Raw genomic sequence first — 288,358 nt, forward strand, 5'->3', positions numbered from 1 at the left:
AAGAACATAATCTTAAATTGTCTTTTTAAGTAATCGTGCCGCGATTTTACCAGTCCGGCCTACTTGGGAGTAGATTTTTCTTCATGTGGCCCCCCATCTAAAATTAGTTCGACACCCCTGGTTTAGACCATAAGTATTGTATTTAATACACACAAGCTGTTTGATTGCAAGGTGCATTTTAGTTGTAGTTTTCATTGCTAAATTTGGAGATGCTGAAATCGCCATGTAGAATTGCTAATGCTACTCAGTAGCATGTCTATGGCAAATAAGGCTGCAACTATTTTTTTTTATTTTTTATCGTCAACGAGTCATCAATTATTTTAACAATTAGTCAACTGATCAGATTATGAAGCGTACACATATCCAGTGGCTCTAATTTGGTCATTTGCTTTTATATTCACACTGTAAAAAATGACTGTAAAACTACAGAAAGCAATTGTTAAATAGCAACTGTAAAACACAGTAAAATCAAAAATAGTTTACCATGTTAGTAAATGCAGTGGATTCCTGCAAACTAAGAAACAGTACATAACTATGGTTATAATATGTAGAAAACACATGACTTTACTGTGAAAATAATGAACAATTGTGCAATGTATTTGCAAATACTGTAATCTCACAAGCATGCACATATTTTAAAATATACGGTATTATTCTGTCTAATTAAATATTTTCTAGATTGTACATTTAAACTTAGAGCATACCTTAATTGTTTTAGGGGTTTGTGTTAAAGCATTAGCCTAGTTCACTTTTGACTAACAACATGTTTTCTTGTATTTTTGTGGCAAGTCGTTTCAGACATCGAGGGGTTATGTCTATGTGCTTCATTGCAAACTACATGGAAATGAACCACGCTATGTGTTTATAGGTGTGTTGGAAATGTCTGAAAGCAGCAATTTAACAGATATGGAGCATTTAAGGCTAATTTTTAATAGCTCACTTGAAGGAACATGTTGCGGAAAGCCATGTTGAGTTGTCCAGTGAAAGGTTGCACAAATTATTTCAAGTTACAATCCTCATGTACCACTCACCTGTCTTGGAAACCCAGGCATTTTGCAGATGCCAGTATTGGTGACAAGGTGGCGCAGTGGTACCTTATAGTGAGAAGGTCCTGGGTCGATACCCAGTCTAGGGGTCTTTCTGTATGGAGTATGCATGTTCTACCCGGGTACTCCGGCTCCCTCTCACCTCCAAAGACATGCACCTGAGGATAGGCTAAATGGCAACACAAAAATTGGTCCTAATGTGGTATTATGGTAAATTCCTGGCAACCACAGCTGTTAGTATTTTACTGTTAATTTTTTTTTTTTTTTTTTTGGAAACAGGTTAATACAGCATACAGATGTGGTTAGAATACCCAAAAGTTGTGCTAAAGTAAGAGTACTTTGAAATACAATGACTTAAGTAAAAGTAAAAAGTAGTCATCAAAATATTTACTAAAGTAAGTGTAAGTAAGTATTGTGAGGAAAAAAATACTCAAGTATTGAGTAACTTGTGAGTAACTTTTGCTTTATTTAGTAGCTCTTTTTTGGACTACAATTGTAGTTGATGTGAGTGTGTGTGTGTAAAACATATAATTAATAAACAATTTACTGCAGCATGTTTTCTCTTGTGATAAGTGGACTTCTTGTAGGTTAAAATTTGAAAATGTCTGTACTGACACAGACGACAGCACATTATATAAATGTTATTTTCACTAGTTTGAAAGTAATCATTGAAGATTTGTGTTGCCTTGTCTGACGTCATGTCACTTTTTACAGTTAGTACATTTCTATTCACTAAATTAGTCCGATTCGTCAAATAATTCAGTTTCTTCTATTTTCATACCTACATTTGGAGTTGTAGTTGCCATTCTCTTATCTCTAATGTGACTGTTGGCCATATGCAGTGTGCCTCTCGTACACTAGGGGGCGATTGTGGTCATTTCAGGTTGTTTTGCTATGTGGGAATGTAAATACAGTAGAAGAAGAGAATGCTACATGCTAATAAGCTAGCAGATAACTACACATTTCCACTGCTATTCAGTGTTGTTGGCAATATTTTAATATGTTTAAATGATCACTCGGGGTTATTAGGATCAATAGAGAAATACAAAAGATCAATATTTTAGTCAACTGTTTTAGGAGGTTTCTGCTTACCAGTTGTCTCAAACAGCCGGATGTGCTGGTGTCGTGTCACATAATTAAATTGTCTTCGTTTGAGAACATTTTGACACTTGTTAAACAAGTAGGTTTCTATTTGATCATACCACCGACCAGTGTTAATTTTGACAGCATGTTTAAGTTTTAGTCATAGTTTTTGACGAAAAGGTATTTTAGTTTTAGTCATATAATTTTAGTCATGTAAATGAATTTAGTTTTAGTCGACTAAATTCCTCACCAGTTTTTTTCCACTAAAATTACAATACATTTTGTCAACTAAAATATAAAGTATAAGAGACAACACATCTTTGAAGTTGCCTTGAAAGCACTTTCATTAATTATTTATTATTGCAGAGCATCTCAGAAACTAAATTCACAACAAGACCTGCATTCGATGAATAATTCAATAAGTACATTTCACCCTAACCTTACTGTGTGTTATTATTTTAGCTGAAATTAAGCATTTTTTCATATGTTGAATAATATGTGACTAAAATGGTCTCATGAAGAAAAAAACAAGTTTTATTCTAGATTGGCGGGAAAACTCACCTATGGGTACTGCAAAAGTAGAGGTAGAGTAAGCAGTCTTGCTCCTTCTCTACTGTCTTTAATAGTAACAGCATACTTGCCAACCCTCCCGGATTTTCCGGGAGACTCCCGAAATTCAGCGCCTCTCCCGAAAACCTCCTGGGACAAATTTTCTCCCGAAAACCTCCCGAAATTCAGGCGGAGCTGGAGGCCACGATTCCTCCAGCTCCATGCGGACCTGAGTCCGCTTTCCCACGATATAAACAGTGTGCCTGCCCAATCACATTATAACTGTAGAATGATCGAGGGAGAGTTCTTGGTTTCTTATGTGGGTTTATTGTTAGGCAGTTTCATTAACGTCCTCCCAGCGCGGTAACAACACACAACAACAGCAGTCATGTTTTTGTCTACCGTAAAGCAGTTCGTCTGCCGTAAACAGCAATGTTGTGACACTCTTAAACAGGACAATACTGCCATCTATAACATCAATAACCTATACGGCTTTTAGAGAGTGCAGTGCACAACTGGGAGACGAAGCAGAAGAACGAGGAAAATACAGCCATGGCGATGCCGACGACGAGTAAGATGAAGAAATACGCTTTGTTGCACCTTTCCTGCCTGAGTCCGGCGATTAGTTGCAAATCTTGCTATATTGATTGCTTGCACACAGCCAATCCAACACAAAACAAACTAGTCGCCGCCCGCACTCACGCTACCGCTCCATCTCTTCTCTCGCCCACACACCCACTGACATCACTCACCTCACATGCTCACCTTTTAAAGGGATACACACACACATACGCTACTCTCATAACAGCTTGTAAGTTCCAAGCCGCAGCTGCGATTGGACCTGGATAGCCTCCGGGAAGAAGTAGTGGACTACCAAGTGCTTGACACTGAAGATTTTCATCAGGAAGCAAAGATTGACCGGTTTTGGGCCATGCTAGGGAGAGATGGAAGATTCCAGACTCTAATGCATTTGATGAAAGCACTATTGTGCGTGACACACATCAATGCATCATCAGAGAGGGTGTTCAGCATGGTTAGAAAAATAGTGACAGAGAATAGAACAAGGATGGACAATTCAACCCTTAACTCAACAATGAGTAGATGAGTGTTATGTGTGTGTATATGTGTAAATAAATGAACACTGAAGTTCAAGTATTTCTTTTATTTATATATACATATATATATATATATATAATAAAATATATATATATATATATATATATATATATATAGCTAGAATTCTGTCAGGCTTGGTAAAAGGATAGGACTCAGATACAGAGTAGGGAATTTAGACAGGCTTTTATTTTGACAGCTTCCTTTCACCTCCAAAGTCAAGGATAACAATATTTATTTTAACCAAACACTAATCGGCAAAAAGGTTCCAAAAAAATAGGAACAACCAAAAATCACTCCGAACGGAGGAAAACACAAAAGCAAAGACGAACTATAATTGGCGCCGTATATGCTATAAAATGTATAAACAGAAAACGCTCCAACAGGAGGAAGAAACCAATAGCTATGAAAATTTATACACTAACTAATCTAATAAAATATTAACAAAAATTGTCACTCAAAAATTTGAGGAAAGAATAAAAAATAACTGAAACTCACCACTTCGGCTGAATAAACTAAATAACAAAAAATCACTCTGCTGAGGAGGAAGAAAGGAAAAACTCAAAATAGCAACGAAGGGATTCAAGATCAAGGAACTTAATAACAAGACGAGGCAAGGCAAGACAAGGCATGGACAGGAACATGGATGCTAGAGAGCACGAATAAACGAAACAATCTGGCACAGAACAAAGGAAGGAGTGGGCTTATAAGACACATGAGGGTAATAGGGAACAGGTGGAAACAATCAGGGAATCGGGATGACGTCAGACTGATGACACAAAAGGAAGGGCAAGTGACCTGAAACGAGAGGAGAGTTACTTTTCAAACTAAAACATGCACATCACAAGACAGAAAAAACCAAGACAAGACATCCCTCACCGCGGTGTGACAAATTCACTGAAAGTCAAGTATTTCTTATATATATATATATATATATATATATATGAAATACATGACTATATATATATATATATATATATATATATATATATATATATATATATATATATATATATATATATATATATATATATATATATATGAAATACTTGACTTGGTGAATTCTAGCTGTAAATATACTCCTCCCCTCTTAACCACGCCCCTAACCACGCCCCCGCCCCAACCACGCCCACCCCAACCCCTCCCCCCACCCCCCGAAATCGGAAGTCTCAAGGTTGGCAAGTATGAGTAACAGTAATTCAGTACAGTATGAGTCATTTGGAAATATTAGTTTAGGCCGACTCACTGTTGCTTATATGATTAGCCTGCAGATGGTTCTTCAAGTTTATCAAAGTGCAGTAATCAATGTCAGTTTTTAGATCATCCATCCATCCATTTTCTACCGCTCGTCCCTTTCGGGGTCGCGGGGGGTGCTTAGACTTAAACTTAGAAAATCTTTATTGTCAACGAGGGGCAATTTGGTTTGCAGCAGTAGTCATTAAAGACAAGGTACAACAGCAAAAACAAGGTACAAATACATAAAATACATACAACATACAAACCATCATGAAGGCATTGAACTAAAAACAGTTGAAATACAATAAAAACTAATCATCACACGTCGCTTCCCACTACAGTGACTACATAGCAGCTAAGCTTGTTTAAGAAGCTAATTTATAAAGTCAACAGCTGAGGGAACAGATGTGTAAGTTACCCATGTCTTTGGCACTAATACACCCCTATACCATCACAGATGCTAGCTTTTCAACTTTGTGCCTATAACAGTCCGGATCGTTCTTTTCCTCTTTGGTCCGGAGGACATGACTTCCACAGTTTCCAAAACAATTTGAAATGTGGACTCGTCAGACCAAAGAACACTTTTCCACTTTGCATCAGTCCATCTTAGATTAGCTTGGGCCCAGCGAAGCCGGCGGCGTTTCTGGGTGTTGTTGATAAATGGCTTTCGCCTTGCATAGTAGAGTTTTAACTTGCACTTACAGATGTAGCGACAAACTGTAGTTACTGACAGTGGGTTTCTGAAGTGTTCCTGAGCCCAGGTGGTGATATCCTTTACACACCGATGACGCTTTTTGATGCAGTACCGCCTGAGGTATCGAAGGTCACAGACTTGCCGCTTATGTGCAGTGATTTCTCCAGATTCTCTGAACCTTTTGATGATATTACGGACCGTAGATGGTGAAATCCCTGAATTCCTTTCAACAGCTCGTTGAGAAATGTTGTTCCTAAACTGTTTGACAATTTGCGCAGGCATATGTTGGCAAAGTGGTGACCCTCGCTCCATCCTTGTTTGTGAATGACTGAGCATTTCATGGAAGCTGCTTTTATACCCAATCATGGCACTCACCTGTTCCCAATTAGCCTGTTCACCTGTGGGATGTTCCAAATAAGTGTTTGATGAGCATTCCTCAACTTTCTCAGTCTTTTTTGCCGCTTGTGCCAGCTTTTTTTGAAACATGTTGTAGGCATCAAATTCCAAATGAGCTAATATTTGTAAAAAATAACAAAAGTTTCTCAGTTTGAACTTTAAGTATCTTGTCTTTGCAGTCTATTCAATTAAATATAGGTTGAAAAGGATTAGCAAATCATTGTATTTTGTTTTTATTTTAAGATTTACACAATGTGCCAACTTCACTGGTTTTGGGTTGTGTAATAGATCCAATTAATTCTGAACATTTTAACTATGTAATAGATTGTATATTTATTTTATAACATCGGTGCCGTGGTGCCTAGTTTGTGTGTAATGTTGTTTGTAATTATGTGCACAATTCCATTTAAGTTATAAAGAAAAGGTCATTGACATGAATTAAAAATAATGGAAACTAGATGTTGGTATACAAACCCCGTTTCCATATGAGTTGGGAAATTGTGTTAAATGCAAATATAAACGAAATACAATGATTTGCAAATAATTTTCAACCCATATTCAATTGAATTTGCTACAAAGACAACATGTTTGATGTTCAAACTGATAAACATTTTTTTTTTGCAAATAATCATTAACTTTAGAATTTGATACCAGCAACACGTGACAAAGAAGTTGGGAAAGGTGGCAATAAATACTGATAAAGTTGAGGAATGCTCATCAAACACTTATTTGGAACATCCCACAGGTGAACAGGCAAATTGGGAACAGGTGGGTGCCATGATTGGGTATAAAAGTAGATTCCATGAAATGCTCAGTCATTCACAAACAAGGATGGGGCGAGGGTCACCACTTTGTCAACAAATGCGTGAGCAAATTGTTGAACAGTTGAAGAAAAACCTTTCTCAACCAGCTATTGCAAGGAATTTAAGGATTTCACCATCTACGGTCCGTAATATCATCAAAGGGTTCAGAGAATCTGGAGAAATCACTGCACGTAAGCAGCTAAGCCCGTGACCTTCGATCCCTCAGGCTGTACTGCATCAACAAGCGACATCAGTGTGTAAAGGATATCACCAAATGGGCTCAGGAACATTTCAGAAACCCACTGTCAGTAACTACAGTTGGTCGCTACATATGTAAGTGCAAGTTAAAACTCTCCTATACAAGGCAGAAACCGTTTATCAACAACACCCAGAAACGCCGTCGGCTTCGCTGGGCCTGAGCTCATCTAAGATGGACTGATACAAAGTGGAAAAGTGTTCTGTGGTCTGACGAGTCCACATTTCAAATTGTTTTTGGAAACTGTGGACGTCGTGTCCTCCGGACCAAAGAGGAAAAGAACCATCCGGATTGTTATAGGCGCAAAGTTGAAAAGCCAGCATCTGTGATGGTATGGGGGTGTATTAGTGCCCAAAACATGGGTAACTTACACATCTGTGAAGGCGCTATTAATGCTGAAAGGTACATACAGGTTTTGGAGCAACATATGTTGCCATCCAAGCAACGTTACCATGGACGCCCCTGCTTATTTCAGCAAGACAATGCCAAGCCACGTGTTACATCAACGTGGCTTCATAGTAAAAGAGTGCGGGTACTAGACTGTCTCCCATTGAAAATGTGTGGCTCATTATGAAGCCTAAAATACCACAACGGAGACCCCCGGACTGTTGAACAACTTAAGCTGTACATCAAGCAAGAATGGGAAAGAATTCCACCTGAAAAGCTTCAAAAGTTGGTCTCCTCAGTTCCCAAACGTTTACTGAGTGTTGTTAAAAGGAAAGGCCATGTAACACAGTGGTGAACATTCCCTTTCCCAACTACTTTGGCACATGTTGCAGCCATGAAGTTCTAAGTTAATTATTATTAGCAAAAAAAAAAAAAAAAGTTTATGAGTTTGAACATCAAATATCTTGTCTTTGCAGTGCATTCAATTGAATATGGGTTGAAAAGGATTTGCAAATCATTGTATTCCGTTTATATTTACATCTAGCACAATTTCCCAACTCATTTGGAAACGGGGTTTGTATATGCAGCATCAAAATGGACAAACTATTACAATTATTGCAAACTCCCTGTGGTCAACATCTTCATTACAGTACTGAGGTCTAGCTGGCCAAAATAATTAGATTTTGGGGGTGGTGAAACTCACCAATTCAGGATTTTTTTTTTTACTATTGGGAGGTATGGCCTGGCCTAGGTTTGTGCTCTCCAGGTGCCTCTGTGTGTGTGTGGTTGTAGGTTGCAGTGGTAGTAGAACTGTACTGCATCATATTGAGAGCGACAGTATTTTGACTATGTTCACAACGGATGGCCTCAGTTTCTCTAAAAGCTATAAATATTAAAGTATTTGACGAATTTAAGGCTGAGGACCTTTTAGTGGAGCCACTTACTGAAAATCAATGGGAGACCAATTGGATTGTTTTCGGGGTCATTTTGACTCAGTCAGGTTGACTTGTCTTCATCTTATCTAAAAAAAAAAATGACTCAGGTCACTGCAAAGGATGTCATCTCATGTCAGTAAGATAGTTAAATAAATTGTACCTGAATACATTTAGTATTTTGTATATGACTTGTCAAGGGTTGGAAAATTTGGCAGCTAAAATGTCATATGTCTAACTTTGACATGCAGGCTGCTCTGTTTGGACAATGGTTGATTGCAAAAGGTCCAAAATATATCACTATTTAAATTTGATGATTAGTAATTAGAGATCGACTGATTATTGCCGGAGCGATTATCGGAGCCGATATTTACTACACGTCTCCTCTGACCACTTACTAACAGACTGTTTTTTTTCTTTTAAACTTTAGCTCAACAAATAATGATGAATCAAAATCAATGTTGTTATGAACTATTGACCGATTGAAGGCTCCAATTACTTCACATCAAATATTCCACTTTGAAAAATTTTGGGTGGAAATCTTGTATATTTTGTGTGTTTGCCATAAAAAACAAAGTTGACAAAACAGGCATAAAACAAACAAAAAACATTAAAAAAAATAGTAAAAACTTATAATCAACGGATAGATCTGAAGTTGATCTAGAGATTTGAGCGTTGAAAGTAAAATAATAATTGTATGATTTGGCTCCTTTTGGCTCCTTGAGAATTGTAGTCTGATTTATTTTTTTATTTTTTTTAACTCATTGATGTATATCAATGTTGTGATGAATTATTGACCTACAGTATTTGGGGCTCCAATTACTTCACATTAAATATTCCACTTTAAAAACTTTTTTGGAGGAAAGTATTGCATATTTTGTGCTTTTGCCATATAAAAAACAGGGTTTTATTCTAGCAGCAAACTAAATTATATCGACATATACAACGCTTTATTGTCATCAAACATGATTTAAAAAAAAAAAAAAAAAAAAAGGACTTATTTTGAAAATTTTTATGACTGAAGATGTGAGGTGAGCCCTAAAGGTAAAAAAACCCAAACACTATATATATTGTATTGTTGGCCGTGCGATGAGGTGGCGACTTGTCCAGGGTGTACTCCGCCTTCCGCTCTTGTGCGGCTGGGATAGGCTCCAGCACCCCCGTTACCCAGTAAGGGACAAGTGGTAGAAAATGGATGGATGGATGAATGGTTTTGATAATGAATAAATCAAAATGGCCCCTGGATGATTTGATTTTTCAGAGGAAAAAGTTTGGACACCTCGGCACTAAGCTATCCACCCTGACATCCATCCCATCCATTTTCTACCGCTTGTGCCTTTCGCGGGGAGGAAAATTATTTAACGACAAATTAGACAAGTTCACTATTTCTGTTTCAGTTCTAATCTTAAAAATTAAGATGAAATGTAAGTCTTACCCAGCAGCCACAATACATTGATACAACTTAGACCAGTGGTTCTCAACCTTTTTTCAGTGATGTACATACTTGCCAACCCTCCCGGATTTTCCGGGAGACTCCCGAAATTCAGCGCCTCTCCCGAAAACCTCCCGGGACAAATTATCTCCCGAAAATCTCTCGAAATTCAGGCGGACTCAGGTCCTTGCGGACCTGAGTCCGCTTTCCCACAATATAAACGGTGTGCCTGCCCAATGACGTTATAACTGTAGAATGATCGAGGGCGAGTTCTTGGTTCCTTATGTGGGTTTATTGTTAAGCAGTTTCATTAACGTCCTCCCAGCGCGGTAACAACACACAACAACAGCAGTCACGTTTTCGTCTACCGTAAAGCAGTTCGTCTGCTGTAAACAGCAATGTTGTGACACTCTTAAACAGGACAATACTACCATCTAGTGCATTTGATGAAAGCACTTTTGTGCGTGCCACACAGCAATGCATCATCAGAGAGGGTGTTCAGCATGGTTAGAAAAATAGTGACAGAGAATAGAACAAGGATGGACAATTCAACCCTTAACTCAACAAGTATGTGTGTAAATAAATGAACACTGAAATTCAAGTATTTATTATATATATATATATGTATATATATATATATATATATATTTATATATATATATATATATATATATATATATATATATATATATATATATATACATATATATATATATATATATACAATAAGAAATATATATTTATAACTAGAATTCACTGAAAGTCAAGTATTTGTTTTATATATATATATATATATATATATATATATATATATATATATATATATATATATATATATATATATACATATAAGCATTTTATTCACTGCATTTTGAAGCTCTCAGAAGCCAAGTTATGTTATATTCCTTAATATTTATTTATGCAAGTTTGAAGTATCAATTATCCAAACACAGTTTTGTTTGCATATTTTCCGGATATATATATATATATATATATATATATATATATATATATATATATATATATACATTTATACATATATATATATATACATATATATATATATGAAATACTTGGTGAATGCTAGCTGTAAATATACTCCTCCCCTCTTAGCCACGCCCCAAACCACGCCCCTCCACCACGCCCCCCCACCCCCCGAAATCGGAGGTCTCAAGGTTGGCAAGTATGGTGATGTACCCCCTGTGAACATTTTTTTTAATTCAAGTACCCCCTAATCAGAGCAAAGCATTTTTGGTTGAAAAAAAGAGATAAAGAAGTGAAATACAACACTATGTCATCAGTTTCTGATTTATTAAATTGTATAACAGTGCAAAATATTGCTCATTTGTAGTGGTCTTTCTTGAACTATTAAGAAAAAAAGATATCAAAATAACTAAAAACTTGTTGAAAAATAAACAAGTGATTCAATTATAAATAAAGATTTCTACACATAGAAGTAATCATCAACTTAAAGTGCCCTCTTTGGGGATTGTAAAAGAGATCCATCTGGATTCATGAACTTAATTCTACACATTTCTTCACAAAAAAAGAAATCTTTAACATCAATATTTATGGAACATGTCCACAAAAAATCTAGCTGTCAACACTGAATATTGCATTGTTGCATTTCTTTTCACAGTTCTTTTTGACAGACATTTTAGTGAGGGTCAAACCATCATGGCATGGGGGAAACTCTGGGTTTATGGTAATGAATGGAATAGCCTACTTGATTTGATGTTCAGTTTATGAACTTACATTCATATTTTGTATTTATTCAATAAATATATTTATAAAGGATTTTTGAATTGTTGCTATTTTTAGAATGTTTAAAAAAAATCTCACGTACCCCTTGGCATACCTTCAAGTACCCCCAGGGGTACGCGTACCCCTATTTGAGAACCACTGACTTAGACTATACATACATGTCCTTTATACTTGACTTCTAAACAACATTGAAATATAGTTGTATTTGTAAGTTGATGTTGATGTCTAAACTTGGATCCGCGTTTTGGGTCGGGAAATTACCAAGTTTCAATGGTCAAATCAACGTCACAACCTGACACTGAATAAACGCTGTCAAAAAGCATGTTGTTTCAACGTTGTATTTGTATTGTTGTCACGTTTGGGTCGCAGCTTGCCGCGGGGTTCGTTCTCCCGAAATGCAGACGGACCACTCCGGACATCGCGTGCAGGTTGGAACATTATTTATTTCACAAAATATCAAAGTAGTCCAAAAAAAAAACGGAAAACAAGTCACACTCGAAGCTAATGCTACTATTAGCATGGACTATGGACAAGAAATAAACACATAACTTTGGCATGAAACAAACGACTTAAAGGGGAACATTATTACAATTTCAGAAGGGTTAAAACCATTAAAAATCAGTTCCCAGTGGCTTATTTAATTTTTCGAAGATTTTATCAAAATTTTACCCATCACGCAATATCCCTAAAAAAAGCTTCAAAGTGCCTGATTTTAACCATCGTTATAAACACCCGTCCATTTTCCTGTGACGTCACATAGTGAAGCCAACACAAACAAACATGGCGGAAAGAACAGCAAGCTATAGCGACATTAGCTCGGATTCAGACTCGGATTTCAGCGACTTAAGCGATTCAACAGATTACGCATGTATTGAAACGGATGGTTGTAGTGTGGAGGCAGGTAGCGAAAACTAAATTGAAGAAGAAACTGAAGCTATTGAGCCATATCGGTTTGAACCGTATGCAAGCGAAACCGACGAAAACGACACGACAGCCAGCGACACGGGAGAAAGCGAGGACGAATTCGGCGATCGCCTTCTAACCAACGATTGGTATGTGTTTGTTTGGCATTAAAGGAAACTAACAACTATGAACTAGGTTTACAGCATATGAAATACATTTGGCAACAACATGCACTTTGAGAGTGCAGACAGCCCAATTTTCATCAATTAATGTATTCTGTAGACATACCCTCATCCGCGCTCTTTTCCTGAAAGCTGATTTGTCCAGTTTTGGAGTTGATGTCAGCAGGTCAGGGAAGCTAGGGTCGATAGGGGGTTTAGCTCGCTCGTCTGCGGGAACAAACTGCCGCCATTGCTTGCCGTGCTACCGAGGTCCTTTGTCCCTGAATTGCTCACACACTCCGGCAGATTCAATGGGGGTCTGGCGGCAGATTTCTTTGACTTTATCGTTGGAAATGCATCTGCTTTGAGTGTCGCAGGATATCCACACATTCTTGCCATCTCTGTCGTAGCATAGCTTTCGTCGGTAAAGTGTGCGGAACAAACGTCCAATTCCTTGCCACTTTCGCATCTTTGGGCCACTGGTGCAACTTGAATCCGTCCCTGTTCGTGTTGTTACACCCTCCGACAACACACCGACGAGGCATGACGTCTCCAAGGTACGGAAAACAGTCGAAAAAACGGAAAATAACAGAGCTGATTTGACTCGGTGTTTGAGAAGATGGCGGATTGCTTCCCGATGTGACGCCACGTTGTGACGTCATCGCTCCGAGAGCGAATATTAGAAAGGCGTTTAATTGGCCAAAATTCACCCATTTAGAGTTCGGAAATCGGTTAAAAAATATATGGTCTTTTTTCTGCAACATCAAGGTATATATTGACGCTTACATAGGTCTGGTGATAATGTTCCCCTTTATGTAGCAGGGTTGCATGAAGCAAATAAAGCTCACATGGACACGGCATGAAGCGAACAAGCAGCATAAACTATGGCATTGCATGAAACGATGACGCCAGGCCGACTGACCAGCAATGGCAGGCTTAAATAATGCCTCTGATTAGTTCTCGGGTAGCAGGTGAGCGGCCAAACACTAATCAGAGACAGGTGAACATAATTAGCAACCATGGCAACCAAAACAATTTTAGGGAGGTGCACAAACAGGAACTAAAGGAGTCCAAAACTAACAGAAAACACAAAAACATAATCCGGAACACGGATCATGACAATTGTAAAACATTGGTTGGAAAAAATGACCAAAATTCAAAGGTCAAAACAACGTCAGAACCCAACATTGATTAAAAGTCGTCAAAAAGCATGTTGTTTCAACGTTATTGTTTGAGTTGCTCAACATCAGGACCTAATTGAACAAGTTCTCAACATTGTTTTAATGTCTTGTGAGTATGGCAGACTGGGGAGGTATATGTGTAGTGTAATAGTGTGACACCGCTTTTGATCCAACTTTGTTATAAAACAGTGAAAAAACAAACAAACGGTACACAAGTATTTCATTATTCAGTTTGATCATTTCAGTTCTAACGCATTCAAGTTGGAAAATATCCTGCTGTGATTCTTATCATTATAGTTTTATTAATTATTTTCATGATAAGTGCCCTTCCTGAGGGAACTCTCCTGAAGGAATCAATAAAGTACTATCTATCTTTTTTCTGGCTTGAAACACTGATCGTATCCAGAAAAATGGTGCAAAACTACTTATGACTGTGAAAGGGAGAATAATGACGGTACTGCTGAGCTGAGTCAATATAATTCTGCTCATTGCTCAAAGGCACTTTGACAGTGCCAATAAATAGACGTATGCTCCAGGTGAGGCTTGAACTCACAACCTCGGCATCACTCTGCAGGTTACTGTCTTATAAGTACCGCGCGCTAACCGATTGCGCCACTGGAGCAGATGATAACGTTTGATTTCAAACATTAAAATGATGTACAAAGTTCCAATTATAGATATTTTTTTTCAATATTTCCATGAAATGGAAGATAACTTTGTGTTAATGCAGTTAAAATTTGTTTTCAGGACAACCTGCCCCAGAACCAGGGCCGGCCCGTGGCATAGGCCGTATAGGCAAATGCTAAGGGCGCCGTCCATCAGGGGGCGCCACGCCAGTGCCACAAATGTTGGAGAAAAAAAAAAAAAAAGAAAGAAAGTTGGTACTATTATTTCTAAATACAAAAAATAATCCCACGTTAATTAAAATGCAAAGTAAAGCCTATTTAATAGAAATATTATTTGTTACAACATTACGCCCCCCCCACCCCCAATCTCCCTTACCGTATCATTACTCTTTTTGGACGTCACCACATCAAAAAATCAACACAAGATGTCAAAACGGCCAAAACTGTCAGGTGCCCAAGGAAGAAAAAAGAGAAAAGAAGAGGAGTAGAAACGAGAAAAGACAGAGGTAGCAGGTAGGTAACGTTAGCCTACATGAAATTATTTGTCTGTTACAGAATGTGATAGTAACCTGGCTTGTTAGCATTAAGCTAATGTTACATGATTCGGCAATTGCTAATCAATAAATAGCTAGTTCTGTTTTAACGTCGGGTTAATATTGTGGAGGGGGCTAAATTGTTATGGAAAATAATAATGTAACGTTAGGTAATTACTGTACTCCCACCTTACATTCCTCAGGTATTAGATCTTTTAAGCAGGTGTTTTTTGTTTACATTGTTATTGCCTTCTGGTTAGCTAATGTTTGCCCTGCAGGTAATAATCACTTGTCCACCCCTTTATATATTAGGTATAGTTGTAAGTAAAAAAAAAAAAAAAAGGTCAAAGATAAAGCTATTCGGTTTCTTGTGAGGGGGGGGGGGCGCCACCTAAAATCTTGCCTAGGGCGCCAGATTGGTTAGGGCCGGGCCTGCCCAGAACAGACATAAAATAGACAGGGTATACCAAACAGGAATACTGCTGCACCTCATAAAAAAGGAAGGGAAAAAACCACAAACTCAGCTCTTACTGGACTCGATACAGGTGGCGCGGGCGGACACCCGGCCCAAAATCGGCGCCATCATTCCGCAGGAGGTGAAGCGACGACGCCGTGGGATGTAGAGGGTGGGTTACGTCGCCTACTTTCTGGTCTTGGTGCTCTCCCAGAGTGTTTTCGCAACAACACAGCCAGTCAGTCCAACGAAAGTCAACAAACAATAGGTGTGTGTCCCTGAAAGACGGGAAAGGAATTTGACGCTTCTTTACCGCAGTTCTCTGGGAAGTCTAGTAGCAACCATCTTACCACTCCGTCCATTCCTGGTCCTCAAACTGATCATAACTTCCCCTGGCATAGCAGACAGCTTCTCCAAGATGTTATCCAATTTGCGATTTAGTCCAGAGACCATAAAAGTCTGAATGTCCACAGCATTTTACGATAATACCTGACAGCGCAGTCGCTAGAAGTTTACTGTAAAATCTACAGTTGTTACTTTTATTGTGTATTACTGTAAATGGAAAAACAGTACCACACTTTTTTACAGTAAAAATTCTGGCGACTCAGCTGCCTTTTTTTTTTTTTTTTTTTTCGTAAAATCAAGTTATTTTAAAATTGTTAATGGATAACTTGCTTTGAAATCATAAGTCAAGCAGATATTTAAATATGTATTTTTAATATATAATATAAAATGAATATATAATTAATTATTTGAATGCATTACAACACAATGGTTGTATATTAATGTTTTAAATATACTCAATTGCATGTAGTACATGTATATTTTTTTCTGTCAGATTGGAAAGAATGAATACATTTCGTAAGAAAAAATAAGGTACTTTATTGACGCAAATTATTTCCAAGCTTTCACGGCCCAGAACTGGCACCCGGGCCTCGAGTTTGACACCCGTGCACTACAGTAATTATTCTCAACCTGTGGTACATGGGCTCTATCTAGTGCGGGGGTCTGCAGCCAGCGGCTCTTTAGCTCCGCCCTGGTGGCTCCCTGGAGCTCTTTCAAAAATGTATGAAAATGTAAAAAGACGGGGGAAAATATCTATTTTTGTTTCAATAGTGTTTCTATAGGAGGACAAACATGACACAAACCTTCCTAATTGTTAGAAATCCCACTGTTTATATTAAACATGCTCCACTGATGAGAGTATTTGGCGAGCGCTGTTTTGTCCTACTCATTTTGGCGATCCTTGAACTCACTGTCGTTTGTTTACATGTATAACTTTCTTCAACGATGCCACAGAAAGACGTGTTTATGCCACTCCTTTGTCTCATTTTGACAACCAAACGTTTAATGCTGTGCATAAAAGCACAAAGGTGAGGTCTTGTTGATGTTATTGACGTGTGTGGAGTGCTAATCGGGCATATTTGGTCAGTGCATGACTGCAAGCTAATCGATGCTAACATACTATTTAGGCTAGCGGTATCATTTTGATAGTAGGCTAATATAGCTACTAATATAGACACTTATATCATGTGTTGACTTCGTTGTAGCACTTATAGAAGGTTTTTAATTTTTTGCGGCTCCAGACAGATAATTTTTTGTATTTTTGCTCCAAAGTGGCTCTTTCAACATTTTGGGTTGTCAACCTCTGATCTGGTGGTATGCCAAAGAATCACTTAATTGAATATTCAGACAGTGTTACTGTTCCAACTGCGAGTGCCAAACATATTAAATATACTTGCTAAAAATAAAACCTCTGTCTTGTTTTAATGAATACTTAGGCCTACTACGCTACTCTATTTTAATGTTGCCATACTTGCCAACCTTGAGACCTCCGATTTCGGGAGGGGGCGGGGGCGAGAGGCGTGGTTGGGGGCGGGGCGTGGTTGGGGGCGTGGTTAAGAGGGGAGGAGTATATTTACAGCTACAATTCACCAAGTCAAGTATTTCATATATATATATATATATAAGAAATACTAAGTCAAGTATTTCATATATATATATATATATATATATATATATATATATATATATATATATGTATATGTATATATATATATATATATATATATACATATATGTATATATGTATATATATATATATATATATATATATACATATATACATATATATAAATATATATATATATATATATATATATATATATATATATATATATATATATATATATATATACAAGAAATACTTGACTTTCAGTGAATTCTAGCTATAAATATATATTTATTTTATTATATATATATATATATATATATATATATATATATATATATATATATATATATATATATATAAAATAAATACCTGAATTTCAGTGTTCATTTATTTACACATATACAGACACATAACACTCATCTACTCATTGTTGAGTTAAGGGTTGAATTGCCCATCCTCGTTCTATTCTCTGTCACTATTTTTCTAACCATGCTGAACACCCTCTCTGATGATGCATTACTGTGTGGCACGCACAAAAGTGCTTTCATCAAATGCACTAGATGGCAGTATTGTCCTGTTTAAGAGTGTCACAACATTGCTGTTTACGGCAGACAAACTGCTTTACGATAAGACGAAAACGTGACTGCTGTTGTTGTGTGTTGTTGCCGCGCCGGGAGGACGTTAATGAAATCGCCTAACAATAAACCCACATAAGAAACCAAGAACTCGCCCTCCATCATTCTACAGTTATAACGTGATTGTGTCTAATGCTTAAACCAAAAATAAACAAAAGGTGAGTGCCCCTAAGGAACGGCATTGAAGCTTAGGGAAGGCTATGCAGAACGAAACTAAAACTGAATTGGCTACAAAGTAAACAAAATCAGAATGCTGGAAGACAGCAAAGACTTACTGCGGAGCAAAGACGGCGTCCAGAGTGTACATCCGAACATGACGTGACAGTCGACAATGTCCCCTAAAAGAAAGATAAAAACAACTGAAATATTCTTGATTGCTAAAACAAAGTAGATGCGGGAAATTTCGCTCAAAAGAAGACATGAAACTGCTACAGGAAAATACCGTACCAAAAAATGAGAAAAAGCCACCAAAATAGGAGCGCAAGACATGAACTAAAACACTACACACAGGAAAACAGCAAAAAAGTCAAAATAAGTCAGGGTGTGATGTGACAGGTGGTGATAGTACACCTACTTTGAGACAAGAGCTATATTGATGCATGCTTGGTTATGCTTTAAAGTCATATCCAACACTTGCGGCAACAAATTTTTACTGTCAACTGAGTTTAGTTTTTTAATGATTTCTGCTGGTGGAACGTAAAAAATGTGCCTTGGCTCAAAAAAGGTTGAAAAACACTGCACTAGGAAATACTGCAGTCTAATCTACTGCAGTCATGGATGTACTGTACTGTACTAGAGATAATCAAATCAGTGTCAAAAGCTGTTAGCTCATAATTAACACAAGGAGACTGCTGCAGATTATCACATTGGCGAACATGTACGGTAATTATGCATCATGATGTTATACTGAAATACTATCAAGCGGTAGCAGCTGTTTGCGTTTCTGTAGTCTCTCTCTATTGGTGTCTTTGCAAGAAAGCAGAGGTTTAAAGAAGCATAACGGTTTCCCTTCGACTTGATGAATTAAAAACAAACCACCATCTTGCAAAACTCAAGAGCAAAAATCTGTACAGGAATTCATTGCGCCAAATGACTATTATTATTACATCATCTCGTGTTGCGTGTTGGGCGTCGCATGCCAGGGAAAAAGCCAGGAGGTGACGGGAAGCACGGGAGTGTCTGCACATTAACATCCGAATATGCCGCAGTTGAGCCGAATGAAGAGGCCTCATTAAAATTTAATTGCTGCACAGTGCTGAGTGCCTTGCCATCGACGTCAAGATGCATGTGGCCTTCTTTTTCCCCCTCACAAACCTTCGACCAAAAGAGTTTGTACATCACATTTGTGGGAGAAAACTGGTCATTGTTGAGTCTTTGCTATACCGTATTTTCCGGACCAAAGGGCGCACCGGATTATAAGGCGCACTGCCGATGAGCGGGTCTAGTCAGGGGTATTTTCATTCAAAAGGCACACCGGATTATAAGGCACATTAAAGGCCTACTGAAACCCACTACTACCGACCACGCAGTCTGATAGTTTATATATCAATGATGAAATCTTAACATTGCAACACATGCCAATACGGCCGGGTTAGCTTACTAAAGTGCAATTTTAAATTTTGCGCGAAATATCCTGCTGAAAACGTCTCGGTATGATGACGCCTGCGTGTGACGTCACGGATTGTAGAGGACATTTTGGGACAGCATGGTGGCCAGCTATTAAGTCGTCTGTTTTCATCGCAAAATTCCACAGTATTCTGAACATCGGTGTTGGTGAATCTTTTGCAATTTGTTCAATGAACAATGGAGACAGCAAAGAAGAAAGCTGTAGGTGGGAAGCGGTGTATTGCGGCAGGTGTTGTGCCGGATAACGCACCCCCGCCGTAGAATGCACCCCGTCTGTTGTGCCGGATAACACAGCCGGTGTTTCATTGTTTACATTCCCGAAATATGACAGTCAAGCTTTACCATTGGCCTGTGGAGAACTGGGACAACAGAGACTCTTACCAGGAGGACTTTGAGTTGGATGCGCAGACGCGGTACCGTGAGTACGCATGCAGCTGCGGTTTCCAAACATTTGATCGCTTGCCCGTACATGCGTGCCGCTATGTGCATGTCACGTACGTAACTTTGGGGACTTTGGGGAAATATATGTGCTGTATGAACTTTGGAGAGGTGAACGGTACTTTGGGCTGTGGGATTGAGTGTGTTGTGCAGGTGTTTGAGTTGTATTGGCGGGTTGTATGGACGGGTGGGGGGAGGTGTTTGTTATGCGGGATTAATTTGTGGCATATTAAATATAAGCCTGGTTGTGTTGTGGCTAATATGTCTTGTGTTTATTTACTGTTTTAGTCATTCCCAGCTGAATATCAGGTCCCACCCGCCTCTCACAGCATCTTCCCTAAATGAATCGCTCCCACTGCCCTCTAGTCCTTCACTCTCACTTTCCTCATCCACAAATCTTTCATCCTCGCTCAAATTAATGGGGAAATCGTTGCTTTCTCGGTCCGAATCGCTCTTGCTGCTGGTGGCCATGATTGTAAACAATGTGCAGATGTGAGAAGCTCCACAACCTGTGACGTCACGCTACTCGTCTGCTACTTCCGGTACAGGCAAGGCTTTTTTATCAGCGACCAAAAGTTGCGAACTTTATCGTCGATGTTCTCTACTAAATCCTTTCAGCAAAAATATGGCAATATCGCGAAATGATCAAGTATGACACATAGAATGGACTTACTATACCCGTTTAAATAACAAAATCGCATTTCAGTAGGCCTTTAAAGGGGTCATATTATTATTTTTTCTAAATGTAAAACACTTCCTCGGGGTCTACATAACATGTAATGGTGGTTATTTGAAGAAAATGTTGCATAGATTATGTTTTACAGATCATCTTCAAGCCGCTTTCTGACAGTCGCTTCAGGATGCGCCGTTTTTTGGGCGGTCTTATTTACGTGGCTCACCTTCGGCAGCGTCTTCTCCCCGTCATCTTTGTTGTACCAATAGTTTTTAGCGCTTCCATAGCGAGTCTACTGACAGATAAAAGTTAGAACTGTACGCTACTTTATAATAGTAATCGCAACAGCAGAGGATGAATGCCCAACAACAAGAGGACAGAAAAAAGGAGCTTGTTGACTATGGCGCGGACTACAATGGCGGACGCACGCACATTTTCGGCACTTATGCAGATCCCAAATACACATCAGCAGGTACCAATAGGTGAGAAAAGTTAGTTTTGCATAATATTGTCAAACAAAACGCCAGATAATGCTGTCTAAAAAATGCCATTTTGGGGTCCTTATACAGACACCATAATAATACCTGGTGTAGCGTAATAATACGTTATACCGGTGTAGCGTGCAAGGACGGGAGTGGAAGAAGTGTCAAAAGATGGAGCTAACTGTTTTAATGACATTCAGACTTTACTTAAATCAATAACGGAGCAGAATCTCCTCATCCGTGGCTCACTAGTGCAAAAAACAATGTGGTCCGTGAAAAAACATCCGACCGGAATTCTCTAATAACTGAAGTTCCTTGGGTGAATAATGTAATCTCACTACACCTGTATGTTTTAGCGTATTCATGGTGAATTTACTGACAGATATAATATCTTTACACTACTTTATATTAGGAATGGCAACAGCGCAGGATGAATGTCCCATAACAAGATAGAGAAAAAGAAGCTTGTCGACTACGGAGTCGTCACGGACTACAAGGGCGGACACGCGCAAATTTTTAGGACTTACGCAGATCCCAAATACACATCAACAGGTACCAGAAGGTAAGAAAAGTTGCTTTTGCATAATATTGTGAAACAAAACGCCAGATAATATGTCTTACCTTATGCACACACCATAATGATACTCGTATGTTGAAGCACAGTACAATCCATCAAGCGGTGCGGCTTCATAGGTAGGTAGGTAGGTCGGTCTTTATTGTCATTGCACAAGTACAACGAAACTTTGTTTTCAGCACAAACCCGTTCAAGATTAGACAAACAATGTACAGGGTTACAGAACAGGAACGCTGATGGGTCGCCACAAGGCGCCCCCGTAAAAGATGGGAAAAAGGTCAACGCTGGGGTAGGATGAGTAAACAAAAATACAATCTAGACTGGGCTCCTAAGGGGTCCCAGCCTGTAGAGTGGGAAAAAAAACCTCCATAGTAAAGCACATATAATGCTCCACTAATGGACATTGGAGTGTTACTTTCAAAGGCAAAATTAAAGTATTGCTAGAAACATAATTTTATATGGGATTTTATTGTATTATATGTATAGTACATGTTCCAAAAAGAAAAAAGCCTAAACCACCACCAAAATTAGAGATACCGTATTACAAGTCAAAGTGATGATGCTTAGTGTTACGCTCATGACTTGGTGTAACTAAACATTACCCTATAAGATGAAGGCAATTGCATTTTATTGATATTTGAAATGTATTCAATGTTTATAAATGAATATTTGAATATACTAAATGTAAAAAAAGGGAATAAATATTCAAAATAAGATCATTAAATGACATCTAGTTTGGTTACGCCATCATGAGCGCAACACAAGGTTGTAAAAGTTTCAACTACAATTCTAAATAAGATGTCAAAAGCAAACTGAAATCAAATACACACAGCTTAAAGATTGATCAATACCTATTTCAATTTAGTAATCCATAAATAAATCAAAATATAAAAGAAATATACCTGAACAGAACGCTTATGATGGTTACACCAAAAAGTAACGCTATGAATCGCGTTTTTCCTAGTTTTTGGGGCATTTTCATGCTATTTCCAAGTATCTCCTTTTTATTATCGTTGATTTTAAATGATCAAACTAATGCATATTATATATGCATGCCCTAGTAAACAAAAGAAAAGTCATATTTATTTTGATTGTTACATTTTGAAGTACATTTGTGCAGGTGGGTGCGAATGTACCCATTACCAGAGCTGTACACATACATATTACAACGTACATCTCGAGATATCTAGCAACAGAGGAGAGGGAGTGAGGGGCCATGGTGGTCGGCTGCAGTCTCAGGCGCCGCCCATCCGTCCATCACCCCTATGGGATTTGCGTCAAGGGCGTTGGATTTTGGGGGGGGGGGGGGGGGGGGTTATGTGAGTGTGGCGTATATTTTTTGTGGATGCATGTGTGTAAGCCTGCAGTGTGTCTCTGTTCCGCGGCCTTGATGTTGTGCAGCCGATAGTCAGTCCAAAGTCAATAACAACAGGTGTGTGTCCATGAGAGACAAGAAGGGAGTTTGTTGAGTCTTTGCCCTTTGTCCTTCGGGAGAGTCTCGAAGCCAGGGAAACAATCCAAGTTAGAATGTTTTGTATGCGAGTGAAAATAACATTTGCTTTTCACTCTACATTGTCTATGACGGATCCTCAAAATCCTGCAGGGCAGACAGTCCGATGTGATGCAAATCACAAGTGTCTACAGTTCTCCCCGCATCCTCCAATCATTTGTGGCAGCTTTGGGGTACTTTGAAGACTGCCAGCAACTTCCAATTTGTCGACAAACCAACTTACTTACTCCAATCAGCAGATGTCCTGTTGTAATGATTCCGAATAGGTAGATATCTTCACGTCCTCGGCTGTAAGGGTCGCCAGGCACGCGGCACTCCTTCTCCCAAGAGTCCGTCGTGTGTCCAGCAACAACCGCTGTCACGACAAGCAGGTTCCCCCAAACCCAAGATCTTGTCAATTTTGTTGAGGCCAGTTAAATAGTTCCAATGTTTAGATTTGGGGAGCAGTGCAAAAAGAGGCAACAACAAAGTTAAGACAAGACAAGACAAAGAAGCAAGCAGGAGAGATAAGGGAGAGGAAAGGGGAGCGTCCGCCCTCGATGAGTGCCAGTGAGAAAGCCCACCATAGTTCACCAAAATCGTACTAAAACATTTTGATCGATTTTTGAGCGCCATGCGTAATGTTCTATATTTTCAATGGAACATATACAATTTAGGTGTTTACTTGAGTCACATTGCAGTCTACACGCATCTCTTATGTGTGACTGCCATCATATTACAGCCGACACGTATTTGTAATGTGTGACTGCCATCTACTGGTCACACTTATCATTACACCATGTACCAAATCAATCAATCAATGTTTATTTATATAGCCCTAAATCACAAGTGTCTCAAAGGGCTGAACAAGCCACAACGACATCCTCGGTTCAGATCCCACATCAAATAAAATAGCTTCGAAGTCGGTAAGCACAACCAAAACTATTCCTTACATTAGGCGCACCGGGTTATAAGGCGTACTGTCGAGTTTTGAGAAAATGAAAAGATTTTAGGTGCGCCTTATAGTCCGAAAAATACTGTACTTAAAAGCTATAACTAAAAAGTAGCTTTTCAAAGCAGGTCAAGAAAACCGACGGCCTCAGAAGCAGGAGTGAAGTTACTGTAGGGCAACACATACACAACAGAGAGTGGAAACAAAATAAGAGTGCAAAACACTGAAGAAACACCCTCAAAACAAGGAATGACTTGGCCTAACAGGTCATAACAAGACATTTCGGTGTCTGTATTGGTATCGATATACTTCACTAATCGGGGGTTTATTATCAAAGTTCATGCATACTTCTAACTTTTTATATACAAAAACATGTCCACTCCAGTATAATTTTATATTTCTCAGGAAAAATATGTATTGGAAGGAAAATATAATATGGCAAAAACCCGACAGTACTTGTCAAATATATGGTAAACATTTTTTTTTATATACTATAGCCTTCCAATATGTTGGCATAATTGTTGATTAATAGGACAACATGTTTGGTAGGAAGAGTTCCAAATGGTGAATGAATGTACTACTAGTATCTATTCAACAGTCCAACAGTAACTATAGTTAAACACTCAAAATAGAACATTGGTTTTTAATAAAAGAGTGTGTTGGACAGCTTGCAACTCACTATGTCGCTTGTCATGCTCCCTGTTTCATTGCATCATACGCTGTTGGAACACCACTCGTTGCATGAACAAACACACATGCAATAACGCGAATCAACTCAAGGAGGGCGAAGTGAGTGCCGAGTAGAAAATCTACTAATTCACCAGGGCTAGTTTTGTCTGATGCTGGTGAACACACAAGCTATGCGCACATGGACACAATTAAACAAAATAAAAGACATCAACATTGTCTCATTTTACAACTACAACTATTTTGCAACGTTGTTTCAAAGTCAGTTCTAAAGGATATGTATGTATAATCAACGTTGTATCAATGTCTTGGGCCTGCTGGGATGTCCTTGAGTGTCATGTGTCGATGTAACAAAAAAGGGGGATCCGGTTTTCATCTTAACGAGCTGTTTTATTCACGACCTTACAGCGATTAAAAGTGCTAACTGCGAGCCTAAGACACATACACAGAATGTGGTAACATGAAGACGGGTGGCAACCCGTACATATCGCAACATAAAAGGCACGGAACAGCTCCATTTCAAAAAGAGAGGTAAAACAAAAGTCGTGAACAGAAAAAAAGCATGATAAATAAATACAGTGACAAGGTCGGACAAATGCACAAAGCTATGTTTGTTTACAGCAGAAGTCACTGCTTTTTCTGCACCTGCAGTGAGCAAACTTGTCCAAAAGATGGCGTCAAAGCACAAGCATTGACACACCTCTACTATTACAGCATATGGTGCGCATGTCAACGTAAAGTATTCCGAATTAAGGTGTGATGCAAGAAAATGCATGTCATAATCAGATCATTTTTTTCAGGGTCCACATACGTACATAGCAACATTCAAATCCGGATTATTATCAGATTAATACAATTTTGCCCATGTACACGTGGCCACAGGTTCAAGCACCAACCTGTAGAGCACACAGAGGAGGACTGAATGATATGTCATCCCTCCACGATCCATCTGATAGTGCCCTATATCAATGATACTAATATGAGGATCGATGCACCCACCTGTAGTTCAAGTGCGCTTGATGAGAAAAACGCTGAATGTGCTCTCTTTATTGTAGCCGTAGATATAACAGCCGACTAACAAGGACACCTGGAGTTTGTCGCCCACCTCCAGTTCCACCACCCGGCTGTTGGTAGCGCTTCTCCATTTACTTTTTTTGCTGATCTCCACTGCGACCATCCTGTTTTGGTTGTTCTTTGCCACCCATGCGTAAATCTTTTTAGAAGTTGTGCCGCAGGTCAAGGTGACGAAGTAGAGACCCTTGATGGGGACAGTGAAAACGCCTGCAGGAGGACAATCATACAAATGTTAGAGGAACCGGTGCTGATTCAAAGGTCAGCATAGTCAGAATAGTCTATAGCACTACTCTTACAGTACAGCATATGTCATGAAATACCACGCGAGTTGGCCGTGAGGTGACATCATACCTGTTTTGGCGTCATAGCCGCCACCCATGTTAATCTGCACATTCTTATAGACCAATGCTCTATTCTCATTCCTGGCCTTAAAGGTACATCCAATATCTCCCAACCATGCTGAGAACACCACCGCAGCGTTGGCTGCAGGATGACACATGTGCGGTCAAGGTCATGGGTCAAGTTTATTCCTAATACATTTACTTACTTTCGTCTGTGGCGTTCTTGTTCAGCGTGTCGACAATTGGTCCGAGTCTCTGCGGGACGAGATGTTCATGGTCAATTGCATCCATTTCTTTCATGTATGTATCAAATAAGGTGTAAAAATGTGTTTTTACCTCAATTTCCTTCGCAGCTTCTGCAATCTGATGGTCCATCTTGTCCAGACGTTGTTTCACAGTCTTCATCAGAGGCCTGAATTTCTAGGAGAAAATGATCAGGATCAGCTTTATTATCCAAGTGTAAAAATGTGTTTTTCTTTACCTCAATTTCGTTCAAGTTCTCAGTAGCCTGTCTATTCTGTAGGAGGAAAGGTTGTGTGTCAACTTGGTCCAGTATTCAGCATTCATGCATGCAAATGAAGTGTAAAAGTTTAGTTTTACATAAAATGAAGGGAAGTATTTCTCCATCCAAGACGGAAAGATGCCAGCTTGGGATGCTGGGATGAAGATGACGCCAATCATGACGGCCGAGGGGAGAGAGGTCATAATGGCAATGATTCCAAAGATGAAGGCCAAGCGGATGTAGGCCATGACGAGCAACGTCTTGCTCTGCATGGTTCAACTTATTTTGTGAACTATCCTGAAAACAAAAGAAACAGTCACTACGTTTCCATGCATTCATGTATTTTCACACCTACGTGTGAAGTCCAAGTATCCATGCACACACTCTAATGCGGTTATTGGTCATACGCCGTGTGTCTCCCGTACATCGGGTGGCGCTATTTCATTTCAGCACGGATACATGTTTTTCTTTTCCGGTTGACCTATGACGTCACACGAGACCTCCGCGGATCCTTATGAATTGTTGTACATGATGTCAATGACAATATTGACACAAATTACAAATATTACATCTCGAATGGCTATGCTGATGTTAAATAGCAGAGAGTATCAAGAAGTATCTTGGACTGCGCTACGAACATGACATTACTACCAAGAATGTGCTGGGGCAGACCCTGGAACAAAGGAAAGAAACACTTGTGGGAGAGTTTTTTTTCGAAGGAATTTTCGGACGGACAATTCATGCAAACCAAACTTTTTAATGTCTCTGAGTTTATTCAAAAGGCTGTGTGGATTCATGAAAGGAGTTTTAAATCCAAAGGAAAAGACTGTTTGTGCCCGGACTGATACTGTTGCTAATGTTCCGTACTATCTTGCCGATTCTGTGGAATACAGAGCTATTGCTAATCAGTTGGGAGTCCACAAATGCAGTATGAAGAGGTTTGAATACGCTTTATTATTTGCCTTTAATATATCTGCTTCATTTTCTTTACTTTCATTCCTATTTCGTTCGCGAGTCCGAATTAAGCGGACACTGAGACTGGCGCATTCACAATATGAAGTGTCCTGGTTGGCGGCACAAACCCTCTCGAGAGATCGCATAATGCAGGTGTGTTTGTCCAACTTTTCCAAAACGAAACACAGTCAGATTAAAGGGGAACATTATCACCAGACCTATGTAAGCGTCAATATATACCTTGATGTTGCAGAAAAAAGACCATCTATTTTTTTAACCGATTTCCGAACTCTAAATGGGTGAATTTTGGCGAATTAAACGCCTTTCTAATATTCGCGTCACATCGGGAAGCAATCCGCCATTTTCTCAAACATTGAGTCAAATCAGCTCTGTTATTTTCCGATTTTGTCGTTTTTCCGTACCTTGGAGACATCATGCCTCATCGGTGTGTTGTCGGAGGGTGTAACAACACGAACAGGGACGAATTCAAGTTGCACCAGTGGCCCAAAGATGCGAAAGTGGCAAGAAATTGGACGTTTGTTCCGCACACTTTACTGACGAAAGCTATGCTACGACAGAGATGGCAAGAATGTGTGGATATCCTGCGACACTCAAAGCAGATGCATTTCCAACGATAAAGTCAAAGAAATCTGCCGCCAGACCCCCATTGAATCTGCCGGAGTGTGTGAGCAATTCAGGGACAAAGGACCTCGGTAGCACGGCAAGCAATGGCGGCAGTTTGTTCCCGCAGACGAGCGAGCTAAACCCCCTGGATGTCTTGGTTCACACCGTCCCTTATGCCACCGAAGATGATCAAGAGAAGAATATCGACCCTAGCTTCCCTGGCCTGCTGACATCAACTCCAAAACTGGACAAATCAGCTTTCAGGAAAAGAGCGCGGATGAGGGTATGTCTACAGAATATATTAATTGATGAAAATTGGGCTGTCTGCACTCTCAAAGTGCATGTTGTTGCCAAATGTATTTCATATGCTGTAAACCTAGTTCATAGTTGTTAGTTTCCTTTAATGCCAAACAAACCCATACCAATCGTTGGTTAGAAGGCGATCGCCGAATTCGTCCTCGCTTTCTCCCGTGTCGCTGGCTGTCGTGTCGTTTTCGTCGGTTTCGCTTGCATCCGGTTCAAACCGATATGGCTCAATAGCTTCAGTTTCTTCTTCAATTTCGTTTTCGCTACCTGCCTCCACACTACAACCATCCGTTTCAATACATTCGTAATCTGTTGAATCGCTTAAGCCGCTGAAATCCGAGTCTGAATCCGAGCTAATGTCGCTATAGCTTGCTGTTCTTTTCGCCATGTTTGTTTGTGTTGGCTTCACTATGTGACGTCACAGGAAAATGGACGGGTGTATATAACGATGGTTAAAATCAGGCCCTTTGAAGCTTTTTTTAGGGATATTGCGTGATGGGTAAAATTTTGAAAAAAACTTCGAAAAATATAATAAGCCACTGGGAACTGATTTTTAATGGTTTTAACCATTCTGAAATTGTGATAATGTTCCCCTTTAAGGTGTTTCCATGGCTTGTAGGAGGCTTGTTTAGAGCTAAACTATTTGAGAAATCGGACTAATATATTGCATGGACAAATACTGAATGAGCCATAGAGTCCATTTTAATAGTAAGACATACAATTCTTTCCTCGTGCTTGTTAGATTCCTCATGCTATGATGTGGTTCCACCACCACTATGGAGGATTTCCTTGCTTTTATGACATATGCTATGTCTTATTTGTGTTTCCACAATTTCATTGGCTTTTTTATATGTCAGTCATCGTCAGAATTTTTAGGAACCTCCCTTTGGGTGGGAAGACGAAGAGTCCACCCAGATCTTTTTATTTTGAGGCTAGAAATGAAGTTTAACAATTTATTCCACAGATAAAGGAATACCAGCCAACCGAACTGTCTAAAGGTCGGAGCATTCGGTAAAATGGTTGTCCGTCTCTTGTGCCTATGCCTCCTTTCTTGCCTCGCCTTGTTGGAATAGCACACATCTTCTCCACTGTCTCCCTCACCTGGTACTTCATGACACATTAAACTGGAGATAATAATATATGTGTGTGAGAGTGCATAGATAACAGGGTGAGCTCATCTTTTGTATCTCTTCGAGCAGAACCAAGGCCAAAGCTATAGTGATTTCTAAAGTGTTCTTATTCTGCCAAAAGGAAGGGTAATATTCCTCCAGTCGAATTCAAAATCATTGACCTGAGCTATGTAGGTTAACAGAAAGGTTGGTTCTTTTTGCAGAATCACATTACAATCAAATGTTAATTATAGATATACTTTTTATTAAAAGATATAACGTCCAGATGTCAAATGGGACAGAATTAAGTAAATCAATAATTGATTTTAATCTAAAATAAACTCATTGTGTAAACCTAATGTTAAATCTAAATCTAAATGTTAAATCTATATTTTTAAACATTTGTTTATTGAGTTTAGAGAAAGGCAAAATTGTTGTCAATGTATAAATCTTAAATGCTGTTGATCCCCAGATTTGATTTAAAGGCACAATCGACAAGAAAGGGACGGAAATCATGGTTAGCAGTGATGGGTGCAATACTAGAAATAGTCTGTAAGCCAAAATAGCGCTTAAACTGAACTCACATTCTGAGTTAGGTTTTTACAATTGGATTTCTCGTAAAAGCGGAACTAGAAGAGTCGATGGGAGAGTGAACCAGAGCCCTAAGAGATACTGGTTTAGTTGAGTTACCCTCCATAACCAGTCATAACGGAGAGGGATCAAATGCTTCATATTGCAGCCAATATTTAAGAGTTTTAATGTTGGTGTCCCAGTAGTAAAATCTAAAGTTTGGTAGTGGTAATGCTCCCGACGATTTGGGTCTCTGCAAATAATGTTAATGTAACCTGTGAGTTTTTTTATTCCAAATAAAGTCTAAAATCTGACTATCGTGAGTTTTTTAATTCCAAATAAAGTCTAAAATCTGACTATCTAATTTACGGTAAAAGGACTGAGGGAGAAAAAGTCATATAAAACGCGGAAGTACATTCATTTTAACAGTTGACAAGAGCCACTGTAGATAAATTAAGTAAGGACCACCAATCAAAATCTGCCCGGATTCTGGAAAACAGTGGAACAAAGTTGGATTTTTAAAGCTCTTAAAATGTAACTATGACCTGGACACCCAAGTATGTGAAACTTTGTGAGGAAATCTTTTAAGGGAAATCTATGCAGAGGATATTTCTTAGCAGCACAATTTATAGGAAACATTTCACTTTTCCCAAAGTTCACTTGTAACCAGACACATGTCCAAAAGCTTGGACAGTACTTAAAGTAGCCTGGACCGAGACGGAGATGTCGAAGAAATATAGGAGGATGTCCTCTGCATAGAGAGACTTTCACCTAAATAAATAAAGTTGCCTTTCTTTGCCTTCACCTGCACATTGTGTCCACATATGCCCGTAATAAGAGGGTTGGTACAAATAGCTATTGCATACTTGCCAACCTTGAGACCTCCGATTTCAGGGGGTGGAGGGCGTGGTCGGGGTGGGGCGGGGGCGTGGTTGGGGCGTGGCTAAGAGGGGATGAGTATATTTACAGCTATAATTCACATATATATATATACATATATATATATATATATTTGAAATACTTGACTTTTAGTGAATTCTAGCTATATATATATTTATTTTATTATATATATATATATATATATATATATATATATATATATATATATATATATATATATATATATATATATATATATATATATATATAAAATAAATACTTGAATTTCAATGTTCATTTATTTACACATATACACACACATAACACTTATCTACTCATTGTTGAGTTAAGGGTTGAATTGTCCATCCTTGTTCTATTCTCTGTCACTATTTTTCTAACCATGCTGAACACCCTTTCGCAGGTACCCAAAAAGGTTTCGAGTACCACCAAAAAAACTGAATCTCTGAAGACAGTATAAAAATCTGTGTTAAAGGTGTACAAATACTGTTTGTATAATAAGCATGTTATTGTTTACAAATGAGGGTTAAGAGTTCAGTACTAAAAAAAAAAAAAAGAATGTGGCTTAAGTATGGTTTTTTAATTGAGCTGCTGCATTTTTTGGTTGGGTTGTTTATTTATTTTGAGTAACTTCTACAATTCTAAAAGGGGAGGAATGTAATAGAGTGATGTATGTTTGTCTGTTGCCATCTCCTGGTGAAGGTTGGCTATAGCGTACTGGGGTTACTTTTTGGTTGGCCAACGATTTACGTGGTGTTGCGCACCTGACGTCAAGTGTGTGAGTCTGTTCTGAAGTCTACAGTAAAGAGACGTACTTAATCACCTCGCCTGGTTATTGCCTCCAACTCAATAAATTACAACAACATTGCTGTTTACGGCAGACGAACTGCTTTACGGTAGAATAAAACATGACTGCTGTCGTTTTGTGTTGTTGCCGCGCTGCGAGGACGTTAATGAAACTGCCTAACAATAAACCCACATAAGAAACCATGAACTCGCCCTCGATCATTCTACAGTTATAACGTGTTTGGGCAGGAACGCTGTTTGTATTGTGGGAAAGCGGACGTGAATACAGGCTGTTGACACGTCAATCAGGTCCGCATGGAGCTGGAGGGGGCGTGGCTTCCAGCTCTGCCTGAATTTCGGGAGATTTTCGGGAGAAAATATGTCCCGGGAGGTTTTCGGGAGAGGCGCTGAATTTCGGGAGTCTCCCGGAAAATCCGGGAGGGTTGGCAAGTATGAGCTATTGACAGAGGCTCGATGGCAAGAGCAAAAAGCAATGGGCTCAGGGGGAAGCGCTGCCGCTTATGTCAAACATTTTTGAAAAAATCGAGATAGCTATCTGGTACCGGGTATTTCCCCGTTTTATAGTGATAACGCATTTAATTCTGCAGCAGTAATTAGTATCTCTAACTCTACCGCAGCAGACTGATCAACTGAGGGGATGCCAAAATTGTCAAAAAAAATATCAAGTTCAGGAGTAACACATTGAGCAGATGAGTAGAGGGACGCATGTTCTTGAATACATTATTGATCTCAAGAACATCCATAACTATACCTAAATCAGATTGAATCTGCGGAATATAATGGGATGCTGATATCTGGCAGAGTTGATGAGCTAATAGTTTATCAGCTTTATCGCCATGTTCATAGAACTGAGATCTCGAACAGAGTATTTGTTCAGTAGCACGGACGCAAGGACATCAAATTCTGCCTGTGGAGAGAGAGCCTTTGCTTAGTGTCTGGGTTTTGAGAGGTAGAGTGCAAGTTATCAAACAGGGATATGCGTTGTGTCAAATTCGTCAATTTATTCTTTCTGAGTTTTTTTCTCATAACTTGTATAGCATATTATCTCCCCCCTAATATATGCCTTCAGCGCCTCCCAGAGTACAGAGGCCGACATCCCGGGAGTCTTCCTCAAGAGCACAAAAAAATCTATTTTGCCGCAAAACAAAATCCCAAAAGTCCTCATTTTAAAGTAAGTGTATATTTAGATTCCATGGCGCACTTGTGGTTGTCAGGTTTTTAAAGAAAAAATCCATCAAAATTGGAGCATGATCAGAGATAGCAATTGCATCATATTTGCATTTAGATATAAAAGAGTAAATTGTTATCAACTAGAAATTAATCAATGCGGGTGAAAGTGTGATGAACGTTAGAGAAGAAAGAATATTGCCTTCTAGATGGGTTAAAGGAACGCCAGATCTCTGAAATAGAGAATTTTTCCATAAAAGACGGAATTACCTTAGAGGACCTTGATGGTAAGGAATGTTTTGGGTGATGAGCGATCAAGCCAACAGTTAAAGTCTCCTCCTAGTATTAAATAGCACATTGACAGTAAAGTCTCCTCCTAGTACTAAATAGTACAGTGACAAGTCGGAGATTCAGAAAAAGACGTTTTAAAAAGGAGCATAAACATTTACGAGAGCTACTGGGGTGTTGGAAATCTGGCCCGTGACAATAACAAACCTCCCATTAAGATCGGAAATACTATTGAGTGTACAAAAAGAACAGATTTATGTAGCAAAATAGAAACTCCCCTTGATTTGACTGAAAATGAAGACTGGTAAGTCTGTCCAATGCATACTCTCCTCAAGTATTCAGAAAGTTTAAGATGAGTCTCCTGCAAGAAAAATGCCTGGACGGAGATGGCGGAGATAATGTAAATTCTACTCGTTTTATAGGATTATATGTGGGCTTTGTACCGAGGATGTCGTTGTGGCTTGTGCAGCCCTTTGAGACACTTGTGATTTAGGGCTATATAAATAAACATTGATTGATTGATTATTAAGACCTTTGCAATTAAAACTGGTAAACCTAAAGCCACACCCGCCGGACGTCGCTGTTAGATTAGGTTGGGTCATAGCAAAAAGATGTAAACAACCCGTTCAACTGCAGCCCCCCATCAAAACCCATTCCTTCAATTGAATGTGCGTTCATATAAGACCGATATACAACCGGCAAATTAGTCAATAAGATAATATCAAAAAATACTTAGTAGTCATTTTGACAGAACACAGGAACTATACCAGCTGAATAAATGTGAACATAATTGATGAAAAGGGCATGATATCTTACGCTTCTGGTATCCGTAGTTTTCTAGCTCCTGCTAGTATGTTAGCATGCCACCTAGATCGGATCTGGGTCAAGTCCCATTTTATTGTTTTTGTCGACAAAGTCTGCCGCCTCTGTTGGACCATCGGATCTCTGAGTTTGGCTGTTGGATGAAGTGATCCGCAACGTTGCCGGAAAGAGAAGTCTAAACTTCACGTTGGGACATAAATGCAGCCTCTTCTTCACCGCAGTAAAGGCAGCTCTCCTCTGCACCACAGCCGGGGTGAAGTCAGGGGAAATTCAAATCCTCTTTGTAGACCCTGGTTCCAGACTTTAAATATAATCACTTGTACAATGAACGGCCGAGGGGGTTTGCCATTTGAGGGTCCGGTGAGCGCGGTCAGACATGGGCTTGTCTCCATGTTTCAGGACCTCCTGCAAAAATTGAGCGAGGAAGTCAGTCGGACGGGGGGCCCTCACAGCAGTCAGGGAGGCCCACCACTAGGATATTATTCCACCTCGAGTGGCTCTCGAGATCATTGCAATTTTTGGAGAGGCAATCCACGGTGGCAGTTAGGTTGTTGGCGGTCAACTTAGAATTAGCAGTAAGCTCCAGGCAAGCGATGGCCCAGCTATGGGACGAGAGAATGCTCTTGAATGGTTCCATGGCAGCCGCTAGCTCCCCTCTGACTACAGATTTAAGATTGTCGAGAATGTCTACTCGCATTTCATCCATATTCCGACTTATGCTCCTAAAAAGGACCGAGTCGACGACCGATACCTCCATGACATCCGGATCAGGAGACGCACGAGACTTGGAGCGGCATGGCTTGGCTTGTCGGACTTTCTTCTGCCAGACATCGAAGAATCCACAGGTGCAATGACCATACTTGCCAACCTTGAGACCTCCGATTTCGGGAGGTGGGGGTTTGGGGGCGTGGTCGGGGCGGGGGGCGTGGTTGGGGGTGTGGTTAAGAAGGGAGGAGTATATTTACAGCTAGAATTCACCAACTCGAGTATTTCATATATATATATGTATATGTATGAAATACTTGACTTTCAGTGAATTCTAGCTATATATATATATATATATTTATTTATTTTATTAGATATATAAATAAAAGAAATACTTGAATTTCAGTGTTCATTTATTTACACATATATACACACACATAACACTCATGGTGGCCTCCAGCTCCGGCTGAATTCCGGGAGGTTTTCGGGAGTCTCCCGGAAAATCCGGGAGGGTTGGCAAGTATGGCAATGACTAAAAAGAAGCGGCTAACGGCAGGCCATTACGCAACGTGCGTAGTGACGTCAGATTCCAAAATGGCAGAGCCCGGGCGAAACAAACGCTCTAAAGTTAACTATATTTTACAAGAAAAGATTGGAACATCGCTACTTGTAATATTTAAAAATGAGCACAGAATGCTGAAACATTTGAACAGAGCATGCAATAATTATAAATGAAAACCTAGCACATCGTCTGAATACAACTGGTACTAACTAACAACACCTTCTATCATGTTAACACTATTATTTGTTCAATTGAAATTCAAAATAAATACCTTCTTATTTAGATGAGCATGACGGCGGGCAGCCCCAGTTCACGTCTGCCGCTAGACAAATGTCACCGAGCAGTGATTAAGTTTGTGGTCAAAAGTTTGCATTATCGGTAGGTCAATGTTTAATTGTAGTCAGAATGAAACCACAATCGCCCCGAAGTGTGCGAGAGGCACACTGCATAGGCCCATCAGACACATTAGAGATAAAAGCGTGGAAACTACAACTCCACATGGACATTGAAGAAACAAATATTCAACAAATCAGATTAATTTCGTACATAGAAACGTACTGACGGTAAAAAAGCGACACGACATCAGACGAGGCAGCACAAATCTTCAATGATTACTTTCAAACTAGTAAAAATAACATTTATATCATGTGCTGTCATCTGTGTCAGTAGAAATGTTCACATTCCAGCCTACAGAAATTCCAATTATCATTAGAGAAAAAATGCTGCAATAAATATAGATTGAGTTTGTCGAACATGCATGCATACAACATGATACATCACAATTTCCAGTTTCTCTTTTCAACATGTTCGAAAAGGAGTAAGAAGAAGCAGAGTTTATTTAATCCTACCCCTTTTCTTTTACATAACAGTTGCTAAAACTTTTGTTCACTTCCTGTTCTCAATTTATTCACAATATACTCCACAAGTAATCAGACAAAAAATAAATAAATAAATAATACTCGGTGAAGCAAGTCACATTTCATATGGTGAGATGAGTAAGATTATTTTGCAAAAATAAACGGATGGATATGGATATATGATTTTAATGTTTTACACACGCACGCTCACATCAACTACAATTCTAGTCCAAGAACTATTAAAAAAAAGTTACTAAATAAATCAGAAGTTACTCACAAGTTACTCAATACTTGAGTAATTTTTCATAAAATACATACTTACACTTACTCAGTTATTTTGATGACTACATTTTACTTATAATTGAGTCATATTGTTCTAAAGCAGGCCTGGGCAATTATTTTGACTCGAGGGGCTAAATTTAGAGAAAAAAATGTGCCTGGGGCCGGTATATCTATTTTTAGGAACACTAATACAAAACCTCACAATAATGTCTGATTGAATGCTAAAACCGTTATGACAGACTGCCTTAATTGGAATGGAATTGTTTTAATTTTTTACTGAATGAGACACCCAGAATGTACATGAAAATAAAGAATGTGGGATTTACAATATTAACTATGAAGGATAAAACATTGAATATTGACAACATGTCACACCCCCCTTGATCGACATATTTTACCATCAAGCAAAACACAACAAAAATGCAACAAACAGCAAAATATGAATGCAAAGAGAAAAAAAAAACTGTAATCCGATCTATCTGATATATCACTAAGCTTTAGAACTTTGTTGTAAAAATCTCCTTCCGCGTCTGTCCCTGACACCCGCATTTCTGGCTGGCCACTCTGGAAACACTCTGTGGAAACGCTCCCCACCCACACTGCTTGGTGCCTCGTCTGAGCTGATGTGACTTAGATTACCATAGTAACTAATTAGATTACCATAGTAACTAGTATATCATGCAAAAGCGCAGATTCCAATCATTGAAATACTTTGTATAGTTCAAGACTTCCAGTAATTTGAAAACATCACTGCACATCATAATGGCGGCTACAGTTTCCATCTTAAAGATCTAAAAAAATTATTTGGGAATATCCGGCGGGCCAGACTGAAAAGCTTAACGGGTCTGTTCTAAAGTAACGGTACTCTTACTTGAGTACAATTTTTGGATACTCTACCCACCTCTGCTCCAATCCAAATATTACTCACAACAAACATTGTTCAATGCTTGGCTGAATACATATTAGTGTTCATAAGCTGTGTCCCAATTCGCCCGCTGCATCCTTCGCAGTGCACAGTTGTGGTGTGCTGACGTCATTGTGGTGCGTGAAGGCTGTCACAATTAAAAAAAAGCTCCAAGTGTCCTTCGGATCCGGCCGATGAATGGGCCCGTTTTTCCTATTAGCAGCAAGTGTGCATGTTTTGTATCCTTCGCGTCCTTTCATATCCCAAGATCCTTTGCTCTTAAAAACACTTTCAACATGGCAGCTCTATGCTGAGCGGGAAAATAAGACTTTAAAATGTAAGTATACCTTTAGCTATTAATTTAAAGGCCTACTGAAACCCACGACTACCGACCACGCAGTCTGATAATTTATATATCAATGATGAAATCTTAACATTGCAACACATGCCAATACAGCCGGGTTAGCTTACTAAAGTGCAATTTTAAATTTTGCGCGAAATATTCTGCTGAAAACGTCTCGGTATGATGACGTCTGCGTGTGACGTCACGGATTGTAGAGGACATTTTGGGACAGCATGGTGGCCAGCTATTAAGTCGTCTGTTTTCATCGCAAAATTCCACAGTATTCTGGACATCTGTGTTGGTGAATCTTTTGCAATTTCTTCAATGAACAATGGAGACAGCAAAGAAGAAAGCTGTAGGTGGGAAGCGATGTATTGCGGCAGGTGTTGTGCCGGATAACGCACCCCCCCCCCGTAGAATGCACCCCCTGACTGGTGTGCCGGATAACACAGCCGGTGTTTCATTATTTACATTCCCGAAAGATGACAGTCAAGCTTTACCATTGGCCTGTGGAGAACTGGGACAACAGAGACTCTTACCAGGAGGACTTTGAGTTGGATACGCAGACACGGTACCGTGAGTACGCATGCAGCTGCGGCTTCCAAACATTTGATCGCTTGCCCGTACGTGCGTGCCGCTATGTGCATGTCACGTACGTAACGTTGGGGACTTTGGGGAAATATATGTGCTGTATGAACTTTGGGGAGGTGAACGATACTTTGGGCTGTGGGATTGAGTGTGTTGTGCAGGTGTTTGAGTTGTATTGGCGGGTTACATGGACGGGAGGGGGAGGTGTTTGTTATGCGGGATTAATTTGTGGCATATTAAATATAAGCCTGGTTGTGTTGTGGCTAATAGAGTATATATATGTCTTGTGTTTATTTACTGTTTTAGTCATTCCCAGCTGAATATCAGGTCCCACCCGCCTCTCACAGCATCTTCCCTATCTGAATCGCTCCCACTGCCCTCTAGTCCTTCACTCTCACTTTCCTCATCCACAAATCTTTCATCCTCGCTCAAATTAATGGGGAAATCGTCGCTTTCTCGGTCCGAATCGCTCTCGCTGCTGGTGGCCATGATTGTAAACAATGTGCGGATGTGAGGAGCTCCACAACCTGTGACGTCACGCGCATATCGTCTGCTACTTCCGGTACAGGCAAGGCTTTTTTATCAGCGACCAAAAGTTGCTAACTTTATCGTCGATGTTATCTACTAAATCCTTTCAGCAAAAATATGGCAATATCGCAAAATGATCAAGTATGACACATAGAATGGACCTGCTATCCCCGTTTAAATAAGAAAATCGCATTTCAGTAGGCCTTTAAAACACCTAAAACCAGACATGTGAAGCTGGGGTGACTGTAGTGATTTAAAACAAAAAATCAACTGCTATATTTTAGCACCATGGGATCTAAATCTAAGTGTAATAATGGACTTAGACTTGAACTTTAACATCCACATTAAGTCAATAACATCAGCAGCTTTTTATCACCTGAAAAACAACATAACCAAAATCAGAGGAATAATGTCTAAATCAGGCTCAGAATGACTGATCCATGCTTTTGTCTCCAGCAGGTTAGACTACTGTAATGGCCTTCTCACTGGGGGCTCTGCAAAACAAGTTGTGAAGCAGCTGCAGTATACTCAGAATGCTGCTGCTCGAGTCCTGACTAAAACTAGGAAATACGACCATATTAGTCCAGTGCTTGGGTCACAGCACTGGCTTCCTTCTGCTCAGAGAATAGACGCTGCCACAGAAAGACACGTTTTATGCCACTCCTTCTTTGCCTCATTTTGACAACCAAACGTTTTATGCTGTGCGTGAGTACACAAATGTGAGCTTTGTTGATGTTATTGACTTGTGTGGAGTGCTAATCAGGCATATTTGGTCAGTGCATGACTGCAAGCTAATCGATGCTAACATGCTATTTAGGTTAGCACCATTATGCCTTGTTTGTGGGTACATTTGAGGTAATTTCCTTTAGTTATGTCCTCTGTATTTAATTTATATTTGCATGTCTCATGACACATTATCTGTATGTAATATCGGCTGCATTTCTGATAGTTGTTTGTGTGCCATGTTGTTCCAGACCACAGCAAACGTTACCCAGGTTGCAAAGATTGCAATAAATCCATTAAAAGAAGACGGACAGCCTGCCGTTTCCTTTCACATAGACATACACATATACTTTTGGTTATTCTAAGCCAGCCGCTATCTCACCCTCTGAGAAGCCTCCCGTTTTGCTAATGTTTTCCAATGTTGTAAAATATGTAGAATAAATATTAGTTAGCTAATTTTCCTCGACTGGTGTACTCACGTCATGTGATTTTTTTTTTTTTTTACATAGGTAGCATCATCTACAAAGATACAAATAATTGCTATTGCGACATCTAGTGGACACATTTAGAACAGCAGTTTCTTTCATTCAAAAGTTTCGGCTCATTTTTATACTTAGCAAACTCATCCCGCGGGCCGGATAAAACCTGTTCGCGGGCCTAATCCGGCCCGCAGGCCGTACGTTTGACACCCCTGCCCTTAAACAATTAAATGTAAATTTAAATGTACAATCTGCAAAATCTTTGATTTAGACATAATAATAATACCGTGACTTACGGGTATTTGTTTGCTTGTGACATTACAGTATTTGTAATTATTTTCACAGTTAAGTGTTGTGTTTTCTACGTATTATAACCATAGTCATTTAGGTTATTAGTTTGCAGGAATCCACTGCATTTACTACTGTGATAAACTATTTTGGATTTTGCAGTGTTTTTCTGTTACTATTTTCCATTTGCTTTTTCCACAGTGTAATTCATAGTTTAAAAATATAATATTTAATAAATCTGCCGACAGCAACACTCATACATCTGAAAAAAAGTTTTGCTTCCTATCTTAATACTTTTGTTAAGTCTATCCTTTCTCATCTTCTCGTCATCTGGGTCCTTGGAGGGTTGCGGTCGTCGAATTGGGACACAGCTTGTAACAGTTTTTTTACATCTGAACTTACCTTCGAGCCAACATTAGATGCTGCAGACCAGTTTGTCTCAGCTTCCCTTCTTTTGTCTACTGATTGTACCAACCTTGCTATTGGGCTAAATACAAGCGTCATAAAAGCATCATGGCTTTGAAAGAGGTGTTTTAAAATACATCATTATTTTGTAAGACACTTTGATGAATGATGAAGAATGTTTCATGCTCATAAATCAAAGCACTCCTATTCCCCCCAAAACAGCATTTTGACATAAATTAATGTATATTTAGTTGGTGCTTGGGCCCACAAAATGGCCCAATTGTAACATATATCATGTATTTTTAAAATAAAAAAAACTTTTAGATCACATATATAGAGTATAACATACAATAGAATGTACTCCAAATAACTAGGCCTACTCTACTTTTATGAAGTGATGTAATAATAATGTGCTACTACTGTTGGTAGTACATTACCCCCACCCCCCCAAAAAAGAAAAGAAAAACATCTTTACAATCATTTTTGTATCGTTTATGATACCATACTAGGTATCGATAGTATCGATAGCTGTATCAACTACTAGTAGTGTGCGATATACCACTGATTTTCTTTCTGATCCGATTATTTCCGATGTGTATCCAGAGACTTACTCCCTCACTTTGTAAACAATAACACCCCCCGCCCCCCCCAAAAAAATAAAATAATCTTTAGAATAACTTTAGTATCATTTATGATACCATAGTAGGTATTGATATTATGCATGTATGTATATATGTGTATATGTAAATATGTGTGTGTAAAATAAATATACATGTGTGTGCATATACACACACATATATATACCCATACATATATACACATATGTGTGAATGTATATATGTGTATATATGTATATATATGTGCGATGAGATGGCGACTTGTCCACGGTGTATCCCGCCTTCCGCCCGATTGTAGCTGAGATAGGCTCCAGTGACCCCCCGCGACCCCAAAAGGGACAAGCGGTAGAAAATGGATGGATGTAGATAAATGTATATACAGGTAAAAGCCAGTAAATTAGAATATTTTGAAAAACTTGATTTATTTCAGTAATTGCATTCAAAAGGTGTAACTTGTACATTATATTTATTCATTGCACACAGACTGATGCATTCAAATGTTTATTTCATTTAATTTTGATGATTTGAAGTGGCAACAAATGAAAATCCAAAATTCCGTGTGTCACAAAATTAGAATATTACTTAAGGCTAATACAAAAAAGGGATTTTTAGAAATGTTGGCCAACTGAAAAGTATGAAAATGAAAAATATGAGCATGTACAATACTCAATACTTGGTTGGAGCTCCTTTTGCCTCAATTACTGCGTTAATGCGGCGTGGCATGGAGTCGATGAGTTTCTGGCACTGCTCAGGTGTTATGAGAGCCCAGGTTGCTCTGATAGTGGCCTTCAACTCTTCTGCGTTTTTGGGTCTGGCATTCTGCATCTTCCTTTTCACAATACCCCACAGATTTTCTATGGGGCTAAGGTCAGGGGAGTTGGCGGGCCAATTTAGAACAGAAATACCATGGTCCGTAAACCAGGCACGGTTTACGGACCACCCAACCATGCAAATTTTGCATTTCCTTTGGAAATCGAGGTCCCAGAGTCTGGAGGAAGACAGGAGAGGCACAGGATCCACGTTGCCTGAAGTCTAGTGTAAAGTTTCCACCGTCAGTGATGGTTTGGGGTGCCATGTCATCTGCTGGTGTCGGTCCACTCTGTTTCCTGAGATCCAGGGTCAACGCAGCCGTCTACCAGCAAGTTTTAGAGCACTTCATGCTTCCTGCTGCTGACCTGCTCTATGGAGATGGAGATTTCAAGTTCCAACAGGACTTGGCGCCTGCACACAGCGCAAAATCTACCCGTGCCTGGTTTACGGACCATGGTATTTCTGTTCTAAATTGGCCCGCCAACTCCCCTGACCTTAGCCCCATAGAAAATCTGTGGGGTATTGTGAAAAGGAAGATGCAGAATGCCAGACCCAAAAACGCAGAAGAGTTGAAGGCCACTATCAGAGCAACCTGGGCTCTCATAACACCTGAGCAGTGCCAGAAACTCATCGACTCCATGCCACGCCGCATTAACGCAGTAATTGAGGCAAAAGGAGCTCCAACCAAGTATTGAGTATTGCACATGCTCATATTTTTCATTTTCATACTTTTCAGTTGGCCAACATTTCTAAAAATCCCTTTTTTGTATTAGCCTTAAGTAATATTCTAATTTTGTGACACACGGAATTTTGGATTTCCATTTGTTGCCACTTCAAATCATCAAAATTAAATTAAATAAACATTTGAATGCATCAGTCTGTGTGCAATGAATAAATATAATGTACAAGTTACACCTTTTGAATGCAATTACTGAAATAAATCAAGTTTTTCAAAATATTCTAATTTACTGGCTTTTACCTGTATGTATACACGTGTGTATATATGTTTATTTTACGTGTGTATATATATATATATATATATGTATATATGTGTATATATATGTATATACACATGTATATATGTATGTACATGTGTATATATATTTATATATATTTTTTTTAAATATATTATTATGGGTGTGTACCGTATTTTTCGGACTATAAGTCGCAGTTTTTTTCATAGTTTGGCCGGGCTCCAGTGCGACTTATATATGTTTTTTTCCTTTTTTATTATGCATTTTCGGCAGGTGCGACTTATACTCCGGTGCGACTTATACTCCGAAAAATACGGTATATATTTATACGTGTGTATGTATACTGTATATATACATACATACATTTTTTTTCATTTTGTTTTTCTAACCAGGCACTTTCAGTGACCAATTTATGCTACATATACTTCTTGAAATAAGAATAATATTCAATTACAACCAAGTCAGAATAATTATCTGAAATCAAGGTAAAGAAACATATTTCAGTTTTTCTCCTAGCAGGATGAAGCACATATTTTATAATATTATCATAATAATAATGTACATTTATGTTTGTTGCAGTACGTTTTTTTAATACAAACACATCTAATTAATATTAAATATCTAAAATCAATTATGATTTTAATTGACTACCATGATATTTTAATATAATGATAGTATAGCTATCAAACCATGATCTTAAACCCTTTCCTGACATACATCTTCAAGAATTAATTTTAACATTTAGTGGGTACAAAGGAACACACACATTACCTAATAAAGAGTACAGTTTTACAGTTAACTAAATCAATTATACATGTACTTCCTGGGGACACAAATGGCACCGATTCGCTGGATTGGCCCTTAGGCACCACTTCTAAACCACTAAAATCGGTAATGCCCTTCTCCTTGTTAAAGGCCAGTGCACCAACAACATCATTATGCTGTTGTTATTTCATGCAAATGAGAAGACACATCAAAGTCCACCATCAGGTATAAAAGCAGACCAAGGTGTTGACAGGGGAGATGAGTGTGTGTTTATCGTGCGCCTGTCCTGGATGGGTGCTGCATTACAAGGAACTGTCTCCAACCTGCCACAATCAATTATCGTGAATAATGAATGTCTGCTGACTTATTTTGTCAGAGCTCACATTATTCTTGCACATCTGTTTATAGGTACAGAAAAGGTATTAGTTTGGTAAAAGAAAGGCATACGGTTAAATAAACATGCACTTAGTTAAACATGAACAATGCAGGCCCTCTACACACAAAAAAAATATTGGGTTATTTTCATAACCCAATTTATGAGTTGCGAGTGTTGGGTTAAATTTTTTTATGAAGCGCAATCCCTTTTTTTTTTGTTTATAAGGGTATTATTTTAACTCAATTTCTGGGTTTTCAAAACTACAAACCATTTTTGGGTTGTTTTTCAATGAGTTACACATTTTGGGGTAAAAGGCTTTCTTTATAAAAAAAAGGTACTTTTTTCTTGAAGGGAATTTTATTAAGGATTCATTTCATTAACATTATTTACAATCACACATCTTATGTACATGCAAATATTTGAGCATGCTGTATAGAACTCCTATGACCATCTACGGCAATTATTGTAAAAAAAAAAAAATGTCACCCATATCTTGCTTTTGAGTATATTTTAATGGGATAAGAATCATTTTGATCAGTAGTTGAGAAGGAGTAGGACAAACCAGCATTAAAATGTATGGTTTTTAACCAACTATTGGATCAAGGAGCGCTAAATTGCGCAGCCCAATAGTTGGGTTTGGAATAACCCAACATTGTAGTGAGCATAACTCAGATTTTGTGTTAAATACATTCAACCCAAAAGTTGGGTTAAGAATCAACCAACATTGAGTTAGCATAACTCAACTTTTGGGTTAAATAATTCAACCCAATATTTTGGTTGGGAAAACCCCAACATTAAGTTATCATAACTCAAATTTTTGGTTAAATAATTCAACGCAAACTTTGGGTTGGAAAAAATTAACCCAAAATGTTGAGTTAATGTAACTCAAATAAGGGGTTTGTCCTTTTCTGAACCAGGATTTGGGTAAAAAATAGGGTTATTTTTTTAACCTAACATTTTTTTTTGTGTATCTAACACAATGTACATCAGGGATATTAAAGCATTTCCAGAAAGCTACGAACCGGGGGGCTGGACTTCTCTCTTCACTATTAGTCTTATTTTGTATATTCCATAGAACTCTCTGAAGTAGATATATGATATTGGTCTATTTGTTTTGACGGACTTAAAGGGGAACTGCACTTTTTTTTTTTAATTTTGCCTATCATTATCAATATGAGACACAAGAAAATAAAAGGTTTTGTTTTTTCGCTTTCTGACATGTTAAAATCGGCTCATCCTTGGTGGCTAGAAATGCAGCTAATGGAATGAATCCATTTTACATGTAAATCACGTTAAAAATGTATTTAAAAACCATTAACAATACTTCATTATTATACATAACCTGTATAATAACCAAGCTGTAGCGAAATTCTTATTGTAAGAGCAAACACTGAGGAACTCTTTTTCTAGCGTAGTAACACATCTGCATGCTTTGCTATTTGCCGTAAACGCTAGCTACGGAGAGAGATAAGCTAGCTTCTACGTCAACACGAAACACGTTTGAGTTTGTACAATGCGATAGGACACCAATCTGTATTGACTGAAAATCATGAACAACCATAATACAGTATCTGACAGCTGTGTGTTTGTTCAAGCTGGCCGAGGACAATTTTCCGGTTTATTTGGGTAAGCATTCAATTTATGTCGAAATAGCATGGCTTCAAGTTCCACATTTTGCAGCTTCGAGTCACGCCAACCTCACTCTCTCGGCTTCTGTTTCCTACAAAGTCTCACCCTTCCTTTGTGCTGGCTTCTATGAGCAGCAGTTCATCCTCCTTATGTTCAGCTTCAAAAAGATAAGGTTGTAAATCCTAAATTCTCTTCGTTGTATTTTTCTAGCGTAGTAACACATCCGCATGCTTTGGTATTTGCCGTAAAAGCTAGCTACGGAAAGAGATACGTTAGTTTCGAGGTCAACACGAAACACGTTTGAGTTTGTAATGCACAACACAATGCAATAGGACACCAATCGGTATTGACTGAAAAACATGGACAATCATATTACAGTATCTGTAAAGTATTAGCCCACATTTTATATTTTATTTCTACACAGCTAGCCAGACAGCGTATGCACTGTAGTTGAACGGTGATGTTCTGTGTGTATCATGAGTGTGACTCACTCAATGGACAGTTGTGTGTTTGTTCAAGTTATTTCCGGTTTATTTGGGTAAGCACTCAATTTATGTCAAAATAGCATGGCTTTAAGTTCCACATTTTGCAGCTTCGAGTCACGCCAACCTCACGCTCTCGGCTTCCGTCTCCTACAAAGTCTCACCCTTCCTTCGTGCTGGCTTCTAGAAGCAGCAGTTCATCCTCCTTATATTCAGCTTAAAAAAATAAGGTTTTAATCCTCATTTGTCTCTGTTGTCTGTTACCAAGTCTGCCATAGTTTGAACACACTCGCGTTTGTTTCCGGAAGTAGGAACACACATTTGTTGCCAGAAGTTGGAAGTGCGCTGCTATGGAAACAGAAATCATTGCACTGAAAGAATCAGTCCCAGCAATGATTAAAATGATCAAAATTTGGTAAATATTGAACATATTACATATTGTTATGAACGTGTCTGTTACTACATTACAAACAAACATTGCAGTGTGTATATAAAACATTGATGGAGGGTTTTCAAGTTGTTTTAGAGAGCTTCGAAGGCTACAACGGTGACAGCCGTATCTTCCAAGCGTTTTTATTCACCCTAAAATAAATTAAAAAAAGAAGACATATATGTTCTTGTCTCTCATAATGACTGTGAATGATAGGCAAAATTCTAAAAAAAAAGGTGCAGATCCTCTTTAAAGGAGCACTCTGCTGTGCTGTTTTTAAAAGGACCTTCTGCAAAAGAGCTGATCAAAGATCATGTCTGTGACAGCCCTCCAGTTTAAAAATCTACTGCAAAAATGTGAATCTCACACAAGTTTTTTTAACTGAACTTGCGGACAACCAGTTGAATATCCCAAACGATGAAAAAGAGAAGACCTAGACTAGGGATCGGCATCCCAAAATGTTGAAAGAGCCATATTGGACCAAAAATAAAAAAAATAAATCTGTGCAGAGCCGCAAAAAAATAAAAGCCTTATATAAGTGTTATAATGAAGGCAACACATGACGAAAGTGTCTATATTAGCTATAATAGCCTACTATCAAAGCATGAAGCAAATCCTCGTTGACAGAAATGTTGTATTTTAATTTTTATTCTACACATTTTTGCAACATTGGAAATCCTTAGTACAATGGAGGCTTCTCACAGGATGAGATAACTTTTAGAAATTACTGGCTGCGAATGGCCAAAGGTATAGATGTGTATGTCCAAGTTTAAGGAAACGGCAGACTGTCTTCTTCTAATGGATTTATTACAATCTTTGCAAGCTGGTTAACGTTTGCTGTGGTCTGGAACAACACGGCACACAAACAACTACGAGAAATGCCGCCAATATTACATACAGATAATGTGTCACGAGACATGCAATTATAAATTGAATACACAGAGGACATAAGTAAAGAAAATTAAATTAGCTCAAATATACTTACAAATGAGGCATAATGATGCAATATGTACATACAGCTAGTCTAGACAGTACGTTAGCTTGCAATCATACAGCGACCACATATGCTTGATTAGCACTCCACATAAGTCAATAAAATCAACAAAGCTCACCTTTGAGTATACATGCACCGCATGAAAAGTTTGGTGGACAAAATGAGACAAAGAAGGAATGGCATAAAACACGTCTTTCTGTGGCAGTGTCGGAGAAAGTTGTACTTGTAATCAAACTACGGCGAGTTCAAAAACAGCTGAAATTAGGACAAAACGGCGCTCGCCAAATACTCTCATCAGTAAAGCATGTTTAATGTGGGGAATATGTGGGAATTCTAACAGTTAGGAAGGTTTGTGTCATGTTTGTCCTAAAGAAACCATATTAAAACAAAATTTGTTTGCATTTTTTGAAAAAACTCCAGGGAGCCACTAGGTCGGAACTAAAGAGTTGCTGACCCCCGACCTAGACGAACACTACTAGTATAACTAAAGAAGTTGAACAAATGGCTACTGACTGCATCTGAAGTAAACTAAATACAGCAAAACCTTGGTTACGTAAGTCACATTGCGGGGGAAAAAATTAATTGTAACTGCCAAAAAGGAGAGGACTTAAAGGAGTGCTTTAAGGAACACCTCAGTTATGTAAATCACAAGTTTGGACACCAGTGTTAAAATGTCATTGCAAGAATCTGCCAATGTGTGTACGGCGGTCCAAGATCCTCTACACAAAACGGGGCACTCTTGTGTTTGTAGGTATTTGTTATATATTATCAAACATATTTGTCTCACAACTTTTGAACTGAACTATGTGGTGTCATTCCCGGTCCCGATTTGGCTCTTTGGGCCGCCTGTTGAATAGCCCTGATGTACATAATTGCTTTTCTTTTAACATCAGTTTGGAATTTTTTTTTTGCTGAGGTTGTTCAGGGTGGATGACATTTTCCTAATCATTATGTCAAACTACTTCTCTAAGTGATTAAGCAAGTATAAAAGGTACACAGCTTTAAAGGTTAATCCTATTGCTGAAGTTTATGTCTTGAGATTGGCTGATCTGTCTTATGACTTAATTTTTTCTTATCACTTTCATAAGCTATATTTCTGCTTTAGCTGATTCTACAGCCAAAACAACACAAAACACCATGTTTTGTCTTCTTAATATATATCCCCCTCTTGTGGTACACTAACCATTTTGCACGAGCATAGGACGTTGCAGTTCCATTTTATCTTCATTCTCATAGCATACATAGCTTTGGGAATCAGTACAATCATGCACTATAAACTTGCACAAAGAGCAAACCATTTATTTGGTACATTTTGCTCACACTTGATGACATTTAAAACAGTCCCACCGTAAATAAGTTAAGGTGTTACATTTACATCGAGCATTTATACAACTCCCTCGGTTAAATCCATGACTCTGTTCGTCGAGAAAAAAACTGGTTCGGCTGTCATTACCAATAAAACTGGTTCTTTATGATCGGTGGAGGTACACACTGCTGCCTTCTGTGCAGATGGCGTAGGTTCAATTCTAGGACCCTAACACCCAACAACTGGAGAAAGTCCAGTGCCGATCCCAACCTCGGATGGACGGGAGGGTTGTATCAGAAAGGGAATTGGGCATAAAAACTAAGCCTGACAAATATGAGAATGACTGGCTGTGGCGACTCCTGACGGAAAATTCCGAAAGACAACAAAAACATAAGAGATTGTGGTTGTTTGTCAGCAATGAGAAGGATGCACACAAACAAAATATAATCGAAGGAATTGCTCTCATCAAGGGCATTTTTACAGTTTTCCCAAAGTGAAACTGAAACCTCGAACCCGAACACCAACCCTCGTCATCTGTCATTCATCCGCCATAAACCCTGAGAACCGCAGAGACCCAATAAAGCAATTGAACATGTTTAATTTTTCATGGCGGCCGTGCCGGTGTGAAAGAGGCCGTGTTCAAAGCACCTTTCGCGTTGTGAAGAACATCACATTCGGTATTTGCAACGCAAGAACTGTGATAATACTGTGTTAACACCACCATAATCCATAACCTGCCTGTCTCTGTGCATTCTGGGCATACTTGCCAACCTTGAGACCTCCGATTTCGGGAGGTGGGGGTGGGGGTAGGGGGGGGCGTGGTTGGGGGCGGGGTTAAGAGGGGAGGAGTATATTTACAGCTAGAATTCACCAAGTCAAGTATTTCATATATATATATATATATATATATATATATATATATATATATATATATATATATATATATATATATATATATATATATATACATATATATATATAAGAAATACTTGACTTTCAGTGAATTCTAGCTATATATATATTTATTTTAATATATACATATATATATATACATATATATATATATATATATATATATATATATATATATATATATATATATATATATATATATATATATATATATATATATATATATATAAATAAAATAAATACTTGAATTTCAGTGTTCATTTATTTACACATATACACACACATAACACTCATCTACTCATTCTTGAGTTAAGGGTTGAATTGTCCATCCTTGTTCTATTCTCTGTCACTATTTTTCCAACCATGCTGAACACCCTTTCGCAGGTACCCAGAAAGGTTTCGAGTACCACCAAAAAAACTGAATCTCTGAAGACAGTATAAAAATCTGTGTTAAAGGTGTACAAATACTGTTTGTATAATAAGCATGTTATTTTTTTACAAATGAGGGTTAAGAGTTCAGTACTAAAAAAAAAAGAAAAGAATGTGGCTTAATTACAGTTTTTTAATTGAGCTGCTGCATTTTTTGGTTGGGTTGTTTATTTATTTTGAGTAACTTCTATACATTTCTAAAAGGGGAGGAATGTAATAGTGATCTATGTTTGTCTGTTGCCATCTCCTGGTGAATGTTGGCTATAGCGTACTGGGGTTACTTTTTGGTTGGCCAACGATTTACGTGGTGTTGCGCACCTGACGTCACTCAGGTCCGCATGGAGCTGGAGGGGGCGTGGCTTCCAGCTCCGCCTGAATTTCGGGAGATTTTCGGGAGAAAATTTGTCCCGGGAGGTTTTCGGGAGAGACGCTGAATTTCGGGAGTCTCCCGGAAAATCCGGGAGGGTTGGCAAGTATGATTCTGGGACTCAAACCTGGGTCCACCTGATTAAGAGACGAGCACGCTAGGAACCGAGCTAAAAGCCCAAGCTGTCATATCCAGCGCAAGCTTTTAAGGTGTTGGGGAGTAAGGTTTAACAATTAACACATGACACTGGCCTCCATTATAAATTAGAAATGGGCTTTTTGGCTCCTTCGACATACTTGCCAACCCTCCCGATTTTCCCGGGAGACTCCCGAATTTCAGTGCCCCTTCCGAAAATCTCCCGGGGCAACCATTCTCCCGATTTCCACCCGGACAACAATATTGGGGGCGTGCCTTAAAGGCACTGCCTTTAGCGTCCTCTCTCACCTGAAAAGGAGACTACTATATATGTCTCCGTTATCCATAGGTTTATCTATAACCCATAAAGTAGGCAGACACGGAGCTATTTCTCAGCGGGTGTTTATTCCAGCCAGCACGTTAATACACTGACACACAACATCCGGAATCCCATCATGCATTGCTTCAAAACTATGGCAAGTAGTAATGTCCAAAAACATAACAGAGCCGAAGCAGAAGAACGAAGAAGAGAAATGGCGACGACAAGTAAGAAGAATTACGCTTGCAAGTTCCAAAATGATTGGAAAAAATAATTTCAGGTCATCCAAGACAGCTCGATGGGGAAGGGGTATGCTGCCTGCACATTTTGTAGATCAGACGTTTATGTGTGTGTATATGTGTAAATAAATGAACACTGAAATTCAAATATTTATATATATATATATATATATATAAGAAATACTCACGAATTCTGAGGTCTCAAGGTTGGCAAGTATGTCCCTCGAAGGGAGCTGGCTCTTAAGGACCTGTTCTTTTCGAAGAGCTGTTAAAAAACTGGCCCATTGTTATGGTTTGTTTTATTTAACTGTTTTTTTTTTCTAAATCAAGGAAACAATCATTATTATTAGTTACAAAATAAGATGTGGATCAGAATAATATACATTTACACAAATTTTACTTTACTGGTGGGAATGATTCTAAAATATTGACTACAATATACATTTGTGTTGTGTTTTCATTGTAGCATTCTATAAGGGGGTGCCATATTTCCATGCTTTGTTAGTGACATTACTAGTTAGGATTTTCCATCGCTAAAAAAACGCTGTAGCACAAGAGCATTAAAAAAACAAAACAAAAATAACTTAGAATAAATTGCATTAATATATATAAAAAATGTGCATTTTTGAAATTTGAGTACAAAATTGTGCTACCATACATGGTGTGTGGATGTTTGAACTTCCATATATCAGAACAATTAAACAGAAAAGAGAAAATAAATACAAACAAAAATTGATAAAAAATGTGTTTTTAATTTTAAAAAGTGAATCCAAATGTTGCTAAATTTCTTGAAGCATGACTAATTTTCTAGTAGCATGGACAATTGCTGATATTTGGGGTGACGAATGTAAAAGTACAGTCACACTTGTCTAGCGTATACATTTCTCAGATTTAACTAATTTTAATCACATTTAAATTTAAATGAAATGCTGACTGTAAATATTGTATCTAAATGATGACTCTTAACCTACATCTTAAAGGCCTACTGAAACCCACTACTACCGACCACGCAGTCTGATAGTTTATATATCAATGATGAAATCTTAACATTGCAACACATGCCAATACGGCCGGGTTAGCTTACTAAAGTGCAATTTTAAATTTTGCGCGAAATATCCTGCTGAAAACGTCTTGGTATGATGACATCAGCGCGTGACGTCACGGATTGTAGAGGACATTTTGGGACAGCATGGTGGCCAGCTATTAAGTCGTCTGTTTTCATCGCAAAATTCCACAGTATTCTGGACATCTGTGTTGGTGAATCTTTTGCAATTTGTTCAATGAACAATAGAGACAGCAAAGAAGAAAGCTGTAGGTGGGAAGCGGTGTATTGCGGCCGACTGCAGCAACAACACAAACACAGCCGGTGTTTCATTGTTTACATTCCCGGAAGATGACAGTCAAGCTTTACCATTGGCCTGTGGAGAACTGGGACAACAGAGACTCTTACCAGGAGGACTTTGAGTTGGAAATGCAGACGCGGTACCGTGAGTACGCATGCAGCTGCGGCTTCCAGACCTTTGATCGCTTGCCTGTACGTGCGTGCGCTATGTGCATGTCACATACTTTGGGGTCTTTGGGGAAATATATGTGCTGTATGAACTTTGGGGAGGTGAACGGTACTTTGGGCTGTGGGATTGAGTGTGTTGTGCAGGTGTTTGAGTTGTATTGGCGGGTTATATGGACGGGAGGGGGGAGGTGTTTGTTATGCGGGATTAATTTGTGGCATATTAAATATAAGCCTGGTTGTGTTGTGGCTAATAGAGTATATATATGTCTAGTGTTTATTTACTGCTTTAGTCATTCCCAGCTGAATATCAGGTCCCACCCGCCTCTCACAGCATCTTCCCTATCTGAATCGCTCCCACTGCCCTCTAGTCCTTCACTCTCACTTTCCTCATCCACAAATCTTTCATCCTCGCTCAAATTAATGGGGAAATAGTCGCTTTCTCGGTCCAAATCGCTCTCGCTGCTGGTGGCCATGATTGTAAACAATGTGCTGATGTGAGGAGCTCCACAACCTGTGACGTCACGCTACTCGTCTGCTACTTCCGGTACAGGCAAGGCTTTTTTATCAGTGACCAAAAGTTGCGAACTTTATCGTCGATGTTCTCTACTAAATCCTTTCAGCAAAAATATGGCAATATCGCGAAATGATCAAGTATGACACATAGAATGGACCTGCTATCCCCGTTTAAATAAGAAAATCGCATGTCAGTAGGCCTTTAAATATAAATCTATGTTGATTCTAAACCTAAATCTTAAATCTAAACCTAAATCTTAAATCTAAATGTTAAACATAAATCTAAATGTTAAACATAAACCTATAAGTTAAACCTAAACCTAAATGTTGAACATAAACCTAAATGTTACATCTAAACCTTTATGTTGACTCTAAACCTAAAATGTTAAATCTAAACCTAAATCTTAAATCTAAATGTGAGCGCTGAATCTCTCACGAAGTGTAAAGATGAATATTTATAGGATGTCAATAGTCCACCAATCCGAAGCCTCTCAGCCAGGCTCACATCTCTGCCTCTGAGTGAACGCTTTTACTTCATGCTAGTGTTACATATGAACATTGCATTGCTGTAAACTATGTGGTGGTCACTGTCATAGAAGTTGGCTACAAGATGCAGCCAGATGACATGCTGGATGATGGAAAACACATACAAATAGAAATAAGTGTATTCCAGGAGACTGCATCCCTCGGTGTAATTAGAATCAATTCAATTCATTGTCAAACGCGGAAGTGCAGCATCGACGTGTTTGAGTGTTTAATTGTCTCAACACACCATGCACATTCACATGTTCTGAGCTAACATTTAAAAAAATGATGCAACTTTATTGACATTATTTGTCATTAACCTTATTCCGCAGTAAGAAAGGTGCATACTGGTCTGTACTGAGAAGCAGAGACGTCGGATTTGTGGAATATTGAGGGGCGCCGGAAGTTGGCAGATCCGTCAGCGATCCTTGGGATTGTGCTTAAAATCTCAATTTCCCCTCGGAGATTAATAAAGTACTTCTGAATCTGAATTGACATCCTATAAATATTCATCTTTACACTCGGCGAGAGATTTAGCGCTCACGTTTAGATTCAAGATTTAAGATTTAGGTTTACATTTCCATTTAGCATTCACATTTAGATTTAAGATTTATATTAGGTCTAGATTTAAGATTTAGGTTTACATTTAACATTTATTGTTTACATTTAGGTTTTAGATTTTACATTTAGCACTCACATTTAGGTTTAGATTTAACATGCATGTTTAGATTCAAGATTTAGGTTTAGATTCAACATACAGATTCATAGTTTATATTTAGATATAATATTTAGAATTGAATTAGATGAAAATTAGCTCAACATGAGAGAATTCAGTTAAATTTTTGAAATATATCTGTCACTGAACTTTTACATTTGGCACCCAATACAGACGCTAAATCTGTGTGTGCATTTTTTTCTGTCAAATTGAAAAGAACATCCATCCATTTTCTACCGCTTGTCCCTTTCGGAGCCGCAAGGTGTGCTGGAGCCTATCTCAGCTGCATTTGGGGAGAAGGCGGGGTACACCCTGGACAAGTCTCCACCTCATCGCAGGAACAAATACATTTATTTAGAAAATATTTTATTGACTCATATTACTTCCAGCCTTTGGCGTTCCACATCAGGCCTCCGGCCTTTGAGTTTGACACCTGTGATTTATGATCTAATTGCTTACAAATAAGTGTGTTGACTATTTTTTGTTTGGCTAAAACGTTTGTTCAGTATTTTAAGATTAAAGGCACGAGTCACACAATATTTTAATAATTTTCCAGGTAAAATGGTATAGGCAATACTGGATCTATATTTACTTGGTATCAGACAGATACCAACATTTGCATTATCACACATATAACTTTGTCGAGTGTTGTTTACATGTTCATTATTTTCACTTTAACATGTTTATGTAACTGAATTGTGAATGTTGTTTTATGCTAATGGTAGTTCATAATAATACTTGAATTGTAATACTTTTATTATTTTAATAATTTCCTTTTTTAATGTATGAAGCACTATTCTTGTGTATTTTGTATGATTGTGTCCTGTTTTCTTCTGTTTTATTAGCTTGACTGTATTGTTACTCACGCCACTACTTCAATATACTTCAGTTCGAAATAAATAAATAACTCTCTTGTATTATTTATTTATGCTATAAGACATGTTATTTGAATTACATAACTTTTTTTATTTTACCGTACATAGTATGTTTGCACAAATAATTGGTATTGCTGATACCAGCATGAATTTCATTTCACTCTGTATTGGATCGGAAAGAAAATGAGTGGTATCGAACCTCACTAATGTGCAGTATTTTTTTTCTGTCTAATTGAAATGAACAGATACATTTATTTAGAAAATATTTTATTGACTCATATTACTTTCGGTGGGCAGCACGGTGGAACAGGGCTTAGTACATGTGCCTCGCAATACGAAGGTCTTGAGTTCAATTCCGGGCTCGGGATCTTTCTGTGTGGAGTTTGTATGTTCTCCCCGTGAATGTGTTGGTTTTTATCCGAGTACTCCGGCTTCCTCCCACCTCCAAAAACATGCACCGGGGGATAGGTTGATTGGCAACACTAAAATTGGCCCTAAAGTGTGAATGTGAGTGTGAATGTTGTCTGTCTATCTGTTTTGGCCCTGCGATGAGGTGGCAACTTGTCCAGGGTGTACCCCGCCTTCCGCCCGAATGCAGCTGAGATAGGCTCCAGCACCCCCCGCGACCCTGAAAAGGACAAGCGGTAGAAATGGATGGAGGGAGATTACTTCCGGCCTTTGGCGGTCCACATCAGGCTTCTTCTGGCCTTTAGTTTGACACCTGTGATTTATAATCTAATTGTTTACAAATAAGTGTGTTGACTATTTTTTGTTTGGCTAAAACTTTTGTTCAGTATTTTATTTCAAAATATTTCAATAGTAATTTCCCAGGTATAAAGGTATGGGCAATACTGGATCTATATTTACCGGTACTTGGTATCAGACAGATACCAACATTTGCAGTATCACACATATGCTTTTGTTGAGTGTTGTTTACATGTTCATTATTTTCACTTTAACATATTCATTTAACTGAATTGTGAATTACTTTTTTTATGCAAATGGTAGATCATAATAATACGTGTTTTAATCCTTTTATTTTAATAATTTCCTTTTTTATTGTTTGATGCACTATTTTCGTGTGATTTTGTCCTGTTTTATTAGCTTGACTGTATTGTTACTCACACCACTACTTCAATATAGAAATAATAAATAAATAACTCTGTCTTGTAGTATTTATGCTATAAGACATGTTATTTGAATTGCATAACTTTTTTTTACCATACATAGTATGTTTGCACAAAGAATTGGTATCGCTGATACCAGCATGAATTTCCCTCGGTATCAGATCGGAAAGAAAATTAACTAAAATGCAATGTTTTTTTCTGTCAAATTGAAAAGAACAAATACATTTGTTTAGAAAATATTTTATTGACTCGTATTACTTACAGCCTTTGGCGGTCCACATCAGGCCCCCGGCCTTGAGTTTGACGCCTTTGATTTACAATCACCTTTTTTTTTTTTTACAAATAAGTGTGTTGACTATTTTTCATGTAACTGAATTGTGAATTATTTTTTGGCTAATGGTATAATAATACATGTATTTTAATGCTTTTGTTATTTTAATAATGTCCTTTTATATGGTTTGAAGCACTATTATTGTGTATTTTGTATGATTTTGTCCTGTTTTCTTAGCTTGACTGTATTGTTACTCACGCCACTACTTCAATAAATGTGTCTTGTATTATTTATGCTATAAGACATGTTATTTGAATTACACAACTTTTTTAATTTGACCATACATAGTATGTTTGCACAAAGAATTGATATGAATTACCATGAATTGTAAACAAGTTGAAAAACTTATTCGGGTGTTACCATTTAGTGGTCAATTGTACGGAATATGTACTGTACTGTGCAATCTACTAATAAAAGTCTCAATCAATCAATCAATCAAGTATCGCTGATACCAGCATGAATTTCCCTTTGTATTGGATCGGAAAGAAAATTTGTGGTATCAAATGTCACTAATATGCAGTATTTTTTTCTGTCTAATTCAGTGGTTCTTAACCTTGTTGGAGGCACCGAACCCCACCAGTTTCATATGCGCATTCACTGAACCCTTCTTTATTGAAATATAAAATGTTTTGTTTTTTTCAAATTCAAGACAAAGTTATGTTTTTGGCAACACTTTAGTATGGGGAACATGTTCTGAGTAACAAAGACTTAATTTAGAGTTGTTTGGACACTAGGGGAACATATTACAAGAAACAAAGACTTCATTTAAAGTTATTTGGACACTAAAGGAACATATTCTAAGTAACAAAGACTTTAATTTAGAGTTATGTGGACACTAGGGGAACATATTCTAAGTAACAAAGACTTAATTTAGAGTTATTTGGACACTATGGGAACATATTCTAAGTAACAAAGACTTAATTTAGAGTTATTTGGACACTAGGGGAACATATTCTAAGTAACAAAGACTTAATTTAGAGTTATTTGGATACTATGGGAACATATTCTAAGTAACAAAGACTTAATTTAGAGTTATTTGGACACTAGGGGAACATATTCTAAGTAACAAAGACTTAATTTAGAGTTATTTGGATACTATGGGAACATATTCTAAGTAACAAAGACTTAATTTAGAGTTATTTGGACACTAGGGGAACATATTCTAAGTAACAAAGACTTAATTTAGAGTCATTTGGTTAGGGCCAGGGTTAGAGGGTTAGGGCCAGGGTTAGAGGGTTAGGGTTATAATAAGGCCATGCCGAATAAGGCATTAATAAGTACTTAAAAATGACTAGTTAGGAGCCAATATGTTACTAATTTGCATGTTAATAAGCAACTAATTAATGGTGAATATGTTCCCCATACTAAAGTGTTACCATGTTTTCTTTACTGGTGCACAAAATGACCCGTGCATGAACATCACCTTGTTCAAACAACAAAACCAACACAGTGGTGACTGTTACTGTTGCCGTATCCGAAATACGCCGATAGGGAGAAGTTTTTATTTACACGATGAGTCGGGTGTGTTTTGACCTCAGCCGGACCCCTGAGGCCGACTCACCGAACCCCTAGGGTTAATAACAACTGGTCTAATTGAAAGGAACAAATACATTTAGAAAATATTTTATTGATAAATAAATGATAAATGGGTTGTACTTGTATAGCGCTTTTCTACCTTCAAGGTACTCAAAGCGCTTTGACACTACTTCCACATTTACCCATTCACACACACATTCACACACTGATGGAGGGAGCTGCCATGCAAGGCGCTAACCAGCACCCATCAGGAGCAAGGGTGAAGTGTCTTGCTCAGGACACAACGGACATGACGAGGTTGGTACTAGGTGGGGATTGAACCAGGGACCCTCAGGTTGCGCACGGCCACTCTCCCACTGCGCGAAAATATTTTATTGACTCATATTACTTCCAGCTTTTGGCGGTTCACATCTAATTGTTTACAAATAAGTGCGTTGACTGTTTTTTGTTTGGCCAAAACTTTTGCTCAGTATTTTAAGATTAACATATTTTATGAATAATTTCCCAGGTAAGAGGCATCCGCAATACTGGATCGATACTTACTTGGTATCAGACAGACACATTTGCAGTATCAACACATACGTGGCTGGTGAAAACTTTGAAATTGTTCTGTAAATAAATATACGCTCTCGTATAAGCCTGGACTTATCACTTTGCAGACAGCAAGTCACCCTTTTTAAAAGAAGCATTCCATTGTCACTTGGGCTATCGTTTCAGTGTCAACAAACACCCCACCCAGTTTTATAGCGGCCACGTCATTGGCTCGTACGCGCGTCGCTCAGCGCCCGCAAGAGTCGACGCCTCTCATTGGTCGGCAGTGACGACAATCCAAACCCCGCGCTCCCGCCCACTTTCGCGGATCAAGTTTGAATGAAGCGCAGCAGCCTCGCTCTGGAGGTGCCAGGGAGCTTTTTTAGCGCTAATTATTCCAAGTGTGTGTCAAAGGGGCGCCCTGATCCAGGATGGAGATGAAGAAGAGAATCCTTCTAGAACTGCGGAACCGCACACCGAAAGACGTAAGTTAACATCCGAGTCTCACCCGAATGAGGGAGGGGGGGGGACAACGTTCTTGTGTTACCTTGGTCGTAGTGGAGGTCCAAAGTTTGTCAAGTGTGAGGGTGATGCCGACGTCTGCTTACATCGACGCGAACACGTTGACAAGTGACAGGTGCGCCGGTCATAAGGGACTATTTAAAAGTGTGGAGCACCGCCGTACAAACAAGGCGAGCAGCATGAGAAGCCATATTAGTAACTTTTTGTGTCTTTTCTGCGAGAGTCCATATTGCGTATTAACTTAAAGTGCCCTCTGGCTAGCACCACCCGACACCTCCATAGTCCTGTTTTGGGGCTACTTGTGACGGTAAACATCGTGTAACTTAGCACTCGCACCGTCGAAACAGCGACATTATCAGTACACATTATCGTCCTATATCGGTACTAACAGGCGGGTGTCCTCCGTGTACGTTTTGGTATTTTTAAAAAAATACGTAACATCAGCCATTGCAAAACAGCGAAAGGCGGCGCGTGCTGTTTATTTTCAGCCAGGACCCGCCGCCATTTTAATGCCATGCAAAGGCACTTCGAACGCCGCGTTGTTTCGACACAAACGACGACAGATATATATACATATAAAACATATTAAAATAGAAGCATATCGACCCTGTCTTTGTCGATTCGTCGTGAAAGAAGAAAGAAAGATTACTAATCGGCGTTATCTTCCCTTCCTACTCACAAATGACCCATCTTTCTCTCCGATTCTCTCGGGCGAATGTGGCTCTGCGCGTCGCTCACAAGCATGTCTTTTATCGCTGTAATAACCCAGTTGTCTCCCGAGCAAGCAAATAAAGGTGAGATTTATATATATATAAAATGACAAATCTGGCGTCGGAACGAAATGACTGCTGTCCGCGTAGTAATGATATGCAGGTCTATTTTTTTTTTTTTTTTTTTTTTTAAAGTTCCGGTTCTCATAGCTGGTTGGTTGTGATGCTCAAGGGCGCATCACTCATGTGAATATCCATCCGCCTAACTCACAAACAGCAATTTGTAAGGTCACGCGATATACAAATAAAGTAGAATTGCACCATGTAGTATTGGGCAGTGTTTCTCAACCTTTTATTAGGCTTTGTTCAGAAAATTACTTTTTTCATGTTAGATTTACTAATGTCTTTAAATTGATATTTTATTTTTGTACTTTTTTTGCTAAAATCTCTGTCAATCCTGTGCCCTATTGATGATGCAACAATGTTTTTTTATTTTTTTAACCCTTCAAAAAGGGTAAAAAATAAACATGTTTTAATATTTTTGTTTAAAGTTAAAGTACCACTCACTTAACTCATTCTCCTCCTATGCCACATCAATATGGAATGCACTCCCAACAGGTGTAAAAGAAAGTGCATCTCTATCCTCCTTCAACACCGCACTAAAAGAACACCTCCAGGCAACTACAACCCTAGACTAAGACCCTCCCCCCACCACATCCCATCTCCCCGGATTGTAAATAATCAAATGTATATACTTGTTCTTATGCTTTCTGAGCTCACTATGTTCACTGCTCGCTGTACATACCCTACCAAGTCAGACCTACACTGTTTCAATGTCCATTTCTCAGATGATATAATTGTTGATGACTGAAGTGCTGATATCAACCAAACCTAACCCCCACCCCCCGGATTGTAAGTAATGTAAATAATTCAATGTATATACTCTAATAACTTGTGTGATGACTGTATTATGCTGATAGTATATATTTGTACCATGAATTGATTAACGTGGACCACGACTTAAACAAGTTGAAAAACTTATTCGGGTGTTACCATTTAGTGGTCAGTTGTACGGAATATGTACTGTACTGTGCAATCTACTAATAAAAAGTTTCAATCAATCAATCAACAAAAAACTGGTAGTCACACACACACACACACACACACACACACACACACTAAGTGTGGTGAAATTACTCTCTGCATTTGACCCATCCCCTTGTTCCACCCCCTGGAAGGTGAGGGGAGCTGTGAGCAGCAGCGGTGGCCGCGCTCGGGAATCGTTTTGGTGATTTGTTTGTGACTGAAGTTGTTATGAGCAAAAAGTAGAAGAAAAAAAAATGCAACTTGTTTTTACACCTTTCAAAAACCTAAGGACTTTTATGCCTGGCTTTGAGGATGATTACAATCAAATGGCTCCAGACTGTTAAAAAATCTCACTGCACACAAACACAAGAATGTCACTAAAACTATACACTAGGGATGTAACAATATGAACATTTCATATCACAAACGACCACAACAACGCCCGAGAAAATCGAAGAGAAACAGGGGTCCCTCTTTCTCTTCGAATTTCTCGGGCGAATGTGACTCCATTCCAGAGCAAGCAAATAAAGGTGAGATTTATATAATGCAAAATTACAAATATCGTGTCGGAACGAAATGACTGCTGTCCGTTTTTTTTTAAAGTTCCGGTTCTCTTAGCTGGTTGGTTGTTATGCTCAAGGGTGCATCACCCATGTGAATATCCATCTGCCCAACTTACAAACAGCAGTTTGTAAGGTCATGTGACATACAAACAACTAGAATTGCACCCTGTAGAGCAGTGTTTTTCAACCTTTTTTGAGCCAAGGCACATTTTTTTCATTGAAAAAATCCAAAGGCACACCACCAGCAGAAATCATTAAAAAATGAAACTCGATATTGACTATAAACAGTCGTTGGTTATGAATTTAAACCATAACCAACCATGCATCATTATATTTGCTTCAAAAACAAACCACTAATAATATGAGTTGAATAGGTTGTTTAACAGCAAAACGTGTGCACAGTGACTCCCTGTTCAATGCTAAATAAAAGCATTGCAGCATCAACCTGTATTCTACCACACTAAGCAGAAGCGTCCTGTCTTTGCTTCGCTGTTTGTTCACAAAATGTAGGAGTTCGCATTACCACGCCAGGCTTACAGTCAGGAGAACCGGGAGGGAATCGTCGTTAAAACATTTGCGTGTGGCGTTTGCATGTTCGCCTTGTGCTTGCTTGAGCAATAGCGCTCCAAAAAACACTTGACACAATTTTAATTTGTCTCCTCTTTAGGTGAAAAAACTTGTGCTGGATTATTGTCTCTCCAATGAAGGCAAAATCGAAGGTCTAACGGATGAATTTGAGGAGCTGGAATTGCTGAGCACAATCAGGGTTGGATTGACGACAGTGGCCCACTTTCCCAAGCTCAAAAAACTCAAGAAGGTTTGCTTTTCTCCTGGTTACACCAATGCTGTGAGAGGGTGTGCGCATGTTTTGATTGCTTACATTATCCCCAGCTTGAACTCAGCGAAAATATGATCTCCGGAGGGTTGGAAGTGTTGGCAGAGAAATGCCCCAATCTCACACATCTTAACCTCAGTGCCAACAAGATAAAAGACATCAGCTCCATTGAACCATTGGTGAGTTGTGACTTTAACATGGCTGAAACATGCAGCCGAATGGTTGTTATTGTTACTGTTTGCACTCATTCGTTTTTAAACATAATTTGTTATGCATGTTGAGCTGTGAGAGACCAGCTATGCTGCAGGAAAATATCCAGTTTACCTTAATTGGTCCGAAAATTATTTGTTTACAATGGAAAAAAAACATTTTGTTTAGATTTTTTAGTACAGCATAGTGACAATTAAATGCTCTTCCACTAGATAGCAAAAATAATTAACCTGTGTGTAGATTCCTAATGAAGCCTTAGTTTGACACTCTCTACTTTCTCCTGCTCCGCTTGCTGCGGCAACAACAAACAAAACTCCAGACGCTCCTCTTTGTTTTGTATCGTTTACTTGTGAACTCAATCATTCAAAAACGTAAAACAATAACGACGTGGGAACAAATGAATGGCAAAATGAAGCGAGTTTGTTACAGTAAAAAAGAGTTAGAAAAAGTAAGAGTGAGGTCAAAAAACTGTGGCTCAACTCCCCCACACCTGACTGCCATTGCCCATAATGCACTGTGTCCAAAAACCAACCTACCACACAGATCCTTCCGCCATATATACAATCAAACAGTTACCTCATCAAATTATTTAGACAAATGTAATAATTACAAATAAAGTGTACCTTATGATTATTCTAAGCATGCAAATAAAGTAAATAGTCCCATTTTGGCTGAATGAACAAAAAACACCTTCCTTAAAATGTAAATTAACTTAAACAGCATTTAGGCTCCTACACTGTGTATACACCTGTAAAATATTTTGCCTTGGCTCAATACACGTCTATTCAAAAAGCACTGCAACTGTAAATGTGCTTTGTCACCCATAAAACACAGTTGAAGTTGTAATGTGTTTGTGGTTATGGAGTATTTAGTGCAGTGGAACCTCGATATACAAACTTATTTGGTTCTTGAACATTGTTTGCAGACCAAAAAGTTTGTATAGTGAAGCAGAGTTCCCCATAAAAAACAGTGTAAACATAAATAGTTCTTGCCTCGACAACAAAGTCCCTATTTTTGTAAAACTGCACATTTTGAAGATTTTTTTGTGTACAGTATACTGTACATATATATTTTAAATAGAGATGTCCGATAATATCGGCCTGTCGATATTATCGGCCGATAAATGCTTTAAAATGTGATATCGGAAATTATCGGTATCAGTTTCAAAAAGTAAAATTCATTACTTTTTAAAACGCCGTTGTACGGAGCGGTACATATCCGGTAAAACACTGCTATAAACCCAGTCAGCAGCCCCTCCCCTCTCCCCTCTCCCACACACAACACAGGAGTTGACGACTGGAGCATGAGAGGTTTACTGGCGACGCTTGATGACCTCATCAAACGGCCGCGAGCGCAGCATAACAACAACTCGAGTGTGTTGTTGCCGGTGCTGTAGCCGTGGCTAACAAGCAACCTCGCTCGATGACTGACTAACGACACCATGTCTATGGTTTGGGATTATTTTAAAGTGTGTCTGACGGATAAAAAACTGGCAATTTGCAATGACTGCAAAAAGTTGGTTATGCAAGGAGGAACCAAGACGTCTTCCTTTAGTACGAGCAATTTGATCTCCTACCTCTTCAAGAATCATAAGGAGATACACGATGAATACAAGCGGAAGATGGACGAAAAGGAAACACCGAAAAAAAGTAGCGCCACACTGTTGTCGCTTAAAGACTCCGCCGCGAAAAAATACAACAAAAACCACCCCGAGACGAAAGCTCACGTTGTGGTCAGGGACAACGCATGACGGTGGAGTTTGGTGTGGATAGTCTGCCCTGCATGGCGCACACTTTGCAGCTTGCAGTGAACGGAGATGCCCTGTCTCAACGCAGCATTTCAGAAGCTCTGGCTGACTGCTAGGCCACTTCATGCACTCACCACTAGCTTGCAGCACATTTGTGTTACTCATACAAATACGTTAGAGCAGGGCACATTGAGCCCAGTTTATAATTTCCTGTTATACAGTATGCCAGGCAGTCTTGCACTAAATGAGGACTTTGTTATTGTTTATTTTATTACTCTAGTATACTCTGGACTGAAGCTGTGTGCCTTCATTGTTTTTGTAGCTGTTGTTTTGAGGCATGTTTAAAAAAAATGAACAATGCACTTTTTTAGACTTAGACTTAGACTTTGTGAAAGTCAAAGTATAGTATTTCCCATAGTTGTAGTGGGTATCAGTATTATCTCGGGGAGAGCATATCCCAAATTCCAAGCTGCTGTTTTGAGGCATGTTAAAAAAAATAATGCACTTTGTGACTTCAATAATAAATATGGCAGCGCCATGTTGGCACTTTTTTTCCATAATTTGAGTTGAAGTTGTTCTCTTATTTTGGAAAACCTTGTTACATTGTTTAATGCATCGAGCAGGGCATCACAAAAAAATTAGGCATAATAATGTGTTAATTCCACGACCGTATATATTGGTATCGGTTGATATCGGAATCGGTAATTAAGAGTTGGACAATATCGGAATATCGGATATTGGCAAAAAAGCTATTATCGGACATCTCTAATTTTAAACCAACATATTGAGGGGTTAATGGCTCAATAATCTCTTTTTTATCCAAACAACATTACAGCAAGCTTAAATGTCAACACACAAGTCTTGTTTGTGCGCTCAAAAAACAAAAAAAGGAAAACCTTTTTACCTTGTGTCTGCAAATACTTGTGGCATTGTTAAACACTCTGGGAGTTTCGGAGTGTTAAAAGAGCAGTGCCTTTGCATAGTGACCCCTAGCGTTAGCACAAACTAGCAATGTGAGGTGATCCTTCATCAGCTTGTGAGCCGGTAGTGCCTTCTCCTTCGATGTAATAAAGGTCCGCTGTGGCATTTTTTTCGGTCTCATCACAATTAAAGACTTGCTGCGTAACAAATCCACCTTCGCTGATAAAATCCCTGAACTGAAGGGGCCACAAGCCGCGGGCCAACTAGCTAAAAGTGTTAGCTCAAATCAGTTGCCTAGAAACCTGAAGCTATACTGCGAGACTGAGCGTTTGGACACATTTAAAGCGTTTCTGATCACACAAAGTGATCTCTAAGACAGGCACAAGGTACGACAATTGTGGAAAAAAAAAACAAGTCAGAAGTGCCGCTCACCCTCGAAAATCTTAAAAATGGCCATGCCTGTGTGTACAGAGTGTAAACCGTATGTGATGTAGGGGGCCCCACTTTTTCAAAATGTCTGTGCCCACGTGTACAGGAAGTGATGTCATCAAAATGGCAGCCACCGATGGCTTCAAGCGGCATGCAAAATGAATGAATATAGCGTTCATACGCCGAGACATGGTTTGCACACAGGCATATTTGGCGCGATGTAAACGTTCGTAAACCGAAAAGGTCGCAAATACCGGCGTTCGTAAATCGATGTTACACTGTATGATGTTGAGACATTTTGTAGTGGTGCACCTAGCTGACTTGTGTACAATTGACTTTAGATAAATTCGCTGCTCTAATCCAGGGGTAATTCACCTTTCCCCTTAAACTGGCTGGAATAGGCTGGATGATGGCGTCATCCTCTAATTTGCATAATTGGCCATGGCGCATGAGCATGTAATTATTCAAGTGTATATTTTTGGCTCTAAAAATAGTGTGTTAACAGTGGTAACTAATTTCATTTTGTGTGATTAACACATGCACATCACGGAAAAGCCACACCTCTGTAACTGTCACGCTCTGCCATTATTTTTTTACAGCAGGGTTACGCAATATACTGTCGACGATTCACAGTGTAAACTACATGAATTTGGGCCCACGATAGAGCTTTCAATACTATTGTGATAATGCATATTGATGACACATTCTGGCTGTGTCCTGCCAATTTGACAGTGTGAAGCGAACAACCACGTCGTCAATGCAATGTAGCTTTCTCGCTGGCAGCTGATGTCCCTCCACAGTCCAAAGTTGCCTATAAGTCACTAATCCATGGCGGAAAATAAATGTTTCATACAAATATAATTTTCACTGGAGCATGAAGAATATATAAACATGCCAGAGTACACACTGGAAGAGGATATGCTAATCGCAAGCTACAGCTCATGAATGTAAATTGTAATTAAAGGTGTGCGGATCTATACAGATATATCAACTGTAACAATACCAAGTATATTATCAGTATATGGTCAATACTACAGTGATTAGAAATATTTTTTCATTATCACAAAATAGTTTTTGTTAGGGGTGTAACAGTACGTGTATTTGTATTGAACCGTTTCGGTACGGGGGTGTTGGTTCGGTTCGGAGGTGTACCTAACAAGTTTCCACACGGACATATTAAGTAGCGTGACACACGTTGTGTAAACAATGCACACCAAAGCACAACACACGGCATGCTAGGAGCTAACGGGCTACGATAGACTGACCATACGTCCTCTTTTCACCGGACATGTCCTCTTTTGCGGAGCTGTCAGGGCGGAGTTTCTTAAATGCCTCGAATGTCCGGCATTTTGAGTTAGGGTTGCGTGTATTATCAATGTACGTTCAGGGTTAAGAAGGGGTTAAAAACAAAACAAATTGTGCGCGCAGCAGCATTCGTGAGGGAGGGGCAGAGACAGAGAGAGCGAGAGAGTTATGATAAACGCGCATGCGTCGCCAGGCTCTGCTTTTTATCCATAGATTTATCAGATTTAATTTTTTATTATCTATAGCAGAGGTGTCAAAAGTGTGCCCCGGAGGCCATTTGCGGCCCACAGCTAATGTTTTAAAGGCCCACGGCACATTCTAAAAATACTATTAAAATAAACAAAAACATAACAAAAGTTAAATAAAAAAGCTTAAAGGTTAAATGTAATTTGGAAAAAGTTGCAATGTTGACTAATAAAACAAAGCTGTTTTTTTTCTTTCAAACTGTCATTGCTCAAAACATAATATTGAATCATAATCAATGTTATAATGAATTATTGACCTATCCAAGGTTCGGATTACTTCACATAAAATATTCCACTAAGAAAAATATTTTTGGTGGAAGATTTAGCAAATTTGGTAAATAAATAACCCCAAAAATTTATATTTTGTCGTTTTCTTACTGTACCGAAAATTAACCGAACCGTGACCTCTAAACCAAGGTACATACCGAACCGAAATATTTGTGTACCGTTACACCCCTAGTTTTTGTGTTTTTTATTGTTGTTTACAAACTCAGGAAGTAAATTGCTGGACACAGGAGGACTAGAAAGGGATCTAGTATTATTATTTTTTTCTACATTTAAAACACTTCCTTGATGTCGACATAACATGTTATGGTGGTTCTTTGGTCAACATTTTGCAATAATTGTGTCTTACAGACCATCTTCAAGCCATTTTCTGACTGTCTTTTCAGGATGCACCGTTTTGTGGGCGGTCTTATTTACATGCCTCCATTTCGACTGCGTCTTCGCCCGGTCTATCATGTTGTAGTTTACAGCGCTTCCATATGGAGTCTACTGACAGATATACGTTAGAACTATACGCTATGGTAACAGCGGAGGATGCATGTGCATGTACGAGCCAATCTGCCCCTTAACAAGAGGATAGGGAAAAAGAAGGCGCTTATGGCTTAGTGTCAGACTTGCGCAAAGATCTTCCGGTGAATTTCTACCATGTATGGTGATATCCGCAAATTTTAAACGACTCATTTGAAAGGAAGTATGACGGAAGGCAAGATTATTTCATAAATATCCCTGCAATGCCTCCCTGGTTTGATTTCTAAATTTTGGGCCAATCACAAATACACAAAAGCAGGTACCAGTAAATGAGAAAAGTTGGTTTTGCATAAGTTCCCTTTTAATGGAAAAATAAGAGCCAATGGAAGTTTCTCCTTATGTTTAGTTATTTTTGCACCGTTGGCTTTATTTTGCTCAACATATTGTATCTAATATGAGAGAATACTTTAAATAAATTGTAATATTTATTTTGTATTGTTGCACTGCCATCTTGTGTTTTTGTCTGATTTATAATTGTGATCAAAAATGTAATGATTCAATGGTATTGGAAATTTGAAATATCCGTATCAGCATTGATATGAACAATACTGCCCCTGTAACTACTACAAATGTGGGTAGTATCGCCCAAAACTAATATAAAGTTTCCAAAAAACAGATGAATAAGTGCTTGTTACATTTTAACAGAAGTCTAGTTGGAACATGCTCCAACAGAAAGTTACCAGATATTAACAGTAAATTAGAAAGTAGATTAATAATAGTTGTGACAAAATAATAACAGGAAATGATGCAATATGTTACTGCTAGATGTGGCAATATTTGGGCACTTCACAATTCAGGTACTACAAATCAATTAAAAAACGATTATTGATGCTTCTATAATTTATATATATATTAATGCAGTTTTACATTTCTTTTCGTTTCACTAAATAAGCGTTTATCACTTGGAACTTTAAAAAATAAAATAGGAAACAGTTAAATTAATTCTACTATTGGAATGGAAGTGTGTGCAAAACCTGAAGTAGTGCCCTAATATAAAGGAGTTGGTCAGATCACTTGGTGTTTGTGGCTCGCTGCAGTCAGCCAAATTTTAGAACTCATTACTTTGTTTACGATAAATACAAAAATTATTGATTATTGACGTTTACTAATCGATAATCACCCGCCACCCGTCGCATGGTAATGCAGACTGCGCAAAGACATAAGGTCCAACGACAGCCGGTTGATTATTTCCCCCACCTTTAGTTAATGCATACATCACTAGCTAAATTAGGAACCCTTTAACCCATTTTGAAATGCTTCTGTTATTTATATACCAAAAAAGGAGGCGACAATAATGTATATGGTCGTACAAAATAAATTTTTATGCCATTATTACCAATCCCTACTTTCTGTCTTTTATAAATACATCTATGGGAATCAGTGCATGTATACAGTATATAAAGTGATTGGTCATAAGTCTTTCTTCTGACAGAAGGAACTGAGGACCCTGAAAAGCCTCGACTTCTGGAACTGTGAAGTAACAAACCTGAGCGACTACAGAGAAAGTGTTTTCAAGCTGATACCACATCTCATGTATTTGGACGGATACGACAAAAACGACAAAGAGGCACCGGATTCGGACACCGAGTTTTACTCCGAAGGCTGGGAATATGATGACGAAGATGAGGATGGTAAGTTTGACACCTTTCAGGTTAAACTGCAACTTGGATTTTTCATACATTCTTACATTAATTCTGATGATTGCATCCATTATTTTTATGTATACACCACAACGGATGTGGCGATTTTCGTGCCGATTAATGCTTTTTAAAGGGGAACTGCACATTTTGGGGGATTTTGCCTCTCTTCCACAATCATTATGAGAGACAAGAACACATGTCTTTTGGGGGGGGGTTTAAAGATGATAATTAACACTTGGAAAATGCGGCTAATGAAAGTCACTGTTGTAGGCCACCTGCTCAATGGCCTTGTGGTTAGAGCGTCTGCCCTAAGATCAGTAGGTCGTGAGTTCAAACCCCGGCCGAGTCATACCAAAGACTATAAAAATGGGACCCATTACCTCCCTGCTTGACACTTGGCATCAGGGGTTGGAATTGGGGGTTAAATCACCAAAATGATTCCCGAGCGCGGCAACTGCTGCTGCTCACTGCTCCCCTCACCTCCCAGGGGGTGATCACGGGTGATGGGTCAACTGCAGAGGGTAATTTCGCCACACCTAGTGTGTGTGTGACAATCATTGGTACTTTAACTTTTTTAACTTTAGCATTCAAAGCCCTCTAAAACAACTTCAAAACCCTCCATTTATATATTATAGTTTTATATACACACTGCAAGTCTATATATAATGTAGTAACAGACACGTTCATAACAATAGGTATTATGTTCAATATTTACCGTATTTTGATCATTTTAATCATTGCCGGAGCCAATTCCTCTGCACATTTTTTCTGTTTCCATAGTAGCGCATGTACAATTTGTGGCAACCATTGTGTGTTCTTATTTCCAGAAACAAAGACGTGCGTGTCTTCTAATCATGGCTGACTCGGTAACAAACAAATGAGGATTCACAACCTTATATTTTAGAATCTGAATACATGAAAGATGAACTACTGCTTCTAGAAGCGAGCACGATGGAAGAGTGAGACGTTGGAGAGAGTGAAGTGAAAGTGAGGTGAAGCTGCAAAATGTGGAATTTGAAGCCAAGTTATTTCGACATAAATAGTGCTTACCCAAATAAAACTGTAAAAAACGTCCCCGGCCAGCTGGACCAAACGCACAACTATCTATCAAGTGAGTCACACTTGATTTTAAACATGATGCATGCAGCACGTCATGCCTGTATCATGTCTGGTTAGCTGTGTACAAACAAACCATGAAATGTGGGCTAATACTGAACAGATAACTGTAATATAATTGTTCATGTTTTTCAGTCAGTATAGATTGGTGTCCTATCACAGTGTGTTGTGCATTACAAACTCAAACGCGTTTCGTGCTGACGTAGAAGCTAGCTTATCTCTTGCCGTAGTTGGCTTTTACGGTTAATATCGTAGCACGATATTAAGATCCTTAATGTTCGCTCTTACAATAACAATGTTGCCACAGTTTGGTTATTATACAGGTTACGGAATGTAAAAGTATTTTTGACGGGTTTTGAATTCTTCTTAAAAGTGATTCCGAGGTAGAATTGATTGCTCCCATTAGCTGCATTGCTAGCTACAGAGAACGAGCCGATATGTACATGTAGAATGGAAAAAAAAAACGTTTGTCTGCTTGTCTCTCGTAAGGATTGCGAACGATAGGCAAATCCCAGCCCCTCCACAAAAAAAATTGCAGATCACAAACGCAGATTCTCTCCGGCTGACAGGCTGTTTGCAGCTAATTATTATTATTATTGGGGCGGTATAGCTCGGTTGATACAGTGGCCGTGCCAGCAACTTGAGGGTTCCAGGTTAGATCCCAGCTTCTGCCACCCTAGTCACTGCAGTTGTGTCCTTGGGCAAGACACTTTACCCACCTGCTCCCAGTGCCACCCACACTGGTTTAAATGTAACTTAGATATTGGGTTTCACTATGTAAAGCGCTTTGAGTCACTGGAGAAAAAGCGCTATATAAATATAATTCACTTCACTTCACTTATGTATCTTCATACACAGCGTGGAGCCACTCTCTTAAACTAATGATGTTCACCTCCATTACGGAAAATAAATTTCATTTCTTATTTTCTTAAGTATCGTTATCATGTACCGTATTATTTATTATCACTGGACTACTAGGCTAAACATGTTAATCAATCAATCAATCAAAGTTTACTTATACAGCCCTTAATCACAAGTGTCTCAAAGGGCTGCACAAGCCACAACGACATCCTCGGCTCAGAGTCCACATCAGGACAAGAAAAAACTCAACCCAATGGGATACAATGAGAAACCTTGGAGGGGACTGCAGATGTGGGCGACCGGTGCAATGGATGTTCAGTGGATCTAGTTAATAGTGTGAGAGTGCAGTCCTCCGAGTCAAAAAGTTTGGGGACCCCTGATTTAAAGGCTCGAGTATACAAATGAGTTTTAAGATGGGACTTAAATGCTTCTACTGATGTAGCATCTCTAACTGTTACCGGGAGGGCATTCCATAGTACTGGAGCCCGAATAGAAAACGCTCTATAGCCCGCAGACTTTTTTGGGGCTCTGTGAATCACTAATAAGCCGGAGTTCTTAGAACGCAGATTTCTGGCCGGGACAAGATGTGATGGAGCTAGACCGTTTAGTATTTTTTACGTAAGTAGTAAAACCTTAAAGTCGCATCTTTAGTGCACAGGAAACCAGTGCAGGTGAGCCAGTATAGGCGTTGTATGATCAAACTTTTTAAACACGTAGAGAAAGCCAAGAGCTGACATGCTAAAAGCTAAGCTAAGCTCGCTTAAAAGAACAACAATATACAAGTGTAGCTGTAATGACGTTGTAGCAGAAAGTAAGCTGTTTAACAATTAGATTATTAAGAATCTAGAGAGAGGATAATACAACAATTGTCACAGCCAGAAAGAAGTATGGTAAATGTGATTGAGCCATGTTATTTAAATTCTGTCGCACACTCACTTCAGTGAGATGCAAAGTCTTTGAGCATGAACAAAAAAAATGTTGACGAATTCTAGGACATTTTGAGTTAAATGTTATTATTTAATGGACAAAAGGGTTTTACAGAATAAATAGAGGACACATTTACATTTGTTGTGTCTTGTTTTTTTGCTTTCGCTGTTCCAAAAAAATTATCCTATCCGTGACTCAAAACTGTGATAGGATTCAAACTGATTTTTATTTATTTATTTTTTTTATTTATTTATTTTTTTTCATCCGTTGTACTCATATTGTTTACAAATTCTTTCCCTGGACACAGGTGGACTTTGAACCACATGATTTAAATAAGTAGTAGATGGTAGTTTTTTTGTTTAGTTATTGTGTACTAGTAACTTGGTTTTGCTCAAACAATTGTATGTAATAAAAGAGAATAAGGGACTAGTTTAAATATTGTGTCAGTATTGTTAAACTGCCAATAGCACTCACTAGAAATAAAGTGGTAAAAATGTACATTTAATACATGTGATCGGTATTGGTATTTGCCCATTTCACTCATGGATGATCGGAATCGGCAACATAATATCTTCCTTTCCTTGCCCTGATGTGGGATCTGAACCGAGGATGTCGTTGTGGCTTGTGCAGCCCTTTGAGACACTCGTGATTTAGGGCTATATAAATAAACATTGATTGATTTATTGGTGGGAACATATCGAGTGTACACCATTCATGTGAAAACCAATCGTTTCACACAGATTTAGACGAGGAGGACTGTGATGAAGATGGCGCAACGGAAGATGAGGAAGACGACGAAGAAGATGATGACGAGGAGAATGAAGAGGAGGGCCTTAGCGGAGAGGTGAGTCTTGAATCATGTGTTATAGAAAAAGTGTTTGCGTTCCCTCGCCAATTTGCGGTTAATTTACTGCAGCCTCAGTGCATTGTAAATTTTATAGTACAATTGACAACGTTGGGATTTTAGTACCTGTTGAAGTTTCATTTTAAACTTACATCGGGGTGTGTGTACGTCATGTTTGAAATAGTTAAAAGTGTGTGTTGGGGGCTTATTAAGACGTTAAATGTGATCTACAGTATCCGGAAATATACAACAATTTGCAAGACAATATATAAGGGATAATGGATAACTTTCGGGTTTTTGTTTTTTATTATTAAACCAAGAAACGGGGAAAGTAGATGTTTGTGTTACAAATTTTTTTTAATTCTAAACAAAAAATGGATGGTCTCTACTTACACGGACCCTATTAAAAAGGGTGAAGTTACACTCTGCCCATGTTTAAATCAGAGCCTATAGTTGGAAATAATTTTAATATATAATTTATATTGTTACACCACTATCCAAAAATGCTTATGTTTTTCAAGATCATTAAATTATCAGCATCAGAATAGGTATGACCAATACTGTCCCTGTAACTACTTGGTATTGGATTGATACCCAAGTTTGGAGTATCGTCTACAACTAAGTATCCAAACAACAGAAGAATATGTGCATATTATATTTTAACAGAAGTGTAGAAAGAACCATGGTGCAACATAAAGTAACCAGATATTACCTGTGAATAGCAAGTAGAATAATACAACCGGAAATGACGCAATATGTTACTGCATATGTCAGCAGCTAAATTAGGAGCTGTTGTAAACTTTTTTGAAATGCTTCTATCATTTATATACCACACATAATGAATTATTTATAACGTTATGGCAGTAGGCTGCAACATATATCGTGACATATAGATTTTAGACATACCCCGCTTTTTGGGAACCTAGGTATTAAGGGATTGTCACGATGTACTGCGAGGTATATTTCAATCAATGGTACAAATGTCAAAGAACAATTCATGGACATGACTTTGTAATAATCAGGAGGAAGAGAAGAAGGTGGATGTCAATAACCAAGATGACGACGATGAGGACGAGGACGACGACGAAGATGAGGAGGAGGGTGAGTGGAGTTGACTAACTTCAAGGGGAATTGCACTCATTTTGGAATTTTGCCTATCATTCACAATCCTTATGTGAGACAAGCACAGGTATGGCTTTTTTAATGCATTCTAATTCCTCAATAAACACTAGAAAAAGTCAACTAACAATGAAGGTATAGAGATTTGCTCTAATCCGCCTATAAAGCGCTCTAAAAAACCTGTTTTATATACATTCTGTATATATATAGATATATATATATATATTATATATATATATATATATGTATATATATATATATAGTAACAGGCACATTCATAATATAATATTTATGCATTTTAAGCATACAGCAGCATACAAATTTCACAGACTCATCACAATGTATGCTATTTCCTTCAACAACAACAACTACTAATAATTGCAGACTTTATGAGAGCAAATGACGACTGACTATCCAGAACCTAATATTTTTTAGACTGAATTTAGGAGAATGAGCTACAAATTTTAAAAAGCTGAGTGATAAGCAGATCCAGCAATTAGCACTATTGCCAAATGCTAAACAAGGAATACAAACTACGAACATTTAAAAAAATATTCACTTACTGTACAATGTTTGCTCTCACTGGGATTCCGACTGATGGGATCTTTATATCTTCCCGTTTAGATGAAGAATTAATCATAATCCTCACGCAGGTGAAAAACAAATGGCCACAAACGAGCCCTTTCCAGGTCTAAGTTGAATGTTGACCAACTTCTTGGTTTAGCCCACGTGGGCCGGACTGGTAAAATCATGGCACAATAACTTAAAAATAAAGACAACCTCAGATTGTTTTCTTTGTTTTACTCTGGCCAAAAATAGAAGAAGCACATTGTATACAAATGTACATATCACAAATAACAGGTTACCGGTAGTTTAAAATTCTGAGGGAAAAATTGGTGCCGTTTCCAAAACACAACAAAGGACACAATGAACCTAGAATTTGTCTCAGTCTATCTACACAACTATGGTTGAACTTCAAATCACAGCCTATCTGAGATAGAACAAAAATACTAAATAGAGAACAAAAAAATAACAACTCTTCTGTACGTGACGGCCATATACTTTTCGTTTGGAACAGAAAAGTTGTTCCCTGTTTTTTGGTATAATAAAAAAACAAAAAAAACGGAATATGGATCGTTATCAATTATCCCAATATTAATAATGTGTTTGAAAATCGAAAATGGGAATTATAAACAGCGAGTGGAAAACTATTTTGTGTATTCCATGTTCAATGTTTGGAGATATGGTAGATTGCATATGCGCAGTGTCTCTTTTCCGTGTCCTCGTCTGTGAGTGACCCGGAACACCAACAACAACAGAAGAAGAAGAGTGAGGTTTGCCTGCTTGATAGAGAACCAATCAAATGCGCCACTTTCAATGTCTGTGGACATTAAAATAAAAGGGAAACTCTTGACTGTGACAAAATTGTTTTGACGACACGGACACAGCTCTTTGTCGTTGTCGTCTTCTTCTGTTGTTCCGGGTCACTCACAGACGAGGGTCCTGAGAAGAGACACTGCACATATGCAATCCACCCATATGTCGGGAAATAGAGAAAATAGTTTTCGCTTGTTTTTTAAATTCCCATTTTCGATTTTCAAACACATTAAAGCTGTGGTACTTGAATCTTGTGTCACCAGGCAGAATTCAAACTGTAAATCCCGCCGCCCACTCTGCGCACCTGCAAACCTCACTGATAGTCTTTTCCAGTCTCCCCTTCCTCTGGAAGTGCACGTACGTGCACACGGATAGGTTGTTCACAGTCTGAAATTGCATCAAAGGATCCCCATATTCGTATTTTGTTGCAGAAAATAAATTACTATTGGTAGCACACGTTGCCACGCAAAAGGATACACACAAAATATAGGAAAATGGAACATTAGATTACCTGTCTATAGAAGGAAAACATCCACTTGCACGTCCATAGTTAGGCCAAGACTGGCCTGCAATGCCCTCCATCTTGAATACGCCGGACCAATATTTATTTGAATTTTGGCTTTTCTTTGGGTATTTATATGTACAGCGTCTTTCTTTTCTTCCTCTGATTTCATCTTTTTGGTAGTGTTTAAGCAGTATATGCTGTAACAAGAAGCGCAGGTATTGCGATCTTTTCAAGTGGGTGTTCAGCAGCCACAAGTTTGCATCGTGCATGCGCTTTTTGAAGAGACTTTTTCATGGCCTCTGCTCAGCCCTCCCTTTCTTTAAATCCTGCAGTTGGATCTGGAGGGGTTGACAAATGTTTTTGTCTTCCGGGGTTTTATTTACTAAAATACTTAATTATACGGCGCAGACGTACCATTTTGCGTGAATGATTACTGTTATGATATACTGTATGATGCTAATGATTTTTTTTAGTTAAAGAATATAACTTGGATACCGTAGCTTTAATACATTCAGATAACAGATAATGTGTAACAATCTGTTTTCTGTTTTGTTTTTTATTATCAAACTAAACAACTGGGAAAGTTTTTTATTTTTCTAATCTAAACGAAAAACGGATGACCTAGGCGTACATGAGAGTTGAGTTGCATTCTGCATCCACTGTTCCCTTTTTTGCCAAAGCACAATTTGTTCAAAACAGGACGTTTTACTTGTCATTCATGTCGAAGGGGGGGAGCCGCAGCCCCTGTGTATCTCTTGTTTGGCCGCTATAGACTGTACTATAAAAAATAAAAAAATAAAAAAGACAATATAACATACATCCATACACGTGGACGCATGTGAAAAAGTGCAATATATTTATCTGTACAGTAATCTATTTATTTATTTATATATATTTATATATATTTACTAATTATATATATATATATATATATATATATATTTATATATTATTTATATATATTTATTTATTTATATATGCACCGTATTGCTTTTTTATCCTGCACTACCATGAGCTTATGTAACGAAATTTTGTTCTTATCTGTGCTGTAAAGTTCAAAATTGAATGACAATAAAAAGGAAGTCTAAGTCTAACAGAATTGCTGTTGTGACATCCAGTGGACACATTTAGAACAGCAGTTTTTCATAAAAAAATTCCAGCTAATTTTTTAAACTTAGCAAACTCACCCTGGTTTATGTCCATGACCTTCAACTATACAAGTGAGAGGCATGATTTATAATCTAGAATTAACTTTCACCAGCTCAGAGGTGATGCAGCAGCTCACTGGCTTAGTATGCTAATGTATAAGCAAAGTTCCCTCTCTGTGATCATTGCGCTACTAAAAGTAGTTCCTCTGCGCCAGCACTTAGAATAACAATATCGCTAATGCTTGGTTAATATGCAGGTCATGACATGTAAATGGAGTATTGTTGGCGATTTCTGAATGTTCTTTAAAAGGTTTTATGGGCGTAATAGATTACACCCCTGAGCTGCATTGTTAGCCACCTCATACTAGCCGTACATTACAAATTAGAAAGCTTAAAAAAAGAGACACATGTGTTCTTGTCTTACATATAAGGATTGGGAAATGTAGGCAAAATTAAAAAAAAAAAAGTGCACTTCTCCTCTGATAAAAATGAGAAGCTTCTCCTGGCATCTTTTTGATCTTTACTCTTCTACCATAGAGGACGAGCGGGGTCAGAAGAGAAAAAGGGAACTGGATGAAGAAGGAGAAGAAGACGAACCCGATGATGACGATTGAGTCATTTTTGAGGCAAAATTTGTTTGGTTTGAATTTCTATATCCTTGATCTCTTCCCAGTGTCTTTTCCTGCAGCAGGAGAGCGCATTTGATGCTCTTTACGGTCCACTTTTTAACGACTTTGCAGACACGACATTTTTGTAAAAACAAAACAAGGCAAGGGTCAACCTTTTTAAAAGATATTTTGTTTTCTCATTCTTTGTAAGAACCCAGTTTGTGAAGACTTCTAGATTTTAAGCCCCGCACTATAAAAACTCAAAGGAGAGGAAAAAGTGCATGTCAAGTTGTCGCAGCTCTGACTGCTGCAAGTAACAGTCCAGTAATCACATCAAATCCAGGTGAATGTGTATATGTCCACCCCTTGTCTTGTATTTACTTTAAATACAAGTTCTGTGTCATACGCTGTCCAGATGTAATCGTGTGTATGAACATGCTACATGCTGACACCATCTTAAGGGCATGTTTTTCAATTATCGCAGAAAAACTCTACCCTCGTCTAATCCTCAGCTTTGATAGTTCAGATATTACGTGTTTCTTGTAAATAATGACCAAATCTATTTTTTTGTATTCTCTTGACGGCAGCAGACATTGAACATTATAACTCATGTCAAACTATACATTGTAATAAGCTATGGATGATGTATGCTACTATACCTGAAATGGGGTCAGTGTGATATTGCTTGGATTTGGACTTTATATGCATATTTCCATAAAGACTCAGCCTAAGAACTCTCTCTGGCTTTGTCTGTGTTCTTTTCGGTTTGAAAATGTGCCGGGGGAAGGTGTGGACCTTAAGTTATGACTTCAATGAACTGTTAATTATTCAGATTCTCAATATTATACTTAATGGTCAAATTGGCCTATGTCAACCCTCCAAATTATGTTCTTTTCCCATCCCATTTACCTCAATAAAACCATTTTTGATATAATTTTGGAGCTTTGTGATTTGTACAATGTAATCAATCTACAAAACCCAAAACCAGTGAATTTGGCACGTTGTGTAAATCATAAATAAAAACAGAATACAATGATTTGCAAATCCTTTTCAACCTATAGTCAATTGAATAGACTGCAAAGACAAGATACTTACCGTTCGAACTGGAAAACTTTATTTTTTGCAAATATTAACTCATTTGGAATTTGATGCCTGCAACATGTTTCAAAAAAAGTGGCACAAGTGGCAAAAAAGACTGAGAAAGTTGAGGAATGCTCATCAAACACTTATTTGGAACATCCCACGGTTGAACAGGCTAATTGGGAACAGGTGGGTGCCATGATTGGGTATAAAAACAGCTTCCATGAAATGCTCAGTCATTCACAAACAAGGATGGGGCAAGGGCCACCACTTTGTGAACTAATGTGTGAGCAAATTGTCAAACAGTTTAAGAACAACATTTCTCAACGAGCTATTGCAAGGAATTTAGGGATTTCACAATATACCGTCCGTAATATCATCAAAAGGTTGAGAGAATCTGGAGAAATCACTGCACGTAAGCGATGATATTACGGACCTTCGATCCCTCAGGCGGTACTGCATCAACCAGCGACATCAGTGTGTGAAGGATATCACCACATGGCTCAGGAACACTTAAAAAAACACTGTCAATAACTACAGTTTGTCGCTACATCTGTAAGTGCAAGTTAAAACTCTGCTATGCAAAGCGAAAGCCATTTATCAACAACACCCAGAAACGCCGCTGGCTTCGCTGGGCCCTAGCTCATCTAAGATGGACTGATGCAAAGTGGAAAAGTGTTCTGTGGTCTGACAAGTCCACATTTCAAATTGTTTTTGGAAACTGTGGACATTGTGTCCTCTGTACCAAAGAGGAAAAGAACTATCCGGATTGTTATAGGCACAAAGTTCAAAAGCCAGCATCTGTGATGGTATGGGGGTGTATTAGTGCCCAAGGCATGGGTAACTTGAACATCTGTGAAGGCACCATTGATGCTGAAAGGTACATACATGTTTTGGAGCAACATATGTTGCCATCCAAGCAATGTTATCATGGACGCCCCTGCTTATTTTAGCAAGACAATGCCAAGCCACGTGTTACATCAACGTGGCTTCATAGTAAAAGAGTGCGGGTACTAGACTGGCCTGCCTGTAGTCCAGACCTGTCTCCCATTGAAAATGTGTGACGCAATATGAAGCCTAAAATACCACAACAGAGACCCCGGACTGTTGAACAACTTAAGCTGTACATCAAGCAAGAATGGGAAATAATTCCACCTGAAAAGCTTCAAAAATTGGTCTCCCCGGTTCCCAAACATTTACTGAGTGTTGTTAAAAGGAAAGGCCATGTAACACAGTGGTAAAAATGCCTCTGTGCCAACTTTTTTGCAATGTGTTGCTGCCATTAAATTCTAAGTTAATGATTATTTGCACACAAAAAAATTAAGTTTCTCAGTTCAAACATTAAATATCTTGTCTTTGCAGTCAATTCAATTGAATACAAGTTGAAAGGGATTTGCAAATCATTATATTCTGCTTTTATTTACAAATTACACAACGTGCCAACTTAACTGGTTTTGGGTTTTGTATAACACCAAGTCATCTGTTAACTTCTTCATATATATGAAACTAGAATGTAGAGATGTAACAATGGAAAAATTTCCTATCACGATTAAAGTGGCCAAAATTATCATGGTGATTATGGTGGTATTGTTGAATGTGCTCATAGTGTACTTATACACACGCTGAAATCTTTTAACCAAGTTTTATAAAATAATAAAACAGGTACACCGTATACTTTCTTGGCAGAAGAAACAGTAAACATTGTTCTGGCTTCATAAAAGCAATATTATTTTTATTGTGTTCAAATGGTCATCTTCTTCCATTTAAATTTGCTATAGAATTTATTTATTATTATTTTTAAATACATTTAAATTGGGTATTTACTTTGTTTCACTTCCGGTTTTAGTGACGTCAAGTGATTTCGCTTCCGGTTAAATACCCTTCGTCTAATAGTTTCAGCACTTTATGCGAAGACACTGCAGGACAGCCTTTTATGTTTAATGTGAGTATCTTAGTTGTTCAGACAGTAATGTGTTCATTTAAGTTAAAATTGGCGTATGACATTTTTCAATGGGGAAATACGTTATTTGTCTATTGTGTCCATGTTAGCATTTAGGCTAGTTAGCGAGTTGACGCTCGTCATTCCATAATGGACCAGTTCGAAGTTGGCTTCTGCGCATGTCCAATATATCGGGGTCAAAGTTCGTGAGGAATAAGCCAAGCCAAGCAACTCCATGCTTTTGTAGTGAACTTCGTCAGTTCGTGGTTTGTTTTTACTCTTTAGCGTGAATAGTAGTAGATAAATTCCTGAATTATTGCTTATTCCGCGTCGTGTATATTTTTTAATATGCCGAAGACAATTTGTGCAATTGTAGGATGTTCTAATAGTACATATCACCTCGCAAGATGGAACAAACTATGACATTCATGAGTATTATTTTGACTTAGGAAGATGTGTTTGTGATCCACCATTCAAACAGTACCTGTTTCCAAAAGATCCAGACATGAAAATAAAATGGATTAAGGCCATTAATAGGAAATTTTAGAATGCTAATAACAAGTGGGTGGACTCGAAGCCTACAAAAGACTCAGGGATCTGCAGTAAACATTATATATGTGTGGTTTTATCCATCCATCCATTTTCTACCGCTTGTCCCTTTTTGGGGTCGCGGAGGGTGCTGGAGCCTATCTCAGCTGCATTCGGGCGGAAGGCGGGGTACACCCTGGACAAGTCGCCACCTCATCACAGGGCCAACACAGACAATCAAGGTTTTTCGATCGTTTTAATTTAATACGGCCATACTAACTGTCGGGAGTTTTACGCGGTTATTACTATTTATGGTTACATCCCTACTAGAATGGCATATTTTTACATCTCGAAGCATTATTTGCCATTTTACATGCTTCTCCCCCTGACTACACAGTTTTCCAAACACCCTACAGGTGTCCAAACACCCTACAGGTGTCCTAACACCCTACAGGTGTCCTAACACCCTACAGGTGTCCTAACACCCTACAGGTGTCCTAACACCCTACAGGTGTCCTAACACCCTACAGGTTAAAATATGTAGTGTGCAGTAGTTTTCCTAAACCTGTCCGTCTATTACAGACTCAAATCAGGGTTTGTACGGTCATGGAAAAACATGGACAAGTTTTGGAAATTTTAAAATGCAATCCCCAGTAGTTTTGTTTTTTCTCCAAAGTTTTGGAAAAGTCAAAAGTTTCATTATTCCTAACAAAATCAATGTGTATTAACAAACTGTAAATTCTAAAAATACTATTACAAAAAAATGGAATAAAATAAAAAATCTAAGGTGGGGAATGTTAAAATGCACAATATTTATTTTTAAGCGGATTCAGATACGACTTCCTGCTTCCCAAGAATGATAGCAATAACTGATTAACATATTTAGGTTTTTTTAAATGTAGTTTCTGTACACCTTTTTAAATTTTTTTTTTTTTTTAAAGCAGCACAAACGCTTTGATATGCTTTTAAAACAACAGACTTTGGAGACGTTATGAAAAATCTTTGATGAAAAAGTGTACAAACTGATGAATAAATACTGGGAAAAAAAATACACACCGTTGAACAAAATCAACCTTTACTAAAACTCATTTCATTTTCTACACATACAGCTGACAATATTTTCTTTCTAAAACCACAATTCCAAGTTTGAAAATGTCTCTAAATTGCTGTTGTCAGGGCTGTAATTATTATAATTAGTTACTAAAGGGAAAACATATGTACAGTATGCTGTAAAACAGGTGATATCCTTTTGAAACTATCATAGGCAGCGCAAAATTACAGTTACTAGTGAATAACATAACATGGTTTATATTAACAGTGATGTAGTTAACTAAAATATTGATTATTGGGAATATATTATATATACTGTACACACCTTATCTGCAGTTAGGATGTCATTGACAAAATATCAAACCCACATTGTAAAGTGTATTATTAGCAGTAGTTATTTTTTTAAATGAGCAACCTTTTAATGTACGCCCATTTTTTTAATGAAAAAAAATGGACTTTTTAATATTGAATGTGTGAGGTTAGGTTCAACAACAGTGTAAACATTCAGAATCTATCAAGCATCACAATCATTACTTGCCCACCCAAAATGTTTATAGAAAAAAAGAAATAAATAGAAGCAAATGTACACACTGTAACCCCCTTCTTCAAAATGAGCCCTAAAACCAAATATTCCCTTAAGGCTTTGCAGCACGGGCTCCCAGCCTCCTCTTGTTAACTGTTGTGCAGTGGTATATAAATTCAGCATGAATGTGACAGTGCCTCCCGCCCAAATAACATGTGGGCCATTTTGAGATGAGTGTGTAGGTCGTTGCAAACACGCCGCAGTACAGTTTAAGGCCTCGAGGAAGAAAAATAGCAGTCGGTTGTTTTTTTTAACCTCATAATGGGCGATAAATTTGAGAGCTTTAAAAAAAAAAAAAAAAAAAAAAGCTTCTTGAAAATTACTGGCCAATGCTGAGGTAAAAATGTGCAGTAATTCATCACAACACCCAATTCATAGTCGTTAAAATAACAATAACATCTTCCCCCATCGATGCAAAGCTCCATTATGAAATATACAATATTGTAGTAATCAAAATACATGTGTCAGGACAGTAGTATCTATTAAACAAGGAGGAGGTCATCGGAGGTCCGTGCTGGAGGAAAAGCAGGTGGCTTATTTGTCAGAGGTTAAATGTTGTTGGGGCTGACGTTCTTCATGTTGTTAAGTTCCAGCTCGAGCTGGCGTATGCGCACGTCCTTGGTGGTCAACTCTTCCTTCAGCCGTCGCAGCTCGTCTTGTTGCCGGAAGAACATTCGCAGGAGCTGCATCAGGAAAGAGAAAACGTGCATAAACAAATAGTAACATGGAGGGACTGTTGTTTTTAAGACAATTAACGAAGAATACAGTTTCAGCTTTTCATTCGAAAATAAGTGTACCTTATTTTCCGGACCATAGGGCGCACTGGATTATAAAGCACACCGCCGATGAATTGTCTATTTTTGCTCTTTTTTCATATATTAGGCACACAGATTATATTATTTTATTTTTAAATTAAAAACACTTCTTTGTGGTCTCCATAACATGTAATGGTGGTTCTTTGGTCAAAATGTTGCATAGATTATGTTTTACAGATCATCTTCAAGCCACTTTCTGACCGTCGCTTCTGGATGCGCCGTTTCGTGGGCGGTCTTATTTACGTGGCTCACCTTCGGCAGAGTCTTCTCCCCGTCATCTTTGTTGTGGCGGTGTAGCGTGCAAGGATGGGAGTGGAAGAAGTGTCAAAAGATAGCGCTAACTGTTTTAATGACATTCAGACTTTACTTCAATCAATAACGGAGCAGCATCTCCTCATCCGGAAACACAGGAAATGTTTTCCCTCAAAAACAGTCCTCTAATAACTAAAGTTCCGTGGGTGAATAATGTAAACTCACTACACCGGTATGTTTTAGCGCTTTCATGGCGAGTTTACTGACAGATATAAGTAAGAACTTTACACTACTTTATATTACAAATGGCAACATCAGAGGATGAATGTCACATAAGAAGATAGAGAAAAAGAAGAAGCTTATCGACTCGCGGACGTGCTCAATTTTTCAGGACTTTTACAGATCCCAAATACAGAAGGTAAGAAAAGTTTCTGCATGCAGGTGAATGAACGGACAAATCTTTACATTACGTTTGTATGTAAATCTCTTTATAATACATGTGTATGTGAAAGGACAGACAGCTGTTTTACATTACAGGTAAAAGCCAGTAAATTAGAATATTTTGAAAAACTTGATTTGCGTTGACCCTGGATCTCAGGAAACAGAGTGGACCGACACCAGCAGATGACATGGCACCCCAAACCATCACTGATGGTGGAAACTTTACACTAGACTTCAGGCAACGTGGATCCTGTGCCTCTCCTGTCTTCCTCCAGACTCTGGGACCTCGATTTCCAAAGGAAATGCAAAATTTGCATGGTTGGGTGATGGTTTGGGGTGCCATGTCATCTGCTGGTGTCGGTCCACTCTGTTTCCTGAGATCCAGGGTCAACGCAGCCGTCTACCAGCAAGTTTTAGAGCACTTCATGCTTCCTGCTGCTGACCTGCTCTATGGAGATGGAGATTTCAAGTTCCAACAGGACTTGGCGCCTGCACACAGCGCAAAATCTACCCGTGCCTGGTTTACGGACCATGGTATTTCTGTTCTAAATTGGCCCGCCAACTCCCCTGACCTTAGCCCCATAGAAAATCTGTGGGGTATTGTGAAAAGGAAGATGCAGAATGCCAGACCCAAAAACGCAGAAGAGTTGAAGGCCACTATCAGAGCAACCTGGGCTCTCATAACACCTGAGCAGTGCCAGAAACTCATCGACTCCATGCCACGCCGCATTAACGCAGTAATTGAGGCAAAAGGAGCTCCAACCAAGTATTGCGTATTGTACATGCTCATATTTTTCATTTTCATACTTTTCAGTTGGCCAACATTTCTAAAAATCCCTTTTTTGTATTAGCCTTAAGTAATATTCTAATTTTGTGACACACGGAATTTTGGATTTTCATTTGTTGCCACTTCAAATCATCAAAATTAAATGAAATAAACATTTGAATGCATCAGTCTGTGTGCAATGAATATATATAATGTACAAGTTACACCTTTTGAATGCAATTACTGAAATAAATCAAGTTTTTCAAAATATTCTAATTTACTGGCTTTTACCTGTATGTGTGAGCATAAATGGGCAAATCTGTTGCATTCTGTGAGTGAATGGACAAACTGGTGAGGCATGCAACAAGCAAATAAATAGAGCGGTTAAATAATTTTTTAACCCATACTAAAGTGATCTGAACTTTTTCATCATACCCTTGCTTTATATTCCAAAGTGTAAAAAAAAAAAAAATCATATTGTACATACTAACAAAAACAGATTTTTATAGTATAAACATACAGTATACATTTTTATACGAACTAATATGGGAGTGTAAATTGTTGTAATATATACTGATGTTATAAGTACATGTTGCCTTTGAAGCAGTACATACTTAGCTCCAGATCTAAATTGTAATCTCCTACAGTAGTACCTCATTCTCTGTCCTTGGTGGTACGTTCTCCAATAAGTCGATGCCATTCACGACCACACTTTTCTTCTCCTTCACCGGAGCCTTGAACACAAGCTTGTTTGGTCGGTGGTAGCCATCCTTTAGGGACATTAAAACTGGGTCTGTGTGCACAAACAAGCCAAACAGAGAAGCCATCGATCCCAATGTTACAAAACATATGTTGTAATTATCATCCACTAAAAGTATTACAGCATTTGTACACTGGAGCGTATAGCGATCTAACAGCGGGGACGAAATGTGGATTTCAAAAGTTGGGGGGGACACAACCGACTTGTGCACAGGGGGGCACGGTTTGAAGGGATTAGATGCATGTTTTGGAGTGTGGGTGTCCAAAGTGCAGTTCGAGGACCATTTGTCGACATTCCGACAATAAAATTGCCTTTGTGTCAAAATAGTGGGTAATTTTTTTTTTAAATCATGCAAATCATTTAATGTGAAAAATCATGATTAATCACAATTCAAGCGAATAATTTGAGTTTTACGAATAATTTGACAGCACTAGTAAAATGTACGGTTTGAAAAAAAGACGATGCAATGAGAAAAAGCTGACATTTTGATACTAATAATTGATATTATGCATTGTCACCTAAATCAACAAAACCGACACGTTTTGACTTAAAAAATATTGTCTTTATTTTGCACCAAATGGTTTAGCATATCTATAGATTGTTGTTTTTGCATGTTCTTAACTTTTTGGGAATTTTTCCCATTAATCACAATCCATTTGTAAGACAAGAACAAGTATTTTATTTAAATTATTTTATGCATTCTAAGTCAAAATATATGGCAAGCACAAGGTGGCCAACAATTCAGCTAATGGGAATCATCTATTGTGCCAATAAAGCCCTCTAAAAGAACATTCCAAACCGCCAACAAACACTACATTTATACATTGTAACTTGCATATTAACCAAGTATTAGTGATATTGCTATTAAAAGCGCTAACTCCGTAGAACTACTTTTAGCCATGATCACAGAGCGGAAACTAGCTTATTCAGTAATTAACTCTGAGTTGGTAAAAGTTAATTACAGATTTTAAATCATGCCTTTTTCACCGGTATAGTGGAAAGTTGTGGCCAAAAACAGAAGTTGGTGAACTTTGACACTCAACTTAGACCCAAAGATTGCGATAAAGACACGTTGGCGACCAACTCTTATTTATTTATTTATTTTTTTAACATGCGTGAGGATTATGATCATTTTTCATGTAAATGGGAAGATATGAACATCCAATCAGTCGGCATCCCAGTGAGAGCAGACTTTGTACAGTAAGTGATTGTTTTATTATGTTCGTAGTTTGTATTTCTTGTTAAGCACTTAGCAACAATGCTCCTTGCTGAATTTGCTTATTACTCATTTTCTAAAACGTATAGCTCCTCCCTATATTCAGGCTAAAACACCTGTTTTTGGAGCAATGTGAATGAGAAACCATCCATCCATCCATTTTCTACCGCTTATTCCCTTCGGGGTAGCGGGGGGCGCTGGAACCTATCTCAGCTACAATCGGGCGGAAGGCGGGGTACACCCTGGACAAGTCGCCACCTCATCGCAGAGCCAACACAGATAGACAGACAACATTCACACACTAGGGCCAACTAATTGTCATATAATTTATTTTTTGTACAAAATAACAAAATGTAAATATTCAACTTTACTTCGGTTTTTCTAAATTGCATTATGATTTAGTGTAATGTTTACCTGTCAGGGGATCAAACCATATCTGCTGAAACAAAAGACTGATACTTTCGCCATCACCCTACTTAATTACAAATAATCCAGAAGCTATTTGCGTTCTTATTCGCTTAACGCAAGTCTTTGTCAACATGACTACCTTTATGTGGAGCACTAGAGTCTTTTTTTGGATTTTTTAAATTTATCTTACTTGTTAGTGTTTCATATTGTCGTGTGGAGGCCACCTCGCTCTTATCTTGCATTTGACCGTTGAAAAATTAGTCAGCCTCTGCATGCTGTCAATCATTGTCACGCAGCCCCAGAAAGCCAATCATTGAGCTTGTGGGCAGTCTAAACAGACATGCCTTTCCACCCTGCACTAGTGTTTGACTTGTCTCCATTCAATAGCGTAACGTTATTTTGGGACATTAAAAGTGCAGGTAACATATGTCTTCCCTCTCATCCCCCAAATTACATGACAGAGATGTGTCACTTGTAGGACACTTTAGTCTGTCTTAGTTACATATAAAGTATATGTATATTTTTTACCTCTGTTAACACCGCTAAGCCACTCGCTGGCGGAAAGAGCTGGTTCAGTTCCTGATGTCATGGGGTAGAGGTCCTCCTGGTATGAGTCTGACTGCAAAACATAATGACTTTTAATCAGGGATACATGGCTGAAAATACTTCCTAACACAAATGATCTATTTAGATGCTGCAGTTTATTAGAAGCTGATTTCACACAGACCCTTCTTGGCACAATCATTGAAATAGGCTCGATCATGCCCTTCAGGGTGACCAGCTTGTAGAAGCGGTACACCTCGCAAGCGCCCACGTGCAGCCCGTGCTTTGGCATCACACCTGGAGAGGAGAGTTAATATTGTCAGACTTACAGTGGATCACATAAATAATGGAAGAAAAAAAACATTTGAGCAAAAAATAAATAAAAGTTAAGACAAGGTAAAACAAAAGTGATCTGAAAAGTAGAATAAGTAATAAAATAATTAAAAATAAATGTGTAAATTTAAATTTGAAAGAGTTAGTACATCTGAAGTTGGGAATTTATTCGAATGGATGAATGCGAAAACATTTTACCAGCTGTAGCTGTTGTGATTGCTGTGCAGATAAGTTATGTAATCAATTTAAGTTTACAAAAATCCATCTGTCCTTATACTTGGAAAATAGCTAAAATTGGGCCGCTATTCAAAAATAAGAAGGAACCCTTTTCTGGTGAAAAAAAACAAAAAACCCAACAACAACAAAAACACACGAGGCCCATAAGTGTTTTACACATTTTGAGTAAGTAATTGAATATAAACAAAATCATTGTATCATGTATTTCAGTACAACAAATGTTGCATCTAAAACCGGTCACTCCACAACTACATATTTGGCTCAGATAACTGGTTCAAATTATATTTAAAATAAAATGATTGTTGGAACTGTAATTGATCATGGCATTTTACTGGAAAAGTTAACATGTAATGGTTTTTAAAAACATGTTAATGATTGGATTAATAGCTATCTTACCAATAGGAAATTTACTGTCATGTTTAATGGAAGTAATTCTGATGTACACATTCTTTGTTGTGGTGTGCCGCAAAGGAGTTGCCTTAGGGCAATTTTATTTTCTATTTTCTCAAATACTTTGCTTTTTGTTTTAGGGACCCTAATCTTTCTATACGCTGATGATTCTAATATTTACTAAATTATGCCGAACTTAGCATTTAAATGCTGAACTAAAATTGATTCAAAATTGAATGAAAGAAAACAGAATCATTAATAATGCACAGAGCATGTATGCTGTTAGGCTCCAAATATATTTTAAAATAATCGCTTGTGCTAAATTTGACAGGAGTTTAAATCGGAAAAAACATTAACATCAAGTTTTACTAAAATGGACAAAAGTATGGCAGTAATAAAGCATTGTAAACAATGTATACCTAATAGTGTCATGACAACTTTAGTTGAATCATTAGTTTTCAGAAACATTTTGTAAAATATTAAGACATTAAACAAAATTATTTTATTTTGTATTTGGTTTAATTTTAGTTTCTAACTGGATTGTGTGCAAATAATTGTATTTTTATGGCTATTGTGTGAACCTATACTAGCATAACAATTGTATGTACTTAATATGGATTATTTTCAATGAGGTGTTATTTGTCATGTACGGTAGGGAAAGGATTCATTTGGCCCCATTTTTGTATGGATGTCACGTGAGAGGTAGGTGGGGGGTTAATCATTTTGCAATGCAGTCTGCTGAAAATGATGGAAAGTGCCATTCTACATAGCAACTGACGCTGTGGTCAAAATTGGAATTGCCACAAAACACATTTTAAGATATTCAACTGCCGTCTGGTGGCTAAAGTGGATAGTGCACCCCCGATCCCCTGATATCGTCACGTTTTATGGGTCAGTTAAATCGCGACAAATGGGGCCATATGAATCCCCTTTACCTTAATGTTGTACATAAAAACGTTTTTGAAATGTTAAACCCCAGGAAGAATAGGGACTGCTATTGCAGCAGTTAATGGGGATCTTAATAAACAAACAAGCACTAGAAAAGCAATAGACTGTTTTACTTGAGAATGTTTTCAGTTCAAATCCTATTTGCCATGCAAGCAGAACCTGTTTCTATTGTGAAACACTGGCTTTTTAACCTGTGACTACAGACTAAAAAAAAGTGGGCAGTGGCTGTGTTTGAGCCCCTGTCAGAGGTGATGATGTATAGCTGACTTACCTAATCCTTTCTGAGGGGCTTGGGACCGGAACTCCATTAAGTACTGAATGAATGGTTTCTCAGTGGTGACCTCAAAGTAACGGATGTTGCCGTCTCCCTAGTAAAAGTGGCACGACAGGGTAAAATGTCTTGGTGTTTGAATTAAAAGTTGGACTGTAATAGCAAAACTGTGCTGACTGCACATTTTGTCATGTCAAAGACATGCACTACTTGTAAAAGAAAAAGTTGGGGACATTCGGCTTTCAGGTCCGGATGGGCATAATCTGCAGTATATGTTGTGACTTATTTTTGTATTAATGTGACATTGGTAGTATCAATATTTAATCGCATTTGTGGGAAAAGTTATTTGAATGGAAACGGTACAAAAAACGTTTTGTTTATGTGTATTGCTTTGGTTAACCGGAGATACCTTTAATGTGAAGGGCACATGATGTTTTCAGTGTGTGTCTGACGTCTTTACTACTAACAAGAAGTAATTTTTCTACTAAAGATGGGTACCTTTTACGTTTGAAACTATACGTTACCAATTTCCAGTCCCCTTGGGATTCGATATTAAGTATTTCTTACACTTCTGAGTGTCGTTTGCAAGTATCATACAGTAGACTTTGTATGCAGTTGCAATTCCAAGATGTTAGACGGCAGTAGTGTATAGTCTATGGTGCGTTGCCTACTCAGAAAGTAGTCTTTGCCCTTAAGCTGAAAAACGAGTCTTTTGTTGCGCATTAAAAGTATTTAATTAAGTCTTGTACTTAAACACCAGCTGTTGATTGTAACGTGCAACTTGGTTATAGTTTTCATTACCAAATTTAAAGGTGTTGAAATCGCTGTGTTAATGGCAATCAGTAGAATGTCTATGGCAACTCCAATATAAACTAGCATCGAGCAAGCGTATTTCGAAAAGTGGAGCCTTACTTTACTTGTGAGCACTTTCTTCATTTGTTGGCATGGAAAATAGCAACATTACTTCGAGAGAGTCAGAGCCTCAGTGCTGCTTGGGTGCTCGTTTTTCCCGCCAAGTGTTTGCGTCGTCCGAGTCTGCAACCGCATATGATGTCATGTGCAACTAAGGTATCAAAATATGGCACAGTTTGATTTTACTGGAATCGATAGCCGGTAGTACCGATGGAATTCGGTTGGTGCCTATAAAAGTACATAATTGGGTACCCATCCCTAGTTACTACTATGTCATAGCTTTTCAATTAAAAAAGGTGTTGTTTGAGTTCAGCTAAAGACAACCTCCTGTGTCGTTATTGCGAAGCTTTCACTCTGCTACACTATAACCTTTACCCACTTTGACCATCTCTAAACTTGTTCACAACTTGCTCTTCTCTAACAAGGACATTTTTTTTGCAAAGTTCATACGATATGCATTTCTGCGACTCTTTCAGTTTCTCCGCATTGCTGTTGCAACCTACTGATGACACTCTAAGCCAGGGGTCGGGAACCTTTTTGGCTGAGAGTCATGAAAGCCAAATATTTTAAAATGTATTTCCGTGAGAGCCATATATAATTTTTTAACACTGAATACAACTAGATGCGTGCATTTTTAAGTAAGACCAACATTTTTTGAGTATAATAAGTCTCTTATTCTTTTTAATAACATTGTTATTCTGAAGCTAACCAATAATAAATAAAATACTTCTTACTATTAATGCGACTTCTTGAACAAGTGCGGTAGAAAACGGATGGATGGATTAAAATGCATGAAAATGTTTTATATTTTGAACGTTATTTTTAACACTGTGATTACCAGCGGAATTATTAATTACTTATCGTGTTAAGCAATGTCAGCCAAGATTTATCTGAGAGCCAGATGCAGTCATCAAAAGAGCCACATCTGGCTCTAGAGCCATAGGTTCCCTAACCCTGCTCTAAGCTCAATGGCCATTTACCTCTGAGAACATCCTATTTGAAGCCTCACAATGGCAAGATACTGATAATCTGCGTTAGGTCTGGTCCTGGTCTCATGATGTCGTAATGTAAACAGCGTGATAAAGAGGACTGTTTGAATACCATTTCAAGTTGCACTAGGAACTGTATTTATTGAACCATTCAATGATTACGCATATACTGTAGATGATTTTATAGGCACTCAGCAAATTCTTTCAGTACTACTGGGTATCGATTCACCTAAAATCTATATTTTGATACTTTTGTTGCATTTTCAGCCAGCTCAAACCCTTGGCGGGGAAACAAGCACTCAAGCAGTACTCAGAGCGGACCCAGTCGGACAGTTTTCCATGCCAACATCGCAAGTATGCCTGATAAAAAACACTTAAATGTATAGTAAGGCTCCACTTTTCCAAAATGTGCTAGCTTAATGCTAATTTACATTGGTTTTGCCATATACATGCTTCTGATTAGCATGAGTTATTTTACGTGGCAATTTCACAATCTACAAATTGTTCAATTGTAGTTTCAAAATTGAAACTACAACTAAGATCTACATTACAATCAAACAGCTGGTGTGTAACAAGTACAATACTTACAGTGTAAACACTGCTTAGGACACAACAAAAGACTAGTCTCAGCTTAATGGAAAAGACTACTTCCTGACTAGGCAACACACCGTAGCCTATACACTGCCATCTAACGTCTTGGAATTGCAACTGCATGCAAAGTCTACAATATAATACTTGCAAATGAGACTCTTAAATGTAAGAAATCATGATATAACAACTGGACAGCACAGTTATTATCAGTTCACTGTTAAATGGGCTGTTTAAAACATTTCCACAGGTGCCTAGAGGGCGCTAACTTTCCAATGTAGTTTCAGCGTTATAGCCCTCCCACTTACTGTTTCTAAGATGTAATGACGTAACTACGTATGTACGTATCTGCACGCACACTGGCTTTGGGTTTTAATGGCTAATAATAGCAATTGGGATATTTAACGTTAGCTGTCATTAAATGTAATGTATTATATCATAACAACAACACATCTATCCATTCATTCATAACAACATGACTGCAAATTGACCATTGCTTCTCTCGGACTGCTTTTGTATTCTGACAGTAATAAGCACTAATTATTTTTGTTAAGGCCGGAAAACAGTTTTCAAACAATTGTGTTCTTTTAAACTACCAATGGTAACTTAAGATAGCCGATGGTGTTCTTGTTATATTTTTGGATTTGAGAAATGCAACTGTAAGCAAGTTGCAAACAGCCCCTTTAACTGGTAAATAAAAATGAGATTGTATCATTCAACACATAAACACACCAAAGTACCAAAAATTGGTACTATTGAATACCTGTATGGATTCCCAGGTACCGGGAATAGGTTGTATTCCCTTGACGTCATGTCTGGCTCATTAAATATGCGAGGCTTGAGGTGGTGGTAAAACGAGCATCTGTTGACTAGGGCTGCAACAACTAATCGATTAAATCGATTAAAATCGATTATAAAAAATAGTTGGCGATTAATTTAGTCAGATTCGTTGGATCTATGCTATGCGCAGAGGCAATTTTTTTATTTAACTTTTTTTTATTTTTATAAACCTTTATTTATAAACTGCAACATGTACAAACAGCTAAGAAACAATAATCAAAATAAGTATGGTGCCAGTATGCTGTTTTTTTCCAATAAAATACTGGAAAGGATAGAAATGTAGTTTGTCTCTTTTATCCGATTAATCGAAGTAATAATCGACAGATTAATCGATTATCAAATTAATCGTCAGTTGCAGCCCTACTGTTGACGTAATGCTCGAGGCGACATATTTGCCATTCTCGAAGAAAAATGCTCTATGCTTGTGTTGTTTTAGGCTGTTGGAACCGTGCAAATCGCGAAAAGAACAAACGTTTCTTTGGAGTTCCTCGAGAGGTAATCAAGAAGAGCGAAAGATGTCAAGATTTTCGGAAAAGCGATGACAGTAGTGGGTCTTGAATATAGCTCTCCAGACCAAAGGAGCAGAGTCGAACGCGCAAGTTTGTAGTGATCACTTTGTTATAGGGGAACATTATCACAATTTCAGAAGGGTTAAAACCATTAAAAATCAGTTCCCAGTGGCTTATTTTATTTTTCGAAGATTTTTTCAAAATTTTACCCATCACGCAGTATCCCTAAAAAAAGCTTCAAAGTGCCTGATTTTAACCATCGTTATATACACCTGTCCATTTTCCTGTGACGTCACACAGTGATGCCAATACAAACAAACATGGCGGATAGAACAGCAAGCTATAGCGACATTAGCTCGGATTCAGACTCGGATTTTAGCGGCTTAAGCGATTCAACAGATTACGCATGTATTGAAACGGATGGTTGTAGTGTGGAGGCAGGTAGCGAAAACGAAATTGAAGAAGAAACTGAAGCTATTGAGCCATATCGGTTTGAACCGTATGCAAGCGAAACCGACGAAAACGACACGACAGCCAGCGACACGGGAGAAAGCGAGGACGAATTCGGCGATCGCCTTCTAACCAACGATTGGTATGTGTTTGTTTGGCATTAAAGGAAACTAACAACTATGAACTAGGTTTACAGCATATGAAATACATTTGGCAACAACATGCACTTTGAGAGTGCAGACAGCCCATTTCAGGCGCGCTAAGAACATATATTTTTCTCCACGATGTCAGCACTCAGGTTAACCATACCTAAATAGACACAAAATACTGCATTACACAAGACTACCCGAATGTACTCGAATGATTGAAAAAAATAAATGTTTTTAAGCTAAATTATTGGTAAACACAGTTTGTGTATAATAATTTACGTAAAACCGCAAGTACTGAATAAAGTTTTCATCAATTAATATATTCTGTAGACATACCCTCATCCGCTCTCTTTTCCTGAAAGCTGATCTGTCCAGTTTTGGAGTTGATGTCAGCATCTGCTTTGAGTGTCGCAGGATATCCACACATTCTTGCCATCTCTGTCGTAGCATAGCTTTTGTCGGTAAAGTGTGCGGAACAAACGACTGACCATTTCGTCGGCTTTCCCCACAGCCTCGTATTTTGAACAAATTTCGTCCAATTTCTTGCCACTTTCGCATCTTTGGGCCACTGGTGCAACTTGAATCCGTCCCTGTTCGTGTTGTTACACCCTCCGACAACACACCGACGAAAGTGAGAAAATGGCGGATTGCTTCCCGATGTGACGTCACATTGTGACGTCATCGCTCCGAGAGCGAATAATAGAAAGGCGTTTAATTCGCCAAAATTCACCCATTTAGAGTTCGGAAATCGGTTAAAAAAATATATGGTCTTTTTTCTGCAACATCAAGGTATATATTGACGCTTACATAGGTCTGGTGATAATGTTCCCCTTTAAAAGGTTTGTTTAATATAACGTTTAGTAGTTCCAATTTAAGTATTGTGTTGAATTATTTGTATGTTATCTTGTTTCAAAATTCTTAAAACTCGTTTTTGCTAAGAGTGTTTCATAATCCACCAACTCGGCGAGTCTAAATAAAATAAATCAAAATGTGAGAAAAACGTAAAAGAGTTAAGCTTTTACCATAACCATACATGAAGCGTTCAGCACATACACAACGTTGAGATCTCCAGTTATATCTTGATATTAAGACGTGAAAAACGGTGCGTACTTATAACGACGCGTGCAACAACAAGATCAATGCAACAGGGCCGACACCAGGTCTTCAGTGGTGTCTCCGATTACCCTTGAGTGGTTAACATAATTGGAAAAAGAAACAGTGAATCAAAGCTTTCAAGTGCTACTTGAGTTTTTTTACAAGGACGCGTCCTTGCAAGAGCATCAGATAGTCCTCGAGATCAGTCGATAAACCTTTTTTTTTTTTTTTTAAACGTACAGGGATAGATTCCATTGCATAGTTAGATGTTCTTTTACTCGTATCTGCTTTTAGAGGTCAAATCTAGGCCCCTTAGTTAAGCCCCCCGTAGTTTGCACGCTATTTTCTGCACAGTATCCATGTTGGTTTGGTTGACCACCGAAAAGTCACGTGACTGAATACAAGCTATTGGTTCAGATGTAAAAGTTGCCATTCCTACACACATCTGTTGTGAATTTTGCTTTTCAGTACCTTGTTGGAGAGAAGCAAGTTGTGTAAAAAGTAGTAAAACACATTGAACAGCTACGTTCACCTGTACAAATTAAAGTGTAGTTTTGCTCCATCCTGAAGTTTCAGCCAAAAGGTGGATATAGTCCTGAACATATTGTGAGTAGTATATGCATCCTTGCCAACCCTCCCGATTTTCCCGGGAGACTCCCGAATTTCAGTGCACCTCCCGAAAATCTCCCGGGGCAACCATTCTCCCGAATTTCTCCCGATTTCCACCCGGACAACAATATTGGGGGCGTGCCTTAAAGGCATTACCTTTAGCGTCCTCTACAACCTGTCGTCACGTCCGCTTTTCCTCCATACAAACAGCGTGCCGGCCCAGTCACATAATATAAGCATTTTTTACACACACATCAGTGAATGCAAGGCATGCTTAATCAATAGCCATACAGGTCACGCTGAGGGTGGCCGTATAAACAACTGTTACAAATATGCGCCACACTGTGAACCCACACCAAACAAGAATGACAAACACATTTCGGAAGAACATCCGCACCGTAATACAACATAAACACAACACAACAAATACCCAGAACCCCTTGCAGCACTAACTCTTCCGGGACACTACAATATAGACCCCCCCGCTACCACCAAACCCCGCCGCACCCCCCATCTCCAGAATACGGAGGTCTAAAGGTTGGCAAGTATGAGTATATGTGACCAGTGTCAAAATATTAATCAGTACAGTACGGAATTATTTGTGTTTCTATTATCATATTTTTATGTTATGATAGTTATTCAAATGAAAATGCGAGTATAGCTGACCTTGCCTGCCAGGTATAACATGTGTGTGTCAGCATCGTAGAAGGGGAACAACAGCCCTGAAAGACCGTCTATGTCCTCCTCCACTATTGGCATGGACAGATCCTCCTGGAAAAGAGCGAACAAAACCACATTGACGCAACACAAACACACAGCCTTGCTTCGACGTTATGGAAACGTGCCACGCTGAGGAGTTAACAGACCTGATCCCAAAGGGCAATCTGACGTGTGTTCCAACGAGAGACGCCTGTGGTGAGTAGTCGCTTCAGGTTACCCAGGAAAACCACTCGGTTTACGCGGTGGTTCTTGTAGCTGGCTTGCTGGCGGAGCGACACAAAGACAGTGGAGCTTCAGTGGGATGCTCAAACTAAAATAGATTCATGTACTGCAGGGATTTTCAACTCAATTGTTTTGGAGGGGCACATGTCCAGAAAGCCAGGACTTCTCGCTTCACTATTAGTTTGCAAATACATCAAATATGCTATTTTAATCCATTTCTAATGGATAAAGCTTTAGCCTGGACAAGAGGTCATCAGGTGGTCCCCAACGTTCACCGAGTGTTTCGACCCTTAACCACAACACTCTCCGGTCGGTGGGTCAGCAGTGATTGGCCAGATCACTGCCCCTCTCATCCAGGCTTCCAGCTATTGTCCTCTCTTTTATGCCAGAGCCAACAGGAGGCTCTCTCTGCCGCTTAGTCTTATATTGTATATTCCGTAGAACCATACAGTAGACATTTAATGTTGGTCTACTTATTTTTTTTCAGTTACAGGAGCGCTCTGCTATTTTTAAGAACCTTCTGGAAAAAGTCTAGTCAAAAATCATCTCTATAATAGAAGTCTAGTGTTTTTAAGAGTCTGCTGCAAAAATGTGAGTGTCTGACAAGTTTGTTGAACTGAACTTGTGGGGCCACCAGTTGAATAGCACAAATTATGAAAAAAAAAAAAGAGAGGACCTAACATGGAACCTTGAGGAACACCACTAGTATAAGTAAAGAGGTTGAAAAAATGACTACTGACTGCATCTGAAGTAAACAAGCTACAGCAACACCTTAGATCAAAGGTGTCAAACTCATTTTAGATCAGGGGCCACATGGAGAAAAATCTACTCCCAGTGAAAATAAAGACAACTTCAGATTGTTTTCTTTGTTTAAAAATGGAACAAGCAGATTCTGAAAATGTACAAATCATAATGTTTTTGGGAATTTTTTACACTTACATGTTGCGGTTAATAATACTATTTGATTTTTATTTGTCATTATTCATACTTTCTGAATAAATTATAATAATAATAATAATAACTGGGATTTATATAGCGCTTTTCTAAGTACCCAAAGTCGCTTTACATATAGAACCCATCAGTCATTCACACCTGGTGGTGGTAAGCTACTTTCATAGCCACAGCTGCCCTGGGGTAGACTGACGGAAGCGTGGCTGCAATTTGCGCCAACGGCCCCTCCGACCACCACCTATCATTCAATTCACCGGTGTGAATGGCACCGGGGGCAAAGGGTGAAGTGTCCCGCCCAAGGACACAACGGCAGCGATTTTTTTTTTTTGGATGGTAAGAGGCGGGGAGCGAACCTGCAACCCTCAGGTTTCTGGCACAGTTGCTCTACCCACTACGCCATGCCGCCCAAATTACGTGATAATGTTCAACAGTCAACTCCATCCATCCATTTTCTACCGCTTGTCCCATTCGGGGTCGTTGGGGGTGCTGGAGCCTATCTCAGCTGCTTCGGGCGGAAGGCGGGGTACACCCTGGACAAGTCGCCACCTCATCGCAGGCCCAACACAGATAGACAGACAACATTCAACTCATTGGTGTTAATTTTCAATCTATAAAGATAAATAAGTAATATCAAAATCAAATTACAGGATGTTATTTTTGTAGTTTACTCATTTTCCTCAACTGGTGCACTAACATCATGTGTTTTTTTTTTTTTTTACATATGTAGCATCATCTACAAAGATACAAAGAATTGCTATTGCGACATCTAGTGGACACATTTAGAACAGCAGTTTCTGTCATTCAAAAATTTCAGCAAATTTTTATACTTAGCAAACTCATCCCGCGGGCCGGATAAAACCTGCCTGATCCGTCCCGCGGGCCGTACGTTTGACACCCCTGCCTTAGATTCATAAATCATCACATTACTAAAAAATGTCAATGCGAGGATCTGCCAATGTGTGGTCCAAGTTCCTCCAAACCAGGGAAGTCAAACCTACGGCAGGTTTTATCCGGCCTGAGAGATGAGTTTACCAAGTATAAAAATTAGCCTAAATTTGGAATGAAAGAAACTGCTGTCCTAAATGTGTCCACTGGATGTCGCAATAGCAATTTTTTGTATCCCTTGCGGCAAGAGCACGCATGACCTCAGAGGGGGCGGAGCTATGTGCTGTGTTAAGATGGAAGCAACACTTCCATGTTTGGACACTACATACGTAAGCTGCTTATTAGTGATAGTATACAACATGTGGATTGTTACTTTCATACCTTGATTGTCAAAAATGTTGTTTGTAATGTAACTTGTGACATTTCTATCCCCCCCAAAATGCTTTTGATAATCTGTACATTGTGTGTTGTATTTATGACTGGGGACACATTCTCTGGGCACACATAAATATGCTGAAATAATATGTATCCCCTTCTAACTTCATGTGTGATTAATGGGAAGAGTCCACATTCACAAGTTTTGTTGGAGAAGATGCAGCATTTGTACAGAATAAACTACATGATGTTAGTACATCAGTTGAGGAAAATAAGCAAATCACATGAATAATATCCTGTAATTTGATTATAGATATTATTTATTTCATCTTCTGATGGATTAAAAGTAACACCAATGGGAGCATTTAAACCTCTGCCAGACTCAATTCCACCTATTTGACTGATTAACACTATCACATAATTTATTCAGAAAGTATAAATAACAACAAATGGAAGATAGAATACTATTAACCGCAACATGCAAGTTTAAATAAAATACATTATGATTTGTACATTTTCAGAATGTGCTTGGTCTGTTTTTAAACTAAGAAAACACTCTGAAATTGTCTTTATTTTTAGGTTATTATGCCATGATTTTACCAGTCCGGCCTCCTTGGGAATAGATTTTCCTCCATGTGGCCCCTGAGCTAAAATGAGTTTGACACCCCTCCTGTATACAACAAAAGGCTCCAATATCGGTATTGTATTAGAAGTGAAAAAGTTACAGTCATTAATGACTGCTGAAGATACTACTACCGAAGTCCACTATTATACGTTATTAAAGATGGTCAGAGAGATCTGATCCTGGATCAAACGTAAAGTCGAAGAAGTAATTTAGGTCACGGCTTTATGCCGTAATGCAATGGAACTTTTTTTAAATTATGCTTCAAATCGCATACGAGAATCAGAAACGTATTTGTGTCTAACCTGAAGGACTCTCCCAGAACGCGGCTCTATTACTCGCAGGTTCTTGTCCTTACAGCTGGTGGCCAACAGACTGCCATCTGTGTTGAAGGACATGCTGAGGATGACGTCTGTGTGGCAGTCAATCATCTTTACCGGCTCACCGATCTCCAGGTTCCAAATCAGGACCTTAAAAAGAGAAGTTTTGTGAGTGGAGCTGTTAGTTTTTTGTTGTTGAATTCTCGGCATGAGGCAAAAGACAAAATGAGGTGTCCTCAATGTTTGTCCAGGACAGTGGGGTCTACTACAGTATAGCTTAGCATGTATTGACCTGATTGGTTTTAGCAAATCTTTAGTGTGCAAAATGTATCTGTCAGAGTTTGTAGGTGACAAACCCCAAGATGCAGAGATGGCGGCAGGCTTGGTACAAGAAAACATGATTTAATTTAACACTATAGCAAAAAAACAAACAAACAAAAGGGTACAAACAAAAGGCGTGCACAAGGCGGAGAACAAACTAGGCTATGAACTAAAATAGCACAAAGGCTAACTGTCGACAAAAAACAAAAACACTTACTGTGACACGAAGGAACTATGACATGAGCAGAGTGAACAAAAGTAGACAGAGCTACAACGACAAGTATTATGACAGGTAGTAGTGACATCGACAATGACAGGTAGACACTACAATAATCCAGCACTGACTGGAGGGGAAGGCAGGTTTAAATAGCAGCTGGCTGATTGACACCAGGTGTGGCCAGGTGCCAATCAGCCACAGCTGAGGGGAAGCAGCACTCAGGGAGACAATCAGGAAATGAAGACAAAATAAAAGCGCTGACAGAAAACTAAGACAAACGCAGAGGAAAAACTAAAACACAGTCAAACTGTCAGGGACAAGCCTGACAGTATCAGAGTAGCCGCTTGCATTTTTCCCTTTGTCTGCATGTGCCCCAAGTGAAAACATTTTTTTTCCCCCAATTTTATTGGCATGTTGATCTACAAAAACATTGAAAAACATTTTATTCAGTGATTTGCATTTTGAATGGCTAACATTGGAGAGGATTTTGTTAAAGCAACACATCTACGACTGTCCAGGGTCCCGGGTAATCTACAGTCTATCCCAGCCAACTTTAGTCTACACAGATATATATACAAAATGCATTTTAAAATCACTCCAGAATTTTGCAGAGTTTTTTGTGAGTGTTGCAGACTAAGGACTTATTTAGCAGTGTTTAAAAAAGAAGTAGTGATGTTTTGAAGCCTTTTTTCAATTACATTGCATCTGCTTGATATTTGATGAATTTGTTTTCGATTAATTTTGTTTGTAACTTTAATCCCGAAAAATAACATAATTTTAACATATCTAACAAAATATGCCCTTTTACACACACATGTGCATAGTTTGATAAACAACTAATGATGTTTTATTATATTTTTACTAAACACATGCAGTAAGAAAACCTAATTTACAAGTAGGCACTAGATAGCAGTACAATCTCATTCTCTAATCCCGTAGTCAAATTACTGTACTGTTGATAGAGCTTTCCATACTATGGTTATATCGTGATAATGTAGGTTGATGACAAATTCACAGACAGTGAAAAGCGGACAAACATGTCGTCAACACAATGTAGCATTCTTGCTAACGGCTAATGTCCCTCTGCAGTGCAAAGCAATTTCAAAATCAGCGATCCTTACATCCAGGGCGGCAAATAAACAATGTTTTTTACACGTCATCCCAGGAGGATGAAGAATAGCTAAGCATGCTACACTACACATTATAGGAGGATATGCTAACCGCTAAGCTAGAGCTCTTGAATGTAAACAAAGGTGGGCGGATCGATTCAGATATTATCAATATCGATACCAAGTACGGTAGTAAAGTATCAGGTGGGTGCCACAGTGGTTAGATTGATACTTTTTAATATCAAAATATCTTTTGCCATTTTTGTTATCGTTTACAAACTCGGGAGATACGTCAGTGGACACAGGAGGGCAAAAAGCAAAGGATTTAAATCAGAGCAATAGTACAACATAATTCAAATAGTCAATAGATATTGATAGCTACACTGCCATTGTGTGTTTTTGTCTGATTAGAATTGTGATACTAATTTTAATCATTCACTGATTTAGAAAATTTGAATTATCAGTATCAACATTTGTAATACTGCCCCTGTATCTATTTGGTACTGGATTGATATGCAATACCCAAATGTGCAGTATCGCCCAAAACTAATTTAAAGTATCAAACATCAGAAGAATAAGTGCTTATTATATTTTAACAGAAGTGTAGATAGAAACCTGTTACAGCAAAAACTAACCAGAAATAAACAGTAAAATTACAGGTAGAATAATGATAGTTTTGAGGAAATAATACAACTGTAAATGACGTAATATGTTACTGCAGATGTCAGCAGCTAAATTAGGAGCCTTTGTAACCATTTTGAAATGGTTGTATTATCATTTACATACCAAATAACATATTGTGATATGTATTAATATCGCAGTAGGCTGCAATGCAAATCGCAATATAGATTTTAGGCCATATCGCCCATTCCGAATTCACACCTGTGGACAATTCAGAGCCTACAATTACCAAACGTTCATGTTTTTTGACTGTGGGAGGAAGTGAAGCAGATATCTACTGAAGTGTTACCTTATAGTCGTAGCCAGCGCTGAAGAGGATGCCACTGCTCGTGGGGTGCCACTCAATCAGACCCACGCGTCTGCTGTGGCCGTACAGCTCCAGCAACGCCTCGGTCATGTTACGCCTCAGACCGCCATCTGGGATCTCCCATACTCGCACCTGACAAATTCACATGTACACTTATAAACACGCCAATCAGTACACATAGAAATAGAAACTGTATGTGTGTTTCATACGTAGACACTCAACTGATGAAATACCGACAGGAGCAGCGGAGTCTTTGATTTATATATATATATATATATATATATATGTATATGTATATATATATATATATATATATATATATATATATATATATATATATATATATATATACACATATATATGTGTTTATATATGTATGTGTATATATACTATATATATATGTATATATATATGCATATATATGTATATATATATATATATATATATATATATATATATACACATATATATATGTGTTTATATATGTATGTGTATATATACTATATATATATGCATATATATGTATATATACATGTACATATACATGTATATGTGTATGTGCATGTATATATATATATATATATATGTATATATATATATATATATATATATATATAGATATATATACACATACATATACAGGGCTTCACGGTGGAAGAGGGGTTAGTGCATCTGCCTCACAATACGAAGGTCCTGAGTAGTCTTGGGTTCAATCCCGGGCTCGGGATCTTTCTGTGTGGAGCTTGCATGTCCTCCCCGTGACTGCGTGGGTTCCCTCCGGGTACTCCGGCTTCCTCCCACTTCCAAAGACATGCACCTGGGGATAAGTTGATTGGCAACACTAAAAATTGGCCCTAGTGTGTGGATGTGAGTGTGAATGTTGTCTGTCTATCTGTGTTGGCCCTGTGATGAGGTGGCGACTTGTCCAGGGTGTACCCCGCCTTCCGCCCGATTGTAGCTGAGATAGACTCCAGCGCCCCCCGCGACCCTGAAGGGAATAAGCGGTAGAAAATGGATGGATGGATGGATACATATACATATATATGTATACACATACAGTGCCAGCTCGTGTTAATGGCTGTCCAGTGCAAGCACTGTTGGACACAGGTAGCTCCATGACACTGCTGAACCATTCTTTTGTGTCACTTGGCAATCTTGACTATCAGCATTCAATGTATCCATGGTGATCGAAGAAGATATCCCGTGGCTGATGTGACCGTCGTCATTGATGACTAGGCGTTCTTGCTCCGTGTGGGGGTTCTTGACCACATGCCCCATGACATGATCTTGGGCAGAGACTTTCCTATTCTGCATGGTCTTGTTCATCAGGCACGCAAGCAGAAAGCAAAGTCCAGTTCTACTCCAGCAATTCAAGAGGCTTATCCAGTACTCACCGAGTCACCCGTGCCCAGACAGCCAAGCCAGGGCTGGAGCCTCTTCCTGACTTGGACCCTTCTCTATGCCAGGGTGGTCAGAAGGGCCCCCCGAAAAGCAAGTGCCAGCGCCGCCTGGAGAAGATCCAAGGTATTCCACTGTTGGGTGATGTGTCAAGCTTGAAGCCTGATGGAGAGTGGCAGGTAGCTGACGTCTCACTGGCTCGCCTACTGGCTAAGATGAAAGATGCTAACATCCCGTTGCAGCCAAACCAGGGTGAGAAATATATTCTGGAAGATGGAGTCCTGTCTGTAGCAGATCAGCTAGAGAATCGCTTGGTGGTCCCCACCTGCTGTAGGCCCCTTGTACTCCATCCTGCTCATTCCATAAACTGGACTGGTCATCTTGGGCAAGACAAGAATCTCGCTCGAGCCAAAGGTCGCTTCTTTTGGCCTGTAATGGTCAAATATGTTATTGAGTACTGTTAAACCTGGAATTGGAATTACTGGCATTCACACCATCCCCTATCGACCACAAACCGACGGATTGGTAGAACGCTGAAGTCCATGCTGAGGAAGTTTGCAGATGACACCGGCCGAGACTGGGAGAAATGGTTTCCCTTCTTGCTCTTTTCCTATCGAGAGGTACCCCAAGCCTCTACCTGGTTTACGCCTTTTGAGCTTCTTTATGGGTTCCCAGTTCAAGGTCCCTTGGACCTCTTGAATAAATCCTGGGGATCTAAACCACCTGCACCATAAAGGGTTCTTTCTTATGTGCTGCAGATGTGAGACCGGCTAGAGCAATACAGAGCTAAGGCAAGAGAAAATCTTGGAAAGGCCCAGCTAAAACAGAAGACCTGGTATGACCAGAAAGCACGTCAACCTGGCTGTAACCAGCCAGGTCAAAAGGTCATGCTCTTTTGCCTCCAACCTCAAGCCATAAACTGCTGGCCCAATAGCAAGGTCCTTACGTGGTCAGACAAGCTGGTCCAGTCACCTATGAGATCTCACATCCGGATAAAAGAAAGGCATCCCAAGTGTACCACATCCACCTTCTGAAGGAATGGAAGGAGAGGCAATCCTCTGTGGAAGGAAAGGGTGTCCAGGCCTGTCAAGTACCTACTCAAAGCAAGGAGTGGAAAAGGTGATGCTGGCACGTGAAGTGGGAATGGAGGATGCTGTGGAGGAGATTGATCTGTCCATGCTCACTACACCAAAGAAACCTGATGTGAGTCACTTGTCTGCACACTCTGCGCTTGAACTCTTGCGAGTGTGTGAAGAATTAGCAGTTTTGTTCAGTGGTAAGCCAGGAAATACTCCACTAATTGAGGATGTAATTCGCTTAAAGAACCCAACACCTATCCGTCAGCGCTCATACAGAGTGCCTGAGCGGAAGGTGGAGCCCCTCAACCATGAAATCCAAACCATGCTGGATCTAGGAGTAATCAAACTCTCAAACAGTGAGTAGGGTAGCCCCATTGTCCTTGTTACGAAGAAAGACAACACGATACGACTATGTAATGACCTATGCGAAGTGAATGCAGTTTCTAAATTTGAAGCTTATCCTATGCCACGTATTGATGAACTTCTTGAGAAGCTGGGCAAAGCTGTGTTTATTGACCTGTGTAAGGGTTACTGGCAAGTGCCTTTAGAGAAGGAGTCACGCGAGTACACTGCCTTTCGTGGCCCAAAGGGTCTCTATCATTACATGGTTATGCCGTTTGGATTTCACGGAGCCCCTGCAACATTTCAGTGGCTAATGGATCACGCTCTGCAGGGGTGTGGCCAGTTCTCTGCTTCCTATCTCGATGATGTGGTGGTCTTCAGCACTTCCTGGGAAGACCACCTCTCTCACCTGCGTCAAGTCCTGCTCTGGATCCGTTCTGCCGGGCTCACTCTTAACACCCAGAAATATGAGTGGGCCAAAACTGAGGTGCGCTACCCAGGTTACCATCTTGGCAATGGGCAGATACATCCTCAGGTGGACAAGGTGAAGGCTATCCAAGACAGTCCTAGACCCTGGACAAAGAAGCAAGTCAGGTCATTCTTGGGGCTTTATGGGTGGTACAGAAGATTTGTGCCCCACTTCTCTACCGTCACAGCTCTTCTTGTCGAGCTGACAACCAAAGCATCTTCTAATCCAGTCAAATGGACAAAAATATGTGAAACTGCCTTCGCGAAGGTCAAAGCTATTCTATGCTCTTCCCCGGTCTTACAAACAACAACCTTACAACCAGAGATTCCTTGTTCAAGTCGATGCCTCCAGTGTGGGCCCAAGGAAAGGAGGTCAAGGAACAACCGCTTCTCAATCTGAGCTGTAAACTGCATCCCAGAGAAACTAGGTATTCTGCCATCAAAAAGGAATGTCTTGCCATCAAGTGGGCGTTGGACAGCCTACGTAATTGCCTTCTAGGACGGACTTTTGATCTGGAAACGGACCACCAGGCATTGAGCTGGATCAACTCCATGTCTCGTCTCCCTGAACTTGCTGTCGCTAGAGAGGAGGGAGGCGATGTGACAGTTTGACCCCTCCACACTGTCACTGTTTGCCCTTAACTTCCTCTCAAACCATGCACATTTGTTAGGAAGCACAACATGGACAAACAACACAAATTTAATCTCTTTAGCTAGTGAAAAGCATGCACTCAACAAACAAATCACAACCTCTCACTCACCAAAGCTCTGAACTGGTAGCTAAAAGAGTCAGGGTGGGGCTGAGGGCTTTATATAGGTGAGCACACCTGCCCTCACTAATAAGGCCCAATTTGGGCCAAACCATGGTTCTCAAAAGCTGGGTGTTAGAGAAGGACACTGGCCATTTAAAAGTTATGATCTCCAAGCCTGAATCCACTGTAGCAAAAATGACTGATCTCCAAGCTCAAATGTTGTATTTAAATACTTTTAGACTTGTGATGGTTTATTTATGGTGTATTTACAAAAGAACAGCATTTTTAATCCCCCCGTCAAATTGGTCCCAGCTAGTGGGAGGGGCTATGGGGTATTTAAGTGGAAAAATGCCATTGTTCTGACAGTCTGCTGTCTGTCACTGCCAGAGGAGGTTCTCTGTCCTGAGCAGGAACTCAGATCTCCATGCATCACCAAACATCTACTGAGGTGATTATTTTGATGATGAGATTCAGTTGTGTTATAACCGGTTAAATGAGTTTGGTTGCTTTGCTAATTGATTTTGCTAAATCTGTTTTGATGATTAAATTCTTTACTTTGACATATTTGACTATTGACTTTGGATTGTGAATACATTTGTTATAATGGATGATTTATTTTTTTAATTATTTGATTATTGAAGTTATTTGATTCAGTATGAATATGCTTATTTTGATTAATTATTTAGGCCCATATTTGATTTAATGCATGCAACTTTGAATTTGATTTAGAATATATATTTACTATATATACTATACTATACTAATATTACCTCATTTATTAATATTGCATATTTTGATACTTGGTTTCCTGTTGATTATTGTTCTCCTTTGACACTTTGGAGTTTAAATAAATGTTTGTAAACAGTTTACAACTGCATGCTTTGCCATCCTTGGTTTGAAAGTCCGGTTTACAAAGGTTACATTACCTTCACCCGAGGCAGGTATTAGAGACCTTGGATGGTAAAATCCCTAAATTCTTTGCAATAGCTTGTTGAGAAATGTTGTTCGTAAACTGTTCGACAATTTGTTCACAAAGTGGTGACCCTCGCCCCATCCTTGTTTGTGAATGACTGAGCATTTCATGGAAGCTGCTTTTATACTCAATCATGGCACCCACCTGTTCCCAATTAGCCTGTTCACCTGTGGGATGTTCCAAATAAGTCTTTAATGAGCATTCCTCAACTTTCTCAGTCTTTGTTGCCACTTTTGTCAGCTTTTTTGAAACATGTTGCAGGCATCAAATTCCAAATTAGCTAATATTTTCTAAATATAACAACATTTTTCCAGTTCGAATGTTAAGTATCTTGTCTTTGCAGCCTATTCAATTGAATGTAGGTTGAAAAGGATTTGCAAATCATTGTATTCTGTTTTTATTTACGATTTACACAACATGCCAACGTCACTGGTTTTGGGGTTTGTATTTTGAGAATGTGCAACTGGCCAGTAGAATATTTGCTGCGGGCTGCAAATAGCCTCCGGGCCGTACTTTGGACAACCTTGGCATAGATCAAACGTTGTCTAAAGTAAAATACCTAAAACAGATCAGTGGTTTCCGTTAGGACTTATGTTGACTGGACAGGAGTGCGTTTGTAGCAAAATGACAACCTGCTGGGGTATAAAGGTCGATGGTGTCACTTACCGACGTGTCCTCCGAACAGGAAGCTACAATGTTTTCGAAGAAGGGATTCCACTTGATGTCCAGCACGTTGCCTTGGTGGCCACATACTTTTGGGTAGTGAGAGTCCAGACGGCCTGTCTGCAATAGAGACAGATGCACATTTGTTTCTCTTCCGGATTATGTATGCATTGTCCAAAAGTGGGATCAAATTTAAAGTCTTTAAAAAAAAAATTATGTGCATACACATGGACACTTTAACAACTTTAAAACAGATTAACTGCAGGAAAATTAGGTTATTGTTCATATTTAAACCAATATGGAAGAGAAAGAAGAACACCAGAGGAGTGTTGTTGCAATAAACGCTTTTGTCCACATGGGGGTGCTGTCTCACAATAACAAACAGTAGTAAACTATGATGTCATGACTGTTTGATGTCACTTTAGTCCAATGACCTCGTTTTTTTAATGCCTAAGAGATTTGTGTTACGTCACATTCTGTGAATTCGGCCCTATGTGTTCAGGGTTAATGTGTGCGTTGATTAATTTGTCGTCCTCAGTCAACTCGAAAGATGAAGACTTCCTGTGACCCTTATTTCTGACACATGAATGGATTAAAGCACCCGAGAACCAAACAATGATCTGCGCATAAAAAAAGTACTTAATGGAATGTTTCAAAAATTGAAATGAGCAGTAATGTAGGCTTAAATAATATTGGGAAAACATGAGCAAATCTGAGGACATAGAATTCAATATACAGTAAATAGAGTGTACTTCTTACTGTATGTACGGGCATCTAGTTGGAAGGGAAAGTGGGAATGTTTTATTTGGCTTTTGTAAAATTTTAATATTTGACTTAAAAAAACAACAACACAGCATTATAAATGCTGAGATAAAATAAATACAGTTGTGAACAGAAAATAAGTATTGATGGTACCCAAATTGAAATCGTAAATGAGAATACATTTTTGGGAGTAATAATTGATAGTAAACTATCATGGAAACCTCATGTCAGACACATTAAAACAAAAATCTCCAAAAGCCTCTCAATTATAAACAAAGCAAAACTATACCTCAATGAAAATGCACTCGGTACTCTATACTGCACCTTGGTACTCCCATACCTTACATACTGTGTTGAAGTATGGGGGAATACTTACCACAACACAATTCATCCTCTGATCATATTACAGAAAAGAGCAGTGCGGATCATTCACAACGTTGGTTATTTAGAACATACTCATAATCTGTTTATGCAATCAAAGTTGCTCAAATTTGATGACCTTGTTAAATATAATACATTAATAATCTTATATAAAGCATTTAATCAATTATTGCCGCCTAATCTACAACGTTTTTTTATAAGACGAGTGCAGGCTCATAACTTGAGAGGCTTTGGATATTTCTTATTGCCGAGAGCTCAAACCACTCGTAAACGTTTTTGTGTGTCTGTATGCGGAGTAAAACTATGGAACAAACTGGACTTACAACACAAGCAATGCCAAACTATTAATGGATTTAAACTTTTATACAAACATGGGGTCTGGTTCAAATATAGAGATCATCATCAGCCGTTGTCAGTCCACTGCTGGACGAAAGCCTCAGCATGTTTCTGCCATAGTGAACGATCTCTAGCTGCTCCCTGCCACTGCACTGTTCCCCAATATTTGTCTATTTCATCTCGCCATCTCACTCTCTGTCTTCCTCTATTTCTGCTCCCATCCATGGGTCTCCATGATGTCATTAGGGAAGTCCATCTATTATCTGTTCTCCTACTGATATGTCCAGCCCACGTCCACTTACTTAATTTGATAGTTCTCATAATGTCTTGGACTTGCGTTTGTTTTCTCATCCATTCATTTGTTTTTCTGTCTTTATATGTGATTCCGAGCATATTTCTTTCCATGTTGTGTTGTGCTGCTGCTATTTTCTTTTCCATTTTATTTGACAATGCCCAGGTTTCAGCTCCATATGTCATGGTTGGTAACACGCATTGATTAAAGACCTTTCTTTTTAGGCTTAACGATATTTCTCCTCTCATGATGTTGCTCAGTTTTCCATATTGGCACCAGCCCAATCTGATTCTCCTCCCTATCTCCTGTTCTTGACTCTATTCTTTCAGGCTAAATCTCTGCCCCAGATAGATATATTCATTAACTTCATCAATTTCATTTCCATTAACAGTCACAGGTCCATGAGGTACCATGGAATTTGCCATAACTTTTGTTTTCTTCATATTCATTTTCAATCCACAACATTTGCTGGCATTTGCAAGGTCTTTAAGCATATCTTCCACTTCACTGATTTGCTCTCCCAAGACAACAATGTCATCTGCAAACCTCAGATGATTAAATTTGTCTCCGTTGATATCAACTCCTTTAACCTCCCACTCCAGAGAGCAAAATATGCCTTCCAAACAAGCTGTAAACAGTTTAGGCGAAATTGTATCGCCTTGTCGGACACCCTTCATGTGGATTTTCTCGCTTGGTTTGTGCATCGTAACTGTGGTAGTGCAGTTTGTGTAGATGTCCTTGAGTAAGTTTTTGTACTTATGATGAATTCCTTGATCTTGCAGAGCTTCTAGAACCGACTGTGTCTCCACCGAATCAAATGCCTTTTCATAGTCTATGAAGGCCATACAAAGTGGTTTGTTGTATTTTTGGCATTTTTCTTTGATCTGATTCAATGTATGAATATGGTCCATGGTAGAAAAACCACTCCTAAACCCTGCTTGTTCTCTGGGTTGGTGGCTATTAAAAGTATTTTCCATTCGATTTGTCAGGATTCTTGTAAACAACTTGTATATGTTTGAAAGAAGGCTAATAGGTCTGTAGTTCTTGAGGTCCCTCTTGTCCCCTTTCTTGAAAAGGATGATCATGTTAGCTTCTTTCCACTTCTCTGGCACTTTCCCCTGATGTAAGCAAGCTGTGTATAGCTTTGCCAGCTCCTTATCAATGACATCCTCCCCCTCTTTAATTGTGTCAATTAAAATATTATCTGGTCCTGGTGCTTGTTGTCTATTACTATTATTGCTATGTTGTCTATTACCGTTGTTGGTTTATTCATTATTCCTACATTGTTGATACAAATTATTGTTACAGTGTAATAATTACTGTTACCTGTGGTAATGCCACTATGACACAACATCTGTATTATAATCCTTGAACAAAGTAAGAGCGAAACTCATGTGAATAATCACTCAATGGAGAACTGGGGGTGGGATTAAATAAGTTATCTTCTTCCCACTCCCTTTCAGGCAAAACTGGACAATCATGCACTATATTAATTTATATTATTATGTGTTGTCAACTTGTACTTTTTTATGTCATTGCCTGAAATAAATAAATAATTAAATGAAAATTCAATAATAAGATTGTTTGAAACAAATCAACGATGTAAAAAAAAGTGAAATGTTTCGTTCGAGCTGAATAAGCAACCCTAATTTTGGACACTTCACTCAACACGGACGACATTCACAAGGATGTGAAGAATAAGGATGAAGTGATGAGAAAGAAAGTTGCCGCATAGGAGAAAGTTATTTACAAGTCTCACGTTTGCATTCCATTGCACATAACTGTGGTGCATTCAAGGACCCTCAATAAAGTTAGAAACAGTCACTAGGTTTTAAAGTCAGGGGGAGTCCAAGAGATGCACAAGTAATACGATAATATGTTCATAGTAATATTCATGTATTATTAGGATTCGTATTACCCGCTTATGATAATTGTACATGAGTAAGAAAATCTCTACTTTACATTCTGAAGAAAAGGAAAACTTGACGGATTTGTAGTTTTATCAAAGTGAATAATGATTATTTAGATTTATACTTTATAATGTATTTGTTGGGACTTTTTTGTAAAAAAAAACAAAAACAAACATCAATGTCACAATCTGGTCGCGTTGACAAAGGTCGCGTTTCTCAGGACTAGCAGGAGGCAAAGTGCAGGTAAGAATATTTAATTTTACGAGAGGAAAAAATAACGAAAGGCTGTAGCACATAGCATACACTTAAAGGCAAACCAAACAAATCGAGAACGTAACTTGTCGCGTGTAGCAAACATTGATCCAAAGACTAATGCTGGGTCACTGAGGAATATAAAAGGGAGTGGGACTACTAATCGTAAACTGAAGGTGTGTTCATTTCGTGTCCATGGCAACAAAAGTCAACATAGGGAAGAGCGCGGAGGACATAACCGAACACTAAACTGCATAGATACCCAAAACAAGACATGACCCGGGAAATCGAGTCATGACAATCAAACCATTAAAAAAAACACAACATTTTTTAGGGTGGTTTATCGAGATATAATCTTGTCTAGATATGTTAATCCCATTTATAAAAATCCACAACCCAATTAAGGTTTTTACATGTGTTTTAAAAAGATGGGTTCAACCAAATTCATGCAATTGTTTTTTTATTGCATGTAAAATTGTATGTATGGGGCGACGACGTTGGATTAAGGGTGGGAAGAGTGACCCTTCAGATTGGAGGCCCAGAATTTGGTGCTGCGCCCCTGGACATATAAACTGCATTTATCATTTAGTATGAGTTTTTTTTACGCATGGCTCAGTGCTCCACTCTGATTGACGAGGGAGGAGAAAAGCACAGGAGGTGGAAAGAACAAGGAGGAAGAAGCACTGAGACTAACTCAACACAAAGTCCGGCCTGCACAGGCAGGTCATGACACCCAAAGCTTAAAATGTCAATGCAAAGATCTGCCAATGTGTTTACACTGGTCCAGGTTTCTCTATGAAACAGGAGCAATCTAGTGTTTATATGTACGCCTCTGCAAAAGAGGATCAACTTTTACAGAGCAGGATATAATTATTCTGTTGCACATTCTCCCACATGGCCGGCCTTTTACTCCTTAGACACAATACAGCATGCTGAGTCATGGTTATGTATGCTAATTGCTATTCTGTTGGTATAGTTTATCAGACAGACACATGCATGCAGCACCAGCTGCTTTTCTACCGACAGTAATAATAATAATAATAATAGTAATAGATTTTATTTGTAAAAAGCACTTTACATTGAGTAAACAACTTCAAAGTGCTACAGTGTATTAAAAAAATAAAATGAAAAGATAATAAAAACTAAATAAAAATAAAAACTAGATCAGCAAAATTGCTAGAACGAGTTTGCATATATCTATAAAAAGGCTTTTTTTAAAAAGAAGGGTTTTTAAGCCTTTTTTAAAACCATCCACAGTCGGTGGTGCCCTCAAGAGGTCAGGGAGAGCGTTCCACAGACTGGGAGCGGCGGAGCAGAAAGCCCGGTCTCCCATTGTTCGTAGCTTTGTCCTCTGAGGTTGGAGGAGGTTAGCCTGTCCGGAGCGTAGGTGTCGTGTGGAGGATTTGGGGGTGAGCAGTTCTTTGAGGTAGAGGGGGGCATTTCCATAGAGGCACTGGTGGGTTAGTAGGGAGACTTTGTATTCGATCCTGAGTGGAACAGGAAGCCAGTGAAGGGATTTGAGAATTGGTGTGATATGGTCATATTTCCGCACTCTCATCAGGATCCTAGCAGCACTATTCTGTATGTATTGTAGCTTCTGGATGTTCTTGCTGGGGATCCAAAAAGTGCGTTGCAGTAGTTTAGCCTGGAGGAGACAAAGGCGTGGACGAGCCTCTCGGCATCAGAGAGAATGAGTGAGGGGCGGAGTTTAGCAATGTTCCTGAGGTGGTAGAAGGAGGTCTTGCACAGTTGTTTTATTTGAGCCTCAAAGGTAAAGTGAGGGTCCATTCTAACACCCAGATTAGTGATTGAGGATGAGAGGTGAATGTCGTGGCCGGAGAAGGTGATGCTGGTGATGGTGTATGACTTGAGTCTGATGTGGGGTGCCGACTAGAATGGCTTCGGTTTTGGAGCTGTTCAGTTGAAGAAAATGATGTTTCAGCCACGCAATTATCTCCTCCAGGCAGTTGGTAAGTGTGGATGATGGCAGGGCTGCGGAGGGGGTTGGCTTTGCTTTTAGGTAGAGTTGAGTGTCATCGGCATAGCAGTGGAATGATATTCCATGCTGGCTGATGACACGGTAGTTTCATTTTATGCATGTTTTTTTTGTTTTTTTTACATTGTACGGAGCAGACTCGTATTCTGTTTGGAATATTTTTTGTATGCACGTTCCATTTCAGATACATGATAAGACAGTGGGAGAGGCAGCAGCGATGAATCACAAAGACTCTGAGAGTCTGTGTCTGAGGTGTTTGTGAAGCCATGTGTCATGGGCCCGTCTGTGTGCCAGGTGGTACCGGCGGTAGCTCTTCCCCCTGCTAGTATAGCTTTGTCCGGGGGCAGTCATGTAACCGTCGCTGTAATATGTCAGCTGTGACCGAGGATCTAACCTTGGTTTATTGTCAGCATCAGGGAAGGAAAGAGAGCTGGTGTCTAAATGAGACATGTACCTTCAAGCTACTATCCGTATTATTCTATTTCTAAATATTTTTATGAAACTCAAATAGAAAACCTCATCCAAACTTCGAGTTTTATCCTCTCGTATATAGTATGTTGGCTTTTCATCCATCCATCCATCCATCCATTGTCTACCGCTTGTCCTTTCGGAGTTGCGGGTGTCATGTCTGTGTGATCATGTTTTGTTTTAGTCATGTTCGGTTTTGTTTTTGGACTTTTTGTGCACTTTTGTTTGTTTTGTCACCATAGCAACCATTAGTTTTCACCTGTCACGTCACGCACCTGTTTCACGTTTTGAGTCACGCACCTGTTTTCACTAATCATGTCTGTAGTATTTAAGTTCATTGTTTTCAGTTTGTCTTCCTGGCGACATCCGGATTCATACCCCTGTCACACTCTGTTTACCTCTGCGCACTTCATAGTCCATGCCAAGTAAGTTTTTGTTTATTAATGCCACAGTTAGTGTTTTTGTTTCATTGTTCACAGTTTCTGCCTATGTGCAAGTTTTGTTTTCAACAGCCTAGTTTTGTACCTCCGCCATTGTGCACGCTTTTCGTTTGTTCTTTTTTGATATATTAAATAAAATATGTACTCACATTCCCATCTCGCCCGAGCCAACTTTCCGTTGCCTTCAGGAAAAACAAAACCCAAGGACCGAGTCTTGACAGCGGGGGGGTACCTTTTCTTGTATTGTATTCCCAATGTCACATATTTCATGTACGCATGACTGTATACAACGGCATCATCGGGATAGCGAAAGCATGAAACTGTCAAACGTATATACCGTATTTTCAAGGACCATAGAGTGCACCACGATATAAGCCGCACCCACTAAAGAAAAAATGCCGCACCTGACTATAAGCCACAGACATATATGTTGTAAAAGTAGGTATTGAAACAGAACGATTCTGTGAATGTTAATTTTCATACCTTAATTGTTTCAAAACGGCAGTAAAACGGCTAATCAAACAAAACAGAAGTCATCGTCATGGACCCACTAGCTGCGGACGCTAGCTCTCCAATCAGCGAAACAGACTCAATAACTCCACGATGATGTTTTGGGGGAATTTACTGAGGAATTTGTGAAACTGGAACAATACAAAAAAAATGCGGTCGTAAGTTAATAATACTAACACAGACTCACGTAAACGTGTTAGCATATTAGCTAATGTTAACCACGCTAGCACGTATAAACATGCATGAAAACACTCCTACAGACATCACACATGGGACGGTTTAGTAAGTATAAACAGTTTTAATTATACTGTGACTAAAACTGTTGCTTGGAGTGATGAATGAAGAATTCATACAAGTAAAAACGTTATGGCTAGAAGATTTAACTACACAAAAAAAGCACTACCAATAAATGGAAGGACACCGCAGCACCTGCAGTGAGCAATACATCCAAAAGATAGCGCTGTAGCACAAACAATAACACTTTTTTTTAAAAATACAAATATTTTTATTAATGCCGTCAGCAAAGACAAATCCATCATTTATTCACTTCGTTTTACAAGCCGCAGGGTTCAAAGTGTAGGAAAAAAGTAGCGGCTTATAGTCCGGAATTCACGGTAATATTGCTGTTTCGGCATCACATAAAGCCTGGTTTATGCTACACCGGCTCGCTGTTCCCCCTTCCAAACTCCCTTTGCGGAGATTTACGTGCACCTCCGCACTAAAAGAACACCTCCAGGCAACTTCAACCCTTGACTAACACCCTCCCCCCTCCACATCCCACCTCCCCGGATTGTAAATAATCAAATGTATATACTTGTTCTTATGCTTTCTGAACTCACTATGTTCTCTGCTCGCTGTACATATCCTACCAAGTCAGACCTACACTGTTTCAATGTCCATTTCTCTGATGATGCAATTGTTGGTGACTGAAGTGCTGATATCATCCAAACCTAACCCCCCCGTCCGACCCCCCCCCCCCCCCCCTCCACATCCCACCCAAATAATGTAAATAATTCAATGTACATACCGTATTTTCCGCACTATAAGGCGCACCTTCAATGAATGGCCTATTTTAAAACTTTGTTCATATATAAGGCGCACCGCATTATAAGGAATAGACGCTACAGTAGAGGCTGGGGTTACTTTATGCATCCCATAGTTGCGAGACCTGTTGTGGCTCGTTATTGGTCCATATATAAGGCGCACCGGATTATAAGGCGCACTGTCAGCTTTTGAGAAAATTGGAGGTTTTTAGGTGCGCCTTATAGTGCGGAAAATACTGCACTCTGATGATTAACTTGTGTGATGACTGTATTATGCTGATAGTATATATTTGTACCATAAATTGATTTGCGAGGACCCCGACTTAAACAATTTGAAAAACTTATTCGGGTGTTGCCATTTAGTGGTCAATTGTACGGAATATGTACTGTACTGTGCAATCTACTAATAAAAGTTTCAATTAATCAATCAATCAAAACTCCAAAAACATCTAAATAACAAAGCCTGTGAATATACAACTGTGTCAGCATGCATACAGCACAACGCTTTCTCCTCCTATTTCGGTCAACTTGTGCAATAAAAGTTACTGCTGTAACTGTTTTGATAGTCAATTAGTTATCGACTATCTTCCCGATTAGTCGACTAATTCGTTTTAATTCTACCATCTGAGCCAGGCCGTCCCAAGTAACTGTTATTACAGCAAGAAACTGTCTGCTCTGTTGTCCACAAGACATTCTATGTGTATGTTTTATGCTTGAAAAGTCTTAAACATTCATTATGCGATCTATCGTGGTCATTTTTGCTGGTAAGTGAGAAATAAGATTTGAAATGTAATCACTCCTCAACGTCTCTGTCATGTAAATGCTTTCTTTTTGCTTTGTAAACAGGAAGCTGTTCTAATTGACTTACCTGAATAATTGAAGGTAAATAAACAAATAAGTACACGTAAACTGGGAAGTGAGCACGCTGGTTTTATAAACTATATTACGGTACTTAAAAGACTTTGTGCACTAGACAGGATCCGGAAGTAATTGTAAGTTAAGCAGGAGGACGACAATTGTGCCATTTAAATAATAAATAGTTTATTTATTGTTACATAATGCTGTTCTTCATCCGTCGAGAGTTGACGTGCGCGTTTGAGCCCCGCTTAGGGACAAATTCAATTGGCGAGGATAATTCTGATTGTTGAAGTTGCAGGGCTTGGACAACGTTACGAGGCCACACGTACCGTATTTTCCGGACTATAAGGTGCACTTAAAGGGGAACATTATCACAATTTCAGAAGGGTTAAAACCATTAAAAATCATTTCCCAGTGGCTTATTTTATTTTACAAAGTTTTTTTCAAAATTTTACCCATCACGCAATATCCCTAAAAAAAAACCTTCAAAGTGCCTGATTTTAACCATCGTTATATACACCCGTCCATTTTCCTGTGACGTCACATAGTGATGCCAATACAAACAAACATGGTGGATAGAACAGCAAGATACAGCGACATTAGCTCGATTCAGACTCGGATTCCAGCGGCTTAAGCGATTCAACAGATTACGCATGTATTGAAATGGATGGTTGTAGTGTGGAGGCAGGTAGCAAAAACGAAATTGAAGAAGAAACTGAAGCTATTGAGCCATATCGGTTTGAACCGTATGCAAGCGAAACCGACGAAAACGACACGACAGCCAGCAACACGGGAGAAAGCGAGGACGAATTCGGCGATCGCCTTCTAACCAAGGATTGGTGTGTGTTTGTTTGGCATTAAATGAAACTAACAACTATGAACTAGGTTTACAGCATATGAAATACATTTGGCAACAACATGCACTTTGAGAGTGGAGACAGCCCATTTCAGGGCTGTCTGCATTTAAATGTTTTTAAGCTAAATTATTGGTAAACACAGTTTATGTATAATATTTTACATAAAACCGCGAGTAATGAATAAAGTTTTCATCAATTAATATATTCTGTAGACATACCCTCATCCGCTCTCTTTTCCTGAAAGCTGATCTGTCCAGTTTTGGAGTTGATGTCAGCATCTGTTTTGAGTGTCGCAGGATATCCACACATTCTTGCCATCTCTGTCGTAGCATAACTTTCGTCGGTAAAATGTGCGGAACAAACGACTGACCATTTCGTCCGCTTTCCCCACAGCCTCGTATTTTGAACAAATTTCGTCCAATTTTTTGCCACTTTTGCATCTTTGGGCCACTGGTGCAACTTGAATCCGTCCCTGTTCGTGTTGTTACACCCTCCGACAACACACCGACGAAAGTGATAAAATGGCGGATTGCTTCCCGATGTGACGTCACAACGTGACGTCATCGCTCCGAGAGCGAATAAAGAAAGGCGTTTAATTCGCCAAAATTCACCCATTTAGAGTTCGGAAATCGGTTAAAAAAATATATGTTCTTTTTTCTGCAACATCAAGGTATATATTGACGCTTACATAGGTCTGGTGATAATGTTCCCCTTTAAAATCCTTTTTTTTTTCCTCAAAACTCGACAGTGCGCCTTATAAACCCGGTGCGCCTAATTTACGGAATAATTCTGGTTTTGCTTACCGACCTCAAAGCTATTTTATTTGGTACATGGTGAAATGATGAGTGTGACCAGCAGTCAAACATAATATATACGTGTAGACTGCAAAATGATGGCAGTAACACATAAGAGATATGTGTAGACTGCAATATGACTCAAGTAAACAACAGCAACATTTTATATGTTCCATTGAAAATATAGAACATTACACACGGCGCTCAATAATCTATCAAAATGTTTTAGCACGACGTTGGTAAGCTTGATGGATTGTACTGTGCTTCAACATACAAGTATTAATATGGTGCGTGTATAGGGTAAGACATTATCTGACTTCTTTTTTTTCCACAATATTATGCAAAAGCAGCTTTTCTTACCTTCTGGTACCTGCTGATCTGTACTTCGGATCTGCATAAGTCCTGAAAAATTGTGCGTGTCCGCCTTTGTAGTCCATGTCGACACCGTAGTCGATAAGCTTCTTCTTTTTCTCTATGTTCTTGTTAAAGTTAAAGTACCAATGATTGTCACACACACACTAGGTGTGGTGAAATTTGACCCATCCCTTGATCACCCCCTGGGAGGTGAGGGGAGCAGTGGGCAGCAGCGGTGCCGCGCCCGGGAATAATTTTTGGTGATTTAACCCCCAATTCCAACCCTTGATGCTGAGTGCCAAGCAGGGAGGTAATGGGTCCCATTTTTATAGTCTTTGGTATGACTCGGCCGGGGTTTGAACTCACAACCTACCGATCTCAGGGCGGACACTCTAACCACTAGGCCACTGAGTAGGTTATAGGACATTCATCCTCCACTGTTGCCATAAAGTTCTAACTTATATATGTCCGTAAACTCGCCATGAAAGCGCTAAAACATACCGGTGTAGTGAGTTTACATTATTCACGAACTTCAGTTACTAGAGAGTTCCGGCGGACGTTTTTTCACGGGCCACATTTCCTTGTTGTTGTTGCACTAGTGAGCCACGGATGAGGAGATGCTTCTCCGTTATTGATTGAAGTAAAGTCTGAATGTCATTAAAACAGTTAGCTCCATCTTTTGACACTTCTTCCACACCCGTCCTTGCACGCTACACCGCTACAACAAAGATGACGGGGAGAAGACGTTGCCGAAGGTGAGCCACGTAAATAAGACCGCCCACAAAACGGCACAGCCTGAAGCGACTGTCAGAAATTGATCTGTAAAACATAATTTATGCAACATTTTGAACCACCATTACATGTTATGTAGACCACAAGGAAGTGTTTTTATTTTACAAAAAAAATAATTGTAATATGACTCATTTAAGAAAAAAGATCGGAAATAGACCATTCATCGGCAGTACGATTTATAATCCGGTGTGCCCTATGGTCCGGAAAATACGGTAATTCGCGGGGCATTGGTGGCATTTCCGTGAATAGCAAGTTCCTGGAGGGACTGATGATATTAGAGATGCACTGATAAGGCCTGCAGGGACAAAATGCTCCTTTCAAGGATTTTGAGTCAATCTGTGCTGTTGCATCATTTAAAAAAATCTAATTAATAATGATGCTGGATTAATTTGATTATTCATATTAATTTTGACAGCCACTCTGCACGCTATGTAGAAAATAGTGGACAGGCGTGGCGCAGTGGAAGAATGGCCGTGCGCGACCCGAGGGTCCCTGGTTCAATCCCCACCTAGTACCAACCTCGTCATGTCTGTTGTGTCCTGAGCAAGACACTTCACCCTTGCTCCTGATGGGTGCTGGTTAGCGCCTTGCATGGCAGCTCCCGCCATCAGTGCGTGAATGTGTGTGTGAATGGGTAAATGTGGAAGTAGTGTCAAAGCGCTTTGAGTACCTTGAAGGTAGAAAAGCGCTATACAAGTACAACCCATTTATGTCACAAAACAACAGAAATAGCAAACATATTATTCAAGCAAAATTCATATCAAATGTTGTTTTTTTTGGAGCTTAGCATCGCAAAGCCGCCATCATCTGACAGAGGTTGCCGCCCGCGTTGCACAGACACGGGATTAAAGTAAACGCTGAGGTCATCAACTCAATAGCCGCCAGGAAATGCTTTTAAGCACCACTTGAAGCCGGTTGCGTCCTTTGGATGATAATGGATCTCACAGAAGAGAGCGATTCAGTGGTCGATGGTACGAGAAGTTGGAACCAGAAAGTACGGTGAAGAACAAAGCAGAAATAGCATTTGTTGTGATGTCCATGCAAGGTTTGGCCTGGAGGTGCACAACCGGAACCTAATTGCAAGATAGTGTTATCTCTTAATGTTGGGCATATTTTATGTAATAGTGCCCACACTAGGGCCAAGCAATTTTGACAAAAACTACCGTATTTTCCGGACCATAGGGCGCACCGGATTATAAGGCGCACTGCTGATGAATGGTCTATTTTCGATCTTTTTTCATATACAAGCCGCACCGGATTATAGGGCGCATTCAAAGTCATATTATATATATATTTTTTCTAAATGGAAAACACTTCCTTGTGGTTTTCCATAACATGTAATGGTGGTTCTTTGGTCAAAATGTTGCATAAATTATGTTTTAAAGATCATCTTCAAGCCCCTTTCTGACAGTCGCTTCAGGATGCGCCGTTTTGTGGGCGGTCTTATTTACGCGGCTCACCTTCGGCAGCGTCTTTTCTGTTGTAGCGGTGTAGCGTGCAAAGACGGGAGTGGAAGAAAAGATGGCGCTAACTGTTTTATTGTCATTTAGACTATACTTAAATCAATAACGGAGCATTATCTTCTCATCCGGAAACAACAACAATGTGTCCCATGAAAAACCGTCCGCCGGAACTCTCTAATAACTAAAGTTCCTTGGGTGAATAATGTAAACTCACCACACCGGTATGTTTTAGCGCTTTCATGGTGAGTTTACTGACAGATATAAGTAAGAACTTTACACTACTTTATATTAGAAATGGCAACAGCGGAGGATGAATGCCCCATAACAAGAAGATAGAGAAATATAAGAAGCTTATTGACTACGTTGTCGGCACGGACTACAAAGGTGGAAGAGCGCAATTTTTCAGGATTTATGCAGATCCCAAATACAGATCAGCAGGTACCAGAAGGTAAGAAAAGTTGCCTTTGCATAATATTGCGAAACAAAACACCAGATAATATGTCTTACCTTATACACACACTATGTTTAGTGCGCTGACAATCCATCAAGCGATGCGGCTTCATAGCTTACCAAAGTCGTACTAGAAACATTTTGACAGATTTTTGAGCGCCGTGTATAATGTTTTATATTTTCAATGGAATATTTACATTTTTGGTGTTGTGTACTGGCATCACAATTGCAGTCTACACGTATCTCTTATGTGTGACTACCATCTACTGGACACATTTATCATTTCACCATGTACCAAATAAAATTGCTTCGAGGTCGGTATGCAAAACCAGAATTATTCTGTACATTAGGCGCACCGGGTTATAAGGCTTACTGTCGGGTTTTGAGAAAATAGGGTAAGTCACGTTTCATTGCACCTTCTACATCGAATGCATAATTATTCCTCCCTTAAGCTTTTATCTAAATATTTGTATAATTTTGAAACAAGTAACTGAAATATTCATTCTACAGATTATTTACAAGAATGGAATGGGATTGAAAACACATCAGATTGAATAAAAATGTTTTGCAAAGACAGAAAATTTAATTTTTCTTAAAAGGAAAACTTTTTTTTTTTTTTTTAATTTCTTGCAAGGAAAACGTTTACTACTGTAAAACAACTTCTGGTTAAAGGCCATATAAATAAACTTTGATTGATGATACATCCATATGTAATTATTTATAGTAAATACAAATCTTTACATAACTTGTTGGAAATAGTTTTAATATTTTACCACGAGTATTACCTGAGAAACAGGAATGATGATGAAGGAGCCACCCCCGGAACTCTCCGTGACCACCGCCAAGAACTTGGAGTTGACGGCACAGAAGTGGTTGTCATGGACGTTCTTGGTAATGGGGATACCGTCATAGCAGTGCTCCCGGTTGGCCACCTTCCCATAGACATTTCGAAACTTGGAGCTTCGGTAGGTCGGGCGCCATGACATCTGACAATGAAAGTAATAAACATTAAAAACATGCAATGCAATAATGTTGTATTCAAACAATTTATATCGTAATTTTTTAGTTTTTACTCATTCTATATATAGAGTATCTTGAACTGTAATGCACACCAATTCACAAATAGTCAATAAAACTTTCACTAGCAATTTTACAAGCATTGGTACATGGGGCAGTTCTGTCTTGCGCTGTTATTTTGGGGTTTTTCAAACTTCTGTGTTCCCCTTTCCTGCAGCAGCTTTACGTCTGCCTTTGAGCACTTTTCCCCTCACCTGTTTCCTATTTGTAATTAGCACTATTTAAGTTGAGCTTGCGACACCATTGGTTGGTGTTACGATTCTCTGGTGACTGTTGAGGATTCTTTCAATGCTGAGCTCTTTGGACGCTGTCTGCTCCACATTCCTAGTAAGTGTTTTTGCTGTGTTCCAGCATTTTGTTTTGTTTCCCTCTTAGTCTGTCTGTTCAGAGCACTTCCCTGTTGCGCTCGCTATTTTTTTTGTTCGTTTAATCAATAAATACCCCTTTTTTACTGCATGCTTTCACCTACTTTCGTCTGCATTTTAAAATCACTATAAGTTCTGTGGTCTTCTACGACGCATCCCGTGACAGTTTGCTGAGTTAGCACAGGATTAACATGTGGAAATGACAAATGAGGTAGTTGATAGATAGTTTTTATTTATACTTTATTTTGTTTTTTGTTCAATCCTAGATGGGCTGTGACTTAAAGTGTAATTGCTTTGTAGATACACTGAGATTAAGTCTAAATTAATTGTGTTCTCATAGTGTTTTTGAAACTGCACCAACTTTTTCCTCAGAATTTTAAACTTTTGTGTTTTGTCAAGAGCATCATATATGATATGTACATTTTCAGAATGTGCTTGATCTACTTTGGGCCGAAGTGAAACAAAGAAAACAATCTGAAGTTGTCGTAGTTGTATTTTTAAGTTATTATGCCATGATTTTACCCGTCTGGCCACATGGTAATATATTTTCCTCAATGTGGCCCCTGAGCTAAAAGGAGTTCGACACCCCTGATTTAGAGTGTGGGTAACCAGTCTGGTGGGGGGACTTGAGGAAACACAAAAAATTTGTTTTTATGCAGCCTCTGAACCGATTCAAGAGTGTGAAGATGTACCTCATTTTGTGACCGGGGGAATCTATATAATGTTTATGAAGTTTATTTTTGACCGTGCCCTTCAAAAAATAGCCTCAAGAAATATATATTTAAACAGTGTACATTTTAAACAAATCAATTATGGGGACGGCGTAGCGGGGTTGGGAGTGTGGCCGTGCCAGCAACCTGAGGGTTCCTGGTTCGATCCCCACCTTCTACCAACCTAGTCACGTTTGTTGTGTCCTTGAGCAAGACACTTCACCCTTGCTCCTGATGGGTCACATTTTGTGCCTTGCATGGCAGCTCCCGCCATCAGTGTGTGAATGTGTGTGTGAATGGATGAATGTGGAAATAGTGTCAAAGCGCTTTGAGTACCTTGAAGGTAGAAAAGCACTATACAAGTAAAACCTATTTACCATTTATACTTTTGTAGAGGATGGGGCGTGGTTTCATTTGCAATCCGGGAACAAACACACACAGAATAGAACATCTTGCTGACAGACTTAATAAACTAGTGATACAAGTGACTGTGGAGCAAAATTTACACCAAAGCATACCCAATACATATTATTTAGACCAGAGGTTCTCACACTGTTTTCACCAAGTACCACCTCAGAAAACACCAGGCTCACCAAGTAACACCACAATGCCCAACATGAAAATACAGTAGCGTAGTAGGCCTAAGTATTCATTAAAAACATTTCAGAGGTTTTATTTCATATAATCTTTTTAGCCACTATAACATTACACAAAGTTTGATCAGTGACACCGTGTTTAAATATACAGTAAAATATGGAGTTTGAGAATCACTAATCTAGACCACAAGGAAGTTGTTTTGAATCCAGATTGAAATGATCATAGGTTTTTTTATTGATTGATTGAAACTTGTATTAGTAGATTGCACAGTACAGTACATATTCCGTACAATTGACCACTAAATGGTAACACCCGAATACGTTTTTCAAGTTATTTAAGTCGGGGTCCACGTTAATCAATTCATGGTAATTCAGGTCCTTTTTTTTTTAAAGGTGACATGCATGCATATTGTTTCCTTTGCCCCCAGAACATTTAATGCAACTCTTTTTGGAGAATTACGTCTCAGTGGACATGGCTGATTTTTTTGTTGTTGTCACATTTCCATCGAACAAAGCCACCGTTTAAGGCGGGCTACCCCGTCTGTGCATGACTGATGAAAGTCACACATGAAGTGGTGAGAAATGTTATGAACTGTCAAATTTAAAGGAGTGAAACGTTAGTGTTTTGGACACTGGGACAGAGAGACAGTGATGAAAGTGGGTAAGAATTTGTTAATCAACTACTACAACAAGCTATCCATACACTTGGGTAAAACAGAATCCATCCTGTTTGGGTCCCACATCAACCTTAAGAAAGTCAATGACTTCACTATAAAAGTGGGTGACATTGTTGTCACCAGGAAGAATGAGTTCACCTACCTAGGTTCCATTCTAGAGGCTAATCTTTCCTGTGATAAAATGGCAACCAAGGTAATCAAAAAAGTCAACCAACGAGCGAGATTTCTCTACAGAATCTCCTCTCTGGTCAACAAAAGCACCATGAGGATTCTAGCGGGAACTCTCGTTCAACCCTTTTTCGATTACGCATGCACCTCCTGGTACCCTAGCACCTCCAAAACCCTCAAATCTAAACTCCAAACATCCCAGAACAAGCTAGTCAGATTACCTCTAGACCTCCACCCCAGATCCTACCTCACTCCTACCCACTTCTCCAAAGTGGGCTGGCTCAGGGTGGAGGACAGAGTAAAACAACTTGCACTGAGCCTAGTCTATAAAATCCGCCACACCTCCCTGATACCAAAGTACATGTCAAACTACTTCCGCCATTGACCGCCATAACCACAACACCAGGGGGAGCTCTACTAACCACGTTAAACCCAGATTCCGATCTAACAAAGGTCTTAACTCATTCTCTTTCTATCCCACATCAATGTAGAATGCGCTCCAACAGATATAAAAGAAAGGGCATCTCTATCCTCCTTCAAAACCGCAATAAAAGTACACCTCCAGGCAACTTCAACCCTAAACTAACACCCTCCCCGGATTGTTAATAATCAAATGTAAACAATCAAATGTAGATACTTTTCTTATGCCTTCTGATCTATCTCTCTCTCTCTCTCTCTATATCCACTACTTGCTGTACATATCCTACAAAGTCAGACCTACACTGTTTCAATATCCATTTCTCTGTTCTCAATTGTTGATGACTGATGATAACAACCAAACCTCACCCCCCCCCACACCCCAAATTGTAAATAATGTAAATAATTCAATGTGTACACCCTGATGATTATCTTGTGTGATGACTGTATTATGATGATAGTATATATGATAGTATGTATCTGTATCATGAATCAATTTAAGTGGAACCCGACTTAAACAAGTTGAAAAACGTATTCGGGTGTTACCATTTAGTGGTCAATTGTACGGAATATGTACTTCACTGTGCAACCTACTAATAAAAGTCTCAATCAATCAATCAATACTAGCATGTACATGCTAATGAATGGGCACTCCTGTCCAGTATTATTACCTTTTTTAGCTGTTGAGTGGATGACTTCAGGCAACTATTAATTGGCTTTCGTTCTGCGGACCACTCGTGATGCTCAAGCACCTGGTCTTTTATTCCGCATTTATTCATTCATGGCTTCGAACCCATGTGCCTTGTTTCATAAGTAAGCGCCATAACTACTGAGCTATCCATTTTGAGTCAGACGTGCTCAGGCAAGCAAATAATTTCAACGACAATTTTGCCATTCCACAAATATATATATTTTTTTAATGTTTCATTTAAAATCTTAGTTATTGAGATTAAATGCAGGTTTTAAGTTGAGCTACGACAGTCTTAAAGTTAAAAGTTAAAGTCGTCCCTCGCCGCTTCGCGCTTCAAATAATGCGGCTTCACCCCATCAGAAGAGGAAGGGGCCCGCTCCAGACTGTTCCCACAAGGTTGGGAGCATGGAATTGTCCAAAATGTTTTGGTATCCCGGAGCATTCAAAGTTCCTTTCACTGGAACTAAGGGGCCAAGCCCAACTCCTGAAAAACAACCCCACACCATAATTCCTCCTCCACCAAATTTTACACTCGGCACAATGCAGTCCGTAATGTAGCGTTCTCCTGGCAACCTCCAAACCCAGACTAGTCCATCAGATTGCCAGATGGAAAAGCGTGATTCATCATTCCAGAGAAGGTGTCTCCACTGCTCTAGAGTCCAGTGGCGACGTGCTTTACACCACTGCATCCGACGCTTTGCATTGGACTTGGTGATGTATGGCTTAGATGCAGCTGCTCGGCCATGGAAACTCATTCCATGAAGCTCCCTGCGTACTGTATGTGGGCTAATTGGAAGGTCACATGAAGTTTGGAGCTCTGTAGCAACTGACTGTGCAGAAAGTCGGCGACCTCTTTGCACTATGCGGTTCAGCATCCCCTGACCACTCTCTGTCAGTTTACGTGGCCTACCACTTCATGGCTGAGTTGCTGTTGTTCGCAAACACTTCCATTTTCTTATAATAAAGCCAACGATTGACTTTGGATTATTTAGGAGTGAAGATATTTCACGACTGGATTTGTTGCGCAGGTTTTTTTCACAAATGTTTGCAGAAACAGTCTCCATGCCTAAGTGCTTGATTTTATACACCTGTGGCCAGGCCAAGTGATTAGGACACCTGATTCTCATCATTTGATGGGTGGCCAAATACTTTTGGCACGATAGTGTATTTTTGGGGATATTTAGATTTTGATTGGATTAGATTTTTAAAGCATATTCTAAAATTGTTGGTTCCTAGATTAAGCATTAAAGCATAACAAAACGTATTAATTTTACAGCAGTATTGGCCACTTTGGGGGACCAAACCAATCAGAGTGCCGTGTTCAGTATTGTGGCCACTGATTGGCTCAGCCTCAGACAGCATTACTATGTTGGATTAAAAAGGCATAAAGGTGACTAAAAGGGTGTTATTTCATGCCTAGAGTGCTCACATAATTGACAAGATGGCGGCGCCCTGATGGCAGCGGCTTGCAGACGCTCTTGGAAGTGTAGAGCGATTTGGCAAAAATACCCGTCAATTCTGTCTATTTCATGGCTGGCTCACAGCGTGGACACTTCGTGATCAGATACGACCGACAGACGATTCTGGATGTGGATAGATCGGGCCGTTATAGGCTGAAAGATGCGGGTACTTTCGACCTCCTCGCTAGCATGGGGATTCTTCGCCGGCTACATCCAGCGGCCTCGAAAGCAGCGGAGTTAAGTGCCAGCGAGGACCGTCAACGGAAGACACGTAAGCGGTGTGAGCGGAAGCAGAAGCGGGGATGCCGAGCGGGGCTAACAACAAAGCGAAAGGCTAATCCTCAAAGAAGCGCTAGTCCGGTTGAGAAGTTTGTTAAAATAGAACTAGCCAGCGCCAGGCTGGATAATACCTGCACACATAGCAACTATTTTAGAACAATATACAACTCAAAAAATGTTTTTTTTCTGTGTCAGAAGTAGACATGCACTCTACTGAGGTGGCAAGTTATGATGCGTTCGGTTTATCACAACATCAAGCAAACAATCGGAAAATTCCCGTCATATCAATTCCTAGATATGGTCGAAATTATTTAAAGTGCACTACACATAATAAACACAACATTATTAATATTGCTACTACGGATAATTTCAAAAAAAAACTCCTCAAAACAGCCCACTACCTATAATATGGGCTTCTTAAACATAAGATCATTATCTTCCAAAACGCTATTAGTTAATGAGGTCATTAGAGACAATAATCTTGACGTTATTGGTCTCGCCGAGACCTGGCTCAAACCAGACGATTTATTTGCGCTGGGTGAGGCGTCTCCTCTTGGCTATGCGGGAGCGCATATTGCCCGTCCCATTAAAAGGGGTGGGGGAGTTGCACTCATACACAATAAAAACTTTAATCTTACCCCGAACCTAAATAATAAATATAACTCGTTTGAGATGCTTACTATGAGGTTTGTCACACCGCTGCTTCTCCACCTGGCTGTTATCTACCGCCCCCCAGGACCCAATTCGGACTTCATCAGTGAATTTTCAGAGTTCGTTGCTGATTTAGTGACGCACGCCGACAATATAATCATAATGGGGGACTTTAATATCCATATGAATACCCCATCGGACCCTCAGTGCATGGCGCTCCAGACTATAATTGATAGCTGTGGTCTTACACAAATAATAAATGAACCTACGCATCGCAACGGGAATACGATAGATCTAGTGCTGGTCAGGGGTGTCACCACCTCCAAAGTTACGATACTCCCGTATACTAAAGTAATGTCCGATCATCTCTGGATGGTTTCCTGCTGACCCCACTGTGGACTGGACTCTTACTGTTATGCTGGATCCACTATGGACTGGACTCTCACAATATTATGTTAGACCCACTCGACATCCATTGCATTCGGTCTCCCTAGATGGGGGGGGGGTTACCCACATATGCGGTCCTCTCCAAGGTTTCTCATAGTCATTCACATCGACGTCCCACTGGGGTGAGTTTTTCCTTGCCCTTATGTGGGCTATACCGAGGATGTCGTTGTGGCTTGTGCAGCCCTTTGAGACACTTGTGATTTAGGGCTATATAAATAAACATTGATTGATTGATTGATTGATAATGTTGAAAAACATGTTCTGTAAATAATAAATAAATAACAAAATGAAAAAATATCTATATTTTAATCGATTTGATTTTGTTTTATCGATTTAGAATCGTTACAAGTAAGAATTGTGGTTCATTCGAAAATCTTTTTTTTTACACCCCTATAAAAGCCCCTCCAAAACCTGGAAAAAACTGTCTGGAAAAACTCCGGATTTATTTGTAATAAATGTAAATATATTCATGAAAAAGCCAAAAAGCTATATAAATTATTTTGCTAACCGAGTGACACACATATTACTCTGCTCTATTAATATTTAAAATAGAACCTGCGGTTATAGTGTTGTAGAAGCAGGCGCTGGTAAATTAAATAAAACAAACCAAAAAAACCAAAACAACACTATTCCCAAATGATGTCTACTGTGTTTAAAATGTGTCTGGACCCCTGCAGCCTCCTGACCACGATGCTTTCACAATAGCATTGATGACTGTAAGGCAGACTGCTCTGGAGAGCATGAGGCTTGTTTTAACAGTGTTGTTCTATAACTTGCCTCAAGAGTAATGCTTCTTCTCAAACACACAATCTATTCCCTTTCTACCTCCTTTACTCCTAAAGGTTTGTTACTGTCAGGGAATGTAAGCATGGATGCAATTTGGGAAGCAGTTTTTTGTCTTCTGCACCTTTGAACGTCCAAAAATGATGTTTCGATATTGAATAGAGACAAGTCAAACACTAGCATCAAGCGGAAAACGATCGTTTGGGTTTAAGCTTGACCTTTATGACCGCCCACAAGCTAATTGATTGGCTTTCTCTCTTCATGTTCTGCTCTAGCTGTGGACATATTTGATTTATAATTAAAGATTCCTACTTTGCGAAAGGTCATTTATCGCAGTCATGTCCAGGACCAATTAACAGCAATAAACGAGGGACGACTGTATTGTGTATTGTGTAATGCTTTTTATTAAGGCTGTGAATCTTTGGGCACCACACGATTCGATTCAATTCTTAGAGGTAACAATTCGATTCAGAATCAATTTTCGATTAAAAATGATTCTCGATTCAAAATCAATACTTTTTTAAATAACATTAGGTGCCAGTTCTATGTTTAACCACATTTTCTCCATAAAATAAACAGCTCTGAATAATGTTTCAATGTCAAAATGTAAACAAACGCCATTGGTGGATCTACACCTAATATCCACTGTAATGATACCAAGTACAGGAGCGTATCTAGTCGATACTACTATGATTACGTCAATATTTTTTGGCATCACAACATCTTTCGTTTTTTTTTAATTTACATTATCTTTATAAACTCAGGAAATATGTCCCTGGACACATGAGGACTTTGAATATGACCAATGTATGATCCTGTAACTACTTGGTATCGGATTGTTACCTAAATTTGTGGTATCATCCAAAACTAATGTGAAGTATCAAACAACAGAGGAATAAGTGATTATTACATTTTAACAGCAGTGTAGATAGAACACGCATACTTGCCAACTCTCCCGGATTTTCCGTGAGACTCCCGAAATTCAGCGCCTCTCCCGAAAACCTCCCGGGACAAATTTTCTCCTGAAAATCTCCCGAAATTCAGGCGGAGCTGGAGGCCACGCCCCTTCCAGCTCCATACGGACCTGAGTGACGTGTTGACAGCCTGTTCACACGTCCGCTTTCTCACAATATAAACAGCTAATGATCGAGGGCGAGTTCTTGGTTTCTTATGTGGGTTTATTGTTAGGCAGTTTCATTAACGTCCTCCCAGCGCGGTAACAACACACAACAACAGCAGTCAAGTTTTCGTCTACTGTAAAGCAGTTCGTCTGCCGTAAACAGCAATGTTGTGACACTTTTAAACAGGACAATACTGCCATCTACTGTACATGCATATGTGACCCACCCATAATGTGTCACATTTTTGTGTTGATTTATTTATTTTATTTTGTGGTTTGAATTCGTTTTTGGAGCTGTCATTACACATTTATCAGTATTCACATTGGTCAGTAGGGGGCAGTAGGGCGTTTCTTCCCAATTGAATGCTATCACCTGCAGACCGGAAGTGTCTTGTCATTCTGATGAGAGCGACCAGTCTGTGAACAATTGAAACATCCTGTGTGCTTTTTCCTCCTGTATAACAGGTTAGTTTTGGTGAATCAACTCACTGAATAATATCCATGTGATCTTTATAAGTTCAAGTACACATTTTGATGGTGGAGCCTAACTCTAAAGTGTTTGTGAGATGTAGTTTGTATTTGTGAATGAATCCAGTGCACAGCTGCAGTAATCAATACAAAATGGCGACGTGAGTGCGCAATGTTTATATAGGAACTTCTGATCCTATTTCAGACTCCCAATTTAGAGCTCCCGTTTTCTTATTGATTTTATAATGTATATTTGTATAATGTGTGTGTTCTGAAATAGTGACAGAGAATAGAACAAGGATGGACAATTCAACCCTTAACTCAACAATGAGTAGATGAGTGTTATGTGTGTGTATATGTGTAAATAAATGATTACTGAAATTCAAGTATTTCTTTTAATTATTTATATATATATATATATATTTATATACATACAGGTGTATATATATATATATATATATATATATATATATATATATATATATATAGCTAGAATTCACTGAAAGTCAAGTATTTCTTATATATATATATATATATATATCTTAACCACGCCCCCAACCACGCCCCCACCCCTCCCCCCACCTCCCGAAATCGGAGGTCTCAAGGTTGGCAAGTATGGAACACGTTAAGAGAGAAAGTAAGCAGATATTAACAGTAAATGAACAAGTAGATTAATAATTCATTTTCTACCGCTTGTCCTTAATAATGTTGACAAAATAATACATGGAAAATGACACAATATGTTACTGCATATGTCAGCAGCTAAATTAGGAGCCTTTGTTTGCTTAGTTACTACTAAAAGACAAGTTGTCTTGTATGTTCACTATTTTATTTAAGGACAAACTTGCAATAAGAAACATATGTTTAATGTACCGTAAGATTTTTTGTTAAGATAAAGCCAATAATGCAATTTTTTGTGGTCCCCTTTATCTAGAAAAGTAACGAAAAGTACAGAAGAGTACCGGTATCAAAATATTGGACAACACTACCAAACATTTAATAAAGTCAAACATTTAATAAATTATATACAAATAAGACAACAAGAGAAGTATCCAAAACTTCTCTTTTTAAAAGTAAATATGTACAGCAGATATGGGCATCTGCATCAACAATAGGATTTCCCTGAGTGGCTAGACAGGACAGATTAAAACAAAAACAAAGTTTAAATCAATTAGATTTTTTTTTTTTTGATCGATTAAGAATTGTTATAAATAAGTGTGGCGATTCCTTCAAAAATAAATTTTACTTCTTGTGCTTCAACAGCTTCAGAAAACAGTACAAAATGTGTGTACAGTACACATTTGATCATTTGGGTTTGTATTGGTCACCATATAAATTGAAAATATTATGCTGTGATTTTTACCATAATAGTAATAATGTTTTGAATAATTTGTCTGTGGACAAGCCTGGTCTCATACCAGACAGGAAATGGTATCCACCAGTATCACTGTGCACTTACTGCCTGACACTGTTGTTGATTCAACTATTATTGACATAGTACAAACACACTGAACTAATCATTTTACAAAAGGTCATCTCAGCCTAATCTCAAAACTGAACGTAATATTTATTTTTGTTATTCTTTATATTTAAATGTGTAGAAGAGGGTGCATGAAAGACTCATTTGCTTTGAGCTTTTCTTTTCAAGGATGCTCATGTACTAGGTCAGAGGTTCTTAACCTTTTTTGCCTAAGAACCCAATTTTTCCTGGGGCCCGTGCAAATATTAACACTGAATTAGTAATCTAACTCTTGATTTTGATTGTTTTAAATAATTATATCTAACCTATTTACAGTTTACAACCTTGTCAAATGATATGAAACCATGTGTTAATCACAAATAATATATTATTTATTTAACATACAAACCTGGAATTAGGTCAGGCTGATTATATATATATAAAAACAGAAAAAAGAAAAGGTACTTACTTAAATATACTGCATGAGAAGGAACTCACAAATAACTGACGAAAAAATTCATTTAAATACAATTATGTTGTGCTAAAATGTATAAACTTAATTAATAATGATCATGTATCTTAACCAAATTGTCAATATAATTAAAGTGCAAATGAAAACACAGCTTCACCACTTTAATCATCATTTTTGCGCTTAAGAAAATTCTCTGACTTTAGCTCCAGACTTTTGTTTGTTTGAGATTGTCATTACTACCACAAGTGGTTTAAAAAGTGTATTACAACTGAGTACCGCTGCGGCCCATACGGACCACAGCAGAGAATCAGGTTTTTTTGGGGCGGCCCTCTACATCAGTGTTTTTCAACCACTGTCTGGTGTGCCGTGGGAGATTATCTATTTTCACCTATTTGGGTTAAAAATATTTTTTGCAAACCAGTAATTATAGTCTGAAAATTATGTGTTGTTTTTGAGTGGTCGGTGCTGTCGAGAGCTCGACAGAGTAACCGTGTAATACTCTTCCATATCAGTAGGTGGCAGCCGGTAGCTAATTGCTTTGTAGATGCCGAAACAGCGGGAGGCACCGTGCAGGTTAAAAAGTGTCTAATGCTTAAATAAACAAAAGAAAAGGAAATGCTTTGAAGCTTAGGGAAGGCTATGCAGAACAAAACTAAAACTGAACTTGCTACAAAGTAAACAAAAACAGAATGCTGGACGACAGCAAAGACTTACTGTGGAGCAAAGACGACGTCCACAATATACATCCGAACATGACAAGACAATCAACAATGTCCCCACAAAGAAGGATAAAAACAACTGAAATATTCTTGATTGCTAAAACAAAGTAGATGCGGGAAATATCGCTCAAAAGAAGACATGAAACTGCCACAGGAAAATACCAATAAATGAGAAAAAGCCACCAAAATAGGAGCGCAAGACAAGAACTAAAACACCACACACAGGAAAACAGCAAAAAAAACTCCAAATAAGTCATGGCGTGATGTGACAGGTCGTGACAAGAGCTATATTGATGCACGGTTGGTTATGGTTTAAAGTCATATCCAACAATTGCGACAACAACTTTTTACTGTCAACTGAGTTTCGTTTTTAGTTTCCTTTTTGAATCATTTCTGCTGGTGGTGTGCCTCCGGATTTTTTCAACGCAAAAAATGTGCCTTGGCTCAAAAAAGGTTGAAAAACATTGCTCTAGAGCAGGGTTCGGGAACCTTTTTGGCCGAGAGAGCCATGAAGGCCAAATATTTTAAAATGTATTTCCGTGAGAGCCATATAATATTCTTTAACTCTGAGTACAACTAAATGCGTGCATTTTTAAGTAAGACCAACGTTTTTAGAGTACCGTATTTTTCGGACTGTAAGTCGCAGTTTTTTTCATAGTTTATACTCCGGAGCGACTTATGTGTGAAATTATTAACACATTAGCGTAAAATATCAAATAATATTATTTAGCTCATTCACGTAAGAGACTAGACGTATAAGATTTCATGGGATTTAGCGATTAGGAGTGACATATTGTTTGGTAAACGTATAGCATGTTCTATATGTTATAGTTATTTGAATGACTCTTACCATAATATGTTACGTTAACATACCAGGCACGTTCTCAGTTGGTTATTTATGCCTCATATAACGTACACTTATTCAGCCTGTTGTTCACTATTCTTTATTTATTTTAAATTGCCTTTCAAATATCTATTCTTGGTGTTGGCTTTTATCAAATACATTTCCCCAAAAAATGCGACTTATACTCAAGTGCGACTTATATATGATTTTTTCCTTCTTTATTATGCATTTTCGGCCAGCGCGACTTATACTCCGGAGCGACTTATACTCCGAAAAATATGGTATAATAAGTCTCTTTTTCTTTTTAATAACAGTTATTATGAAGGTAACCAATAATAAATAAAATACTTCTTACCATTAACGCGACTTCTGGTGCTGTATGGTTTTGCTGATGGCTTTGTAGTCTGGTTGATACGTGGTTATTTTTAACACTGTGATTACCAGCGGAATTATTCATTACTTATCGTGTTAAGCAATATCAGCTAGGATTTATCTGAGAGCCAGATGCAGTCATCAAAAGAGCCACATCTGGCTCTAGAGCCATAGGTTCCCTACCCCTGCTCTAGAGGGCCCCCTCGGCCCAACAATTGGCCCCTGCCTTATGGTTAAGAAACACTGCATTAGGCCACTAATGCCATCTCATGAGGGTTTGCATAATAAGAATGTGGGAATGCACTCAAAAACTAATTGACTTAAATCAGTTGAAACTAGCTTTTAAAAATCACATGCATGCAGCTTGTAATGTTTCCAAAATGTTATATCTATCTATATGTCTGATTAATATCATCTAAAATGATTAAAACATCTACTGGGGATTACGCCTTCCCTGATTTTAAAAAACGAATGATGCGTTTGTTTCGAACTTTAATCAAGGTTCCTTGAATGCACCACAGTTATGTGCCACGAGACGCAAACGGGAAACCTCAACATAACTTTGTTCGATGCTGCCACAAATAGATGAATCGTATTTTTGACCTTTCTTCTCCTATCGCCTCATCCTGGTTCCCCAAAACGTTGGCGCTGTGGGTGAAAGCCTGAAAGGTGAGCTTTGATGACGTTCCATGCTGGGTTTGCTGCCACCACAAGGAATCGACCATTTGACCACTGATGATGAGGTCATAATTACATAGTGGTGGTTTCCCTCCAGTGACAGCGCTGCTGTGATAATCACCTTTTAAGAAGAAAAAAAAAAGACTCACCAGGATATCCTCACCCCCTCCTTTTCCATACACATCTAAGCAGAAAGCCTGCCTCCATCCTTCCTCTCCTCTCATCCCTTGCTTGTAAACTCACACTTCCCTCCTTCCCCTCCCACTGACAGCTGGAAGACTATGAAAGACAACACCCCCACCCTCCCTCCTTCCACTCACCCATCCTCAGCACTCAGCGTGTTCTCACACCCTCCGTCTTCCTGCTCCTACCCGGTCCTCACCCTCCCTGCTGCTTGCCTTGTTGTGATACCACTGCAGTACCAAGTGTTTACTCACTTCCCATCACTCTGCAGTCCAACCCCTTTTCTTATATACGATGGCATGTGTGGGTTGGTGCTTCAAAATGACACACTCACACGCACTCAATCGGAAGGACGAACCACTAATCTTCCAATTACCAGACGTCCACACACAAATGCCTCCATTAGAATGGTATTAAACGATGCAGTGCCTTCAGCACATCACATTTTTTGCTTTAATCCTAATGAATTCTGCGATTTTGTCAAATTTTTCTCTGGAAAGAGAGATTGATGATTCGTGGTTCTTAGTTCAATGCCCCCATGATGTGAATATGTAAAAGGCTTAACCATGGATCCATCCATCCATTTTCTACCGCTTGTCCCTATTGGGGTCGCTGGAGCCTATCTCAGCTGCATTCGAGCGGTAGGCAAGGTAGTGAATTAGTGAAGTGAATTGTATTTTATATAGCGCTTTTCTCTAGTGACTCAAAGCGCTTTATATTGTGAAACCCAATATCTAAGTTACATTTTTTTTTTAAACCAGTGTGGGTGGCACTGGGCGCAGGTGGGTAAAGTGCATACTTGCCAACCCTCCCGAATTTTCCGGGAGACTCCCGAAATTCAGCGCCTCTCCCAAAAACCTCCCGGGACAAATATTCTCCCGAAAATCTCCCGATTTTCAGCCGGAGCTGGAGGCCACGCCCCCTCCAGCTCCATGCGGACCTGAGTGAGGACAGCCTTTTTTCAGACGGGAGGACAACAGGGTGACAAGAACTAAATCATCCAGACCAGAGATAAATTGTATTATTATGTTTATCTTACCTAAAAATAAATATATTCATTAAAAAAAAAAAAAAAAAACGAAATACATTTTTACTATATTTTTGTAAAAACATCAAAATTAATTGTATTTTTATTTGTATTTTTTCTGACTCCTTATTACATCCAGCCATAGAATTATACATTAAAATGAACATATCTGAAATGATTCATTTTAAATGATCATAATTCATTTAAAATGACCATATTTAATTATTAAAATAATTGCTTGTTTATCAACAACTTTAGCATTTTATTCATTACATTTTGAAGCTCTCAGAAGCCAAGTTATGTTATATTCCTTAAGATTTATTTCTGTAAGTTTGAAGTATCAATTATCTAAACACAGTTTTGTTTGCATATTTTCAGGATATATATATATATATATATATATATATATATATGTATATATATATATATGTATATATATATATATATATATATATATATATATATGTATATATGTATGAAATACTTGACTTGGTGAATTCTAGCTGTCAATATACTCCTCCCCTCTTAACCACGCCCCCAACCACGCCCCACCCCACCCCTGACCACGCCCCCCGCCCCCCACCTCCCGAAATCGGAGGTCTCAAGGTTGGCAAGTATGGTAAAGTGTCTTGCCCAAGGACACAACGGCAGTGACTAGGATGGCAGAAGCGGGGCTCGAACCTGGAACCCTCAAGTTGCTGGCACGGCCACTCTACCAACCGAGCTATACCGCCTTGTCCAGGGGTACACCCTGGGACAAGTCCCGAAATTTCCAGCAAAATCCCATTCAAAAGAATGGACGTATTCATAGTTCTGCAATGCCCTCCATCCATCCATCCATCCATCTTCTTCCGCTTATCCGAGGTCGGGTCGCGGGGGCAGCAGCCTAAGCAGGGAAGCCCAGACTTCCCTCTCCCCAGCCACTTCGTCCAGCTCCTCCCGGGGGATCCCGAGGCGTTCCCAGGCCAGCCGGGAGAGATAGTCTTCCCAACGTGTCCTGGGTCTTCCCCGTGGCCTCCTACCGGTCGGACGTGCCCTAAACACCTCCCTAGGGAGGCGTTCGGGTGGCATCCTTCATGTGGAGGAGCAGCGGCTTTACTTTGAGCTCCCCCCAGATGACAGAGCTTCTCACCCTATCTCTAAGGGAGAGCCCCACCACCCGGCGGAGGAAACTCATTTCGGCCGCTTGTACCCGTGATCTTGTCCTTTCAGTCATGACCCAAAGCTCATGACCATAGGTGAGGATGGGAACGTAGATCGACCGGTAAATCGAGAGCTTTGCCTTCCGGCTCAGCTCCTTCTTCACCACAACGGATCGATACAGCGTTCGCATTACTGAAGATGCCGCACCGATCCGCCTGTCGATCTCACGATCCACTCTTCCCTCACTCGTGAACAAGACTCCGAGGTACTTGAACTCCTCCACTTGGGGCAAGATTTCCTCCCCGACCCGGAGATGGCACTCCACCCTTTTACGGGCAATAACCATGGACTCGGACTTGGAGGTGCTGATTCTCATCCCAGTCGCATGGCAGTCTGCAATGCCCTATATTCTCAAAATGTTGCGCCACTTTTAAACCTGATTCCGACCTTTCAACCATCCCCCCACACTACGTTTCCAATACATCGAACGCTTAACATGTTTTCCATATCGCAAAATTCCTGGAATTTCCCTGAATTTTCTCCCCATTGACAATGAATGGGCATTATACAATCTCATTCGATTTGAATTGTTCCAACATCCACACACTCCGCTCGCCTTGGACATTCAAGCTAGCATGTTTCCCGGTTCAGAATATTCCCCGATTACCCGGAATTACCAGAAATGCCCCCCCCATTGAAAATTAATGGACAATGTACAAAAATCTCCACATTTCTCAACCGATTGGAACTGTTACAACATCCACACACTCCACTCACTCTGGGCATTCAAGCAGTTTAGTTCCACATCCATCCATCCATTTTTTACCGCTTTTCCCTTTTGAGGTCGTGGGGGGTGCTGGAGCCTATCTCAGCCGCATTCGGGTGGAAGGCGGCGTACACCCTGGACAAGTCGCCACCTCATCGCAGGGCCAACACAGATAGACAGACAACATTCACACTCACATTCACACACTAGGGCCAATTTAGTGTTGCCAATCAACCTATCCCCAGGTGCATGTCTTTGGAGGTGGGAGGAAGCCGGAGTACCCGGGCGGTAGAGATGCGCGGTTTGCGGGCACAACCGCGGAGTCCACGGATTATCCGCGGATCGGGCGGATGAAATTAAAAAAAATTAGATTTTATCCGCGGGTCGGGTCGGGTCGGGCCGGGTCGGGCGGTTGAAATAAGAAAAAATTAGATTTTAAATAGATTCAGGCGGGTGGCAGTTAAACCAATTCGGAAATATATATACATAGTTAAATGTTGTTACCCACATACGAAAAACGAGCAGGCACCTGCTGCATATGCCACAACAGAAGAAAAAAAAAAAGAAGAGATGGACACTTTTACGGAGCGGAGAAGGGACGCCTCGCCGGGGTCCGGGACCGAGGCCCCTTCCCCCGAGAGGGCCCCACCGGGAGCCGTAGCTGAGGCGATCCGCGAGAAGGGCCCGACGCACGTCCAGGGTCACCACCGCGCCCACCGCACCGACACCCCGCCTCGTCCGCCTTCGCCGCGGCCGGCGTCACGCGCAGCAGGTAAGCAGCTTACCTGCCCGCCACCCCGTGGCCGGGGGCTCGTAACAGGGGTCACTCCGCGCGCTTTGCCCGCGCAGCTTACCTGCCCGCCACACCTGTTGCCGGGGGCGCGTAACAGGGGTCACTCCGCGCGCAGTGCGCTCACGAAAGGGGTGGGGCTCACCCTGGTTGATATAGACAGCAGGACGGTGGCCATGGAAGTCGGAACCCGCTAAGGAGTGTGTAACAACCCACCTGCCGAATCAACTAGCCCTGAAAATGGATGGCGCTGGAGCGTCGGGCCCATACCCGGCCGTCGCCGGCAGCGAGACGCGCTTGGAGGTGCGCTCAGCGCGGCTCCCATATGATTGCGCACTGGTGTGCGTCTGGGTCGTGACAGCGTGGCACGCGAATGTCTGTGCTGCATTGGATCAGTCTCCTTTCTTTAACAGGCAAAAGCTTTATAACCTCACTAATGCCTTGCATCGTCTATATTAGATATATAACAACGGGCGGGTGCGGGCGGGTGCGGTTCTGATCAAATGTTACATCGGGTGGATGGCGGATGGTTGACGACTTTCTGATGCGGTTGCGGATTAAATAATTGCCTATCCGCGCATCTCTACCGGGCGGGAACCCACGCAGTCAGGGGGAGAACATGCAAACTCCACACAGAAAGATCCCGAGCGCAGGATCGAACCCCAGACCTTCGTATTGTGAGGCAGATGCACTAACCCCACCCTAAGCTTAATTAACCATGAGATGTTCAAAAACGAAGTAATAAAATAAAATACGTTTCAATATTTCTCTTTTGGTTTTTGTGATTTTGCTGTGTTTCTTGTATATTTTCATCATTTTCATGGTCAAAATCGCGGAAATTCCGTGTTTCCTGATAAAAAAAATAACGCGGCGGACGAGAAGTGAGGCAGACACCATGAATTAACAATGAATTGATTAACGTGGACCCCGACTTAAAGGGGAACATTATCACCAGACCTATGTAAGCGTCAATATATATCTTGATGTTGCAGAAAAAAGACCTTTTTTTTTTTTTAACCGATTTCCAAACTCTGAATGGGTGAATTTTGGCAAATTAAACGCCTTTCTATTATTTGCTCTTGGAGCGATGACGTCACAACGTGACGTCACATCGGGATGCAATCCGCCATTTTCTCAAACACATTACAAACACCGAATCAAATCAGCTCTGTTATTTTCCGTTTTTTCGACTGTTTTCCGTACCTTGGAGACATCATGCCTCGTCGGTGTGTTGTCGGAGGGTGTAACAACACGAACAGGGACGGATTCAAGTTGCACCAGTGGCCCAAAGATGCGAAAGTGGCAAGAAATTGGACGTTTGTTCCGCACACTTTACAGACGAAAGCTATGCTACGACAGAGATGGCAAGAATGTGTGGATATCCTGCGACACTCAAAGCAGATGCATTTCCAACTGGACTGGACAGATCAGCTTTCAGGAAAAGAGAGCGGATGAGGGTATGTCTACAGAATATATTAATTGATGAAAACTGGGCTGTCTGCACTCTCAAAGTGCATGTTGTTGCCAAATGTATTTCATATGCTGTAAACCTAGTTCATAGTTGTTAGTTTCCTTTAATGCCAAACAAACACATACCAATCGTTGGTTAGAAGGCGATCGCCGAATTCGTCCTCGCTTTCTCCCGTGTCGCTGGCTGTCGTGTCGTTTTCGTCGGTTTCGCTTGCATACGGTTCAAACCGATATGGCTCAATAGCTTCAGTTTCTTCTTCAATTTCGTTGTCGCTACCTGCCTCCACACTACAACCATCCGTTTCAATACAAGCGTAATCTGTTGAATCGCTTAAGCCGCTGAAATCCGAGTCTGAATCCGAGCTAATGTCGCTATATCTTGCTGTTCTATGCGCCATATTTGTTTGTATTGGCATCACTGTGTGATGTCACAGGAAAATGGACGGGTGTATATAACGATGGTTAAAATCAGGCACTTTGAAGCTTTTTTTCAGGGATATTGCGTGATGGGTAAAATTTTGAAAAAAACTTCGAAAAATAAAATAAGCCACTGGGAACTGATTTTTAATGGTTTTAACCCTTCTGAAATTTTGATAATGTTCCCCTTTAAACAAGTTGAAAAACTTATTCGGGTGTTACCATTTGGGGCGGTATAACTCGGTTGGTAGAGTGGACGTGCCAGCAACTTAAGGGTTCCGGGTTCAATCCCCGCTTCCGCCATCCTAATCACTGCCGTTGTGTCCTTGGGCAAGACACTTTACCCACCTGCTTCCAGTGCCACCCACACTGGTTTAAATGTAACTTAGATATTGGGTTTCACAATGTAAAGCGCTTTGAGTCACTAGAGAAAAGTGCTATATAAATATAATTCACTTCACTTCACTTCACTACCATTTAGTGGTCAATTGTACCGAATATGTACTGTCCTGTGCAATCTACTAATAAAAGTTTCAATCAATCAAAAAAAAACACAAGTGGTGCCTCCAAAATGTATTGAGCGTGTGCGTGCGAGGGGAAAAGGCAGGCCATGAGGCAGCAAGTACCTCCGCCTCAAGGTAGGGGGCGATACATCAAAAGTTCATGAACTGCCAACACTTGTTAACCCTTGAGAAGTAGAAGAAGAAAACAACAGACAACAACTGCTAGGCTTCCCGCACACTGTGACCCTTTTTTTTTTGCCTTAAAAATGGAGGATTTGATTTCTAAAATAAGGAATTTTTCAAGACTGGACTTTCAATCAAAGCTAGAAGTCATTAAATACTGGGAGACCAACGCCAGAGCTGCCAGATTTGATTCAAAGGTGTGTGGTCCGAGGACAGAAAATAACGCGTCCATTTCAAAAGGATTGACATACTGGAAAATAATGACTTTGTGGCTGTGCTACAAAAAAAAAAAACGTCTTTATTGCTTTCCCCGAGTTTGGACCCAAATGGGATATACTGATGTGAAAAAGCTGCCAAGAAGCCTCGAAAAACATGAAAGCTCATCTGCCCACATTCAAGGTCAGATTTATTTCAAAACGTTTGGAATATCACGTATTGATCCGGCTCGAAATGAGACTAAATATCAGCATCCACAATGCCAAACGTAAAGGAACATGGTGTGATATCAAAATACCTGATAAACGCCACTTTCTTTGTGAGGAAATAAGCTTGCATTTGGTGGTAACGATGCTCATCCAATCGTGGGAATTATGTGGAACTATTGTACTTTTATGCAGAGAAAGATGAAGGTTTAGCTCAGTGGTCCCCAAACTACGGCCCGCGGGCCGGATCTGGCCCCCCAGCATCCAAAATCCGGCCCACAGGACGTCCCAAGTAAAAAAAAAAAGTGTTTTTAATTTTTTTTAATTTTTTAATTTTTAATTTTTTAATTTTTTTTAAATCATTCCTTTCTAATCCATTTTCTACTGCTTGTTACTCTTGGTGTCTCCTAGCCGCTCAGGCAAATCATATCTAAAAATGAATTTTCCCATCGATAACGTGACAATGTTAAATGTTGATGAACATCAATGTTAATTGATGTTAAATGACAAAACGGATTATAAAGACAATGCCCATCCATCCATTTGCTACCGCTTATTCCAATGCGGCCCCAGAGTCAAAAAGTTTGCGGACCCCTGGTTTAGCTAAACACCTGGAAACATCCACTGTGTTCACTGACACGTCAAACAGAATACAGAATGATTCGATAGAAGCAGGAGGTGATGTGATCGAAAATGACATTAGAGATTCTTCGCTTGCAACTATCTCAATTGAGAAAGAGAGCCTTTTAAAACTCAAAGAAAAAGAGAAAACCGAGGACTTCGACAACAAAGTCATAGAGATTTTCGTCAAGAAGGAAAGGCGAATGGACTTAATTTACAAGTAAAGGTAAGATATACTGTCTAGTGCAGGGGTCCCCAAGCTACGGCCTGCCAGCGTCCAAAATCAGACAAGCGGGAAGTCTCAAGTTTTTATTTTTTTATTTGTCCGACCGCTTCTATGTTAGCTACCTCTCTTTGTTTATAATGTCTATTTTCCACACTTATCCTGTTACATCTCACATTCTATATTGTGTTTTGGAAAAAGGTTGTCATAAACGTTACTTAATTCATAAAAATAAAACAAATACAAAAAAAACACATTTTTATGCATATGTAAATGTATTTAGTGTTAAACATTCATTCACTTTCTTCTTTCCTTCATGGATCTAAACTTTGCCGCTGCTGGTATTTTTTTCTATATTTTTTTTGTAATATTTTCAGAATGTGTTTGTTATATTTTCGGCCTAAATAAGACAAAGAAAACCATCTGAAGTTGTCTTTATTTTTTAGTTTTAATGCCATGATTTTAATAGTCCGGCCCGCGTGTGCACATATTTTCCACCATGCGGCCCCTGAGCTAAAATGAGTTTGACACCCCTGGTCTAATGTGTTTGAAGTGTGTCTGGACCCCTGCAGCCTCCTGACCACGATGGGAAACATGTTTTCACAATAGCATTGATGGCTGTAAGGCAGACTGCTCTGGAGAGCATGAGGCTTGTTTTAACAGTGTTGTTCTATAACTTGCCTCAAGAGTAACGCTTCTTCTCAAACACGCAATATTTCCCTTTCTACCTCCTTTACTCCTAAAGGTTTGTCACTGTCAGGGAATGTAAGCATGGATGCAATTTGGGAAGCAGTTTTTTTTACTTCTGCACTTTTGAACGTCCAAAAATGATGTTTCGATATTGAATAGAGACAAGTCAAACACTAGCAACAAGCGGAAAACGGTCGCGCGGGCTTAAAGGGGAACATTATCACAATTTCAGAATGGTTAAAACCATTAAAAATCAGTTCCCAGTGGCTTATTATATTTTTCGAAGTTTTTTTCAAAATTTTACCCATCACGCAGTATCCATAAAAAAAGCTTCAAAGTGCCTGATTTTAACCATCGTTATAAACACCCGTCCATTTTCCTGTGACGTCACATAGTGAAGCCAACACAAACAAACATGGCGGAAAGAACAGCAAGCTATAGCGACATTAGCTCGGATTCAGACTCGGATTTCAGCGGCTTAAGCGATTCAACAGATTACGCATGTATTGAAACGGATGGTTGTAGTGTGGAGGCAGGTAGCGAAAACGAAATTGAAGAAGAAACTGAAGCTATTGAGCCATATCGGTTTGAACCGTATGCAAGCAAAACCGACGAAAACGACACGACAGCCAGCGACACGGGAGAAAGCGAGGACGAATTCGGCGATCGCCTTCTAACCAACGATTGGTATGTGTTTGTTTGGCATTAAAGGAAACTAACAACTATGAACTAGGTTTACAGCATATGAAATACATTTGGCAACAACATGCACTTTGAGAGTGCAGACAGCCCAATTTTCATCAATTAATATATTCTGTAGACATACCCTCATCCGCGCTCTTTTCCTGAAAGCTGATCTGTCCAGTTTTGGAGTTGATGTCAGCAGGCCAGGGAAGCTAGGGTCGATAGGGGGTTTAGCTCGCTCGTCTGCGGGAACAAACTGCCGCCATTGCTTGCCGTGCTACCGAGGTCCTTTGTGCCTGAATTGCTCACACACTCCGGCAGATTCAATGGGGGTCTGGCGGCAGATTTCTTTGACTTTATCGTTGGAAATGCATCTGCTTTGAGTGTCGCAGGATATCCACACATTCTTGCCATCTCTGTCGTAGCATAGCTTTCGTCGGTAAAGTGTGCGGAACAAACGTCCAATTTCTTGCCACTTTCGCACCTTTGGGCCACTGGTGCAACTTGAATCCGTCCCTGTTCGTGTTGTTACACCCTCCGACAACACACCGACGAGGCATGATGTCTCCAAGGTACGGAAAACAGTCGAAAAAACGGAAAATAACAGAGCTGATTTGACTCGGTGTTTGAGAAAATGGCGGATTGCTTCCCGATGTGACGCCACGTTGTGACGTCATCGCTCCGAGAGAGAATATTAGAAAGGCGTTTAATTCACCAAAATTCACCCATTTAGAGTTCGGAAATCGGTTAAAAAAATATATGGTCTTTTTTCTGCAACATCAAGGTATATATTGACGCTTACATAGGTCTGGTGATAATGTTCCCCTTTAAGCTTGACCTTTATGGCCCACAAGCTCATTGATTGGCTTTCTCTCTTAATGATTGACAGCATGTAGCGGCTGACTAATCAGCGGTCAGATGCGAGATAGGAGCAAGTTGGCCTCCACACGGCAATATGAATTATGAACAAGTAAGACAAATAAAAACAAAAGAAGTCTAGTGCTCCATTCAAAAAGGTAGTTATGTTTTTGAGTAAGACTTGCACAGTCAAAGTCTTTGCTATTCCTTCATTCAAGCGGACATTGTTTGATTCCTAACCAGGACATATTGTCATGATCTGTGGTCCGAATCATGTTTTTGTTATGTTCTGTTAGTTTTGGACTCTTTTAGTTACTGTTTGACACCTGATTTTGTTTTAGTTGCCATGGCTACTTATGATTTTCACCTGCCTCTTGTATTCGGGACGCGCACCTGCTGCTAATCAGAGGACTATTTAAGCCTGCCTTTGCCAGTCAGTCGTCCTGGCGTCATTAGTTGTTTGTCTCATGCCTTGCCAAGTAAGTCTTATTGGTTTCATGCCACAGTTTCGTGTTTGTTCTATGCCATAGTTAATGCTGGCTGTTTCATGCCACAGTTTCGTGTTTGTTCTATGCCATAGTTAGAGCTAGTTGTTTCATGCCACAGTTTCGTGTTTGTTCTATGCCATAGTTAATGCTAGTTGTTTCATGCCACAGTTTCGTGTTTGTTCTATGCCATAGTTAATGCTAGTTGTTTCATGCCACAGTTTCGTGTTTGTTTCATGCCACAGTTTCATGAGGTTGATGTCTGTAGTTTCATGTCTTAAGTTTTTGCCTTTGCTTCCGCGTGCGATAGGCACGCTTGCCTTCGGGTTGTTTTTTGTTTTTTGTACCCTTTTGAGTTTTGGGAAATAAATATGTTCCTACCTGCACGCCTTGTACGGAATAGTCCGTTTGCATCCTGGGAGAACAAACCTCGCAGCAAGCTGCGACCCCCCCCGTCGTGACACATATGTGGTAAGCATTAAATTACCTGTGGGATGTTCCAAATAAGTGTTCCAAATGAGTATTCCTCAACTTTATCAGTATTTATTGCCACCTTTCCCAACTTCTTTGTCACGTGTTGCTGGTATCAAATTCTAAAGTTAATGATTATTTGCAAAAAAAAAAATGTTTATGAGTTTGAACATCAAATATGTTGTCTTTGTAGCATATTCAACTGAATATGGGTTGAAAATGGTTTGCAAATCATTGTATTCCGTTTATATTTACATCTAACACAATTTCCCAACTCATATGGAAACGGGGTTTGTTTATTATTTATAGCCGATAAATACTTTAAAATGTAATATCGGAAATTATTGGTATCGGTTTCAAAAAGTAAAATGTATGACTTTTTAAAACTCTGCTGTGTACACGAACGTAGGGAGAAGTACAGAGTGCCAATCAACCTTAAAAGCACTTCCTTTGCGTACCGGCCCAGTCACATAATATCTACAGCTTTTCAAACACACAAGTGAATGCCTTTCATACTTGGTCTTCAGCCATACAGGTCACACTGAGGGTGGCCGTATAAACAACTTTCACACTGTTACAAATATGCGCCACACTGTGAACCCACACCAAACAAGAATGACAAACACATTTTGGGAGAACATCCGCACTGTAACACAACATACCGTATTTTTCGGACTATAAGTCACAGTTTATACCTGACTTATACTCAGGAGCGACTTATGTGTGAAATTATTAACACATTAGCGTAAAATATCAAACAATATTATTTAACTAATTCACGTAAGAGACTAGACGTATAAGATTTCATGGGATTTAGCGATTAGGAGTGACAGATTGTTTGGTAAACGTATAGCATGTTCTATATGTTATAGTTATTTGAATGACTCTTACCATAATATGTTACGTTAACATACCAGGCACGTTCTCAGTTGGTTATTTATGCCTCATATAACGTACACTTATTCAGCCTGTTGTTCACTATTCTTTATTTATTTTAAATTGCCTTTCAAATGTCTATTCTTGGTATTGGCTTTTATCAAATACATTTCCCCAAAAAATGCGACTTATACTCCAGTGCGACTTATATATGTTTTTTTTCTTCTTTATTATGCATTTTCGACCGGTGCAACATATATTCCGGAGCGACTTATAGTCCAAAAAATACGGTAAACACAACAGAACAAATACCCAGAACCCCTTGTAGTACTAACTCTTCCAGGACGCTACAATATACAGCTACCCCCTAAACCTCAACCCCGCCCCCCTCCCCCAACCCCGCCCACCTCAACCTCCTCCTGTCCCAAATTCCAAGCTGCTGTTTTGAGGCATGTTAAAAAAAAGAATGCACTTTGTGACTTCAATAATAAATATGGAAGTGCCATGTTGGCATTTTTTTCCATAACTTGAGTTGATTTATTTTGTAAAACCTTGTTACATTGTTTAATGCATCCAGCGGGGCATCACAACAAAATTAGGCATAATAATGTGTTAATTCCACGACTGTATATATCGGTATCGGTTGATATCGGAATCGGTAATTAAGAGTTGGACAATATCGGAATATTGGATATCGGCAAAAAAGCCATTATCGGACATCTCTAATGATAGGTGTATGTTTGTAGGTACTGTATACTGTAGGTTTGTATACGCTTAATAGACTCGATTGGCTCATTTAAAAGGCACAAAAAAGTGTCAAGCTATTTCAATACATGGACCCTTTTGGGCTAACATTCATCTTCAAATCCACAGGGCGGCTACAATTCATGACACATAAAGACAGAAAGATCCAGTCAAGCCATCCTGTCATGTTTTTTTCTTTCCTGGTCCCCCTCACTGTGACACGAGACAGTCATTTATTGTGACTTCCCACCGCTGCGAGGAGTAGATCTCACAAAAAGAAAGACATTCTTTCTCTTTCGGCCAAATGTTCTCTCAGTGGGAAATTGGCTTCTGGTTCATTTCCACAGGAAGCGTCGCAACTTGGCTGCAATAGTTCTTATTTTGCCACAGGAACACATTTCTGGGATTTTTGACTGGAAGATTCTGCTATGTAAACCGGTAATGAAAGTTTATAATATGATTTATTTTTATTAATCTATTTTTATTGTCTCATCCTCATTATTACACAGGATGTACTGATGAGGAGGACAGTAGATCTGGCAAATTATACGGACAATTGAATCAAAATCCCAACATATCAAGTTTAATATTAATATACTACAATAATATCACTATATCATGACTATTTGTTCAATTGTTCTGGGGGCCACATTTCCAAAAAGCACAATTATTCCTCTTTTGAAAACCATAATTATCTGTAGTGGACATTTGTTTTCCATCTATTTCTTCTGTCAGAGTTACACATTTCTGAAAAAAAAAACAACCCTGTTATGCAAAATACAGATGTTCACTGCAGTGGACAATGGCCTTTAGGAGGTAAACATCTTAATGCACTGTGTTTTACACTAGTTTTGTCCCGATACCAATATTTTGTTACCGGTACCGGTACCAAAATTATTTTGATACTTGTCGGTACTTTTCTAAATAAAGGGGACCACAAAAAATTAGCATTATTGGCTTTATTTCAACAAAAATTCGTAGGGTATATTAAACATATGTTTCTTATTGCAATTAAGTCCTTAAATAAAATAGTGAACATACTGGACAACCTGTCTTTTATTAGTAAGTAAACAAACAAAGACTCCTATTTAGTCTGCTGACGTATGCAGTAACATATTGTGTCATTTCTCGTTCTATTATTTTGTCAACATTATTAGGGACAAATGGTAGAAAATTGATTATTAATCTACTTGTTCATTTACCGTTTACTTTTCTCTTTGAACATGTTCTATCTACACTTCCGAATCACTTGTTCTTCTGTTGTTTGATACTTTACATTAGTTTTGGGTATGAATCCGATACTAAGTCGTCACAGGATCATACATTGGTCTTTAGAGATGTCCGATAATATCGGCCTGCCGATATTATCGGCCGATAAATGCGTTAAAATGTAATATCGGAAATTATCGGTATCGTTTTTTTTTATTATTATCGGTATCGTTTTTATTTTTTTAAATATTTTAATTTTTATTAAATCAACATAAAAAACACAAGATACACTTACAATCAGTGCACCAACACAAAAAACCTCCCTCCCCTATTCACACTCATTCACACAAAAGGGTTGTTTCTTTCTGTTATCAATATTCTGGTTCCTACATTATATATCAATATATATCAATACAGTCTGCAAGGGATACAGTCCGTAAGCACACATGATTGTGCGTGCTGCTGGTCCACTAATAGTACTAACCTTTAACAGTTAATTTTACTCATTTTCATTCATTACTAGTTTCTATGTAACTGTTTTTATAATGTTTTACTTTCTTTTTTATTCAAGAAAATGTTTAATTTATTTATCTTATTTTTTTTTTTTTTTTTTTTTAAAGTACCTTATCTTCACCATACCTGGTTGTCCAAATTAGGCATAATAATGTGTTAATTCCACGACTACATATATCGGTTGATATCGGTATCGGTTGATATCGGTATCGGTAATTAAAGAGTTGGACAATATCGGAATATCGGATATCGGCAAAAAGCCATTATCGGACATCCCTATTGGTTACATTCAAAGTCCTCATGTGTCCAGGGACATATTTCCCGAGTTTATAAACATAATATAATTTTTTTTTAAATGAAAGAAGATGTTGTGATGCCAAGAAATATCGACATAATCATAGTAGTATCAACTAGATACGTTCCTGTACTTGATATCATTACAGTGGATGTCAGGTGTAGATCCACCAATGGCGTTTGTTTACATTGTGTCCTGCAGGGATGAAACTTGTAAGAAACTTACTTTATTTGTCGCCATGGAGGCGAGGATTAGTGATTTAGAAGTAGCTAAAACGCTAGCCACTAGCTAGTTAGCCAGCCATGTCTTAAAGCACCTCTTCCTGAGGGCGTTTCAGTGTTATAACTAGGGATGTCCTATAATGGCTTTTTGCCGATATCCGATATTCCGATATTGTCCAACTCTTTAATTACCGAAACCGATATCAACCGATACCGATATCAACCGATATAATCAGTCGTGGAATTAACACATTATTAGGCCTAATTTGGACAACCAGGTATGGTGAAGATAAGGTACTATTTTAAAAAAATCAATAAAATAAGATAAATAAATTAAAAACATTTTCTTGAATAAAAAAGAAAGTAAAACAATAAAAAAACAGTTACGTAGAAACTAGGAATTAATGAAAATTAGCAAAATTAACTGTTAAAGGTTAGTACTATTAGTGGATCAGCAGCACGCACAATCATGTGTGCTTACGGACTGTATCCCTTGCAGACTGTATTGATATATATTGATATATAATGTAGGAACCAGAATATTAATAACAGAAAGAAACAACCCTTTTGTGCGAATGAGTGTGAATGAGTGTAAATGGGGGAGGGAGTTTTTTTGGGTTGGTGCACTAATTGTAAGTGTATCTTGTGTTTTTTTATGTTGATTTGATAAAAAAACAACAACAAAAAAACGATACCAATAATAAAAAAAACGATACCGATAATTTCCGATATTACATTTTAACGCATTTATCGGGCCTGCCGATATTATCGGACATCTCTAGTTATAACTTCACCTTTATCTCAAATTCTTAAGCCAAAATGCGTCCGTTCTCCCTTTTCTGTCTCCACACTGTGTCTGCTTGTAAGTACTCCGTGATTGTGCTCTGCGGAACACGCTCGTCTGCTCGTAAACCAGCAATGACTCGACGTGGGCGTGGGGTGGGGCACCAGTACGTTTCAGAGGTGGTATAGTACCGAAAATGATTCATTAGTATCGTGGTACTATACTAATACCCGTATACCGTACAACCCTAGTTTACACTGGTCCAAGTTACTCACTACAACAGTGTTAGGTCATGACAGTAGTATGTCTTTTCTTCCTTGTTCCTCACAGGTGCGCTTAGAATCTTTTTTTTTTTCATCCATCAGGTCCAACACAATCATGCATTTGTTGCTGTATTACACTGCAACTGCTGGGTCAATCATTCAGGAGAAGGATCTAAATTAATAATCGCCCGTCTCCCTCAGGAGTTAGGGCCAATGTTTTTTAGAGCATAATAATGTGATTTTACATTCCAAACGGGGGGGGTTGCAGACTTAAGGTGAGGCAACCCTACTGAGGAAACACAAAGTACCAGAAGAAGACATGTGGCAATAAGAGAGAAAAAAGTCACTGCAAAAACAGCCATACTCCAAACAAGATCAAACTCTTTTAAAAGGAGACACCTTTTCTTATTTCAAGCAAAGAAAAACAAATGCAGATAAGAGCAAGCAAAATTTGCTTGGCTAGAATTCTTCGAATTATCACAATTTTACTTGTGACTTTAATATAATGAGTCTTAAAATAAAAACTCAGGTCTAAGTTTAAGCACGCTTTTCTTATCACATAGCTGAATTCAAATACAGTGTCGATATTACAAGGTAAGATGGGCCAAACGAATAATATAAATTCATAAATTGAGAGGGATTTATTTTTTATGAGGCAATATTGGCTTGTTAGCATGGGTTATTAGCACGCCACACAAGTCAGTAACATCAACAAAGCTCACCTTTGTGCATTCGCGCACAGCATAAAACGTTTGGTGGACAAAACGAGACAAAGAAGGAGTGGCATGAAACACGTCTTTCTGTTGCAGCGACGGAGAAAGTCGTACATGTAAACGAACTACGGTGAGTTCGAGGACCGCCAAAATTAGTAGGACCCAACGGCGCTGGCCAAATACTGTCATCAGTGAAGCATAAACAAACACATATTTAACAGTGGGCTTTTCTAACAATTAGGAAGGTTTGTGTTATGTTTGTCCTCCTACAGAACCATTTTTAAAACAACTAATATATTTTTCCCCCATCTTTTTCCATTTTTGAAAAAGCTCCAAGGAGCCACAGGTTGCTAGATATGCTTTCTTAATGTAAGATATTTTTTCTCAAATAAAATTGCTAGATAAGATATTTTAGTCTTTTTAGGAAAAACATTTTTAGTTTTGCTTAAAATGTGACTTTTTTTCATTCTTGTTTTTTCTGCAGTGTAGTGACGAGGGTAGAAGGAGGAAACCATAAAAGAGTTAGACAAGCAACAGACGGTAAGGAATAATGAAATATTTAATGAAACAAACAGACAGGAAGGAGGAAGAGCAGAGGAGGCTTTTCCCAGCGATATAAATCCCTCTGACTAAACACCTGCCAACCAAATGGAAAGGCACAATAGTACTGGTGACTTTTAATAAAAACTTTCGGGATAGGCTGCCACCTGTCACAGATTACACTCTCTCACCATCGGAAAATCAAGTTTTGTGTAACCATTGCATTATTATACTGCAGAAATGTATTCTCTTTGTCTGAAAAGAACCAATAGGCAAAGACTTGTTATGGTAGATGGACGACCCGCAACAGGACCATGATTTCTAACATGGCACATAGCTCTAATCTGCTCTGAAATAAAAATCTCCCCCTGGCAGTGCTTCCAACTATTGAAGCCAAATTGCACGAGGCCCAAGGATCAGGAGATGAAGGAGCACTTTGATCAGATTATAAAATCCGTCCGTGAAATAAGACCAGAGATATGGCTCGGGCAAATAGTTAATCACATCATTTCAGAAATTGAGTTCCAAAACAAGTCAATTGCTGATTGCTGATCCGTTTCAATTTCAAGTACAGACGTGTGTTGAAATTGTTTTTTCTAGGAAATGCCGCTTTATCATTGGAATGCTTTCAAGATGCAAATCACATTATAATGTTGTGCCAAAACATCATCATCTTCTATTTTAGCAACCGATACAAGAACGCTCTGTACTTGTCTTGGCCTCATCAATCCGAAATACTCTCTGTAACCCAACTTTTGGCACTCACAATATGAGTGATGGAGTGAAAACATACCAGACAGGGAACATGGACCAGACCATCTGGATGGCCTGTAACTACACCGTTACAAGATCTGAATATTGGCTTATTGCTACAAGACCTTGCATTATTTGTTGTGGTTTATTTGTTTTACAGATTATTGAATACATGTCCATGGTTGCTTGTTAGGAGCAGTGTAATTTATGTAAACAATGGTACCTCAACTTAAGAGTGTAAAAGTTAAAGTCCCAACGATTGTCACACACACACTGGGTGTAGTGAAATTCATCGTCTGCATTTGATCCATCCCCATGTTCACCCCCTGAGAGGTGAGGGGAGCAGTGGGCAGCAGCGGTGGCCGCACCCTGGAATCTTTTTTTCCTGACCTAACGTGTGTATATATATATATATATATATATATATATATATATATATATATATATATATATATATATACATGTACATATACATGTATATATATATGTATATATATATATATATATATATATATATATATATATATATATATATATATATACATGTACATATACATGTATATATATATGTATATATATATATATATATATATATATATATATATATATATATATATATATATATATATATATATATATATATATACTCTCTCTCTCTCTCTCTCTCTCTCTCTCTCTCTCTCTCTCTCTCTCTCTCTCTCTCTCTCTCTCTATATATATATATATATATATATATATATATATATATATATATATATACACACACACAGACACACTTTAGGTCAGGAAAAAACACAGAGGCTATTTCAGCCGTACAAGCCAGTTTTGCAGGTTATTTATATATATATATATATATATATATATATATATATATATATATATATATATATATATATATATATATATATATATATATATATACATGTACATATACATGTATGTATATATATATATATATATATATATATATATATATACATGTACATATACATGTATGTATATATATATATATATACATGTACATATACATGTATGTATATATATATATATATATATCCATATATATATATATATATATATATATATATATATATATATATATATGCATATAACCTGCAAAACTGGCTTGTACGGATGAAATAGCCTCTGTGTTTTTTCCTGACCTAACGTGTGTGTGTATATATATATATATATATATATATATATATATATATATATATATATATATATATATATATATATACACACACGTTAGGTCAGGAAAAAACACAGAGGCTATTTCATCCGTACAAGCCAGTTTTGCAGGTTTTATATATATATATATATATATATATATATATATATATATATATATATATATATATATATATATATGTATGTATATATATGTATACATATATATTCATCCATCCATTTTATACCGCTTGACCCGTTTGGGGTCGCGCGGGGGTGCCTATCTCAGCTGCATTCGGGCGGAAGGCGGTGTACACCCTGGACAAGTCGCCATATATATGTATATTATATATATATATATATATATATATATATATATATATATATATATATAATATTATATGTATATATGATATTATAAAATATTATAATAAAATCCTGCGAAACAGGCTTGTAGGGATTAAATAGCCTCTGTGTTTTTTCCTGACCTAATGTATATTCCGCTCTACTCAGGTATTGAGCACTGTATTACGGATAAACCACAGAAACTTCGACTATATATATATATATATATATAAATCCCCTGAAGAGCAGGGATACCTGCAAAACAGGCTTGTGGGGATGAAATAGCCTCCGTGTTGTTTCTTGACCTAACTAATATATTTATATATATATTTACCATATACCAATTTTTTTTCATGGAAATAAACCCGTTTGGGTTTCAAATTTGCCAGGCTACATTTGTTAGGTGAAATGGAGTCAAACATCACTAGTGCTTACGTTGGATTGGGGATATAGAGTCATGTGACTGTGTCCGCTGAAAGAAGTCTCTCTGACAATCCAAACAAATTCCTCTTTGCAAGCACTAATCAATATTTATAATTATAATGAATTGATATAATGATGATACAAATTATTGTAGCGATTACAATGAAACTTAATTTGATGTAGTAAAAATACTCAAGTAAAAGTAAAATGTATGTTGCATTAAAGTACAATTTAATGTTAAGTTACTGTAAACAGAGTCATTGCGTTACTATCCTCCTTTGCGGGGTGGATTTACGATGTCCACTGTACTATTTTGCCATTATACACCGCTAACATTTCTAATAAAACAATCCATATGTGATTGAAGTGTAAACTTTCACATTAAATTAGGACAGTTTCTCAAAATATGGCATCTTCCATTGGGGAATTATAATTTAATGTAATATAATTCAATGCAGAGTACTTGCATACAATGGATGTTTCCTTGCTTTATTCTCTTAATATTACAACTTTACCTCTTAATTGTGTTTAGTCTATGATTGTATTTGTATTTTGTTTTATAATCAAGTAAGGCCCTAATCGTAAATAATGCATAAAAATGTATTTTAAGAAAAACTTGTTAAAATGTGTTTTTTACACCTAGTGGTACACACCTAGAGTGAAGCAATCCTAACTGTGACAGAGCGTGCTGACACAATTTCTATTGTGAAGGTCCAGTGCCAGATGTTCCTTTTTTTTTTTTATACCCAGAACAGATGTTCTGAGGGATGCCGACTTAAGCAGATTGAATAACAACCTCTGCACTGCCTATTTGTCTTAAAGTACCAGTAGAGTGGGGAAAAAAAAGTTGCCTCTATATTGAAGCTGTTATAATATATATCTGATTTCTGAAACCAAAAGACTTCCATAGTTTGCCAGTATATAGATATGATCAAAATAGTATCAATCTCAATGCGATTCCCGAGCCATTTTGAGAGATAATGAGGAAGCCAGTCACTTCATCGTAGTGGTAGGGACCACAGATCCCTTCCCCACCAACAACAATGCTAATCAAGCAGACTTTGTGAGAGCCAACAACGATTACCTTTGGAAAAATTATGATCCAGAACCTTACATTTTTGAGCCCGAACACAAAGCGGATGAGCAATACATTTTAGATGGATTCATTGCGACACTATGGCATTCACAGCATCGGTGTGAAACAAACAAACTAACCAAAATGAAACAAACACTTACTGCGATATTTCCACTCTCGCTGGTATGCCGACCAACGGGACGCTCACATAATTCCGATTAGATGAAGATTCAATCACAATCTTCACGAAGGGCTAAAAAAAGGTTCCTGCAAGAAGCGTCTTTTGGAGTTTATTCTGCCATCTCGGGGACGTCAAAGTCGACCAGCCTGTCGATCCATGGCCACATTTGTCTACTACCAAGTGAGAGATGCATGGATTACAATCGAGAATTTACTTTTAGCAAGTTTGAGACGAACCAGAAGCAGTGTGTGGACAATAGCAGTGCAAGCTAGCATTAGCCCGCTGCTATCAGTGCGCTGCTAAAATAGTCCGTCTGCGTTGGCGCTTATAATAACAATATTACTCACATTTGGTTAATTTTCAGGTCATGACATGCAAATGGCATATTGTTAGCGCTTACTAGATGTTTAAGAGAGGGTATAATGAGCGTAACAGAGGACCTTTTGATCTGTTGACTCAATTGTTAGCTATTTATTTACGATTTCAAATGCATAAAAAAGCCAAGCATATGTTTTTGTCTTACATAAGAATTGTGAATGATAAACAGCACATCTCTTTCAAATTTTTGCCTATTTCAATATGATGGTCCGAGTGTAGAAGTGTTACTACAATAATGTCAATCTCCGAAAATAGCCGAAGGTGTTCGTCGCAGTGGAATATTCAAAATGGCTGACTGAATTTGTGGCATTTTGTGTTGTCTGCTCAGTGGACTTGTGGTTAAGAGTGTCCTCCCTGAGACTGGAAGGTCGTGAGTTCAAACCCCAGCAACCAGATTGTCACGAATCGGCGGCCTCGAATTCTGACCGGAAAGCAGATCTTAGCAGACCCATTGCGGGGTAAAGTTAACTGAATGGAGCATCTCTCCTGTGCTCCTCTACTACGGTCTGCACCGGAGCCGAACAGCAGGACATATGTAACAACTTCATTATTAGGTGTCACTCTTTATAACTCCTTGTGCAGATCTGAATGCTTATCATTTAAATGTTTACCTAAGTTTGAAGCAAAGGTGGCAATACAAATCGCAACACTTGTTTAAAGCGTCACCTTTATCATCATGCGCCTCGGCTCTGTAGTCACCGCCGCACAGCGGCACTTAGATGAAAGAACGGTATTGGTACTTTTCAAAGGCAGTATAGTACCGATTTCAATCAATTAGTATTGTGGTACTTTATTAGCACCGGTATACCGTACAACCCTATACTAAATATTTTTCTGCAAGTTCTGTCTGTCTTTCGCTCCTCAAGGATATTTTGCTTTGTCTTTCAAATTATGTGTGAAAATAACATGATTCAGAAGGAAGATGCTAGCAAAACACATAGAATCTGATCTCCTAAGATCCAATTACCACGCGCTAAACAGCATGTGCAAGCAGCTCAAACCTCTTCTTCCTTATTTTATGGTGTGTTGCAACCAACGTTATTAGCAGCTCAAGCTAGCCTGCTGCTGGATATTTGCTAGCAGTCAGAGGAGCAGTGCGAGCAAGGGGATGTGTCACAATGCCAGAAAAGTAGTTCCTTGTTGTTAGCTCTTAAAATAAGAATGTCGCTATAGCTTGGTTATTATGCGGGTATATCGAGCCTTGCTGGCGGTTTTCTGATGTATTTTTAGAGCGCTTTATCACAGTAATGGATGAATCCCAATCATCTGTATTGTTAGCCGCCTCGTACTAGCAGTTTATCACTATTTAGCATGCACATAAAAGTGAAAGACATGGGGTATTGTCTCACAAACGGGCTGTGGGTATAATTCCAAAAAAAGACAGTTCAGACTGGAAGGTCGTGAGTCATACCAAAGACTATACAAATGGAACCCATTACCTCCCTGCTTGGTACTCAGCATCAAAGGTTGGAATTAGGGGTTAAATCACCAAAATGATTCCCGAGCGCGGCCACCACTGCTGCTCACTGCTCCCCTCACCTCCCAATGAGTTGAACAAGGGGATGGGTCAAATGCAGAGGGTAATTTCACCACACCTAGTGTGTTTGTGACTATCAGTGGTACTTTAACTTTAACTTTATCTTTAAACAGTGTTTTCACATACTTTGCGGATTGTAAAGACAATTGGATATGGTTTAATGGATACAATGAAACACACATAAGCATATAAAGTCAACTTGTTTTTCCTCTCTACCGGTACTATAAGACTGTGTTTTACTAATGTGTATTTAATGAAAAATACTACCAAATATCAGAAAGTACAGTGAATAGAAAAATGAAGGGTGCACCAAGCACATGTATTTACATCAGCAGCAATAATTGCCTTCCATTGATAATGAATGAGGTAGTTAATGACGTGCATCTTATCTTCACATACACCGGTAGATATATATCAAATCATATCTTCATTGATCATGTTTGCTGCAGTATAGCATCCATGTTGGGAAAGTGTTTGGCCTTGCACACAGTATGTCAGATATCCATTAAAAGGTCACTCATGCGCATCTTTCCAGTCTGTTGCATTGATCTGTTTATTGCCAGCCTGTCAATTGGACTTCCACAGTACAGTACGCCTGTGTCCCAGTTTAGGAGCCAGTAGCCTCTTTTCCCAATGCCCTATGGACACACGTTTAATTTGGCCTTTTATTCCATAACTGTATCTTTAGTAGTTGCAGTTATTCCCAGCTTGCTTGTGCCATCACATATCAGATATAAATTCTAATTTAAAGGACCCATAGCGTCCAGATGACCGACATTTTACTAACGATTTCTCTTTTTGTATATTTTGCTCCTGAAAATTAATCTGGCAGCCATTTCCCATGATATCAGATCGTTTTTGAGTAATCTGGAAATTACCAATTGTACTTGGAACGCCCTCTTTCTATCGCCAGACTAGATACACTATATTGCCAAAAGTATTTGGTCACCCATCCAAATAATGACAATCAGGTGTCCTAATCACTTGGCCCGGTGTATACAATCAAGCACTTAGGCATGGAGACTGTTTCTACAAACATTTGGGAAAGAATGGGCCGTTCTCAATGATTTCCAGGAGCTGTCATAGGATGCCACCTGTGCAACAAATCTAGTCGTGAAGTTTCCTCGCCCCTAAATATTCCAAAGTCAACTTTATTATAAGAAAAGTGAAGAGTTTGGGAACAACAGCAACTCAGCCACCAAGTGGTAGGCCACGTAAACTGACAGAGAGCGGTCAGCGGATGCTGAAGCACATAGTGCAAAGACTTTCTGCACAGTCAGTTGCTACAGAGCTCCAAACTTCATGTGACCTTCCAATTAGCCCACGTACAGTACGCAGAGAGCTTCATTAAATGGGTTTCCATGTCCGAGCAGCTGCATCTAAGCCATACATCACCAAGTCCAATGCAAAGCGTCAGATGAGGTGGTGTGAAGCACGACGCCACTGGACTCTAGAGCAGTGGAGACACGTTCTCTGGACTGATGAATCACACTTTTCCATCTGGCAATCTGATGGACCAGTCTGCGTTTGGAGGTTGCCAGTAGAACGCTACATTTCGGACTGCATTGTGCCGATTGTGAAATTTGGTGGAAAAAGGATTATGGTGTGGGGTTGTTTTTCCAAGAGTTGGGCTTGTGCCCTTAGTTCGAGTGAAAGGAACTTTGAATGCTCCAGGATACCAAAACATTTTGGACAATTCCATGGGATGGCACTTCATCTTCATATGTGGGTAAAGGCAGGAGGCCAAATACTTTTGGCAATATAGTCTATGTCGCCCCCTCTTGGTGTGACGTCATCTACGGAACTGTTGCCTATTTCCCTGCATAGTTTTATCACTTATTTGTATGTTTTTGTCATCCTGGTTGATCATTACTTCAGACCGGTAAACATTATGAGCAAGATATAAATTATCTTCAGTGTTGTTGTTTTTAAACCTTGCATGCCCGTGTGTCCCCACCCTTGCAGAAAGTGTTTTTTAAATGTGTGAATGGAACTGGAACATTTGAAGGAATCATCCAAGCTGTTCTACAGTTGAACCCCCCTGACAGAAACACATCTACTTTTTAAGATCGTTCTTATCTTAGCTTTCTGGAAGACAGCTGAAACCTCTGAGGTCATAGGGATTCTTTCTGGGTTTGAACCTCTCCTGTAGACACCGAGGCAGCATGTGGTTATGAGCTTTGTACGTCACAATAGCAGTGTTGAGGTCAACAAGATCGTGCAGTTTTAATGTTTTTAATTTAATAAACAGAGCATTGGTATAGTCATGATAATCTGCATAATTTACAATTCTAATCGCTTTCTTTTGAAGTAAGAATATAGAGTTGATGTTACATGTCAACATTACATGTTGACATGTTACGTGTCTACATGTAATGTATCTACATGTTATGTGTCCACATGTTATGTATCTACATGTTATGTGTCTACATGTTACGTATCTACATGTTATGCATCTACATGTTACGTATCTACATGTTATGTATCTCCATGTGCACAACAGGGGAGCTGGTTTACTTCTGAGCGTACACTATGTGTGTTTGCGAGAATGTCAACGTGTTGTCTAAGTGACGTCAGTGAGTGAGCGAATACAGAGAGAGAGGAGCGTGCGCACTGCGCAGTAAAGTGATGGATGGGTCCGGTTGTGTCCTGCAAAACTAGTAATAAAGCAACCAGATTGTCACAAATCGGCGGCCTCGAATTCTGACCGGGAAGCAGATCTTAGCAGACCCATTGCGGGGTAAAGTTAACTGAAAGGAGCATCTCCCCTATGCTCCTCTACTACGGTCTGCACCGGAGCCGAACAGCAGGACAGATGTAACAACTTTTCTGATGTATTTTTAGAGCGCTTCATCAAAGTAATAAATGAATCCCAATTACCTGTATTGTTAGCCACCTCGTACTCACAGTTTTTCACTATTTAGAATGCACATAAAAGTGAAAGACATGGGGTATTGTCTTACAAACGGGCAATGGGTGTAATTCCAAAAAAAAGACGTTGACAAAATGTATCCAATAAATTTACACCATGACTAACCACCTATGAAATTGACTAATATATCTGTGTAGAACATTTTACTGATGGTGCATAAATGATATTAGAAACTGTCAACGCAAAGTGAAAGTAGTACCAGAAGGAAGGGAAAAAAAATGGGTATGTTCTCCTGCTCGGAAGGTTCTATCTATATTTACACTGCTGCCTGAGCCCTTAGGTGTAACAGAGAGCCAAGTTTGACCTGGGTGAACTTGTGTGTGTGGGCGCTAGGATCATTTGCAATTGATGTGCTCTCACTCCTTGCCCCACTCAGCTCTCTCTAATGTTCAGTCAGCTTTCTGGTGCTGGCAACTGCAGCTCAACCCATACTCATTGATTTTGTTGAGTTTAACATTTTAAAATGTTGCAGTCATGTTGAGGAAAACTAACTACCAAAACGTTTACAAAGAGGTGATATGAGGACACAAGGCGGATTTACTTTATGACAACACAACAGAGTAAACAGTATGACGATTGTCAGTTTCATGCATGAATGTGACGTGGGATAAAATTACGTAAGGAGATTCCACAAGATTTATCAGGAAACTACTGTTTCAGGGAGAGAACCACACTGATTGTTTATCAGTGGAGCTGCATAGTTGACATTCTCTATCACTGTAGCTTCACTTTTGTTCAAATAAAGACTCCATACTTTCTTTTAACCAATAAAAAGCTCACAACTGTAATGGGATGTGAAGAAGGGATGGTGTCTCTGAAAGGTAGATAGGTAGGTCTTCATTGTCATTGCACAAGTACGTTTGTACAACGAAACTTTGTTTTCAGCACAAACCCGTTCAAGATTAGACAAACAAACAGTGTACAGGGTTACAGAACAGAAACGCTGATCGGTCGCCACGAAGATGGGAAAAAGGTAAACACTGGGGGAGGATGAGTAAAAAATACAATCTAGAATGGGCTCCTAAGGGGGCCCAGTCTGGAGTGGGAAAAAACCTCTATAGCAAAGCACATATACATATTACAACATACATCTTGAGACTTGCAACAGAGGGGAGGATGTGGGGGGCTACGGTGGGCGGCTGCAGCTCCTCGGGCGCTGACCAGCCGTCCATCACCCCTAGGGGATTCGCGTCAAGGGCGTTGGATGGGGGATGGGGTATGTGTGTGTGGCGTATATTTTTTGTGGATGCATGTGTGTGTGTAAGCCTGCCGCATGTCTCTGTTCCGCGGCCTTGGTGTTGTGCAGCCGCTAGTCTGCACAACATACCCATTTTTGAAAGCTTTTTAGGGTGCCGATACAGTGGAGTGGTACCTCTATTTAGTAATCTGTCCCAAAAGGTCAGTCAAAGACTACATCGTACGAAAGCCAAAACTAATTTTCCCACAAGAAATAATATAATTCCCATTAATCCGTGCCAGACTAGAGATGGGTACCTTCCAAATTTGAAGCGATACGGTAGCACAGTGACGTGCAGTCACTAGAAGGAATGGAAAGAAAAAAATGTAAAAAGAAAAAAATATATATTAAATTGTTAAATGTATCCAGTGATTATACAATGAAGTTATTTTCCATTTAACTTCACCAGTTTTAGATTATTTTTATTCAAAATCGCTGAATTTTCACATTTGCCGTTCAAATACTGAGAAGAGACGGTGCGGTGAACAGCAGCCAGTCGAGGCACGTCACTCAGTGCCTCAACATGGACGGACTCGGCTAACTGCTGGTCTGCTGTGCAGTGAGACCGTATTGCTATATGAACTATATTATACATTTCTATAGTTTAGTTAGCTGAGGTATATAATGTACAGTGTATTTTGTCAACAACTGTATGTGTGTAACGTATTTCTTGTGCTAAGCGATCATAAAACGGCTGCAAAAGACGCACTGGCTGAGACTCGCCTCATGCACCCCCGCCGTAGAATGCACGGCAACCCCTAACGGGAGTGTTATATCAACTAAAGCCCACACTTAAACTTTCCACGTGCAAGATTGAATCTATTTAAAAAAGTTATTTCATAAGAAGCCAAAAAGTGCAAAAACAATAATGTTCGTGTTGGAGGAGTTGTGAATGACTGCAGGGCCACAACATTAGGTACACCTGCAGACTGCAGGTGTAGCTAATTCACAACTCCTCCAACACGAACATTATTGTTTTTGCACTTTTTGGCTTCTTATTAAATAACTTTTGGAACCTATTTTTATGGGCTTTCCTCTTTGTGATGTTAAGTTCCTGTTATGCGCTGTTATACAGTATATGCCTTGAGCTCTTATTTTGAAGGCGCTAAGAGCGGAAGTGATGTCACTTTGCGGAGGTTTTTGAAAGAAGGTAAATAAAGTGGTCCTCGTGTAAACTGGAGCCTCCGTGTTTGTTATTTTGAAGTTTCATACAGTATAGGCGACATTTATAAACCCTCGGTTACACTTTTTTAAATAGATTCAATCTTGCACTTGGAAAGTTGAAGTGAGGGCTTTAGTTGATATAACACTCCCATCAGGGGGTTCATTAATCCAGCACAACAGCGGCGCATTTATAAGTAAAGGTAAGACCATAATAACGTTTTTTTATTAAATGTGCTTTTTTGTGTGCTACAGTTTATCTGTGTAAAGTTAAAGTTAAGTTAAAGTAGCAATGATTGTCACACACACACTAGGTGTGGTGAAATTTGTCCTCTGCATTTGACCCATCCCCTTGTTCACCCCCTGGGAGGTGAGGGGAGCAGTGGGCAGCAGCGGCGCCGCGCCCGGGAATCATTTTTGGTGATTTAACCCCCAATTACAACCCTTGATGCTGAGTGCCAAGCAGGGAAGAATGCTGGTATGAGCTTTTAAACATAACCCGTTAACTGCTGCCAATCAAATGGTGAATAAGATACTCTTTAGGGTTCATATGTTTGTAAATCTGACTGTGATGAAGTCAGTGCCTCACCAGCAATCAACCTCACCGCACGTCACTGCGGTAGCAATTCCCAGTACCTGGGAACCAATACCGGTACTCATCGGTACTAAATTTCAATACTTGTGTGTGTTAAAAATGGTTATTGTTTATTAAAAAAATATTTTTTTTAATTTAACATTTAAAAAAACAGCTGATTATGATAACTGTGCTGTCCAGTTGTTATAACTTGTTTTCTTAAAGTTAAAGTCCCAACGATCGTCACACACACACTAGGTGTGGTGAAATTATCCTCTTACGCCCGAGTTTCTAAGGCTTGATTTAGTTTACTGGCCTAAATCACCCAAGTATTGTTTAATCCCTGGAATTGAATCATGAAGATGCAATAACCAGTAAAACCAATTTAGCTCGTAAGTTAACTTACCACCGTGGATAGAGTACCCAAAAATTTTACTCAAGTAAGAGTACCGTTACTTTAGAATAATATGACTCAAGTAAAAGTAAAAAGTATATCGTCAAAATAATAACTTGAGTAAGAGTAAGGAAGTATGCTAACTCAATGCTTGAGTAACTGCTCAAGGGTTGAGTAACTTGTGACTTAACTTAACCACGGCGTGGCGCAGTGGAAGAGTGGCCGTGCGCGACCCGAGGGTCCCTGGTTCAATCCCCACCTACTACCAACCTCGTCATGTCCGTTGTGTCCTGAGCAAGACACTTCACCCTTGCTCCTGATGGGTGCTGGTAGCGCCTTGCATGGCAGCTCCCTCCATCAGTGTGTGAATGTGTGTGTGAATGGGTAAAATGTGGAAGTAGTGTCAAAAGCGCTTTGAGTACCTTGAAGGTAGAAAAGCGCTATACAAGTACAACCCATTTATTTATCATTTATGATTTATATAGGAGTTATTTTTTAATGGCTCTTGTACCACAATTGAAGTTGGTGTGTGTGTGTGTGTGTGTGTGTGTGTGTGTGTGTGTGTGTGTGTGTGTGTGTGTGTGTGTGTGTGTGTGCTTGTATTTCTACCCTTCTTGAGACATCAACAAGGAAAAGTACCGTCCATATAAGGACCGGTAAACAAGTTAGGACCGAAATCATGGTGCCAATACGGAAAACCATTGCATCTAATAGAGAATGTCTTATTTGCGCACCTTGTGGTTGAATCTATCAAAATTAGGGTGAACCCAAAAAAGAGGGATTTTTCCAAATTGACTGTGTGCCGGTTTTAAAAGTGCTCCCCATCTGGTCAACATATGAAATAACAAGTGTGTGTAAGAATTTGAAGTGCTCCCCCTCTGGTCAACATATATAATAAGTGTGTGTAAGAAATTGAAATGCGCCCCCTTTGGCCAAAATTAATTAAAAAAATGAAATAAACATGTACACATACTGTAATAACTTGAAGTAAATAATGAAGATTACAAACCAATTACGAACAAAAAATAAAAAACATTCTAAAAGCTTACCTTTTTTATACTTGCATAGTATGTATATATTATTAATGTTGTAAATACAAATCTGTATACAAACCTCGTTTCTATTTGAGTTGGGAAATTGTGTTAGATGTAAATATAAACAGAATACAATGATTTGCAAATCATTTTCAACCCATATTCAATTGAATGCACTACAAAGACAAGATATTTGATGTTCAAACTCATAAACTTTATTTATTTTTTTGCAAATAATAATTAACTTAGAATTTTATGGCTGCAACACGTGCCAAAGTAGTTGGGATAGGGCATGTTCACCACTGTGGTACATGGCCTTTCCTTTTAACAACACTCAGTAAACGTTTGGGAACTGAGGAGACACATTTTTTAAGCTTCTCAGGTAGAATTCTTTCCCATTCTTGCTTGATGGACAGCTTAAGTTGTTCAACAGTCCGGGGGTCTCCCTTGTGGTATTTTAGGCTTCATAATGCGCCACACATTTTCAATAGGAGACAGGTCTGGACTACAGGCAGGCCAGTCTAGTACCCGCACTCTTTTACTATGAAGCCACGTTGATGTAACACGTGGCTTGGCATTGTCTTGCTGAAATAAGCAGGGGCGTCCATGGTAACGTTGCTTGGATGGCAACATACTGTATGTTGCTCCAAAACCTGTATGTACCTTTCAGCATTAATGGTGCCTTCACAGATGTGTAAGTTACCCATGTCTTGGGCACTAATACACCCCCATACCATCACAGATGCTGGCTTTTCAACTTTGCGCCTATAAATAAATGATAAATGGGTTGTACTTGTATAGCGCTTTTCTACCTTCAAGGTACTCAAAGCGCTTTGACACTACTTCCACATTTACCCATTCACACACACATTCACACACTGATGGAGGGAGCTGCCATGCAAGGCGCTAACCAGCACCCATCAGGAGCAAGGGTGAAGTGTCTTGCTCAGGACACAACGGACATAACAATCCAAATGGTTCTTTTCCTCTTTGGTCCGGAGGACACGACGTCCACAGTTTCCAAAAACAATTTGAAACGTGGACTCGTCAGACCACAGAACACTTTTCCACTTTGTATCAGTCCATCTTAGATGAGCTCAGGCCCAGCGAAGCCGACGGCGTTTCTGGGTGTTGTTGATAAACGGTTTTCGCCTTGCATAGGAGAGTTTTAACTTGCACTTACAGATGTGGCGACCAACTGTAGTTACTGACAGCGGGTTTCTGAAGTGTTCCTGAGCCCATGTGGTGATATCCTTTACACACTGATGTCGCTTGTTGATGCAGTACAGCCTGAGGGATCGAAGGTCACGGGCTTAGCTGCTTACATGCAGTGATTTCTCCAAATTCTCTGAACCCTTTGATGATATTACGGACCGTAGATGGTGAAATCCCTAAATTCCTTGCAATAGCTGGTTGAGAAAGGTTTTTCTTAAACTGTTCAACAATTTGCTCACGCATTTGTTGACAAAGTGGTGACCCTCGCCCCATCCTTGTTTGTGAATGACTGAGCATTTCATGGAATCTACTTTTATAGCCAATCATGGCACCCACCTGTTCCCAATTAGCCTGCACACCTGTGAGATGTTCCAAATAAGTTGTTTGATGAGCATTCCTCAACTTTATCAGTATTTATTGCCACCTTTCCCAACTTCTTTGTCACGTGTTGCTGGCATCAAATTCTAAAGTTAATGATTATTTGCAACAAAAAAAAATGTTTATCAGTTTGAACATCAAATATGTTGTCTTTGTAGCATATTCAACTGAATATGGGTTGAAAATGATTTGCAAATCATTGTATTCCGTTTATATTTACATCCAACACAATTTCCCAACTCATATGGAAACAGGGTTTGTATATCTAGAAAGGGTGGTCCTAAAGAAGTAGGCATTTTTCAGAGGTCTCAAGAAGGTAGCAAATATAAGAATGTGTGGGCGTGTGTGTGTGTGTGTGTGTGTGTGTGTGTGTGTGTGTGTGTGTGTGTGTGTGTGTGTGTGTGTGTGTGTGCGTAAAACATACAATTAATTTACAATTTACTTCAACATGATTACTCTAGTTGGAAGTGGAATTCCTGTAAGCCGAAATGTGATTTCTAATGACGCACATGACACTCACCACATGATACAAAGGTTCTTTTTTCTTTTTTGGAAGTAATCGTTGAAGATTGTTTTTCTGTCTTGTCAGACGTCATGTCACTTTTTACAGTCAGTACGTCTCCATGTACTAAATTAGTCTGATTTGTCAAATAATTCAGTTACTTCTATTTTTCCCAGCTACATGTGGAGTTCTGATTTCCATGCTCTTCTCTCTAATGCGACCCAGGGTCATACGCAGTGTGCCTCTCGTACAGTAGGGGGCGATTGTGGTCATTTCAGCTTGTTTAGCTATGTTAGAATGTAAATACAGAAGAAGAAAAGAATGCTACATGCTAATAAGGTAGCGTTGGCAACTTTAAAGCTACGGATCTAACAGATAAGTACATGTTTCCACTGCTTTTTGATGTTGTTGGTAATGTTTTAATGCGTTTAAAATATATTTGTGGTTATTAGGATCAGAGACATACAAAATCACTTTTTTAGACAACTGTTGTAGGTTTCTGTTCAGCAGTTCTCTCAAACAGCCGGAATGTGCTGGGGTCATGTCACGTAATTAAAGTGTCTTCTTTGGGAACATTCTGATACTTATTAATAAACAAATAGGTCTCTATTTTATCATATACTTTAAAAGTACTGATCTATTTCAACTACTACTTACATGGGATTGGTGAAACAGAGTCACGTGAGACTACCTGACATAAGAATAAGTATTTGCAAGCCTTCATCGATAATTATAACTAATTGTGATATAAATAAATGCAAAGATCGGAATGAAATTCAATGTATGGGAGTAAAAGTAGCTTTTCTTCTTCTCAAAAATACTCAAGTAAAGGTAAAAATGGTGTTACATTAAAACTACTCTCACAAATACAATTTATCCAAAAAGTTACTTAAAGTGGAACATTATCACCAGACCTATGTAAGCGTCAATATATACCTTGATGTTGCAGAAAAAAGACCACCGTATTTTCCGCACTATAAGGCGCACCGGATTATTAGCCGCACCTTCAATGAATGGCATATTTCATAACTTTGTCCACCAATAAGCCGCCCCGGACTATAAGCCGCGCCTACGCTGCGCTAAAGGGAATGTCAAAAAAACAGTCAGATAGTTCAGACAAACTTTAATAATATATTGAAAACCAGCGTTCTAACAACTCTGTCCCAAAATGTACGCAAATGTGCAATCACAAACATAGTAAAATTCAAAATGGTGTAGAGCAATAGCAACATAATGTTGCTCGAACGTTAATGTCACAACACACAAAATAAACATAGCGCTCACTTTCTGAAGTTATTCTTCATTCGTAAATCCTTCGAATTCTTCGTCTTCGGTGTCCGAATTGAAAAGTTGCGCAAGCGTGGGATCCAAAATGGCCGGTTCCGTCTCGTCGAAGTCATCGGAGTCAGTGTCGCTGTTGTTGTCCAGTAGTTCTGTGAATCCTGCCTTCCGGAAAGCTCGGACCACAGTTGTGACCGAAATATCTGCCCAGGCATTTACGATCCACTGGCAAATGTTGGCGTATGTCGTCCGGCGCTGTCTGCCTGTCTTAGTGAAGGTGTGTTCGCCTTCGGTCATCCATTGTTCCCACGCCGTTCGCAGTCGTGATTTGAATGCCCTGTTGACACCAATATCCAGCGGTTGGAGTTCTTTGGTTAATCCACCCGGAATGACGGCGAGTGTTGTATTTGTGTGCTTCACTTGTTTTTTGACACCATCTGTGATGTGGGCGCGCATAGAGTCGTATATCAACATGTACGGAGCTGTGTGAAAAAAGCCACCCGGCCTCTTCGCGTAAACTTCCCTTAACCACTCGCTCATCTTTTCTTCATCCATCCATCCCTTCGAGTTAGCTTTTATGATGACGCCGGCTGGAAAGGTCTCTTTTGGCAAGGTCTTCCTTTTGAATATCACCATGGGAGGAAGTTTCTGGCCATTAGCATGGCAAGCTAGAACCACAGTGAAGGACGACTTCTCATTCCCTGTGGTGCGAATATTCACCGTACGTGCTCCCGTTATATCAACAGTGCGGTTCACAGGAATATCAAAAGTCAGTGGAACCTCGTCCATGTTGATAATGTGCTCTGGCCGGATCTTTTTTTCAGCTATCTTGTTTTTACAATATGCACGGAAAGTAGCCAGCTTTTCTTTAAAGTCGTTAGGCAGTTGCTGTGAAATAGTGGTCCGTGTGCGGATGGAGAGATTGCGTCTTTTCATGAACCGGAAACACCAAGAAGCACCACCTTTAAAATCATCCAGGTGAAGTTCGCTTGCTAGCGTTGTTGCCTTCATTCGAATAGTGATGGTGCTGACACTTCTGCTTGCTGCTCTCTGCTCAACAACCCACTGTTCGAGTTCGTCCTCCAACAGTTGCCATCTTGCTTTGTTCCCTCGGAAACTCTGTTTTGTCTTCTTTACCTGGCGCAGGTCATCTTCTTGCTTCCTCCACCTACGCACCATTGATTCATTTATGTTATATTCTCTTGCTGCTGCTCTATTTCCGTGTTCTTCGGCATGACTTATTGCCTTAAGTTTAAATTCTGCGTTATAAGCGTGTCGCTTAGTAGGAGCCATTTTGTAGTCTGGTCTTTACAGATGTAAACACACAAAGGAAATGAAACGAAAATCCGCGCGCTTCTTTTTCTTCCGGGGGCGGGTGGTAGCTTACAGTAGAAGAAGAAGCGCTTCCTGTTCTATGGGGGCGGGTGCTTACCTTGGCGGTTGCTTGCGTAGAAGAAGAAGCGCTTCCTGTTCTACCGGGAAAAAAGATGGCGGCTGTTTACCTAAGTTGCGAGATCGAAACTTTATGAAAATGAATCTTAATATTAATCCATATATAAAGCGCACCGGGTTAAAAGCCGCACTGTCAGCTTTTGAGTAAATTTGTGGTTTTTAGGTGCGGCTAATGGTGCGGAAAATACGGCATATATTTTTTTAACCGATTTCCGAACTCTAAATGGGTGAATTTTGGCGAATTAAACGCCTTTCTATTATTCGCTCTCAGAGCGATGACGTCACGTTGTGACGTCACATCGGGAAGCAATCTGCCATTTTCTCAAACACATTACAAACACCGAGTCAAATCAGCTCTGTTATTTTCCGTTTTTTCAACTGTTTTCCGTACCTTGGAGCCATCATGCCTCGTCGGTGTGTTGTCGGAGGGTGTAACAACACTAACAGGGACGGATTCAAGTTGCACCAGTGGCCCAAAGATGCGAAAGTGGAAAGAAATTGGACAAAATTTGTTCAAAATATGAGGGTGTGGGGAAAGCCGACGAAATGGTCAGTCGTTTGTTCCGCACACTTTACCGACGAAAGCTATGCTACGACAGAGATGGCAAGAATGTGTGGATATCTTGCGACACTCAAAGCAGATGCATTTCCAACGATAAAGTCAAAGAAATCTGCGGCCAGACCCCCATTGAATCTGCCGGAGTGTGTGAGCTATTCAGGGACAAAGGACCTCGGTAGCACGGCAAGCAATGACAAAAAAGAGTTAAAATCTTTTTAATCGGTCACTTCAGCTGTAACTGTAGGCTAGTATGTATCTTACTGGACAAAAACAGCACATTTAAAATGCTGAAATCGTGGAAAAAGATATGTTCTTAGCGCGCCTGAAATGGGCTGCCTGCACTCTCAAAGTGTATGTTGTTGCCAAATGTATTTCATATGCTGTAAACCTAGTTCATAGTTGTTAGTTTCCTTTAATGCCAAACAAACACATACCAATCGTTGGTTAGAAGGCGATCGCCAAATTCGTCTTCGCTTTCTCCCGTGTCGCTGGCTGTCCTGTCGTTTTCGTCGTTTTCGCTTGCATATGGTTCAAACCGATATGGCTCAATAGCTTCAGTTTCTTCTTCAATTTCGTTTTCGCTACCTGCCTCCACACTACAACCATCCGTTTCAATACATGCGTAATCTGTTGAATCGCTTAAGCCGCTGAAATCCGAGTCTGAATCCGAGCTAATGTCGCTATACCGTGCTGTTCTATCCGCCATGTTTGTATTGGCATCACTATGTGACGTCACAGGAAAATGGACGGGTGTATATAACGATGGTTAAAATCAGGCACTTTAAAACTTTTTTTAGGGATATTGCGTGATGGGTAAAATTTTGAAAAAAACTTCGAAAAATAAAATAAGCCACTGGGAACTGATTTTTAATGGTTTTAACCCTTCTGAAATTGTGATAATGTTCCCTTTTAAGTAAATGTAACAGAGTAAATGTAGAGCGTTACTACCCACCTCTTACAAGACTACAAATTCCAGGGATTTTCAAGTCCCAGGGAACACTTGTTCGAAATTGAGTGGATTTCTGGAGGTGTCCTAGAGCCATTCAGTCTCTTTCAATGTATGAACTTATCTTAAAAACCAGCCACACTTGCCACTAAGTGTAACTAAATCTTTCAATCTTGTAATGGCCCCAGGAGCCTTGATGGGAAATACATCATAAGCAGAAAGACAAGTGTGGAAATGCACTTGAGCCTTTCTGAACAGTTTGGACTCAAAGACAAACCGAGCAATGAGAGGAGGTTCTCTGACAGGCAATGAGCTCATGAGATCTGAATGTCTTCCCGTGGTGAAAGCTTTTCTGTGGCTTTCTCTCAACTATTTTCCTCTTTTGTCTAACATTTTTGTCAACCCCGTTGCACAATTCGGCCTGTTCATCTCCCTTGCATGTCCATTATCTGCTCTTTTTAGCACAAAAATAATACACCGAAAGGATTACAACTTTGGATTGCTATTCTTAGTCTCCTACACTGGTGTCTTTGTGTCAGTTTGTGGAAGAACCCATAGCATGCAGATAAACAGTCATCAAATCAAACACTGTGGAACCTCGATTTACAGGCCCCTCATTAAATATTTGTTTTAATCTTTTCAAACACAAGACGAATAAAAAATTGCTTTGTTGTACGAACTTCATCTCAGTATACCACTGTTTTATCCACCTTTTCTGTGGCTTAAAGCGCAGCCATTTTGTGACCGGCAGCACATCCATTGTAGGCGGGCTGATCAATCTTTATGCTCATTCAGTTAACAAAGCAGTGCTGTCCTTAGCTACTGTACGACCTTTTGTTTTTACTTGCTCAATATAAGTCAAAAAGAAGCAATGGACAAGCGTGTTTGACACATTCAGGAAGTATCCACAGCTTTGTCAACACTGCCCGCCCCTTCCTTCCCCTGCACGCAAAGATAATTATTCAACAACATAAAGTGGATTCATTCCTAATTCTTGTAGTGACCTGGCTGTTAAAGTTAAGGAGTTTTGTGATTCGAAACTGAGTGCACCACAGGGCTAGTGGCAATGTGCGAGTAGGCTGGCAGGCTTCAAATGAGGACAGTTCCACTCGTTGTTTTAACTTTTATTACAAAGTTGAACCATCACCCCCTTGTTATGTCTGATATACAATACTTTATCGCACTTTCTATTAAGTTCAAAGTGTACTAACTTTTGCGGGGACAGGAGACAAGGGGGCAGGTAAGAATAGGTTTATTCCTCAACAATAGTGCAACCCCGAAGTGCACAGGAAGCATACTATATAAAGTTATGCAGGCGAACTATGCAGCAAGGAAGCATACAGAGCAATGACAGCAAAGTAAACAATGAAAGTTACATAATGATCTTGCTCTGTCTGAAGGGCAGCTTATTGGCAACCCCTACAACATAAGGGAGGGCAAATCAGAGACAGGTGAGGGAGACAGCGCTCAGGGTAGGGAGAGGTAGACCCAAAATAAGAGCTCTGGAAAATAAGCCCAAGTTAAAGTCAGACCTCATAACACAGTCACCGAAATATGGACATTTGTCGAGGCTGGAAGCTATTATTCATGTTTACTTAGTTTTTTTTATGGAGAAATTTGCTTCAATACATAAACTTTTCTATTTACGATCCCTGTTCAAGAACCAATTAAATTTGTAAATTGAGGTTCCACTGTACTATTAGGATTTACAGGGTGACCCCAAAACCAGAGCCCACATATTTTTGAATACATCTGTTGATTTACATTTTTCTTTTCTTTTTCGTCAACTTTGTACATGAAATATAGGAATAATAGTATTCCCAACATGTCTTGGTCAACCATGGACAATGCATTTTGCATAGAGGCCTATTCCTCCAACAAATCATACACTGTAGCGCAAGCCATTTTTCGAAAAACATTTCTCTGTCATGCACCATCATCAAAAAGCTGCATTTTTGACTGGGTTCGCAAGTTCAGAGAGTATGGGAATCTTAATTCTAAAGATCGAGTAATTGGCAATTGTGTGCAACGTGTGCAAGTTTGCCTCCAAGAGGGCATAATTTGGAAAGAACACAACTTTTATGCAAAGCAACGAAGATAACTGAAACATTGGGGATTGATCGTACACAGACTAACGTTTAAGATTTCCAATTTTTCTGAACCTTTGTTCTGTTTCCTTGGGTCCCCTTGAATATTTGTACATGTAGGGGGTCTGTGTTTGGGAAGTATAGATCCTGTCAATACAGAAACTGTTCTGAGAAGCCAGAGAAAATGTGAATTATAAAGATTCTCAAATAATATAAGTCTTAACATTTTTGTTGCATTCTGGTCACGTCGTCCCAGTGGTCGCGTTTCAAGGATGCGGAAAGACAGGATGCGACAAAAGCAGCGTGCAAGTAAGTCCTTTAACTCCAATGACAAGGCAAACATACAAAAACAGCATGTTGCTCAGAGGTGCATGGGAAGTCCGAGGCAAAACTTAGTTAAGCATGATACAGTGAAAAGCATAACGTTTTAGCGTAATGTGGACCTGGGAGAAAGGCAGGGTAACACTCCCATTTAAAGCTCTCTGATTAGCCATCCGGAGCAGGTGAGTCTCCTGATCACTAATCAGAGGCGGGTGGGATAAATCAGCGCCCCAGTAACCAGAACGTAAACAAAAGAAGATGCGCTGAAACAGAAATAGACTTTAAACCTAAACCTATAACCAACACAAAACAAGACATGACCTGGATGACAGGTCATGACAATTGCAGTTTTAACATAAACAAATTCCGAGCCTCTTTCTAACCACATACAATGGATTGACGTCATAGCAGCATTGCTCTCTTTCAATATTAGCTAGTTTGTTGTTTAGTGCTGTAATTGCAAACACAGTCAACACAGCTGGTATCCCACTTTAAATCACACGGCACTCACGTCACAGAGTTGCATATGAAGCGTTTGCTGTAAACAAACATGTTTATGCTTGTGGTTATGACTTCATAACCCTAAAGAAACATATTTTCCCCCCAACATGAGGACATTGTGGGTGCCCAACTCTTCAATTACTGCTCACGGGGACTGCTTGTAATTTGGGGATTGCAGTTAAAATAGATTTTGGGTTGTGCAAATTCCAAGCAGCTGGTGAGATTACTGACTGTAGAATCAAAAAAGGGTTCCTTTCAAAAAAGTAATTAAATAGTTACTCGGCCAAGCATGAAAGTTGAGGAAGGCGATTTTGATCTGTTTGTGCTTCAGTTAGTAGAATTACGGAAAGACTAACATCTAGTAATTAGAAAAACCCATCAAATTTTGGCAAGGTTCTGAATCAAAGTGTGGATTTCGAAATGTATTCTGTTTACCTCAACAAAATGACCGCTCGACTGCCAAAGGTCTTTAAGGCTGTTAACACGCCAGATTGTAGTCACCTGGAAGTGTGTCTTAATGAAATTAAACAATTGATGTCCCACATCTTAACGCTAAGAAAACAGAAATGTTGATTATTGGTCCTGCTAGACACCGGCACGTATTTAATACCACCTTAACATTTGACAACAAAACAATTACACAAAGCGACTCTGCAAAGAATCTGGGTATTATCTTATTACCTTCTACTCTGTCGTTTTAGTCACACATTAAGAGTGCTACTAAAACAACCTTCTTTCATCTCCGTAATATCGCTAAAATTTGTACCGCTTTATCCACCACCGACGCTGAGATCATTATTCATGCGTTCATTACGTCTTGTCTCGATTACTGTAACATATTATTTTCGGGTCTCCCTATGTCTAGCATTAAAAGATTACAGTTGATACAAAATGCGGCTGCTAGACTTTTGACAAGAACAAGAAAGTTTGATCATATTAGGCCTATACTGGCTCACCTGCACTGGCTTCCTGGGCACTTAAGATGCGACTTTCAGGTTTTACTACTTACGTATAAAATACTATACGGTCTAGCTCCATCCTATCTTGCCGATTGTATTGAACCATATGTCCCGGCAAGAAATCTGCGTTCAAAGAACTCTGGCTTATTAGGGATTCCCAGAACCCAAAAAGGGTCTGTGGAGTTAAGAGCGTTTTCTATTCGGGCTCCAGTACTCTGGAATGCCCTACCGGTAACAGTTAGAGATGCATACCTCAGTAGAAGCATTTAAGTCCCATCTTAGAACTCATTTGTATACGCTAGGTTTTAAATAGACCCCTTTTTAGACCAGTTGATCTGCTGTCTCTCTTTTCTGCTCTGCCCTCGTCTCCTGCGTGGAGAGGTTATCAGGTGATCACCGATCAGCCTCCACGGATTTGGGAAATTTGAGAATTTGGGAAATTTGGGACCCAGGGTGGACCACTCCTCTGTGCATCAGTTGGTGACGTCTCTGCGCTGCTGACTTGTCTCCATTGAAAATGATCCCCTATTGGCCCCACTATGGACTGGACTCATTGGGGGGTCCCCAAATCTGCGCTCCTTTCTAAGGTTTCTCTTTGTTCCCATTGGGTAGAATTTTTTCTCGCCCTTATGAGGGATCTGAGCCGAGGATGTCGTTGTGGCTTGTGTAGCCCGTTCAGACACTTGTGATTTAGGGCTATATACAGTACAGGCCAAAAGTTTGGACACACCTTCTCATTTCAATGCGTTTTCTTTATTTCCATGACTATTTACATTGTAGATTGTCACTGAAGGCATGAAAACTATGTTAACTGAGTTATGTACTTCACAAAAAAAGGTGAAATAACTGAAAACATGTTTTATATTCTAGTTTCTTCAAAATAGCCACCCTTTTGCTCTGATTACATTTTCTCACACTCTTGGCATTCTCTCGATGAGCTTCAAGAGGTAGTCACCTGAAATGGTTTTCACTTCACAGGTGTCATAGTTTTGATGCCTTCAGTGACAAGCTACAATGTAAATAGTCATGAAAATAAAGAAAACCCATCAAAATGAGACGGTGAGTCCAAACTTTTGGCCTGTACTGTCAGTAAATTTTTGATGGATTGATTGATTAGTATGAAAATTGTATTTACATTAAACCTTTTTTTTTCTCAAAATAATTTACTTGTGGAAACTCCTCCACAAGTAAATGAAGTTATGGGTCATATTGCATGTACCGTATTTTCCGCACTATTAGCCGCACCTAAAAACCACAAATTTACTCAAAAGCTGACAGTGCGGCTTATAACCCGGTGCGCTTTATATATGGATTAATATTAAGATTCATTTTCATAAAGTTTCGGTCTCGCAACTACGGTAAACAGCCGCCATCTTTTTTCCCCGTAGAAGAGGAAGTGCTTCTTCTTCTACGCAAGCAACCGCCAAGGTAAGCACCCGCCCCCATAGAACAGGAAGCGCTTCTTCTTCTACTGTAAGCAACCACCCGCCCGCGTAGAAGAAGAAGAAGCGCGCGGATATTACGTTTCATTTCCTTTGTGTGTTTACATCTGTAAAGACCACAAAATGGCTCCTACTAAGCGACAGGTTTCCGGTTCATGAAAAGAGGCAATCTCTCCATCCGCACACGGACTACTATTTCACAGCAACTGCCTAAAGACTTTCAAGAAAAGCTGGCTACTTTCCGTGCATATTGTAAAAACAAGATAGCTGAAAAAAAGATCCGGCCAGAGAACATTATCAACATGGACGAGGTTCCACTGACTTTTGATATTCCTGTGAACCGCACTGTGGATACAACGGGAGCACGTACGGTGAATATTCGCACCACAGGGAATGAGAAGTCATCCTTCACTGTGGTTCTAGCTTGCCATGCTAATGGCCAGAAACTTCCACCCATGGTGATATTCAAAAGGAAGACCTTGCCAAAAGAGACCTTTCCAGCCGGCGTCATCATAAAAGCTAACTCGAAGGGATGGATGGATGAAGAAAAGATGAGCGAGTGGTTAAGGTAAGTTTACGCGAAGAGGCCGGGTGGCTTTTTTCACGCAGCTCCGTCCATGTTGATATACGACTCCATGCGCGCCCACATCACGCTGGTTTTTAATATATTATTAAAGTTTGACTGACCTATCTGACTGTTTTTTTGACATTCCTTTAGCGCAGTTAGATGCGGCTTATAACACGGGGCGGCTTATAGGTGGACAAAGTTTTGAAATATGCCGTTCATTGAAGGCGCGGCTTATAACCCAGGGCGCCTTATGGTGCGGAAAATACGGTATTTTCTTTTGAGTTACTATGCTGTCAATGGAAACTGTCCAAGGAATCTACAATCAAAAATAGCACAGTCCGTCCTTTCATAATGTTTTACGTCATCCGCGCTGAAGCAGGAAATGGTGCGCTAACAAACAGATGGACGCACATCAAAATCCATTAACTCGTAGTCGTTTCGCTCTTTATTTAGTATCGTTGAGTCATTCTACCCCCAGTCTCCCGTGTCATGACACACTACTTTGTCTGTGTTGTCCCATACACAAGTGGGCCATTTTGGGACATCTCGTGCAAGTCCCAGCTTTGCAATCATTCAAAAGGCCATGCCAAATGGTCTCTGCAACCTTTCACGCCAGTAGCTTGCTATCAATCTATATGTGGCACATTTGAATAGCAGCTCCATGAACGGAAATTGGACAATTTAGCCCCTTTGTGCCTTTTAAAACCCAAATTCCCTGGCAGGAAGTTTGCAGACAGAGGGTTGTCTGACAGTCTTCTGGAAGTACTTTTGCACACAGAGACGTCTTGCTGTGGTCATTATGCCTCCCCTCTTGAAGCAAAACTGAAACTGACTGACAGGAAGATAACACATGACGACAATCCGCACGAAAGAGAGCCTGGCTGATGCCGATGAAAGAATTTGAGAACTCTGTATGGGTTCCTGCTTCCCACTGTACTACAAACTTGTGCAAGTGGAGGCGAGCTGGAGGTTTTTATTTAGCAGCCTTGAGGATGTCCACACACACACACACATGCATACTGTAGTTTTAGGTCAAAAGACAGCACCAATGGTAATGGAAGTCATCCACCCACTTACAGATAATGTTTCCCAACTCACAGTTGTGCCTTTCCACCAAAGTCCACGTACACACACGCCAACAAGGAGTCTGCATATAACAGCAAAGATCTGATGTGCAAGCTGTGAAGCTCATGGCACCACATGCTGCATGCAGCCGTGAGCATCGCTTTCAAAGAAACACATGCTCTTATTTTTGCTTCAGCAGGCAGACCATTTAAAGCTGGAGCAGAAGAAAAACTCCCAGAAATTAAAAAAAATTGGAAAATCAAAGAACTCAAAACACTTTATTGTAAATAAAAATGAAAACAATACTGTACATTTTTAAATGTTAAAACTGTTAACCTAATTCCAATGATACCAATGTTATTTAAAGGGGATCTAGTATGATTCTAATCTTAACATATTTCCTTCTGGTCTAGATCGGGGAACTTGAACGTTTTACAGACCCCCAATCTGAAGGAGCAATAGAGCGAGCACCCTCTACTTATACATCTTGTATAAAGTTGTGTTTTCAATTCAACTAAATATCCTTATTGTGCAATAACAAGATATTTGTAATAATATACTATAAATCAAGGGTAGCCACACTTTTTCAGCAGACAAGCTACTTTTTAAATGTCCAAGTTGAGGGGATCTACCTCATCTTCATGTGTGTACACACACACATATATATATACATATATATATATATATATATATATATATATATATATATATATATATATATATATATATATATATATATTAGGGCTGTGAATCTTTGGGTGTCCCACGATTCGATTGAATATCGATTCTTGGGGTCACGATTCGATTCAAAATCTTTTTTTTTTTTTCAATTCAACACGATTCTCGATTCAAAAACGATTTTTTTCCCGATTCAAAACGATTCTCTATTCATTCAATACATAGGATTTCAGCAGGATCTACCCCAGTCTGCTGACATGCAAGCAGAGTAGTAGATTTTTGTAAAAAGCTTGTATAATTGTAAAGGACAATGTTTTATCAACTGATTGCAATAATGTAAATGTGTTTTAACTATTAAATGAACCAAAAATATGACTTATTTTATCTTTGTGAAAATATTGGACACAGTGTGTTGTCAAGCTTGTGAGATGCGATGCAAGTGTAAGCCACTGTGACACTATTGTTAATTTTTTTATTTTTATAAATGTCTAATGATAATGTCAATGAGGGATCTTTAATCACTGCTATGTTGAAATTGTAACTAATATTGATACTGTTGTTGATAATATTCATTTTTGTTTCACTACTTTTGGTTTGTTCTGTGTCGTGATTGTGTCTCCTCTCAATTGCTCTGTTTATTGCAGTTCTGAGTGTTGCTGGGTCGGGTTTGGTTTTGGAATTGGATTGCATTGTTTTGGTATTGCTGTTTATTGTTTTGTTGGATTGGTTACCGGTAATTAAAAATAAAAAAGATAATCGATTCTGAATCGCTCAACGTGAGAATCGCGATTTGAATTCGAATCGATATATTACCACACCCCTAATATATATCCATCCATCCATCTTCTTCCGCTTATCTGAGGTCGGGTCGCGGGGGCAGCAGCCTAAGTAGGGAAGCCCAGACTTTCCTCTCCCCAACCACTTCGTCCAGCTCTTCCCAGGGGATCCCGAGGCGTTCCCAGGCCAGCCGGGAGACATAGTCTCCCCCCTAATATATATATATATATATATATATATATATATATATATATATATATATATATATATATATATATATATATATATTAGGACATTAGACATTCGGTCTCCCCTAGAGGGGGGGTTACCCACATATGCGGTCCTCTCCAAGGTTTCTCATAGTCATTCACATCGACGTCCCACTGGGGTGAGTTTTTCCTTGCCCTTATGTGGGCTCTGTACCGAGGATGTCGTTGTGGCTTGTGCAGCCCTTTGAGACACTTGTGATTTAGGGCTGTATAAATAAACATTGATTGATATGTATATATATATATATATATATATATATATATATATATATAAATATATATATATATATATGTATATATATATATATATATATATACGTATATATATATATATATATATGTATATATATATATATATATATGTATATGTATATATATATACAGTATATCTATATATATATACATATATATATATAATATATATATATATATATATGTATGTATATATATGTATATGTATGTATATATATATATATATATATATATGTATGTATATATATATATATATATATATATGTATGTATATATGTATGTATATATATATATATATGTATGTATATATGTATGTATATATATATATATATATGTATGTATATATATATGTATATATATATATATATGTATGTATATATATATATATAAATATATATATATATATATATATATATATATATATATATATATATGTATGTATATATATATATATATATATATATATATATATATATATATATATATATATATATATATATATATATATATATATATATATATATATAATGTTTTATACAGTACAGGCCAAAAGTTTGGACACACCTTCTCCTCATTCAATGCGTTTTCTTTATTTTCATGACTATTTACATTGTAGATTGTCACTGAAGGCATCACAACTATGAATGAACACATGTGGAGTTATGTACTTAACAAAAAAAAGTGAACTAACTGAAAACATGTTTTATATTCCAGTTTCTTCAAAATAGCCACCCTTTGCTCTGATTACTGCTTTGCACACTCTTGGCATTCTCTCGATGAGCTTCAAGCACACCTGTTAGGTGAAAACCAAAGGATGGAATAGGCTAAAAATGTAGTAGCAATATAAAATATAACATATATGTAATATTTACATATATATACTGATGTATTATATTAGAATATTATATTATATTTTAAATAATATATACAATATGTATAATATATATAATATAATAATAATAATAATAATAATGATAATATATAATATAATATATATATATATACACTTTGTCCTACCATCGCTTGTGTTTTCTCACACCAAGTTGTTGCAATAGCGCGGAGTTTAGCGCCGAATCCGACTGCCACTTGCAGGTACATGTTGACGAAACAGTCCCGGGTAAAATGTTACAGTCAAATAAACGCAGAAGTAATTATTTTACAGACATCAGAGAAGATAGCAGAAAATAGAATAACTCTGCAGAGCAGAGAGAAGGGGCCTGGCAAAGAGCATGTGCTAGAAATGCCCACATTAGTACATCCATCAATCTGTGATGTCACAAATGGCCCACTGTGGAAAAAACCCCACTGCAAAACACAGCATTCAATTTTAGTTGTCATACACTTCATAGTATTTTTCTTCGGCATGAGTACGTCTGACACTAAAATCCTTAATCTGTTGGCCTGATCAAGCTGTTGAATGATGATTTCCCACACTGTGTGTGGTAGCGATAGCAATGGATAAATCTCAAGGCCCAAAGAAAGTGGACCAAAGTGTCCGTCTTAAAAGGCTAAAGAGCTTAAGTTCCTGCCTGTCTCACAGACGTACTCCACCCCGTATTGCCTAGTTTGAAAGCAAAGGCCAGGGATTTAAACGTGCACTGAACTATTTATTTTTTATAATATGTATTTATTCAATTGATAGGGAAATCATAACACGGGTACTGAGAAAACAGACACTTTTTTTTGTCTCCCTCCCCCCCAAAAAATACACAGAAATAAAAAATACAAAAAAAATAAAAATAAAAGTAAAATAATAACACCCCCTCCCACCCCCTGACTTATTTATATTTACGCTGCGTTTTGCCTCGGAAAAGCAAACTACAATTGCATTAAAAACCCCAAACGACCTGTTTGAATATTCAAGAAGTAGTGAAAACAGAACTTACTGTGTGAGTGCACATCTACAGTTATCCAAATAATGTTTTAGTAGAATTAAAACATTATACTGCAAATTCCATTTTATTTTGTATATTTCCATATTTCTGTGTTTATTTCCAATTTTTTTAGTTCCACTTCCTGTCTGGCTCCACCACTCTGGCCTTTGCGCTGTCTTCCTCACCTGTCCCTGATTGGCAATCTGTGCACACCTGTCCTTTTTTTTTATACTCGTCCATCCTGCAGACAGCGCCGGATCATTGTTTTGCTTGTGCTTCCTGTGAGATTTTGACATTTAAGTCAGGTTTACCTGCGCTACACCTGGTGTTCAAGGCCGGCAGACCGTAACAGGTACTATTTGCGGCTAGCATAATATTTTCACCGGTTCCTTATTCTCTGTTATGAAATAAAATACAAGACAAGATCAAAGGTATCCAAACAAAAATAAAGACTACTACCTACTACTCTGTTTAAATAATGTTTGTCCTCAAAGTCCTCCCGTGTCCAGGGACTAATTCTCTGAACTTAATATTAACAAAATCTGCTTGTTAATTTCCTGTTAATATCTGCTGTAACATGTTTCTATCTACACTTCTTAAATTGTACTAATCACTCATTCCTTAGTGTTGTTTCTAGCTAGCTTAGAAGTTATCTTAGCTATTAGCATGCCTGCTGCTTGCTCTCAGTGTGTTAAAGTTAATGTACCGGTACCACTGATAGTCACACACACACACACACACACTAGGTGTGGTGAAATTAACCTCTGCATTTGACCCATCCCCTTGTTCCACCCCCTGGGAAGTGAGGGGAGCAGTGAGCAGCAGCGGTGGCAGCACTCGGGAATCATTTTGTTGATTTTAACGCCCAATTCCAACCCTTGATGCTGAGTGCCAAGCAGGGAGGTTTGAACTCACGACCTACTGATCTCAGGGCGGACACTCTAACCACAAGGCCACTGAGCAGGCTTAACATATTTAGTCTCATCCTAATACTTGTTAACGATCGCAATGGTTGACTAAATGTAAATAAAATATTAGCCAGAGGGGATCTGCGTTAATCTGCACTGGTTATCAGGGTTGACTTAATTGAAGGGGGTGCCCTGGGACTGAGGGAGCTATGGGGAGCACCCCCCAAACCTCTATACTTTGAACCCTGGGTCTTATAAGACGGTGTGGCTGATGTATGTATTTTTCTTTGCTAAGCCCATAAAAAAGGTTTAAGAAAAAAAAAACAATACATTGAGAAGGTATTTTATTGTTTGTGCTACTACGCCATCTGTTGGACAAGTTCGCTCACTGCAGATGCTGCAGTGTCCTTCCACTTGTGCTTTTTTTTTTTTTTTTTTTCAATCACGGTACTGTTCAGTCTTCTTACCATCCATAGCATTTCTATTCGTATGGATTCTTTAGTCATCACTTCAAGCAATGTTTTTAAGTTTACAGTATAACTAAAACTACTATAATTTACTAAACCCTCCTATGTGTGATGTCTGTAGGAGTCTTTTCATGCAAATTTGTACATGCTATTGTACGGAAATGACGCTAACGCCATTAGCAATGGCTAATATGCTAACACGTTTACGAGCGTCTGTGTTAGTATTAGTAACTTCCAACAGCATTCTTTCTTAATTGTTTTAGTTTCACAAATTCCTCAGTAAACTCACCAACATGTCACCGTGGAGTTATTGAGTATGTATAGCTGATAGGAGTTAGTGGGTTCATGACGATGACAACTGTTTTGTTTGATCGGCTGTTTTACTGCCGTGTTACAGACACTGTTTGGAAACAATTAAGGTATGTAAATAAATATTTATCTTTATGTGTAAACAACTCATTTCGCAATGTAAATATATGCGGTGTATAGTCCGGTGCGGCTAATATATGTAAAAAAAATTCCCTTAGTTAGTGGGAACGGCTAATATACGCTGTTGCACTGTGTAGTTCGGAAAATACGGTGTTTGAAGCCAGTGCTGGCAATCCAAGACACCGCCGTTTTAGCTTAATAGTAGTACGCTGCTCTTTCACACAGGCAATGTGGGTTTGAGCCCCACTCGGAGTACTATAAAAAAAAAAATACGCAGTCGACAGAGAGAGAGCACACAATGGCCAGACAAGGCTGAGCTGCTTGTGGTTGACAGCCATGAACACCAATCATTGCATTCCGCTGTCAAAATTGGGAGCCCCTGATTGGGTGGTAAGCCTGTGCATGAAGGCACCCTTAATGATGATCACATATGTAACAGTAACTAACCTTCCTTTGCTGTTTTCTCGGCAGGGCATACAGTTTTTGATGTGTGGTTTTCTTTTGATCAATTGTTCCTGCGTCCCACAATAACAATAGGCTTACGCCGAAAAAAATTACAGGGTTTATTTTCACTTTTCTTCCTGACAAACGGTAACAAGAATAGCAAAAAAATAATACAGATGACATTAGCACAAACAGTCTTGAGTCAAATTTGCATACGTTTAACACATGGGTGTCAAACTCTGGCCCACGGGCCAAATTTGGCCCGCCGTGTAATTTCACTTGGCCCGTGAGGTGATATCAAATTAACACTAGAGCTGGCCCGCCGATTATATACAGCGGCGGTGCCGCGGTTCACCGCTAATTCTCATACTTGCACGCCCCCAAGACTGTGGAGAGATATAATGACTGATGAACACCTTCGTTCGATAATGAAGGTTGCCTCAGCTCAAAGCCTGAGCCCCGACATTAATGAACTAGTATCTAAGAAAAGATGGCAGGTATCTCACTTGGGCACATCAGATTAGATCAGTGTGTTGCAAACTGAGCAGTTTAAAGTCCTGAATGGTTGGTTTATTCATTATTTTATTTTAAAATGTATTAGCCTGTGGAAAAAGTTAATGTTGATCTTTACCTCAGAAGGCTGCAAATAGAAAAGAGGCATTCAATTTTTATTTAAATTGTATTTGATATGCCATTGATATTTTTTAATTATTATTATTATTTGAAACTCGATTTTGCATGTCACTATAAAGTTATATAAGCCTTGCTTGTTCAATATTTAATGAAAAACTTGTTTGGGTCCCTATCAAAAAGGTTAATTTGTTCAACCTTGGCCCGCGGCTTTGTTCAGTTTTAAATTTTGGCCCACTCTGTATTTGAGTTTGACACCCCTGGTTTAACACGTTTAAACGTGGTCAAAAAACCTGTTGCTCCATGCCCTGTTCGACCTTCCAAAACAAAACATTGTCACCTTTATTACAGTTGCTGACAATTTACGACAGTTACTCGCACTTTACGACACCCAGTCTAAACAGAGCAAACTAATCGAGCACAACTACATGGCTAGGAAGTGAACGATAATATTTTAAACTATATACCAATAATATAGCAAAATACCACATATACAGTCATGTAAGCTATTGTTGTATAATCAAATTTACTGTAAACAAAGCATGATATGTAAACATAAGAAATATGTGTAATTATGTCCGAAATGGCTCTAACAACGTACGTTTTCAAGAAAATCTGCCGATACTGATCAGTGGCAGATCAATCGACGCATCCATACTATTTACCAATTATTATAATGTGTAGCCCTGAAAATATTACCGTTCTCCAACAAAGAACATGCTAATCTAAAATACTTTTGTATAAAGATCACTGTTTCCCAGAGAATTGCAATCTACGGTGTAATTGTAGCAGTGGTGGATGGAGGGAACGTAAAGACGTAATCGTGCATTGACATTTTTCTCAAAAGTGAATTAAAAACACGACACATTTTAAGAACTACAAACACATGTTCTTTTGCAGCTTATTTTTTATTTAAAATTTTTGGTCATTGTCACAAACAAAACGGAGCCACCTGCCAGTGCACCCTCCTCTTATGATCTGGCAGATCCCGTGCGTTAAAATGTGTTTTCCAAAGCGGCAAATTTATTCGGTCCAAATGTATTCTTGGCAGGCCTAAATGAATGCACGGGAAACATGGAAGATCTACTGTACACTACAATTTAGTGAATGTCAACTAGAGATGTGACGTCGGTGAACGAGTCGAGTCTTATCAGTGACTCTTTTAAGTGAATGATTCAAACCAATTTGCAGTTGAGAGCCATTTTTACATGAAATGATCAACTCTGCCTTCATTAAGACACCTAACTTGACTATAGCCACAAGGACAAAACATTGAACATTTTAAAATGTTCACTTCACAGTAGGGTTAGTACAATTTTGCAGTCACATTTATATAAAGTCCAAAGTTTTGTCTTAGTTTTATTTATATTTTGTTACACATTGTATTCATGTATTATTTGCAGGCTTTATTTTTTTTCTGTATTGTTAAAATGCTATTTGTAGGTGAGGGAAAAAACATTTTAAATAGTGATGTCACTGTCAAATCATTGAGGTAAGGTTCCGCCTTTTGGAATGTCTACAATAAAACAAAGGCCAAATAAAATCAATATGATAAATATCTTAAAGTATTTCCCTTTAAAGGGCACTGAATCCACATTATAATGTCAATGGAAGATTTTGGCGACAGAAAAAAAAACCTTGAAAAAACATGTCTGGTGTGCAGAGCAACTGAATTTTGAATTAGATTTAATTTGATTAAATTAATTGAAGAATACTGCTTTGATGAAAGAAAGACTCTGGATTCCAACATGATTCATTCGTACTGACACAAATGGTCATCATTATTATCATAAGTTTGTGGTGGTTTGTCTCCTACTCGATAAAACTCAAAACAATCCAGTGATTCTCCTCCTTTTAATGTGGCATTGTTTGGAAAATTCAAAAGAGCCAGATATTTTTATATCCAGATGTCAAAACATTTTGCTCGTTATGCTTGCTAGAGGGGTTCTGACTTATATACACAGACTCAAATGAACCAAACCAAACCTGAGCAATTGTGTTTTAAATTTAACTGGTCATAATGTACCTTGTTAAAGTACAATATTAAGATGTTCAGACTCCACAGTATAACCGCTCGTTGGCAACTCGCGCGCTGATTGCCAGCTGGTAGCGAGGGGTCACTTATACCTACCGTATTTTCCGTAATATAAACAACTATTTTTTTCCCCAAGCTTTGAACCCTGCGGCTTATACAAAGGTGTGGCTGATCTGTGGATTTTTCCCCGCTAACGGCTAAATTATGGAATGGATTACCGTATTTTCCGGACTATAAGGCGCATTTATAATCCTTTTTATTCCTCCAAATTCGACAGTGCGCCTTATAACCCGGTGCGCCTAATCTACGGAATAATTCTGGTTTTGCTTACCGACCTCGAAGCAATTTTATTTGATGCATGGTGTAATGATAAGTGTGGCCAGTAGATGGCAGTCAGACATAAGATAAACGTGTAGACTGCACTATGATGGCAATATGACTCAAGTAAACAACACCAACATTTTATATGTTCCATTGAAAATATAGAACATTACACATGGCGCTCAAAAATCTATCAAAATGTTTTAGTACGTCTTTGGTAAGCTATGAAACTGCACCGCTTGATGTGCTTCAACATACGAGTATTATTATGGTGTATGTATAACGTAAGACATATTATCTGGCGTTTTGTTTCGCAATATTATGCAAAAGCGACTTTTTTTACCTTCTGGTACTTGCTGATCTGTATTTGGGATCTGCATAATCCATTTTCTACCGCTTATCCCTTTTGGGGTCGCGGGGGGCGCTGGAGCCTATCCCAGCTACAATCGGGCGGAAGGCGGGGTACACCCTGGACAAGTCGCTACCTCATCGCAGGGCCAACACAGATAGACAGACAACATTCACACTCACATTCACACACTAGGGCCAATTTAGTGTTGCCAATCAACCTATCCCCAGGTGCATGTCTTTGGAGATTATATATATATATATATATATATATATATATATATATATATATATATATATATATATATATATATATATATATATATATATATATATATATATATATGAAATACTTGACTTAGTATTTCGTGAAGTATTTCATATATATATATATATATATATATATATATATATATATATATATATATATATATATATATATAAAATAAAATAAATATATATTTATAGCTGGAATTCACTAAAAGTCAAACAATTTCTTATATATATATATATATATATATGTATGTGTATATATATATATATATATATATATATATATGAAATACTTGACTTAGTATTTCGTCAAGTATTTCTTATATATATATATATATATATATATATATATATATATATATATATATATATATATATATATATATATATATATATATATAAAACAGTATATGAAATACTTGGTGAAATCTAGCTGTAAATATACTCTTCCCCTCTTAACCACACCCCCAACCACGCCCCCCACCTCCCGAAATCGGAGGTCTCAAGATGGCAAGTATGGAGAAGTGTTGTATCTGAAATAGCTGCAATCGCCCTTATGCTTCTCTTAAGGTATTCATGTGTGATTTCCAAAAGCGCCTGTACATCAATCAATCAATCAATGTTTATTTATATAGCCCTAAATCACAAGTGTCTCAAAGGGCTGCACAAGCCACAACGACATCCTCGGTACAAAGCCCACATAAGGGCAAGGAAAAACTCACCCCAGTGGGACGTCGATGTGAATGACTATGAGAAACCTTGGAGAGGACCGCATATGTGGGTAACCCCCCCCCCCCTCTAGGGGACATGACCTCTGTACATGTACAAGAAGGAGAAACACGGGCATGTCTGGATGACTCGCCTCCATCTTTCTAGTGGTTGCTGCCGAGTTACTGAACGGGTTGTTATGAAGCTGGCTGTGGCACGTTCTTTCTGACGTCACTTCCTGTGTGGGGCGCGGTCTTTCTGGCGTCACTTCCTCTCCGAACTCACTTTGTAAATGATCAATGATTCCACACAAAGCTAAGTGCCGGAGATTCAAGGAATACACGGCGCACTTACCCGTGTAAAAATTTGTCCGAGGAGGGCAACCTTAAACGCTGGTTTAGTGTGGCTGAAACGATGCTTAGGCTAAATGATTATTCGTTTAAGGAGTTATCCGGCTTAATGTAGACATAGCCTTAACCACCCCCAAATAAAGAAAAGGAAACCAGGCAACATGTCCATACTTGCCAACCTTGAGACCTCCGATTTCGGGAGGTGGGGGGTGGGGGGCGTGGTCGGGGGCGTGGTTGGGGGCGTGGTTTAGAGTATTTCATTCATATATGTATGTATATATATATATGCATGAAATACTTGACTTTCAGTGAATTCTAGCTATATATATATTTATTTATTTTATTATATATATAAATAAAATAAATACTTGAATTTCAGTGTTCATTTATTTACACATATACACACACATAACACTCATCTACTCATTGTTGTACTTGAAAATACAATGCAATACAATTCCGGGGCAATGGCACCTATCAAATACACAGTAATGAAAACACAGTTGTTCTACTAACTGTACTGTGTGTTATGAGAGTAGAGTATGTGTGTGTGTGGCCCTTTAATAGGTGACAGCATGTGAGGTGAGTGACGTCAGTGAGTGTGTGGGCGAGAGAAGAGAGGGAGCGTAGCGTGAGTGCGGGGAGGGACTAGTTGGTTTTGTGTTGGATTGGCTGTGTGCAAGCAATCAATAAAGCAAGATTTGCAACTAATCGCTGGACTCATCATTCACCCTAAAGTCGTCCGCTGTGGAGACCCACTGCCGGGGTAAGGTGAAAAGGTGTTGCCCCGAGCATACATCGGCCCTGGAGAAGTGTCTCCCCTGCGCTCTTAGACTATGGTCTTGTTCTTCTGCGTCGTCTCCTTGTGTGCGCACACTGGACTCAGGTCCGCATGGAGCTGGAGGGGATGTGGCCTCCAGCTCCGGCTGAATTCCGGGAGATTTTCGGGAGAAAATTTCTTCCGGGAGGTTTTCGGGAGAGGTGCTGAATTTCGGGAGTCTCCCGGAAAATCCGGGAGGGTTGGCAAGTATGCATGTCAGTAATTGTGAAACTGTTGCTCTTGAAGCTATAAGCCCCTTCTGCGAGATCCTGCACATGCACGTTACGACGACTGAATCGAGTACCCGACTCACTTTACTAGTGACTCGCAAGATATAGCGGCGGTACAGCTCGGTTGGTAGAGTGGCCGTGCCAGCAACTTGAGGATTCCAGGTTCGATTCCCGCTTCCGCCATCCTAGTCACTGCCGTTGTGTTCTTGGGCAAGACCCTTGTGACAGTCTCTCACTGTCGTCCGGGTTCCATGGACCACCAAAGAGGGACTTGACTGGAGCAGGTTTGTGACTTGGCTTTATTTTTCAACAAATACTCAGTCTCGTCGGGTCGCTTTTCAGCTCCTCTTCCTGCTCGCTCTTCGGTACGCTTTTCAGCCTGCCTCGTTGTCGCCTTCGTCTGCCTCTCGCTCTCTTCCGCGCTACATTCACTGCTGGCTCTCCAACTCCCTCTGCCTCGTCGTTCACGGCTGCCGCCCTTTTATACACTGAGAGGAGATTATATACTTGTGCCCAGGTGGGCGATCCACGCACCTGACATTTATCTCGGCGTCGATCCCGGTGCGCCCCGCCTCGCCGCTGGCCCGCCGGCCACGCCTCCTCGCCGCCATCTCGGGGTCGGCCCCGGCGTGCCCTGTCTCGCTGTCGGTCTGCCGGCCACGCCTCCCCACAACACTTTACCCACCTCCTCCCAGTGCCACCCACACTGGACTTAAATATTGGGTTTCACTATGTAAAAGCACTTTGAGTCACTAGAGAAAACCGCTATATAAATATAATTCACTTCACACTTCACATATCGAGTCGGCCAAATGAATCGAGGTTCCCATCACTAATGCCAGGCTTGTCCACCAACATTCTAAACCACTAAAGCAGCTGATATTATATCACAAGCAGATCAAAACAATGATGAGCATACTGTATGTATTGTCAATTGTCAATGTCCTCTAAGGGTGAGGGTAATAAATTGGAGCACAGGCCATAAAAAACAAACGCCTTGCACATACTAAACAGTTACAGAAAGTGATTAGTGTCATTCTTGAGGAGTTATCAATGTGCTGTAGAAGCTAACACAGCGAACAAAAGCCTGTCGAGAGTATTGTGTGTGTGTGCAGAGGGATGGAGGGACATTCAGCACTGTCAGCACGCTACTTCTTGTCCTGTATCCTTCCCAAGGTGACTTCTCTGCTGTTGGCAGGCAGAGCTTTGAAAACAGCCCTTTCCAATCTCTCCCTGCTCCTCCCACACACACACACACACACACATACACTCTTAATCCACATTTGCACAACATTCAGGTCTTTTTTTTTTTTTTAAATCTAAATATTAATATATTGCATTCTCATGTTGCAAAAATATACAAGCACACTCAATATCTTTGCTGGGCCTGTCTGTTGTCTGCAGGTTTTGTTTCCGGTGGCTTTTTAGTAAAGTAGGACTTAGCGTTTAATTTTTTTTTTTTTTTTTTTTGCAGTTGTCGTAGTAGAGAGCCCACGCGGCAGTACTCACACCTCCCACACATTCACATACAGGAAGATGATTTGTAGTTTGAGAGTAGTGTCTGTGTGCCTCAATGTTTGAGACAGAAAAAAAACCCAAAAAAACAGAATTTTGAGGATATGGGGTGACTTTTTTGTGCACCTTGCAGGTGTGGGACACAGTGTTTCCCACAGAACGGCAATCTATCTGTGGAGGTGAAGGCGTGGTCAAAAATGGCATAATCGTGTCATTTGCATAATTGGCTTTACTGCATGTATTTAAAAAAAGTTATAATAAATTGTTGTACATGAAGTTCACACACATGTTGGAATCGTGTTAAATTAACTTGGTATAAACTTACTCAGTGGTTAGAGTGTCCGCCCTGAGATCGGTAGGTCGTGAGTTCAAACCCGGGCCGAGTCATACCAAAGACTATAAAAATGGGACCCATTACCTCCCTGCTTGGCACTCAACACCAAGGGTTGGAATTGGGGGTTAAATCACCAAAAATGATTCCCGGGCGCGGCCACCGCTGCTGCCCACTGCTCCCCTCACCTCCCAGGGGGTGAACAAGGGGATGGGTCAAATGCAGAGGACACATTTCACCACAATTGTCACGACTGGGACTATGGCGTGGTTTGTTCTCCCGAGGTGCAAAAGATTTGGACCATACGTGGCGTGAAGGGGAGTACATGATTTATTTAAACACTATAACTACAAAAAAAAAGGATCAAACAAAAGGCGCGCACAGGGGCGGAAGTACAAAACTTGCACAAAGGCAGAAACTATGAACAATTAAACAAAACTTGCAAACTATGGCATGAATAAAGAAAACTTACTTGGATGAAAAAACGGCATGAAAAAGCGCAGCAAGGGTCATAAGGGTGTGTGGAGAGTATAAATGCGGGATGTCGCCAGAAAGCCAAACTGAAAACAATGAACTTAAATACTACAGACATGATTAACGAAAACAGGTGCGTGATTCAAAACGTGAAACAGGTGCGTGACGTGACAGGTGAAAACTAATGGGTTGCTATGGTGACAAACAAGAGTGCACAATGAGTCCAAACGTGGAACAGGTGAAACTAATGGGTAACTATGGAAACAAGACAAGGGAGTGAAAAGCCAGAAACTAAAGAGTCCAATAACTAAACAAAACAAAACATGACTAAAACAAAACATGATTACACAGACATGACAACAATTAGTGTGTTTGTGACAATCATTAGTACTTTAACTTTGAAAACTGGAAAAAAAAAAAACAAATGCAACTATACAGGGTAAATGTGGGCTTTTATACTTCTAGCTTAATGCTAACATACAATGGACAAGCTCATTGACAGGCTAACAGAAATTAGCACTGCGATCATTTCAAACTTGTATAAATTAGATTTTTAACCAAAAATGCAAAAAGCCACCAAAATCTGTGAAAACAAATATTGGCAGCTAACTTTGTACTACTATAGGCTAGTCTGACTATTGGTACTGGTATTTATTCACTTGTGGCGGGCCACCACAAGTGAATGAATGTATGGGAAACATTGGGATGAACGAAATACAATCGTAGTTTGCTTTTGATATGATGTGGTTTTCGAGTTCAATTCTTGACATAATTTGGCCCAATTTTTGGATAGCGTCTTTATCGTGAGTTCAACCATTTCACGTAACAAACTGTTCGTATATCATTCCACAGGAACCAGTGCCGAAATAGAATCTGTCCATTTGTCCCAGGGCTTGAACCAGGGTCCACCGAATGAGAGCGCGAGAGTGCAAGATGTCAACTCAAACTCTCAAGGTGTCACAGCGAATTATGTTTACCAACGTACTCTTGCACGGCCACACCTGCTGGCCTCCCTGAGACTGGGAGGTTGTGAGTTCAAACCCTGGCCGAGTCATACCAAAGACTACAACAAATTGGACCCATTGCCTCCCTGCTTGGCACTCAGCATCAAGGGTTGGAATTGGTGGTTAAATCACCAAATTATTCCCGAGCGCGGCGCACACTGCTGCTCACCGCTCCCCTCACCTCCCAGGGGGTGAACATGGGGATGGGTCAAATGCAGAGGACACATTTCACCACACCCACTGTGTGTGTGACAAACGTTTAACTTTAACTTTAATTTTTGTGTAAAAAGGGACCCAATAGTGATTTTATGACGACTTTGTGGTCCAGATAGCACATATTTGATATGTTTTGGTGTCAATTTGGCTCCAAACACTCTTTTACGACCTGTTTTGGAATCGGTCTGCAAGATCTTTCCAATTTGCAAATGAAACCAATCTTTTTGCAAGTTTAAATATATGTATTCACGTCGTCGCCGCAATTTAAAAAAAAATACACAATCGGAAATACTTCCATCACGGTGTAGCCAGACCGCATAGCCCTGACAACTAGAGATGTCCGATAATATCGGCAGGCCGATAAATGCGTTAAAATGTAATATCGGAAATTATCGATATCGTTTTTTTTATTATCGGTATCGTTTTTTTTGTTTTGTTTTTTTTGTTTTTGTTTTTGTTTTTATTAAATCTACATAAAAAACACAAGATACACTTACAATTAGTGCACCAACCCAAAAAACCTCCCTCCCCTATTTACACTCATTCACACAAAAGGGTTGTTTCTTTCTGTAATTAATATTCTGGTTCCTACATTATATATCAATATATATCAATACAGTCTGCAAGGGATACAGTCCGTAAGCACGCATGATTGTACGTGCTGCTGGTCCACTAATAGTACTAACCTTTAACAGTTAATTTTACTAATTTTCATTCACTGGTTTCTATGTAACTGTTTTTATATTATTTTACTTTCTTTTTTATTCAAGAAAATGTTTTTAATTTATTTATCTTATTTTATTTTATTAATTTAAAAAAAAAAAGGACCTTATCTTCACCATACCTGGTTGTTCAAATTAGGCATAATAATGTGTTAATTCCACGACTGTATATATCGGTTGATATCGGTATCGGTTGATATCGGTAATTAAAGAGTTGGGCAATATCGGAATATCGGCAAAAAGCCATTATCGGACATCCCTACTGACAACATAGGCCTTACGCCAACATACATGAACCGCCACGCCCTGATGAGTGTTTTGTACTCATGTTTACTTTTTCTCTGTGTATTATTTGTTTAGTTCCTTGTGCACAGGCGTCCACACCTGCTGCCTGATTGGCAACCGAGACACACCTGCACCCGGTTGCCAATCAGTCTCCTATTTTGTCCAGTTAAATTGTCATTTGCACTTCTCTGCTCTGCCAATTGCTTTGCTTCCTGGACAAGTGATGTTGCGTCTCTTGCGCAATCCCGTTTGCACTGGACTTCTTTTATTTATTTATTTATTTTTTCTAGTCACGTGTTTTCCACTTCCTTGTGAGTGCGCTTTTTTTTTTGCTATATCAAATAATATAATTTTTACTCACTCTTGTCTGCTGCATCTCGGGGTCCCGTCGCCTCAAAACCACCTCGATTTGACACTTTTGCATTGTTTTAACGCGAGTATCCAACATTCAATCAATCAATCAATCAATCAATGTTTACTTATATAGCCCTAAATCATGAGTGTCTCAAAGGGCTGCACAAGCCACAACGACATCCTCGGCTCAGATTCCACATCAGGGCGAGAAAAAAACTCAACCCAATGGGATGACAATGATAAACCTTGGAGGGGACCATTGTAACAGTTATAAATCAAAAAAGATTAACTTCATCATAAGTCCTCCTTTTAATATTTCTGGCTGTCTGGAACAGACTAATTAGATCTACATTATTTTATTTTGGAAAAAAAATTGCTTAGATTTTCATGCATCAGACCTTTTGGAACGAATTACTAACAAAAACCGAGGTACTACTACTGTACGACCAAATAGGCCGTTGTCCTGTCTCTCCACATTGGGTTGTCTATTTCAGTCCAGGTTAATTCCTCTCATGGGGATAGGTGTTCTCAATTCCGGTCTTTTTTTTTTTTTTTTCCTTTATTCCGTCGTTCCCTCGCTAATTGCTTAAGAGGATTCAACCTGCTGCTGCAGTATTAGGCATGGGTGCACACACAAGCAATCAGATCAGCTCGGGACTCTACACACACTTGTTGATGCCTGCACCGAGGTGCGACTGATAACTTCCCACCACTTAGTACCCCAATTTGAACCCAAACCCCCGACCTTGCAGGGTAATGCGGCTGCAGGATTACATTCAAAAAGTGTGACTGAACAAATCTGTTGATGGAATGAAGCATAGACTTAGAGTTATCATGACTTCCACACCATCTAAACATGCGTTCATGGGCAGCCCCATCCTTAGAACGCTCTCCACTTGGCATCTTGTCTTCTACTATTGCACACACACACACACCTCCAGCCCAAATATAGCATAGTAAGCCACACAGCATCTCTTACCTTTGTGACAGTCATGCAGAATCAGTGGGTAAGATGCAGGCCAGTGTCCCGATCAAGCAGAGATCAATGCTGCGGGAGTGGCAGAGTGATGAGGAGGAGAGTAGGGAAGCTTGCTTTGCAGAGAGGGCGAGAGAGAGAGAGAGAGAGAGAGAGAGAGAAAAGAGGAGGGGACAGACAGGTTAGTGTGTCTGGCTCACTAAGAACCGAAAGGCTAAATTGCTACTGCAGTGAAGTCATGGCTGTGGCTGTGTGTGCACTTGGTCACTAAGAGAGGGAAAAGCTCCCTGCAGGATACACCCCTCCTTCCTGCCTCGACACATGCACGCATGGAAACACCACACACACACACACACACACACACACACACACACTGATTGACGATGCAAACAAAGTCTGACTGCCCGGGCTTTGTCCCTCGATCTCACAATGCGATTAGCCATGGGCTAATACAACTTTATTGATGAGAGGCCATGCAAAGCCGTGCACGGGGAGTGACTCTGCAGAAACAGGATGATGGCGAAGGAGGGGGAGGGTCGTTGGACACTGACGCAGTTTTTGCTGCCCTGCCCACTGCACACTATCCTGCGTGACCGACAGACATTGTCGGAAGAATGAACACATATATCAGGATCTTTAATTTGGGTTCAATTGTGCAATATTTAGTGTATGTTATCTGTAAAAAAAAACACGTTTATATAGTTCAGGTTCTTTACATTTAAAGTAAAGTGCCTAACTCCCTATATCAGTTTGGGACTTGTTTTATTGTTTCCTGTGTTTTGGTTCTACTTCCTGTCCAGCCCTCTTATTTTCGTATTCACTTCCTTTGTTGGCATGCCAGGTGGTAACTTCACCATGCACTGCTCAGAGCGCTGGTCTCCTCATCTGTTCCCCGTTGTTAATCAGGAGCATTTTTCATCCGGGGGTGGCGCTGTTTCGTTGTTTGTTTCTACGGTTGTTTTGTGCTCATTTGCCTTACTGCCAACTTTTGACTTACATTGCCTGCTTTTTCCGCCATTAAAATATATTTTTGTATGCACCGAAGTACATGTCAAACTACTACTAATGACCGCCATAACCACAACAGCAGGGGGAGCTCCACTAACCACGTTAAACTCAGATTCCGATCTAACAAAGGTCTTAACTCATTCTCATTTTATGCCACATCAATGTGGAATGCGCTCTTAACAGGTGTAAAAGAAAGGGCATCTTTATCCTCCTTCAAAACCGCAATAAAAGTACACCTCCAGGCAACTTCAACCCTAAACTAACACCCTCCCCGGATTGTAAATAATCAAATGTAAATAATCAAATGTAGATACTTTTTCTTATGCTTTCATATCTCTCTCTCTCTCTCTCTCTCTCTCTCTCTCTCTCTCTCTCTCTCTTTCTCTCTCTTTGTCCATTACTTGCTGTACATATCCTACCAAGTCAGACCTACACTGTTTCAATGTTCATTTCTCTGTTCTCAATTGTTGATGACTGAAGTGATGATAACCCCCTTCCACATCCCACACCCCGGATTGTAAATAATGTAAATAATTCAATGTATATAGTCTGATGATTATCTTGTGTGATGACTGTATTATGATGATAGTATACATCTTATAGTATATATCTGTATCATGAATCATTTTAAGTGGACCCCGACTTAAACAAGTTGAAAAACTTATTGGGGTGTTACCATTTAGTGGTCAATTGTACGGAATTTGTACTTCACTGTGCAATCTACTAATAAACGTTTCAATCAATCAATTAATCAATCAATCAATCAAACGTGTTTATATGTATTTTAATAAGTAGCACTTTGGTATTTGTTATTTAATGAAAAGTTAAACTTAAAAAAGTTAAAGTACCAATGATTGTCACACACACACAAGGTGTGGCGAAATTATTCTCTGCATTTGACCCATCAAAGTAAATATAATAAATAAAAATAAATAGAAGTATTTTATTATTATTATTATTATTATTATTATTATTATTGGTTGTGTAACTGCGCTCTTAAAGGGGAACATTATCACAATTTCAAAATTGTTAAAACCATTAAAAATCAGTTCCCAGTGGCTTATTATATTTTTCGAAGTTTTTTTCAAAATGTTACCCATCACGCAATACCCCTAAAAAAAGCTTCAAAGTGCCTGATTTTAACCATCGTTATAAACACCCGTCCATTTTCCTGTGACGTCACATAGTGAAGCCAACACAAACAAACATGGCGGAAAGAACAGCAAGCTATAGCGACATTAGCTCGGATTCAGACTCGGATTTCAGCGGCTTAAGCGATTCAACAGATTACGCATGTATTGAAACGGATGGTTGTAGTGTGGAGGCAGGTAGCGAAAACGAAATTGAAGAAGAAACTGAAGCTATTGAGCCATATCGGTTTGAACCGTATACAAGCGAAACCGACGGAAACGACACGACAGCCAGCGACACGGGAGAATGCGAGGACGAATTCGACGATCGCCTTCTAACCAACGATTGGTATGTGTTTGTTTGGCATTAAAGGAAACTAACAACTATGAACTAGGTTTACAGCATATGAAATACATTTGGCAACAACATGCACTTTGAGAGTGCAGACAGCCCAATTTTCATCAATTAATATATTCTGTAGACATACCCTCATCCGCGCTCTTTTCCTGAAAGCTGATCTGTCCAGTTTTGGAGTTGATGTCAGCAGGCCAGGGAACCTAGGGTCGATAGTGGGTTTAGCTCGCTCGTCTGCGGGAACAAACTGCCGCCATTGCTTCCCGCGCTACCGAGGTCCTCTGTCCCTGAATTGCTCACACACTCCGGCAGATTCAATGGGGATCTGGCGGCAGATTTCTTTGACTTCATCGTTGGAAATGCATCTGCTTTGAGTGTCGCAGGATATCCACACATTCTTGCCATCTCTGTCGTAGCATAGCTTTCGTCGGTAAAGTGTGCGGAACAAACGTCCAATTTCTTGCCACTTTCGCATCTTTGGGCCACTGGTTCAACTTGAATCCGTCCCTGTTCGTGTTGTTGCACCCTCCAACAACACACCGACGAGGGATGATGTCTCCAAGGTACGGAAAACAGTCGAAAAAACGGAAAATAACAGAGCTGATTCGACTCGGTGTTTGAGAAAATGGCGGATTGCTTCCCGATGTGACGCCACGTTGTGACATCATCGCTCCGAGAGCGAATATTAGAAAGGCGTTTAATTCGCCAAAATTCACCCGTTTAGAGTTCGGAAATCGGTTGAAAAAATATATGGTCTTTTTTCTGCAACATCAAGGTATATATTGACGCTTACATAGGTCTGGTGATAATGTTCCCCTTTGACTCAAAACACACTACTTTGAATCAACGTCTCACATTGAAATTTATTGAAATGCATTTAATTGGTGGCTATCCCCCCAAAACCGCACAACACTAACATGTAACATGCCTTTTAAAAAGAAAAACTAACTTTTAGATAATAAATATTGTATAAAAACAATATAACAGGATGTACTACAAACCACTACAGTAGTTTTATGGAGTAATGTAATAATAATGTACACCCTTGGAGAGCGGCCTTCTATGGTATCTCCTTCAAGCTGATTTGACGTCAAACACACAGCAGCTTTTCCATATTTTTAAGAATAAATGTTTTGTTGTGTTTTATCATTATCCTGCCTTCTCCTTTGTTGTGATGTCTGCACCTGTGTATTCAGTTCATTCGTCCTCGGCGAGGGGCGGACCTTGAGGCACACCTGCTAGCAATTAGCCCGCCAGTATTTAGGCTTGTCACTGACAGCTTGGCCTTGCCAGTTAATGTCTCCTGAACCTCTCTCGTGCATGCGCCTGCTTCAACTCACCAGACCTGGTACGTTGTCGCTCCTTAGTCCTGAATTCCCTGACCTCTTTTGAGATTGAGAGGATTCTTTTGTTGGACGTTTGCCCTGCTCAGTGTGCCCTGGCCGTTTCTCCTGCCGACCACTGAGGAACCTATTTCGTCTATGTTACATGGTGTGCGCTTCTGCCCCATCGCCCTTAGTTATCCCTTTTTGACTAATTACATTTTTTCCTTTTTGTAATTCTACCCTGTCTCCCGTCTCTGCATCCTGGGGTCAACCCCTTGACCAAGACCGTAGCATGTTTGCCGTTTAGATTTTATTTTAACATTCTTGGCTGGCTTTAGACTAATTCCGCTTCAGTATGGTGCAGACGAGCAGTGATATGCTCAAATTGCTCCAACAAGTTGGCGACATGCTCTGTCATGTTTTTGATGATTTAATTTTTTTAATTCAAGGAATATCATCCACTATTTCTTCTCAGCACTGTCCTTCACACTCACTTTCTTTCTTCCCATGGACGGAAAAACAAAAATATGTCGCTCTCTCGCTATAACCAGATGAACTCTTACAGGGTTCACTGTGACATTTGCTACTCCAACTAAGGGCAGGGGTGCTTGTAATTAATTATTATTGCTTGCAGCTATAACCAAACAAGTAGTATAGAGACAGCTGTTATTTCAAAACACTCTCAAGTTGAGGTACCACTGTAGTAGGTTCAAATCCCAACCACGGAGGTGTCAGGAAAACATGTAAATGTATGTGCCCATCCATCCATTTATCCATCTTCTTCAGTTTATCTGAAGTCGGGTCGCGGGGGCAGTAGCCTAAGCAGCGAAGCCCAGACTTCCCTCTCCCCAGCTACTTCGTCCAGCTCTTCCTGGGGGATCTTGAGGCATTCCCAGGTCAACTGGGAGACATAGTCTCTTCAACGTGTTCTGGGTTTTCACCGTGGTCTTCTACTGATCGGACGTGCCCTAAACATCTTTCGCAAGGAGGCGTTCGGGTGGCATTCTGACCAGATGCCCTAACCACCTCATCTGGTTTCTCTCGATGTGGAGGAGCAGCGGCTTTATTTTGAGATCCTCACGATTGACAAAGCTTCTTACCCTATCTCTAAGGGAGAGCCCCGCTACCCGACGGAGGAAACTAATTTCATCCGCTAGTACCCGTCATCTTGTCCTTTTGGTTATAACCCAAACTAATGACTATAGGTGATGATAGGGACATAGATCGACTGGTAAATGTATAGCTTTGCCTTCTGGCTCAGCTCTTTCGTTACGATGACGGATTGATACAGGGTCCGCATCACTGCAGATGACGCACCGATCCGCCTGTCGATCTCACGATCAGACGCTGAGGTACTTGAACTCCTCCACTTGGGGCTGGATCTACTCCTCAAACTTTTGATGGCACTCCACCCTTTTCGGGGCAAGGACTGTAGATCGGACCTGGAAGTGCTGATTTTCATCCCCGTCGCTTCACACTCAGCTGTGAACCGATCCAGTGAGAGCTGAAGATCTTGGCCAGATGAGGCCAGCAGGACCACATCATCCGCAAATAGCAGAGATGTGACCCTGCAGGCACCAAACCGGTTCCCTTCAACGCCTAGAAATTCTGTCCATAAAAGTTGTAAACAGAATCGGTGAAAAAGGGCAGCCCTGGCGCATTCCAACCTGCGATGCTGCCTTTTACACTTTGCGCCTATAACAATCCGGATGGTTATTTTCCTCTTTGGTCCGGAGGACACGACGTCCACAGTTTCCAAAAACTATTTGAAATGTGGACTCGTCAGACCACAGAACACTTTTCCACTTTGTATCAGTCCATCTTAGATGAGCTCAGGCCCAGCGAAGCCGAAGGCGTTTCTGGGTGTTGTTGATAAACGGTTTTCGCCTTGCATAGGAGAGTTTTAACTTGCACTTGCTGATTTGGCGACCAACTGTAGTTACTGACAGTGGGTTTCTGAAGTGTTCCTGAGCCCATGTGGTGATATCCTTTACACACTGATGTCGCTTGTTGATGCAGTACAGCCTGAGGGATCGAAGGTCACGGGCTTAGCTGCTTACGTGCAGTGATTTCTCCAGATTCTCTGAACCCTTTGATGATATTACGGACCGTAGATGGTGAAATCCCTAAATTCCTTGCAATAGCTGGCTGAGAAAGGTTTTTCTTAAACTGTTCAACAATTTGCTCACGCATTTGTTGACAAAGTGGTGACCCTCGCCTCATCCTTGTTTGTGAATGACCGAGCATTTCATGGAATCTACTTTTATACCCAATCATGGCACCCACCTGTTCCCAATTTGCCTGTTCACCTGTGGGATGTTCCAAATAAGTGTTTGATGAGCATTCCTCAACTTTATCAGTATTTATTGCCACCTTTCCCAACTTCTTTGTCACGTGTTGCTGGCATCAAATTCTAAAGTTAATGATTATTTGCAAGAAAAAAAAAAGTTTATCAGTTTGAACATCAAATATGTTGTCTTTGTAGCATATTCAACTGAATATGGGTTGAAAATGATTTGCAAATCATTGTATTCCGTTTATATTTACATCTAACAAAATTTCCCAACTCATATGGAAACGGGGTTTGTAGATTATTAAAACTTAATTTTAATCTACTTTCCATAAAGTATTCATCCTATGTCTTATTAGGCTCCAGTGTTTCTTGTTTTTACGTTAGCGCTTTTATCCAATCAGAATTCAGCTAGCTTGTTGCCAGCGCTGTATGAATTCTGCCGGATAGACAGTTGATAGACAGTTGCGATAGCCAATCAGATCACGAGTGGTTGACAGTAGCCCATCTAGGTAGCCTTACGCTAAACGTGACTGTGATTGGATTTTCACTCGTCACTCCCAAGTGAGAATCCAATCACAAGTTGTAATTTGCGGCACCGGAGCCATACCAGGCCAACAGAGAAATCATCGGTTCTCACTTTTTTAACTCAGAAAGAATTCAGAAAATTCAAATATTTTATATATTAATTTTTCCACATTTAATGTTCTTTACAATTATTTTAATTTTGACAGTTCGTCGTAAGGTTTGTTTTAAATGCTAATGCGGGTTCATTGATTTTTAAATGTGCCGAAATATAGCCTGTTTTGTACACTGTAGAGGTGATTCAATGTCCAGTAGTGCGTAAATATGTTTCTGTATAGCATTTCTCCAGCCGTGGTCATGTGGTGACATCAATTATGGTATTTTCAGAGGTATTTAATATATTAAAGTCGGACTTAGAAGGACGTCACTGAAAGCCTAGGTGGGAAACGCACAGCCCGCCACTGCCTTTTACCTACATTCTGTCATCCTCATTTTCCTCCTTTTTTTATGCCTTACTGGAAGCATTTCCTGTGTAGAACAATGGCACTTCCTGTGAGGCGCAGAGTCTTTAAGGTTTGTGGAAACTTCAAATGTCGTGCCAAAGTCATTCGGTCCATAATGAGGTGTGGGAGCAAGAGACCTCATCAACAGGGTGGAGGTGTTAGATACCTGAGGGGCTAAAAGACGCCGCTTGCCTCATATGTTCCACCAGATGTCTGCAAAATGCGGAGGAAGGGAGGAGAGAACTGCTTAAAAATAGGATGTAGTAAAAGTTAGTATGCATGGAGGTCAACACCACTATTGTCAGCCTCATAATGTCTGCAAGCTTCAGTAATTCATGCAAAGTCTGCTTTCTATTGCAGGCTGTTTTATTAGCCATAAAAAGTTTGAAGAAATCCTCAATGAGTAACACTTTGCTGCTTTCTTGTGGCCAAGCTGCGTTATTACATCCTGATCCATACCTACACTGCATGAAATCCTCTTGTTTTAGGGTTACTGATTTTCTACAGTGTCACTTAAAATAAAAAATATATAATTACTTTTTAATTGGATAAGATAAAAACAAGGTAGGTCAAGAGGTTCAAAAATATATATTTTTAAAATATCACCAACAGCTGTTTAAGAAACCGTTCATACATAACTTATTTACAGAGTACAAGGACTAATCTTGAATGTTATCAATAAATCAGATAAATGTAACTTCCCACTATGTGCATTTGTTTATGTGGATCATAACTCATTGATAACGTTCTATTTATGTGAATTGTATAGTTATGCATGTGTATATGTATGTGACCGACTGAATACAGGAGGTGAACGGAAATATTAGTAATAGCTGTGTAATGCAGGAGGGGTAGGAATAAATAAACTCTGCTTCTTCCTACTCCTTTTTGGACATGTTGAACTTTACGTGGTACCGTATGTGATGTGTTATCTTGTTTCCATGTTTGAAAAAAGAAATGAAAAAACAAGTCAATACTTAGAAGCAGTGTGATATCGTGTGATATTTAATTTTGTTCCCCCTTGTAAACCTAATTAAGTTTCTCCTCAGTTTTTTCACATTTTCACTCTTGCCGCCCCCGTGTTGTTAAAGGCAGGTACAACAAAACAAACAAACAAAAAAGAAGCTGTGAGCTGCAGACCACAGACAGATGTTCCAACAGAAGGTCAAGAGAACCTGCTGATGCTTATAGTATACATTGTGTCTGCATGCGCCCCCTTCTGGTAGACCTCTTCTTCTTCAGGAACTTGGCTATGAAGGGTCAAATGGACCAGAACTGTAATAGATAAATACACATTTACTTAAATGTATATTAGTTAATTATTTTTGCAAAAAAAAAAGAAAAAAAAAAAGATAAAATCAATATTTAATCATGAAATAATAAAATAAATTAAAATATGAAATAATTACATTTATTTTTGCATTAAATACATTAATGCCATTTTCAATAACACATTTGTGTTCTTCATTACAAATATTATACTTATAGTAGTATGTTATAATATAATTATAGTTATTAATATAATTATCATAAATAATTAATGACATATCTAAGTCATCATTTAAAGATTTGGCACTCCACACTGACAAAAATCCAATGGGACAACATTTAGTAAATACATTTTTAAATAATTGTAAATGTGTCAATGATTAATAAACTCAACAAAATGTAATTAAAAATAATGAAGTCAATAAGTAGTTCAATTATGAATCGATAAATTAAATCACATTTCATTCCGATTATAATTAATTAATGTCATATAACTAAATATGTATATATGTATTTATTTATTTAGTTGTCATGTAGTAGTTATTTGGATGTTAAATTAAATAAATAAATATTCAATAAATCAATTATCAAATTAGTCATTTGATAACACAAGTATGTATTTAATTCAAATTACAATTAATAATGGGCACATTTAAATAAGTATGTAAATATTTATTTATTCTTTTTTTTCCCCCCTTGCTGCTCCATATTGACACGAGTCAAATAGGGCAAAATCAAATAAATGAATACAACTTTTAAAATATGTACACATGTTTCATTAATTAAATCAATAAATTATGAAACAATGTAATCAATAATTAATTAAATTGTCAAATAATTAATTAGATCATGAAACAATTAAATCAATAATTAAAACATGAAATAATTAAATGTAATTTTGCATTAAATACATTAATGACATTTTCAATAACACTTTTGTGTTCTTCATTACACATATTATACTTATAATAGTATGTTATAATATAATTATAGTTATTAATATAATTAACATAACTAATTAATTACATATCTAAGTCATCATTTAAAGATTTGGCACCCCACACTGATAAAAATCCAATGGGAAAACATTTAGTAAATACATTTTTAAATAAATAGTAAATGTGTCAATGATTAATAAACTTCATGAAATAATGAAGTCAATAAGTAGTTCAATTATGAATCGATAAATTAAATCAGGAAATAATTAATTACATGATAAAATGATTACATGTAGTTTTACATTAAATAAAAATTGTTAAATAATTAGTTGAATGGAAACATAATTACATGTAGTTTTACATTAAATTAATTTACTAACACATGTAATTGATTCCAATCTAGAGAAAAGTGCTATATAAATATAATTCACTTCACTTCATTTCAATCATAATTGATTTATTGTACATGTAAGTTATTATTTAAAGATGTATTTATTTATGTAACTATTTAACCCTTGTCATTATGGAGGGCCAAATATTTAAATGATGACTTAGACATGTCATTAATTAATCATAAATATATAAAATAAATACATTAATAAATAAACAAACAAATACATAAATAACATGGGAAATATATACATCTTTAGATAAATACTTAAATGTGTCACATGTATTCCATTCCGATTATAATTCATTAATGACACATAACTAAATATTTATATATGTATTTATTTATTTAGTTATCATTTAGTAGTTATTTGGATGTTGAATTAAATAAATAAATATTTAATAAATTAATGACGCATTTGATAACACAATTTATGTCTTTAATTCAAATTACAATTAATAATTGGCACATTTAAATAATTATGTAAATATGTATGTCTTTTTTTTCTCTTTGGTGCGACATATTGACACAAGTCAAATAGGGCAAAATCAAATAAATGAATACAACTTAAATTAATTAAAATCATTAAATCATGAAATAATGTAATTAATAATTAATTGTCAAATAATTAATTAAATCATGAAACAATGAAATAAATCAATTAATTAAATGATTAAATAATTGTATGTAATATTACAATAAATAAATGGCATATTTACTAACAAATGTATGTCTTTAATTCCAATTATAATGAATTAATGGATCATTTAATTAATAATTTAAACATGTATTTATTTAATTGATTTTGTCTCATGACTTTTTGAAGTGACACCCTATTAACTGTAATATAATTGGAGCTTTTAATCTTTTATGTCTCTCATAATTATTGTAAACGATTGAGAAAATTCCAAAAAAAAGTGCAGTTCCCCTTAAAGTCCTCTCCTTTTCAGCAGTTATTTTTCATATTGTGATGTATGCATCTAAGGTGTTGCTGTGGCTTGTTTACTTCGGATGCAGTCAGTAGTCATTTGTTTTACTTGTTTAGATAAACTAGTGGTGTTCCTCAGGGTTCCATTTTAGGTCCTCTCTTTTCCATCATGTGTGCTATTGAACTGGTGGCCCGCAAGTTCAGTTGAAAAAAAAAATTGTGGGGACGTCTCTGCTTAGGCTGTTGCCCCTGCCACCCGACCTCGGATAAACAGAGGAAAATGGATGGATGGATGGATGGATTCTCCAAAACACTGTCAAAGAGATGATGTTTGAATATCTGTTTTAAAGAAGGTAATTAAAAACACCAGAGCGCTCTTGTGACAAAATAAATCTAATGTCTACTGTAGAGGACACTGGTTCTCCGGAACATACAAAATAAGACCAACAGTGAAGAGAGAAGTCCTTAGAATTCTGGAAATCTAGCCCCCAAAACAAGTCAGTGGAATATCCCTCAAGTACAATATATCTTAGCATTATGCAACATTAAAAAAAGGCCTGAAAGCTGAAGGTCTTCACAGTTTTCCTCTATGATCATCTGAGCTATTGGGAAATAAGCCCTTGATCAAAGCTAATGTGCTTGTGCCGCTGTGTTAATGCTGCATCCTTTTCACATCTAAGCAGACTGACAGACTGCAGACTGCACTGAGACCACCAGAGGGGCCACACACTCCTATTGAAGCCCCCCCCCCCCCTCACTACCCCTCCTCTTGCTCTTCTTCCTGAGCCCCCCGAACCCCCCCCCCCACCGCCGCCACCACTACTATTTCCCCTCCCAGAAACTGTTGCTCCATTGGAACATTTAATGTACAGCTGCTCAGATTTCAGCTTCTGGAGCTGACGGCACAGAGTTCCAGCCGGCCGCAGTCTGCACACAAAAACACTTCCTCTTGCCTCAGCAAAATGAAGAGAATGAGTGGAGGGGGTTGAGTGACGGTGAAAAAAAATTGACAGAAGTAGGAAGTATGCGAGACAGTAGGAGTGGCTGTCGTTGAGAATAAGGTCATTCAGTACCGTGTTGTTCACTAAGTCCCTTGACCACGACTAAACCATTCCAAAGTTTATTACATACAAAGTCTTTTTCGGACTATCAGGCACTCTTAAATTTTGCCCAAAAATCGACAGTGCGCCTTGTGTATGGGGTAATTTTGGTTGTGCTTACTGGGTGTAATGACAAGTGTGACCAGTAGATGGCATTCGCACACAAGAGATACATGTCGACTGCCGGTTGACGCCTGTTAAATGAATGACGCTGGCAAGCAAGCTGGTAAGCAAGCAAGATCAAAACGTTGGTGTTTCATCGGGCCCCATTCAGCAATAAGTTCCTAACTTTTCCTCTTATCTTTCTTCCTAAGTGATTTCCTCAGAGGAGTCCATTCAAATTCATGACGTGTTCTTAAACGGACAAATTGTTCCCACCTGCTGTTCTTAAGTTGCTGAATGCCAAATGGTTAACGCGTGCGCGTCTATCATAATTTGCATCCAAACACGCCCTTATTTCCCCAATATGCATATGTAAACACGCTTAATTCCGTAACTTGCATAGGTAAACGCCCTTAATTCCCCATATAAGGGCACAATTCCGGCGGGAAAAGCCGAACATCAAACACACGGAGAAAACACAAACAGATTACAGAAGAGAAATTAGTATTATCCCGCGGGGGAAATACATAATGTCAAAACGTAAGTTTAAGAAAGGGGGGACTGCTGAGGTAGCGTTCAAAGAAATATTTGCCGCTTCGGGCAAATAGGTCGTGAAATATGCATTTCCTCCCCAGGGCACGATCTGCGGCATCTTGCAGTAGCAGCAAAAGCATTGCCATTTTGTGCGTGCGCGCGTACACACACATGGTATTTTGGAAATGTCTATATATTGCTCATTTTGCTATATGTCTGTCTGTCTGATCCATCTATCTATCTATCTATCTATCTATCTATCTATCTATCTATCTATCTATCTATCTATCTATCTATCTATCATATGAATTTAACATTAGACAATAGAAGTAAGGGAACTTGTCACACTTAAAAACAAATAGGCCACCATAAGAGTGCTCTGGAGCACTCGTAGATTTTGTTCATACCTACGAACAAATCCTAGCTAAGAAAACATTAGTGAATACAAAAATCTCCTTAAAAGCTTTGTAAGTGGGCCTAAGAACAACATTTAGGATATAGAACATTAAACACGGTGCTCAAAAATCTGTCAAAATGTTTTAGTACGACTTTGGTACAGCAAGATATGAAGGCTTCACCATACGGGTATTAGTATAGTGCAGGGGTCACCAACCTTTTTGAAACCAAGAGCTACTTCTTGGGTACTGATTAATGTGAAAGGCTACCAGTTTGATACACACTTAAATAAATAGCCAATTTGCTCAATTTACCTTTAACTCTATGTTATTATTAATAATTAATGATATTTATTTTTGTGGAAACACTGATCATCTTAAAGATTTCTCACAATAAATATATATACTATTAAATTAAAAAAATAATTTATGGAACATCATTAGTAATTTTTCCTGATTAAGATTAATTTTAGAATTTTGATGACATGTTTTAAATAGGTTAAAATCCAATCTGCGCTTTGTTAGAATATATAACAAATTGGACCAAGCTATATTTCTAACAAAGACAAATCATTATTTCTTATATATTTTCCAGAACAAAATTTTTAAAAGAAATTCAAAAGACTTTGAAATAAGATTTAAATTTGATTCTACAGATTTTCTAGATTTGCCAGAATTTTTTTTTTGAATTTTAATCATAATAAGTTTGAAGAAATATTTCACAAATATTCTTTGTCGAAAAAACAGAAGCTAAAATGAAGAATTCAATTAAAATGTATTTATTATTCTTTACAATAAAAAAAAAAAAATTACTTGAACATTGATTTAAATTGTCAGGAAAGAAGAGGAAGGAATTTAAAAGGTAAAAAGGTATATGTGTTTAAAAATCCTAAAATCATTTTTAAGGTTGTATTTTTTCTCTAAAATTGTCTTTCTGAAAGTTATAAGAAGCAAAGTAAAAAAAAAAAATGAATTTATTCAAACAAGTGAAGACCAAGTCTTTAAAATATTTTCTTGGATTTTCTAATTCTATTTGAGTTTTGTCTCTCTTAGAATTCAAAATGTCGAGCAAAGCGAGACCATCTTGCTAGTAAATAAATACAATTTAAAAAATAGAGGCAGTTCACTGGTAAGTGCTGCTATTTGAGCTATTTTTAGAACAAGCCAGCGGGCGACTCATCTGGTCCTTACGGGCGACCTGGTGCCCGCGGGCACCGCGTTGGTGACCCCTGGTATAGTGTGTGTAAATGGAACCCCGAAATGGCATTTATTAGGAAACATTATTTGGTGTTTTGTTTTTGATAAACCAACTTTTCATACCTTGAGTACGGTGAAACAGGGGTTAGTGCATGTGCCTCATAATACAAAGGTCCTGGGTTCGATCCCCGGGCTCGGGGTCTTTCTGTGTGGAGTTTGCATGTTCTCCCCGTGACTGCGTGCGTTCCCTCCGGGTACTCCGGCTTCCTCCCACCTCCAAAGACATGCACCTGGGGATAGGTTGATTGGCAACACTAAATGGGCCCGAGTGTGTGAATGTGAGTCTGAATGTTGTCTGTCTATCTGTGTTGGCCCTGTGATGAGGTGGCGACTTGACCAGGGTGTACCCCGCCTTCCACCCGAATATAAGCTCCAGCGACCCAGAAAGGGACAAACGGTAGTAAATGGATGGATGGATGGAACTTTTTCTTACCTATTGGTTCCTGCTGTTATGTAATTGGGATTTGCATACATCCCGAAAATGTGCCCGCCATTGTAGTCTGCGCCGTAGCCAATAAGCCCCTTCTTTTTCTCTATTGTTTTGTTGTGGGGCATTTAATCTCCGCTGTTGCCATTTGTAATGCAAATTAATGTACAAATCGAACTTATTCTGTCAGTAGACTCCATATGGATGAACTAACCACTACAACGAAAGAAGACAGGAAGAAGACACTGTTGAAGTGGAGGCACGTAAATAAGACACGCCCACCAAATGTTACATTCTAAAGAGACTGTCAGAAAGCAGCTTGAAGATGATCTGTAAAAAATTATCTATGCAACATTTTGACCAAAAACCATCATTACATGTTATGTAGACCACAAGGAAGTGTTTTAAACGTATAAAATAAACTCATATTTTGAACCCTTTAATGCGTCTTGAGTATGAAAATGGACCCAAATAGACCCGCTCATCGACAGTGCCCCGTATGGTCCAAAAAATACGGTATGTACTTTAATGCAGTGTTTCTTAACCATTTAGCAGTACTGAGCTGTAATACACTATTTTCACCACTTGTGGCAGTAATGACAATCTCAAACAAACAGAAGTCTGGAGCTAAAGTCATAGAGGAGTTTCTTAAAGGAGAACTGCACTTTTTTTTTTTTTTAATTTTGGTTATCATTCACAATCATTATGAGAGACATGGCGATGGATGTTTTTTTTTTTACATTCTAAATATTTAAAAAAATGTGATCAACAGTCCGCTAACAATAAAGTCTATAAGGCTGTGCAATTCCACATTACAAAGCCCTTAAAAAACATCCAAACACCTCCATTGAGGTCTTATATACAGTACATGATGTAAGTACAGTGGCCTAGTGGTTAGAGTGTTGGCCCTGAGATCGGTAGGTTGTGAGTTCAAACCTCGGCCGAGTCATACCAAAGACTATAAAAATGGGACCCATTATCTCCCTGCTTGGCACTCAGCATCATGGGTTGGAATTGGGGGTTAAATCACCAAAAAATTATTCCCGGGCGCGGCCACCGCTGCTGCTCACTGCTCCCCTCACCTCCCAGGGGGTGATCAAGGGTGATGGGTCAAATGCAGAGAATAATTGCGCCACACCTAGAGTGTGTGACAATCATTGGTACTTTAACTTTAACTTTAAGTATATATGTAATGTAGTAACGACGACATTTATAATAACATTTAAGTATTTTGACCATTTTAAGCATACATGGCACATTCATTTAAAAAACGCATCACGTTTGCTTTTTTTCTTCATCACTGATTATTACTCACTGCAGACTTAACAAATACAATAAAACATCACTTACTGTGCAAGGTCTGCTGTCATGAGGATGCTGACTGCTGAGATATAATAACCCTCGCACGAGATGGTGTTTGGGAACCCGCGTCTTTTTGTGTCGTCCTTGTCAGGCTTGTCCCTGACAGTCTGGCTATGTCTTAGTTTTTCCTCTGCGTTTGTCTTTGTTTCCTGTCTTTAGTTCCTGTCAGCACTCTTATTTTGGTTATTTCCTGATTGTCTCCATGAGTGCTTTTTCCCCTCAGCTGTGGCTGATTGACACCGGGCTACACCTGGTGTCAATCAGCCAGCTGCTATTTAGACCTGCTTTGTCCTCCACTCTGCGCTGGATTATTGTCACTACTACCTGTCATTTATACTTGTCCTTGTAGCTGTGTCTACTTCTGTTCACTCTGCTCATGTCATAGTTTCTTCGTGTCACAGTAAGTGTTTTTGTTTCTTCGTCCACAGTTAGCCTTTGTGCTAGTTTTTGTTCATAGCCAAGTTTGTTCTCCGCCTTGTGCGCACCTTCTGTTTGTACCCTTTTGTTTGTTTTTGGTTATAGTGTTAAATTAAATCATGTTTTCCTGCTCAATGCCTGCCGCCATCTCTGCATCTTGGGGTTCGTCACGAACACACTCTGACAGTCCTCGCCAGTTTCAGGTCCTAAATGGCTGTCAAAGTATACGAACTTGTTGGAATACTTATTCAGACTTCTTCTGTCCAGGTGAGATGCATGATTTATCATCTAGAATAAACGTACAGGGAGCAAGGAAGTGAGGAAGCGAGGAAACAGCAGACCACTCGATGTAAACATTGGCACACAAGCGTAAAAAGTAGGGCTGTGAATCTTTGGGTGTCCCACGATTCGATTCAATATCGATTCTTGGGGTCACGATTCGATTCAAAATCTTTTTTTTTTCAATTCAACACGATTCTCGATTCAAAAACGATTTTTTCCCGATTCAAAACGATTCTCTATTCATTCAATACATAGGATTTCAGCAGGATCTACCCCAGTCTGCTGACATGCAAGCAGAGTAGTAGATTTTTGTAAAAAGCTTTTATAATTGTAAAGGACAATGTTTTATCAACTGATTGCAATAATGTAAATTTGTTTTAACTATTAAATGAACCAAAAATATGACTTATTTTATCTTTGTGAAAATATTGGACACAGTGTCAATCAAGCTTGTGAGATGCGATGCAAGTGTAAGCCACTGTGACACTATTCATTTTTTTAAATTTTTATAAATGTCTAATGATAATGTCAATGAGGGATTTTTAATCACTGCTATGTTGAAATTGTAACTAATATTGATACTGTTGTTGATCATTTTTGTTTCACTACTTTTGGTTTGTTCTGTGTCGTGTTTGTGTGTCCTCTCAATTGCTCTGTTTATTGCAGTTCTGAGTGTTGCTGGGTTGGGTTTTGGAATTGGATTGCATTGTTATGGTATTGCTGTGTATTGTTTTGTTGGATTGATTAATTAAAAAAGAAAAAAAACAACAAAAAAAAACAATTTTTTTAAAATGAGAATCGATTCTGAATCGCACAACGTGAGAATCGTGATTCGAATTCGAATCGATTTTTTCCCACACCCCTAGTAAATAGTTTGTCTGTGTTAGCCCTTATATTAACAATATCACTAATAATTTGTGTGGAAGTTGTTCCCTACCCGTTCCAAGGAATATCACGTCACAGGAGCCAGGCGTGACGTTTAACAGAGTTTTAATCATCTTGCGATGCCAAGAACAATCTTTTCAGTACAATCTTTTCAGATGTCTGTCTCTCCAGTTTCTCCCACCTCTCTCCTCCGCTGGCCGCTCACTGTTAAAGACAACAGATGATTAGATCACCACGTACCACCTGTGAAATCTAATCACCTGCCAGCTGTGTCTCGCCATCCCGCACATGCCCCGCCCCTAGTCGATGGTGCTCCTCCCTCAACACCATTGACAGAGACGGTGACCTTTGCTCCTGCAGCGCGCTGATCACACTGTCCCTCCACACTTTGTTATTTATTCAAGTCACAATATGTAACTGGAGTATTATTATTTTTGAACGGTTATTTATTGGATTTTATGGGTGAAATAGTGGAGCTCCCATTGGCCCCGCCGTAAGCAGACATTTATTCACGTTTATTTAATATTTAGAATTAGGGATGTCGATAAATGCGTTAAAATGTAATATCGGAAATTATCAGTATCGTTTTTTTTATTATCGGTATTGTTTTTTTTGTTGTTGTTGTTTTTTTTAATGAAACCAACATAAAAAACACAAGATATACTTATAATTAGTGCACCAACCCAAAAAACCTCCCTCCCCCATTACACTCATTCACACTCATTCACACAAAAGGGTTGTTTCTTTCTGTTATTAATATTCTGGTTCCTACATTATATATCAATATATATCAATACAGTCTGCAAGGGATACAGTCCGTAAGCACACATGATTGTGCGTGCTGCTGGTCCACTAATTGTACTAACATTTAACAGTTAATTTTACTAATTTTCATTAATTACTAGTTTCTATGTAACTGTTCTTATATTGTTTTACTTTCTTTTTCATTCAAGAAAATGTTTTTAATTTATTTATCTTATTTTATTTTATTAATTTTTTTAAAAAGTACCTTATCTTCACCATACCTGGTTCTCCAAAATAGGCATAATAATGTGTTAATTCCACGACTGCATATATCTGTTGATATCAGTATCGGTTGATATCGGTATCGGTAATTAAAGAGTTGGACAATATTGGATATCGGCAAAAAGCCATTATCGGACATCCCTATTTAGAATGCATTAAAAAAATCCACCCACCGTCATGTCTTTCATAATGATTGTGAACGATAGGCAAAATTCCAAGAAAAAGTGCAATTCCCCTTTAAGCGCAAAAAGTATGACTAAAGTGGTGAAACTGTATTTTCATTTGCACTTTAATGGTATTTGTTTCTTATGCAGTATATTTGGTTAGTACTACTTTTTATAATCAGCCTGACCTAAGCCTTGGTAAGGTTTATGTGTTAAATGAATATTATTGGTGATTACCACGGGGTTTCATATTATTAGGCAAGAAAAAAGCAATAATAAGATGAGTAATTCAATATTTGAGTGGCCCGGGCCCATCTGTAGTGGAAAAGTTGGGCCCCCTGGGTTAAAAAAGGTTAATAACCCCTGCTCTAATTTATCGCTGAAATCCCACCATCTCTTTAATCGTGTTCCACTGCTGTCTGATTCATACAAGTCTCTCGTCTCAACTTTTCTTTTTCCACAGCCTCTTGTTTTGTTCTATTTTTTCACCTGCCAGTCATTTGAGCTGATTTATACAGTCGTCTGGTGGAAAAAAAAAAAAAAAAAAGGAGCTTCTGTGCCTCACAACCCTCGATGGATTCTGAACTACCTTTCTAGTAGAATACTGCCGGTTTGATTTCGAAAGCTTTAGTTTATAAATGCAACTAAGTGGAAGGCGTACTTGTGATGTAACCAAGGCCGTTAAAATGGGGCCCCAAGCACAGCGGGTTTTCCAGGGCTTTTGTAAAGATTTTTTTTTTTCTGCCGCTCAAATATGTAATTTATGAAGACAAATATTTCACTAATGTTAAAGGGGAACATTATCACCAGACCTATGTAAGCGTCAATACAGGTAAAAGCCAATAAATTAGAATATTTTGAAAAACTTTATTTTTTTTTCAGTAATTGCATTCAAAAGGTGTAACTTGTACATTATATTTATTCATTGCAGACAGACTGATGCATTCAAATGTTTATTTCATTTAATTTTGATGATTTGAAGTGGCAACAAATGAAAATCCAAAATTCCGTGTGTCACAAAATTAGAATATTACTTAAGGCTAATACAAAAAAGGGATTTTTAGAAATGTTGGCCAACTGAAAAGTATGAAAATGAAAAATATGAGCATGTACAATACTCAATACTTGGTTGGAGCTCCTTTTGCCTCAATTACTGCGTTAATGCGGCGTGGCATGGAGTCGATGAGATTCTGGCACTGCTCAGGTGTTATGAGAGCCCAGGTTGCTCTGATAGTGGCCTTCAACTCTTCTGCGTTTTTGGGTCTGGCATTCTGCATCTTCCTTTTCACAATACCCCACAGATTTTCTATGGGGCTAAGGTCAAGGGAGTTGGCGGGCCAATTTAGAACAGAAATACCATGGTCCGTAAACCAGGCACGGGTAGATTTTGCGCTGTGTGCAGGCGCCAAGTCCTGTTGGAACTTGAAATCTCCATCTCCATAGAGCAGGTCAGCAGCAGGAAGCATGAAGTGCTCTAAAACTTGCTGGTAGACGGCTGCGTTGACCCTGGATCTCAGGAAACAGAGTGGACCGACACCAGCAGATGACATGGCACCCCAAACCATCACCCAACCATGCAAATTTTGCATTTCCTTTGGAAATCGAGGTCCCAGAGTCTGGAGGAAGACAGGAGAGGCACAGGATCCACGTTGCCTGAAGTCTAGTGTAAAGTTTCCACCATCAGTGATGGTTTGGGGTGCCATGTCATCTGCTGGTGTCGGTCCACTCTGTTTCCTGAGATCCAGGGTCAACGCAGCCGTCTACCAGCAAGTTTTAGAGCACTTCATGCTTCCTGCTGCTGACCTGCTCTATGGAGATGGAGATTTCAAGTTCCAACAGGACTTGGCGCCTGCACACAGCGCAAAATCTACCTGTGCCTGGTTTACGGACCATGGTATTTCTGTTCTAAATTGGCCCGCCAACTCCCCTGACCTTAGCCCCATAGAAAATCTGTGGGGTATTGTGAAAAGGAAGATGCAGAATGCCAGACCCAAAAACGCAGAAGAGTTGAAGGCCACTATCAGAGCAACCTGGGCTCTCATAACACCTGAGCAGTGCCAGAAACTCATCGACTCCATGCCACGCCGCATTAACGCAGTAATTGAGGCAAAAGGAGCTCCAACCAAGTATTGAGTATTGTACATGCTCATATTTTTCATTTTCATACTTTTCAGTTGGCCAACATTTCTAAAAATCCCTTTTTTGTATTAGCCTTAAGTAATATTCTAATTTTGTGACACACGGAATTTTGGATTTTCATTTGTTGCCACTTCAAATCATCAAAATTAAATGAAATAAACATTTGAATGCATCAGTCTGTCTGCAATGAATAAATATAATGTACAAGTTACACCTTTTGAATGCAATTACTGAAATAAATCAAGTTTTTCAAAATATTCTAATTTACTGGCTTTTACCTGTATATACCTTGATGTTGCAGAAAAAAGACCATATATTTCCGAACTCTAAATGGGTGAATTTTGGCGAATTAAACGCCTTTCTAATATTCGCTCTTGGAGCGATGACGTCACAACGTGACGTCACATCGGGAAGCAATCCCCCATTTTGTCAAACACCGAGTCAAATCAGCTCTGTTATTTTCCGTTTTTTCGACTGTTTTCCGTACCTTGGAGACATCCTGCCTCGTCGGTGTGTTGTCGGAGGGTGTAACAACACGAACAGGGACGGATTCAAGTTGCACCAATGGCCCAAAGATGCGAAAGTGGCAAGAAATTGGACGTTTGTTCCGCACACTTTACCGACGAAAGCTATGCTACGACAGAGATGGCAAGAATGTGTGGATATCCTGCGACACTCAAAGCAGATGCATTTCCAACGATAAAGTCAAAGAAATCTGCCGCCAGACCCCCATTGAATCTGCCGGAGTGTGTGAGCAATTCAGGGACAAAGGACCTCGGTAGCACGACAAGCAATGGCGGCAGTTTGTTCCCGCAGACGAGCGAGCTAAACCCCCTGGATGTCTTGGCTCACACCGTCCCTTATGCCACCGAGGATGATCAAGAGAAGAATATGGACCCTAGCTTCCCTGGCCTGCTGACATCAACTCCAAAACTGGACAGATCAGCTTTCAGGAAAAGAGCGCGGATGAGTGTATGTCTACAGAATATATTAATTGATGAAAATTGGGCTGTCTGCACTCTCAAAGTGCATGTTGTTGCCAAATGTATTTCATATGCTGTAAACCTAGTTCATAGTTGTTAGTTTCCTTTAATGCCAAACAAACACATACCAATCGTTGGTTAGAAGGCGATCGCCGAATTCGTCCTCGCTTTCTCCCGTGTCGCTGGCTGTCGTGTCGTTTTCGTCGGTTTCGCTTGCATACGGTTCAAACCGATATGGCTCAATAGCTTCAGTTTCTTCTTCAATTTCGTTTCCGCTACCTGCCTCCACACTACAACCATCCGTTTCAATACATGCGTAATCTGTTGAATCGCTTAAGCCGCTGAAATCCGAGTCTGAATCCGAGCTAATGTCGCTATAGCTTGCTGGTCTATGCGCCATGTTTGTTTGTATTGGCATCACTATGTGACGTCACAGGAAAATGGACGGGTGTTTATAACGATGGTTAAAATCAGGCACTTTGAAGCTTTTTTTAGTGATATTGCGTGATGGGTAAAACTTTGAAAAAAACTTCGAAAAATAAAATAAGCCACTGGGAACTGATTTTTAATGGTTTTAACCCTTCTGAAATTGTGATAATGTTCCCCTTCAAGATAAAATTAATACAACGCCTATCAACATACAAAATTGTTCATTCCACCTACATAGAGGCAAAGTAGCTTCGAATGCTTCACTAGTCACTGACGTCATAACGTCATCATAGCTCACACACACCAATGTTTTGGAACAATGATGAAACGATGGAAGAAAGGTAAAAATATAATACATCTACAGTATCTGTGTCAGCATAGCCAGAAATTATGTGTAAATTTCATTTTTGCATCTCATTGCACATAATTGAGGTGCATTCAAACAGAGGCGTTACTTGTTTTTAAAGACAGGGGGAGGCTTAACTCCCATGGGATGCTGTAATGATAATAATAATACAAAATATAAAAATAAACATAACAATAATGATGTATTATTATTATTTGTATTACCCAGTCTTATTGTGGCGGTTCGCTCCCTGTATGATCAGTGCCAGAGCTTGGTCCGCATTGCCGGCAGTAAGTCGGACCTGTTTCCAGTGAGGGATGGACTCCGCCAAGGCTGCCCTTTGTCACCGATTCTGTTCATAACTTTTATGGACAGAATTCCTAGGCACAGTCAAGGCGTTGAGGGGATCTGGTTTGGTGGCTGCAGGATTAGGTCTCTGCTATTTGCAGATGATGTGGTCTTAATGGCTTCATCTGGCCAAGATCTTCAGCTCTCACTGGATCGGTTCGCGATTGGGATGGGAATCAGCACCTCCAAGTCTGAGTCCATGGTTCTCGCCCGGAAAAGGGTGGAGTGCCATCTCCGGGTTGGGGAGGAGATCTTGCCCCAAGTGGAGGAGTTCAAGTACCTCGGAGTCTTGTTCACGAGTGAGGGTCGAGTGGATCGTGAGATCGACAGGCGGATCGGTGCGGCGTCTTCAGTAATGCGGACGCTGTATCGATCCGTTGTGGTGAAGAAGGAGCTGAGCCGGAAGGCAAAGCTCTCGATTTACCGGTCGATCTACGTTCCCATCCTCAACTATGGTCATGAGCTTTGGGTCATGACCGAAAGGACAAGATTACGGGTACAAGCGGCCGAATTGAGTTTCCTCCGCCAGGTGGTGGGGCTCTCCCTTAGAGATAGGGTGAGAAGCTCTGTCATCTGGGAGGAGCTCAAAGTAAAGCCGCTGCTCCTCCACATCGAGAGGAGCCAGATGAGGTGGTTCGGGCATCTGCTCAGGATGCCACCCGAACGCCTCCCTAGGGAGGTGTTTCGGGCACGTCCGACTGGTAGGAAGCCACGGAGAAGACCCAGGACACGTTGGGAAGACCATCTCTCCCGGCTGGCCTGGGAACGCCTCGGGATCCCCCAGGAGGAGCTGGACGAAGTGGCTGGGGAGAAGGAAGTCTGGGTTTCCCTGCTTAGGCCGCTACCTCGGCGACCCGACCTCGGTTGGCGGAGGAAGATGGATGGATGGATGGATGGTATTACTCAGTGATGATCCGCCTACGTGGATCAAATCATCTCTATTTTAACTTCTGAACTAAAAGAAAATGTAACAGATTTACAATCATACTTAAGTGGTTATATTATTATTTCAGTTAATATTTTGGTCCTTTACATTGCATTTGTTGACACTATTTTGTAAATAAAACCCACTTTTTTTTTTTCTTTTTTTTTTTTTTTTACAAAAAAACACTCAATTCAAGGGGTTTATCTAGATAGGCACTCGATATATTATATCTCATCTTTATATATATACATTATGTATATACCTAGCTCGATATATCCTATCTTTATATACATATATAATGTATTTATATATACATATATACAGTATATATATCCACCCATCCATGCATTTTCTACCGCTTGTTCCTCTCGGGCGGAAGGCGGTGTACATCCTGGACAAGTCGCCACCTCATCACAGGGCCAACACAGATAGACTTTACACACTAGGGCCAATTTAGTGTTGCCAATCAACCTATCCCCAGGTGCATGTCTTTGGAGGTGGGAGGAAGCCGGAGTACCCAGAGAGAAGGAGGGAACCCACGCATGGGGAGAACATGCAAACTCCACACAGAGAGACCAAACCCAGTACCTTCTTATTGTGAGGCACACACACGAACCTCTGTACCACCGTGCTGCTTATAAAAACGGGATATAATACATATATATATATATATATATATATATATATATATATATATATATATATATATACATAGTTGTATATGTATGTATGTATGTATATACATATATATATATATATATATATATATGCACCAATAGAATATGTTTAGCAAAATTGTGTGTGTGTGTGTGTGTGTGTGTGTGTTTTGTCTCGTCTTGTCTTGTCTCATACTAACAGTGGTACTATTATATTGATACTATACAGGAGTTTTTCTTGTTTTTGTTTGTATGGTGTTGTTCTTGTATTATATTGTTTATGTTAAATGTGGAATGAGTGAGAGGGTTTGGGATATTATAAGCATCTGCTTCATCCAAACCCTTTTCAAGCCTTGCATAAATGTCTCTGCCAAAATGTAAAAAAAAAAAAAATGCCTTGTTGTACTGTGCAGGTTTGAAATAAATACTTCAATTAAATATGCATTTATGTAAAAAAAACACATGAAAAACGCCAGCAGACACAAACACTAATCAAATCAAAACTAATTCAATTAGTTTTAATCAGCTCCTTAACCTTAAGTCATCCAGCAGTTATGAAATGATAAAATCTCACTGCTGAATACAAGACATGTCTAAAATATCTATGTATGACAGTCCAAATATTTCAACACACACACACATATTGAATATTCTCTCATACTTGTTTGTATCCCAGTATTTTGGGAGTTCACATAATCCGCATATATTCTGTATATACATGTAGAAGACAAACATGCTAAATGGATTGTGCTCTCTTTTTTGCTCATTTAAGAGATATAATCCTCACAAGTTTCGTAGATCAGCTTTGCGTGCGCTATCAAGTTTGCACATGTTTTGATACATGCAAACGTTTAGTAGCTCAGGCCCTGCATCTTTTTATTTCTCTTCCAGTCTCTCTAGACTGTTGCCGATGACACTCTGTGACCCTCTAAACTCTGTGGCCACTTCCCTCTGAGAACATCCTGTTGGGAGTCTCGCATCAGCAAAGTACTGTTGATCAATTGTCGTCTTGGTCTCATGATGCCAAAATTAAGGCTGTCAAAGTTAACGCACATATTTTTTCCTTCACCGTGCTTTCTAACTAGAGATGTCCGATAATATTGGCCGATAAATGCATTAAAATGTAATATCGGAAATTATCGGTATCGTTTTTTTTATTATCGGTATCTGTTTTTTTTAATTTTTTTTAATTTTTTTAATTTTTTTTAATTAAATCAACATCAAAAACACAATATACACTTACAATTAGTGCACCAACCCCCCAAAAAACCCTCCCCCATTTACACTCATTCACACAAAAGGGTTGTTTCTTTCTGTTATTAATATTCTGGTTCCTACATTATATATCAATATATATCAATACAGTCTGCTTGTAAGCATACGTGCTGCTGGTCCACTAATAGTACTAACCTTTAACAGTTAATTTTACTAATTTTTATTAACTACTAGTTTCTATGTAACTGTTTTTATATTGTTTTACTTTCTTTTTTATTAAAAAGAAAATGTTTTTAATTTATTTATCTTATTTTATACATTTTTTTAAAAAGTACCTTATCTTCACCATACCTGGTTGTCCAAATTAGGCATAATAATGTGTTAATTCCACGACTGCATATATCGGTTGACATCGGTATCGGTAATTAAAGAGTTGGACAATATCGGAATACCGGATATCGGCAAAAAGCCATTATCGAACATCCCTATTTCTAACTATCATAATCCGTCTTGACCTTTTTGGTTTTGTAATAAACTTCCTGAGTTTTGGTTTCTATTTCCTGTTACTGCACATCTTTCCTGGGCGCTGCCTGCCAAACCTGTCTCTGATTGGCACTCTCGACTCACCTGCACCTAATTAAACATGACTGCATTATTGTAAATTACTTTGTATTATGTTTAGAGTACTTGTGGTCTGTCTAACTTTGTTCCTGTGTAGCTTCCTGTGCAATTCCTAGCTGCACTATAGGTTTGGCGTTGTCATTAAATATACTTTTAGCTGTGATTACGTCGCAAGCAACACTCACCTGATCGTGACACTTAATATTGAAAAACTGATAGTAAGAGGCGGCTACAGAGCCGCATAAATTGGGGTCTGAAGCAGAATTTTATTTTAAATTCCCCATTACGATTTTTTTTCACCCTTTCTTATGTGAAACTGTTTTAATAATTTTTTAATCAAAGCTGATTTAAATTTGATACATGTTTTGTACCAAGAAAAATTAATCGGACCATTTTTGTGAAAAATAAGAAATTTATCATACCGTATTATCTGGACCATAGGGCGCACCGGATGATAAGGCGCACTGCCGATGAGCGGGTCAAGTCAGGTCTATTTTAATACAAAAGGCTCACCGGATTATAGGGCGCATTAAAGGGGTCATATTACTATATATTTTTTCTAAATGGAAAACACTTCCTTGTGGTCTACATAACATGTAATGGGGTTCTTTGGTCAAAATGTTGCATCAGTCAGTGTTTTTCAACCTTTTCTGAGCCAAGGCACATTTCTTTCATTGAAAAAATTCTGAGGCACACAACCAGCAGAAAACATATGAATGAAACTCAGTAGCCGATATTGACAATAAAAAGTTGTTCTCACAATTGTTGGATATGAAGTCAAACCATAACCAGCCATGCATCACTATAGCTCTTGTCTCAAAGTAGGTGTACTGTCACGACCTGTCACATCACGCCGTGACTTATTTTGTTTTTTTGGTGTTTTCCTGTGTGTTGTGTTTTAGTTCTTGTCTTGCGCTCCTACTTTGGTGGCTTTTCCTCTTTTGTTGGTATTTTCCTGGAACAGTTTCATGTCTTCCTTTGAGTGCTATTCCCCGCACCTGCTTTGTTTTCGCAATCAAGACTATTTAAGTTGTGCGGACGCTATCCTTCTTTGTGGGGACATTGTTGATTGTCATGTCATGTACGGATCTACTTTGTGGACGCCGTCTGCTCCACACACTGTAAGTCTTTGCTGTCGTCCAGCATTCAGTTTTTTTCAGTTTTAGTTTCGTTTTGCATAGCAATCCCTAAGATTCAATGCCTTTTCTTAGCGGCACTTGTCTTTTGTTTTTTTTTGGTTTAAGTGTAAGATACCTTTTTACCTGCACACTGCCTCCTGCATACTGTGATCACGACAAACCATGTTCCCGACATCGACAAAGCAATTAGCTACCTGCTGCCACCTACTGATATGGAAAAGTATTACACGGTTACTCTGACAAGCTGTCGAGAGCACAGACACTCAACAACGGCACATTTGCGGGTTATAATTACTGGTTTGCAAAAAATATTTTTAACCCAATTAGGTGAAATTACATAATCTCCCACGGCACACCAGACTGTATCCCGCGAAAAAGACTGGCATAGATTATGTTTTACAGATCATCTCCAAGCCGCTTTCTGACAGTCGCTTAAGGATGCTCTGTATTGTGGGCGGTCTTATTTACGTGGCTCATCTTCGGCAGCGTCTTCTCCCCGTCATCTTTGTTGTAGCGGTGTAGCGTGCAAGGACGGGAGTGGAAGAAGTGTCAAAATATGGAGCTAACTGTTTTAATGACATTCAGACTTTACTTCAATCAATAACAAAGTAGGATCTCCTCATCCGTGGCTCACTGGTGCAATAATAGAGCTGGAAATGTGTCCCGTGAAAAACCGTCCGACCGGAACTCTCTAATAACTAAAGTTCCTTGGGTGAATAATGTAAACTCACTACACCGGTATGTTTTAGTGCTTTCATGGCGAGTTTACTGACAGATATAACTAAGAACTTTACATTACTTCATATTAGAAATGGCAACAACGGAGGATGAATGTCCTATAACAAGAAGATAGAGAAAAAGAAGCTAATCGACTACGGTGTTAGTACGGACTACAAAGGCGGAAGCGCAATTTTTCAGGATTTATAATAATAATGAGAGACTTCATGAGAGACTCGGCGCATTATCATTGCTAAACGTTTCAATCACGAATACAAAACAGTGACCTAAAATGTCGGTTCTTGCTGGGATGCCGACTGATGGGACGGTTGTATCTTTCAGCACACGTGCTCTCCTTGAGCTGGTAAATTCAGAATAATCTTCAATTCTTAGATAAAAATAATTCTTACTGGCAATGTTGCGATGGTCTTATGTTTTGTTCCATTTGCTGAGAGTTGTATAGTATCCGGGTGGATATTCAAAGTTGACATACTTGGTGCCAAAACCTTCTTCTACACAGGTAAGATGCATAATTTATAACCTGTAATTAACTTTTCCTAACTCTAAGGCAATACAGCTCAAGTTCTTTTTAATTTTTTTTGGCGAGTTGCAATAAAACATTATTTGCGGCTCAAGCTAGCTAACAGCTCGTAGCTTGCTACTCGCTACTGGTCAGAGGAGCCATCTGAGCAAGACCAGGTGTCGCTACGCCAGAAAAGTAGTTCTTCTGTGTTAGCTCCTACAATAACAATGTCGCTACAGCTTGGTTAATATGCATGTCACGTCATATAAAAGGAACGTTACTGGCTTTTTTAGATGTATTTTTAGAGTGCCTTATAGGCAAAATAGATGACTCCCAATTACCTGTATTGTTAGCCACCTCGCACTAGCAGTTTTTCACTATTTAAAACTAATATAAAAGTGAAAGATATGTGTTCTTGTGTCACATAAGGATTGAGAATGAGAGGCAGAATTCCCCAAAAAGTGCAGTTCTCTTTTAACTCGTGCGAATAATCACAGAAAATGACCGCATTAATCATGTATGAACGTAGATTAATCACACAATTTATTTGGACCACTCCTTTGCTCCTTTACCTGAACAAAATCACACAAGAAATGTCAATTAATTTGGCAAAAGGACAAAGAGCAACTCCAGCTCATACGTCCCCATCCATTCATCCATTTTCTACCGCTTATTCCCTTTGGGGTCGCGGGGGGAGCTGGAGCCTTCTCAGCTACAATTGGGCGGAAGGCTGTGTACACCCTGGACAAGTCAATCAGCTTTAAATAAAAATAAATAAAACAAGGAAAGCCGAAACTTAATAGTTGGATCAATAATATTAATAATGATATTACAAATTATGATTAATAACATTAACAAAATGAGTTACAATAACAGAAACAATATGTATTATCAATATTACTATTATAACTTGTCATTTCCATCACAGTCATTAATCATAAAAACAACAGTGGTTTACATTTGACAACCACACTGTAGCCACAAGGAAGACATACTTTCATTTTAAGTTTATTTCATAGGCAAACAAATGCAGGTGCTGAGTAAAGCATTTTAAAAAGTGTTTGTGTATGAAGTTCTCACAATAGAATTGAATTTGTGTCAAAATATCGGGATCTTTTTTTAAAGTCAGTTTAAAAAATGCAATTTTATGAAACAGTAAAACAGTATGCTTGATCTGATTTAGAAAAAATATATAATTTGACAGCACGAGTATGAATATGATTGATTGAGTTTTATTGATCGATTCATGATCACACACCTGACTTTTTATCCATCCATCCATCCATCTTCTTCCGCTTATCCGAGGTCGGGTCGCGGGGGCAGCAGCCTAAGCATGGAAGCCCAGACTTCCCTCTCCCCAGCCACTTCGTCCAGCTTCGTCCTTCCGGCTCAGCTCCTTCTTCACTTCAACGGATCGATACAGAGTCCGCATTACTGAAGACGCCGCACCGATCCGTCTGTCGATCTCACGATCCACTCTTCCCTCACTCGTGAACAAGACTCCGAGGTACTTGAACTCCTCCACATGGGGCAGCGTCTCCTCCCCAACCCGGAGATGGCACTCCACCCTTTTCCGGGAGAGAACCATGGACTCGGACTTGGAGGTGCTGATTCTCATCCCAGTCGCTTCACACTCGGCTGCGAACCGATCCAGTGAGAGCTGAAGATCCTGGCCAGATGAAGCCATCAGGACCACATCATCTGCAAAAAGCAGAGACCAAACCAGATACCCTCAACGCTCTGACTGCGCCTAGAAATTCTGTCCATAAAAGTTATGAACAGAATCGGTGACAAAGGGCAGCCTTGGCGGAGTCCAACCCGCACTGGAAACGGGTCCGACTTACTGCCGGCAATGCGGACAAAGCTCTGACACTGATCGTACAGGGAGTGAACCGCCACAATCAGACAGTCTGATACCCCATACTTTGAGCACTCCACACAGGATCTACCGGGAGACACGGTAGAATGCCTTCTCCAAGTCCACAAAGCACATGTAGACTGGGTGGGCAAACTCCCATGCACCCTCAAGGACCCTGCCGAGAGTATAGAGCTGGTCCACAGTTCCACGACCAATACGAAAACCACACCGTTCCTCCTGAATCCGAGGTTCGACTATCCGGCATAGCCTCCTCTCCAGTACACCTGAATAGACCTTACCGGGAGTGCTGAGGAGCATACTTGCCAACCCTCCCGAATTTTCCGGGAGACTCCCGAATTTCAGTGTCTCTCCCAAAAATCTCCGGGGACAACCATTATCCCGAATTTCTCCCAATTTCCAGCCGGACCTGTTCAAACCGTGGACTATGGGGTGTTTTGTTTTCCCGGAATGCAAAGGAAAGTTGGAGCGGGCAATACGTGAAGGTAAGGACATATTTTATTATTACTATAAAAAAGGAACAAAAGGCGCGCACAAGGCGGAAGTACAAAAACTTGGCTAATGAAACAAAAACTTGCACAAAGGCAGAAACTATGAACATGAAGCAAAACTCGTTAACTGTGACATGAAAAAACAAAACTTACGTGGCATGGCAAGAAGCATAACCATGAACAGGCATGAGTATCAGAAGTAGCATGGCATGAAGTGAGCAGAGATAAGGTCGCCAGGCTGACTTCCTGGCAACTATTGGTTCAAATAATAGTGACATGATTAGTGAAAACAGGTGCATGACTCAAAATGTGAAACAGGTGAAACTAATGGTTGCTATGGTGACAAAACAAGGGAGTGAAAAAGCAGGAACTAAGTGTACAAAACCCAAACAGAACATAACTTAAACAAAACATGATCACAGACATGACAGGACCTGAGTGAGGACAGCCTATCGTCACATCCGCTTTCCCTCCATATAAACAGCGTGCCGGCCCAGTCACGTTATAACATCTACGGCTTTTGGAGCTCAGTGCGCAACTGCACACACAACAAGGAGGAGACTATTATATATTATCCATAGGTTTATCTATAACCCATAAAGTAGGCAGGCACGGAGCTATTGCTCAGCGTGTGTTTATTCCAGCCGGCATGTTAATGCACTGACACACAACATCCAGATTCCCATCATGCATTGCTTCAAAACTACGGCAAGTAGTAATGTTAAAAAAACATAACAGCGACGAAGCAGAAGAACGAAGAAGAGACAGTCATGGCGACGACGAGTAAGAAGAAGAAGTACCCTTGCAAATTCCAAGATTATTGGAAACAAGAATTTCAGTTCATCCAGGACAGCTCGAAGGGGAAGGGGTATGCTAGGGAGAGATGGAAGATTCCAGACTCTGGTGCATTTGATGAAGGCACTTTTGTGCATGCCACACAGCAATGCATCATCAGAAAGGGTGTTCAGCATGGTTAGAAAGATAGTGACAGAGAATAGAACGAGGATGGGCAATTCAACCCTAAACTCACTCCTTTCCTGCAAATTAAATTTCACAGATGCTGCCCATACCTATGCTCCTTCAAAGACTGTGCTACTGGCTGCAAAGCATTGCAGTTTCAAATACAACAATGAGTAGATGAGTGTTATGTGTGTGTATATGTATATATATATATATATATATATATAAGAAATACTTGAATTTCAGTGAATTCCAGCTATAAATATACTCATCCCCCTTAACCCCGCCCCACCACGACCCCGCCCACCTCAACCCCCTCCCCCCAATCTCCCGAATTCAGAGGTCTCAAGGTTGGCAAGTATGCTGAGGAGTATGATCCCACAATAGTTGCAACACACCCTCCGGGTGACTTTTTATTCCATGTTTGTCTTTTATAGTGATTTAAATGAGAAAATATTTATGTAAATGGAAAAATGGATGGATGGATGGTTGTACACAATTTATTTACTAAGTTTTTTTTATTATCATTACTATAGTTCCTTTTATGTAGCTTGTGTTAATTCACCCATCCATCCATTTCCTACCGCTTGTCCCTTTTGGGGTCACGGGAGGTCGCTGGAGCCTATCTCAGCTGCATTCGGGCGGAAGGCGGGGTACACCCTGGACAAGTCGCCATCTCATCGCAGGGCCAACACAGATAGACAGACAACATTCACACTTATATACAATTTAAATTGTTAAAAATAACACGATAATTACGTAGTGCGTCTTATTTTTATTTAATCTAAGGAGGTTGCTTTCAGCCACTCTGTTGAGTCGATGAGATGTGTCACAAAAACAGCTTTGGTGTTTGTTGTTGTTGTTGTGTGGTCCCGCTTTTTCCAGAGTGACGATCAAAAGCCAGTCTAGCTTCTGGTTCAGCACTAAATCCGAAACTCTTTCTTCAATTAGTGCAGCTCCCGCCATTGCTTACACAGCTTGCTGGCAAAGCTGACGTTTTCACTCCCGGGCTCAACACTAACAGACGAGGGATTTCGTGGAAAGCAATGGAATGCTCTTGAACCTCCAAATCAGTGACAGGGAACCAAAAAGACACCAGAGAGTCAACAAGGCCATGATAGTACAACATCATCTCAGAGGTTGATAGGGTTGCTCAATTGTCTCAGATGCTGGAATTTGGGTAAATAAACTGAATCTGAACTTTTGTGCATTTCAAAGCATGGCAGCTTGCCGTCTTGCCTGTGCCTAATCAGAGCACATGATTACTGCCAGCCGCGAGAAAGCAGTAGCGTATTTCCACCCCTTGGAACATGCGACATAGTGTTGTGGTGCTCAGGACTGAAAATGATCACTGAAAAAAACCCACAGAAATATCAGAGGCTTCGGCAAAGTTAGGAATATTGCAAAAATATAAAAAATTCTACGATATCAAGATAGTGCTGTAGTTTGAAAGATAGTGATTATTAGGGATGTCCGATAATATCGGACTGCCGATATTATCGGCCGATAAATGCTTTAAAATGTAATATCGGAAATTATCGGTATCGGTTTCAAAATTATCGGTTTCAAAAAGTAAAATGTATGACTTTTTAAAACGCCGCTGTGTACACGGACGTAGGGAGAGGTACAGAGCGCCAATCAACCTTAAAGACACTTCCTTTGCGTGCCAGCCCAGTCACATAATATCTACAGCTTTTCACACACACAAGTGAATGACAAGCATACTTGGTCAACAGCCATACAGGTCACACTGAGGGTGGCCGTATAAACAACTTTAACACTGTTACAAGTATGCGCCACACTGTGAACCCACACCAAACAAGAATGACAAACACATTTCGGGAGAACATCCGCACCGTAACACAACATAAGCACAACAGAACAAATACCCAGAACCCCTTGCAGCACTAACTCTTCCAGGACGCTACAATATACACCCCGCTACCCCCTACTCCCCCCTCAACCCCGCCCACCTCAATCTCCTCATGCTCCTCTCAGGGAGAGCATGTCCCAAATTCCAAGCTGCTGTTTTAGGCATGTTAAAAAAAAAATAATGCACTTTGTGACTTCAATGATAAATATGGCAGTGGCATGTTGGCACTTTTTTCCATAACTTGAGTTGATATATTTTGGAAAACCTTGTTACATTGTTTAATGCATCCAGCGGGGAATCACAACAAAATAAGGCATAATAATGTGTTAATTCCACGACTGTATATATCGGTATCGGTTGATATCGGAATCGGTAATTAAGAGTTGGACAATATCGGATATCGGCAAAAAAGCCATTATCGGACATCTCTAGTGATTATACTTATCTAGTGGCCATTGATCAATTGTAAATAACAACATCTAGGGCCGCCCCTCGCTATACGCAGATAACACACCACATTTTTGTGTGAATAAGCCCGAAATGTCAGTTATTGAATGATAAGGTGCTAACCGATTCATAGCCCCTTCCTGCTTCGTCACTGAAAATAATATAATGGTACATTTCCTGTCAAGCGGTCATGCTGGCTTTGATTCCTGGCTTGGAGATGTGTCAGGAAGATATTAAGTTAAGATACGTTAAGTTAAAGTACCAATGATTGTCACACACACTAGGTGTGGTGAAATTTGTCCTCTGCATTTGACCCATCCCCTTGTTCCAACCCCTGGGAGGTGAGGGGAGCAGTGAACAGCAGCTGTGGTCACGCCCGGGAATCATTTTTGGTGGTTTAACCCCCAATTCCAACCCTTGATGCTGAGTGCCAAACAGGGAGGTAATGGGTCCCATTTTTATAGTCTTTGGTATGACTCACAACCTACCGATCTCAGGGCGGACACTCTAACCACTAGGCCACTGATCAAAAGTTTACATACACTTGTAAAGGACATAATGTCATATGGCTGTCTTGAGTTGCCAATCATTTCTACAACTCTTATTTTTTTGTGATAGAGTGATTGGAGAACATACTTGTTGGTCACAAGAAACATTCATGAAGTTTGGTTCTCTTATGAATTTATTATGGGTCTCGTGAAAATGTGACCAAATCTGCTGGGTCAAAAATATACATACAGCAATGTTAATATTTGCTTACATGTCCCAAGTTTCACTGCAATAAGGCGCTTTTGGTAGCCATCCACAAGCTTCTGGTTGAATTTTTGACCACTCCTCTTGACAAAATTGGTGCAGTTCAGCTGAATTTGTTGGTTTTCTGACATTGACTTGTTTCTTCAGCATTGTCCACACGTTTAAGTCAGGACTTTGGGAAGGCCATTCTAAAACCTTCATTCCAGCCTGATTTAGCCATTCCTTTACCATTTTTGACATGTGTTTGGGGTCATTGTCCTGTTGGAACACCCAACTGTGTCCAAGACCCAAACTCAGGGCTGATGATTTTAGGTTGTCCTGAAGAATTTGGAGGTAATCCTCCTTTTTCATTGTGCCTTTTAAAGCACTAGTTCCATTAGCAGCAAAACAGGCCCAGAGCATAATACTACCACCACCATGCTTGACAGTAGGATTGGTGTTACTGGGATTAAAGGCCTCACCATTTCTCCTCCAAACATATTGCTGGGTATTGTGGCCAAACAGCTCAAATTGTGTTTCATCTGACATCAAATGGACAACGGCAAGACTTTCTGGAAGAAAGTTCTGTGGATTTGTGACCAACAAGTATGTGCTCCAATAACTCTAAAAAATAAGAGTTGTAGAAATGATTGGAAACTCAAGACAGCTATGACATTATGTTCTTTACAAGTGTATGTAAACTTTTGATCGCGACTGTATATGTTTAAATTATGTTAGTTATTTTGCACTAAAAAAAATAATTACTGAACAATTTCTTCTCCATGAATTTTAGTACAAAGCATGAATCAAATTTAAGTAAAATTTGATGAAAAAAAAAAAGTATAGGATCGTTTTAAATAAATAGGAAATTGTGAAAAAACATTTTTAATGGGGGAGATGCTCTAAATAAAATAATTCCTTGGGCTCCAATTTAGATTCAGATGTATTGATTATCGTCATTCAAACTGTCAGGAGCAGGACGTGTGGCTGGTAGCGTGACCCCAGTATGCAGAGAAAAGCAGGCGGAATACAGGTAAAAAGTATATTTAATAAATAAATAATGAATACAATGAAACAGAAAATAGTATATCAAGGAAGTCGACAAACCCAAAACAACACAGCGATACAAATCAGACTGGCAAAAGTATAACTGATTGGCAGCCAGGAACAGGCGTGTACTGGTTTCCAATCAGTGTGGGAGCCAGTTCTCAGGGGCAAACATGAAAGCACGCAGAAAATGAGAAATAAAAATATGAACCCAAGAAAAAAAAACACCACCACACAGAGGACAAACAGAAATCCGAAAACAATCACATCAAACATGTAGTGCAGAACAACATTTTCAAGAAACAACAAATTGACATAGATAGAAATAAATCAATAAATAAGATAATGTAACAGTTCACTTATTTGCAATGTATTTCTATAAATAAGCACAATATAACCAGTAAGGCTGCTGAAAAAAAATACTATTAAAAGATGTATTATTTAATCTGTCTCGAAATTGATTCATAATTATCAAGAATCAATTAAAAGACACAGATACTGTATAAACATATTTATTACAAAAATTTAAGAAACCATTTTCTAAACATTTTTTTAATGTCATCTTTGCGCTTACTTGCTGCATGTATACATCATATGTCAGCAACCAAAAGGAGCTTTTGTAACCTGGATTTATTATCATTTTTATACCAGAATTTATGCGTGAATCGGTTTGCATTAAGAATCGCGTTGAATCGAATCCTCGTCCCCTAGAATCAGAATCTATTGATGAGTTGTTGCGAGATTCCCATCCCCAATAACCAGCAATAAAAACAGTGATAAAAGAACAAAGGCGGCACTAATATAATGTCATACAGCATATTTTACTCTGTTCTCTGCTGACCTAACATAACCAGAAATCATGATAATTAAATAAAAAAGATACAAGTATTTTTTATTTACTTTCCCTAAATATCTAAAAGTATTCATATTCTTGTCATGTCATATTATGCTCCTTCCAGTACTGTTTTTAGGTTACAGAGTTTTTATCCAATTAGAATTCAGCTAGCTTATGTTACCATGCTGTACCAAATCTGCCCGAGGCTTTTTACAATCAACAATGCGGGCGTCCATGCACATTTGACAGACAGTTGCGATAGCCAATCAGATCACGAGTTGTTGTCAGTAAGGCCTTCTAGCTGGCCTAAGGCAGATATATATATATATATTGTGATGTTATGAGCTGGGTAACATAAGAACTCCATTACCCAGCATGCCACAGTAGTGAAGAGCATGTGCAGTAGCCCCGTTTCGCCATGCCGGCAGCGGGATGTTTTTGATGAGCACGCTGTGGCGTCAACTTTAAGAACTCAGCCAACACGCCTCGTCTGCATCTTTTATGATTAGACAAGACAACACGTATATTTGCAAGGCCATTTTCAAGAAGGATATTTAAAGAGAAACTACATCACGTGTGACGATGTCGGGTTCTACAAATTGTGAGTTCAGATATATTAATTCTTTTTTTTTTTCCACATTTAATATGTTTTTTGCAATTTTAATTTTGACTACCACTGTAGAAGTTGCTTCCGAGCAGTTCCACAGGAGCCAAGCGTGCAGTTTTAATGTGCATCGATTTTTGCCAAAGTCTTTCTCCAGCAGAAAGTGACTTTTTAGTCATGTCCGTATCCTCTTCCTCCCTCCTGCTCTCGGCCGCTTACTGTTAAAGACAAACAGACTATTAGATTAACACGTACCACCTGGGAAACCTAATCACCTGTCAGCTGTGTCTCGCCGTCAGCACATGCCCCGCCCCCATCCGATGGTGCTCGTCCTTAGCACCACAGACAGAGGCGGTGACCTTTGCTCCTGCAGGCGTGCTGGCCACACCTCCCTCCACAACCACATAAGATATGTTTTAATTGCTGATGCGGGTTTATGGATTTTTAAATGCGCCAGAAAATAACCCGTTTTGTACACCGTTGATGTGTTCAATGCCAGTAGTGCGTAAATGTGTTCCTGTATAGTATTTCTCCAGCAATGGTCATGTGGTGACATAAATGATGGTATTTTGAGAGCTAATCATTGGACACAGGACATCACTGAAGGCCTAGGTGGGAAACACACGGCCCGCCACTGATATTTTACCAGTACCAATTAAACCTATGAGCGTGAGGCCACAGCCAGCACGATGTTATAGCTTCATTAACTTTAATATATTCGCCAAACACCGTCTACTGTGCGGCTTCACATTGCATATTATACAAACTAGTCAGTCTGGTCGCATATCGCTCCACAGAATCAAGTGCCCAAATTAAAAAAAAAAACATGTGCAGGTTGACGACTCAAGTCTTTATTTAAATTGAGTACGACTGCACAGTAAGTCGCCATGGGGTCAAAGATGTCTGTCAAGGTTGGCCTCCAAGGATGAAGAGACAGAGGCTACATGCTGAGAAATGGCTTTAATCATGCTCACACTGAGCGAACCCACAAGCAAAAAGCACTAAAATGAAGAGCAGGAAACGTGAAAAAGGCAAAAAGAGGTGCAACGGAATGCATCTAACGCACAGGTTAGACTTGGAATGGTAAAGTAATGGGCCAGGGTCCTCCTTGTGAAGACACTTTGCTTCAAAGCCTGATTACAAACAGCTGCACGTCAAAGTCTCTTCAGACAGCAGTGAAGGGAATTTATTCAACACGAAAACAGGAAACAGATGTAACAAAATAAGGGCACAGAACCGGAATTAATGGGAAACGACACTAAAAGCAAACTCTGTCATCAGGCGGGTATTACCAGATTCTGAAGGGGCCCCCCGTCCCACCCTAAACACAAACATCACCACCTTTACGTGCACTAAAAATGATTGCATATACAAACCCCGTTTCCATATGAGTTGGGAAATTGTGTTGGATGTAAATATAAACGGAATACAATGATTTGCAAATCCTTTTCAACCCATATTCAGTTGAATATGCTACAAAGACAACATATTTGATGTTCAAACTGATAAACATTTTTTTTTTGCAAAAAATCATTAACTTTAGAATTTGATGCCAGCAACACGTGACAACGAAGTTGGAAAAGGTGGCAATAAATACTGATAAAGTTGAGGAATGCTCATTAAACACTTATTTGGAACATCCCACAGGTGAACAGGCAAATTGGGAACAGGTGGGTGCCATGATTGGGTATAAAAGTAGATTCCATGAAATGCTCAGTCATTCACAAACAAGGATGGGGCGAGGGTCACCACTTTGTCAACAAATGCGTGAGCAAATTGTTGAACAGTTTAAGAAAAACCTTTCTCAACCAGCTATTGCAAGGAATTTAGGGATTTCCCCATCTACGGTGCGTAATATCATCAAAGGGTTCAGAGAATCTAGAGAAATCACTGCACGTAAGCAGCTAAGCCCGTGACCTTCGATCCCTCAGGCTGTACTGCATCAACAAGCGACATCAGTGTGTAAAGGATATCACCACATGGGCTCAGGAACACTTCAGAAACCCACTATCAGTAACTACAGTTGGTCGCTACATCTGTAAGTGCAAGTTAAAACTCTCCTGTGCAAGACGAAAACCGTTTATCAACAACACCCAGAAACGCCGTCGGCTTCGCTGGGCCTGAGCTCATCTAAGATGGACTGATACAAAGTGGGAAAGTGTTCTGTGGTCTGACTAGTCCATATTTCAAATTGTTTTTGGAAACTGTGGACGTCGTGTCCTCCGGACCAAAGAGGAAAAGAACCATTCGGATTGTTATAGGTGCAAAGTTGAAAAGCCAGCATGTGTGATGGTATGAGGGTGTATTAGTGCCCAAGACATGGGTAACTTACACATCTGTGAAGGCACCATTAATGCTGAAAGGTACATACAGGTTTTGGAGCAACATATGTTGCCATCCAAGCAACGTTACCATGGACGCCCCTGCTTATTTCAGCAAGACAATGCCAATCTACGTGTTACATCAACGTGGCTTCATAGTAAAAGAGTGCGGGTACTAGACTGGCCAGCCTGTAGTCCAGACCTGTCTCCTATTGAAAATGTGTGGCGCATTATGAAGCCTAAAATACCACAACGGAGACCCCCGGACTGTTGAACAACTTAAGCTGTACATCAAGCAAGAATGGGAAAGAATTCCACCTGAGAAGCTTAAAAAATGTGTCTCCTCAGTTCCCAAACGTTTACTGAGTGTTGTTAAAAGGAAAGGCCATGTAACACAGTGGTGAACATGCCCTTTCCCAACTACTTTGTCACGTGTTGCAGCCATGAAATTCTAAGTTAATTATTATTTGCAAAAAAAAAAAAAAAGTTTATGAGTTTGAACATCAATTATTTTGTCTTTGTAGTACATTCAACTGAATATGGGTTGAAAAGGATTTGCAAATCATTGTATTCCGTTTATTTTTACATCTAACACAATTTCCCAACTTATATGGAAACGGGGTTTGTATTTGGTTGAAACCAGCTTTTTAAAATACAGTACATGTAATAACCTAATTTAGGTTTTTGACTTTTTAAAGACCGGATTAACATACCTAAATCATTTGGTTTTATTTAAAAGTTGGGTGCATTTTTTTTCTTTTTTTTTTTTTTTACAAAAAAGTACCAACAAATTCAGTATAACAAATATGAATTTAAATAAGCATACAACCTGTCAATGTGCACTTAAATGCAGTGGCGGGCCGTGCATTTCCCACCTAGGCCTTCAGTGATGTCCGACTTCAATGATTACCTCTTTAAATACCATCATTTATGTCACCACATGACCATTGCTGGAGAAATACTATACAGGAACACATTTACGCACTACTTTCATTGAAACACCTCAACAGTGTACAAAACAGGTTATTTTCCGGTGCATTTAAAAATCCATAAACCCGCTTCAGCAATTAAAACATATCTTATGTGGTACTGTCAAAATTAAAATAGCAAAAAACATTAAACCTGAAAAAAATAAAGAAATAATATATTTGAACTCACAATTTGTAGCACCCATTTGACGCCGTATAAGCCAGTGGTACCTCTCGTAGTCGACTGATTCGAGTGGAAATGGCGGGCATTCCCCCATTTCATCACCGTCATCGTCTCACAAGATGTAGTTTCTCTTTAAATATCCTTCTTGAAAAATGGCCTTGCAAATATTTATCTGCCACCTAATCAACCTTTTGTTTTCCTTCTTTGTGAGTCAACACTTCCTGCTTCCTGCTAAGTTGCAACTTGTGATTGGAAACTCACTTTCGAATAACAAGTGAGTATCCAATCACAGTCTCGTTAACATCAGGCTACCTAGATAGACTACTGACAACAACTCGTGATCTGATTGGCTATCACAACTGTCTATCAACTGTATGTGCCCGTTCACTTACAGTGCATTGTTGATTCTGAAGGTTTCGTACAGCATGGCAACATAAGCTAGCTGAATTCTGATTGGGATAAAAACTCTATAACCTAAAAACAACAGCGCTGGAAGGAACATAATATGACATGAAAAGAATATGAATACTTTTAGATATTTAGGGAAAGTAAATGAAAAAATAATTGTATCTTTAGTTATGATCATGACTTCTGGTGTTGTTAGGCCAACAGAAAAGCCCTTGCTGGCCTTGACGGCACACCACTGCTTAAACGTCCTTTTTTTTGTGTCAGAGCTTGGTCCGCATTGCCGGCAGTAAGTCGGACACGTTTCCAGTGAGGGTTGGACTCCGCCAAGGCTGCCCTTTGTCACCGATTCTGTTCATAACTTTTATGGACAGAATTTCTAGGCGCAGTCAAGGCGTTGAGGGGATCCGGTTTGGTGGCTGCAGGATTAGGTCTCTGCTATTTGCATATGATGTGGTCCTGATGGCTTCATCTGGCCAGGATCTTCAGCTCTCACTGGATCGGTTCGCAGCCGAGTGTGAAGCGACTGGGATGAGAATCAGCACCTCCAAGTCTGAGTCCATGGTTCTCGCCCGGAAAAGGGTGGAGTGCCATCTCCGGGTTGGGGAGGAGACCCTGCCCCAAGTGGAGGAGTTCAAGTACCTAGGAGTCTTGTTCATGAGTGAGGGAAGAGTGGATCGTGAGATCGACAGGCGGATCGGTGCGGCGTCTTCAGTAATGCGGACGCTGTATCGATCCGTTGTGGTGAAGAAGGAGCTGAGCCGGAAGGCAAAGCTCTCAATTTACCGGTCGATCTACGTTCCCATCCTTACCTATGGTCATGAGCTTTGGGTTATGACCGAAAGGACAAGATCACGGGTACAAGCGGCCGAAATGAGTTTCCTCCGCCGGGTGGCGGGGCTCTCCCTTAGAGATAGGGTGAGAAGCTCTGCCATCCGGGGGAAGCTCAAAGTAAAGCCACTGCTCCTCCACATCGAGAGGAGCCAGATGAGGTGGTTCGGGCATCTGGTCAGGATGCCACCCGAACGCCTCCCTCGGGAGGTGTTTAGGGCACGTCCAACCGGTAGGAGGCCACGGGGAAGACCCAGGACACGTTGGGAAGACTATGTCTCCCGGCTGGCCTGGGAACGCCTCGGGATCCCCCGGGAGGAGCTGGACGAAGTGGCTGGGGAGAGGAAAGTCTGGGCTTCCCTGCTTAAGCTGCTGCCCCCGCGACCCGACCTCGGATAAGCGGAAGAAGATGGATGGATGGATGGATTATTTTACAGTGCATGAATCTGTCCTACAGTATGGCCAAGTTGACAATAATATTTGTGTAAAACCAATTGTGTTCGACTCCAGCAGTTTCATCGTATTAAAATGTCCCCTTGCACATAGAAGTCTAGCAAAAAGGACAAAAAAAAGGCAAGTTTTTTTGTTTTTTTTCTATTGCTAAGACAGTACAACCCCAATTTATGAGGGTTTGAAAACACTCGGTTTGACCAAAAGAAAATTTGTTTTTACCTTTTTAACATACTTGCCAACCTTGAGACCTCCGATTTCGGGAGGTGGGGGGTGGGGGGTGAAAGCTTGTTCGGGGCGTGGTTGGGGGCGTGGTTAAGAGGGGAGGAGTATATTGACAGCTAGAATTCACCAAGTCAAGTAATTCATATATATATATATATATATATATATATATATATATATACATCCTGAAAATATGCAAACAAAACTGTGTTTAGATAATTGATACTTCAAACTTGCATAAATAAATCTTAAGGAATATAACATAACTTGGCTTCTGAGAGCTTCAAAATGTAATGAATAAAATGCTAAAGTTGTTGATAAACAAGCAATTATTTTAATAATTAAATATGGTCATTTTAAATGAAATATTATGATCATTTAAAATTAATTATTTCAAATATGTTTATTTTAATGTATAATTCTATGGCTGGATGTAATAAGGAGTCATAAAAAATACAAATAAAAATACAATTAATTTTGATGTTTTTAGCAAAATATAGTAAAAATGTATTTATTATTATTATTTTTTTAATTAATAAATATATTTATTTTTAGGTAAGATAAACATAATAATACAATTTATCTCTCGTCTGGATGATTTAGTTCTTGTCACCCTGTTGTCCTCCCGTCGTGAAAAAAGGCTGTCCTCACTCAGGTCCGCATGGAGCTGGAGGGGGCGTGGCCTCCAGCTCCGGCTGAAAATCGGGAGATTTTCAGGACAATATTTGTCCCGGGAGGTTTTCGGGAGAGGTGCTGAATTTCGGGAGTCTCACGGAATATTCGGGAGGGTTGGCAAGTATGCTTTTTAAACAGAAAAAATACATTCATATAAGAACTATTGAATAAAAGCAATATAATGTAGTAATAACAACTACAGTAGTTTTATGAAGTAATGTAATAATAAAGTACAACATTTGTTGTACCTTGGAGTGGTAAAAAAAAAAGATTACCCAATTAATCACAATTCTTATTTGTAAAGATTTTTAATCAATTAATTAATCAAAAAGCGATTTCAATAATTTACATACATACATATACACATATACGTACATATATACATATATATATATATATATATATATATATATATATATGTATATATATATATATATATATATATATATATATATATATATATATATACATACACACACATATACTGTACCGTATATATATCTACATATATATACACATTACCTCTCTGCTTGGCATTCAGCATCAAGGGTTGGAATTGGGGGTTAAATCACCAAAATTGATTCCCGGGCGCGGCCACCGCTGCTGCTCACTGCTCCCCTCACCTCCCAGGGGGTGATCAAGGGTGATGGGTCAAATACAGAGAATAATTTTGCCACACCTAGTGTGCGTGTGACAATCATTGGTACTTTAACTGTTTATATATATATATATATATATATATATATATATATATATATTTAAATCTGTCCAGTCAAGCCACTTAGGTAATCCATATTGTTGATGTAGATGATCATATCGGCTGTAGAGATTTACTTTAGAAAAGAGAAGTCTTGGATACGTCTCTTGTTTTCTTTTTTGTATTTGACTTTATCACATGTTTAAGTAGAATTATATTAAACAAAACCAGTTTTTTATGTAGTATGAAAAAATCTGAGCTGTTTATGTGATGAAGGAATGTAGTTAATCATAGAACAGGCAAAAAGTATTGATTATGAATCGATAATTGTTTTAAACAGAGAATCGAATCATCACTCCCAAGAATCGAATCTAATTGTGTGATGCATAAAGATTCACAGCCCCAACATTTACCCTGGAAAGTGAACATTTATAGTCGTGGTTGCGGACATCACATGGACTAAGATAAGACCTTCTGGAGGAAAGTTTTGTGGTCAGATGAAACAAAAATTGAGCTGTTTGTCCACAATACCCATCAATGTATTAGGAGGAGAAAAGGTGAGGCCTTTAATCCCAGGAACACCAATCCTACCGTCAAGCACGGTGGTGGTAGTATTATGCTCTGGGCCTGTTTTGCTGCCAATGGAACTGGTCCTTTACAGGGAGTAAATGGGACAATTAAAAAGGAGGATTGCCTCCAAATTCTTCAGGACAACCTAAAATCATCAGCCCGGAGGTTGGGTCTTGGGCGCAGTTGGGTGTTCCAACAGGACAATGACCCCAAACACACGTCAAAAGTGGTAAAGGAATGGCTAAATCAGGCTAGAATGAATGTTTTAGAATGGCCTTCCCAAAGTCCTGACTTAAACGTGTGGACAATGCTGAAGAAACAAGTCAGAAAACCAACAAATTTAGCTAAACTGCACCAATTTTGTCAAGAGGAGTGGTCAAAAACTCAACCAGAAGCTTGCCGGAAGCTTATGGATGGCTACCAAACGCACCTTATTGCAGTGAAACTTGCCAAGGGACATGTAACCAAATATTAACATTGCTGTATGTATACTTTTGACCCAGCAGATTTGGTCACATTTTCAGTAGACCCATAATAAATTCAAAAAAGAACCAAACTTCATGAATGTTTTTTGTGACCAACAAGTATGTGCTCCAATCACTCTATCACAAAAAAGTAAGCCTTGTAGAAATGATTGGAAACTCAAGACAGCCATGACATTATGTTCTTTACAAGTGTATGTAAACTTTTGACCACGACTGTACGTCATGTCCGCATTTTTAATATATAAATGTTTTCCCTTTCGATATTATTTTAACATTCTTGGCAGGTGTTACACTCATTCTGCCTCAGTATTGTGCAAACTAGCAGTGACGCGCTTGAGTTGAATCGCCAAGTTGGCGACGCCCTTCGTCGTGTTTTTGATGATTTATTTCGTTAATTCAATGAATATCACCCACTTCTTCTTCCCAGCACTGTCCTTCACGCTCACTTTCTTACTTCCCGTGCTTGGAAAAACAAAGTTATTTCGATCTCCAGCTATAATGCTTAGACCAGAGTAAGACCAGATGTTTCAGTCGGATCTTACAGGTCTCACAGTGACATTTGCTCCGCCAACCAATGGCGGGGATGCTTTTAACTTAATTTTTTTGCTTGAAACTTAAAGCATAACAGCTCTTATCTCAGTTGAGGTACCACTATCTTTGATAGTGACCAGTGATAAAAAAAAATGTATATGAACCTGTATATTTTGTGTAAAGTCATGTTATTGAGCAAGTTCTCCAACTATCCATGACTTACCTAAGACTGGCAGAGCAAAGACTCTCAGCCGACTTACTAATCCGATTGCACCTCTTTTTACTGTAAATGATGAAAAGCAGTATGGGATGTCATAAAAAGCTGAGTCTGTATTTCCAGTGAAAAAATCTAATTCCTGGACACCAGCTGTTTGGCTGGGGAAAATAGGGCACCGAGCAGCTGTTCCAGCGGTTTTGGTATAGGTACACACTCCGTCCTTTTTTCCACAGACTTCTTTCTGATGTTTTTTCTGCCGGTTGCGTGTTCGTGACCAGTTCATGGCTGCTCCTCATGCATGCTGCACTTCTCATGACAATTCCAGGATGTCTGGAATGAAAAGCATGGAACGTAATGCATCGTAATTCAGCTGTTTTAGGGTTATTTGAAGAAAATGGTAATTGTATACACTCAGTCACTGGTTCGGAGGTCGGCAACCCGTGACTCTTTACTCAGTGGCCTAGTGGGTACACTGTCCAACCTGAGATTGGTAGGTTGTGAGTTCAAAACCCGACCGAGTCATACCAAAGACTATAACAATGGGACCCATTGCCTCCCCTCCTCAGCATCAAGAGTTGGAATTAGACGATAAATCACCAAAATGATTCCCGGGCGCAGCCACCGCGCTGCTCACTGCTCCCCTCACCTCCCAGGGGGTGAACAAGGGGATGGGTCAAATGCAGAGGACACATTTCACCACACCTAGTGTGTGTGTGACAATTATTGGTACTTTAACTTTAACTTTAACTTTAGCGCCGCCCTAGTTGCTCCCCAGAGCTTTTTTTAATTATTATTATTATTATTTAATTTTTTTAATTAATCAATCCAACAAAATAATTGCACAATAATACCATAATAATACAATTCCAATTCCAAAACCAAACCCTGCCCAGCAACATTCAGAATAGCAATCAACAGAGCAATGAAGGGTATCAACAAATTCTGTTCTATGTCGCACACGGACTACGGAATTGATTATTCAGACCAAACTGGGTCGTAATTTATTGTTCAACTTCGGCAGACACGTTCACGTTCAGGCGCATCATAAAAGGTTTGGTGGACAAAATGAGACAAAGAAAGGAGTGGCATAAAATACATCTTTCTGTGGCAGCATCGGAGAAAGTTGTACATGTAAACAAACAACAATGAGTTGCAAAACGGCACTCGCCAAGTACTTTCATCAGTGAAGCATGTTTAGTATGAACAGTGGGATTTCTATCAATTAGGAAGGTTTGTGTCATGTTTGTCCTCCTACAGTTCGATTGATTAATTGTTTTAATTAATCAATCCAACAAAATAATGCACAATAATACCATAATAATACAATTCCAATTCCAAAACCAAACCCTGCCCAGCAACATTCAGAATAGCAATCAACAGAGCAATTGCGAGGACACAGAAACATGACACAAAACAATCCAAAAGTAGTCAAACGAAAATGAATGGTATCAACAAATGCTGTTCTATGTCGCACACGGACTACGGAATTGATTATTCAGACCAAACTGGGTCGTAATTTATTGTTCAACTTCGACAGACACGTTCACGTTCAGGCGCATCATAAAAAGTTTGGTGGACAAAATGAGACAAAGAAAGGAGTGGCATAAAATACGTCTTTCTGTGGCAGCATCGGAGAAAGTTGTACCGGTATATGTAAACAAACAACGATGAGTTCAAGGGCCGCTAAAATTAGTAGGACAAAACGGCGCTCACCAAGTACTTTCATCAGTGAAGCATGTTTAGCATGAACAGTGGGATTTCTAACAATTAGGAAGGTTTGTGTCATGTTTGTCCTCCTACAGTTGGATTGATTATTTTTTTAAATTAATCAATCCAACAAAATAATGCACAATAATACCATAATATTCCAATTCCAATTCCAAAACCAAACCCTGCCCAGCAACATTCAGAATAGCAATCAACAGAGCAATTGCGAGGACACAGAAACATGACACAAAACAATCCAAAAGTAGTCAAAACGAAAATGAATGGTATCAACAAATTCTGTTCTATGTCACACACGGACTACGGAATTTATTATTCAGACCAAACTGGATCGTAATTTATTGTTCAACTTCGGCAGACACGTTCACGTTCCAGTGCATCACTGAATAATGTCCCTGTTGCAACACAAACAATAGTTCCTAAGGAATGCATATCTTAACAGTATTATTACAATGGCAGTATCAATATTAATACGAATTCCAACATAGCAGTGATTAGAAATCCCTTGGAGCTTTTTCAAAAATGTATGAAAATGGAAAAATATGGGAGGAAAAATAGTTTTTTTTGTTTTAATATGGTTTCTGTAGAAGGACAAACATGACACAAACATTCCTAATTGTTAGAAATCCCACTGTTTATACTAAACATGCTTCACTGATGAAAGTACTTGGTGAGCGACATTTTGTCCTACTAATTTTAGCGGCCCTTGAACTCATCGTTGTTTGTTTACATGTACAACTTTCTCCGATGCTGCCACAGAAAGACGTATTTTATGCCACTCCTTCTTTGTCTCATTTTGTCCACCAAACTTTTTATGATGCGCCTGAATGCACAAAGGTGACTTTTGTTGATGTTATTGACGTGTGTGGAGTGCTAATCAGGCATATTTGGTCAGTGCATGACTGCAAGCTAATCGAGGCTAACCTGCTATTTAGGCTAGCTGTATGTACATATTGCACCATCATGCCTCATTTGTAGATATAGTTGATATATATATATTTTTTTTTTCCTTCTTTATTATGCATTTTCGGCAGGTGCGACTTATACTCCGGGGCGACTTATACTCCGAAAAATACGGTATTTAATTTATAATTGTATGTCTCATGACAAATTATATGTATGTAATATTGTCTGCATTTCTGATAGTTTCTCAAGGTTTCTCATTGTATCCCATTGGGTTGAGTTTTTTCTTGCCTTGATGTGGGATCTGAGCCGAGGATGTCGTTGTGGCTTGTGCAGCCCTTTGAGACACTTGTGATTTAGGGCTATATAAATAAACGTTGATTGATTGATTTGATTGATAGTTGTTTGTGTGTCATCACAGCAAACGTTACAAGCTTGCAAAGATTGTGATAAATGGACACACACATCTCTAGGCTACCTTTGGCCGTTCTAAGACAGTCATTTCCAGGAGTTAGCTCACCCTCTGAGAAGCTTCCGTTTTACTAATGTTTTCCAATGTTGTAAAATATGTAGAATAAATATTACATTTCAACATTTCTGTCAATGAAGATTTGCGTCAGCCTACGACACAGTCATTTTGATAGTAGGCTATTATAGCTACTATAGAAACTTACATCATGTGTTGCCTTTGTTATAAGACTTATATAAGGCTTTTCATTTTTTGCGGCTCCAGACAGATATTTTTTTTTTGTATTTTTGGTCCAATATGGCTCTTTCAACATTATGGCAAAAGATCATAATCATTATTTGCATAATGTGTCACCGCAAGATAAGAGTATTGTTTAGGTCTTTTGTTAATAACAATGCCATTGTTGGGAAAAATTGCAGACTCTCAAAGTTGAGGTTTTGGAAAAAGTGAAAATGAAAATCATTCCCATCAAAACACTGAATTTAGTTTTTTAAAACTGGCAATGTGCACATGCCCGAGTATATCACATTATCACATTCATTGAACAATGGCAGAATATTGACCCATACAGTTACTGTAACTAACTACTATCTACAATTCTACACTATACATCAGACTTAAATGCTACGTTTTAGGTTAGGGTTAGTATATCTGACTCGTACAATGTGTTAATTTATTTGAGATGCATTTATCCTCTACCGTTTATAGCTGCACTGTTATGGTCTGTGTTAATCTTTGTTGGTCTGGACCCCAGGTAAAGAGAGAACAGGCGAAGTGCAGGTAAAAAGATTATGGAGGAAAGCACAACAAAATAGTTAAGCAGGAAGTGAAGAAAATGAAAAAGAACCAGACACAGGAATAATAACAGAGCAAATGTATGCTGAAAAGGCCCTTTTCCACCGCAATAACTTTTTCCGGAACTTCCCCACTTACCCAGGTAAATAAAGTTCCCCCTGTGCTTGCACCAAAAAATAAATTTAATTCTTTAGGAACCTTTCGTAGTTCCTCCTAGCTAGATTGGACTTTTCCGAGCGACCAGGAACCTTTTCGGGGGTGGGCTGTGCTGTCGAACGCTGATTGGTTAAACACAGTTGGGGGTGTTTCTAAAACTTCTCTTTCAAACACACGACCACCATTGGAATATACGTAGCGACTTGTTTATTTCGTATTTCGTGTTTTTTTCTATTACAACAAACTTGACAACAAAAGGAGCTTTCGAAAAACAGGAACTTTTCTGGGGCATATTTGTGCTGAAGAACGCTTGTCAGTGGAACTATTTCGTATATCGTAGCCTTTAAACTATATGCAACTTAAAGTTAATAAGTTAAAGTTCCAATTAGGGCTGGGCGATATATCGAGTTTGTAAGATACATCGATATATTTTTAAACAAGATATGAATTAAGAAAATATCGTAATATCGATATAATTTCTTGCACGTATACGAACATCCATGATTGGTTGGTTGTTTACTATGATAAGTCACGATTGGTTGAGATTAGGCCAATCAGAGGCAAGATAGGGCGGGTCATCGAACCAGGAAGGGAAATCACAACCGACATCCCGAATGACGACGAGTCGTAGGAGAGAAGAGCGATTTATACTTAAAAAAAACTAGTGGAAGATGGCAGAGGGATTTTTTTAGCCATGTAGACGACGTCCAGGAAACTGTTGTTTGGACCAGTTGTTCCTCCCAGGGAATTCAAGTCACAAGTCGCTCCCAAGCTCTTTACGACACTTAAAGCTGAGTAGAAAAACCACCAGAGACAGAATAGGTATTTTGTAATATATTTGCAAAGCTTTGTAAATATATTGAGACCAGTCCAGCATAGAGCATTCAATCGCGCCGCCAAGATGGTCTGCTCCCCTTGAAAAACCCTCTCCCCTCTTAAGTCTCTCTCCCTCCCACCCTTGCAGTCATGTCCCTCCAGCCCAAAACACATGCCCATTGTCCTCCGCACCTGGACATAAGGCTAGATAAGAGAAAGGAGTATCTCTCTTTCTTACATTCCTCACTCAAGGTTAAGCACACAGTATTTGCAGACAACCAAAAGACCACAATTGGAAGAAAAACACTAGCTGTTTTGTAATATGATTATGAAATAAAAGAAGTAACACTTAAATTTGGATAAAAGTAAATATCTGCCTCCGACAAAACCCACAATGTGTGTACTTGGCCACAATTGGACAAATGTATGCGTCTGGATAAAACATTCATTTGGAGTTGTTTACCATGTAAGCCCAAAGCCTAACTGATCTCGAGTTGCCTAGCCGGGCATATTTCGCACTGCTAAAAAAATATTATTTACAAAGCTATGTAACTTATTTTAGATAGAAAGAATATTTTTCTATTTTATTTATGTTATATAATTCTGTGTTACTTAAACCGTTTATTTTCTGTGCTGTTAATCTTGACTAACTGGCTTAATTCAAGTGTTTACAGTACAATTGTCGCTCACTTCAATTTCAGTGAATCTCGCTCAAAAATGAATATCTTTATATGAAATACATTCACCGGGAAATATATCGAGATATATATCGAATATCGAGTTTAAGTAAAAATATATCGAGATATGCTTTTTCGTCCATATCGGCCAGCCCTAGTTCCAATGATTGTCACACACACACTATTTGCGGTGAAATTATCCTCTGTATTTGACCCATTCCCATTGTTGTTTATTAGTTTTTATAAACTTCATTTCGATACGCGAAGCTATGAGAAGTGGACAGACTCTTTTAAACTTATTTACAGGGTAAAAAACCGGACTTGAAGCGACGACCTCAGCTGCTCACTACTCTTCCTTCATTGGATAAATGTGGAAAAAAAGGAGGACGCACACGAGTGGAACGAAGGTAAAGAACATCAAATATTAACTATTTACTTAAATACATGTTGTAAAAGTAGTCAGTGACACACCATTTGTGTAAATATTAGCCTCAACTTGGGTGAACAGAATGCTAATGCTAATAAGCTAACACTAAAGCCGATGTGTTTGTGATGTCGGCGTAAGATAAACAATGACATTTATTATTTATATATTGTTATTTACAGCTGTAATGGACCCTCATGAATTCATAATTTACTGAGAAGACGACTTTCTGACTGTTGGACATTGCAGACAAAAGCCTGACTTTTTATGAACAATTCGGTATTTCTTTATTTTTTGAATCATATCATTTTGTTTGCTTTGTATTTTAATTACTTAATTTTTAGTAAAATAACTGGGATTTAATATTGTTTGTTTATTTACATGGTAAGCACATAGAAATATAGTAAACCACTCCTCCATATGTCATCAGCCTGATTTGTATAAACTACCTTGAACTGCGAAATGCGGTGGAAACACAGACCACACACTTCTACAGGAACCTCTCGATCCAGGAATCAGAGGTTCCAGGAAGCAAAAGGACCTATTGACAACCAGGGGCGGTGAGGGAGCCAGCAATCAGACAAAAGAGGTGGTGGAGGTGAACAGAAAGTGGAAACAAAAACATAAGCGATGAACAAGAAATAATACACACATTAAGGAAATTTATAAGGAAGTCCAAACTGTTATTTGAGATTATGACAACAGTGTTCGCTACAGAAACTTTCTCTTTAATGTTTATTTTTTTCAGGGAACTTTTCATATGCTTGTGTGGATTCTTTTCTAGAATCCACCGTCATTGATTGATGACTCTAGATCAGGGGTCCTCAACTAAAGTTCAAATAGGTCCTGATACAGAACATTTCCCCATGCAAAGAAAACTTCAAATACTTAAATCATTAATTGACTGTTGATCCAGGTCCGTATGGGACAGCTTCTGGGTCCGGACTCGGACTGCGTTACTTGCCAGTTAGTGATCACTACTCCCTTCTAAATTGTCTAAAAGGTGTGATTGTGAGTATGAATGGTTTTATGGTAAGTCTTTACTAGGGTTGTACGGTATACCGGTATTAGTATAGTACCGCGATACTAATGAATCATTTTCGGTGCTATACCGCCTCTGAAAAGTACCGGTCCGTTTATGCCATTGGTGGATCTACACCTAACATCCATAGTAATGAAACCAAGTAGAGTATGATATGATATCATATGTTTTGGCATCACATCTTCTTACGTTTGTTTTTAAATTTATATTATGTTTATAAACTCAGGAAATATATCCCTGGACACATGAGGACTTTGAATATGACCAATGTATGATCCTGTAATGACTTGGTATCGGATTGACACCCAAATTTGTGATATCATTCAAAACTAATGTAAAGTATCAAACAACAGAGGAATAAGTGATTATTATATTTTAACATAAGTGTAGATAGAACATGTTAAAAGAGAAAGTAAGCAGACATTAACATTAAATGAACAAGTAGATTAATAATTCATTTTTTACCACTTGTCCTTAATAATTTCGACAAAATAATAGAAATAAAATAATGGAATAATGGAAAATGACACAGTATGTTACTGCATACGTCAGCAGCTAAATCATGAGCCTTTGTTTGCTTACTTACTAATAAAAGACAAGTTGCCTTGTATGTTCACTATTTTATTTAAGGACAAACTTGCAATAACAAAAAATATGTTTGATGTACCGTAAGATTTGTTGTTAAAATAAAGCCAATAATGCAATTTTTGCGGTCCCCTTTATTTAGAAAAGTACCAAAATAATTTTGGTACCGGTACCAAAACATTGGTATCGCAACAACACTAGTCTCCAAATCATGGGTGTCAAAACTCTGGCCCGCGGGCCATAATTGGCGGGGTTTGGTGGTAGCGGGGGTGTATATTGCAGCCCGGAAGAGTTAGGGCTGCATGGGATTCTGTGTATTGGTTCTGTTGTGTTTATGTTGTGTTACGGTGCGGATGTTCTCCCGAAATGTGTTTGTCATTCTTGTTTGGTGTGGATTCACAGTGTGGCGCATATTTCTAACAGTGTTAAAGTTATTTATACGGTCACCCTCAGTGTAACCTGTATCGCTGTTGATCAAGTATGCATGCATTCACGTGTGTGTTCGTACAGAAGCCGCACATTTCTTGTGACCGGGCCGGCACGTTGTTAGAATGGATGAAAAGCGGACGTGACGACAGCTCGTAGAGAACGTTAAACGCCTCTAAGGCCCGCCCCCAAGACTGTAGTCCGGGTGGAATACGAGATACAATGACTGATGAACACCTTCTTTCGATAATGAAGGTTGCCTCAGCTCAAAGCCTGAGCCCCGACATTAATGAACTAGCATCCAAGAAAAGATGGCAGGTATCTGGCTTGGGCACATCAGATTAGATCAGTGTGTTGCAAACTGAGCAATTTAAAGTCCTGAATGGTTGGTTTATTCATTGTTATTTTATTTTCTAATTTATTAGCCTGTGGAAAAAGTTAATGTTGATATTTACCTCAGAAGGCTGCAAATAGAAAAGAGGCATTCAATTTTTACTTAAATTGTATTTGATATGCCATTGATATTTTTTAATTATTATTATTATTATTTGAAACTCGATTTTGCATGTCACTATAAAGTTATATAAGCCTTGCTTGTTCAATATTCAATGCAAAACTTGTTTGGGTCCCTATTAAAAGGTTAATTTGTTCAACCTTGGCCCGCGGCTTTGTTCAGTTTTAAATTTTGGCCCACTCTGTATTTGAGTTTGACACCCCTGATCTACATGTATGCTGTGTCAAATAAGCTTTCCTTTGACCATGAACGGGATACACTGATTTGATAGATCCAGTATTTAAATAGCACTAGGAACCATCCTTTTTCTGGTCGCAACGTCTTATTCCCACTCAATCGACAGATTGACTGAGATTTATGTTGTACTCTCACATTTTCATTTTAAAGTCTCCTCTGTCTCCAGGGGCCTCTGACAATGGGGCCTTTGCTGACCAAAGGGCACGACCTCAGGCTATAAGAGGTCCCTGGTGGGGTACTTTACCCATTCCAGACATACATCCCGCAAATATTCATCTCTTGTTACACATTGAGAATTTACCACGGCTCTGTGTCATGTCTACATTAATATGTACTGTCAGTTCAATTCAATGCAGGGGCCTTTGTCATATAGTTTAGAGGCACATTAGAATATTAATTGTAGTCATGGAATGTATTTAAACCATAACCTAAATACCTTAGTTTTGAACAATATGCTTAGTACAATGTTTTACAATTTATGTAATGTTTTGAAAAAAAGAATACAGTATTAAGAACCTGGTCTTCTGAAGGTTTGTGTGTATTAAAACACATGCAATCGTGAAGCTGATCTACCAAGCTTGTGCGCAGCGGATTGTGTCTATTGAATGAGCAAATTAGAGAGAACAATCCATTTTGTTTCTGTCTTAGTGTATATGCAGAACATAAATTGATTATTTTTCAAACTCTCACAATACTAAATATAACTATTTAGCACATGCAGTGGGATTTATCAAACCTGAAACTGTTTTGCATCTACTTTATATTTAGCAACCTGGCACAGTTATGCACAAACGGCGGAGAGAAAGAAAGAGATCGGGCTGCAATGACAGACGGTGAAGAGAGAATACTCCATCCGTGTGCATGTCACATGAACGGAACTTGGGGGAGGGGATGGGGACGTGTCCTCTGCACTTTTATCAAACGGCAGTTTTTGGGCCGTGCATTCTTTTTACCCTCCAAAATCAATGTAAAGTTATTGAATAGAGGCAAGTCAAACACTTGTGCCAGGCGGAAAAGTGCGCCCTGACTGAAGCCTGTCCATCACCTACAAGCTCATTAATTTGCTTTCTGGAATTGCCTCCTTGCCAACGTGACAATGATTGACAGCATGGGAAATTAACCAATCTGCGGTCAGATGTGAAATAAGAGCGAGTCGCGATCATTCTCAGATGAGATATTTGTAATAGAAGTTATTAAAAAATGTTTGCTGTCAAACTGGTGAGTGAGATCATAAACTTTTTCAAATTCTTGCGTTTGTCGTAGTTTTGATTTTAACTGCCACCGACAAGTGAGACAACATTGAAAAGCAATAATAGCTTGTAAAATGTCAATTAATAAATGAGAGGGTTCTTTATATGACATTTAATGACAAACCTAATCGCCCAAGCAGACACACTTATCACGTATATATTTGTAATGGCAAAGTAAATGCGTCTGGCTCTTGTGGTCTCGCGGTTTGACTACCCGATCATGGTTTGGATCTTGGGAAACAATGATTAAGCAAGAAAAAAAATTGTAATCAAGCTGGTTGTGTCCCCTCCACTTGTAAAACCTGTTTCATCACTGGTGTGTCAACATATTGGGATTGTCAGAAATGGAAAATATTGGACCTATACACAGCAATGCCATTTCATAGCTGTTTGATATCTTAAAGGACTGACTGGAGCCAGCAGACCCCAAAATGAATTCATTGATTTGTTTTGGTGTCTGCTGGCGTTTTTATAATGACATTCTTTTTTTTTGGTCTGTATAATTTCAGAGCACAATTTGCAAAGTGTACCGTCGGCAGGCTGAACATTGCTAATAGCCCAAAATTGGTGGTACATATTTTAGTTGTGTAAAACACTACAGTTTGGAACACAACCATGGTGACAACTGGTAGTTCATGCAAAACGTCATTTAAATAGGGCGGTCTGCACCACTTTTCCACTGTTATATATTGTACACACAGTCTTAAAGGGGAACAGGGACGGCGTGGCGCAGTGGGAGAGTGGCCGTGCGCGACCCGAGGGTCCCTGGTTCAATCCCCACCTAGTACCAACCTCGTCATGTCCGTTGTGTCCTGAGCAAGACACTTCACCCTTGCTCCTGATGGGTGCTGGTTAGCGCCTTGCATGGCAGCTCCCTCCATCAGTGTGTGAATGTGTGTGTGAATGGGTAAATGTGGAAGTAGTGTCAAAGCGCTTTGAGTACCTTGAAGGTAGAAAAGCGCTATACAAGTACAACCCATTTATCATTTTTTAACATTATCACAATTTCAGAATGGTTAAAACCATTAAAAATCAGTTGCCAGTGGCTTATTTTATTTTTCGAAGTTTTTTTCAAAATTTTACCCATCACGCAATATCCCTAAAAAAAGCTTCAAAGTGCCTGATTTTAACCATCGTTATAAACACCCGTCCATTTTCCTGTGACGTCACACGGTGATGCCAATACAAACAAACATGGCGGATAGAACAGCAAGGTATAGCGACATTAGCTCGGATTCAGACTCGGATTTCAGCGGCTTAAGCGATTCAACAGATTACGCATGTATTGAAACGGATGGTTGTAGTGTGGAGGCAGGTAGCGAAAACAAAATTGAAGAAGAAACTGAAGCTATTGAGCCATATCGGTTTGAACCGTATGCAAGCGAAACCGAAAAAAACGACACGACAGCCAGCGACACGGGAGAAAGCGAGGACGAATTCGGCGATCACCTTCTAACCAACGATTGGTATGTGTTTGTTTGGCATTAAAGGAAACTAACAACTATGAACTAGGTTTACAGCATATGAAATACATTTGGCAACAACATGCACTTTGAGAGCCCTGTGATGAGGTGGCGACTTGTCCAGGGTGTACCCCGCCTTCTGCCCGATTGTAGCTGAGATAGGCTCCAGCGCCCCCCGCGACCCCAAAGGGAATAAGCGGTAGAAAATGGATGGATGGATGCACTTTGAGAGTGCAGACAGCCCATTACAGGCGCACTAAGAACATATATTTTTTCCACGATTTCAGCACTCAGGTTAACCATACCTAAATAGACACAAAATACTGCATTACACAAGACTACCCGAATGTACTCAAATGATTGAAAAAAATAAATGTTTTTAAGCTAAATTATTGGTAAACACAGTTTATGTATAATAATTTACGTAAAACCGCGAGTAGTGAATAAAGTTTTCATCAATTAATATATTCTGTAGACATACCCTCATCCGCTCTCTTTTCCTGAAAGCTGATCTGTCCAGTTTTGGAGTTGATGTCAGCAGGCCAGGGAAGCTAGGGTCGATATTCTTCTCTTTATCATCTTAGGTGGCATAAGGGACGGTGTGAGCCAAGACATCCAGGGGGTTTAGCTCGCTCTTCTGCGGGAACAAACTGCCGCCATTTCTTGCCGTGCTACCGAGGTCCTTTGTCCCTGAATAGCTCACACACTCCGGCAGATTCAATGGGGGTCTGGCGGCAGATTTCTTTGACTTTATCGTTGGAAATGCATCTGCTTTGAGTGTCGCAGGATATCCACACATTCTTGCCATCTCTGTCGTAGCGTAGCTTTCGTCGGTAAAGTGTGCGGAACAAACGACTGACAATTTCGTCGGCTTTCCCCACACCCTCGTATTGTGAACAAATTGTGTCCAATTTCTTGACACTTTCGCATCTTTGGGCCACTGGTGCAACTTGAATCCGTCCCTGTTCGTGTTGTTACACCCTCCGACAACACACCGACGAAAGTGAGAAAATGGCGGATTGCTTCCCGATGTGACGTCCCGATGTGCTCCGAGAGCGAATAATAGAAAGGCGTTTAATTCGCCAAAATTCACCCATTTAGAGTTTGGAAATCGGTTGAAAAAATATATGGTCTTTTTTCTGCAACATCAAGGTATATATTGACGCTTACATAGGTCTGGTGATAATGTTCCCCTTTAATAGATCACTTGCGACCCGTCCACTAATAATACTCACCTTTTTATAGTTTGGACATGCTATATAGAGCTCGTTGGTTAGATGTACAGTCGTGGTCAAAAGTTTACATACACTTGTAAAGAACATAATCTCATGGCTGTCTTGAGTTTCCAATAATTTCTACAACTCTTATTTTTTTGTGATAGAGTGATTGGAGCACCTACCTGTTGATCACAAAAAACATTCATGAAGTTTGGTTCTTTTATGAATTTATTATGGCTCTACTGAAAATGTGACCAAATCTGCTGTGTTAAAAGTATACATACAGCAATGTTAATATTTGGTTACATGTCCCTTGGCAAGTTTCACTGCAATAAGGCACTTTTGGTAGCCATCCACAAGCTTCTGGCAAGCTTCTCGTTGAATTTTTGACCACTCTTCTTGACAAAATTGGTGCGGTTCAGTTAAATTTGTTGGTTTTCTGACATGGACTTCAGCATTGTCCACACGTTTAAGTAAGTAGATCTGGCCCAATCTTTAAACACAGCATATAGAACATCATTTGGATTACAATAAGCAAAGTGGACAGTTTGTGGTTGTCAAATTATTTTTTTAAATACAGTTTGCAAAGCTGTTTTCTCTAAAATCCAGCAAACCGCCAAGTCGGGTAGAAAAATAAACATCAAACCTTCAGTTTGAACGTCGGCTGCTGGGGAGTAGAAAGACACAGAATACACACGGTTGACATTTCTTTGGAAATACCAGACTGTGAACCGAGAGCTTGTCGAGGCATTTCATTTAAAAAGTGAAGGTAAACCTGTAAAATATTTTCATAAAGCATACTTTACATTCTTTTTAAAATACTGTTAATACTGTTTTGCGTCACGATTGGTGAAGCGGTGCTTGCAGCGTGACCCCAAGGATGCAGGTAAGAGTGTATTTAATTGCAAAGAAAGATACAGTCAAGATCAAAAGTTTACATACACTTGTAAAGAACATAATGTCATGGCTGTCTTGAGTTTCCAATAATCTCTACAACTCTTATTTTTTTGTGATAGAGTGATTGGAGAACATACTTGTTGGTCACAAAAAACATTCATGAAGTTTGGTTCTTTTATGAATTTATTATGAGTCTACTGAAAATGTGACCAAATCTGCTGGGTCAAAAGTATATACCGGTATACAGCAATGTTAATATTTGCTTACATGTCCCTTGGCAAGTTTCACTGCAATAAAGCGCTTTTGGTAGCCATCCACAAGCTTCTGGCTGAATTTTTGACCACTCCTCTTGACAAAATTGGTGAAGTTCAGTTAAATGTGTTGGTTTTCTGACATGGACTTGTTTCTTCAGCATTGTCCACACGTTTAAGTCAGGACTTTGGGAAAGCCATTCTAAAACCTTAATTCTAGCCTGATTTAGCCATTCCTTTACCCCTTTTGACGTGTGTTTGGGGTCATTGTCCTGTTGGAACACCCAACTGCGCCCATGACCCAACCTCCGGTCTGATGATTTTAGGTTGTCCTGAAGAATTCGGAGTTAATCCTCCTTTTTCATTGTCCCATTTACTTTCTGTAAAGCACCAGTTCCATTGGCAGAAAAACAGGCACAGAGCATAATACTACCACCACCACCACACTTGACGGTAGGAATGGTGTTCCTGGGATTAAAGGCCTCACTTTTTCTCCTCCAAAACATATTGCTGGGTATTGTGGCCAAACAGCTAAATTTTGGTTTCATCTGACCACAGAACTTTCCTCCAGAAGGTCTTATACAAAAATTGCTTGCCAGAAGCTTGTGGATGGCGACCAAAGCGCCTTATTGCAGTGAAACTTGCCAAGGGACATGTAACCAAATATTAACATTGCTGTATGTATACTTTTGACCCAGCAGATTTGGTCCCATTTCCAGTAGACCCATAATAAATTCATAAAAGAACCAAACTTCATGTATGTGCTCCAATCACTCTATCACAAAAAAATAAGAGTTGTAGAAATTATTGGAAACTCAAGACAGCCATGACATTATGTTCTTTACAAGTGTATGTAAACTTTTGATCGCGACTGTAAGTGCAGCTAGGAAGTGCACAGGATCAAAACTAGTAGGAAATAAACATACGCTAAATAGAGCAGCAATGGCTAAATTCACATAAACAACTGTGCACAGGGAACAATGATCAAGCCCTAATATACAGGCATATAAAAGAGCCTTATCGGCAATCAGAAACAGGTGTGTCCTGGTTGACAATCAAAGACATGAGTGGGAGCCAGCCCTCAGTGGCCAGACAGGGGAAGTGAAACTACAAATTAAGAGTGCTGGACAGGAAGTTAAAGGCCTACTGAAATGCGATTTTCTTATTCAAACGGGGATAGCAGGTCCATTCTATGTGTCATACTTGATCATTTCACGATATTGCCATATTTTTGCTGAAAGGATTTAGTAGAGAACATTGACGATAAAGTTCGCAACTTTTGGTCGCTGATAAAAAAGCCTTGCCTGTACCGGAAGTAGCAGACGAGTAGCGTGACGTCACAGGTTGTGGAGCTCCTCACATCTGCACATTGTTTACAATCATGGCCACCAGCAGCGAGAGCGATTCGGACCGAGAAAGCGACGATTTCCCCATTAATTTGAGCGAGGATGAAAGATTTGTGGATGAGGAAAGTGAGAGTGAAGGACTAGAGGGCAGTGGGAGCGATTCAGATAGGGAAGATGCTGTGAGAGGCGGGTGGGACCTGATATTCAGCTGGGAATGACTAAAACAGTAAATAAACACAAGACATATATATACTCTATTAGCCACAACACAACCAGGCTTATATTTAATATGCCACAAATTAATCCCGCATAACAAACACCTCCCCCCTCCCGTCCATATAACCCGCCAATACAACTCAAACACCTGCACAACACACTCAATCCCACAGCCCAAAGTACCGTTCACCTCCCCAAAGTTCATACAGCATATATATTTCCCCAAAGTCCCCAAAGTTACGTACGTGACATGCACATAGCGGCACGCACGTACGGGCAAGCGATCAAATGTTTGGAAGCCGCAGCTGCATGCGTACTCACGGTACCGCGTCTGCGCATCCAACTCAAAGTCCTCCTGGTAAGAGTCTCTGTTGTGCCAGTTCTCCACAGGCCAATGGTAAAGCTTGACTGTCATCTTCCGGGAATGTAAACAATGAAACACCGGCTGTGTTTGTGTTGCTGCAGTCGGCCGCACTCCACCGCTTCCCACCTACAGCTTTCTTCTTTGCTGTCTCCATTGTTCATTGAACAAATTGCAAAAGATTCACCAACACAGATGTCCAGAATACTGTGGAATTTTGCGATGAAAACAGACGACTTAATAGCTGGCCACCATGCTGTCCCAAAATGTCCTCCACAATCCGTGACGTCACGCGCTGGCGTCATCATACCGAGACGTTTTCAGCAGGATATTTTGCGCGGAATTTAAAATTGTACTTTAGTAAGCTAACCGGCCGTATTGGCATGTGTTGCAATGTTAAGATTTCATCATTGATATATAAACTATCAGACTGCGTGGTCGGTAGTAGTGGGTTTCAGTAGGCCTTTAAACACCACAAGTCCAAAACAGTCACAAGAGTGTGACATTTTGTCTGCTACTAAACTCCAAAGGGACAAGAAAAACCTGGTCCAACTTCCCATCTGCGTTGTCATGATTTACAATGCAAGCACGATGATGAGGCAGAAGTTTATGTTAGACCACATGACGGCATGACCTAAGCATCTGTTAGGAGCAGCAAAATTAGATAAATGAATGTGTTGACAGTCATTTTTTTTCTACATTTGTCCTGGAAATAAATGACACACTAAAAGGGTTGTTTGGACGTGTGTTTCTAATTAAGTTTTATAACACAACTGATAGGGAAAAAACAGCAGATGATCCATCTTCACTTCTGGTCGATTAAAAAAGCTTTTTAACAATTATGTTATGTTGGCAGTTCGAAAGCCAGAGACTCTGACTTTGAATCTGTGAGCTCAGTTGCATTCCATGGTCGTCCATCCTGAGGCGTGTGGCTTTAGTTTCCACATTAGTCGAGTTCTCCGCTATTGCTACTGGCACAAGTATACCATCGACATATCTGGAAAAGTCAAAATGACTCACTCGAACACAGACAGAAACATTGACCTTTCTCTTCTCTGTATGTCGCTCTTATGTTTTTTTTCACTTTAATAGCTGCAGTATATATGTGTATGTTTCACAGAAGCATGCAAGTAAGGTGCTTATATTGGCAATGGAGTATTGTTATGTCTGCGGGAGCAATGTGCAAGGAGGTAATGTTGTTTTTGTTGTCTAACCCACTGGTGGATGCTTGGGTCCTGCTTCAATCTGGAGATAAAGTCAACATAACAAACATAAAACAGGTTCGCCAGTTTTATTAATGCTTATCTCACGCGCTAATCCAATGTTTTTGTTGTCACCAGACCTTTTATCGAAATATGAAAGGTGCTCACTAAGGATTCCCCTGACCCAGTCAACTAATTAATCACGCATGGAGAAATCTAACTTATCTTTCAGGGACATCTGTTTGTTTCTGTGTGATAATGGATTCATTTGAATTCAAAGCTATGCCAGGAATTTTTGCTTAAACGAGCTGTTTGCAACATTTACACAGATGCCCTAAAACGGGGGTCCAACTTTCCAATGTATTTTACACAGTATATCTCGCCCTCTTACGGCTTCTCGTACGTAATGACGTAATTAGCTTTAGGTGTTGTTAGTTAATTATAGCAATTTGGATAGCTAGCGTTAACTGTCATTGAATGTACAAACCCCAAAATCGTCTCATGTGTGATGTCTGTAGGAGTGTCCTCATGCATATCTGTACGTGCTATTGTAACGTAATCAAGCTAGCGTAATTAGCATTAGCGAATATGCTAACACCTTTACATGTGTCTGCATTAATATTATTAACTTACGATTACATTTTTTTTGTTTTGTTTCATTTTTGTAAATTCACCAAAACGTCACCGTGGACTTATTGAATTTGTTTAGCTGATAGCAGAGCTAGCTGTCCATGACAATAACTTCTGTTTTGTTTGATCAACTGTTTTACTGCCCCGTAACAGGCACCGTTTGGAAACATATATGGTATGTAAAAAAACATTTACAAAATCTTTAGTTTCAGGATATAACTGCGGCTTGTGGTCCTGTGTGGTTAATATATGTAAAAATATTTTTTTTCTAAATATTGGTGGGCGCTCTACAGCCTGGAAAATACGGTAATTTGATTAGAAAAAAAGCTTTGATTTGTATTTTTTTGCTTCAATAATTCGTTTAAAGGGGAACATTATCACCAGACCTATGTAAGCGTCAATATATACCTTGATGTTGCAGAAAAAAGACCATATATTTTTTTAACCGATTTCCGAACTCTAAATGGGTGAATTTTGGCGAATTAAACGCCTTTCTATTATTCGCTCTTGGAGTGATTTTCTCACTTTCGTCGGTGTGTTGTCGGAAGGTGTAACAACACGAACAGGGACGGATTCAAGTTGCACCAGTGGCCCAAAGATGCGAAAGTGGCAAGAAATTGGACGAAATTTGTTCAAAATACGAGGGTGTGGAAAAGCCGACGAAATGGTCAGTCGTTTGTTCCGCACACTTTACCGACGAAAGCTATGCTACGACAGAGATGGCAAGAATGTGTGGATATCCTGCGACACTAAAAGCAGATGCATTTCCAACGATAAAGTCAAAGAAATCTGCCGCCAGACCCCCATTGAATCTGCCAGAGTGTGTGAGCTATTCAGGGACAAAGGACCTCGGTAGCACGGCAAGCAATGGCGGCAGTTTGTTCCCACAGACGAGCGAGCTAAACCCCCTGGATGTCTTGGCTCACACCGTCCCTTATGCCACCGAAGATGATCAAGAGAAGAACATCGACCCTAGCTTCCCTGGCCTGCTGACATCAACTCCAAAACGGGACTTATCAGCTTTCTGGAAAAGAGAGCGGAAGAGGGTATGTCTACAGTATATTTTAATTGATGAAAACTTTATTCATTACTCACGGTTTTACGTAAATTATTATACATAAACTGTGTTTACCAATAATTTAGCTTAAAAACATTAATTTTTTTCAATCATTCGAGTACATTCGGGTAGTCTTGTGTAATGCAGTATTTTGTGTCTATTTAGGTATGGTTAACCTGAGCGCTGAAATCGTGGAAAAATATATGTTCTTAGCACGCCTGAAATGGGCTGTCTGCACTCTCAAAGTGCATGTTGTTGCCAAATGTATTTCATATGCTGTAAACCTAGTTCATAGTTGTTAGTAATTATCTTATCAGACAGTGTTAAGCCGCTGAAATCCGAGTCTGAATCCGAGCTAATGTCGCTATACCTTGCTGGTTGTTTGTATTGGCATCACTGTGTGACGTCACAGGAAAATGGACGGGTGTATATAACGATGGTTTAAAATCAGGCACTTTGAAGCTTTTTTTAGGGATATTGCGTGATGGGTAAAATTTTGAAAAAAACTTCGAAAAATAAAATAAGCCACTGGGAACTGATTTTTAATGGTTTTAACCCTTCTGAAATTGTGATAATGTTCCCCTTTAATGAGTAACACATTAGTTTTCGCGAGACTGCTCCAATAAAATCCCTTGTGAACCTAAATTGATGTACAGTTGGTCAAGTTGCCGCTGTTGTGTCCTTTGTGTGTGTGTATGTGGCAGGGACAGGGGAGTGCCGAGAGATAGTTCAAAGAAAAACAACAACGTAGTAGAAAGAGAAAGAGAGCAAAGGGCCCAAAGAACGCGAGAGAGAGGTTTTGCGATCATTTAAAACTGAAAAAGTCCGAAAAGAGGTGAAATGTTTGCACTGTCAAACGGAGCTAGCATTTCTCAGTACAGTAGCATTAAATCAATGATGCAGCACATTACCAGAAAGCATACTGCATATTTAAGAACACCAAAGAACCAGAAACTGTCAAGGCGTGGTCTGTGGGTTGTTCGTTTTCCCGAGTTACAAGTAAAGTTGGACTGGACATGGCGTGAAGGTAAGTACAAACTACAAAAAGGGTACCGACAAAAGGCGCGTTCAAGGCGGAGATAAACTTGGCTAAGAAACAAAAACTACCACAAAGGCAAAACTATGGACCATAAACAAAAACTTACTTGGAACATGAAAATAGACAAAACTCACTTGGCATGGAACTATGGTAGCATGGTACCATGGGTAGCAGAAGTCAAACAGAGGTAATGTCGCCAGGCCGACCAACAGAAAAAGACAAGTGTGTGAGTCCAAACGTGGAACAGGTGAAACTAATGGGTAACCATGGAAACAAAACAAGGGAGTGAAAAAGCAGGAACTAAGTGACCAAAAACCAAACAGGACATAACTATAACAAAACATGATCAAAAGACATGACAGAAACAAGGTAAAAGTCTATTTTGGCAGCTAACGCCATCTGATATGTTTGACTTGCATAACAAATGTTTTATTCAAACACAAGGAGGCATGTGACGACATGTTGGCTACACTTTTTATGGTAATGCTAACGAGTTGTTTCACCAAAATCAAACACCACTCCTTCAAATGTTACCTTTTTAAATACATTGTCACTCAATGTATCATACTTTCTCAGAGTCTTTTCGTTAAGTTTTGATCTTTATCTATTACCTGTTTTTTTTCTAACTTAGGTATTATATAATGATACTAACAAAGTAAGAGTGCAATTTCAATGTTACGTGCATTTGTATAAAGAAAGTATAAAGGTCTTTTGAAAAATCCTTATTTGTTTTAACATTTTTTCGCGTTTAGGGTAGAAAGTGTGTTTTATTCTATTACTGGATTAATCAAACAAATAATTGATACATTATTTAGTTACTAAAATAATCGATAGTTGCAGCGCTACTGGTGCAAGCGTTATTGAGTTGGTATGCTTTTACTTTGAAAGCCTGTATATATTGCCGTGTGGACTGGAAGCTTTGCTGATATATATATTTTTTTCAATAAAATAAAAATACATTACATTAAACTATTAAAATAGGAGGGCTTTGGGTAAAAATAGGCACAATGCAGGAGTCATACAGCAGTATGGTGGTTGGACGTTGGTGGAAATAGACTGCCATTGATGCAGACTCATCCTGTACTTGAAAAAGAAAGGTGTCAAAATGAATATAGAGCTGTGTCAAGACAAGCATTACAGTGCATGAAGCCTGGCTCCATCACTATGATCATGATAGTGGAGGCAATATCACTCTCCACCTCCATAGAAGACATGTGTCCAAATTAATGTTGTCCCGATACCAATATTTTAGTACCGGTACCAGTACCAAAATGTACTTCGATACTTTTCCAAATAAGGAGGACCACAAAAAAATCGCATTATTAGCTCTATTTTAACAAAAAATCTTAGGGTACACTAAACATCTGTTTCTTATTGCAATCGAAGAACAAGTTTGTCCTCAAAGGGGAACATTATCACCAGACCTATGTAAGTGTCAATATATACCTTGATGTTGCAGAAAAAAGACCATATATTTTTTTAACCGATTTCCGAACTCTAAATGGGTGAATTTTGGCTAATTAAACGCCTTTCTAATATTCGCTCTCGGAGCGATGACAACGTGACGTCACATCGGGAAGCAATCCGCCATTTTCTCAAACACCGAGTCAAATCAGCTCTGTTATTTTGCGTTTTTTCGACTGTTTTCCGTACCTTGGAGACATCATGCCTCGTCGGTGTGTTGTCGGAGGGTGTAACAACACGAACAGGGACGGATTCAAGTTGCACCAGTGGCCCAAAGATGCGAAAGTGGCAAGAAATTGGACGTTTGTTCCGCACACTTTACCGACGAAAGCTATGCTACGACAGAGATGGCAAGAATGTGTGGATATCCTGCGACACTCAAAGCAGATGCATTTCCAACGATAAAGTCAAAGAAATCTGCCGCCAGACCCCCATTGAATCTGCCGGAGTGTGTGAGCAATTCAGGGACAAAGGACCTCGCTAGCACGGCAAGCAATGGCGGCAGTTTGTTCCCGCAAACGAGCGAGCTAAACCCCCTGGATGTCTTGGCTCACACCGTCCCTTATGCCACCGAAGATGATCAAGAGAAGAATATGGACCCTAGCTTCCCTGGCCTGCTGACATCAACTCCAAAACTGGACAGATCAGCTTTCAGGAAAAGAGCGCGGATGAGGGTATGTCTACAGAATATATTAATTGATAAAAATTGGGCTGTCTGCACTCTCAAGGTGCATGTTGTTGCCTAATGTATTTCATATGCTGTAAACCTAGTTCATAGTTGTTAGTTTCCTTTAATGCCAAACAAACACATACCAATCGTTGGTTAGAAGGCGATCGCCGAATTCGTCCTCGCTTTCTCCCGTGTCGCTGGCTGTCGTGTCGTTTTCGTCGGTTTTGCTTGCATACGGTTTAAACCGATATGGCTCAGTAGCTTTCTTCTTCAATTTCGTTTTCGCTACCTGCCTCCACACTACAACCATCCGTTTCAATACATTCGTAATCTGTTGAATCACTTAAGCCGCTGAAATCCGAGTCTGAATCCGAGCTAATGTCGCTATAGCTTGCTGTTCTTTTCGCCATGTTTGTTTGTATTGGCATCACTGTGTGACGTCACAGGAAAATGGACGGGTGTATATAACGATGGTTAAAATCAGGCACTTTGAAGCTTTTTTTAGGGATATTGCGTGATGGGTAAAATTTTGAAAAAAAACTTCGAAAAATATAATAAGCCACTGGGACCTGATTTTTAATGGTTTTAACCATTCTGAAATTGTGATAATGTTCCCCTTTAAATAAAATAGTGAACATACAAGACAACTTGTCTTTTAGTAGTAAGTAAACAAACAAAGGCTCCTAATTAGTCTGCTGACATATGCAGTAATATATTGTGTCATTTATCATTCTATTTTGTCAAAAATATGAAGGACAATCTGTAAAAATGGATTATAAATCCACTTGTTCATTTACTGTTAATATCTGCTTACCTTCTCTTTTAACAAGTTTTATCTACACTTCTGTTAGAATGTAATAATCACTTATTCTTCTGTTGTTTGATACTTTACATTAGTTTTGGATGACACCACACATTTAAGTATCGATCCGATACCAAGTCGTTACAGGATCATACATTGGTCATATTCAAAGTCCTCATGTGTCCAGGGACGTATTTCCTGAGTTTATAAACATAAAATGAATTAAAAAAATATATTTTGTGACGATAAAAAATATCGATGTAATCATAGTAGTATCGACTGGATACGCTATTGTACTGTGTTCAGGGTGCTAGCTTGCTGTTAGCGGTTAGCTATCGTATCCTCCTACGGTGTGTAGTGAAGCATGTTTAGCTATTCCTCGTCCTGCAGGGATGATACTTGTAAGAAACGTACTTTATTCGTCGCCATAGTGGCGAGGATTAGTGATTTAGAAGTAGCTAAAACACTGCGGACTGCGAATGGACGTTCGCCACTAGCTAGCTAGCCATGTCTTAAAGCACCTCTTCCTGAGGGCGTTTCAGTGTTATAACTTCACCTTTATTGTTAGTTTTTAAGCCAAAATGCGTCCATTCTCTCTTTTCTGTCTACACCAGTGGTTCTTAACCTGGGTTCGATCGAACCCTAGGGGTTCGGTGAGTCGGCCTCAGGGGTTCGGCGGAGCCTCCGCCACGGAGGTAAAGAGACATCCGACTTATCGTGTAAAAAAAAACTTCTCCCTATCAACGTATTATGGATACCCCAAACAATGTTCCCTCTAATTTTCCATCTGATTTGCAGGTTTTTTGATTGATCGATTGAAACTTTTACTAGCAGATTGCAAAGGAAGAGAATACATTATATGAAACAGTACAGTTTACACAATACAGTACATATTCCGTACAATTGACCACTTAATGGTAACACCCGAATAAGTGTTTCAACTTGTTTAAGTCGGGGTCCACGTTAATCAATTCATGGTAATGTGTGTAAGGTGTGTAATTTGTTGTGAGTTCATGCACAGTGTTGGTTTTGTTCTTTGAACAAGCTGATGTTTGTCATGTCTGTGTAATCATGATTTGTTTTAGTCATATTTTGTTTTGTTTAGTTATTGGACTCTTTAGTTTCTGTTTACGCTCCATTGTTTTTGTTTCCATAGCAACCCATTAGTTTACACCTGTCATGTCACGCACCTGTTTTGAGTCACGCACCTGTTGTTAATCTTGTCTGTGTTATTTAAGCTTTTCATTTTCTGTTGTTCGTCCTGGTGTCATATCCTTTCTAACCCTGCTATCCTCTCGTATCAAGCCATGTTCACAGTCCCATGCCACAGTAAGTGTTTTTGTTTCGTGTATACAGTTTCTGCCTTTGTGCAAGTTTTGTTTTCATTCGCCAAGTTTTTTACCTCCGCCATTGTGCGCGCCTTTTGTTTGCTTCTGTTTGTAGTTTGTTAGTGTTTAAAAATAAATCATGTACCCACCTTCAAGCCATGTCCGATCCAAGTTCACTTGCATCTCGGGAAAACAAAAACTCCAAAGTCCAAGTTTTGACAATGTTCACGCACAGTTCATTTTGTGCACCAGTAAAAAAACATAACTTTTTCTTGAATTGAATTTTATTTTATTTTTTTCACTCTAGAAGGGTTCGGTGAATGCACATATGAAACTGGTGGGGTTCGGTACCTCCAACAAGGTTAAGAACCACTGGTCTACACACTGTGTCTACTTGTAAGTACGCCGTAAATTGTGCGCTGCCGAACATGCTCCTCTGCTCGCAAATCCAGCGATGTCATGGCGTGACGACGCGCCGTCATGCCCGGAAACCGGTACTTTTCAAACAGTGTATAGTACTGTTTTTGATTCATTTGTACCGCGACACTATTCCAGTACCGGTACAACCCTAGTCCAAACCTCGGTGGGAAAGATCATGCTCATGGTTCTTTGTGACCAGCGCAGTGTGGGGATGATGTATTTTTTGGCAAAGTGTACCACAATTATCGGAACATAAAACTCTTCACTGCTGCAAAAAATGCAGGGGGGGGGCAATCAAAACCAAAAAGCATAGCACCCTGACCAGAGGGATCCGTCTCCTGCAAGACTATGGCTTGGTTTATAACTGCACGGTCTTGTGGCAATGACATCCTTCCTTGAGCTCATTCCAACCATTCCAAGTCATTTTTGAATTGCAAAAAACCCCCCCATGAAAATCATTATTTTAATGCAGACAATATTGGCCCTTATTTTATTGTTCTGGGCTTAAAAATTATGTCAACAGGTACAATTCCTCCCAAAGTAGTAGTGATTTTAAGCTTGTTCACCAGTGAGTGACACCCACTTTTAGCTCCAAAATAAAGGCGGGCCTGCATCAGCCTGCTGACGTCACCTACAGAAGACTGGAGGCAATTTCAGATTGTGTAGTTTGTGTTTTGGTAGCATCTTCAATTACAAATTCGCACAAAATTTGAAGGAATAAGCAACTGCCAGATGCATTGTTGCATCTTGTAGCAACTAAAGAAGGGATCAGCCTGCATACATTTCTAAATGATGGGAATATGAGGAAAGTATGGACCTCTCCTGTCAAATTGACCTTTTCATCATTCTGACTTTGAATAAGAGTTTGGTCAGACTTTGGATGGAAACATTTTTAAGGCCAAATGCGATCCCAAAAATCTGGGGCACCCTTGAGGGAAGAAATACTGAGTCAGAACATGCACCTGGGGATAGGTTGATTGGCAACACTAAATTGGTCCTAGTGTGTGAATGTGAGTGTGAATGTTGTCTGTCTATCTGTGTTGGCCCTGTGATGAGGTGGCGACTTGTCCAGGGTGTACCCCGCCTTCCGCCCGAATGCAGCTGAGATAGGCTCCAGCACCCCCCGTGACCCTAAAAAGGACAAGCGGTAAAAAATGGATGGAAGGATGGATTTGCTCATATAATGTCAACCACATCAGATGGACCAGGTCGACAAAAACGTGCAATTAAGTGATCAAAATACAAACCCTGTTTCCATATGAGTTGGGAAATTGTGTTAGATGTAAATATAAACGGAATACAATGATTTGCAAATCCTTTTCAACCCATATTCAGTTGAATATGCTACAAAGACAAGATATTTGATGTTCAAACTCATAAACTTTTTTTTTTTTTTGCAAATAATAATTAACTTAGAATTTCATGGCTGCAACACGTACCAAAGTAGTTGGGAAAGGGCATGTTCACCACTGTGTTACATGGCCTTTCCTTTTAACAACACTCAGTAAACGTTTGGGAACTGAGGAGACACATTTTTTATTCTTCTCAGGTGGAATTATTTCCCATTCTTGCTTGATGTACAGCTTAAGTTGTTCAACAGTCCGGGGGTCTCCGTTGTGGTATTTTAGGCTTCATAATGCGCCACACATTTTCAATGGGAGACATGTCTGGACTACAGGCAGGCCAGCCTAGTACCCGCACTCTTTTACTATGAAGCCATGTTGATGTAACACGTGGCTTGGCATTGTCTTGCTGAAATAAGCAGGGGCGTCCATGGTAACGTTGCTTGGATGGCAACATATGTTGCTCCAAAACCTGTATGTACCTTTTAGCATTAATGGTGCCTTCACAGATGTGTAAGTTACCCATGTCTTGGGCACTAATACACCCCCATACCATCACAGATGCTGGCCTTTCAACTTTGCGCCTACAACAATCCGGATGGTTCTTTTCCTCTTTGGTCCGGAGGACACGACGTCCACAGCTTCCAAAAACACTTTTCCACTTGTATCAGTCCATCTTAGATGAGCTCAGGCCCAGCGAAGCCGACGGCATTTCTGGGTGTTGTTGATAAACGGTTTTCGCCTTGCATAGGAGAGTTTTAACTTGCACTTACAGATGTAGCGACCAACTGTAGTTACGGACAGTGGGTTTCTGAAGTGTTCCTGAGCCCATGTGGTGATATTCTTTACACACTGATGTCGCTTGTTGATGCAGTACAGCCTGAGGGATCGAAGGTCACGGGCTTAGCTGCTTAGGTGCAGTGATTTCTCCAGATTCTCTGAACCCTTTGATGATATTACGGACCGTAGATAGTGAAATCCCTAAATTCCTTGCAATAGCTGGTTGAGAACGTTTTTTCTTAAACTGTTCAACAATTTGCTCACGCATTTGTTGACAAAGTGGTGACCCTCACCCCATCCTTGTTTGTGAATGACTGAGCATTTCATGGAATCTACTTTTATACCCAATCATGGCACCCACCTGTTCCCAATTTGCCTGTTCACCTGTGGGATGTTCCAAATAAGTGTTTGTGTGACGACCGGGGCGCATGATGATGCGGGGTTTCGTTCTCCCAGGGTGCAACGGACTTCGGACACAGCGTGAAGGTAAAAGAAATGATTTATTTACGGAATAAATTATACTGGCATAAACAAAAACGTGCTCATAGCACGGAAGGCAAAAACTAAAGGAGCTAGCATGGGAGCTAGAAGGTAAAAAGGAGTCTAGTGTGGAAGATAGCAGGTTCAGAGCAGGAAACAAAAGTCAAAACTAACCAAAAACACAAGTATCTTGAAAACGTAAACAAAAAATATGATCCGGGCAGCGGATCATAACAGTTTGATGAGCATTCCTCAACTTTATCAGTATGCATTGCTACTTTTCCCAACTTTTTTTGTCACGTGTTGCTGCCATCAAATTCTAAAGTTAATGATTATTTGCACAAAAAAAAAAAAAATTATCAGTTTGAACATCAAATATGTTGTCTTTGCAGCATATTCAACTAAATATGGGTTGCAAATGATTTGCAAATCATTGTATTCCGTTTATATTTACATCTAACACAATTTCCCAACTCATATGGAAACGGGGTTTGTATAATGTAATTCATATAGCAATACGGTCTCACTGCACAGCAGGCCAGCAGTTAGCCGAGTCATTGCAGAATCCATGGCGAGGCTCAACTGGCTGGTGACTCACCGCAAGTCTCTTCTCAGTATTTGAACGGCAAATGTGAAAATTCAGCGATTTTGAATAAAAATTATCTAAAACTGGTGAAGTCAAATGGAAAATAATTTTATAGTATAATCACTGGATACATATAACAATTTAATTTTTTTTTTTTCTTTTAAAAATGTTTTTCTTTACATGATGGCACGTGAGGCCCCGCCTCACCTGCCTCCCCTGACTGCACGTCACTGTTAGGGAGTGAGGTTTGCGAATGTACATACTTGTGAGTATAATCACATGCTAACATTAGCCTGCTAACATATTATTCTACAATTTTAGCTTATGTATTTGTTGACTTCAAAATCATGGGTTTGCTTACTTGGTGACAATAGACAGTAGGGAAGGAGTTCATATAGCCCCATTCCTGGGTGGATCTTCCGTGAGGGGCAGGTTGTGCACTTAAAAACTTTGCAATGCAGTCTGCTGAAAATGATGGAAAGTGCCACTCTACATACGCTGTAGTCAAAGTTGGAATTGCCGCAGAATGCATAAGATATTTAACCCTCTACTGCCATTTGGCCGCGAAAGTGGATGGTGAAACTCCCCAATTTGTCACGTTTCAAGTGTCAGGTAAACCGCGACGAATGTGGCCAAATGAATCACTTTTCCACCGTAAATATGTTAACTGTCGTTATTATTATGCTAACATTACACTATTATTATGCTAATATTAGCATGCTAACTTTTTTTTGTATAGCTAATTTTGCATTTGTCTTTATAACAACTGCCCAAAAGGCACCAAGTCAAGTTTGCAACACCCATTCAAAATTTCCGTGGGAATTTTCGAGTTATTAATAATCTTACTTAGCGGCAATTCATCTTCCTCGGTCAGATCTGGAACCAATTTGCCGCGATAAATGAGGGACTACTGTGTCTCCACAATGGTTACCTTTTTTCTTTACATCCAATACACACAATAAAGTATAATATTTTCTACAGATGTCCGATAATATCGGACTGCCGATATTATCGGCCGATGAATGCTTTAAAATGTAATATCGGAAATGATCGGTTTCAAAATTATCGGTATCGGTTTCAAAAAGTAAAATTTATGACTTTTTAAAACGCCGCTGTGTACACGGACGTAGGGAGAAGTACAGAGCGGCAATAAACCTTAAAGGCACTGCCTTTGCGTGCCGGCCCAGTCACATAATATCTACGGCTTTTCACACACAAAAGTGAATGCCATGCATACTTGGTCAACAGCCATACAGGTCACACACGTATAAACAACTTTAACACTGTTACAAATATGCTCCACACTGTGAACCCACACCAAACAAGAATGACAAACACATTTTGGGAGAACATCCGCAGCGTAACACAACATGAACACAACAGAACAAATACCCAGAATCCCTTGCAGCACTAACTCTTCCGGGACACTACAATATACACCCCCCCACCCCCGCTACCCCTTACCCAACCCCCACCTCAACCTCTCATGTCCCAAATTCCAAGCTGCTGTTTTGAGGCAAGTTAAACAAAAGGCCCTGTGATGAGGTGGCGACTTGTCCAGGGTGTACACTGCCTTCTGCCCGATTGTAGTTGAGATGGGCTCCAGCGCCCCCCGCGACCCCGAAGGGATTAAGCGGTAGTAAATGGATGGATGGGATGTGACTTCAATAATAAATTGGCATTTTTTTCCATAGCTTGAGTTGATTTATTTTGGAAAACCTTGTTACATTTCTTAATGCATCCAGCAGGGCATCACAACAAAATAAGGCATAATAATGTGTTAATTCCACGACTGTATATATCGGTATCAGTTGATATCGGTATCGGTAATTAAGAGTTGGACAATATCGGAATATCGGATATCGGCAAAAAAGTCATTGTCGGACATCTCTAATATTTTCCTTATTTTTACAAAGAAAAAAACAGGCACATGCTTACACTGTGCTGCAACTATACACTAAAATAATACCCAGCTGTTGAACCTTGTTTTGGTCATTACTTTTTAAGAGCAATCACACTCATATGCATGTACAGCAGTGCTTCTTCCTGTAGATGTCATTACAAACACTTTGACCGGATTAATGCTTTATTCAGGGCTACCTGTTGGAGCCGCGGTCGCTTCCTGCTGTCCTCGCAGAGCATGATACAGATCCAAAAACTTGTTTGACAGAACTCCATTGAGAGCCAGCAGTATGTGCTGTATGGCTATTAAAACAGTCATTGTTTCATCCTACCTTACTTGGCTGCAATTTGTGGAAAGAAACATATCTTCTGGCAACGAGGTCCAGTCTGTAGATATATATTTGAAGACTGCTTTCCAAGAGTTATTACTGGCAGAAAAACAACAGGATATGGACTTGGAGCCCTTAAAGGTTACTTGAACATCGGCCAATTTCAGTAGTTTGCAGTGGGAGGTAGCTCAGAATCTGCTCTTTTTTTTTATCATCTGTGAGTTAAGGTTAAATCCTTCTTTTTAATTGATAAGATTCATCCTATCTGCTTTTGACCACTTATCATCTAAACATATTTACTCAGGCTGTGAAATTAGTATTTTTAATAGAATTAATGACAGTGTTGAAATGATTTAATAATGATTAATCACCATTTGCAACAATGACTGAGGCCCCTTCTACACTAAGCCGGCTAAGGTTATCCAGGGTAAATCCCACCTAACCTTATCCTTGTCCACACACACACAATGTCGTCAATTAAGACCCCCTGACCCCTTCCGTCTGCCGGCGCAACGCGACCTAGTACGCATGCGCGGAAAATGCGCACATCATAGTCACCTCCAGTGTGGCTTTGTGTGCAAGTTCTTAAATGAAATGTAACTTCTCTGAAAAATATCCAGTTGTGGTATTTCAATGAACTGGAATCCAGTATGCTGTGGGGTCCTATTGTAGCGGATCACACCTGAGCCATCATAAATTAATCAAATCTTTACTGGACAAGTGAAAGTAAACAATGTGATAAAGCATACTTGCCAACCCTCCCGGATTTTCCGGGAGACTCCCGAAATTCAGCGCCTCTCCCGAAAACCTCCCGGGGCAAATTGTCTCCCGAAAATCTCCCGGAATTCAGGCGGACCTGAGTGACGTGTCGACAGCCTGTTTTCACGTCCGCTTTCCCACAATATAAACAGCGTGCCTGCCCAATCACGCTATAACTGTAGAATGATCGAGGGCGAGTACTTGGTTTCTTATGTGGGTTTATTGTTAGGCAGTTTCATTAACGTCCTCCCAGCGCGGTAACAACACACAACAACAGCAGTCACGTTTTCGTCTACCTTAAAGCAGTTCGTCTGCCGTAAACAGCAATGTTGTGACACTCTTAAACAGGACAATACTGCCATCTACTGTACATGCATATGTGACAATAACATCTACAGCTTTTAGAGAGTGCACAACTGCGCACACAACAAGGAGACGAAGCAGAATGCATCATCAGAGAGGGTGTTCAGCATGGTTAGAAAAATAGTGACAGAGAATAGAACAAGGATGGACAATTCAACCCTTAACTCAACAATGAGTAGTTGAGTGTTATGTGTGTGTATATGTGTAAGTAAATGAACACTGAAATTCAAGTATTTCTTTTATTTATATATATATATATATAATAAAATATATATATATATATATATATATATATATATATATATATATATAGCTAGAATTCACTGAAAGCCAAGTATTTCTTATATATATATATATATATATATATATATATATATATATATATATATATATATATATGAATTACATGACTTGGTGAATTCTAGCTGTAAATATACTCCCCCCCCCCCCCTGGAGTCGGAGGTCTCAAAGTTGGCAAGTATGTGATAAAGAACATTTTACATCAATCAATCTTGGGATCTAGATATCTGGTCAGGACACTACTCACTCTTTTGCTTTCACCTTCATTGTCCATTCGTTTTTGGTGACTTTATCTACTCCGGACTTAGACGTTGAGTCCGCGACTTACATGGCGGACAATAACTGATACAGTCTGCTTTGCCAGTCCAAAAGCATTCAGTGTTTTCCGTAGTCTTCCCTCGTCGGCCAGGTAATAAAAAGCACACGCTACCTTTTTTATCACATCCACGGGAGCCCGCATTCTCGTAGTCTCTTCTTCAACAAATGGACAAAGTTTTTCGGTAAGTAGAATCACAGCTGACCTGGACATTCGAAAGTTCGTCTGAGAAGTGTTGTATCCCAAATAGCTGCAATCGCGCGTTTCCTTCACTTAAGGTATTCATGTGTGATTTCCACAAGCGTCTGTACATGTAGAAGAATGAGAAACACGGCATGTCTGGATGACTCGCCTCCATATTTCCAGTGGTTAGCTCCGCGTTACAAAATCGCTTGTTATGAAGCTGGCTGTGGCGCGTTCTTTCTGACGTCACTTCCTGTGTGGAGTGCAGTCTTTCTGGCGTCACTTCCTCTCCGAACTCAGTTTGTAAACGATCGATGAGTGCATACAAAGCTAAGAGCCGGAGATTCAAGAAATACATGTCGCACTTACCTGTGTAAAAAATTATCCAAGGGGGGGGAACCTTAAACGATGGTTTAGTGTGGCTGACACGGGGCTTAGGCTAAATAATTATTTGTTTAAGGAGTTATCCGGCTTAATGTAGACAGGGCCTGAAATACAGTCCTGGCGTCATGGGCGGGCTGGAAGCTGTTTATTTTATTTTGTATTTATTAATTTTTTACATCGGAGCGGGTAAATATAAGATTATCAAAACAAAGGCACGTTGACGAAGATGATAAAACAAGTAACTGGGATGTTAGTTTATGTATAAATACGACATGAAAATGTTGACAGAAACAAAATCCAATCATGTTCAATTTCGTCTTGTCGATGGGGGGGGGGGGCACATTCAGAATATATCCAATCACAGTTCTTTGATGGCAGACATTGAACGAGAGGTGGGGGTTAGTTATGAATGAGAGCCAATCAGATACTTTTCCTAGCGAGATAAGGAAGTCACCGCCAAAAAACAAATATGTGGCTTTAACATGTAATATGTCTACACCTGGGAGAAAGTGAACAGGACACATTTAATATTTACTGCTATGATGCCATCAGCAGGCGAGTCATCGATCGTGACATCGACACAAGTGTAAGTCAAATCTATTCTTCGCTGCTATTGGTTTGCGCCAAAAACCGATTTTGTGTCAAAAATTGGTTCCCGTTGCAGCACCGCGAACGTGTATGTACTGCTTTCGGGCTTTGTCTGTCCACAACTGATTACAAACTACATGTAGGACAAACACTTATATTAGTGGATATGGTAATGATATGTATGTCATATGATATACGTGTCAACAAAATTACAGAGTTGGCCATTTCTATAGTAATAATGAGATAGTAAAGGACTGTTATTGCTCAAAAATTATTTCTTGTTTAGAAGCTACATACAATAATAACGGACCTTACTGATGTTGTTGATGCACATAATAACTATTAATAAATTGCTTGGATGTATTCATTCAGGTGAGTTACATATATGATAGTAAAGTACTGTACTGTTTACATACTGAAGTACTCTTTAAAAAGCGGAGATCAACCCCAGACAAATTCTTAGAGATTTAGAATAATATTTTGATATTGACACATCTCATGTGTGCATCTCTTAAGGGTATTCTAGTAATGTATGCACAGATGACATGTGTCAACATCACAATATTACTTTGCATCACTTTTTGGCAACCAAAAATACATTGATTCAATGAATCCATACACGTTATTAATATATATGATATGCTTGAACAAAAAACAGTTAATATTGTATGTAGGTTTTAAACAAGAAAGAGGTTTTAGCACATTAACATTGGATCTACAACAGTCCTTTCCAATTAATACCATAGAAATGGCCAACTGTTTAATTTTTGCGGACACGATAAAGGCCTAAATAATTTTAAACACACATCCTTATGATAACCAGAGATTTAAGGTGTTCGTCTCACATGTAGTAATCAGTTGTGGACGGACAAAAGCCAACATTAAATCTTTAACAAGTGTAGGCGCTACTGCGTGGAGGGAATCATTTTTGGCAGGGGCCGTCCTCCCAAAAATTGATGCCCCCCTGTTAAATATTATTCTGCAGCTGAGTCTGCTGAAATATGCCCATTTATACCGTACTGTATTAGCACGAATGACATGACACAGTTCTATATATTGACAGAAGCTCAAGATTAGACATAATACACATCATTATATCATGAGAGTCTTTGTTTTTTCGTTGTTGCCTATTATTTCCTTTCAGACTCTTATTTTGTATTTTTGGTGTGCTTTCCACTGATGTCGCAGATGCGTTAAATGCACTATTTACATTATTTGGGCGGTATAACGCCTATTTTGAAATATTTGCTATATGTTGTTAGTGTCAAGAACATGATACATGAAGTGGAGTGTCACAATCTCTCATGACAATTAATATTACTATAGTTTATTGTATTTTGTTTATTTTCTGTCCAGCGCTTTTATTTTTGTTTCCATTTTCTGATTGCATCCTTTTTGCCACTACTTCTATTGTCTGAGCCTTGGCTCCCTCACCTGTCCCTGATTGGCAATCAGGACACATCTGTTCCTTGTTGCCAATCCTCTAGACCAGTGATTGTCAACCACTGTGCCGCGGCACACTAGCCGTGAGATATTGTCTGGTGTGCCGTGGGAAATTATGCAACTTCACTTAACTGGTCCAAAAAATATTTTTTGCAAATCAATAATCATTATAATGTGCCATTGTCTAGTGCCTGTGCTATGTAGAGCTTGGCAGGGTAATCTTGTAATACTCCATATCAGTAGGTGGCAGCAGGTAATTCATTGCTTTGTAGAAGTCGGAATGCGTCGAGGATGGTTTGTCGTGATCCCAATATGCAGAGCACAGCGGGAGACAGCGTGCAGGTAAAAAGATATGTAACGCTTAAACCAAAAATGAACAAAAGGCAAATCCGCTAGGAAAAGGCACTGAAGCATAGGTAAAACAAAAACAAAAGTAAAACTGAACTGGCTACAAAGTCAACAAAAACAGAATGCTGGACGACAGCAAAAACTTACAGCGTGTGGATCAAAGACGGCGTCCACAAAGCACATCCCGTAAATGACATGACAATCAACAATGTCCCCACAAAGAAGGATAGCGTACGCACAACTTCCATAGTCTTGATTGTGAAAACAAAGCAGGTGCGGGCAATAGCACTCAAAGGAAGGCGTGAAGCTGCTACAGGAGAACACCAACAAAACAGGAAGGGTCACCAAAATAACAGCGCAAGACAGGAACTAAAGCACTCATACTTGCCAACCCTCCCGGATTTTCCGGGAGACTCCCGAAATTCAGCGCCTCTCCCGAAAACCTCCTGGGACAAATTATCACCTGAGTCCGCTTTCCCACAATATAAACGGCGTGCCTGCCCAATCACGTTATAACTGTAGAATGATCGAGGGCGAGTTCTTGGTTTCTTATGTGGGTTTATTGTTAGGCAGTTTCATTAACGTCCGCCCAGCGCGGTAACAACACACAACAACAGCAGTCACGTTTTCGTCTACCGTAAAGCAGTTCGTCTGCTGTAAACGGCAATGTTGTGACACTCTTAAACAGGACGATACTGCCATCTAGTGCATTTGATGAAAGCACTTTTGTGCGTGCCACACAGCAATGCATCATCAGAGAGGGTGTTCAGCATGGTTAGAAAAATAGTGACAGAGAATAGAACAAGGATGGACAATTCAACCCTTAACTCAACAAGTATTTGTGTAAATAAATGAACACTGAAATTCAAGTATTTCTTTTATTTATATATATAGATATATATATATATATATATATATATATATATATATATATATATATAAATAATAAAATAAATATATATTTATAGCTAGAATTCACTGAAAGTCAAGTATTTCTTATATATATATATATATGAAATACTTGACTTGGTGAATTCTAGCTGTAAATATACTCCTCCACTCTTAACTTCGCCCCCCATCCCCACTTCCCGAAATCGGAGGTCTCAAGGTTGGCAAGTATGAAAGCACTACACACAGGAAACAACAACAAACTCAAAATAAGGCACGACAACCTGGTGGAGTTTCATTTTTTAACCTTTTCTCTTGGTGGTGTTGCTTCCGTATTTTTTTTATGAAAAAAATGTGCCTTGGCTCAAAAAAAGGTTGCACTGCATCATTGTGCGTTTTGCTTGCCAAGCACTTAAATGTGCATAGCTTTCCTTATCATTATTTCTTTATTTGTGTCATTAAATAATTGTTTACCTGTACTGTGCGCTCCTGGGTTTCCAGACCTACACAGACCGTAACATGGAGATTGTTCATTTCCTAATGTCACTATAATAGATATGCTGTACATTTAGCTATGATACAATTCAGTGGGAGTATGTGTTATTGGCTTTATAGTGAAATAACAATGCTTCTCTTCTACAGGCATTGGTAGTAACCATCGTATTTTCATTAGGGACACATTTGCTTTTCCATTTGTAAGAGTGGAATTATTGTGTTCCCTTGTTTCAATGTCAGTGGTTGCTTTGTCCGTTAAATACAGCTATCTTTAGGCCACAGACAAACAGACTATTGATCACCTTCGCCTTTGCTGATTGCAGCAAAGTACTCCATTTTGCCTTAATAGCCTCTTAAGATGTACTCACTTGGCTATTTGCACCGTGCTGGACTTTGTTGTGATTCTTCCTTCGTCTCTGCCGGCCTCCGCTCACACTGAGTAGCTATTTGCTAGTCCAATCACTTTTCTTCTGATGGATGCAAAAGGAGAGATTACATAAATTACAGAGTTTCGATTGCTAACAAACGTTGGTCGAAAATGAATGCACATGTTCGAGACTCTTAAAACTGTCTGCGTTTCCATAATGCATCTCATCTAAACAGTTCCTCTCATCTCCAAAACAGTTTGTCACTAACACAACATTTACCGTAATACTTGTCTCAAAATAAGATCATTAATCCACAACATGAGCAAATAATCTCACTTTGTAAACACACCCTGTCACTCTTAGCACACTGAGTTGCAAAATACTAACAGAGAGCACTACATAAAAGCAGGGATGAGTACTGAATTTAATACTTTCATTGACATTAACCGAATTACATCTGTACTACTGTATTGATTCATGTTGGGTCTGGACGATTATGGCAAAAATAATAATCACGATTATTTTGATTGATATTGAAATCATGGTTCGAGTATTTGGCGAGCGCCGTTTTGTCCTACTAATTTTGGCGATCCTTGAAATCACCGTAGTTTATTTACATGTACAACTTTCTCCGATTTTCGGGGACGTGTTTTATGCCACTTCTTTTTCTGTCTCATTTTGTCCACCAAACTTTTAACGTTGTGCATGAATGCACAAAGGTGAGTTTTGTTGACGTTATAGACTTGTGTGGAGTGCTAATCAGACATATTTGGTCACTGCATGACTGCAAGCTAATCGATGCTAACATGTTATTTAGGCTAGCTATATAAATAAATGATAAATGGGTTGTACTTGTATAGCGCTTTTCTACCTTCAAGGTACTCAAAGCGCTTTGACACTACTTCCACATTTACCCATTCACACACACATTCACACACTGATGGAGGGAGCTGCCATGCAAGGCGCTAACCAGCACCCATCAGGAGCAAGGGTGAAGTGTCTTGCTCAGGACACAACGGACATGACGAAGTTGGTACTAGGTGGGGATTGAACCAGGGACCCTCGGGTCGCGCACGGCCATTCTTCCACTGCGCCACGCCGTCCTACTATGTACATATTGCATCATTATGCCTCATTTGTAGCTATATTTGAGGTCATTTAGTTTCCTTTAAGTCCTCTTAATTCAATTTATATCTCATGACACGCTATCTGTATGTAATATGGTTTTTAATTTTTTGCAGCTCCAGACAGATTTGTTTCTGTATTTTTGGTCCAATATGGCTCCTTCAACATTTTGGGTTGCCGACCCCTGCCCTACGTCAACAACACGGTCGGCGGCCCGTCGGTGAGCAGCTCGTACATCGCCGCCCTCTACTTCACCCTCAGCAGCCTGACTAGCGTCGGTTTTGGCAAAATGTGCGCCAACACGGACGCCGAGAAGATCTTCTCCATCTGCACCATGCTCATCGGCGGTATGCCGGACGCCCCTCATGGAATAACGTGATTGGGCAGGCACGCTGTTTATATCGTGGGAAAGCGGATGTGAAAAAAGGCTGTCCTCACTTAGGTCCGCATGGAGCTGGAGGGGGCGTGGCCTCCAGCTCCGGCTGAAAATCGGGAGATTTTCGGGAGAGTATTTGTCCCGGGAGGTTTACGGGAGAGGCGCTGAATTTCGGGAGTCTCCCGGAAAATTCGGGAGTGTCGGCAAGTAGTGATGGGTCCGGCAACACCGATGCATCGGCGCATGCGTCGAGCTCATAGAGCGAAACCCTGTGTCGGTGCGTGACCGATCATGAGCTGTTTTGGTCACGTGACCGATACGCGAACTGTGTCGCACTGACGCCTCCTCTGTGCCCTGTGAGCGGCTCTTTTCTACAGCCGGAGAAATAATAACTAAGAAGAGAAATCGTCTAAAATGTAATACGTCGGAAAAACTTTTCTTTTTTTTTTTTTATAAAAATGTGTAAAAAAATAAAATTAAACAAATTCCCAGTACACAATCATCCACAACACGTTCTCTTAGATTTCCATGTTATGATTTGGGGCGGCATGGCGTAGTGGGTAGAGCAACCGTGCCAGAAACCTGAGGGTTGCAGGTTCGCTCCCTGCCTCTTACCATCCAAAAAAAAATCGCTGCCGTTGTGTCCTTGGGCGGGACACTTCACCCTTTGCCCCCGGTGCCACTCACACCGGTGAATTGAATGATGAATGACAGGTGGTGGTCGGAGGGGCCGTTGGCGCAAATTGCAGCCACGCTTCCGTCAGTCTACCCCAGGGCAGCTGTGGCTATGAAAGTAGCTTACCACCACCAGGTGTGAACGAATGATGGGTTCTACATGTAAAGCGACTTTGGGTACTTAGAAAAGCGCTATATATATATCCCAGTTATTATTATTATTATGATGCATGTTCACATTTATTGACTGTATCTAAAAAAGATAAAAAAATATTTTTATTTAAATGAAGATATGAAATAATCCTAAATGAAATACAATGACTTGGTTTATATTATTGTATATACTAGGGCAGGGGTCACAAACGCGGTGCCCGCGGTCACCAGGTAGCCCGTAAGGACCAGATCAGTCGCCCGCTTGCCTGTTCTAAAAATAGCTCAAAGAGCAGCACTTACCAGTGAGCTGCCTCTATTTTTTAAATGTTATTTATTTACTATCAAGCTGGTCTCGCTTTGCTTGACATTTTTAATTCTAAAAGAGACAAAACTCAAATAGAATTTGAAAATCCAAGAAAATATTTTAAAGACTTTGTCTTCACTTGGAATAAGCGGTAGGAAATGGATGGATGGGTCTTCACTTGTTTAAATAAATTCATTTATTTTTTACTTTGCTTCTTATTACTTTTAGAAATACAATTTTAGAGAAAAAACACAACCTTAAAAATGATTTTAGGATTTTTAAACAAATATACCTTTTTACCTTTTAAATTTCTTCCTCTTCTTTCCTGACAATTTCAATCAATGTTCAAGTAAACATTTTTTATTTTTTTATTGTAAAGAATAATAATTGTAGTTTCTGTTTTTTCGACGAAGAATATTTGTGAAATATTTCTTCAAACTTACTATGATTAAAATTCATAAAAATTATTCTGGCAAATCTAGAAAATATGTAGAATCAAATTTAAATCTTATTTCAAAGTATTTTGAATTTCTTTTAAAATTTTTGTTCTGGAAAATCTAGATGAAATACTGATTCGTCTTTGTTAGAAATATAGCTTGGTCCAATTTGTTAAATATTCTAACAAAGTGCAGATTGGATTTTAACCAATTTAAAACATGTCATCAAAATTCTAAAATGTATCTTAATCAGGAAAAATTACTAATGATGTTCCAAAATTTTTTTCAAAAAGATTCAAATAAGCTAGTTTTTCTCTTCTTTTTGTCGGTTGAATTTTGAATTTTAAAGAGTCAAAATTGAAGATAAACTATGTTTCAAAATTTTATTTTAAATGTTTTCGTGTTTTCTCCTCTTTTAAACCGTTCAATTAAGTGTTTTTTTCCATCATTTATTCTCTACAAAAAACCTTCCGTAAAAGGAAAAAAAAATGTACGACGGAATGACAGACAGATATACCCATTTTTATATAGATATAACATGTATTTATTTAGCTATTCTTGTTTAAATCACACTTACGTGTAACTTACAAATGACAATATATTTATTTATCTAAGTGTGTATCAAACTGGTAGCCCTTCGCATTAATCAGTACCCAAGAAGTAGTTTTTGGTTTCAAAAAGGTTGGTGACCCCTGTACTAGGGCATAAAATCAGTGTCAGTTGAGTCGGTCCATAGGTTGCCTGTAGGGATTTTTAATGTCCAGCAGATGTCAGTATTTAGTGACACAGTATCAATACAGTTTTGCTAGTGATGGGTCCGGCAACACCGATGCATTGGCGCATGCGTCGAGCTCATAGAGCGAAACCCTGTGTCGGTGCGCGTACCGCTTTTAGAAAGTCACGTGACCGATCATGAGCTGTTTTGGTCACGTGACCGATACGCGAACTGTGTCGCACTGACGCCTCCTCTGTGCCCTGTGAGCGGCTCTTTTCTACAGCCGGAGAAATAATAACTAAGAAGAGAAAGCGTCTAAAATTGAATGCGTTGGAAAAACTGTTTGTTTTTTTTAATAAAAATGTGTAAAAAAAATAAATAAATAATTTCCAGGTTCACAAGCATCCTCATTCACAACACGTTCTCTTAGATTTCCATGTTATGATACATGTTCACATTATTTATTGACTGTATCTAAAAAAGACAAAAAATATATTTTTATTTAAATGAAGTTATGAAATAATCCTAAATTAAATACAATGACTTGGTTTATATTATTGTATATACTAGGTCAGTGGTTCTCAACCTTTTTTCAGCAATGTACCCCCTGTGAATTTTTTTTTAATTCAAGTACCCCCTAATCAGAGCAAAGCATTTTAGGTTGAAAAAAAAAAGATGAAGTAAAATACAGCACTATGTCATCAGTTTCTGATTTATTAAATTGTATAACAGTGCAAAATATTGCTAATTTGTAGTGGTCTTTCTTGAACTATTTGGAAAAAAAGATATAAAAATAACTAAAAACTTGTTGAAAAATAAACAAGTGATTCAATTATAAATAAAGATTTCTACACCTAGAAGTAATAATCAACTTAAAGTGCCCTCTTTGGGGATTGTATTAGAGATCCATCTGGATTCATGAACTTAATTCTAAACATTTATTCACAAAAAAAAAAAAATCTTTAACATCAATATTTATGGAACATGTCCACAAAAAATCTAGCTGTCAACACTGAATATTGCCTTGTTGCATTTCTTTTCACAGTTCATTTTGACAGACATTTTAGTGACAAACCTGAGCTTGTGCTTCACGGAGTTTATGAACTTACAGTCATATTTTGTTGAAGTATTATTCAATAAATATATTTATAAAGGATTTTTGAATTGTTGCTATTTTTAGAATATTTTTAAAAAATCTCACGTACCCCTTGGCATACCTTCAAGTACCCCCAGGGGTACGCGTACCCCCATTTGAGAACCACTGTACTAGGTCATAAAATCAGTGTCAGTTGAGTCGGTTCATAGGTTGCCTGTAGGGATTTTTAATGTCCAGCAGATGTCAGTATTTAGTGACACAGTATCGACACAGTATCAATACAGTTTTGCAATGTGTCGAAACGCTTCATGAGGCCTCATCAACCCATCACTAAGTTTTGCAATGTGTCGAAACGCTTCATGACGCCTCATCAACCCATCACTAACTCTTAGCACACTTCTTAGGAGTAATTCTAAGACGCTTGATAAATACGGCCCCTGAGCAGATCCTCTTCTGGCAGCGACAGACAGCAGAGTGTCAGAAAAATGGCATTTTCCAATTTAAATAGCCCATAGCCCCTCCCACTAGCTGGGACCAATTTGACAGGGGGGATTAAGAAAACAGTTATTTTGTAAATTACACCATAAATAACCATCACATGTCTAATAAGTATTCACATAGTACTTTTGCATGTGTAGAGCAGTCATATTTGTACACAGTATATTCAGGCTTAGACAACACAACTTTCAAATGTCCAGTGTCCTTCTGTAACACCCAGCTTTTGAGGATCATGGTTCGACCCAAATTTGGCCTAATTAGTGAATGCAGGTGTGGTCACCTATATAAAGCCCTCAGCCCCACCCTGACTCTTTTAGTCACCTGTTCAGAGCCATGGTGAGTGACAGGTAACAATTTGTTTGTTGAGCACATGCTTTTCACTGACTAATAGTGATGGGTTGATGAGGCCTCATGAAGTGTTTTGACACATTGCAAAACTGTATTGATACTGTGTCGATACTGTGTCACTAAATACTGACATCTGCTGGACATTAAAAATCCCTACAGGCAACCTATGGACCGACTCAACTGACACTGATTTTATGACCTAGTACAGTGGTTCTCAAATGGGGGTACGCGTACCCCTGGGGGTACTTGAAGGTATGCCAAGGGGTACGTGAGATTTTTTTAAAATATTCTAAAAATAGCAACAATTCAAAAATCCTTTATAAATATATTTATTGAATAATACTTCAACAAAATATGAATGTAAGTTCATAAACTCAGTG

General features: G+C 39.2%; 3 protein-coding genes and 1 non-coding gene across 7 annotated transcripts; 1 reads left to right on the forward strand and 3 right to left on the reverse strand.

The window, feature by feature from the left end:
* Window positions 1-14,464: 14,464 nt before the first annotated feature.
* On the reverse strand, window positions 14,465-14,558 carry trnai-uau (transfer RNA isoleucine (anticodon UAU)). Its single transcript has 2 exons — window positions 14,521-14,558; window positions 14,465-14,500 (listed from the first exon to the last, which is right to left on the reverse strand). It is a non-coding gene; the product is annotated as a tRNA-Ile (tRNA).
* Window positions 14,559-22,435: 7,877 nt separating this feature from the next.
* LOC133615975 (uncharacterized) lies at window positions 22,436-41,243 on the reverse strand. 4 transcript variants are annotated; one of them, XM_061974918.2, is made up of 8 exons: window positions 41,182-41,243; window positions 27,075-27,273; window positions 26,956-26,991; window positions 26,811-26,894; window positions 26,681-26,729; window positions 26,485-26,616; window positions 26,059-26,340; window positions 22,436-25,955 (listed from the first exon to the last, which is right to left on the reverse strand). In XM_061974918.2, the coding sequence occupies exons 2-7, from the start codon at window positions 27,246-27,248 to the stop codon at window positions 26,066-26,068; spliced, it is 750 nt and encodes a 249-aa protein (XP_061830902.2). In that variant the 5' UTR covers window positions 27,249-27,273; window positions 41,182-41,243; the 3' UTR covers window positions 22,436-25,955; window positions 26,059-26,065. The 4 variants fall into 4 exon arrangements, with proteins under 4 accessions (XP_061830902.2, XP_061830903.2, XP_061830901.2 ...); XM_061974919.2 differs by having other exon boundaries at window positions 22,436-25,977; XM_061974917.2 differs by having other exon boundaries at window positions 22,436-26,340.
* Window positions 41,244-59,932: 18,689 nt separating this feature from the next.
* On the forward strand, window positions 59,933-80,096 carry anp32a (acidic (leucine-rich) nuclear phosphoprotein 32 family, member A). Its single transcript, XM_061974551.2, has 7 exons — window positions 59,933-60,116; window positions 63,180-63,329; window positions 63,404-63,526; window positions 70,450-70,648; window positions 74,302-74,405; window positions 75,428-75,506; window positions 79,092-80,096. Exons 1-7 carry the CDS (start codon window positions 60,063-60,065, stop codon window positions 79,166-79,168), a joined length of 786 nt encoding a protein of 261 aa, XP_061830535.2. The 5' UTR covers window positions 59,933-60,062; the 3' UTR covers window positions 79,169-80,096.
* Window positions 80,097-83,767: 3,671 nt separating this feature from the next.
* coro2ba (coronin, actin binding protein, 2Ba) lies at window positions 83,768-200,169 on the reverse strand. The gene is made up of 12 exons (XM_061974916.2): window positions 199,940-200,169; window positions 125,012-125,212; window positions 110,272-110,388; window positions 104,576-104,725; window positions 101,944-102,108; window positions 98,730-98,846; window positions 98,530-98,634; window positions 91,723-91,819; window positions 89,728-89,840; window positions 89,529-89,619; window positions 87,270-87,409; window positions 83,768-85,025 (listed from the first exon to the last, which is right to left on the reverse strand). The coding sequence occupies exons 1-12, from the start codon at window positions 199,952-199,954 to the stop codon at window positions 84,891-84,893; spliced, it is 1,446 nt and encodes a 481-aa protein (XP_061830900.2). The 5' UTR covers window positions 199,955-200,169; the 3' UTR covers window positions 83,768-84,890.
* Between the last annotated feature and the right edge of the window lie 88,189 nt (window positions 200,170-288,358).

Source organism: Nerophis lumbriciformis, linkage group LG15 (genome assembly GCF_033978685.3).
Source record: "Nerophis lumbriciformis linkage group LG15, RoL_Nlum_v2.1, whole genome shotgun sequence".
Classification (NCBI taxonomy): domain Eukaryota; kingdom Metazoa; phylum Chordata; class Actinopteri; order Syngnathiformes; family Syngnathidae; genus Nerophis; species Nerophis lumbriciformis.

Excerpts from the sequence above, each read along its gene's own strand:
- LOC133615975 (XM_061974918.2), bottom strand. The coding sequence starts at position 27,248 with ATGCAGAGCAAGACGTTGCTCGTCATGGCCTACATCCGCTTGGCCTTC. Across the intron at positions 26,992-27,074 it reads AATACTTCCCTTCATTTTAT|AATAGACAGGCTACTGAGAA; the intron begins GTAAAACTAAAC and ends TTCCTCCTACAG. Across the intron at positions 26,730-26,810 it reads AAGCTGCGAAGGAAATTGAG|AGACTCGGACCAATTGTCGA; the intron begins GTAAAAACACAT and ends CTCGTCCCGCAG.
- anp32a (XM_061974551.2), top strand. The coding sequence starts at position 60,063 with ATGGAGATGAAGAAGAGAATCCTTCTAGAACTGCGGAACCGCACACCG. Across the intron at positions 63,330-63,403 it reads AGCTCAAAAAACTCAAGAAG|CTTGAACTCAGCGAAAATAT; the intron begins GTTTGCTTTTCT and ends CATTATCCCCAG. Across the intron at positions 63,527-70,449 it reads TCAGCTCCATTGAACCATTG|AAGGAACTGAGGACCCTGAA; the intron begins GTGAGTTGTGAC and ends TTCTTCTGACAG.
- coro2ba (XM_061974916.2), bottom strand. Across the intron at positions 89,620-89,727 it reads CAATGATTGTGCCAAGAAGG|TCAGACTCATACCAGGAGGA; the intron begins GTCTGTGTGAAA and ends TATGTTTTGCAG. Across the intron at positions 87,410-89,528 it reads GCTTAGCGGTGTTAACAGAG|ACCCAGTTTTAATGTCCCTA; the intron begins GTAAAAAATATA and ends TTGTGCACACAG.